This window comes from Brachyhypopomus gauderio, chromosome 2 (assembly GCF_052324685.1).
Source record: "Brachyhypopomus gauderio isolate BG-103 chromosome 2, BGAUD_0.2, whole genome shotgun sequence".
Classification (NCBI taxonomy): Eukaryota; Metazoa; Chordata; class Actinopteri; order Gymnotiformes; family Hypopomidae; genus Brachyhypopomus; species Brachyhypopomus gauderio.
This window is the reverse complement of record NC_135212.1, coordinates 12,687,176-12,975,533: the sequence shown is the minus strand read 5'-3', so window position 1 is coordinate 12,975,533 and position 288,358 is coordinate 12,687,176. Positions and strand designations below refer to the sequence as shown.

Genomic DNA, 288,358 nt, shown 5'->3' with positions numbered 1-288,358 from the left:
GGTGTGTGAGGTGTGTGAGGTGTATGAGGTGTGTGAAGTGTGTGAGGTGTGTGAAGTGTGTGAGGTGTGTGAAGTGTGTGAGGTGTATGAGGTGTGTGAGATGTGTTCTCAATCGTTCGTAACTGAGCTGTGAAGAGTTCTGGGTATTATTTTAAAAATTCCTCAAAATGGATGAATGTGAGTATGACAAGAGACAAGATGATGAGCACATTAAAAATGTCAACCTCCTCAGAACAAATCTCCCTTTAGCTGCCTCAGCACACCTTAAATCTCTCCACTACCACCTCTGTACACATTAGATCGCTGGTCAACGCACCCCTACCTCACCTTTCATCTTCCTTCTTTGCTTATTCATCTCTTATAAAATTACTTTGAGACTTGGCACTCAAAATGAAAAATGTATTATAAAGATTATTTAATTTTACTTTAAGGAACAGCACGTTTTACAGTTTTGCTGTGTAGTACGCACAAATAATACGACTATGCACACAGTTTTGAATATGTAAAGGTCCTGTGTCAACACAAGTTTTGTAACGTTTACCAGGTTCAACAGATGGGACACAAGTGCAGGAAATAATTTATTAAATGTGAGAAACTAAACACAAAACGCAGCACTACTGAAACAAACCATACAGACATTACAACTGAAATGACAAACTCAAATAAACACGACATTAACTCATAAACCACAACAGGAAACATACACAAGCTCAACCAAGTAACTACAATGAACGAAAATAAAGCAGAATGAGCTTCACCGAAGATGAACACGACACGAAACTTAATTACCGTAAACACTACTTTACTTTACATTACTAACACCACTTTACAATATCCAACAAGGACCTAGACAAAACTAGGATTAAATACAAGGTGACAGCAGTCATACGGGCTGGAATCACAAATAGATCAGTGAGTGGCAGAAGAACACACGAACATACAGCAACAGACAGAGGAGGAGTTACACCCAAACATGACAGCAAGACTGACAGATGGGGGCGAAACAAGGCATGACAGACAGGCAGGAATGGAGCCATATGCAGAATATCACAAATCCAAACTGCTGAACTCAATGCACCATTCCATTGGTTGTCACCCACAGTTTTGCAAATCTCTAAACACAAATTCCATCATATAGCAGACTTTGGTCACCTGTAAACACCGGCCTTCCAAAAGCAACACCCTGATTACTACGTTATGTTGTACCTGTGCAAATCCAGCTGGCATATCACTTCAGTCTTTTGTTAGAATATTAAAGATGCCTCAAGTTCCTAATATGTCTTTAGGCAAGAAGATGGCAGTGCTGCTTCTTATGAATGTAATGTTGTGGGTGTTTCTCCCCCCCCCCCCCCCCCCCCCCCTTGGCCAGGGAGAACTTTGTGTTCGATATGGTTCAGGTTCTCTGGCCTGAGATCAGGGGCAGGATACAGATTTATCTGTTTAATTGCATTTTGCTTTTTTCAGTTTAGCTGAAACATATTTTGAAGATGCAACATGGCCTAATGAAGCCAAAACATCCTTGAAGACTTTTGATTGTAGTGTTTTGAATTGATCACATCTGTGTTTATTTGTTTATCTGTAAGAGATAAGCATATGATCGATGCATTGTATTGGTGGAAGGAATCAGTTTTGAGAAGAGAGCTCATGACTTTGAATGCTCTTTCATTCCACAAGAGATTTGTGCAGTTTTGACAAAGTAGTTCAATCTTTACAGTGTGTGTTTAGAGTTTTGAGACACTGAGCTACTATTTCTGGAGCTGTGTTTAATCATTTGGGATAAACTGTAATCAGTGGAATGGGAAAACAACAGACCATAAAATTAGACACACAATTGCCAATGTGTGAGTGACAGTTACTGTTTCCCTGTGTTATTATATATAGTGTAGCCCATATGGCAAACCTCTATTCCTGAGGCATGAATGCATTTTCAGACTTGTCCACAGGGGGATCAGATGCCACCGTCCTCTTTCCCTGTAATGACCAGAGCTGACTGGTGTCGTTCTCTGAGGTCAGGTCAAACGTGTCTCGACAGACACTCACACGCTAGCACGCTGCCTTCAGCCGGAGATGAAAATGTTCCTACTGATTCATAATAGGGGCCAGCAGTGCCAGGTGAACTGCTAAATCACCCAGAGAGTGTGAGTGTGAGCGGGGAGGGTGAGAATACGGGAGAACAGGCCATCACACCAGCTCTGGGACTCAGAAACGTGTAGTGTCTTTAGTTCATCTGGGCTGAGAATTCTTGGCTGTCAAATAGAAGCCCTTTTATGTGGATGCTGTTAAGTAACATCAGTAACAAAATAATGTCATTTGTCAGAGTTTGGGGACTGGGACATTACAATCGCAGCAGTGCAGCATGGTGAGAGAACAGATATTAAAAATCTCAAATTTCATTTCATTTCCTTGGTCTAAAGGGGATTTGGACCTATAACACCACACTTAAAGATTTTCACTAGGCAATTTAACAGTGCATGACTGACACTGCTCTTTAAATATCGTGCTAGCTGGTTCAAAAGGGCGATGATGTTGACATTAACTCTGCTGCAGAGCGCCATGGAAACGCCACTGGCTCTGACCACATGAAGACGGATGTGAAAACCTCTGTGTCACTTTGCAGCAGAGATTAAATGATTGAATTTGATCGATATCTGTGCACTTAAGAAGGTGGAGAGAAAGCAGACAAAGATCTATCAAAAAATCCTCTTAAGAGTTGAATTTGCTAATTCAACCATACAGTGCTAATCCATCTTAATCCCCAAGACAGTATGATGGGGAGATTATATGATAAACGTGCTGTACTTGGGGGCAAAACAAAAACAAGAAAAAAAATATCACATTTTGTACTGAACAACTTTCCTGCAGGACTCCTCTTTTTAAGTCTTCCCTCTGCAGTTGTGTGGGTGCATGACTGCAAGAGAGAGAAGGAAACAGAGTGAGATCAATTTTTAATTAATTTTTTGGTTTATGTATAATTCTAATAAAGGTCATCTTTGTATACCCACTACAACACACAGACCAGTGCAAGCTATCAGATCTAAATGCCCATAGCTACACATAACCATATCTCTCATACAGAAACCTGTGCCCTTTATACAGAGTGGACTGTCTATCCAGAACCAAAGAAATCAATGCCACACTGAGATCATTTAAAATTCCCATCAATATCAGTATCTGTCAGAGCTGAGCAAATGTGTGTGTCGTTTTCACCAAAAAAGCAACCCACTTTGTGAGTAACATTATTTATTTAAAGTCTTTTGTTATGAATACATTAGACATATTGAACAAAAAAATCTTCTGTCATTCTCTCGAGATCATGAAGATTTCACAGTGCCAGAGGATTCTCTTCCATGTGCACGTCTTCCTGTGACACGTGCACAGCTTCCTGTGACACGTACACATACTCCTGCTACATGTGTGATATCCGGGACGCATGCAGAGGGCCCCTGTCTAATTAATAACCACCACAATCCACTATTTCTCCCTACAGGGAATTAGGCTGCCCTGTTGTCACTTGTCCCCAGGCAAAGAATGACAGTTGATGACCTCAATACCATATAACCATACAATACCATATAATCTCCTCCTTCTCTCTATACGTTTCTCCCCCCTCCATTCTCAGTGTACCTTGTTGCACAATGACTAATAAATGCTATTCTATTCTATTTTGTTCTATAATCCCAACTATAATCCCAATTTATACTCTACAATACTCTTAAATATATAGTTCCAAATATATATTTTCAATATTCCAAAAACTCTCCAAATGGCTGTAGCTACACACGAATGCACTCAAAATATATAAAACGAGGGTCACACACACAATGACAAGAGCTTACTCCCCCAAAATATTCACATCAAACACCAACATTATAAACACAAATTATAAAAGAAAGACAAATAAACCAACCCAATTTTACCTGGTGAGTAAAATCAACCACTAAACCAGCACAAACGGCAGCACAAAGCGGCAGTCATGGTCTGGTGGTAGGGAACTGGTCTTGTGACCAGAGGGTGCCCTTGACTGAGGTGCCCTAAGGTACCTAACCCCAACTGCTCCCCGGGCAGGCCCGTCGCGATGGGGCAGGCAAACCAGGCAATTGCTTGGGGCCCCAAGCTGGCCTGGGGCCCCCAGACAACAACAGGTTAAGAATTAAATGCAGCGACAAACTGTGTGAGCCCCCCTTTACATTCTCAAAGTCATGAGCAATGACACTGTTCTCAGAATCCCCCTCAAGGGGGCCCCTCCCACAGGCTGCTGAAGGCAGGCAGACACTGTCCTGGCAGACAGCCAAGTTTTAGACGCCGGCAAATATGAAACTTAACCATGAAGCGAATTTATCCATCAGGAAGCCAAAAGAGAAAACAAAAGAAGGAAGAGGAACACAAAAAAACACAAGACAGTGGTAAGTGATGATTTACACTGGATAAATTAGGCCTACCTGTACAAATGGTGTAATTTAGCAGCAGGTAGGCTAAAAACAATATATACGTCCCGGGTAGTGTTGCCACCTGTTCTGGTTTTCCCGGGACTGTCCCAGTTTTCACGTACCTGTCCCAGTTTTCCCGGGCTGTCCCGGTTTGTCCCGGTTTTTCTTCTTTTTAATAATCAGTCCCGGAAAAAAATTAGGTTAGTTAAAACCACGATTCAGACTGTTTCTGCACACTTTAAATCTGTTTTTTTTTTCTCGCTGTGTCCATCTTAAACCCCTGTGGTAACCACCCTGTGTCAGTATGACAGTGTCCTTGTTTTTTGTCAGACCTAGGTGGCAACCCTAGTCCCGGGTAATCCCATACTTAGGTTGGGGGGGGCCCGGTTGGTGTCTTTGCTTGGGGCCCCCAAATACCTTGAAACGGCACTGTCCCTGGGTGCCGGGCTAGGGCTGCCAACCGCTCTGGCATGTGTGAACCACAGCCCCCTAGTAATCACTAGTGTGTGTGTGTGTGTGTGTGTGTGTGTGTGTGTGTGTGTGTGTGTGTGTGTGTGCGTGTGTGTGTTCTAACTGCACAGATGGGTAAAAGCAGAGGAAAAATGTCAATTGCGGTGAAAAAAATCACAATTGACAAATATGGCACATTAACAGTGGCTACTGGTGCTGCTTGTCTTGAAGGCCTAGACCTAATCAATATATTAAAATCTTGGTATTCTTGGTATAATAAGACGCATTCGCATTACCTGTCACGTGTTACACTCCTGCAAATACTTACATTGTACACCACTATAAAAACAAAATCCACCATATAACTACACTATAACCATCAACATTTAAATAGCAATGTATTAGCATCATGTTTACATACGTTTTGGCAACTGCACACAACAGATCCTTTCTGTGACTGCATAGTATTCTAAAATAAACCACACACATCAACTATTACATCTTTTAAGACTGTTTCATAACGACATCCATTTAAAAAAAAGTATTCATATTCACATCGCTTTAACATGGATTCCTGCCAGCACAACTTTCCAACTACAACTCATTCTCTCAATTAGTTTTGAGCCAGCGTTACGACTTCACTGCACCAGGATGCCAAAACCAAATCATTTAAACAAGGTCTCACCTGGGCTAATACGCACTCCCTGCTAATTTATCGTACCTGTGTCCCAGAGCCCTGCCTATTCTGTAACTACGGATATTCACTGTGTCCTAAAGTCCTACCTAGTCTAGGACATGTGTGGGGTTCTACTCCATACACCTGCGTGTGGTCCTCCTCCCTACATCTGCGTGGGGTCCCACACCTGCATGGGGTCCCACACCTGCGTGGGGTTCTACTCCCTACACCTGTGTGTGGTTCTACTCCCTACACCTGTGTGGGGTTCTACTCCCTACACCTGTGTGGGGTCCTACCCCCTACACCTGCATGGGGTCCTACTCCCAACACCTGCGTGGGGTCCTACTCCCTACACATGTGTGGGGTTCTACTCCCTACACCTGTGTGGGGTCCTACCCCCTACACCTGCGTGGGGTCCTACTCCCAACACCTGCGTGGGGTCCTACTCCCTACACCTGCATGGGGTCCCACACCTGCATGGGGTCCCACACCTGCGTGGGGTCCTACTCCCAACACCTGCGTGGGGTCCTACTCCCTACACCTGCGTGGGGTCCTACTCCCTACACCTGTGTGGGGTTCTACTCCCTACACCTGTGTGGGGTCCTATTCCCTACACCTGCATGGGGTCCCAACACCTGCGTGGGGTCCTACTCCCAACACCTGTGTGGGGTCCTACTCCCTACACCTGTGTGGGGTTTTACCCCCTACACCTGCGTGGGGTCTTACTCCCTACACCTGCGTGGGGTTCTACTCCCTACACCTGCGTGGGGTTCTACTCCCTACACCTGTGTGGGGTCCTACTCCCTACAACTGTGTGGGGTCCTACTCCCTACACCTGTGTGGGGTTCTACTCCCTACACCTGTGGGGGGTCCTACTCCCTACATCTGTGTGGAGTCCTACTCCCTACACCTGTGTGGGGTCATACTCCCTACACCTGTGTGGGGTTCTACTCCCTACACCTGTGTGGGGTCCTACTCCCTACACCTGTGTGAGGTTCTACTCCCTACACATGGCCCTCTGTGACACTTACACATCCTCATGTGACACATTCACTCCTTACATCCAAACCCTTGAATCTAGTGCTGTTTAACCGTGTCAGGCACTCTTCACTTCAGGAGAGCCCCAACCTGAAGGGAAACTCATAAACACTCCTGACTGCAAGACTGAATTCAGACCACCTCACTTCACCAGTCTCATGTTTCAGAGATGTAGCACACAGGACAAGAACCAGCTGCAGACGTATCATTCAGGCCACAGCGTTTGGAGAGTCACTGCATCACACACAATGTACAATTCACACTTTATCATAAAGAAAAAAGAAATGTCACTCAAAAATAAAAGTTTAATTGTACATGTAGTTCACATGGAGGATCACTTCAATGTCATTTCCAAGCATTTTACCCACACCTGCATGCTTTCTGGGTTGAATTTTTGAAGTTTAATTGTTTAATGAATGGGGGTGTGGCTTAAAATTATTAAGGCCCTATGTAAGGTGGACTATGGGCAGTTTTTTTTTACCTTAGAAAAATTGGCCAGAAAAGAGATTTACTGAAACTCAAATGTCCAAAATGGAATCAGTTGCCCATCACAGAGCTGCTGTACACAGCAGGCTGAACAACCACTGAGCTGTGACCACCGGGCGGTCAGACACTTTATGAATACTCAATCAAGTCGCAGAAAAATGTGGAGAAGAAAAGATGCTAGATGACAGCAAAAAAACTTGAGAAATATTAAACGTGATGTTACCAGAAAATCATTAGCTTCCCTTCCCAGCACATTTCAGAACTGCAACCCATCAGGAGTATCTGAATCAGGTGATGAGCGCTCAGAGACATGATTAAGGAAGGGAAGCCTGAAGCACCATAACAGTGAACTGTTGCTTTAATAACAGTGAAGACTCACATGCTGAAGCATCTTGACCAGACCACAATGTTAAGGTTTTATGGACAGATGAAATAAAGAGTGATTGCAGTTGGACCAGATGGGTGGTTCTGAGGGTGGACCACAGAGTTCCAGTTCGAGAGAGGCACCAGTAAAGTGGAGGAGTGGTGTTAATTTGGTCTGGTTTCATTAGTGACTTCTGGTGTGATCGCCAACTTCTTCCTGCACCACTTTTTGTGTTGAAGATGGACTGAAAATCAACTCAGAAACCTACTGCCGGTTTCTAGAAGACACTTTCATCAAACAGTGATGTAGGAAGAAGTTAGGAACACTGAAGAAGGCGATAATCTTTAGGCAAGAAGATCTCCATCGATGACATCAAGGTATTCCACAATTCAGCTAGCCAGCAAAATGTGACCGCATTTTGACCTGACCCAGTTCCTCACCTAACAAATGCTGTAGAGATCTTCTGGGCCATTCTCAAGCGTGATATTTACAGTGAGGGGAAGACAACCTCAGCTAAAAATGATCAAGAAACTGATTTCAGTGGAGGGAAGGCTAACCCTAACCCAATGTGAGAGCAGCAACAATGTTCACCGATTAATTAAGCAGAGAAGACCAGGGTGCAGTGTCACCCTGAACCTCACGGACACACGGCGTCATCTAGTCCAGCTCAGTGTTGAAGTTTCCCTCTTTCAACATGGCTGCTTAATGGTCTCTATGAAACAAGAAGAAACATCAGAATTTGAGGGAGATTTAGAGTCATTACACAGCACTGCTCTATGTTTCCTTACTTTATAGTATTAGCTTTACTGTGTTCCCTATAAGCATTCTATGTTTTTATTGTACCATGAATTTGGATAGTGAAATGTTGTGAAATGCTCAAATTAAGAGCTATTTACACAATAACTTTTCATATACACAAACTTGGTGCAAAATCAGATCAGAGAATTGATTTTAACATGTCAGGTTTCTGGTAGATACCTTTCCAAGAGGTTCTCAAAACCCTATAATGTTTAAATTGACCTGATCTGCCTTTGCTCATGTCATCTGATCAACCTCAGGCCACATGCCTCCTGCAGTCCAACACATGCTGCAGATACTTCCTCCCCAAACTGTACAAGACACAGAAATATAGAGAAACAGAGATTGAGCATATGACCATGAGTGTCAGTGGGCATGTTAAAGACAAACTGGGGAAAATGAACTACAGGAAGCAGTGTTTAATTAGCAGGAGGCAGCTGCTTTAAAGGCTGTGAGTGCTTATTCTTCATTCTTCTCTCTCTCTCTCTCTCTCTCTCTCTCTTTCTCTTATAGAACTGAGCTACCACATCCTGATGAACAAATTTGAGTTTCCCATCTGTTCTGGTAACTGGATCCCATGTTTGAGAAGCACTCAGTGTTCTGATTTCTCTAGTCCGGTCTCGAGAAGTTCTGTCTAGGAAAACACTCAATAATTTTGCCCAGGTAGTCATTAGTTCCACACTGTGTATAAGTAGGCAGAGTGAAACACTCATTAATCCCACACTGTAAATAAAATAAAAGGTCAGATAAACATTCATCCCCATTGTAAACAATTAGGCAAAGTTAAATATTTGTCCCACACTGTAAGTAAGCAGGCATGATGAAATTGTAAATGAGTAGGGAAAGTGAAGGAACATTTAGAGAGCTGAACAGAATAGACTGTACTCAGTGAAGCGCAGGAAAGAGGAGAGAGCCAGGCAGAGCAATACCAGGAGTGTGGACCCTGACTGTTCGAAATAGCCTACTACATACGACTGGTGTACTACATACTACAAACTATTGATTGGGCCCTAAATCAGTATGCAGTATATGACCAAAATGAATTTTTCCAGTATGTGAAACATCCCCGGATGATGTACTACATCCGCAAAATATTCCAATACATGATCAGAGCTGTATTCATGGTGTACTGCATCCCATCATGCAAAGCGGCCACATTCGACATCCAATCTGTAAAAAAAAAAACATGGCGAATGCCAATGCAGAGAGAGATAGTGAGAACATATGTATATTTTCATATACAAATGCACATGTGTATTGCTCAGTTTCTAAAATGAGAGTTTTTCATTGGGAGTTTTTCCTCGCCACTGTCGCCTTTGGCTTGCTCATTAGGGTTCTGGACCCATAGTATTGTTAACCTTGTAAACCCTGTAAAGCTGCTTTGCGACAACTTGAGTTGTTAAAAGCGCTATACAAATAAACTTTGATTGATTGATTGATTGATAAAATGAGACAATCTACTAACTGATAGCTAATAATTTTGCACCACTTGATTAAAGAGTGTTTTTAGCAGACTCTAACTATAGCTTTAAAGCCTGTTAAACAAAATTCCCTACCAGAGGCTATTGTCAGGATAATTATCAGTATTAATTATCAGTAGCATATATAATTGTAATCATATTTATTGGGTATTACTATTTCAATTTCACAATTGCTTATTGGTAGAGACCGATCATATTCCAGAGGCGCGTGAAGTCTGGCGAGCCTCTGTCAAGGATCTGTTTACTGGGAGTAAAAAAAACTTATTAGCTTGCTAGATAAAAATGTCAGATAGCCACACTCCTACCTACCAATAACAAAGTAAAGGGTGATCGGTGGCTCAGTGCAGCAAAAAGCGGACTGCTGTTAAAGTTTGTAAAGAAATCGCTGTCTGTGTTTCTTACTGTATCACTACACCAGTTTTACCAGTGTGTGTGTGCATGTGTTCTCAGCACTAATCAGGGGAGAGTAGGAGTGTGAGAGAACAAGTGATCACACCATTTGCAAGGTTATTCTATTGTTGTTGTTAAATTTAATATTTAATCAGATATTTTAGCTTCAGCTTATTAGAGACAAGCTGCCATTACAAAAACAAGTTTTTTACTCTTGTGTTTATGTGCTGGGACTCAATTTAGGGTGCACTCCGTAAAAGGGCTAGATACGCCCTTGTTCTGAATCGATCACAAATAAAGGTCGTCATGTATTTTCTAATACTGAAACCAGCCATATGAAGTACATAACCAATGTGTTAATTCTCTCACAGTATCTTTTCAAAACTGATAATAGTCCAATATTTTGGGACAACAAAAGAAGTGCTAATATTTGGTGTTGGGGGAAGAAAAAAGTGGAGCATTAGGCCTATATACATTCGTGTGACCCCATAGTATGCTTTGAATCTGGAAACTACTGCATACTACTTTGAGGACCAGTATGCACTATCGAGTATATACAAAGAGCAGTATGCAGTATACAGTATGTAGTAGGCTTTTTTTAACAGAGCCCCTATCTCAGGGCCGGCGCCAGGACATATACAGTGGGGGGCATCAGAAAATTTCGGGGTGGTGAACGTAAGTTGTTAACCAGGGGGGATCGATCGATCGATCGCCAGTGGTTGGCCCCACAGCGAACTAGTAACTCATTCAATCATATAGATCAGAGGTAAATAAATCCTGAACCCTGAATAATTGGGTCTTATTATTAAGGGGGCGGGACACTTCGCCCCCTTTAACCCCCCCCACCCCCCCCCCCCCCCCCACGTGGCGCAGGCCCTGCCCTATTTGCATCAGAAGTCACCCAGGTCAATGCAACCATGGTGCATGAAGCATAAACAAATAAGAGAGGATCCAGTTGGAGAACAGTGTCATGGCCTAATCAGAGCAGTGTGCACTATAGAACTCTTTATTTTAATGGGTTTTCATTATTCTGTTATAAATGTGACCTCAGTCGTTAGCACTGAGTGGATGGATCAGGCCCCTATATTTAGTGCACCAGCTTATTCTCATACAAGCCTTATATCTGAGCCCCAGCCCAGCTATGCACAGCCGGGTCAAGCCTTCCATCAACCTCCAGTCCAGGTTCCTTGACCTGACATTAGCTTGCATATAAATGGCTGGGCAGAAGCTGAGGAAGCTCTCTGCAGACGAACCCTCGCCATTTCACCTCGCTCGGCATTTAACTCAGCGTCAAGCGCGCTAAACAAAAAGCCAGAACATTCGTTCCAAACCCGGCTCATTCGACGTTGGCTTTCATCCAAAACGCCTCCTGCTCTCCTTAGGGTCCTTTATTCTAATTGCGTGACACTAACGCTGACAGGCAGAAGAAATACCTGAAGCTCCACAGTACGTTGAAATAAAAACAGCTCCATAAGTGGCAAAAGCTGAGCTGTTGTCTTTGCCTCAGAATGCAAATCTGGTTCACGCTACCTCCCAGCCCCTCAGAGACATTAAAGGGTACCTTAAAGCGTTTTTCAGACAACACCACAATGGACTTATTCATTTTGCATTGGGGAAAGAAAACATAAGGCTTTGAAAATTGCATTTGATTTTGGCTATCTGTGTTTTTCCACTTCAAATCACACTATGGTTCGAAATCAGGATAAAATTCAAGGACATTGTGTGGAGTCAAGTAGAGAAACAGTACAGACAGCAGCTGTCCAGTAACGAACAGAGACATGTCTGTGCTCAGAGGATCTACTATAAAATAAACCCCTGCGTCGTCATCTCAAGTGATGCATTTTAAAATCAATATTTGTTGGGTTGAGCAGACATTAAGTGGAGTGCCCAGTCCTGACCTGGTGTTCAGCAGGCAATCGTGGTATATTAGAAGAGAGTTTATGACACGTGCAGTTTATAATGTTAACGCCTGCTTGTCAAAACATCCTTCCTGAAGCATATGACACATACATAAATAATTAATGCATGAAAAGTACAAAGTTCCATCACGGGAACTGATGTTAAAGCACTGATGAGGAGAAACACCCTCTGCTGGAGAATCACACCTTCCAGCTTCAGTGAAAGCCTCCAGGACCATGTTGAGGAGATGTTGAAGAGAGGTTGCTGGAAGTTGCTGGAGGTCAGTTCTGCCAACAAAGTCTTTGCACCACATGCAATAACTTTCACTTATCTCAGCACCATGGTCTCCTCATCCTTCTGATACGCATGCCATGCGTGTGACAACAGTCCAACAGCACCCCCTGCTGGCTGGTCTTGTTTTTATTGTAATTTGAACACATATACGATAAAGGTGACACGTTTTTGACATGGTTGCACTGAAGAAGAGGTCATGTACTCTTTAACTTAGTTTTCATAGTAGTCAAATGTGCCCAGATACATTGGAAGAAAAGTAAAACACATGGGCAAAAAGTGAAATACAAACTGCTAACTGACTCTCCAGATTACAGCATTGATCCATCACACCAGCTGTATTAGATGCAGTGCACTGGATGCACTGGACATACTGGAGGCTCGGGGTACACTGGATTAACTGGATGAACTGAAGTCACCTAAAAACTCCAGTCAACAAGAAACAGGAACTCATACCATCCACAACCACAATGTGTACATACAGCTGCCATGACAACCAGTAGGTATGTTTTCATCAGTTATCTCGCTCTCTGTCTCACTGTTTAAATGTCTTTCTCTCTCTTTGTCTCTCTCTCAGATCAACGGACGCCCCATAACCCATCTTCAGAGGTTTCACCACGTGGGTTCCACACCTGCTAAGCTCCAGGTCTGCTCACTGGAGCAGAGAAGAGCAGTTGGGTTTGGAAGTGTCTGAGCTGATGTTCTAACAGCACAACAGTAGAGCTCAGTTGCACTCCACTCCAACCTCTTATTTGAGGTCTTATTTGCGTAGTCAGATGATCAATCTTAGAACTCTTATTCAGTATATCTGCAACACAGACCTGCTTTGCACAGAATCCCAGTCAGTTCCTCCTATCGGCATACGAGAACACAGACCTGCGTGTACCTCCACCTGATCTTACCAAGGCAGGCATCTGTCTGCATGTGTCAGTGTGGATGGATGTGTAGGCATATGAGTGTGTGCATGTGTTAGGGCATATGCGTGTTCAATAAGAAATTAAAGAGTTTAAATTAAAGGGATCATTGTAATTCTGTCTACAATCTATAAGGAAGTATATTATAAATCTGGCAATGCCACAGGAGCATCCACTAACCACAAATCTACCCCAGATTGCTTTTCTGGTCCAGGGAAATTAGGATGACTGATATAAGGACATTGAAATGAACAGATTCACTGTGGAAACCCATCAACTGCAACATCACTTCCTCTCCAATGATGATTTAGAGGTTTAACTGAGCTCAATTAAATGATTACAATACATCCTGGCCAGTATAATACACTGCCTGAGATAACGGTTCATATTTTGCATTTAGTTGGGACAATTATTTAGAATAACAAATTGGTTAGAAAAAAAATCATTATCAAAATATTTCACAGATGTATATCAGCACATATAAGATTATAAGATATTTAAAAATTATATAATGCTTGAAGCAGCCGTAGTAATGGTTTAAGTATTACTTATAATCCAACATGGAAGGTTTGTCAAGAACAGTCAGACAGTATGATTTTAGAAGGCAGTCAGAATCTTTGATCCTCTGATAAATCCACTACAGTCATGATACATACAATGATAAATACACTATAATTAAAATGATAGCACTTTCCCTTCCTATTACTGCAATCTGAACCTGATCCATGCTAATCTGACAAAAATGTGCTTCACTCACAGTACAAAAGGAACTAAAAATAATATTTTTAAAAATATTTTTACGAACTATATTTGTGCTGATTTTGTGCATTTGTGCTGTCATTTATTTTTGTTGTTTGATGATCTGTCTTCCAAACTTTACAAATTCTTTATATATTTTCACCTTACTAATTGTCACACCCCAGTCATCACCCAGCCAAGAACACACACTCAACCACCAATTACAGCACCCAATCACCCACGTAGTAATCACTGAGCACACCCCCCTCTCCCTTATCTCCTCCCCCTATCATTCCCACAGGCTCCCTCTGATTGATGCTTCACATTAGCCAAACTGAGCGCTAATACTTAGCAGTTCTCATCTGTCCAAGAAGAGTTTCCTTAAAAAGTCTTCCTTAAATTGAAACACTTGGTTTCCACCATTAAATGGAAACCTGACTCTTGATCTTTGTAGTCACATTACACTAATGTGTTACTAATGTGTTACTAATGTGTTACAAAGTGTTAATGTGTTACTAATGTGCTTCAAAAGTGGCCTCATTCTAATGAAAATTAGATTACATGTGGAAAATCTCATTCACAGTAGTGGTTTGCCATCACAGCGAGTATTTCATCTGTTTTACATTCATCAATCATCATCTCAGTCAAGACCTGCATACACTCCGCAGGGACTCTGTAATTAACATCAACATGTCTCAAACTGAATCAAATATTCTTTGCCACAACCTGTTCTCACAAAATATGTAGGTCACATTGTGATTGCGGTGATCACTGTTTCTGATATTGTTCATCCTTATATAACTTTAAAGTCACTAGGGTATGTACTACGCAGCAGCGCGAGTTTTAACGAAAACTAAAAAATTTGATCACATTAGTCCTGTACTGCATGGCTTAGCTCCAGAGTATCTTAGTGAACTTATTGATCATTACAATCCAGCGCGTTCACTTCGCTCGCAGGACGCAGGGTTATTAACTGTTCCTAGGATCAAAAAGATCACAGCAGGTGGAAGAGCCTTTTCTTTTAAAGCTCCACAATTGTGGAATAATCTTCCTGCCTCTGTTCGGGACTCAGACACGGTCTCAATGTTTAAAACTCGACTAAAGACTTATCTGTTTAGTTTGGCCTTTGAATAATCTGTTACATATTTACCACATCACATATCTTTCTTCTCCGAGGTTCACCTGGGGAGTAACACTGCAGTTAGAGCCTACAATACCAGTGTCATCGCTCCGACACGGAATGAAAACCTGGTGTTCATCACAAGACATTTACATTGACAATATCAACACCCAGAACTTTCATTCTAGTTACCTTATACTTAGCCTGATTGTGTGATTTGTTTGTAACTTGTGTATTCGTCTGTATAATTTGTTATTGTGTAATTTGTGTGTTAACGGGCCACCCAATGGAGGATGGGTTCCCTTTTGAGTCTTGGTCCTCCCAAGTTTTCTTCCTATTCCCCACCATCATAGGGAGTTTTTCCTCGCCACTGTCGCCTTTGGCTTGCTCATTAGGTTTTTTGTTAACCTTGTAAATCCTGTAAAGCGCTTTGTGACAACATGTGTTGTGAAAAGCGCTATACAAATATATTTGATTTGATTTGATTTAGTAACCATGAGTTCATTAGGTATCTCCCTGGATAAGGTACTGAACTACCTCTGTGGATTTTGCTGAGTTACTGCAAGCCGCTGATTTAAAAGATGCTCAAAGCGCTGTTGTCAACTTATGCAACAGAACTGTATCCAAATCTACTGATGTCAATGCAGTGGTGTGCAGTCAGGCCCACCTAAACCTTCAGGAGGGTTAATACAGGGTTAGGTTTAGGGTTAGGGTTATACCTTCAGGAGGGTTAAAACAGTGGATGGGGGAGAAAACATAGGAACCTGAATAAAATGTAGTCCACATAATCATATAGGCTAATTTACATGTTCATAATTACAGTAGGATGCATTTCTAGCCCAGAGGGGTACTAAAACAATAAATAAATGATTAAAGTAAATTAAAATGGTGGAAAATGCTCTCTGGAGGAAACTATCAACGGAAAGATAATGACATGTCCTGCATCTATGTTTAAATAGAAAAGATCTGACGTGCAAGTAAAGGACTGACTAAAATGTACGTATCATGCTAATCTGGTGGGAATAGCTAATCTTATAGTGAGGATAATAATAAATGCTGCGAACATCATGGCTGGTATAACGTATCACCCGCCTCCCTGTCAATCATTCCTTCTTCCCTTCATCTCTGTGTTCTTTCAATCCTGTGTTCACCTGTCCTGACCCAGCCCTGTGTCTCTGTGTTTCCATTCCCCTGTGTTCACCCATCTAGGCCCAGCCCTTCGTCTCTGTCGTGTTTCACCCGTGTCTCGTCGCCGCCCTCATTTGTCGTATATTTAAACCTCTTGTTTTTCCTCAGTCCTTGTCGGTCTTTCCTTTTCACCCCTTGTGTTCTCTCCTCTCAATCCCTAAAATCCTGCCTCCCATAGTCCAGTTTTGCTCTTCCTTTCTTCCCTATTAGTGTTCTTTCTGTTACCTAGTTGTGTCTGGTTCCTCCCACTCGGATTGTGTTTGGGTTAGAGTTGTGTTTCCCTCATCTTCCTCGGTACTTTGGTAATCGTGATTCCCTTTAGCTTCCTTTTGTCTTTATTATTGCATTGTGTGTTTCCACCTTTTAGTTCCCCTTAACTTGCCCCTGCAATTTTCTTCTCCGCGTTGCCCCTGCCCTGTAGCCCACGTCTGTTTCTCATTTTGTTCTTTTCCTTATGTGCACTTATCTTTCTATCCGTATCGCTTGGCTGTCTAGTATATGTTAGCTCTGTGTTTATCTGTTGCCCTGTGTCGCTGCGTTATTCATTGTACACTTAATGGTAGTGTTTATCATTTGCTCTGTGTCGCTGTTCAGTTTTATTGCACGCTGTGTGTCTATCTGTTCATTGTGTGCCTGTCATTAGTTCTTCATGTTGTTTCTCCTTTCATAAAATGCCCCGTAGGTCATGTCAGCGTGTCCCCAGTCTGTATGTTGGTTGTTGGTTACTTTGTTCTGATTCTGAGTATGTAGTTCCCCATGTGTCAAATTAAACCCCGTCCTCCCCAAATTTGTGTCTGTCTTCTGCATCATTCAAGCTCAGATGTTTACAACTGGCATCAAAGTGGCATTATGAATGAAGGCGCCATACTCAGGGCGAGAATATTTCTGGCTTGGATGGCTGTCCAATACTTGGTATTTTTAGGTCCAAAATTAAACCACACGTACTTTCCAAGCACTGACAGTGACCCAGCTGTACTGGAAGTATTTTTTGAAGTTCAGCAATAATGTATGAACAGGTCTATTCCAGAACCAAAATCCACTTAGAGTTGAAGCCATCATAGATTTGAGCAGGTGTGTGTGCTAGCCAGTCTCTTATGCGCTACCATACAATTTATATTAATTACATCCTGAAGGACAAAAGTAACCCAAGATCTACAATGAAAATAGGAGGCAAGACACAGAAGCTTGCCAAGGGCAGAAAAAGTAATTACATATAAACAGACACTGAAAATTGTATGTTTCCTACGGGTACATCATTTAGAAATAAAGCAGAATTGGTTTGTCAGGATACATTAATTGAGGCATTTCAGTGGCATTCAGTCTTCCAAAGCCATCTATGACTTAACAGGCTACCTTAACTCATCATATTGCAGCGTAATCAACTTAGTAGTAAAAATTTAATAACCAGATTACACACATGCATTACGCTAATAGACATAACAGATTTGATAATACTGTGAATATCCTGGCAAAATAGGGGAAATATGGTCAATAGTATATATGCATCAACATGGAACACAGTTTACATAGTATTTCAGTAGCAATGATACAGAATTTAATCATCATGTCTAAACAGCAGTCCTGCTAGCACAGTGTACGACTAGCTGGTTATGCTCCATACACTGAATGCTGCTGGGCTGCTTGATGCGATGATCATGTATTCTTTATCTGTAAGCTATTGTTTTATTTATTACAATAATTCCAAATTTGGTGTCTTTGTAAAAAGAGATTTGCTGTGTGCCTCTGGATTTGTATGGTAGTATAACATGAGTTTACTACTGTACTATGAGTACATTCATCTCACATGGTTGTTCAATGTTTATTGTTATGGGTACCAATTAAGGAAATGGGAATGTAGAATATTAACTGTGAGTACAGCAGTTCAGTATTGGACTCACACAGACTAAACGTGTCAAATGCTCGGATTCCTACCAGTAAGTACCTGTTGAATGTCTCCTGCTGCCTACACTTTATTAAAAACCAAGTTCTGATTTAAACCGCTCATCTTTATTACCGCGAGGATAATCCTGAGAAAGTGAGCTCACGATATAAAGATGTATTACATACAATAACCAACAACCAAGAAGACAGAACACAGGGCTTAAATACACAGATAAACAAGGCACTAAACTAGACGCAGGTGAGACAACAAGGGGTGGAGTTACAAATGACAAGGTGTGGGAACGTAAAGCACGTGAAAAATGAAAACCTGGAAGTGAAAATAAAAACAAAGACATGAGGCATTGTGGGAACCTGTCACGTCCAGCTCCGCCCTCCTTCCCAGTCTTGTGTTGTCTGCCCTAGCCCCGCCTTGTTTCCCCATTTCCTTGGTTTCCCTTCTGTCTGTCACGCCCCTGTCGTCAGTGTTTCCACCTGCGTCTTGTTTCACTTCCCTGTTTAGTGTATTTAAGCCCCTCTGTTTTATCCCTCGTTGTCGATCATTGTGTTCGTGAGTACTCCCTTGCCCTGCCCTACCCTGACCTGCCCTGCCCTGCCCTGACCTGACCTGACCTGCCCTGACCTGCCCTGACCTGCCCTGACCTGACCTGCCCTGACCTGCCCTGACCTGCCCTGCCCTGCCCTGACCTGCCCTGACCTGACCTGCCCTGCCCTGCCCTGACCTGCCCTGACCGGCCCTGTTAATTCTCTGTCCTAGTCTGGTTTCCGATTATCGTGCGTGCTTCGTTTCTGTGCCCTTGTTGCTCTGCCTCTCTGTGTGTTTGTCACCTCTTCCCGTTTCCCTTGCGCCCCGGTCTGGTTTGTTCAGTTTTCTTCCCCCCGTGCATTCCTCTCCACGCCCCTCCCTACCTGTGCAGCTCCTCAGTGTTATTTATCAGTTATCTTGGTTACTCCTGTCGTTTTCCGCTGTGTGCTTCCTATATCTCCTGTTTCCTAGGTTAGTCGTTTAGTTCTTAGTATTATGCTTTCGTTTGGTGTTTCTTTTTATGAGTTCCTGTTTAGTTTAAATCTTAGTATCTGCCCCCCCATTCCAGAACTGCTGAGTAAGGCCTTTGGAGAGTTGAGCTGGTGTGTGTAGAATTTATATTAATTACTGCTGAAGAACATAACTAACTCTACAAATAAAAAAGGGAGGCAAGATAACTTTAGCAACAGGAGACCAAATTAAACAACTTGAATTAAATGGACTAGACAGATGGCATATTAAATAGTAAGTACTTAATTTTTGGTTTGCCACTACTGCTGACACCTCCATGGAAGTCCAAGCGTGTGTCTTTTTAGGGATCTAACCTCTTGTTCTTGCATTTTCCTTCAGTTGGAAAAAAGAATGAAACAACCAGAAAAAGCCAAATTACATCACAATAGATAATGAAATGTGTATACTTCTCCTGCAGGTATATCATTTAGGGATGAAGAAGAATTTATCAGGATAGGTTAGCTAAGGCACTTTAGTGGCCTCTTCTAAAGGCATATGTGATTAAACAGGCTTCCTCAACTCACTTTACAAGAGGAGACACAGGAGGTAATCAACTTAGCAGTAACAGTTACTAGATAAATACTTTATGCTAATAGGAGGGAAAAGAGCCATGACAATAGTTTCATAAGTGAATAACATGGCATACATGAGAAGTGCGACCAATACATATACACCAATACAGAGAACACGGGTTACATGGGATTTCAACAGTAATGATACATGATCTAATGGTCATGTTCAAACACCATTCCAAGATCCTGGTAGCACAGTGGATGATTAGCTGGTTATGGTTCCTCCAAATTTGGTGTCTTTGGATTGGACTTGAAGAGCTGTTTCCTCTAGAAGGGGTTCGAGTCCATTATCTATCTCAGAGTATAGAGTTACAAGAATCATGGTCAATTTGTGCATTCTTGGATATAGGTCTGTTCATGAATTCCACGAGATGCTTTATGGTTAGGGAGGCACCAAGTTGATCAAGAAAGACAATAAACAGGAGTCCTGTGCAGGCCCGTCGCGATGGGGCAGGCAAACCAGGCAATTGCTTGGGGCCCCAAGCTGGCCTGGGGCCCCCAGACAACAACAGGTTAAGAATTAAATGCAGCGACAAACTGTGTGAGCCCCCCTTTACATTCTCAAAGTCATGAGCAATGACACTGTTCTCAGAATCCACCTCAAGGGGGCCCCTCCCACAGGCTGCTGAAGGCAGGCAGACACTGTCCTGGCAGACAGCGAAGTTTTAGACGCCGGCAAATATGAAACTTAACCATGAAGCGAATTTATCCATCAGGAAGCCAAAAGAGAAAACAAAAGAAGGAAGAGGAACACAAAAAAACACAAGACAGTGGTAAGTGATGATTTACACTGGATAAATTAGGCCTACCTGTACAAATGGTATAATTTAGCAGCAGGTAGGCTAAAAACAATATATACGTCCCGGGTAGTGTTGCCACCTGTTCCGGTTTTCCCGGGACTGTCCCAGTTTTCACATACCTGTCCCGGTTTTCCCGGGCTGTCCCGGTTTGTCCCGGTTTTTCTTCTTTTTAATATTCAGTCCCGGAAAAAAATTAGGTTAGTTAAAACCACGATTCAGACTGTTTCTGCACACTTTAAATCTGTTTTTTTTTCTCGCTGTGTCCATCTTAAACCCCTGTGGTAACATTTTACCCCCCGTCAACAGATTACACTCGCCACCCTGTGTCAGTATGAGAGTGTACTTGTTTTTTTTGTCAGACCTAGGTGGCAACCCTAGTCCCGGGTAATCCCATACTTAGGTTGGGGGGGCCCCGGTTGGTGTCTTTGCTTGGGGCCCCCAAATACCTTGAAACGGCACTGGTCCTGTGTCCTGGTCGAAGCCATAATTACTCAAACCAAAGCCCAGTTTCCTCAGCCCTGAGGACCTGTAGTGTGAATACCATCCTCTCCTATCTATCATGCTCGCGTCTGTGCTTTGCTTTCGTGAGATTCACAACGGGAGATTCACATCATGGATGTGCAGCCGACAAATCTGCAGCAACTGTGTGATGCTATCATGTCAATATGGACCAGACTCTCTGAGGAATGTTTCTTGTACCTTGTTGAATTTATGCAATGAAAGATTAAGGCAGTTCTGAAATCATAAGGGGGTCCAACCCAGTACTAGTAAGGTGTACCTAATAAAGTTGTCGGTGAGTTTTATTTGCAGAGCCCTATTTTCTCCTCGGTGTCATTCCCTTTCCTAGTACTTCTACTGTGTTTCCTGGGTTTGCCTCATGCTTTGTTACTCTGCCCTTGTTGAGTTTGTTCTGTCTGGAATTCCCATGTCCTATGATATGATATGTCCCATATCGTGTATCTTGTATCACTTGTATTTTTTGTGTACTTTGTTTGTTCAATATCGCTGTTGTGTCTGTACTGCAATGTACTATACTGAGTTGTTCAAATTCTTGAATACGTTTCATAAAAAACACACATAGTTTGCTATCTTGTTTAGTTATCATCCTGTATCTTGTGTATTTTCTTTATGCCCTGACATTTGCATAAGTCTGTATCTGTGACGGACAGGGAGTGCGAAAAAAAAATGGAAGCGATCACGCCAAGTCTCAGGGAAAAGGAGGTTTTAATGAATAAAGTGCAATGACAATGACCAGCAGTCAACTGGTACAAAGACGAGACATATATAGACAAACAAACAACCGTCGGGTGAGGGGGATCATAGGCCCTGCCCACCTGAGGGACAAACACAACACCACAACAACAACACAACTGCCGCTGTAGATGGAGGCGACCAGTAGGGGGCCCGCCGTACCGTGACAGACCCCCCCGGAAGTTCCAGGGGGAAGCACTCCTTCCCTGCGGTGGCCGGCTATACCCCAAGACCTCCTGGTCACCCCAAGCACGAGGGGGGACCTCTGTCTTCAGCAGGAGCTCTTCAGACCGGAGCCCTCTGGTCCACACACATCTGGGGAGCCCTTACCCCTCAGGGGGGTTCTTTAAGACCAGGGCTCCGGTCACCCCATAACATAAGGGGGCTTCTGCCTACTTACGAGATCCCACAAGGTCCAGGAGGGCCACGATCTACCGCCAGGGAGAAGCACCTGCACATAACTCACACACACACGCACACACACACACCCCATCGCAGCTCACCCCAGGCCTCCTCTCCACTGAGCCTGGGGGCTCCAAGGCCCCTCATACGGTGAGAGGAAGGTGCACCTACCAGCTCAGGAGAACCCCCACGTTCCTGGACAGGGCCTCCCTCAGGAGCTGCGGCCTCCGTGCCACACGGACCAGCAGTCAGCATGACCAGCAGTCAACTGGTACAAAGACAAGACATATATAGACAAACAAATGACCCTCAGGTGAGACGGATCACAGGCTCCGCCCACCTGAGGGATGAACACAACGCAACAACAACAAAACAACTGCCGCTGTGGACGGGGCGACCTGTAGGGGGCCCTCCGTACCGTGACAGTATCTACTGTGTTTGTTGGACTTCTGTCCCTCTCCTACTCTCCTGAGTGTGTCACTCCCTGTGTTGTAAAACCCACTTACAGGGAATTATATGGGACATTTTTGTGGCTGTACTTTGTTGTGGTGTTTGGATTTGTGTTATGTATGTATATTGTGACTACATTATGTATATTAGGTGTATGTATATTAAGTGTATTGTATTTAAATACAATGATGATAAAAGCTTCAATTCAACGTCAATATAAGATCATGGCAGTCTTTTAACTCGGTTGATTCACATGTCCTCCTTAGCTCACTTCCTCTCCACACCCCCCCTCTGTCTTTATTCAATTATCTCCCAATGTAGCAAATCTACAGAAAGTGGAAAATTAAGGTGACAGCAGATTATCATGATCAGATTATGATGATTACCCATAATTAGCTTATGAATTAATCTTAAAATTCCTGAATATTTGATCTAGTTTTCTGTTTCTTTAATTTCTTCAGTCTTCACTCCCAGACTCACTCCACAGTGGTTCAGACATGCAGGGCAATGTGTTCATTAGCACAATCAAAATGAATAGCTGTCCTGTGTTCACCCAGTGGTGTGATGAGATGTTCCTCATGAATACAAATCATCTTGGATTGGTGATGAACACAGCAAATGTAAAACCAGACAGCAGGGGGCTGATTGGTAGTAGTTTGAGGCTAGGGTTAGCCAGCACTCTGGGAAACATCTGATTACTATTGGGTGATTGAATGGAGGGTAATTTCCATCAAATTGCTTCAGTGAGAAATAAATCTCAGTGAGCATTTTAAAACAACACCAAGCTCCAGCTGGAGGTGATTTTAAGTACAATTGTAGGCACCTGGTAAGACTGGAGTAATGTTTTAAACATATACCAAACTGCTGAAGATTAAGGGATCAGTAGGAAATAGTTTTGACCACCCGAGTCCTTCTGAGTTCAGCATCAATTGCTTGCCGAGTCTTCAGTGGTGTGTGTAGGTGTGTGTGTGTGTGTATGTGTGCTTCTTCTTTTAACTCTCACATTCCTTTTAATGCAGGACAAGTGAAAACACGATAACCCCCCCTCCCTCCACAATAACCCCCTCTGCATGCTACCTGTTCCAATGCCACTTTCAAAGTTACACAACTGAACTTGTATCTTGCGCTTCACTGAGTTTGCATCCAATATATTTAGGTAAGTTGTGTTGTATTATGTTTGTTATATAAGATTTCCAAAAAAACGGGACTTTTCAGACTGGGGTCTTTCATCAGCTATGTAAACAAAGTGCTTCTGAAATTCTAGAAGGTGAAACCAGTTTATATTAGAAAAAGTAAATGTTTAAATTATAAAACTCATTCCACTGGGTTCTAAAGGTCTTTACTAATTTTGTTTTCTTTATTTGCAACCTTAACAACTGGCAATGCAAACAGATATGTAATTAATGCAATGACCACTAGACATGACAAATCCTTCATTGTGATAATCTGGAGGTGTCCCACAACATCATCAAGGCTTCTTTTGGTGTCTCCAATGTAAAGCTGCTGTAATCTCCTGCAGTAATACACAATGAGGAATGGGTAACCACAATTGATCCTTTCCTGGTATTAATTGGCTGTGTTAATAAATGTACATGTTGTAATTGCAGACTGCAATAGCATAGTAATTTTCCCAATAGTCATTGATTTCACATTTGATGAGCACATTGATATATTTGGTGTGAATGATAATTTTCACTTTTTGTTTTTAGGCTAAGTGAGCACCAGAGGTGTTTTTGTCTTAACAGTACATGAGAGCGCTCCTTCTCTGAACAGGTTAAAACCCAAACAATGGCAAATATTCACAAATCTATATATTTATGTTTCTGGAAACTTTATTTTCACAGCAAATGTGCATATGTTTAAATAGCTGTGAGTAAGGAATGTAGCTTTTACAGGCTTTGCAATGTGAAGATCTGAGTGAAACATTACTATTAATCAATATGTTAGGTTAGTTTATTATTGATAACAACAATTAACATCTGATCGTTCTCAAAATGACCACCCAGTGTTTAACAGGATGTCACGGTACAGCCCCTGACCACTCCCTCTGGGCGTGTGTTCATGTCGTCTACGTCCAGTCGTCTGCGTCTATGTATCATCGTGGTTATGGTTGTGTCCGAGTGTAATTATCAGTTTCACCTGTGGCTCGTCATCACTCGGGGATCATGTGGTTTGTCTATTTAATGTGCGTTCGCGCAGTGTCCCGTGCTCGTCTTTGTTAGAGTCGTACACGTTCCTGTTTTGTGTTCTACGTGCGCTGACTGCGCTATTTGTATAAATAAACGTATCGTTCGTTTAAGAAGACTGGACTCGTGTCTCGTCCTTCCTCCAGCGCAACAGCGTCACAGAAAGACGAGCCGAACAAGCATGCCAGGACACGCATCCCGCGCCAAGAAGGGGAAGAAGGCCAGTAAGCACCATCACGCCTCTTCCCCTGTACGCCGCCGCGCCAACCCCGTGACTGAGGAGATGCTGCAGCAGGACCCCGTGTGTGCGATGCTGCTGCACCAAGCCCAGGAAGCCGAGCAGGACTCATTGGCGGAGCATTTCCGCCAATCCGCACTGCGGATTTGGAGAGACACCCCTCTCCTACCAGAGACCCCTCCCCAGTGATGGTCGGGTCGTTTGAGTTCTGCTCGGCGGAGATGACACCAAAACCCCCCGAGAAGGAGTTTGAGGGGGAGGAGTCGGAAGAGGAGAGTCCACCACCGTCCGTGTACTCGGCACCTACCGAGTACTACGGCGAGGGTGAAGAAGAGGTCAGCCCTCCCCCTTCGTTGTATTCGGCTCCTACGGAGTACTACAGGGAGGAAGCAAGCCCCCCGCCGTCCGAGTGTTCCAACCCTCCGGCTCACCGTGAGGAGGAAGCGAGTCCTCCGCCGTCCGAATACTCAGGGTACAGTCCGCCTCCTTCTGGATACTCGGAGGGCGGGTCATACACTGAGGAGGAGGTGGAGGTGAGCCCGCCGGCCTCGGAGAGCTCTGGAAGAACTGTGAGGGAGAAAGGAGTGTGGAAGGAGAGCGGTTATCCCTCTCACTCCGAGGGGAGTGAGATGGACTCCCGGTGCTGCACCCCGGAGGAACCCATGGTATGGAGCCTGGGTGGTTCGGAGGAGGGGATGGAGACTGAGGAACCCTCACCCGTAGCCAGACCAGAGGAGTCTCCACCATGCGGAGGTGAAGTCCCCCTGTCGGGCGCGCGGAGACCAGAAAGCGAGCGTCGGCAGGCGTATCCGACCGCGCACACCCCGAGGGCGCGCGAAGAGACCAGTCGCACGCCTACCGAAAGGATTGCAGGGGCGTCCGCCAGTTGTGCCGCTCCCGGCAGAGGGTTTGCGGCAGGAGCGCAAGGGAAACCACCCGCTGAGGGCGGTCATCTCCCCGACGCAGGACTGAAAGCTCCGGGTCCGCCCATCGGCGTGGGTTCGGGGCATTCAGTTCTGTTGGCACCCCGGGACGGGTAGTGCCCTTGGTGAGGGGCTCTGTCACGGTACAGCCCCTGACCACTCCCTCTGGGCGTGTGTTCATGTCGTCTACGTCCAGTCGTCTGCGTCTATGTATCATCGTGGTTATGGTTGTGTCCGAGTGTAATTATCAGTTTTACCTGTGGCTCTTCATCACTCGGGGATCATGTGGTTTGTCTATTTAATGTGCGTTCGCGCAGTGTCCCGTGCTCGTCTTTGTTAGAGTCGTACACGTTCCTGTTTTGTGTTCTACGTGCGCTGACTGCGCTATTTGTATAAATAAACGTAGCGTTCGTTTAAGAAGACTGGACTCGTGTCTCGTCCTTCCTCCAGCGCCACAGGGTCACACAGGAGAAGCACACAAATGGGTAAGACATTAATGAAGTTTAATAACAAAGCAAGTGGAAAGTAATAATCTATGATGTATAATATTGTATATACATATTATAAATGTATAAGATTTATATAGAAAATAAATTTTTTTGCGGCACATATTAATTGCTGTAGGTGCAGTACAAAAAATCAAACAGAAATAAGCTACATGTAGCAGTGTAATGGTTTGTGGCATATCCTCCCTCTTCCCTGGTCCATGTTTTGGGAACTACAGGAACAGGCCCTTTTGGATTTATTCAGTTGATAATTATTAACTTGCTTGTGTCTCTTGATGAGCATTTGTTCAGATGAGTTCAAAGTGGTAACAATTGAAAGCAAAGGCTCAACTCTGAAATAGCTGATCCGAGACCAGTCAAGAGGCCCCCAATGCAATTCAATTCAGCCCTGAAATGTGAGGTGCTGTGATTTATACATGTGTGGGGTGGGCAGTGTCCACACCCCTGTCACAGCTGGGCCTCCTTGCTGATTGGCTCTCATTCCAGCAGTAGTGCATTGTGGGCCATGTCACGTCTCACCCTCACAGACCTGCTCTTTGATAACTGAACATACAGTTTCAAGTTATGTGCTTATCACGTCAAGAGGCGTCTCACACAATCTTGAAAATCATCTCATTGTTTCAGGTAGGATTTCAAATTTTATTCCAAATGAAGCATGATATACAATTCAGAAAAAAAAATGAATAGATTCTACTTTAATTCAACACACCATTACACAACAACATATGCCACGTGATATTATGAGTTTTTGTAAAATTTCCATTTCAGTGTCATTAAACTGTGCTTCTTCTGAAAGTGTTCTCTACTACTCTGAGTGCTTTTACTGGTCTGTGGCAGGTCAAGCAAGTTCATCCACACTCAGGAAAAGTTCCTTAAGTGGTCTCTTTTGCACACTTTTGCTGAATCTCTTCACAGCTTGGGAACATCCCACCCTGTGGAGGTTTAGCTCCTACAGAGATATCGATCTGAAGAATGTCCCAAATGACTTCAGTGTACTGTAGTAAAATATGTAGATAGTCAAAACTGCAGTGAAATACACAAGACCAGGAACAGCTGATGAACGATCTTGGTCTGCAACAGCCTCTCTTTCACTCATCATGCACACAGTGAAAAACACACCCTTTCCCATATTTCTACAGCAGACTTCTCCAAGTTCCACACTTTTTTAATTTCACGGTCTACTTTTGTTTTTCCTCTTAACAACATGAATTGTCGACCTAAACGTAGAGCCAAATCATTAACAGAAGTCCATAAATGCATCACAGGGAAACCTGACGGCATCACAGGGAAACCTGACGGCATCACAGGGAAACCTGACTGCATCTCCTGATTCTCAGCCAAAATGAGCAGAGCTGCTCCTCTGGCCATCTTCTGGATCTCAACTGCTATCTTCACTCAACGTAAGAATGAATTTCAAACATGTTTTCCTGAAAAATACTGGAGCCACTAGTACACACCTTGATTCTGCAACAACCTACTATCATCCTACTAAATTGCTTTTGAAGCAATTTTTGTTAAAATTATAATAATCTACAAACGTTTTTTATGCATTAAAGGTCTCATCTCTTAAAAGCTTTTAAGACATGACAAGGCAAGATCATTTGCTGTCCCAACTTGCTGTCCCGACTTCTCCGTCGGGCATGTGTGTGTGCATGTTAATGTTCGTCTGTTCTTGTGTGTCTGTTTTTGTGTGTGCAGTGTCACTCTGTCCCTCGTACTATTAACATGATATGTTGCACTTGTGTCTCATTATCGCTAACATGTTACTATTTTACAATATTACTATATTACAATACTTAAGAGTATTGTCTGTGAGTACATTTCATGTTTTCGTCACTGTTTATCGTTCTGTGTTTAAAAGAACTGCCTCAGCCAACCCCACCATGTTACAGTTGTTTAGCACATGGCAATCCAAAGAGCCTTACAGGAACATAATAGAATAAACTTATAACTGTGACAACGTCAAGAACAAAGTGTGAGTACAACAAATAACAGCTTTATTATAGAACAGCAAGGAAATAAAACATAAGTGTAAAGTAAAGAAACAACTAACAGTTCAGTTCAAAACACACAGGCGTCTGGGTGCAAGTCAAATGTGAAGATTAATTCATGAGGGCTTAAATATAATAGAGAGAATACAGTAGAGTTTAAATTAAATAGAGAGAATGATTAGATGAAAAGTGGCTGAAATGGAGGAGTACTTAATTTATCAAACCATAGCAAAAATGCAATAATGAACTTAATCATTAAACATATAAAGGTCAATAATAAAATTAAGAGACAGAAAAAATACTGTCAAATATAATACAAGACCCTGACAATAAACATGAGAGAAATGTTCTTAACTTGGATTTAAATGTTGCTACATTTTGGGAATGTTTAAGTCTAACTGGGAATTGGTGTCAGTTGTTGATAGAATGAGCGCTAAATGCAGTTTCACCATGATTGGGTTGAATTCAGACATTTTGTTAAAATTAAACAAGCCATGTTTTAAATCAAAATACATACATGAATTTGAGGAACAACTAAATGAAATGTATCCATGTCTACAGGGTTTATCAACTCAAAATCATGCCATTGATAACAGGCCTAATATTTCACTACACAGCAATATGCTATTAGATAAATACCAAATGTAAGCATCTAGTGAATGAAAAAGAGATATTAAGTCTCAGAAATTATAATGCAAATGATACATCTAGATTGCATATGATGACCTGATTTGAAGTAACATGTTTTTTGCAAGTAAATAAATGTAAAGAATTAGCAAAGTTGTGTGTGTGTGTGTGTGTGTGTGTGTGTGTGTGTGTGTGTGTGTGTGTGTGTGTGTGTGTGTGTGTGTGTGTGTGTGTGTGTGTGTGTGTGTGTGTGTAGGAGCTACATTTGTAAATGATATCTAACTTCTTCACCAGTGGTTTAAACAATTCTTATGCGCTAAGAACCTTTATGTTTATTTCGTTGTGCACTGAGGAGCATGTGATCCAGTGGACCTCACAATCACGCCCCACCGGCTCCTGGACTGCCAGGTTCCCGTCGTTCTAGAGTGCCACGTCTCTCCAGCACTTCAGAAGTTCAGGACCATCAAAATGGAATGGGCCCAGTGGTGTAACATCTCCGCTCTTGGAGCTCGGTGTAACTACACCGAAAACGAAAGTCTAAACCTCACTATCCCATCATGTGGCAGCCTGAAGGACAAACAGAAGTACTCTTGTGCCATACAGACAGACAAGGGCCATGCGATAAAAAACATCACCATAATGGAAGCAGGTGAGTTCACAACATCTGTTCTCTTAGGCAATAGGGTTTAGCACAGGGGTAATCAATTAAATCTTTCCGCGGTCCATTTTTGGCAGATAGCTCAGACCTTAGGTCCGGGTCCGCGGTGGCGAACGAAAGTTGTTGAGCGGGGGGGGGGGGGGGGTGTTGGCGAACGAAAGTTGTTGAGCGGGGGGGGGGGGGGGGGGGGGGGGGGGGGGGGGGGGGGTGGCGAACGAAAGTTGTTGAGCGGGGGCGAACGTAACACTCGTCTGAAAATAAATTCTCCGGTTTAAAATATAGTCTCCCGTTAAAATTTTTTTGGCATTTGGGTCCGTATCAGGAATGTGATTGGGTCCGGACAGGACGGCGTTCGGGTCCGGATCCGGACCGCGGTCCGCCATTTGGTGATACCTGGTTTAGCAGAAGTGTGGTGGATGGTAAAATAGGGTCTCCACAGTCTTTAACTCACACTTTTCTCCTCACTGCAGACTGTAGAGACAATTTCCTCATGAGTGTTCAGGCAAACCAGAAGCAATGTATTTTCTGTGCAAATGACTCCAAAGGTCAAGTGCACTGGTTCCATGGCAACAACAATGTGACCTCTAATGCCATTAACAACAGGCCTTTGAAGACTTCCACTGGGCTCTTCAGGATAAGCAGCGTTCTTCCCATCCAGGGAGAATCGGATCAAATCAAGTGTGTTCTGTGGTTACAAACTCAAAGAAACCATAGTCAGCAACATTCCATGAATAAAAGCAGGCTGGTGTGTCTCTTCATCATCCTCGTCCTCCTCAGCTACATTTGAACTTAAAGATTGCTATTGATCAAACACCATGTGGACCATTTAGTGCTGCAGGAATATTGTCATGTTCAGGGCTATTTATTTTAAATTCTGCAATCACAATTGTAAATACAGACTATATGACATACATTCTCCAGTGATGATGTTCATAAAGTCCCTTTATATAAATTAATTAATAAATAAAGGGAATTGAGATATTTGCAATAAATAATTTGGATTGTTGTTTATTAGTTGTTTATACTTTTGATGAATCGTTGGTGAGACGTTGTTGTCAAGGAACATTCAAATAAATTATATAAAGATATCAAGTAAATAAGACATTTCCTTCCATCAGTCATTTCTCTAACCTGCTTCAACATGCAATTATAGGTGATAAATAGTGGAATGGTTGCAAGGTTGAACACATTCAGATAGCTGCTGTGTTAGTCAGTGAACCAGAAATAACCGGATATTTTGACAACAGTATAAGAGTATACAACTCTATTTAAAGTTTATTTTCTTAAGAGACACACTGATAGAAATCCTCTTCTGAGGGAATTGTAGATGGTTTTTAAAAGTGATATTACAAGGGCAAAAGCCTTGAAAAATCGGTCTCTTGTAACATGTGCTCAAAACTGTTTGCAATTCCTCTTAGCTCCACAAGGGGGCACACTCAAGCTATATACGAGTGTGATCGTAAAAAAATCACCTTACTTGAAAGAGAAAATAAAATGTTCCAACACACATCATAGTCGTTAGCAGTGTTCAAACTGTCTAGTAATTACCATATGAAGTCAGTCTCATCCCAGAAGAATAACAACCCATATACTGTAGATAAATACAGATGCATACAGATACAGAACGTTCTGCAAGCAAAAAGATGCTGATCCTATAGTCTGATTGGAAGCACACTCAGTCTAGAATATATAAAGATTAAGGTTTAATTTTTTTAATGAGTTCTTAATTGCAATTATGGTAGAACAGGGGGATAATCTTACCTCTCCTTATGTAAGTTTCAGTCTGTTCATGTTTTTTGTTTTGTTTTGACCTCGCATGCCAGTTTTGTTAGTGCAGTGTACCACAATGGAATATTTGGAAATTGCAAATAGAAAAAAAAGAAAATAAAATATTCACTAAACTTGTGTGGAATCCTAGTTCTGTTGCACGCACTTGAGTATGAGAGTAGAAGCCAGCATATTGGTGAACCAGTTTTATCCATTAACTGTATACAACAGTTCTGCAGTGTGTTAAGCGTACAGTATCTTACATGGTGAATCATGTCATATGTAACATATCTTACATGTCTTTGAAGATGTTGATGGAGAAAGTCAATGTTACTCAAAACAGTTTGTCAGATAGCAAAGATGAAGTAATCTTTGCTACTGGCAGTCAAAGACACTATTGCTCTCTGTTAGGGTCACTAGGCCCCTGCGTTGTTTGTGTACATCGGCCTTGTTGTGTACTAACGTGCAGGAGATTAGCAGTGTGAGAGACAAACCTGTGCACATAAGGTTTTAACCTTTCAACTCTTAATATTATGTTTGATGATTTTAATGTTTAGCTAATGTTTTATCACCTTAGCCCAAATTCTGCCTTTCTTTATGGTGTGATTTTTGTTTCAATAGTTCCACAAAAGCAAAAGTAAATCCAAGAGCAGAAAGTATATGTTATGAATGCAAAACAGAAAAAAATATATCAAAAGTATATATTTTTTATATAATTGGTTATTTGAAACTTATTTTCGTTTGCATTTTGACAAGTTTTTGGTTCCATTGTTTTTGTTTTTTTGGATTTTCCCAGTAAGGTATTTTGCTTCTGGAATCTCTCTTTGTTTCTGCTTCGTTTTTTGCTTCTGACTTTTGGAACACATTTCACGTGAGGGAGGGTCTTAGATGAAGGCGTTCCTCTGCAATCTCCATTGGTCACTGATTCCGGACTGACACAGAGCTCTGGGACCAAGCCACGCCCACCCCACCAGCTTCCCAGCGTTTTCAAACATGGCGGAACGCGGTGGTTCTGTTTCACAGTAGCATGTAAACTAAGTTTTACCATAAAAGTTTATACAAAGGTTATAATTAATTGGTAAATGGTCTGTAGATATTGCAAATGTACACTGTATAAGCATGGCAGTTAATATTTAGCACACTTCACCAGCGCGAGCTTTTTAAAATTTTAGTGAACTGGATGCAGGCATGAAAATCTGTCACCTTGCGGCGAAATTCGCCGTTTTGAAGTTTTCATATTTTGCGGTAAAACCAACTCTTGTGAAAAATAGGTAGATAGTAAAATAAGAAACAATATTTTTTTGTAGTTCTAAATGAATACCCTGCTATTTTTTACACTCATTTTTGCCGCTGATGTTATTTATTGGTTCATTAAGATGTAATGGTTTTGACTGAACCATCTGGAATGGCGAAAGCGGCTCGCGTTTACGGATCTGGCTCCATATATTGACAAGACAGGTCAATATTTTTCAGCGCGACATTACCGTGAGAGAAGTCAACAGGGAAGGGCGTGTTTAAAGCTAGCCTTTAAATTATTTTTAATTTAATCGCTGCTGTAGCTTCTGTCACCGTTTTGCTACATTCACAATAGAAGCGACTAGTTACTCGCTCCTCCTGGATCATTCGCTAGCGTCCCCGCGGGTCTAAAGTGAGAAGGAAACTAATCCGCACTCTGCGTTTCAATGGACTACTCTTCTTACTCCCACCCCTCCAAGTTAAAATCTTTTTGTTTTTATCTCTGAGTCGTACAGTGTCTGAATGTCATGTCTGACATGTATTATGTTTAGTATCTCTATGTTCAATGGTTCAATGAATATTGTTCACTTCTTAATAAAATATGGACAGCACAAGATGCATGTGATGTGTGGTACCTGCAGAACACTGAAAAACTGTGAGTGAACAAAGCTGGTTGTATATAGGGTGGCCACTTTTCAGTATTGCTTTAATTTTGGTATTTTTTACTATTATGGATTTTACTATAATTGGCATCACCTCTCGTACACCAGCTGCCCCCCACCCCCCGTCCGTCGCCATACTAGATATTGCAAATACTCATATTTCTTCCACACATCAATGTTCTCTCCATCCAGTTCACTAAAATTTTAAAAAGCTCGTGCTGGTGAGCATGCTTAATGTAGTTATTATACAGTGTACATTTGCAATATCTACAGACAATTTAGCAATTAATTATAAACTTCGTATAAACTTTAATGGTAAAACTCAGTTTACATGCTGCTGTGAAACAAGAACCACTGCGTTCCGCCATGTTTGAAAACGCTGGGAAGCTGGTGGGGTGGGCGTGGCTTGGTCCCAGAGGCGGTCTCAGAGCTCTGTGTCAGTCCGGAATCAGTGACCAATGGAGATTGCAGAGGAACGCCTTCATCTAAGACCCTCCCACACGTGAAATGTGTTCCAAAAGTCAGAAGCAAAAAACGAAGCAGAAGCAAAGAGAGATTCCAGAAGCAAAAGACCTTACTGGGAAAATCCAAAAAAACAAAAACAATGGAACCAAAAACTTGTCAAAATGCAAACGAAAATAAGTTTCAAATAACCAATTATATAAAAAATATATACTTTTGATATATTTTTTCTGTTTTGCATTCATAACATATACTTTCTGCTCTTGGATTTACTTTTGCTTTTGTGGAACTATTGAAACAAAAATCACACCATATTTCTTCCACTTCATTTCCTGTTTCTCCTTCTTCATCATCTGTCTGGATTGTCCTCTTTCAACCAAAATAAGTAAAAAAAAAAAAAAGCTTGTTTCACTATCATCAGAAAGTGGCTGAAAATATTAAGCCATGAAGAAATGGCATCTTCAATCTAGTAAAACCGAATTAAAACATTAGGCCAGGTTCTCCTCACCTCCGCTTCAGGACATTATGCTCTTATTTTACATCTGTCACTTCTGGAAAGTGTGAACAATCATCTTTACAATTTTTTAAAAATATTTATATAGTTTTAAATTCTTTTCTCATTAAACAAGAAATCTGAGTTGTGGGAAAACTGAAATGTCTCTTATCCGTAGCCGCAACCAGTGACATGACTGTTGACTACAGAGGGGCGTAAAGGCTAAGCCTTTAGTTGCTACACTGCACTTCCAAATTAATTTCCCAGAGGCCTCGGGATGCGGGATCCACGGCAACACAAACACAACCTCTGACTCAAACAATGGGAGGCCCCGGCTGGTCTTCTCATCAACATCAGCAGTGTGCTGCTCACCCATGGTGGTCCAGATGTGAGGAGCCAATAAAGTTTCCCCACTGGCCCTTAACGACTACCAGAACCTTCCGGTTTCACAAACAAAGACAGGCAAAAAAATACAATAATGGCTTTCTTCACTCCATGAAGTCTCTGCATTATTATTAAAAGATGCAGCTTCTCCTGCAATTTTATAGATTCACTTCAAACTTTGGCATGTTAATATCCACAAATATCTACACATTATTTCATATATACACACACACACACATATACACATATACACTCACCAGACACTTTATTAGGTACACCTGTCCAACTGTTCATTAACGCAAATGTATTAGCCAATCACATTGGCAGCAACTCAATGCCTTTAGGCATGTAGACATGGCCAAGACAATTAAACCGAGCATCAGAATGGGGAAGAAAGGTGATTTAAGTGACTTTGAACATGGCATGGTTGTTGGTGCCAGATGGGACATATTGATCTACTGATCTACTGGGATTTTCACGCACAACCATCTCTAGGATTTACAGGAATGGTCAGAAAAAGAGAAAATATCTACAGTAGTGAGTGGCAGTTCTGTGTGCGCAAATGCCTTGTTGATGCCAGAGGTCAGAGAAGAATGGCCAGACTGATTCAAGCTGATAGAACAACAACAGAAACTCAAATAACCAGTCGTTACAATCGAGGCATGTTGAAGACCATCTCTGTATGCACAACATGTTGAAACTTGAGGTGGATGGGCAGCAGAAGACCACACCGGGTGTCACTCCTGTCAGCTAAGAACAGGAAACTGAGGCTACAATTCACACAGGCTCATCAAAACTGGACAATAGAAGACTTTGCGTGGTCTGATGAGTCTCCATTTCTGCTTTGACATGCGATGGTAGGGTCAGAATTTGACGTGAACAATATGAAAGAATGGATCCATCCTGCCTGGTGGTGGTTCAATGATATGGGGGATATTTTCCGAGCACACATTGGGCCCATTGGTACCAATTGAGCAGCTATAAAGCTATATGATAACATTCACAAATAAGAACGTGTTCAGCCAAAATGAAAGCTTGTTCATTTTGGGTTCAATATAACGTTGGTCTACCCTTTGCAGCTAAAACAGCTTCAACTCTTCTGGAAAGGCTGTCCCCACGGTTTAGGAGTGTGTTTATGGGGATTTTGACCATTCTTCCAGTAGCGCATTTGTGAGGTCACATACTGATGTTAAATGAGAAGACCTGACTGTCAGTCTCCGCTCTAATTCTTCCCAAAGGTTTTCTATCAGGTTGAGGTCAGGACTCTGTGCAGGCCAGTCAAGTTCATCCACACCAGACTCTGCCATCCATGTCTATATGGACCTTGTCATGTTGGAAGAGGAAGGGGCCAGATTCCAACTGTTCCCATAAAGTTGGGAATATGGAATTGTCCAAAATGTCTTGGTATCCTGAAACATTCAGAGTTCCTTTCACTGGAACTGAGGGGCCAAGCCCAGCTCCTGAAAAACAACCCCACACCACAATCCCCCCTCCACCAAACTTTACACTTGACACAATGCAGTCAGATAAGTACCGTTCTCCTGACAACCACCAAACTCAGACTCGTCCATCAGATTGCCAAATGGAGAAGCGTGATATGTCACTCCAGTGAACACACCTCCATGCTTTACACCAGGGGTGCCCACAAGTTTTCAGCTTGCGAGCTACTTATAAGATGACCAAGTCAAGTATTTATGTTTTAGCTGCATTTGTCGATACTCGACAGGGGGTTTGGGGGTGGCGAACATAATTTGCGTGTGTCAAACCCTAGTCAGATTGGCTACCAAGTATGTCTAACAAAATACAACCATCAGTGCAGATGGACGATATCCTGTCATTCATAATGCAATCTATCCACACTTCCTTCACTATCGACCCACACTTCCTTCGCGATCGACCGGTAGATCGCAATCGACGTAATGGGCACCCCTGCTTTACACCATGCTTTGCATTGCACTTGGTGATGTATGGCTTAGATGCAGCTGCTCGGCCATGGAAATCCATCCCATGAAGCTCTCTGCGCACAGTTCTTGAGCTAATCTGAAGGCCACATGAATTTGGATGTCTGTAGTGATCGATTGCAGAAATCATCTATTGGTGACCTCTTCGCACTATGCACTTCGGCATCGACTGACCCGCTCCATCATTTTACGTAGTTCCCAAACTTACTTCCTATACAGTAATACAGCTGACTGATGACTGTGGAATATTTAGTAGCGAGGAAATTTCACGACTGGATTTGTTGCACAGGTGGCATCTTATCACAGTTCCACGCTGGAATTTACTGAGCTCCTGAGAGGGACCCATTCTTTCACAAATGTTTGTAAAAAGCATGACTAGGTGCTTAATTTTACACACCTGTGGTCATGGAAGTGATTGGAACACCTGATGATGATAATTTGGATATAATACAATCACATAAACACACTCTTGACAGGTCATTACTTTCATTGTGTTTCCATTTATTGGTTCATTTCATGCAGTTCAGCATATTTCCACAAAGGGGCATGATTGAACTAACTATTTACAAGGATGTATGAAATTGCTGGACCTTTATTCAAGACTACTTATGTAACACCCACGTATAAAGAAAGATTGTATAGATCTGAAATAGTGAAAATTACAGGTCTATGAGAAATTAGACAGTCAATTATAATTATTTTCAAGACAAAAAATCATTGTCAAAGTATACAGCATTGCAATCATATATAAATAGTGTATTAAATTTAATTTATTTATTGATATTCTACAAAATGACAAATATTCCCTCAAATGTTTCACTTTGTGACTCACGTGGAGTCCATATAATAGGCATGTGGTCAAACATGCAGATGGACAGTAGTAAACTGATTCAGTTCTGACACGTGTCAGAGATCAGGAGCCTGAGGACAGAGAGGACAGACCCTCCACCTGGTACCTGATGACCCTCCACCTAGTACCTGAAGACCCTCCACTTGGTACCTGAAGACCCTCCACCTGGTACCTGAAGACCCTCCACCTGGTATCTGAAGATCCTCCACTTGGTACCTGAAGACCCTCCACCTGGTACCTGAAGACCCTCCACCTGGTACCTGAAGACCCTCCACCTGGTACCTGAAGACCCTCCACCTGGTACCTGAATGTGGTGCTCATGAGTAAGGAAGCCAAAACCCAAGACACATGACATGGAGGAGAATCAGTGAAGTACCATCTGGGATCTTTACACCCTGCAGACACCTACACTGACGTCACAACATGGGATATAAAACCCTGCAGATACCTACACTCAGTGAGACAGTCAAAGTAGCAGCAGTGAGATTGAGAAGGTGACATCAGTGAGACAGAGACAGCAGTGAGACAGAGAGACAGCAGGACACAAAGGAGGGAGGAGCAGGAGTGAGATGTTCAGCACCACAGCTTGATGACCTGCCTGCAGGCCATCTACACATCTGCTTCCAAAGCCTGCGTTACCATGGTGACACCAGGCTGCCGATGCCTCTTGCTCACATGGAAACAGCAGTTGGGGGGGGGGGTCTGTGCCAATTATACAGTGCACCTGATTATCTTATTCTGTCCGCACCAAACATACTGTATATGCTAATTAACCAGGGATGCCATTAGAAAAGAAGAAACTTCATCTGTGCATGTGTGGAGACAAAATCTGGTCTAACATAACCTGATGTGGCTAAGGAGCTCTATTGTAAAGCTTTTCTGAATTTCAGAGGTATTTTTCAGCATATACTTGTGGTTTAAGATCATACATTGTCAATGATGTGTCAAAAAGACAGAGGAGAGGTTCCTAACTGCCTGCCTCCTACACTGTCTATGCCAGGAAAACAACCTCAAGATGCTGACCAGAATAGTCATTCTGAGTATAACCACAAATAAAGCCTCGTGAAAACTGTCCTCTCCTTGGTGGACACTGTATCCTCTTGAGCATTTGCATGTTTGAGTCTGAGACAATGAAAAGATAATCTGCTATTGGCATTTAGTTAAAAATATCTTCAAAATGTCTTTCAGCAGAAACCTCAAGGGCCTGTATATTATCAGAAGAGGGTATTTCCTCAATACCAGTTAAGGATTTAGTGGTAGAATACTTTAATGTCTCCTTATGTAGACTTAGTGGTAGAATAATTTAATGTCTCATTATGTGGATTTAGTGGTAGAATACTTTAATGACTCCTTAGTGGATTTAGTGGTAGAATAAGTTAATCTATCCTTATGGGATTTAGTAGTAGAATACTTTAATGTCTCCTTATGTAGATTTAGTAGAATAATTTAATGTCTCCTTATGTGGATTTAGTGGTAGAATAAGCTAATCTATCCTTATGGGATTTAGTAGTAGAATACTGTCCTTATGGGGATTTCTTTGTATGGTCGCTATGATTATACAGTATGGTTGGTCATTTGTGCTCTCTGCAGAGTTCATGGTCTGTTTGTATTCATCATGCATGAGTCTTCTTGCTTCTCTCTCCCAAGAACGAACCCTTTCCTACATGCATACATGATGCCCAGACAAAGGGGAGGTGAGGTGCTAATGCATCACAGGTACATCACGTTACAGAACTGCTCTCAACGACCACTTTAGAAATATCTTCTGTTCCATATATTCATCTGCCATTGCACTGGGTGCCCTTAATGCAGGACTGGGAGCATGTGTTCTTTGACCAGGTAAGGCTGGAGGAACATGAACTTTCTCCTCGCTGAGGTTTGTACATCTGGTCGAGGAGGTTGGGTGGATACAGACAGGTGAGGTAAGTGCATAAAATGTGCGGAGGTTACTGGGTTCACCCAGACAAGCTCAGTGTGAGATTTCAGTTTGTCACTAGAATATTCAGTGAGAAACCAGGCACACAGCAGCCCAGGGAATAGGGCTATTGGGGTATTTGGGTATTTGTGTGATCTTTTTCCTCATGGTGGAGCATGGCAAAGCTAGTTTACAGATAAGAATGAAAAAAAGATATTTGACTTTCGTCAAATCCGGTAATGATGATCTCCTCCTTTCTCCAGTCTAATGAGCCCAAACAATCGCATTTTTCTCATGAGGGTGCAGAGCCAGGAACAAGCTCATTAACATCTCTGCTTATTGGTTCAACTTTGAGAAACGTCACCTCACTCATGTCAACAAGCAAAGGAAAAGTCAGGATACTTGTCCACCTGTTCTCCTCCTCACAAAGGACCTGTCACAGTTTTCCGAAGAACGACCTTCCCTCATAAATGCCTGTAAACCCATGTGTGTCGAGTTAATAAAGTTCAATAAAAAGTGCAGATGATGTTCTATTTATTGTCACTTGTCATCGTCATCAATTCCCGTCAAATTCTTATTTAACATAATGTCAGTTTCCTCTACACCTATTCTTCTAAACCAAGAGGTACTGTAAGTTGACTTAGTTCTAATTAGATATTTAACTGTAAACTCATTATGGCTTTGAAACATTTTTTATGCTGGTCTGGGAGGATTGCCCCTTCAGCACAAACCTGCATTTGAGACAGAGAAAGTCTTAGGACTCTTACCATAAAAACACTATACCATCACTAAGAAATGTTGAAAGGGTTAATTGTGCCACTGATGTCCAACGTCAAACTCTTGATTGTGTTTAAATGCCTTTGAGCCTTTGAGATTCAAGCCGACTGCATGGAGAGGATCATTTGCTCCATTTACAGCAAACACTCAGCTAAGTAAACATATTTCGCTCATTGGGTTGAACTTCCTCTTTTGGCAAATTGCACAAGGTGGCAAGTGAACACAGCTGATGGTATAAATGGCTTTAACACAGGCGACCAGCTACTGCGACGCCACTTCAGAGGACAGAGATCCACTTAGCAGTGACCATCCCCCACTGAACCAGATTTATTCAAGTGGAAGATAATGTAGCTACGGATTACTGCCAGTCACCCGACTACCATTCTCATCCACCACCAGCATTAGCCTTTTAGCCCCAACACATTCAGATCTGACTTCACTCTTCTGCCTGGGCAAAATAAATAAACTTGGGCCTCATTTACATCTGAAACAAGTCAGACTGGTACGGTGTGAACTGGTACTCCATGAGAAGATTATTTTTCTATTTCAACCAATTACACAACTAAACACAAGAGAACAAATGGATGACGGACATCACAAATTTACTGTCAGAAATGAAAAAAAAAAACAACAAATAAATCACAAAGTAGACAAGCTAACCAACCCATTAAGCACTTTGAAGAATAAAGTACTTAATTCACAATTTAGCTTGAGTCAGAAAGAGATGTGAAGGGGTTTTGTGTTATCTATTCGTTATCTATTCCCTTCCCTCTAATTTGTAGTATTTCAGGAATACGAGTTTGACTTTCAAAAATTTATCTCCAATATGCTGAAAAGCCACATTGCTCAGATGTATTTCAAACATGCATGCATGACCGACACCTGTCTGTTATTTACTCTTTGACAGTCAGCAATGACCAATAAGACTGCGCTATGCATGACGATATGGGTCATTTCTAACTGATTTCCCTTTTAATGATGAACCAGATTCCATTCCCAAGGAATTAGAGTGAAGAACTGGTTCCGTTTCCCACAGTTTTCTTCAGTACTTCAGTAACCTCGTACTGAATGTGTCAGAGTGGGGTTCGGGTGTGATGCCACTAACTAATTACTATGAATTGCGCTCGAGTCAGGCAAGTCACTGGGCGGTCCGATGTGATTATTATGGCTACCTGGTGTGCTTCCTGCCTTCCCATTCCCTTTGCGGGATATCAATCAATCAAAATGTATTTATATACCGTTTGTTTACAACAGTTGTTGTCACAAAGCAGCTTTACAAGTGTCCGAGTACAAGCCCCCAGTGAGCAAGCCAAGGAAAAACTCCCTAAGAGCATGAGGAAGAAACCTTGAGAGGAACCAAGACTCTGGCTGATCCTGGTCACCATGACAACAGTAATTAAAGAGATATGTGAACAAAGAAGTGATGGGAATGATGAATAGTTCTCATCTTTGTGTGTATATATATCTGTGTTCTCTATGTAGTTCTTATTCTTCAGAGTCCTAGACTCCTTGATGGTCAGTAATGGGCCGAGGCCATGGAGATAGAGCCGTAGCAGGAGGAGAGTTTGGAGTGGTGAGAGGGTCCAGGGCAGTGGGTTGATCCTTCATCATAGCTGGTTAGTCAGGGCAGTGGGTTGATCCTTCATCCATAACTGGTTAGTCAGGAGGTGGCAGGCCCAGGGTGGATAGCAGGAAAGGGTCGTCTCTCGTCTCAGTATTTTTTGGGTAGGAGGGCAGCCATTTGGAAAAGAAAGAGGGACAATTAACTCGATATGGGACTATATGTGGGACAGAGAAAATTTAAACATTTCTGGAGTGTGGCAGCAACTCTGGCGTGTCACGTCCAGCTCCGCCCTCTACCCCTGTTTTGTGTCATTTACCCTGACTCTGCCTTGTTTCTCCGTCGCCATAGTTTCCCTTCTGTCTGTCACGCCCCTATCTTCAGTGCTCACACCTGTGTCTCTTTTCACTCCCCTGTTTCAGTGCATAATATCCCCTCTGTTTCACTATTCGGTGTCGGTCATTGTTTGTTCTGTTGCCCTTTTGCCTTGTCCCGCGCTCCCCTTTATATTATCGCCGTGTGGTTCAGGTTTGCCCTGTTTCTTGTGTGTTTAGTGTTTGCCCATGTTAGAAGGTTTACTAGTTAGTTTACCCTGCGTTTCCTTGCTTGTGTTGCCGTATGTTCAGGTTTGTCTTCTGTTTATGTTCAGCGTTTGCCTTCTTTAGAAAGGTTTAGTTTGTTCACACTTGCCTTTACCTCCGTTCCTCCTCGCTCCGCTCCCTAGCGTGTTTTATAAGTCTTTATTCTAGTTTGCTGTCTCTCTGTGCATATTATCTGTGTTACACGTCTCTCCTAGTTTGTTTCGCCGTTGGTTATCCTGTTTATATTCTTTGGTTGGTTCATGTTTCATTGCTTATGTTATGTGCATGCTTCGCTTCCCCTCGTATGTGTTGCATTTAGTGTATGGCCTCTTGTCACTGTTTCAGAGTCTTCCCTCTGTTGTCCGCTTTCCCTTGTGCCTTGTGATTTGCTTCTGTTTAGTGTACTGTTGCGTGTATTGTAATACATTTTAAAAACCCTGCTATTGCGTCACACCTTCCCTGATAACATTACACGGCGTTCAATTATTATAGCCTAACTACTGTAAAAGGGCAGAACCAGAAGGTAACATAGACTTGGGAGCATTCTGAGACATTGGAATCCAACCACTGCACTGTCAACAATCTTGAGTGACCACATGCAGTGACAGGATGACGGCACCAGCGCCCAGTTTACCATAAAACCCTTCACCCATGAACCCCTGGATCTGTATCTTTATTCTTAAATTCACGAGTGCTTCCCGAAACTCTCGTAACTATCGTCATACATAAGCTTGCAACATAGGAGTATTCTGACCCATTCGTAACTCACTAATACTTCTTAACTCAATGCTAATGTGCAGTTCTATATCAAATAGGATGAAGGCTGCTTATTTCGGACAGACCTGGCAGACCCAAACACATCATGAAGGTTTGCTGGGAATGTCTGGCAGAGGAACCTGTCAAAAAGATCTTTAACTCCCACATCCAGCAGAGCTTTGACCGCATCCCAAGAGAGGCTGGAGACATTGAGTCTGAGTGGGCCTTGTTCCGTGGCTCCATGCTGTTGGTGCTTGTCATGGCAGCAATCCCCGAACCCGATGGTCGACACCTCGGGTAACTGAGGCCGTCTTGCTGAAGAAAGAGTCCTATCAGTCCTGGTTGGCTTGTGGGTAGCAGATGGGTACTGGGGGGTTTTGACCATCACAGAGGCAACAACTCGGGTGTGGGAAGAGTTCAGTGAGGCCATGGAAAGATTCTGGAAAATCGTCAGGCAACTCGGGAGCGGGAAGCGTCTCCCGACCAACACTATATACAGTGAGGCTGGGGTTCTGCTGACTTCCACTGGGGATGCCGGTGGAAGGAATAATTTGAGGATCTTCTCAATCCCACCATCATGCCTTCCATAGAGGAAGCAGAACTGGAGGACTCGGACGAGAGTTCGCCCATCACTCGAGCCGAGGTGACCAGGGTAGGCTCTGGGGGTGGATGAGATCCTTAAGGCTCTGGATGTTGTGGGATGTTGTGGTGTTGTGATGTGGTGGTGGTTCTCCTTTTTAAGAAAGGGGACCGGATGTTGTGCTCCAACTATCGTGGAATCACACTCCTCAGCCTCCCTGGTAAGGTATATGCAGGGGTTCTGGAGAAGAGAGTCTGGTCGATGTAAAACCAACAGATATCTCTCAGAGGGGTGAGAACCTGAAAAAGAAAAATCAAAACAAGGTTGAACATGCGCCATGCATCTTTAGATGTAACATTAAGAGAAATGCAACAGGGATTCTTTAAGACTACATTTCTATAGTAGCTTGGTGCTATGGAAACACACCTCTGATATAGAGCAATAACGCTGACATTTAAAGCAACATTCTTCTCTCCATTTGTGACTGACCTCAGTAGCACAGTCCCTACTGTTTTGCCTGAATTTAAATAGTGGTCGTGGGGGCTGGTGTCAGCTCTTGGAAAGCATACTGCATTTCGCATCAAATGGCTTTTGAAGTGATAATTGTAGGACATGGTTTTTTTTCCACAGATTTAAAGGTTCGATTGCTATACAGAAAGCTGTTCATCACCTGTTCTTGTCCTTGCTTGTTTGACACTTGTGTACCTTCAGTTCCGGCAATCGAACTACTGAAGTACCACATGTTGTACAAACTCTTCCTCTTCCTATATATTAATGTCTCAACAATATCACACCTTCTCTGTCTGATGTTCTTTGTGATGGACACACTCTCACCTTTAGGTCTCCATCAGTTCTCTCCATCACTACTCCACCCAAGCTTCACAGGTTCAGGGATCATGCCCTTTATTTTCCAGAGACATTTCCTAATTCTGATATTTCCAAGATGTCTTGTCCAGGTTCATGTCTTTGTATATCCGCTCACGTGGTGAAGTGTCCTGGCCTGCACTATGGTCCAGAAGGATCATTACTCGCTTTCGCTGTGTACTTGAAAACAGCTGAAAATACAATAAAAGCCTCTTCACTCTTGACTTTTCTGTTTGAGTGCCTTTCGCTTCTTTACTATATAAACACTATATAAGTATTTTTTATTATAAAAGAAATAACAATAATACAATATACTATTACATATTTTTTGTCTCATATCATGGATACTGTTATTATTATTATTCATAATATTATTATATTATGTCTAATATCGTCTTCGCCTTCCCCTGGGCCATTATTTAGTAAATATGCCTCTAACATCAAATTAAAATCATTCCCAACGAGCCAGAATGAATAACCAATCATTAAATGGGAATCCATGTGCAAAGATACAGCTTCATATTACAAAGCCAACGTTTTTGTATCCCTGATGCATCCCTGATGAGCAAGAACGTGCAAAGAAAGTTGAGGCTCCCAGAAGAATAGATGTCAGCGTGATGCATGAAGACCACACGGGTAATCCTTCCATCGAATGCTTATAATGAGTTTCACTTCAGAGTAAAGTCACTAGGGTTCAGGAGGCAACCTTGGACTAACATCTCATTGCTGCTTCAACCTCTAATGTCAATTAGCACTAGTCCCTGTGTTTCTAAGTATTTTAGCAGAATGAATGAACTAAGCTACACTTATATAATGCCTTTCTCATCTGACAACAGGTACATTTTGTACTGGATTTTCACTGCATTTTATAGTTTCATTTTGATAATTTAATGGTCGAAGGAGTAAAAATATTGAATACATTCTCTAACCTTCTACGACCATTATGTGACATTGTAACTTTATTTCAATATAGTCTTTTTTTATTGCCAAAAGTCAATGAAATGCTGATTCATGGTAACCTGCCATGCCAGAGTTCCCACAGCTGTGTGTGTGTGTGTGTGTGTGTGTGTGTGTGTGTGTGTGTGTGTGTGTGTGTGTGTGTGTGTGTGTGTGTGTGCGAGAGAGAGAGAAAGAGAGAGAGAGAGAGAGAGAGAGAGAGAGAAAGACAGAAGGCACATCTGTAGATTAGAGTGATCATCTGTATACAAGTGACTCTAGCACTAGACTATAACTCACTATATCCCTAAATTAGATATCAAATCTCCCTGGGGTCTCCATGGTGACAGACCACATAGGGAGCCCAGAGGAAGAAAGTAAACACAATTTTTATAAAAGCGTTACAAAAGCAAAAGCCTCCCTCTGGCTCCGCTATACCTAACACTCCACCCAACCACCAACATAAACACATTATGCACAAACCACTGAAAACAAAAGTAAATTAGATCATGGTATGAACAGGTCGTGGTGATCCATATGATCCTCTATGAAACCATTAAGATGGCATCATTGGCTTGACATTTTCAAATCCTCACTGATCCCTTTGTAGCTTTATTATCTTTATTCTTTAATGATTACATATGCAATTCCATAAAAGCCAGTCAAATCAATGTCCTCACACACATGTACGGCGTGTCATTCTCCTGCACAGATTTATAACCTACTGGGCAGCAGAAGTGATCTGTACAATGCAGCGTGTTTGTCCAATATAGGAGACGGCGGATGGTAAGTGTCAGATGACTGTGCCCCGAGACTGAGTGATCTGTAAGACGAGTAGTTGGTTATCCATCACAGTGTGATGTAATCTCCTGTCTAGCTATAGCTCACCTTGATTCGGAAGGCTAAATATATCTATATCTAAATATATCTATATCCATCACGTTTGAATGTTTTCACATCCATTTTGGGTAATCCAAATAGATCCATTCAAGATCTTCATCATCTCCATTGCCTTAGCAAGCTCACTCCTACATCCACCATCCCCACCCCCACAGTGCTAACATCTCATATATATTCATGGCGTGGGGATGTAGCCACGGGCTCCACCGGAGAACTGTTTGAATTGGAGGAGGCATTCACTCCCTGGCCAGATTGCTATTCCAGTGGCATGGCGACAGACTGACTGGCTAAGCCATAGCATTATGTGATGTGACTACTCTTATTTATAATAGTGACACTGAATCTACTGTCTTCACCCATACCTGGAGTGAAAAGAATCTGACATCTTGCCAGATTCTGGATCAGTGAGATAATGACGATTCCAGACACACAAAGCTGCTCTCGGTGCCCCAAGGAAGCTGTCAAATTCTCCAACTCATGTTTGGTTCACAACATGTGACAGACTGCATTTCAAGTGCCTCTGAGGGAGCTGGGAGATGTTTGAGTTCGCTTTAGGAACGAGGAGCTTAAGCACACTGAGCTCAGACACTAAAGACCCGGGGACTCTCTGAAAGGCTCGGAGGGGGTGTTGATGGGATGGTGAGGAGACTCTATGGTAAACGGATAAATGAATGTGCTTTTCAACGAGAAGCTGCCAGCCTCTCTAGCCCTGGTGTGCCAGCCTGTAAAAGAAACACTCTGTGAAGATGGAGCTGAATAATTACACTGCAGAAATTTACATGAACCTAGAGCTCAGTAATTAGGCTGTAGGCAATTATGGGAAGGTGGTGCTCAGTAATTAGGCTACATTCAAATTATGTGAAGGTGGAGCTCAGTAATAAGACTATATGTAATTACATCAAGCTGACTTTGATCACTTACAGATGATGACGGGATGGTCGTCTGGGTGGCTACAGTCTGAGCTCCTATATATTAACCGTTAATATTAATGTTAACTTCATTACAGAAGACTCTAATTAAAGCCTCTGTATTCTTGTATGTCATTCTTAACGAAGCTGGTACACATTATTCACTATTTGGATTCTGATGGAGGTTAGAGCTACTATGAATTAACGAACAGACCATTAAACACAGGTCATGAATGTTGTAATTTTCTCACTGTAATGACTCAGTGAAGCAGGCTGGATAAAGTTAAGAAGATCTTATATTTACAATGATTTATTATTGTATGCAAGGATGACTAATTAAGAAGACATTAAACACAGACAAACCATACAAGACTACTGAAAACAACCATGTGATACTAACTAGTTACATACACCTCAATGAACAAGGACATCTTAAATATACAGCAATATGCAATACACAAACTTACATATTTACAAATCAACAGACAACAGGACAAGCAAAAACAAACCAGGCAAAGAGATGAAACAGAACAGAACCACTGACAGGGAACTTACACAAGCGATATAACTAGTAACACTGGAATTCTGGATGTAGATACAATAAACAGGGATAAGTGCAGGACTGTGTGCAATGACTAGCAATGTGACTGGTAAAACACAGGGTTAAATGAGGACACTGAGAAGTCACAGGTGAAGACACAGGTGAAACACAGGGTGTGGACACAAGATACAGGGCTGTGAAGGTAGACACAAAAGGAAAGTCAAAATAAAAGTGCACATACGAGGAAACCAGGAAATAAGTCAAAACAAGAGGCGTGACGTAGGGACAACAGTGATGGAGAGGAAAATCAAGAATTAAATCAAAACAAGAGGGGTTGTCATGAGAAACATGACACTCACCATGCTAAAGGTGAGATCATCACATTTTTGTGTTTTCTTAAACAGAAAATAAATATTTTATTTTATATTAAGTTTCAGTAGTTCCGTGTAGGAAAGTGCCTCAAACAGCTATAGATGCCTGCAAAGAGACCTAGAATGAGATTTGATGTCCTTCAAACTTGTGAAATAAAAAAAATATAGGGAGAAAGAACCAATAGTTTTGACAGTAAGCCTACTGACATAATGAGGCCACTAGAGACTTCTGTTTCAGTGTCAAATCCTGGCCTGCTGATCCAACTGTTCTCATGGTAAAAAACTTTGTGCTCTACAGTGGGGAAATGCACCAATGGCCACTGGCACTGCCATTTTTGTTATATAACTAAAGAGTTTCAATCAAGAAATGATCTCTGGTAGTGATTATTTTCAGACGTCTCACGGCAGGGAGCGAGTTTTGTGTGTGAATTGTGAGCAGAATGTGTGTAACTGTAATGCCCCCCCCCCTCTGAAAGCATAGTTCCATGTGGCACCATGTGGCACTGTTTTTGGTTCTGTTAATCTCGTGTTTGTATTTTCCCACCCTTTGGGGAGACAGAGAGAGGAACAGAATGCATATTAGAATTGAACAAACACATTTATGAGTCTACTCAAAGCCAAGGATGATCAAACTCGTCACCCTTCTGCCATTTGTATCCACAATCTCATTCTTTTGATCGCTACCAGCTATGGCTCCTAACTCACCATACCATATAGCACTGGATCCCCATTACTGTCCATCCCACAGATGGAGGGCCCATTGGTGTGTGGACCATGTAGGCTGAGCCCAGTCCGGCCCCATGGGTAAAGACCCGGCTACCAGGCGCTCGCCATGTCTCTTGAGTGAGGCCTAGTGGTAACCCTGATCTCGGTGAGGGGAAACTGGGTCCTTTTCCATAGGGGTACCATTCTTTTGAGACCCTTTGTCTGATCCATCATGTACAATTAGTTTGCATTGGGAGACCCTACCAAAGATTTTGGGCCCTGACAACATAGCTCATATGATCATGCAGCCTTGAACCCTTCCACCATGATTAGGTGATCCAATGCATCCACATTGTTCATGGATTCATAAAATTTTAAATGGCTTTTAAATCATTCCAAACTTCACCAGGGCAATAAACAAAGGAAAAGCATGTTGTCTGGACCTATCCATCTTGTAAGTACACAGACCTTTGGGAATGGGTCCTCTGTGTTGGACACTCACCCTCTGATCCAGTACTTCTGTAACACAGACAGGTCTTCTGCCTCTAGGTGTCTTTTTTTTTGTACAGCAGCTGAAACGTGAAGGATGGATCTCTGAGGATACTCCCCAAACATCCACAAGACCCAATCCAGAGGGTAGATATTAGGGGTGCAACGATATACAAAATTCACGGTTCGGTTCGGTTCGATACTTTAGTGTCACGGTTCGATACTTTTTCGATACAAAAAAAATTAATTTCCATCCCTTTTTTTTGAACTTGTAATTTATTAAAACTAATTAAGAACATTTGTTTAACCTCAAAAGTACAGCTTTTAAATAAAATTTTGCTGAAACAACAAATAATAACATAATAAATAAAATAAATGGTAAAATATATATATATTTTTTTTGTGGAAAACCAAGTAAATAACTATTTCCAAAATAAAAGTTATACCATTTCTTCTGTGGTATATTCTCAGCAGCATATTAAACAAAAACTGGTCCTTATAAAAATCAACCACTCAGATGGAGCTTCACCTCACACTCATCTTCTGGAGTGCTAGCCCTTAGCTGGCAACATATACAACACAAACAAGCTAAATAAAACTGTGTATTAAAAAGAAATATTTTGAAACATCTCAAATGTTCTAACAACCAGGTATCACCCAAATACAGCACTGTATTATTTAGCACTGTATTATTTATTTATACAAAGCAGGAACTGCCGAATTGGTGAAAAATGTTCGTGAAGAAATCTTTTATCGAGGCTCAAGAACCCGCAGCATGTTCTGAAACCCGGCGTTGTCTACAACAGAAAAGGGTTGCATATCGACAGCAATAAAAGTTGCGATTGCCCGGTCGATTTCTTTTGACCTTTTTGAATCATGTCCAAATGTCTGTCTAAATGACTGGGGTAAAGTTTGCAGACTCTGTGCTGCTGTTTGTTGTTTTTGTCTGGTTTCACTTATTTTCGCTTCGGGGTGATGACGGCGTAAATGTACAGTCATATTCGTCGTGTTCCCACCGTTATGTTTAAGTTTCGTGTAGCACTTCCGACATACCGTAGTAGTTTTGTCCACGACGCGCTTGCCTTCAGAATCATATTTAACATGAAAACCAAAGTAGTTCCAAACGCCAGATCTGAATGATGGTGGAGGAGCTTCGATTTCAGGTATATTTGAGGCAGTAGCCATATTTCTACGAGCTAGCTTCTCATAGCTCGTCTCACTCAGCCTCCTGAATGCATGTGGGAGGCGCTCAGTGGATCTGCGCTCGACAATGCAGCCTAGGTGTAGGTGGAGTAATCAAACACAGATCCACTGAGCCTTCAACACAGAGCGCATCTTCAGAAGACAAATTGATGAAATCCATTTTTTAAAAGGCTGTATCGTTCGGTACATAGTGCGTTCCGAACCGAGAGCACTGTACCGAACGGTTCGATACGGGTACATGTATTGTTGCACCCCTAGTAGATATGTAGACATTAAACATTGTATTGGTCCAGAGGTTCTTCATCCGCTATGCAAGCAAAGTGCTTGAAGCTCTTTATTTGCACAGCTGTTGAAGGACCTCTGTCCAAAACAACTGGAAACTTTGTGTGCAGTAATAGACAAACATTTGTGGAGTTTGTGTTTGTAGACCCCCAGGAATTTTGAAAATGCACACATTTTGGATGAACACCTAACAAAGGCCTAGATCTAAAAGATCTATCCTCATACTGCATGTTAAACCCTAAATGTGTACACAAAAGAAGTTCATTTATAAATTGATGTTAATTTTATATTACAATTTTATATTACAAACTGTACAGGTAAAAGTAAACTACTGTACTGTACATACATTACTATAACACCTCATTCACAGAGCAAGAAGGAGGCACACACACATGCTGAGAAGAGAGATTTAATATGGGCAAATCCATTGTTATAATCACTACAGCAGTCCAGGGTCAAATTACCAGGTTGTTCAGATAGAGAATGACGAAAGACATGGATTACAGGCTTAGACATACGGCACAGTAAATACCACAATAAATAACACAGAGGAACACCACCCTAAACAGCTGTATATAGAACAAAGGCCAGCAAACAAACAAGGGAAACAAAGGGCTTAAATACCAGATACTAACGAGACACTAAACAGGGAACACCTGAGAAGAATTACATTGGGGCGGGGTTACAGAACACTAGGCATGGAAGACCACGAAGTAAACAGAAGCACATGGAATAAGAAAACAAATATATGTTTATTTATATCTATATATAAAAGTAATTTGTGCAAAAGGAGCCCAGATCAAGTATTGAGTGCATTTACAGTACATACCTTTCAGTAGGCCAACATTTCTAAAAAAAAATATTTTTTCAATTGATCTTCTGAGATTATATCTTAAATTAAAATTTAAAATTAAATTTAAATGATTTTGCATTTTCATTGGTTGTAAGCCATAATCATCAACATTAACAGAAATAAACAATTGAAATTGATTACTGTTTGTCATAAATATATATATGCGTTTAACTTTTCATATTAAATTACTGAAATAAGTACATTTTTGATTATATTCTAATTGTTAGGAACAGTACGTGACCACCCGGATTATTCCATACACCTGCTGCTCACCATTTCACGAATACTTAAGCTTCCCCCTCTCACTTCCGGGTTTGGTTTTTGCATCTGGAAAGCGTCCTTGAGCATCTTGAAAGGCGCTATACAAATGGAACTTATTATTATTATTATTATTGTGAAGTATTGTTGGCATGCCACTTACCAAGCGTTATATCTTCGTGATTGATCTCCTGTGTTCTGACCTCTGCTCTCGTCCCAGACCTCGTTCCCTGCCTAGCCCTTGTGTACTTTCAGCCTTCTGTCTACCCGGCGTGACCGTCCTGACCTTGACTACAGCACCCATACACCACACACGCTCAGCGGAGTTATTCGTCTATTCGAGTACTCTGTATTCACGTCACAAATAAAAACTACCATATTCCGCAATTGGATCCTTGTCTGCCTGGTTGGTTTTGTTACACTAATTTATTGAGATGTACCTGTACATAGAGAAATGTCACAAGGGTTAACAAATGAATAAAATAAATTAATATCACTAATTAATATCCTTTATATGAGTTAACTAAATTATATTTGTAATATCACTAGTATCAGTGCTATTTCTGAAAAATGTGAAAGAGGGCATTACAGTGAATTATATTTACTATAGATCTATAAATGGTTCTCAAATTCTAATGAAAACATTATTGCTCAGGTCAAAGGGTAAGATTTTAAAGTCAGGAGGACTGTTATCCAGGGTGTTTTACAGTCTATAGCTATACCGGAGGTTTATATTGGTGGTCTAAGCTTACCAATTTGTCAGGAGTGTAGGGGGAGTCTGCAGTGAAGCTCCTCTCTGCTCCTCAGTACCTGAGGAAACGTGTTTCCTATTATGAAGCATCGCACCTACTTGGATCACAAGGTTTTTTTACAGCTAGAATTCAGAATGTTAGAGGAGAGAAGAGTATTTTCCCATAATCCCCTCCCCCTGCTCCTGTTTTGGAACAACATTCCAGTCAAGCTTTAGGAAATTCGTTTCCCTGATAGATAAATGGTGCAGATCTTGGGGTTCATGAAGATAAAGGTGAACTGAGACACATGGTGCTGCTTTAAACCTGCTGGTCTCACTAGTTCATACAGGTTTGTCGATGGCAGGACAGATGTTTGCCGGTATCTCAGGAAATCCTTATGTCTGTGCTAAGCAGTCATAGCCGATTCTGATGGAGTCTCTGTTGCACTCTATTAATCATAGCTAACGATCTCGGTTTCTTTTACTGTGTCGAGCTGTACAACTGTCATTCATCTCTACAGATGCAGACGCAGGCTCCACCCTGAAGGAGAGTTTCTTCTTGTCGGCTTGCCGTCCAGCCAAACCACCTCAGAGCCTCCAGCTACACCCAATTTTCTCATTTGCATGTTCCACCTACTCTCCTGCAGAGATCAGAAATGGGTTCCCCTGCTCAGCTTTGATTTCTCTCACAGATCCTCTGTCTTGCTTTCAGGGAGTTTTTCATTGCCACTGTTGCCTTGGCTTGGTCGTTATGGGTCTGGATCTCAATTCGCTGCATACATGATTTATTTAAAGCTGCTTTGTCACACCATGTACTAAAAGGTGGAAACTATCTGTTCTGAAAGTTCTGAGATGTGAGACGCTGCATTTTTCCATAACCAAAGTCTTAAAGTCTCACAGTTTTCTAGAAGCATCTTATTATCTGGTTATAAGACGAAGGGAGAGGGCTTCGGAGTGGCAGGTCTTCTCACGCTCGTGTGCGTTGTGGGAGGCCAGCGTGTCTTCACCAAGCAGACCAAGGTGTGGACGGGGCCCATCTGACCACCACGTCTTCCCCAGGACTTTAGCCACGAGCTTGGGCTCACTCACTGTGACAAAGGGGAGGCGGTTCCATGCCTTTCTGATGTGTCACCAGCATCTCAGGATCACCAGGGAGGCAGACGGAGAGAGAGGAAGATAGAAAGGGGGAGGGAGAGAGAGAGGAAGATAGAGAGGGGGAGGGGTTGTATAAATGAGGTGAGAAGAGACACACTCTGTTCCATGTGGGTTGAGTCACTGTTGGAAGAAAATGAAATACACACCCACTTTCTCTCATTAGACCCACTGCTAACTTAGAATTACATTAATAGTGATGACAGGCAAACCATGAGATACGTCTCAGATCAAACATAACCCAAGTTCACAGTTGGGTAGTAATCAGAGGGGTCATTTTTTTTCCCTAGTGCAAACAATAGGATAGATCATAAGGTCAGTGGCCAGGCGCATGGGTAGATGGATGGAGGCATGGATTAGGCAGGTGGATGGAGGCATGGATTAGGTAGATGGATGGAGGCATGGATTAAGCAGATGGATGGAGGCATGGATTAAGCAGGTGGGTGGAGGCATGGATTAAGCAGGTGGGTGGAGGCATGGATAAGGCAGGTGGGTGGAGGGGTAGAGGCCTGGGAGCGGGCGGGTGTCTGTTCAAAACAATCTCGGTCCATTAAGTCGGTGCTGTTCTTCACACACAGAGCAGACAGAGTGTGACTCACACAGCTCTCATTAACCCAAATAACTGGCAGTTACCTTTACTGCTCTGGGTGAAAGAGAACTGATTCAAGGTAGCTGTTAATCTGGAACAGTGCAGCTGTAGTTGAATGAGTGAGATATTAGACATTTTTATGTAAAAACAAAAATATTAAAAACAAGTAATTGCATTTATGTTTTAACCTCAATGTTTGGTTAGTCTGGATATATAATGGATTTAAGAATATTTTATGCAATATTTATTAACAATGCATGACACTCACATCAAATTCAGTTTCTGTATTTCTAAAGTCAGAAAGACACTGGATGAAACTGGGAAACATTTGTTATGCAGTATATCACTATTACATCTTAGAGGACAAGCACAGTTACGTGACTATACACTATATACTCCATATAGAGCCTTACAGATCAGTGTAAACAGTCAAAGTGGAAGTCAGTCCATTCACAGTGAGATGGAAGATGTGCTGTATTTAAGTTTTCTTTACATGTGCCATTTTAAGCTGTCTTCTCCCTGGGTTCTCCCTATGTTCTCCCTGTGATCCTCTTAGATTTTCCCTGTGGTAACCATGTGTTCTCCTTGTTCTCGCCTTGTGTTCTCCCTGTGTTCTCCCTGGGTTCTCCCTGAGTTCTCCCTGTGTTGTCTCTGGGTTCTCCCTGTTGTCTCCTTGTGTTCTCCCTGGGTTCTCCCTGCCACCTGGGTGCCTATAACAGTTAACCTGGAACCAGGAGAGAGAAAGCTCCTGAGGAACATGGAGGTGATTCTGACTCGTGTTCACACACGTCTCACGTGAGGCTCACAGTCACGACCGCCTCACGGGAAAGACTCAAAGTAAGACACCATGGCCATAACCAACCCATTTTACATCCCATTTGCATGCAGAATTAGTGACTCATGCTGACGCAACTCGTTAAATTACCCCAGGATAAGGTGCAGAGATGCTCCCCCAATGAAATAACTCTTTTCCTATCTATGGCATCAAAACAGATTTTCATGTGCCATATGCAGCAATTCGGTTAATTATATTGCTTTGGAGAGCAGTGGCTATGAGGTTATTACAGTTTCATTTTGAGAAGTGTAATTTGATAGGAGCAATAGCAGTGGAAATTCCACACATAAGCACACAATGTCTTCATGAGCAATGGCTGAATACTTTTGCAGAAAATCTAAATACCTTCCAAACTGAATGTGTATGGTGGATGCAGTCCAAGACGAGTCCAAAACCAGTCCCAAGAACTGAACCCCGATGACAGTCCCATTAGTCAGCTAGTTCTGATACTTACGGTACTAGCCCTCTGACAACCATTATCACAGACCATCCTCTCACCAGTCCTGCTCTACCACATTATCTAAACCTGATCTGAATTACTAACCAAAGTAAAAACAACTATTTGGGAGATCAGGACTATCAGGCCCTAACCAGAGATTTGAATTGGCAGAGTATCTCCTTATTGTCAGAGATACAATCATAGACCAATCCTAACCAGATACTTGTTAAGTGAGCATGGTCTTGTATAAAAATGAATGACCTAGCTGCCTGAAGACAGAAAATGTTCTAGTTACAGCAAGATGACAGGTAACGATAAGAGTGCAAGATACATTCATTCACATGCATCATCATGAAGTTTTTTTTCTAGATTTAAGGACACAGCATGCTTACCTTTGCAAAACATACAGTGACATTTGTTGCAAAAGCTTTATTCATGTGTATTTTGACTTGAATGTAATAAAATACTGAAATAAATTTAAAAAGTACAGAAGAGAAAAAACACTCATGGTTTGGCTCACTCACAAAGACTCTTGAGAGCGGCTGAGGGTGTGTGGATTGAAAGCTTAAGGAAAGAAGGAATGGGGGGTTGAGAAAAGAGGGGGGTTGTGGGAAAAGAGGGGGAATGAGAAAGCTGGGGAGGGCATGTGTAGAGAGAGAGAGAGAGAGAGAGAGAGAGAGAGAGAGAGAGTGAGCACTGATGCTTTAAAATTCTGATGCTTAACGACAAAAGAGCCCTTCAAGATTCAAGGATTTCCCGACTTGACCTGCAATCCTTCAAAATTCAAGATAGATGAAGAAGAGCAGCGAATCCCCAACCAAGAGGATGAAGAGGAGGGCGTGTCTCGTCCTCGACTCTATGGTCTAATTAGAGGATGAAGAGGAGGGCGTGTCTCGTCCTAGACTCTGTCGTCCAATTAGAGGATGTTTGGCATTGCCTTGAGAATAGAGTCTAAATTAAACAAGGCAAGAAGCAGACCATAATAGGAATAGAGATCTATCTGAAGATAGACAATAAAACATAACAAGCTGATAAAGTGATCAGAAATTATTAGATCCTTTAGCTATGAATTATGGGCCTTGAAAAACATACAGGACGTTTTCAGATACAGGCTGCAAACGGTTCTGTCAAACGGCACAGTTCAGACCGAGCAATACGAGCTCAGTTACACAAGTCCCTGATTGCCAGCACCCTGAAAATGTAGCTTCCTGGAGGCTGAATCAGGCACGTTCTTTAAAAGCTGCTGTCTTCTAAAGGCTTGTGTGTTTGGTGGTGGCATCATCTAACCTGTTGGCCTTTATCTGACTGCAGAATAAGATTATAACTCCAGTCCTTCAATTATAAGCCGAAGAGCAGCTGCAGAGATGAGTACAATCAGAAGCAATAGAGAGACTAACACACAGAGCCACACACACACACAGACACACATACACACACACACAGTCCTGAATGCTTAAAAACAGCACATGGTATGAAACCTTCCTCTGTCTTATACATGGACACACACACACACACACACACACACACACACACACACACACACACACACACACACACACACACACACATCCATATGTTTCACAAACGCAGCAGCAAGCTCTATACAGACTGGAAGCTGACAGATCAGCCATACAATGAGGAGAAGTCTGACTGTAATTACCCCAATACAGGGAAGATCTCCAGAGCCTCCTCACATGTCAGCGCATGCTGCAGGCTTCATGCATACAATACACACGTCTAAATATAGACTCTCCTGCCCACACAGCTCTCATTCACAAACAGCATCTGCTCTTCATGAGACTTTAGGTCAACCTCGTTACTTTCACAGGTGTGTTAGGAAACGCATGAACGTATACCAAACACATCGACCTCTGGAGAGAACACATTCATGCTCTACCTATCTGAGCATTACATTAGACAGTCAAGAACAATTTTTATTGACATTTTGTACATTTGACATAAATTGTACATTAACATTTTAATTGTATATATGTTTGTCACTACTAGGTGTATATTTAGAGTATGGTTGTTACTATTTTTGTTATTCATGGGTTTATATAATGTTGCTTTCAGGGAAGCTGGTTCTGGCAGGAAAAAGGGAAAAATTATAAAGCTTTGATAAATTTATAATTTTTTATGAAATTCCAAAATGGTCAACATGTGCAAATCTAAAAAACAAAAAAATGTTTATAATAAATTTGTTATCAATCTGTCTCATTGCAGTGGAACAACCAAGTGGTAATGACAAGAACGGAGCGCTTCTTATGAGAAGGTAGGACATTGTTTCTTATTTGCATACTCATTTTCAATTGGTCACTGAGTTAATAATAAGGAGTGCTGCCTCACAATGATTGGCTGAGAGTTCTAGGTAGGCGTGGAACATCCACGATTGAGAAAATCTATAAATAGGACGTGCAGGCACACAAGACACAGATGCACCTGTCAGATGTGCGTGTTGCACTACTGCTGCTAGTGTCACTGTCTTTCCACATACTCCAGCGTCTACTTAGAACCCTGTTAGTCCCCATAATTACTAAAACGCTGCATTTTCCGACTGAACACACACCAATGTCGCTTTCTGCGAACTTTATTTAAGTTCTAAGTCGAAGGTCTACAGAGGAACTTTTAGGGGTGGAAGAAGAAATTCATGATGTCTGTGGACGTGAATGAGAAGACGGAGGTGCGTCTGGTGTTCATGGGAGCCGCCGGCGTGGGGAAGACCGCCCTGATCCAGCGCTTCCTGCAGGACAGCTTTGAGCCGAAGCACCGTCGCACGGTGGAGGAGCTCCACAGCCGGGAGTACGAGGTGGCCGGCGTCAAGGTGACCGTCCGCATCATGGACACCAGCGGCAGCTACTCCTTCCCCGCCATGCGCAAGCTCTCCATCCAGAACGGCGACGCCTTCGCCCTGGTGTACTCCGTCGACAACCCCGAGTCGCTGGAAGCCGTGAAGAGCTTGCGCGAGGAGATTCTGGAGATCAAGGAGGACAAGTTCACGCCCATCGTGGTGGTGGGCAACAAGGCGGACCGCAAAAGCGAGCGGCAGGTGTCCCCCGAAGACGTGCTGGCCACCGTGGAGCTGGACTGGAACAACTGCTTCCTGGAGGCCTCGGCCAAGGAGAACGCCAATGTGCTGGAGGTGTTCCGTGAGCTGCTCCAGCAGGCCAACCTGCCCAGCCGCCTGAGTCCTGCCCTCTGTCGTCGCAGGGAGACCTTCCCCAAGAACAGCGGAGCGCGCCCGCCCATGAACAAGACCAACAGCTGCACCGTCTCCTAAAGCAAGCGGAAGAGGGACAATGGGGACACAGAGAGGGACAGAGCTGAAGAGGGAGGGGGGGACACAGAGAGGGACAGAGCTGGGGGGACGGGACAGAGCTGGAGAGGGAGGGGGACACAGAGAGGGACAGAGCTGGAGGGGAGGGGGGACACAGAGAGGGACAGAGCTGGAGGGGGAGGGGGGACAGAGAGGGACAGAGCTGGAGGGGAGGGGGGACGCAGAGAGGGACAGAGCTGGAGGGGGAGGGGGGACAGAGCTGGAGGGGAGGGGGGACAGAGAGGGACAGAGCTGGAGGGGGAGGGGGGACACACACAGAAAGGGACAAAGCCAGAGGGGGGGGCACACAGAGGAACAGAGCTGAAGAGGGGGGGCGCACACAGAGGGACAGAGCTAGAGGAGGGGGACACAGAGAGGGACAGAGCTGAAGAGGGGGGGCACACAGAGGGACAAAGCTAGAGGGAGGGGACACAGAGAGGGACAGAGCTGGGGGGAGGGGGGACACAGAGAGGGACAGAGCTGGGGGTAAGTGGGATGTATAAAGCTGTGAAGATTTTAAACGTTCTCCGTTGAGTTCAGACAGCAGGTTCCAAGAGGCTGAGGTTCATAAAGAAGGGAAGTGATTGATGTGGTGGGAGCTGGTGTAAACACTGAGTAAACACTGAATAAAAACTGAGTAAAAACTGCTCTGTGAAGGAAACACAAGACTGCAAGATCATCGTGTGGATCATCATGTGGATTTAAGTTTTACGCCCTGTTAAAATACTGTACAAGTATTCTGGCCATAGGAAAGTGGGGGGACTGTAGCATTATTATGACATTGTGTTAGTATTAATTTGCATGACATCTGCATTGGTTTACAAAGTCATGGCCACAAAAGTACAAAGCCAGAGAGGCTGAGGGTTCGTGATGTTGAGAGCCAGGTTACACACGTGCTTTTCATGGTCTAAAGTCATGCATGTAACTAACACTGCACTTGTTTTGTTACAAATAAATATGTGATAAACTTATTTGACTGAAATTAATAAATTATTATGCATTTGCTTTAAACACATTACGTACTTAAAAAATATTTTTTTTTTGCATATTTGCACAGACAACACTGAACAGTGTTAATTGTGAATCATTGAAACCTAATAAACAGACCAAAAAGTAGGTGAAACTACACCAGGTCTTGTGTTTAAATGTGATGAGCCTGTCTATATTGCAGTGTAAACAGGGAACTGGAAATATAATCTTCACATTCATCTTTACTACAGATCATTCTATAAAATTGGTCCAGTGAAGAGACTGACTCTGCTGCCGTCTAGTGGTGATGCAGCTGCTTCTCACCTTCATCAGTACAAAAGCGCAATTGTACGTCTGTACACCAGGCAAAGCAGAAATCATTATATAGGGAAGCTCATGTTTGCTAAGCAAATGCACACTTTCTCTTCTCTTCAAGTATTATGGCACTACGTAAACTGAATGGCCGTTTCAATGAAAACCCGGAGGACAACTGCTTGTACAAAAGTAGAATATTGCACTCTTATTAGGACTATTGCCCACAAGCGCAGGTCAAGTGCCTATGAATTTAAAATAAATCTGCATTTGTTATGAAAACAGATACCTGTTGAAACCAGTTTCCTTAGTAAAAATTGTCAAGTCCAAAATTTCATGCATCCTACGTAGCTCATGTGAATCTAACACATACTACATTTTAACATTATATACACCATATTCCAAATTATTATGCCAATTGTATTCAAGTACCAAGGTCATATTTTGTTTTTACATTAAACTCATAGATGGTATTGTATCTCAAGGCTCTTTGGATCAATGAAATTAATCTTGGACACCTGTGATAAATAGTTGCCCAGGTGAGCCCAATTAAAGGAAAACCACTTAAGAAGGATGTTCCAAATTATTAAGCAGGCCAGAGGTTTCAAGTGATATGGGAAAGAGGATCTTTCTGCTGCCAAAAAGTGTCAAATATTGCAGTGCCTTAGACAAGGTGTGGAAAATTAGATATTTCACAAAAACTGATGTGTGATCGTTGTACTGTGAGAGATTTGTGGCTGATTCAGAACACAGATGGGTTCATGCAGATAAAGGCATAATGAGGAATGTTTCTGCCAGACCAATTCATCGGATTAAGAGAGCAGCTGCTAAAATGAATGCTGTGCAGCCCTGGATGGTCCAGATGGAGGGGTGATGGTTGGTGGATGGAGGGGTGACGGTTGGTGGATGGAGGGGTGACGGTTGGTGGATGGAGGGGTGACGGTTGGTGGATGGAGGGGTGACGGTTGGTGGATGGAGGGGTGACGGTTGGTGGATGGATGAATGACGGTTGGTGGATGGAGGGGTGACGGTTGGTGGATGGAGGGGTGACGGTTGGTGGATGGAGGGGTGACGGTTGGTGGATGGAGGGGTGACGGTTGGTGGATGGAGGGGTGACGGTTGGTGGATGGAGGGGTGACGGTTGGTGGATGGAGGGGTGACGGTTGGTGGATGGATGAATGACGGTTGGTGGATGGAGGGGTGACGGTTGGTGGATGGAGGGGTGACGGTTGGTGGATGGAGGGGTGATGGTTGGTGGATGGAGGGGTGATGGTTGGTGGATGGAGGGGTGACGGTTGGTGGATGGAGGGGTGACGGTTGGTGGATGGATGAATGACGGTTGGTGGATGGAGGGGTGACGGTTGGTGGATGGAGGGGTGACGGTTGGTGGATGGAGGGGTGATGGTTGGTGGATGGAGGGGTGACGGTTGGTGGATGGAGGGGTGACGGTTGGTGGATGGAGGGGTGACGGTTGGTGGATGGAGGGGTGACGGTTGGTGGATGGATGAATGACGGTTGGTGGATGGAGGGGTGACGGTTGGTGGATGGAGGGGTGACGGTTGGTGGATGGATGAATGACGGTTGGTGGATGGAGGGGTGACGGTTGGTGGATGGAGGGGTGACGGTTGGTGGATGGAGGGGTGACGGTTGGTGGATGGAGGGGTGACGGTTGGTGGATGGAGGGGTGACGGTTGGTGGATGGAGGGGTGACGGTTGGTGGATGGAGGGGTGACGGTTGGTGGATGGAGGGGTGACGGTTGGTGGATGGAGGGGTGACGGTTGGTGGATGGAGGGGTGACGGTTGGTGGATGGAGGGGTGACGGTTGGTGGATGGATGAATGACGGTTGGTGGATGGAGGGGTGACGGTTGGTGGATGGAGGGGTGACGGTTGGTGGATGGAGGGGTGACGGTTGGTGGATGGAGGGGTGACGGTTGGTGGATGGAGGGGTGACGGTTGGTGGATGGATGAATGACGGTTGGTGGATGGAGGGGTGACGGTTGGTGGATGGAGGGGTGACGGTTGGTGGATGGAGGGGTGACGGTTGGTGGATGGAGGGGTGACGGTTGGTGGATGGAGGGGTGACGGTTGGTGGATGGAGGGGTGACGGTTGGTGGATGGATGAATGACGGTTGGTGGATGGAGGGGTGACGGTTGGTGGATGGAGGGGTGACGGTTGGTGGATGGAGGGGTGACGGTTGGTGGATGGAGGGGTGACGGTTGGTGGATGGAGGGGTGACGGTTGGTGGATGGAGGGGTGACGGTTGGTGGATGGAGGGGTGACGGTTGGTGGATGGATGAATGACGGTTGGTGGATGGAGGGGTGACGGTTGGTGGATGGAGGGGTGACGGTTGGTGGATGGAGGGGTGACGGTTGGTGGATGGATGAATGACGGTTGGTGGATGGAGGGGTGACGGTTGGTGGATGGAGGGGTGACGGTTGGTGGATGGAGGGGTGACGGTTGGTGGATGGAGGGGTGACGGTTGGTGGATGGAGGGGTGACGGTTGGTGGATGGATGAATGACGGTTGGTGGATGGAGGGGTGACGGTTGGTGGATGGAGGGGTGACGGTTGGTGGATGGAGGGGTGACGGTTGGTGGATGGAGGGGTGACGGTTGGTGGATGGATGAATGACGGTTGGTGGATGGAGGGGTGACGGTTGGTGGATGGAGGGGTGACGGTTGGTGGATGGAGGGGTGACGGTTGGTGGATGGAGGGGTGACGGTTGGTGGATGGAGGGGTGACGGTTGGTGGATGGAGGGGTGACGGTTGGTGGATGGATGAATGACGGTTGGTGGATGGAGGGGTGACGGTTGGTGGATGGAGGGGTGACGGTTGGTGGATGGAGGGGTGACGGTTGGTGGATGGAGGGGTGACGGTTGGTGGATGGAGGGGTGACGGTTGGTGGATGGAGGGGTGACGGTTGGTGGATGGAGGGGTGACGGTTGGTGGATGGATGAATGACGGTTGGTGGATGGAGGGGTGACGGTTGGTGGATGGAGGGGTGACGGTTGGTGGATGGAGGGGTGACGGTTGGTGGATGGAGGGGTGACGGTTGGTGGATGGAGGGGTGACGGTTGGTGGATGGAGGGGTGACGGTTGGTGGATGGAGGGGTGACGGTTGGTGGATGGATGAATGACGGTTGGTGGATGGAGGGGTGACGGTTGGTGGATGGAGGGGTGACGGTTGGTGGATGGAGGGGTGACGGTTGGTGGATGGAGGGGTGACGGTTGGTGGATGGAGGGGTGACGGTTGGTGGATGGAGGGGTGACGGTTGGTGGATGGATGAATGACGGTTGGTGGATGGAGGGGTGACGGTTGGTGGATGGAGGGGTGACGGTTGGTGGATGGATGAATGACGGTTGGTGGATGGATGAATGACGGTTGGTGGATGGAGGGGTGACGGTTGGTGGATGGAGGGGTGACGGTTGGTGGATGGAGGGGTGACGGTTGGTGGATGGAGGGGTGACGGTTGGTGGATGGAGGGGTGACGGTTGGTGGATGGAGGGGTGACGGTTGGTGGATGGATGAATGACGGTTGGTGGATGGAGGGGTGACGGTTGGTGGATGGAGGGGTGACGGTTGGTGGATGGAGGGGTGACGGTTGGTGGATGGAGGGGTGACGGTTGGTGGATGGAGGGGTGACGGTTGGTGGATGGAGGGGTGACGGTTGGTGGATGGATGAATGACGGTTGGTGGATGGATGAATGACGGTTGGTGGATGGAGGGGTGACGGTTGGTGGATGGAGGGGTGACGGTTGGTGGATGGAGGGGTGACGGTTGGTGGATGGAGGGGTGACGGTTGGTGGATGGAGGGGTGACGGTTGGTGGATGGAGGGGTGACGGTTGGTGGATGGAGGGGTGACGGTTGGTGGATGGAGGGGTGACGGTTGGTGGATGGAGGGGTGACGGTTGGTGGATGGAGGGGTGACGGTTGGTGGATGGATGAATGACGGTTGGTGGATGGAGGGGTGACGGTTGGTGGATGGAGGGGTGACGGTTGGTGGATGGAGGGGTGACGGTTGGTGGATGGAGGGGTGACGGTTGGTGGATGGAGGGGTGACGGTTGGTGGATGGAGGGGTGACGGTTGGTGGATGGATGAATGACGGTTGGTGGATGGAGGGGTGACGGTTGGTGGATGGAGGGGTGACGGTTGGTGGATGGAGGGGTGACGGTTGGTGGATGGAGGGGTGACGGTTGGTGGATGGAGGGGTGACGGTTGGTGGATGGAGGGGTGACGGTTGGTGGATGGATGAATGACGGTTGGTGGATGGATGAATGACGGTTGGTGGATGGAGGGGTGACGGTTGGTGGATGGAGGGGTGACGGTTGGTGGATGGATGAATGACGGTTGGTGGATGGAGGGGTGACGGTTGGTGGATGGAGGGGTGACGGTTGGTGGATGGAGGGGTGACGGTTGGTGGATGGAGGGGTGACGGTTGGTGGATGGAGGGGTGACGGTTGGTGGATGGATGGGTGACGGTTGGTAGATGGATGGGTGATGGTTGGTGGATGGCCACCACGTCCCAAAGAGGCTGCGATGTCACCAAGGAGGTGGCAGAATCGTGTTTTGGGCCAGAATCATGTGGAGTGAGTTGGTAGGCCCCTGAAGGTGTGAAAATGACCTTGGCAAAGTATAGACTTTCTGCCTTTCCACTTTCTTCCATGGTACAAAAAGAACCGTGCCTTCTGTAGCAAAATCATCTTCATGCATGACAATGCTCCATCTCATGCTGCAAAGAATACCTCTGTGTCATTTGCTGCTATGGGCATAAAATGAGAGAAACTCGTGGTGTGGCCCCCATCCTCCCCCGACCTCCACTATACTGAGAACCTTTGGAATGTCCTCAAGCAAAAGATCTATGAGGGTGGGATGTTGTTCATACCAAAACAGTAGCTCTGTGAGCCTATTCTGACATCCTGCAAAGAAATTCAAGCAGAAACTCGCCAAAAACTCCCCAAGTTTGATGGATTGAAAAGGTGATTGAAACCACAGTGAGCAGCCTTCTGCCAGACTGGATCATGGGATGTAGCCTATTCCAGACTCTCTACAGTCCGACACACAAACTTTGTGTGTAATTTCCTCTTTTGAGAAACAAGGTGTATTGTTTCTCTGAGCTCAAAGAGGAAGTGACATGAGAAGGTGTGCACTAGTTCCTCTTCACAGAAAGGCTAAAGCACAGGACCGCTTGTCTTTTGCATATACCACACATCGAAACCGAACCCTCGCACTTTTGATACACTGAGGTGAGTCACCATCAAAATGTACCTGATAAAATTGATTAAATCATGAGTGTCTTAAAATATGTTTCAGAAAATTTAACATTTATGCTACACCCTTTAGATTAAATGGGATAATAATTCATTGTAGGGCTTGTTTAACCCTTCCAATGAAGTTTGACTGTCACTGTCTAGCCCTGGGGCAGCATAGCAGAATACTACTGAAGAATCTACATGCTCCTTATCCAGATCCACTTAGGAAGAAACATTTTAATTGTCTTGTGAGTTGAACCATGTTGAAGTATGTAGGAGGAAAAACGTCCTACAGTAGTTTGATAGTACTGATTTAGAATAAATGATACTCGTTCAGAACAGCTGAGGTGAATGGATGTCTCAGCCCCTGGACTTGGTCTACGCTCCTCAGTGTCATTTGAGTTACCCTGAGGAGTTCTGAACAAGAACAGGGTCTGTGACCAACTCAAGTGAGCGATCTGAATTAGATCTGGTTTGATGAAGCAAGATATGGATTTAAAGGAAATCACATTTTTGAAAATGAGGCATTGATGAGTTTTGAAGATTAGGAAATTTTAGAATTACAGTCTGCATGAACAACCACTATTATATCTGCTGTAGTACAGGGCACTCCTAGTGAATGAGATCACTCACGCACGGAAGCTGTGGGTTTACAATACAGAACAATAGCTCATTTGACTATTACATTTGAAGTAGTCAGTTGATTCATATTTAACTCAAACAAAGCAAATAAATTCACAACTTTATTTACAAAAATATGACTGCAAATCAAAAGCGGTAACATACATCACGAGAAATCAGTGGTTCCAACATTTTCAGAAAATAATTAAATATGGCTCGGAATGCGGTCGCCATAGCAACCACCGTTGCTCTCGTGGAGACGTGCGGGTAAACTCTAACGCCAAACACGTACTGTACTGTACTGTCCGGCTTATTGGCACCTGTCATGATACAATTAAAAATACGAAGTGGACGTGGAAGGAGAGGTGTGGAGAGACCTGAGTCCACACGTGCACAGGAAGTCACAAGCTCATACTGACAGCAATTAGTAATTAACACACGAACAATCAATGAACACTTGAGCTGCACCTCGGTGAGCTCAAAAACTTCAGAAATACACTGGGCGTTTAGCAGTTATTCACTTTCTACTTCAACATGCTGTTGTTAGTCATGGTGAAATCTCATGAAGGAACAGTTCAGCAAAGCAATAATTATTCACCCAATTTCTCACTTAAACGGGCCGAATGCAGTCTATGAGCCAAGATACGGTTGACCTCTTACGGTTCCTTTATCTTAGTACCTGCGCACTCTTAAGAGCCATCTGTGATACAGGCTTACTGGCTCATCAATACATCACTGCAATGTTTGATGTACAGAATGACCCATACCTGCTTCACACCAGTAGCTTACTGTGATGAACATTATGGATATTTTATATGCAAGATATTTTAGTGTGCTGCTAACTAGCAAGATTAGCCTGATATTTCCAGTGTCAATTGTTGTCTTGACTGTATTTCTGGCAAGTGAAGAATTGTGGGGTTTTTAGCAATATGTCCCTTGAAGGATTTTAATACCTGGATCAGTTACCAGGTGTGGAATAAACAGGTTAACTCCTGTCGGGGGACTGCACTGCTTTATGTCAAAAAATTCAATTAACATCCTGTGCAGCAGTCACAGTGCAACCTTCTGACATGAACGCTAACTAAAGCATTCAGTAATGCAGAGGTCAGTCTCATTCACAAAGCATGAGCACCAGCTACATTAACTGACCTCATACTATAAGTGTTTCTTTCTGAAAACCTAGAACATATACTACACCACCACACAACAGAAGACCAGATGGCCAGACAGGAGACATGAAGAATCTAAAACAATATGGAGTTGTGTTGTCTTATCTGTCCACATCTGTGGTCCAGCTGGTTCAGTCAACAGGTTTAGCGCATTTAGAACGGGCTGTTGCTAATGGACACACTGAAAATAACGCAGGACCACAAGCATGCAGCTTCTCTTCATGTCCACCAGTCTTCTCTACCAACGTCAGTTCAGACTCAAAGACTTCAAATTGGCAGCCTAGTCAAGCAAATATCACATGGACAATACAGCATACAATTAATGGATGGAATATAGAAGTGCAAATGAGTGAAGCAACATTCAGATCTCTTACATACATGAATCACAAACATTCAGATCTCTTGCATACATGAATCACAAACATTCAGATATCTTGCATACATGAATCACAAACATTCAGATCTCTTGCGTACACGAATCCCAAACATCCATATTTCTTGCATACATGTGTTGCCTACATTCAGATCTTGTGCATATATGCATCACTGTTGCAGCAAGGCACAACTACATTGCTTAACTGACCACAAAATCAACCAGAAATATTCCATAATCTGAACTGTAAAGTCTGCCTTTCTGATTTTTAACCTCACTTCATGTACTTCTATTGAGACTAATTATTTAAATATGTTAACTTCATTGTCTTAAATAATTGGGTGTTTAGGGCACTTGGCACATGCGGAAGGGGGTGTCGCCGTTCCAACTCCAAACACGGCTGCCGTTGAGGGCGAGCCGGACGTCGGGCGACGCCTCAGTCGTCCACGGCGATGTTGCGGAACAGGTACGCCATAGACTCGCCATTGTGGATGCGGCGGATGGCCTCGGCCAGGATCATGCTGACGTCCACCGTCTTAATCTTGGGACACTGCAGCTTCTGGACTTCGTGGGGGACGGTGTTGGTGACCACCACCTGTGAGGAGGGACAGACACGCAGCTCACCAACTGGGCAAAACGCCTTCGGAAGCCTGGGAATGCATCCACTTCTACGTGGCAATAGTAAAACTGTTTTTATTAAGCGGTATCACGTAAAACTAGCGTCAGCTCTATCGGTTTTCTGCCCTTCTATTACTGTTTTCCCCTCAGGTATGCATCGATCAACTTGTAAGTATTTGCAGGGTATCTGCACATTTTTAAATCTCAAATTCAGTGACTTTTAAGACCTTTTTAATACCTCTCACAAGAAAAAATAACACTATTACTGGGGATGCAGGTGTGTTCCACATCGTTGACGGGGGGGATTGCTGGCGAACGAGAATTGTTGACCGGGGGGGTTGGGGGTTGGCGAACGAAAATTGTTGACGTTGTTGAGGCCGTATACTCCAACGCTAGGAATCTAGCACGAGGACCCTGGAGCGGTTGCATGGTCCTAGCGCTAGATTCGGCAAAGTTCACATCGCGCCAGAACAACTGAACAACACACACTTATAATAATTTAATGCCTCCCCTCATAAAATTCCAGACATTTTAAGACATTTTTAGGCCTTGAATATGGAAAACTAAATTTAAGACATTTTAAGACTTTTTAAGGACCCGCGGGTACCCTGATTTGGACAAAGACAAACATTTGTTTGGCCTCTTTTTTACAGTAAAGTGGACGCAAAATGAAAGGATGTCAGATTTCATTCAAGGGTATTTCCTGTGTGAACCATCCAGTAATCACAGCACATTGATGACAAGACAGAACAGTGATCAAGGTCCCTAAGTCCCGTTACGCGTCTGTAACGATCTCATTTATATTGTTTAGGCTGGAGACCAATGCAACAGTCATTTAGCTGATCTCAGCTTACGGTACGTAGTTCTGTGTGTTGACGAGTCCCGGGCAATGCAAGTGGCATCGGGAACCCACCTCGTCTATGGCGGACTCCTCGATGAGGCGTGGAGCGTCAGCAGACAGCAGCCCGTGGGTGGCCATGATGTAGATTTTATAGGCCCCTCTCTCCTTCAGTATCTCTGCAGCTGCCACAAAGTCCTCCACGTCATCTATGATGTCATCCTGCAAGCATGCTAGCATTAGCTCAAATCACTTCCTATGGAGATGCACAAGCCATGATTTGTGATGTTAAAAGCAAGAATCGTTTCAGTGTCTGCTGTGGTACCAAAACTGTTAATGTATAAATCAAGAACTCCATTCCTTACAACAATAATAGCGATGCGTCCTCCCACGTCCCCAACGACTGTGATGGGTGGTTTCTCCTTAGCCATCATTACTATAAACAGAAGTTGCAGCTGGTAAGTCATAAACCTGTCACAGAAGCTTCTGAAGAGGGACCCTTACGCCAGTCGGGCTCTTCTGTTAATGTAGACCGGGTAAGATGGGTTCAAATTCATATAATAAGCAAAACAATCCCTAGTGATCGTTAAATGACAAATGAGTCATGGGAAGAGTCATGCAAGCTATAGATGGTTTTGCTCTTTAAGTCTTTCCCCATTTTACCCCACCTACAAGTTCCAGTTTGCAATGGCAAACTCATTGCAGCACATGCCATGCAGAAACAAAAGCATCTTGTCTTGCCCAACATACCCAATCATGAGGTAGAACCTCGGAGAGGTTTCAGACAAGCTGCCCTGACTACACACGTAGCAGCCCTGTCCTGGCAGGACTGCAGTAGCGTGGGAGAGGACCAAGACTGCCTGGCTGCTCATTCAACAGCCTGGTATTCAGAGGGAAGGCAATACGCTCACATACTCCTGCATATGCTCTCACAAGGAGCAGCTCTGAAGGCTTAACCAGAGTTCAACGTGCTCTCAACACGTGCCTTTCATCTACAGAGGAAAACACACACTGTAATAGTATTGTGTATGCTATTACTAACTTATAGTAAGGTATGGGTTATACTCCCTTCATTCTGAGCTGCACTCAATCAACCAAGTTTTCGATTCTGCCACTCTCAAATGAAAAGATAAAAAGCTACCTCTGTGGCGCATGGTTAGGAACACAAACTTAAGCTGCCAGTGACAATCCGTTGGACAGTTTGTTTGGATCCACAGTGCCAGATTCTACAATGTGAACGGACTTTAGAAAGGCAAACAACACACACCCACACTGTCAAACATCCAGTATATATTAATGTTTGTGTATTAACGGAGATCTAGAGGTATTTTAGTCTGCATCCTGTCCAGTGGTACAGATAAGACCAACACAACGTGTGGTTTATAAGCTGCCTTTGTTCTGAGACCGTAACTAAGATTTATCCGGTTCTTTACTCAAGGTCGTGTGTTTCCAAGACCTGACAGAGGCCTCGACAAGCAGCTACCAGACTGCTTTAAAAGTCTAGTGGACAGAGTTATTCAGGAACAGGTTAAGATGTGTTGACTGGCAAAATGGGCTCTGATCAAATGGAGTGCATGTATACATCTCAGACAGATATTTTACAGGGACTACGAATATTCAGGAAAAAGCACATCAGGTGAGGTCTGTCAGTCCTGCACGCAAGCACTCCGAACATCCGCGCAGTTATGACAGCTGGCGGTCTTCATACTCTTAAATAGGGTTGGCTTTAGAAAGTTGAAGGATCTTGCAACAGACGGCTACAGTCGGAGTGAGAAGGTTCGAGTCAGAGTGCTTCCTGCAGGAGCCGAGAGCCTCGGGAACGCCATGCACACACGAGAGCCTTTTGGGTGCGGTGACCGCTGGGATCAGAAGCAGAGAGAGTTAACAGGCGTACTTGGGAGTTCTATGCCTGGAAACGGAGCTTGCTGCTTGCCTATTACCAACAAATAAACACCACATTAAACAACATCCACATACAACTCATAAAACACAGAGAAATGAGAGAAGGGACTTCAACAACCCTCAGGATTCACCCAGATATAAGCTGAAAAGGCACAATACATGCTGACTGTCATCACTGAATTGTAGATACATAATTTATATTGTCAATAATTTTTTTTACATTTTTAAATGTTCCATGAAATGGATCCATTTACTATCTATACATGTACATGTATACATATATAAAAAAAATCTATATGAAGTTTTGTTTGTCAGTTTATTGGGCCCATCATAGGGCCCAGTATCCATAGGTCAAATATCATGTAAAATTCCTGTACACCTCTACGTTCACAGGTAGTCTCTATACCTGTACAGTGGCTCTATAGGCACAGGTACATTCTCTACACCTGTACAGTGGCTCTATAGGCACAGGTACATTCTCTACACCTGTACAGTGGATCTACAGGCACAGTGGTGCCAAGATGTGCAAGCAAGGTCTTCTAAAGTGGTCTTTGAGTTTAGACTAAAAATGTTTTATCAAATCTCCAGCTTAAAGAGTCTTAAGAGACAGCTCTATCACACTAACTTATGGCTCTGAATATCCTCCCTGAGGATTGTTAAAAGTCCCCATGAGATATACAAAACACACAAATGAAAACAGAATTAAGTGGAATAAATATCTGTCGAGTCATGTTAATTACACAATATGGACACAGGAATCATTTGGAAAGACCTGCTTATAATTACCGTATTTGTTCTGAACTCAACAAAAAGAGGCCAAATCTTAGAGCCTGAACTGAACAGATCAACTGAACATAAGAAAATAACTAAAGCTACCTTAAAATCCGACATGCAACAAGAGATCTAGGTGTAGTGAGCACCCGACAGCTTGCGAGTGCTGCAGTGCATAGTTAACCAGTGGGAGTTTGGTGGTTAAAGGATGTGGGCCTATACTGAGGACTCTGTGAGTGCGTGATGGTCTGCTCAGACTGTGGGGAGCAGTGACTGGTCTTACACGGCAGCTCCAGACCGGGGTGGCCGGAGGTGTTGCGCACGCAGGGGGGAGAGTGTCGGCCGTCGGCCATGTCAGACTCGGCACGCTGGGCCTCCCCATGGATGACGGCCAGACCCAGACGCAGGCGCTCGGCATAGGACTGAGCCCTGTGGGGACCACGCACACACATTTACAAGCACACAAACACACAGCAATGCCTGGTCTCAAATACAAGATGATGAAATACATGGTCAAACACATTGTCATTCATTAAAACACAAGGGCTCATAAAACTAGATACTTATAGTTTCAAGTCAGGTTGAGGAAACGCGACATCAATACCTTTTTGCAGCAGAGGGGGACTTTGCAACAATGATGGCGTTTCTGTAATCAGGAACCTGAAAGAAAACACAGAAAATATTCTAAAAAATCTCACAACAGCCTCAGTGGCCAGAGATTTGACCCAGAGTGGGGTTCACACACTAGGAGGGGGAGACGTCACCCACCTCTTCTTGAATATATTGTGTAAGAAACGGAGAGGCGCGCAGGTTGTCAACGGGGAAGCTGAAGAAACCCTGGATCTCTTTCTGATGCAGGTCCATGGTGATGATGTGAGTTAAACCTGATGGACGGGTTGTTAGTGCTTGTTAGTGCTCACCTCATGCATCTTATACCCCAACGCCATAATAATCAAGTGATACCTGCTTTGGCCAGCATAGACGCCAGTAGTTTGGACACGATGGAGCCCCTCTTCCTCATCTTGCACTGTTTACTGTAGGGGAAGTACGGGATGACACCGATGATATTGTTGGCACAGGAGGTCTTGAGTGCGTACACCATTACCAGAAGCTCCATGATGGCCGTGTTGACATCTCTGAGAGACACACATATTCAACCACGCTTTAGTTTCAGACCAGAGGCATCATGAAAGCAGCAAAGCAACGGCAACAAGCTGCTTCAGCAGGCAGTAGTCGCGATCACGTTACACTTCGATTTGTGAGAGCGGCCCTCAAGAGGTCACGGAGGCAGGATTTTGAGTTTTCAAAACAAATTGAGCAAGCACACACTGCAAAAATGCTGTTTGGTAAAGAGCTCAGACAGATGAAAAGCCCACTTGTTAACTAGGGTAATTGTTTTAGTTTAATACATAATCGTGCCTCATTTGAAGACTGGCACACTGTTACCATGTTTAAAAATCTGCATTACCTGGGAATGGTTTGAATGATGAAGATTGTTTGGCCTCTGACAGACTCTTTGACATCGATTCTGGTCTCTGTCATTTTAAAGGGAATAAATCACAGTGAACTAACATCACTTTTCATTAGTTTAGGAATATGGTCGTCTACCCTCTTAATTCGGCAAGATGCAGCAGTTTCACCTCTGTTAGACTCCTGGTAAACGACAGATTTGCCCAACTCCACTCCAAGGCGCCTAGAAAGTCAAGAAGAAAACCTGCATGAACCAAGGTGCAAAAAAACCCAAACTAAACCGTGTTCACGTACCTCAGCTGTTGCAACTGGAAGATTTGGCAAAATAACGTCTTCCCATGGATCAAACCAGTCAATGGATCATTAGAGCTTCCAGTTTGTAATTACTGTCATTGATCCATATATTTGTAGTAAACTAAGACGTTAATGACACACATCAGATGGGCAGCTATCAGACTAACTGCCCATCTGACTCTCCAGTTAGTCACCCAACTCCCCCATAGACCTCCACACAGCTGCATAACAGTTGTGAACTACATAAACAGCTCAGACCCGTATGAACACTGTCTAATACTGGGAGTTGAGCACATTAGTGAGTAAATATGTCCTTGTACACACGTACTCGGTGATCTTCTTGGCCAGCTGGGTGCAGGCGGCGGTGGAGTTGGCGGAGAAGACCCGGTACCCGCTCTTAGGAACATTCATGGTCAATAGCGTGGAGGTGTCGCCGCAGAGACTCCGTCTGGTCGCTGACTACGGATCGGCTTTTAGGAAAACACCTGTAAATATGAAGACTCCAGTGCCTAAATATGTAGTGAAAAACCTAAAAGAAAAAAGAAAAGGCTAACGTAATTAGCAACGATAGTATATAAACACTAGACGACGGCGAGTTTGTTTCTGAGTAACGGTTAGCTTGTTCTTCCTCGAGAATTACAGTAACGCGAAATTCAATAAATTCTTGTAGCGCCACCTGATGGTTTGGAGGTATCAGAAAATATTGAAATTGTAGAAATACAAAAATATTGACTCAACTATATCACAAAAAAGTTTATTTAATCTTTGTGGCAAATAAAACGTTTTAATAATGCTTGAATGCAATGATTATGGAAATTATCTTAAAATGCCCCATCTTGACTCTGAAGCCTCATTAATAGACTAGAATGGGGAAAATGCAGAATCTCACATAGCTGCTGTAAAATAAGCCACCCAGGACCCCAGCAGTAAGGACCCCAGTTGCCTTTTCAGTGAGGTTAGCACACTCAATGAAACAATCTTTCTTTGATTTTTATTTTTTTATTCACAAGACGAGCACAATGAAGTAATAGTTTTCTTTTGAATTATATTTCATAAGGTAAAAAATGTAGCCAGAGCTCATTCGTTGCATAATAAGTCTTGTAGGAAGTAGTCTCATAATAAATACTAGTATCAGCATAAATGGAAGATCAGTGTAATGTTTTGAACAGGAGGGGGGATGCAGGTGCGGACTACGGAAGTCTTTTAATAAAAACTACAAGCACTACTGAACACACTGAACAGGTATTAAGGCAGCTCAACCAATAATCAACTAAACAAATAATCTCTCTCTCTCTCACAAGATAAGGCTGGGAATGAATTATGAGGGGGGCGAGACGGAGGGACAGACAGGACAAGGAACAACAGAAGACACAGACAGGATTGACTGGGGAACAGATCTGGGCAGGGTTAAACAGAAGACACAGACAGGATTGACTGGGGAACAGATCTGGGCAGGGTTAAACAGAAGACATGGACAGGACTGACACTAGGAATGGATCCATACATGACAATCAGGACACTTCATATATAAAAAATTCCATCTCTCTCTCTCTCTCTCTCTCACACAGACACACTCACACACTCTCTCTCTCTCTCTCTCTCTCTCTCTCTCTCACACACACACACACACACACACACACACACACACACACACACACACACACACACACACACACACACACACACACACACACACACACACACACACACTCCTTTGTGCCATCTTATTTTACAGTACTAGCAGTTTCATTCTAGTATACATACAAATGTATTTATACATATAACCAGTGTTGGGAACGTTACTTTAAAAAAGTAATTAGTTATAGTTACTCACTACTTGTTCAAAAAAGTAACTGAGTTAGTAACTGAATTACTATATAATAAAAGTAACTCGTTACCAGGGAAAGTAACTATTTGCGTTGCAGTTAAAAAAAGGTTATATGCCAATTAATTAAGTTTTTTTAAGCAGTTTTCACAGTCAGTTGAAATGAGTAGATCAGAAAAATGTTTAACTTTTGATATTTATTGCACATCCACAGACCAGTGCAGGATAAAATCCTTTAAAATCCCAAATCTTTGGGGAAAAAAAAGCAAAAGTAAACAGTTACACTATATAAAGTACATTTACATCTATGAAATTAAATTAAATTCTCTCAACCTGAGACAACTGAGACAACAGAAGTAAACTTAACAATAAAACCTCTATTCTTAATTAAATAAATCAAATACCCAGTCTGGTAGACATTCAGGAACTTCAAGTATTTTCTTAAATAATGTTTATATCGCCTTGAAAGTTCTAGTTTTCTTCGGCTTGCACTTGACGGCATTTCGGCCTCTTCTCCGTTTGTGTCGTGTCACTCGCGTGCTTCGGCGCGCGTGTAAAAACACTGGCTCTGATTGGCTATCATAACGCTGCCTTAGCCAATCTCTTACTGACTTGTTAAGTTAAACAGGTGTTACACCGAGAACTGTGACCTATCGGGATCTGTTACTCCTCACTAGCCTGGGCAGCGGTCCGCTCGGATTAGTATATAAATATATAGTAATATATAGGTGTCACGCTACAGTCCCTGACCCCTCCCCTTTGGGTGTGTGTTTATGTCATCTACGTCTCCCAGCACCCATCATCACACCAGGTAACACTTGAGCAAGGCTATAAACTTGAGTTCACATAATGTGTTATATTCACGGTACTGAATGTAAAAGCTGTACTTTTTTATTTTTGGCAACAATTTTTATTATTTTTATTTTTAATCAACAGATCTTTCTGTGTATTTTGTAAAAGCTTTTTTTTTTTAATGTTTATTACATTTTAGGGTAAATACTCTGTTTCTCAGATAAACAACAGCCTCATGTTCTCTACTAGGGAACTGAAACTAAAAAAACTGTATACTTGTACTGTTTACTTGTATAACATAAATAATTAAAATAAGAAGCAACAGGTCAAGTCGTCCTTCTTCTCATCCTGTGCTGTAATCTTCCTTCTGGTGAGCAGGTCCTGACCTTCAGAATTCATGTCTATGGTACATATCTGGGTCATAGTACTTGATGACCACCACACAGTTGGAGAACTTCCGCCCAGTCAGTGTGTGCGTGGCCCTCTGTGTGCTGTCGACTCGTACTCCACAAAGATCTTGAACAAAGGTATATTCCATCACCAAGGCAACCCCAGCGTCACCAGGCCACATACTCATAAACCAGCTCACTCTCTGACCACTCCGTCTCACTCTCACCAACCCCCTCCCACTCACTCCTTTCCCCTTCACTCCTCCACCTTGCCGCAGCCCGGTACGTCCACGCCATAGACGGGACGGTGGATTAAGTTGGAGCGCACATGTCCTGTCAGATGTTCTCCAGGATCTCCTCATGGTCCTCATCATCCAGCATCACCATGTTGAGGACCAACAGCACCTCGGTGGGCAGGCCCGCACACAGCAGCCTGGTCAGAACCACCATCTGCAGCTGCGTCAGGATCGGGACCTGAAGGTTCCCAGGGGCCTGGACCACGGGTATCTGCAGGAAACACGAGTGCAGAAACATGCTCCATCACATCCTCCATCACATGCTCCATCACATGCTCCATCACATGCTCCATCACATCCTCCATCACATGCTCCATCACATGCTCCATCACATGCTCCATCACATCCTCCATCACATGCTCCATCACATGCTCCATCACATCCTCCATCACATGCTCCATCACATGCTCCATCACATCCTCCATCACATGCTCCATCACATGCTCCATCACATGCTCCATCACATCCTCCATCACATCCTCCATCACATGCTCCATCACATGCTCCATCACATGCTCCATCACATGCTCCATCGCATCCTCCATCGCATCCTCCATCGCATCCTCCATCACATGCTCCATCACATGCTCCATCACATCCTCCATCACTCGTGCTTTTGGACTCAATGCAGAAGATCGAATGGCAAAGTTTGTAGGGAACTTGGAAGTAAAGTTATATTCATTTGCTTGATGTGTGTCGTAATCAGTGCATATAGACCACAGCATGGAAATAAATGAAACAAGTTCTTACTGTAGCAATAAGATGAGGGTGTATATTTGAAATCCACTGTAGTGATGATTGCATTCATCCCGCACATGACGACATCTGCTGTTTCCACTCACTGAGCAGGTGTTCTTCACCCCCACGCTGGCCCACTGCACTACCAGTGGCGTATCACCCAGCTGCATGCCTGCAGAAACGCAACCAATTAGCCACACACAGCCTGGACAGCATACAGCAAAAATGTCTGATTACCCTTGGACAGCCCATATGGTATGCAACAAACATGTCTGATTAACATCACACTAAAACAATGTGGAAAAAATGCCTCAAACACTAGATACTTGTATTTAAACCACCATCATTATATCCAACCGTCATGCCTTTCTTTAAAACTAACCTATCACAACAACCCATCCGTACCCCACCCTACCACACACAATCTCCTTAATGCCCCCACCCCACCTTACTAGCCAGAAACCCCTTGGCGAGTTAGCAAAAGAGTGATGGCAGAAAGATAGCAGTTGTGGGGGAGGGTGGGGGCGAACGACCCACAGGCGGGAAGTGTGTCCGTGTGAGGAACAGAATGTCTAACTTGCTTTGGATTATAGGTTGGCATGGCAGCAGGCCAGTACTACTGAACAAATTATGAGCGTAGACTTAACAATCTTACAGGCCCTTAGCTGGAGACAGAGTGGGGAGGAACAAAAATGAAAGAAACGTGAGTTTCAGAGCAGTAATGGAAACTGCATGAAAAAGAGGAGAAGAGAAGAGAAGAGAAGAGAAGAGAAGAGAAGAGAAGAGAGGAGAAGAGAAGAGAAGAGAAGAGAGGAGAAGAGAAGAGAGGAGAAGAGAAGAGAAGAGAAGAGAAGAGAAGAGAAGAGAAGAGAAGAGAAGAGAAGAGAGGAGAAGAGAAGAGAAGAGAGGAGAAGAGAAGAGAAGAGAAGAGAGGAGAAGAGAAGAGAAGAGAAGAGAAGAGAAGAGAGGAGAAGAGAAGAGAAGAGAGGAGAAGAGAAGAGAAGAGAAGAGAAGAGAGGAGAAGAGAAGAGAAGAGAAGAGAAGAGAGGAGAAGAGAAGAGAAGAGAAGAGAGGAGAAGAGAAGAGAAGAGAAGAGAGGAGAAGAGAAGAGAAGAGAAGAGAAGAGAGGAGAAGAGAAGAGAAGAGAAGGATACAGGGTACATTTACATCCATTTGATTCTAGTAGTTTGACTTGGCAGTTATACTCCAATAAGTTAAACATCACTGAAGAGTAATGTTGTTCCCCGTGTCCATTTACCGACTACAGTAGTTTTTGTGTAATTTAGTGGGTTTCAGCAGTTTTATCTGGAATGGAACGCTGCTATTGGTCCACCAGTGCAAGTAAGTGACGTCTCCAGTATCACCACCTCCATCCACAATTACAAGACCTGAACTCAACTGGAAATCTGAACAAGCACAATTTGTTACCTGATAGGAACTATTTTAAAACTCAAAGCATTGATTTTTCTTAGAATAAAGTAGAAACTCAGTTATCATTTACAAAGACATAGATTGATGAGTTTTTTTTCCAGCTAGACATCTAATCCAGGGTTTTTAAACCTAGTTCTCAGGTCCCACCAGATGGTCAACATTTGTATTCTAAATCAAATGCATGGGGAAGGTATTCAGTATTCAGTATTCTCCCAGATCTATGATGATCTGATCAATCCTATTATTACAGCAGAGTCAAACATTCCTAATAACAAAAATGCTTATATTTGTTTCAGGATTATGTGCATGTATAACTATGTTATAAATTGCTCACACATAATGCATGTTCAAAGGCCATGACTGCCATCTTCTCTTTGTGTACTGAGGGGGTAAAAGGCTTAACCAACCGAGCAATTGAAAATGTTCCTTCTTGTGATGATTGGAATACCTGATCATTACTGAGATAGTTGGGCAAACCACCGACGAAGAGTTTATGCGGGGAGTCTGGGACAACGGTGGACCCAACTCCTGTTCAAAAAGACCAACAGCTACAAACATAGAATAAGCAAGTTGTAACAAATATAAACCAAATTATTGCCTTTTGCTAACTAAAAATAACACCCTATTACAATATTTCCCTCCATCCCAATACCAAACGGCATACTTGTGGCTCTGGTAGAAATGGCACTCATTACAGTGGGAGACTGCTACTGTCAAATGATCCGAACCTGGGATGTGAAAGGTGTGCTGTTCAGAGATGCCAGGCAGGGGCCGGTAGTCATGAGGGTGTCTAAACTTCAGTATCTGCCCCTGGAAGATGATTCCCTCAAACACAGTGGCTTGTGTGGTATCATCCACAGACATAAACTGATAATACTGATAATACTGATAAACAGACATAATCAGACCCACCAACCACACCCAACAAGCATGAACAGAGTGGAACGTTATTCAAAATAAAACATTTTAACATAAAAAATGCACACACATTCCTACATGTTGCTGTGATTTTAGAACAAAAAACAAAATGGGCCCCCAGCAGGGGGCAGTAGCATGCCAATAACCATTAGCTACAGTTACAGCACTTCTTGTGTAAATTTGAGCGCCTCTGGAATATCATGGTGTTAGGCTGGTTGTTTACCATGACAATTATCACAAGCTCAGCACCTCAATGCCTCTTAAGTTGCAGACAGACAAATGAAAGATAACACAGAAGAGTTCTCACCTCAAGAAAGGCAAAGTTATTATCCTGGTTGATCTACACTGCAAGTGCAGGATTGCTGGGAACGTGTGTGAGCCCAGCCAGCCTCATGTGGGCATTGAAGAAGTTCGCCACTGATTTCTACAGTGAACATGCCAAAGGCAAGAAACGTTCTGCAGAGAACTGCTGGGAATTGAAGTAAGTTAGCACCCTGCATCCTCATAGAAACACCAGAAACAAGGATGCCATTTTAAACAAGTAGAGCGAGAAGAAACCCTAGATGCCTAGATCACTAGATCCCTCGGGCCAATTACCGGTCTACCTCGGTCACTCCAAATGGGATGTTTCCAATGTAAAGGCGGCGAGCTTGTCTGGTCGTCTGGCTGGTGAGAGGCACCTGTGCGCAAAGCCGGAGTGGCTAATCGGGAGATTCGGGAGGATTCCCGATGGGCCGGTTCATGTTAATCTCTAGTTTGGGCCGATTGGGAGGGAAAAATAATTTTGGGCCGGATTTGGTCATAAAACTCCCGGGCTGAAAAAGTGTCCCACTCCGGCCCTGCCTGTGCGGGTGCTGGTGAAACTTCAGCTGTAGTGGATATAGTAGTCGTAGCCATCAGAGCTACATTGGGGATCTGGCCAGCACGACAGACGCAGTTAAAATGCACATTACAGCCTTACACTGCACATGCCAATCAAAGAATCACCGCGCCATACCTGCTAGGCACCTGAAGACCTTTATGATTACTATACAAGATAAAGAATGTAAACTAAATTACTAAATGGCTAAAAGTTAATCAAAATGAACAAAAGTAAAAGAGATTCTAATGAGCAACCCAGATGTGCTGTGGCCAGAATGCACTGCCTATGAGTTTGTTCGTAAAGGGGGATACTTGCTGTACCTTGCATGGCTTTGGACTGCATCGGGGTGATGTTCTCTAAGCCAGGAGGTGGGACATCACAGTCTCTGTAGGTCGTTTTGTTACCTGTTCGCCATAGAGAAAAACTGTGCAAACAGAAAGTGAAGGTGTAGGCCAGTGGTTTGCTGATAAAGGCTGAGGCAGCTGTACCAGTCATTCTCTAAGATACCTGGCCTATTCCAGCAGTCTAGCCAGCATTATGTCTGCACACCTACTCATTTTCACAAACACAGCTAAAAGCAGAGAAGCCCAAATACTGCCAGTTCTCCTCATGAAGATCAGGAGCTCTGCTCAGGAGAGCTTGGACCTTTATGGCTCTTGCAGGCACCTGCGTTTCTTGTGGTCCCTGGTGCGGCTCAGGCAACCCCGGTGACCTCGGTGACCCTGGTGACCCTGGTGACCCCGGCCGTGATGCTTCTCTCCTCGGCTGTGAGAGACACTGCATCTCCTATGCCCCTTCTTCTCTCTACAGCCACCAGATAGGGGCCAGGGCCAGACACATGAAGAACACAGGCAAACATGAAATAAATACTGTTTTAACCACAGGACGCAAGGTTCAAAAAGAGTTGGGGGCGTTTGTAAAAGTTTTTATGTTATGTTTGGTACTCCATAATTCTCTGACAAGCACAAACAGTTGTAACACAAAAGTACTCCTTTCACATCCAATTACAGCATTCACAATCACAACATTCCACTTAAATGTCCATATTGCAGCTACACTCAGAGATGAATAGTATTCCCACATACATGCATTTTAAAATGGTCATGAATTATATTTGAGTATTTAGTTGGACAGGAAAAGTTAGGGTTAGGGTTAATACCCAAGACATCTGTAACAAAATACTTAAATTATCTTGCATGTGTGCATTTGAAATAGCCTAGTTAAAATATATATATATATATATATATATATATTTTAAAATATATGTTTATTATTTTGTGATGTCGGGTGCGGCGTGAAGGACGAGACACGGAATCCTTGCTTTGCTACAGACGTCACGTTTAATATATATAACAAATAGCGCAGTATGCGCACGTAGAAACACACGAAAACGTGCACACTCAGACAACGACGAGCACAGGACACTGCGCGAACGCACATTAAGTAGACAAACCACATAAGTCCCACGTGATTACGAGACGAGCCACAGGTGAGACGGATGATCACAAGACATAACCGCACCCACGGAGATCCACAGACGCAGACTAGGAGACGTAGACGACGTAGACACACGCCCAAAAGGAGGGGCCGGGGACCTCAACGTGACATATTTATTTTATTTTACTTTCAAACATGACACATTTTTCTTCCTAAGTTTAAAGGGAAGTACTGTACAATAATTAAACAGTTGGGTAATTGAAAGTGAATCATGTTTTGTCTGGAACAGCAGACACTGTTGGTCATGCAGTCAGTCAGATTATAATCTGGATTAGCACAAGTCAGTGCAGAGTGGTTAAGGTGCATTATTGATACTAAACACATATCAACTGGTTAAAAACACGCACATCCTAAACGCGACTCGAATAAGGAAATATGTTTAGATAGTTAACCAATGATTCTCCTATTATTCTGGATAGGATGGTTAGTCAATACAAAACGCTAATAGCTACCTAGCGAACATAATGGGGTAAATAATCAATGTCATTATAACTTAATAACGTAATTAGAGCTAGTTGAAATACATCCACATGCATATATGGCCCTGCACCTGAACCACCCCGATGTATGAAGCAGTGCCTTTCTCTGCGCCACCTGCACGCACATGCACACAGAACATTAAATGAGTTGGTGGGACTCGGTTATTACAGCTTAATCATCAAATTTACAATGGGTAGGGTTACAGCTGGGGTGAGGGTGGCTAAAACGTTCAAATGGAGAAGCACATACTTTGGAGCTCTGCAATACTTTAACGCATCCTCTTTAACGCATACTTTTTCTCAGAGTTTACATTACTGACGTGTGGTTTGTTTTTCAGGATATCCCCGTCCCAGGTGTTTATTCCCAGGTGTTTATTCTGGTGTCATCATGGTAATGCATGAAATATGTCCAAAAGCTGGTAACACACCACTAAATGAGGACTTATGTATTTTGATGAAGTTTGCAAAAATTCAAATTTTTTTGAGGGGGGATTTACTATTGCATTGAGGAGGGATCGATTGTCACGTGATCCATGGGCAAGGATCTACTGTTACAGTGAACAGAGATCTAGTGTCATAATGAACAGAGATCTACTCTCAGTGAACAGAGATCTACTGTCACAGTGAACAGAGATCTACTGTCACAGTGAACAGAGATCTACTGCCACAGTGAACAGAAATCTACTCTCAGTGAACAGATATCTACTGCCACAGTGAACAGAGATCTACTGCCACAGTGAACAGAAATCTACTCTCAGTGAACAGATATCTACTGCCACAGTGAACAGAAATCTACTCTCAGTGAACAGAGATCTACTGTCACAGTGAACAGAGATCTACTGTCACAGTGAACAGAGATCTACTCTCAGTGAACAGAGATCTACTGTCACAGTGCTGATTTCAACCACATAAACAAATACTAGTAAGGCATTGAACAACACATAGTAGACTTTTTCATACATATATGTTTATATGAGGTATGCTGTGATATTTTATAGGTTTGCACTTATACAGTAACACAGCATTACAGAAAACTACTGAGATGGCTGGTATGCAAAGGAATTTGGATATTTATGTCTGTGAGGTACATGTAGAAGAGAAGAAACAACGATAATGGGTTAGAGGTAATCTTTAATAAATGGTGGTTATGCTAATATTTAACAAAATCGTTTTGTATGCTGATGTTTTGAGGCAGGATCGTGCAGATTACTGCACACTGTAAAACCACTGACCCATTTAAAGTGTCCTGAAATAGTTCATCCTGGAGGCTCCAGTATTACACACTGCTGCTATGTATACAACATACGTGACAAATGACAGCTTCAGCTGTGTGCTATTAAAAGCACACACAATCCTTCTGCACCGGCTGGCGAGGCTACTGGTCCAGTGCTGTAGGAAGACCTAGTGGGGAAGATTCCCACCACTGATACCTTCAAACCAGGACACACGAGCCGAAACTCTCGCCTCAAGCTCACACTTCTAGTTCACGCTTTCTGTAAGTTGCACAGGGCAATGGACGTTGGGCGCATGTTGGTGCATGTCTGCATTGTTATATTGCCGCCACATTGCATGCTGGGATATGTTGAAATGGCAACTCTCTGTTTCTCATTTATCAAAGGCAAGCAGGACTTTTATTGTGACAGTGCTTAAAAAGTGTTACGCTTAATGTACCTGCTGCTGCTGAAAACGTTTTCTTGGTGGTGTTGTCTCAGTGGATCTCACTTACATACTTGGAAGGCAGTTTGGCATATATTTGGCAAAAATATGTAGCAATTTCTAAAGAAAAACTCCATCGGGTGTATATACAGAGATAAATATGCTCTCCACAGGGATTTGTTACAGTTTATGTGTTTACGTTGTATATTAAGTAAATACATGAATTCCAGAGATGTAAGTATACTGAATAACTGAGATAACACTGTTTACATTAGACACAAAGGACATTTAAAGTACAGAATAAACTGTCCTCCGCATTTAGAGTTTATAATTTTGTTTCAATTTATAGATTTTCAGCTATAAATATGCCTTTCTGTACATCTGTAAAGATTGTAATATATTTGGGATTCATTTGAAGTGACTGATTTTCTGTAGATAATGAAGATTTAAACGTTCCAACACCATGGATGTGGACAACAGTGTGGTAGGAAACAACTAAGTTTATGGAGTGAAGCACTGAAATAGCAGTGATTCATTCCATCGTATAAAGTTATGTGTATTAAAACACTTCAGAGCATTTCAGTGTTTTAAAGTGGTTTTTTTATATTTTGTGGTGTGTGGTCTTTCAGAAGACAGGCATGAGCACGGTTCTGCTGGTGCCCACTGTGGCAGTGATCACAGCTGGAATATTTTATCTGTACGGTGCCATACTCAATCTTCTGAGCAGAGCCACGGTCCGAAACAAGGTAGTGCTGATCACAGATTCGTTGTCAGCGCTCGGCAATGGTAACTATTTCCTGTCTTCATGCTTCCGTTTGTAACCAGGAACTGCACCTCATTTTCAGCTGGGTTTCTGCTGACCTTACGTTGTTCCTGATCTTTTTTAGAGTGCGCCAAACTCTTCCACAAGGGAGGCGCCCGGCTGATCCTTTGTGGGAAGAACTGGGAAAAGTTGGAGTTACTTGGAGAACAGTTGATGAATGGCTCTGACCCCTCTTTAGTGAGTGATGGTGCTGACAGTTAGGCCCCGCCCCTAGACCCCACCCCTAGATTCAAACACATGACAGCACACATGAAAAATTTCATTAGAAGATGCCAGATTGTTTTGAAATAATCATATGATGTGCACAGTTGGCATTTCCACTAGTACAGAGGTAGAAAAAGGGTCATCTTCCCCTACAGCCAGTCTCTATAATGACCGAATCAGAGCAACACTTTACTATTCCCTTTATATTAATATACTAACATAGACATAACTAAAACCACAACATGTTCAGGTTTCAGACATGTAAGTGATTATCTGTTGATACTGTCAATGCTGCTGCTGTAAAGTGACGTGTATTCCATCCATATTCCAACCAAATGTTCCCAGACTTTCCCACCAAAGCTAATCGAGTTAGACTTCAGTGACATGGACACGATGCCTGACGTGGTGTCAGATGTTCTGGACGCCTATGGCTGCCTGGATGTGCTTATCTTCAACAGCAGCATGAAAGTGAAGGCGCCCGCACAGTCTCTGTCTCTGGATATGGACAAGATGGTCATGGATGCCAACTACTTTGGGCCCATCACACTGGCCAAAGGCAGGAAACGAGCTCCAAGAACAGACCTCACATCAAACCATCTGCATTACATCATCCATGTTCTTGATTAAGATCAGTGTTCTCTTCTGTCACGCGTCTTCTGTTCGCAGGAGTCCTGCCTTCTATGATGTCCAGAAGGGCTGGTCACATGGTTCTGGTGAACAGTGTCCAGGGGAAACTTGCAGTGCCTTTCCGCACCAGCTGTGAGTTTGGCTCACACTCTCCCATATGACAGCTTCACATTCACCCTGCCTGGATCTCTAAAGCTTTTCCAGTGTGTTCTGATTAGTGTGAGATGACAAAGTTGCCACAGTTAATCGACAATATGATTTACATGCTTTATCTGAGATGCCTGTATAATAACAGTTAGTGGCAGTCAGTCTGGTCCTCTGTGGTTTCAGATGCTGCCTCCAAACATGCGATTCAGGCCTTCTTTGACTGCCTGAGAGCTGAGGTCCAGGAGTACGGCATCTCCGTGAGCACAGTCAGCCACACCTTCATTAAAGCCACGTCCTCACCTCACCAAACCCTCACAACAAAATCGATCTGGTCTGGTAAGTCCATTTCAACATCAACTCCTGATTTACCATTTACCTGAATCATCCTCCATGATTCATCCTCCATCTGACTCATCCTCCATCTGATTCACTCTTCATCTGTTTCATCCTCCTGAACTGTGTGTTCTTCCTCCTCTTCCTGCCTACCTGACATTCCTACCTGGGTCACATGCGTCCTCTGTCTCGTTGGACACTACAGTCTTCACCAGACAGCAACATCATGGCATCTCGCCGGAGGAGATGGCCAGTGAACTTCTGAGAACCCTGAACAGTAAGAGGAGTGAGGTCATCATAGCCCACTTCATCTCTAAAGCAGCCATATACGTCAGGCCCCTCTTCCCCAACCTCTTCTTCTCCGTAATGGCTGCAGGAGTAAGGGACTGTGCAGCTGTTAAACACGTGCAGTGAGGACACATCGTCCGGCTTTAAAGCCTTGAGGACAAACTACATTTGCCATAATCATTTTCTTGTAGTTCAGTTATAGTGATTTGGTAGAAAATATAATTAATGGAATTCCCATGTAATTTGTGTAATTTATGTAATACAAGTAGATGTTTTTCAGTCAGATTTTAAAAGTAGAATAAGGTACTACAAGTCATATTCTGGATAATCAATTATATCAGAGATATTAACTGAGATTGATAAATCAACGCTTGATGTGGTTGCATTATACAATTTTTTTTTTTTTTTGTTTCCTTACTTTAGAATGTTTGTGCCGTGCATAACATAAGCCATGTGGCGTTAAATAGTTTAACCCACCAACAAAAATATCAAACAGATGTATAAATACATCGGCCAATGCAAATTCAATGAGATGTTGTGATGAAAATGTGAGAGTGCCCCTAGTAATTACTTTCAAACATTTCATTCCTTCTCCAACCCACTCTTTTGTTTTCTAATGATTTGTCAACATAGAAAAAAAAGTCAAAAACTGAGGCAACATGAAAGCAAAACGTAACAGCTATAAACAGCTATAAAAAGATATAAACAGCTAACAACAGCTGTAAACAGATATAAACAGTTAAAAACAGCTATGAACAGGTTTGTCCACTTTTTAGAGGTGACATGTTTTTTGTCAAAATCAAGTACAAAAAAAATGAAAAAAGGACATAAAATGATATGAAACTGAAACGTTTTGAAACCCAGTGGAAAAAGAGGAATCTGACACATTTTACAGCATCTTGAACAGCCATTTCTCACAGACTGCAACTGGAGCCAATACAGCTGTCTGTCTGGGGACTGTCTGTCTGGGGACTGTCTGTCCGTCATGACATTCTGCATGACACTTGGGCAAGTCAAGAAAGAACAGGCTGAACTCAGTGTAGTGGACTCTGAATGCATACTGAGAGTGTACCTGGTGACCTACAGCTTGAAATAATTAAGCTCCAGAGTCTGCAGCACTGAGAGGTAGGGAGACAGCTCTCCTAGAGTTTGACCAAGGCCTGGAAAGGGAACTGTTTCTCAGTCTATTTATGAATGCACAGACGTGTATCCCCATGTTTGGAAGCACTCATGTGATCAGTTTTTCTCAATTATGTGATTCTTTTTTCCTAATGTATCTGAATAAATGAATAAGACTGACACACAATTCATGAGGCACTCAGACGTAATGACCACAGGAACCTGGGAAAGTCTATAAACCAGTACAGTAATTGTACAGAATAATTGTGCCAAACGGTTTCTATGGAATCTTTATGTACAGAAGGCTAATACCCTGACATTCACAGGAGTTTATATATATAGGCTAGTACTGTACTATAAAGTACATACAGTAAGATATTGTCGTGACGCGGGAACAGAGGCAGCAGGAGTCAGAGGCTGTAACCAAAAGACTTTATTATCCATCTCAAAAATAACACAAGCACTCGGGCCACTTGGCAGGATAAACACAAAGCTATACTCAAGAGTCCAAAACGAGGGAGAGTGTCCACATGTGGTTGGCAGCTTCAGTGCAGAGCAGCTACTTACCACGTAGCGAGGGGAAGATGAAGGTGGAATGCGCAGCACTGGACGACACGACCTGTGGGTCTTTATTGGGCCCAATACTGATGAGGAACAGGTGTCAGTACTGGGGTGATTGAGATAAGGGGAGTGACCGGGAATGAGAGGGTATGCGCTGTGTGGGAGTGGGCGTGCGTGGCTGTGAGGACGTGTACGTGCGCGCCCTCTGGTGGCGTCTAGTGAGCGCAATTTTACTGAACGCTATGCTGTTTTCTTTACATGAGATAGGGTATAGTACGATAGACATTCGGCTCAGTCTCTCTCTCTGTCGCTCTCAGGTAGGCTATGTACTGTACATACATTACAAATAAATAAAATGTTCAGGTAATAAATAAAACACAGTATAGTACTGTACACAGTAAAATACGGAGTAAAATCAATCTGTACACAGTGAAGAAGATACACTGTATTTGTTTTCCTAAAAGCGAGAAAAATTGGCGTTCTGATTGGCTTAATTCACGGAAGCGCGTTCATCTACCTGCGGATTACATCACATTCATCTACCTGCGGATTACATCACATTCATCTACCTGCGGATTACACCTGCTGGACTGCCATTTTTAATTTTGGTGATCCAATGGTGAAATACGCGAATTCGTGATGCCGCAGATTTAAAATGTTTAAGTCGTACATATTTGCGACTCGGTGTTGTAGCGCTGTGTGAAATCGACCTTTTAAAACATGTAGCGCCCTGTTTTGTGTAATTATACCGCCCCCTGGTGTTCGTTTGCTTCATTTACTTCCGTGTGTAAGTGCTTACCGAAGACGGAGAAAGAAGAAGATCCCAGCCTTGCGCTGTATAACATTCACGACCTAATGCATTACGGATAAATATGGCAGCACTGAATATTTTACTATCACGAAACAGTTTCTGTAGAGGCGTTCAAACGCTGGCGAGATTTAAAAACCCGAAGTGTCTTTTCTCTGTTTTGAGCAACGAACCGTGTCGCGTGATTCATGACAGACAGCAGCAGTGTTTCACCGTGAGACTTGAACACGAAGGTCAGACGAAGTATTTCGTCTTAAATTGACATAAGTATTATATACATGCCTCACGGAAAATAAATCTATTTGAAAATCGCTGTTTTCCCGCATTACTCCCTCCGCAGGTACTGTGGACATGGCGGTACTAAAATACACCTTCAAGGATGACTGCCACGTGCACTTGCTGTCAACGGTAGTACCAGAGTCCTTCAGAGGTAAAGGTGTGGCAGCACACCTGGCAAAGGTGATAGAAAAGGGTTAACTATTCCTCATCTGTCCAGTGGGGTCTGGAGAAATGTGTAATGTGTGTAATTAAGCCATGTCTTTCCTCCCACAGGCAGCTCTGGACTTCGTGAGAGAAGAAAGATTAAAAGCCACCATCGGTTGCGTGTATATAAAAAAATATGTGGATAAGAATCCACTTGGTGGATACCAAGAATACATTGAGGAATAGTTTTACATTGTGCTGCCAAGCGTTTGAGTTTATGTCCCTGTCTGGACTGAACTGGTGAAATGAAAAAAAAATGTGAAATGTGCCATATTTTGTCAATTGTGATTTTTACACCCCAATCGAAATTTGTCCTCCGCTTTTAACCCATCTGTGCAGTCAGAACACACACACACACTAGTGATTACTAGGGGGCTGTGGATCACACGTGCCCAGAGCGGTGGGCAGCCCTAGCCCGGCGCCCGGGGCCTACTTGCTTTGAGTGGACCAGCCTTAATTTGTCATGTCACTGGGGCACATACATGTCAACGTATTTAACAGGTTTAACAGGTCATCTCTTACCCCACCTATCGGCAAAGCATAGAAAGTCCAATTAAACACCAAAAAGAAAACTCCAGTTTTCAGTGGTCAGAGAGTAGGAACGACGATCACACCTACACAATGCTGGACATGGTGAATAAAATATTAATTTATGTTGCAGATTTGTAGATAAAGTAAATTGTATTTATATAATGATTTTTACAACAAATGTTGTCACAAAGTAGCTGTACAAATGTATAGGTCAAAATCAAGGTGATATTGTGAAGGAAAAACTCCCTGGGAAGAATTAAGGAAGAAACTTTAGGATGACCAAGACTCAAGATGGGAACCAGTTGTGCTTGGGAAGTCCAGCTAATAACTAGTTTGTGCTTTATTATATTAGTCCAAGTAGTCACTTTGGTGTATGTGTGGGATTTATACTTGCCTGTTGTGGACATGTGATGTGATGTCAAGTTACAAATACTGTAGACACAAACGTATCTGAAAATGCCACTTAATTTTACTCTTGTATATCTCTTACAGTCATTAACCGTAACGTGGTAACCTGAATTAAAATGGCATAAAGATCAGTTTATTTTTGTTCAAAAGAGATATGTGCTCATTCATATGTACATACAAAAATACTTGGGATGATTTTTGTAGACAGAATTCATCCCAGTCAGGGAATAAGTGTCGCTATGAATAGAACATTTAATGATTTCTTGAAATAAACCTGCACTACTATAATTCATTTGTTCCCTTGAAGTGTAATTTATAGCTTTGAAAATCAAGGAAATGAATTGACCTGCATTGACAATATATAAATATTATTTTTGTAGTTAGTAGATATCGTAATTGGGGATTTCCCCAAACAAACCATTCACTAATGTTCCACATTCACAGAAATTCCCACTGATTCCTTCTTCAAAAACTGCATTTGTGTGACTGAATATGGCACTATGCTCCCCAGAACAGAAGCAATTAGAGAGTGCCAGTTAAAATATAAAATATTAACCTATTTTAATACAAAACTCACTTATGTATATATATATAAACCCATTATACTGCACTGCAACTTATATCGTACTGTACAAATAACAGCTTATAAGGACTCTTAGGGCTGTCTGATATCTGATATCTGATATGACAACTGATGCATTTACATCTAAATCCCATAGTAAATCTAAGCATTGCCATTGCTAAGAAATAATATATTATAAGCAAGTATTGTCAGCCCTGCTGATTAGGAATAATATTTCCACAGAAGATAAAAGTAAGTAAAGCTTTACTGTGTCCTCCCAGAATTTTAAACATTAAAATAAATGCATCACACAAAACTGGTAAAGCTAGTGTCTGACATTAGCACAGTACTGACTAGTGAGTATTATACTGAAGGGTGAATAGGGTACTCATCAGTGAGCACTATACTAACCAGTGAGTACTATACTGACCAGTGACCACTATACTGGCCAGTGAGTACTCTACTGACCAATGAGTAAGAGAGCCGGAGTGGCTAATCAGGAGATTCGGGAGGATTCCCGATGGGCCGGCTCATGTCAGTCTCTAGTTTGGGCCGATTGGAAGGGAAAAATAATTTTGGGCCAGAGTTGGGCATGAAACTCCCGGGCTGAAAAAGGAGCCCACTCCGGCCTTGGTGAGTACTATACCGACCAGTGAGAACTATACTAATAAGTGAGTACTATACTGACCAGTGACCACTATACTGACCAGTGAGAACTATACTAACAAGTGAGTACTATACCGACCAGTGAGACCTATACTAACAAGTCAGTACTATACTGGCCAGTGAGTACTCTACTGACCAATGAGTATTATACTGACTAAAGAGTATAGTACTGACCAGAGATTAGAGTACTGACCTGCTCCTAGTGATTATTTTTCAGCATTAGCATTTTTGAGTGAAGTATCTCCATATTTATTTGTGTTCTCACTGGGTTCCCACTCTCATTATAACACTGGGGCGACTACGTGGCAGGACCCCTCCTGGCCCTCGCCCTCCAGATCCACTCCCCTGCACTAGGATCTCTTGTGGAAGCCCTTCCAGGTGTCTGGATTGGGGACCTCATGCCAGAATGCCGTGGAGCCATCCACAGTGAGGACCTGGGAACCTTCCCGGCCTGGATCTCATCCACAAAGGTTTCTACCTTGTCAAAGTTCTCTGTGAGTTTTGCAAGGTTCTCCTTCAACGTGTTGAACTGCTTGTAGAGATCATCCACTGCATCAGACAGGGGCTGAATCCTGCACACATCATAGAAATGGACAAAGTGAAATCCAAGATGTAAAAACTTATACAGTTATGGGTACCATGTCTGTATGGGTACCAAGCTAAGAAAGTTATTACTGTTTTCTTTCTCATTGGGATGGCAACATTAGTTTCATAAGACTGAATCATACATAACCACATGACACACAACATGAAGCTACTCTTATATGGTTCATACATCATGCACCACACACACACACACACACACACACACACACACACACCACATTTGTTCTGCATAGATGACAAATTTAAATGCAAGAAACCACAGGACAAGTTCTGCTGGCCATACTAAAGCAGCCCATCAACATAACTTCATTGTATCCATGAGAAAATAACAGGTCTAATTTTACTGAAAAAAAAAACAGTGTACAACAGTTGACTCATTGCATTACCATCACTGCATTACTGTCCTTGATTAAACTGCTAAGAAACACACACCATGTTACTCAAACAGGGCTGGCGTTAATGTTAGGGTCACGTACCGGACATATTCCGGCAAGACAGAGGCATGATTGTTCACCAGCAGATCCTTCACCTGGTACATTATAGCGTATTTCCAGTTGTCCAGCACCTGGGTCAGGTTGGAGCAGATCTTGCTGTTTGCTTTGTCTATAAAGAGCAAGTAGATGAACATTTGAGCTTAGCTGCTGGCTGTTTTAACCAACCATTTTACTATTTTCACTTACAAGACATCATTAATCACACTGGAACTCAAGATGGGGTTCCATGCCCACTAACAGAGCCAGTAGCATTTCATCTCCTGCAGTTTGTATATATTGTGAAATGTTTTTTGACTTATCACCAACATGGCACTCTTATTCCAAAATGTAAAGTTCTTCTCATATACGCTGACAGAAGAGTGCTATTTTAGACCTTGTCCAGACATCGATCTCTAAAACACTCCTTATGCAACATATTAGATTCTCAGAATTGCACTGAAGAACACTGAAGAACACAGGAGAACACACACCGTCCAAGCCCAGAGTGGAACTGTTACCTCTATGTTCGAGTGTCTCCTGGCTCCACCTTCTCTGAGCAGCACATAGTGAGAGCAGCAACAGCAGATCCAGAGCTTTCATCATCCTCATCACGCCTAGCAAAACAACAATGATGTCATTTAAGACTTCACACATGCAGTCAGCACACACTCTATGGCTGTCAATCTCAATAGCCCAGAGTGAAAAGGGGGGACCAAACACTGTAAGGGGAGTCTGATGCAAGAGGGGTGGTCAGATTCAGAAATGTTGTGTTTTTTCTTGTAATCAGATACGTGGAGCTCATTTCTGTGCAATGCACTAGCATCATGGCTTTTCTCTGCAGAATTCAAGGATGTCAGTTTGCTGTCAGCACATGCATTGGACACTCAACAGACCTGCTACGTCAGATTCATCATAAAGTCATCCCTGGTAGCACTACAATCAGACAGTCAACAGGTTGAAGTCAAATACCTGGGATCTGATGGGTCTGATGGGTTTCTATTCCTCTGGTGACTGAAATCCCAGCCTGATCCTGTTGTATGGTTACAATGAGGAAACATGTTAAGCCCACTGCCTTATATCAGTATCCAAAATGAGAGAAGCCAAAGCCATCCCTCAAGCTACTCCCGCCTCCAGAAGAAGAGAGTGAGAGAGAGAGAGAGAGAGAGAGCGAGAAGGACAAGGAGAGAAAGAGAAGGATAGAAGAAGAGAAACAGACAGAGAGAAACAGGGATATAGAGAAAGAAAATGAGAGAAAAAACAGTGAACAGGGGTTTAAGATACTAATGCAAAATTGTGCGTACTGTGTAGACTCTGTACTGTATTGTTTCAGATTATCAGTAATCTATAATCAATCAAAGATATATACTTTCTGAGGCTATCTTGTTTGAATGTAATTTATAGTCACAAATAATCTTGTTTATAACATATTTAAACAACATTTAAACAACATTTAAATTATGCAACCATTAATCACTCATGTTTTCAAAGTTGTCCAAACTTAAAACTTTTGAATGAACAACATATGTATTGATGTTTGGCCAGTTTAATGGTTCCACACCAGGCCTCATCAATCTTGTCAGCAGTAGTGTAGTAACCCACCAACAACTTCTCCATGTTGACTGTGGGCGGAGCCTGGTTGACAAATCCACCCAATAACACCACTCCGCTGACTGTGGGCAGGGCCTGGTTGACTAAACCACCCAATAACACCTCACCCCTGACTGGAGGAGGGGCCTGGCTGACTAACTAACCCAATAACACCTCTCCGCTGACTGTGGGCGGGGCCTGGTAGACTAACCCACCCTATAACACCTCTACGCTGACTGGAGGAGGGGCCTGGCTGAGTAAACCACCCAATAACACCTCTCCGCTGACTGGAGGAGGGGCCTGGCTGACTAAACCACCCAATAACACCTCTCCGCTGACTGGAGGAGGGGCCTGGCTGATTAACCCACCCAAGAATCACTGAAGCCCGGCGTCTCTCCAGGGCAGAGGCTTTGGAAGAAACAGCTTTGCTCCAGCGTGGCATTCCTGCCTCCCACTGTAATGGTCTGCTGAACATCTGGGCCCTTTCAACAAGGCCTGAAAGAAGCTATCACCACACTTCATTACCAAGGCAACCAAGACCTATCACCAAACCAAGACCTATCACCAAACCAAGACCTATCACCAAACCAAAGCTCCTCACATACTCTGCAGCCGCATCAGAAAAAATATTATCGGGGTTTTTATTCAGGCTGTAGAGAAGCAATAAGCGGTTGCATTTATGTCTGGCCTGGATTAATAAGCATGTGTTAGACAGACTGAGCCTGGACGTCATAAAGGGCAGTTCATGAAGAGGGGACAGAATGGTTGTTATAGAGGTGTGTGTATGTGTGTGTGTGTTGGGGGGGGGGGTATATGTATGTGGGGGTGGGGGGGTTGGCACATTATATGGTCTTTGAGTGTGTTAATGGTGCAGTTTAGAAGTATTGACTTCTAGTATTGAGTATTGAGTATTGGCACCTCTTATTCTGAAGATCCAATTTTGTTGGCACAAGAAACAATTAATGATTTATAAAGTGGTGCTGAAATAGAAACCAGTGTTTTGCTCTGAAACAGGTTCCTTTGGCCTCCTACAGATGTGGACTTTTGGGGCTTGAATTACGTAATGTAAATGTGTGCAGGACCCTTTCTGGATGCTTTTAATCCCACAGGAGATGAGCTGTAGAAAAGATTTGTGGAAGACGATTGTGCTTGAGCGCTTAAACACAGGAAACAACAGTCCCAGTTTACTAGCTGTTGTTTTTTTTGGATTAAAGAAATTCCATGTTTTCCTATTAACAATACGGTATTATATTATAATAATTTATTTCAGGCATCAGTAAAACTACTAATCTTCAGTGACTTTGCGGCTTAGTGGCAGGCAAATGTTCCAGGACAAAAATTTACTTACACGCTTTACAATCTGGTTTAAAACGGATGTCAGCCAGCATTTAAAACATGATAAAGTTTTTAAAAGTGTAACAATAAAAAATTCACTGTAAAAGTCTTTCCTGTAATTCTGATTACATCACCATTTCCTAAAAGTTCTTGGCCCTTGTTACTGTTGTTAATAATGGTTGAAAGGCAGCAGGAGGAGTAGGGACAGGTTTACACGTGGCTGCAGCTGACTGACCTCCTCTAGATTCTAGTGTAGCAAATTCGAGCATGTTTCATGGAGGTGCTCTTGTTATTGGTTTTGAAAGCAGTAATGGAAAACATAGAAGATTTGGCAACATGACTCAGTGATATGGGAGGGAGGAAGAATTCTGATGGACATGCAGCATGATAAACCATGATAACGCAACAGACTGAATGCAGACACTCACAGATAAAAGCAAGCAAACCAGATTTATTCCTAGAGGGATAATCCAGAGCAATAGTAAATTCAAAATCAGAATCCAGAGAACATCAAACCAGTACAAATGGAACAACTACAGGAGTAACGGAGATATCAGCCCAAAGTATACAGAACAGAGATCAGGCAGAGGCCATGACCTGATCTCAGGTCAGTAACTACAGAGACAAGCGCATAAAACATTCAGCACACATGGATGACATGGCAACACTGCACAATCAGAAAGTGGAAACAAGTTAAATTGGCAGGTACAAAAAGGTGACAGGTGGAAACATTCAATAATCAGGGTTGGATCAAAGGATCTGGTTGTGATTGGCAGAACCAGGTGGTGTGATCAGGCTGTGATTGGTAGAACCAGGTGGTGTGATCAGGCTAATGGGGAATATAACCTGAGTCAGGGAGCATGACACATATAGGAGTGAGGAAGAGTACTGAGGGGCATATCGTGTGATGAACCACGACTCAGCAATACTGGAAAGAGGAATCTGTTCTTTCTAGCCTCGGTGTGACTGGCTCTGCTTGGAAATGGTTCCAGTCATATCTTGAAGACCGTTCCTATCAGGTAACGTGGAGAGGATCTACATCCAATCCATGTAAACTTTCCTCTGGAGTCCCCCAAGGCTCAGTCCTAGGCCCTCTTCTCTTCTCTTTATATACTCATTCCCTTGGTAACACTATTGTGTCTCATGGTTTGTCCTACCATTGCTATGCTGATGACAACCAGCTAATTCTTTCCTTCCCTCATTCTGACACCCAGGTTTCAATGGCGTATCTCGGCATGCTTGGCAGATATTGCTTCATGGATGACTGCTTACCACTTGAAGCTCAACCCTAGCAAAACTGAGCTTCTATACATTCCAGGAACCCCAAACCCACACAATGACCTCACAGTTTCCTTTGAGAACACCTTGTTAACATCATCAGAAATTGCACGAAGCCTGGGTATAACGTTGGACAACAAGTAAAGTCCTTCTCAACGCATGTTTCAAAACTGACCAGATCCTGCAGATTTCTCCTCTGCAACATACGAAGAATACGACCCTTCCTTTCACAGGAAGCTACTCAAGTGCTTGTGCAGTCGCTAGTAATCTTTAAGCTGGACTACTGCAATTCCCTACTTGCAGGTCTTCCTCTATGGGTCATCAGACCTCTACAACTAATTCAGAATGCTGCAGCATGACTGGTCTTCAATCTCCCCAAGTTCTCTTTCTCTTCACTGGCTTCCAATAGTGGCACGCATCAGATATAAAACTTTGATGTTTGCTTACAAAGCAAAAAATGGCCTGGTCCCTCCTTACATGATGTCCATGGTCAAAAGGCGATCCGTACAGCGAACACTCAGAACCTCAAGAACCTTGACTCGAAACTCCATGCTTAAAGTCTCATGGAAGACAAAGCTCCAGACTATTCTCCGTCCTGGCTCCAAAATGGTGGAATGATCTTCCATTAGCTGCTAGGACTGCAGAGTCTATTGCTATCTTCAAGTGTAGACTGAAGACCCACCTGTTTGTTGAGTTCTTACCAGAGCACAAACTCAGCTGATACCACTTGCTGTTGTTCTTAAATTGTATGTCTGTCTATGGTTATTTGTGCTTCTTGGAAAATGTCTAACTTGCAAAACACTAGGTAATGACATTGACTCCTGTAGTTTAGTAGTAGTCTGACTCAATGGTATCTTGAATTCTGGCCTATTTGTACTATTACCTAGGATGAATTCTGTGATCAAATGCAAAGCACTTTGTAAGTCGCTCTGTATAAGAGCATCTGCTAAATGCTGTAAATGTAAATGTAAGTGTAAATGAACAAGACCAGGGAACACATCTCATCAGTACAGTGTGAAGAATGACCTTAATGTCAAGATATAAAACTTGCAGACAGTTGTAATCTCATTCAAGTCTAACGAGACAGAAGATGACAGTGAGGATGTAGATCTTCTCTGAGATATGAAGCCTCGAGTGAATTTATAGGAATGTTCCCACTAAATCGCAGTGCCTTTGACTTCACTTGTCATAGCCACTCAGCCGTGTCTGGTATAAATGTTGTATGGATATAAATAATGACAAAACACAGGATATGGGTTTAAGAGTGAAGGTGATTTCCCAAAGGATCAGAACTCTGTAGAGTTTTAAGGAATACATGAATCATTGTGACTGTGAAGACGAGGGTGTACTAATTGATGAGCTAAATATATCTGAACACGTGTCTGAATATTTATCTTATCAATTAGTAAACCTAAAAGCAGTACATAGATGTATGGTCAGCGATGAAGAGGGCTCTGTTATGTTTCCCTTGGCAACCCCTCTGGTTTAGATTTTATTTCTTGGCTTTCCTCTTATTTTGAAATACCATTTTGTGTCTGCCTTCACACCCTGTGCTTGACCTGTCATTTTGCTGGTCATTGCATGTAGTGCTACACTTAGCCCTGTTTGAGTGTGTCTTGTATAAATGTTCAGAGTTCCAGTTTTACTAGTTATTTTGTGTGTGTGTCTTCTTGTGTAAGTTCCCAGTCAGTGGTTCTGTTCTGTCTCTTTGCCTGGTTTGTTCTTGCTTGTGGTTTGTCCTGTTGTCTCTTGATTTGTATATCTGTGTCTTGTTTGTTGCTGTATATTTAAGATGTCTCTTTGTTCTTTGAGGTATCTGTAACTGTAGTCAGTATCATGTGGTTGTTGTCAGTAGTCTTGTTTGGTTTGTCTATGTTTGATGTTTTCTTAATTGTGGTAATCCTCGTGTGTTGTAAATGTAAGTTTAAGATCTCCTGCACTTGTGTCCATCCTGCCTCATCTAGTCTCTACAGGTTCTGGCAACATTTTTATGGGCCTGATGTCATTATTACTGTTTACCCCCAACGCCTCTTCAAAAACTAAATGCTTATAATTAATACTGTAATACACTATTTGAGATACAATATTCAAGTGTTTTATTGTTATTACACTGCAATAAAATTCTTTGCTGGTCCTCCTCTAAACATGCAAGCTATCAAGACAAAGACTACTCTCATTGATACAAACTTTGAAAAAACACTTTAAAAGAGATTAAACTACAGCTGTTATGACACTAGAGCTAAAATGGAAATTAAGTGTCTGTGCACCATTGCAAACAGTAGACAGCAGAATCTGTCAGAAGTGCAAGCGAAAGTTCTTGTGCATTATAGTAGTGTGACGGTAGGAATAATAACATAAAGCAGTAGAATGGGTGCATGTGTAGTGTCTGTGTGAGCCAGGGTTCAACCAGTGTGATGATGGAATCATTCACAAACCTGATGGTTTGTGGGTAAAAGTTTGTGAACCTGGTTGTTCTGGACTTCACACTCTTGTAACGTCTCCCTGATGGCCGTAGTGTGAAGAGGCAGTTTGAGCACGTATAGTGTCCCTGAGATTAATATATCTGGGATCTGGGTGCTGTATCTGTGTACTGTATCATTAACTGGAAACTGCAGCTGTCTATCTAGACATTGAATGTATATCTGGGTACTTTTCTCCACATACAGTGAAGATCTCAGAAATATTTTTTTGACTATTGTTTCTGTCTATCCATTTAAACGTCTCATTCCAGAACATTCATCCAATCTAGAAATTTCTCTGGACATCAATCATCCAAACTCAAGGTACCTTGTCTGTTATTGCAGTTCAGGTCTAATTTTCTGGCGAGTGGTCTCACACACGAGCCCTCAGCTCTAGTCCTGCCCACATCCAGCTCAGCGAGGGACCCCACTGGCCAGGGGTTGAGCAGGCTGACGTGGGCTCTTGGAAATAATGGCGACGTGCCTCGACCTACGGATGCCAACAAGAAGGAATATCTTTTAGTGTTTTTAGTTTGCTGGTGCTGTTTCTTCGTTCTCCTAATCAGAAGGTCCAGCCAGCCTGAAGATCTCCGTGTTAGTTCTCAATGCTCCTGTTACATGGAGATGTTACCTCCTAGGTAGCTCTAGCTGCAGTATACAGCTGGCACTACAGAGATGTTGCAGCCTCTCATTAGTCCCACCTCATCAAGACAAAGACATTAGACCTTTATAACTCCAATTACTAATGTGTGGGAGCAGTGATACTAAGACTTATTGTAGTTTTACTGCATTAACTGTAGTTAGTCTTACTGTATTAGCCTCAGAAATGAGATGCACTTAAATAGATGAAGAAAAGGGGATAAAGGAAAGGTGATGAAAAGAAAGGGATGAAGAGAAAGAGATGACGAGAAAGCTCCCTAGCCTTGTGAATGCCTCTTCAAAAGGAGCACGAGCACAGAGAGGAAAATTAGATTTGGTCTCAGTGCCAGCAGCTCTGAATTATGACGAGATGAGAGACTTTCCAGACACCGAGCTTCAGTGCAGGAACCTCAAACGCCTCTGGAGAGGCAGGTGAATTAATTACTGTCACACTGATTATTTTTTCCTCTCTGTCTATGTATTTGTGTGTGTGTGTGTGTGTGTGTGTGTGTGTGTGTGTGTGTGTGTGTGTGTGTGTGTGTGTGTGTGTGTGTGTGTGTGTGCATTCAAAGAGGGTAAAAGACATATGCAAAGCCTTGCTCTAGATAATGGTTTTATTTTTTGTTATGGAAGGAAGGAATGTTAAATAGATATTCCAGGAATGTATATAGCAAGTATTTTTCCATATTTTATTCTCAGTTTAGTGCTTCAGCTGGTGAATGAGTGATGTGAACACAAGGTCATGTGTTCAAATCATCAAACCACTTTGCTACTTTGCCAGAAGCAGCATATGGGTCTCATTCATATGAGCAAAACATGGAGAAAAGTGGTGGGTCCGCTCACCAAAGCCCAATTAATCACCACCCCATCTACCCTGCAACTGACTCCATATGGAAAACATCAAACATCAGGAGAAAATGAAAATAATTTAGAGATACTGTGTAGTTATATGTTAATTTGACTGGAATATATAAAATCATGCTCTGCATGTGTGTACGACCTAAACACCCTAGAAACATAATGAACATCACCAAAGTCCTGCTTGTATTCCTGAGTGGGTGAGATGGTATCTGAAGGTTTGAAGCCACACCCACATCACAGTGATAAGAGACAGACTGCAGGTGCTTCTGTAAACAGCTTCAGTGAGTGGGACTAGGGTCCATAGTAAAAAGCCATGACAGAGCTTTATTTTAAAGGATTAGAACCGAGTTTTATTATAAAAGGTAAAGAATGAGGCTTATTTTAAAAGATTAGGACTGAGCTTTATTTCAGTTTATTATTTTAAAAGATTAGGATCGAGATTTATTTTTAGTGGTTAGGTTTATGTTTTATTTTTCAAGGTTAGGGTTTTCATTTTAAAGGTTACAACTGAGCTTTATTTTAAAAGGTAAGATCCGAGTTTTGTTTTAAAGAGTTAGGACTCACCTATTAAGAAGTCTTCAGTTAATATTCTACATATTAACTGGTCATTGACCCGTCATTGAGTCTTCTGGTATGAGATGTTGATTCTGTCATCCAGCCATGTCATGTGTTCACTCTAGTTGTGATGATGATTTGGGTGTAAAGCAACGTCTCAGTGACCCTCATGACTGTGGTCACCTCCAGGTCCCTAGTCCTGTGTTTTGTATTCTGGTTACATGCTCCTACAAAGATAATTCCATAAAAGCACCTAGAAGATGGTCTAGCTATCCAGTGGATGTGCCGAGGCCGTGGATGGATGGGGTCCATTTTGAGTCTTGGTCCTCCCAAGGTTTCTTCTTAATCCTCACCTAGGGAGGTTTTATTTGCCACTGTCACCCCTGGCTTGCTAATTGGGGATCTGGACCCATGCGCTTGTAAAGCTGCTTTGTGACAACATGTGTTGTGCTATATAAATTTGACTTTGACTATGAATCTGATTGTGGGTTGTGGATATTTTTTTGTTATTGGTTAGCTTTGTAGTGTTTCCTTGTGTAGAGTTTGACAATGTTTAAATTTACCATGTGCCTTACAGACTGTTTTACTCTTCTAATGACTGATGACATATTGGTTTCCATTTATCCCTTTAATCTTAAGAGGCTCTGTCACGTTGAGGACCCCGGCCCCTCCCTTTTGGGCGTGTGTATACGTTGTCCACGTGCATCGTCTGCGTCAGTGGATCTCCGTGGTTAGGGTTATGTCGTGTGTTATATCGCAGTGTCCTGTGCTCGTCGTTGTCTAAGTCTGCACGTTGTGTTGGAAGACTGTATGTTTATCGTGCGCTATTGCACAATATACGTGTTTATTAATAGTGACGTCAGTTGCAAAAGAGGGATTCCGTGTCTCGTCCTTCGCCGCGACCCCAGCGTCACAGGCTCCCTCTTAAGGGTACTTAAGTGTACTTTAGAGGGTGCAGGGCTTCTGGGTGTATAATCACATGAGATTGCTTCATATGGTCATATTGAGGGCTCATTCCTCTTGCTGCTGATCAGCTCGGTGAAACGCACCAGTGGACTGGAGCCGTCCTGCCAACAGGTGCCTCTCATTTTCATAGCTCAGCACGGGCTGTGACAGATTAACTGATGCGACTTTAGAGTTCACTGCCGTCTGGAATTTCACTTGCCATGTGAGATGAAATACAGGATTAACTACGACACTCTTAGCTTAATGCATGACACCGTAAGTTTCTAGAGCAATCTGAAATGTCTTCTCGGGGTCATTGCTTCTTACATCATTGCATAGTTTTTTATTTTACTTTTGATGTCGTTGAACATTTAGTACTTGTGAGTGTAAATACACTCTGGTTAATCATATACGGGGGGGGGGGGGGGGTTCACTTGTATTTGCTGAGATTCACATCATATTGCAATTTGAGTTCTTTAAAACATAATGTTATGCTATTTTGGGATATATTGTATGCATTAACATTGTGTTAGTTGCCCCTCAGAACAGCAGGACCTCGTTCAGACCTTGTTCAGACCTCGTTACCCCCACCACCACCAGCAGCAGCCCCCCCCCCCCCACACACACACACACACTCTCTCTCTCTAATCTCAGCAGTGTGACTCTCACATGATGAAGCTGCTCCCAGCTGAACACTCTCCACTCGGCCGTCGTGTCTGTCGGGGGAGTTTTTGACTCCTCATCGCTTGCCTTTGCAGTCAGCTGTCAAATCTCGCGCCGATCGCCTGCGTTGGTGAAGAGTCTACCAACAATATGAGATGGGCCGTTTTTCACTTTCAAGACGGTTTCCTTTCCTCTGGGACCGGAGGTCGAGTGCACGGGAGGAGAGCAGACCACTCATACAGAAGGTGAGGTAGTTTCTGTCTATGGTTCTCAGTCTATTAGAGCTGGATAGTGTTCTGATGGTTTTGTTTCAGCCATCTTCTCTTAACGTTGACGACAGTTGTCTCAGAAAATAGAAATGAACAAAACCTTTATGAATAAGGAATGTTTTATTTTCCTCACATCAGCATGGGAACCTCCAGAAGGACACCTTCTCTGCTCCTCCATACATTGACACAGATGACAGTTCAGAGGGAAAAACCGAGTCAAGTTCCTTCAGCCACGGGGAACGAAGCAGAGAACCCTCCTGGATGTTCTCGAGCTGGCCCACCAGCCACCTCCAACCCTGTGGCTCCACCAACTACCTTCTGAAATATATCCTGGTCACCCCCAACCTGCTCGTCGGGGCACTGGGCCTGAGTATTCTGGGCCTGGGGCTCTGGGGTCTGGTGGAGAAGCAGTCCCTCACCCAGGAGAGGCTCGCGGGGCTGGGCACCGACCCCATGCTGCTGCTGACCACCTTCGGCCTTGCCCTCGCTCTGCTGTGCACGGCGGGCTGTGCGGGAGCCCTGCGGGAGAACAGCTGCCTACTCCGGGCCTTTGGCACCGCCCTGCTGGCTGTTTTCACCGCCCAGGTGCTGATTGGCATCTTGGCCTACAGTCTGCAGGATCAAATCGTAGGCGTGCTGCGTGCCGCCATGCTGGGGGCCATCGCCCACTACCAGGACGACGTAGACCTCAGGTTCATCACAGACGAGATGCAGGTGGGACTTCAGTGCTGTGGGGCGGATAACTATCGAGACTGGGAGACTAACAGGTGAGGGAGTGGATGAAATAAAGAGTATCAGAAACCCTCAGCTAGGCGAGATGAGCGTAGACCAGTACAAAGCAAATAGAAAAGAGATGATGTCATGCACTGTTCCTAATCCAGAAGGCGACACTCCAAGCCTTGTGTAACCGTTTATGTAAGCTTCACACACTGTGGAAGCAGTGACCGAGTGCCCTGGGTTACTACTCTAATAAAACCTGACAGACATTATGGGGCTATGACAATGTCACCTCTAGAGGGCGCAAATCTACATGATGAAAATACAAACCTGCAGGTTTTAACATTTTGAATTTTATTGTCCTCATATGCTTCTTTCTTCTCAAACCCAACTGAAGTGTCTACATTCCTATTCATCTACCATCTTCCTCTTTTGGAGAAGCTTTTCATAGGGTGTGATCAGTCACAATTAATAGCATTCTGACAGAAACAGCCACGAGTCCGCTCTCATACTGCCAAAACCACACCCTTGTCAAAACGTGAGCACGGAGCAGTTAATGTATTTAGCATGTGAGGACAACTATCGTATTGAGAAGGAACACAACAATAAAAAATGTAATATATTAAGCATGATATGATGATAAATGCAGTTATTCTTTATGTGCTTGTGAGTTTCACATTTGCACTCGCGAGTTGGATATCTACACTTGCAGAATTAAAACATTTGCAGCTTTATAGTTTTCACCTCTTTTGCGCCATCTAGTGTTGATAGTGTCATAGCTCCATAACATTATGTAGTCCATCGGATTTTATCAGAGTAGCAAACCATGTAATGTAAACCCAACACGTAATCCATGTCTGAACGCTGCCCAACATTTTGTGCCTGAATACCCCCAACCCTCCAACAGCTACTTCAACTGTTCGGCTCCCGGGGTGCTGGCGTGCGGTGTGCCCCCGTCCTGCTGTGTGGACCCGCTGGAGAACGGCAGCGTGTGGAACTCGCAGTGCGGGGTGGGCGCTCTCCGCCTGGACGAGCTCTCCGCCCACAGGGTGGTGTTCCTGGGGGGCTGCCTGGGATCCCTCTACCGCTGGGTGGAGTACCACTCCGGTCTCATAGGCACGGTGGCCGTTGTCCTGCTGGGCCTCCAGATTCTCACGCTGTTCTTTACGGCACACCTGCTCGACAGGATCCACTGGAGCAAGATCTCGCAAGGCCACAGGACGCACAGACCTTAACGTTGTTGCCACCTGCTAATCTCACTGTAAAATGAATGTTCCAGATTCAAGGAGACCCTTGAACCTAGAGTTGTAGGCTACTGTATGGGTCAAGGGTCATGATTAGTTCTGGTGTCAGCCATGTACTGAGAGCAGGGAGACAGCACTAAATTATGGGCACAGTAAAGTACAAGGCTAATTATTAGCCCAATAACAAATATTAGTTTCATTTTCGAATTAATTTAATATTGCAATGGTGTGGAAGGCTATGCAAACAAAAAATAATAAATCGTGTTATTTCTAATTTTGTGTTGTGCAGTTTGTAGCACTGATGATCGCGGTGGTATTGAAGCATAACCACAGGAATGGATATGGGCTCACCCCAGAGTTCTCTTTCCCTCCTTTCTATCCTGCCTCTGTTTTCTTTTATGAAAACCAGATTTGTAGGTTTTCTTTGTATGTAGTCTAGGACACAATTGTGTTATCAGACCTAATTCTATTTTGTCTGTAAAATCTATTTTGACTGTAAAGTCGTTATGGTTCCTGCCTTTCCATACACCACGAGTGATAGAGCATGAAAACCACTGACCAGACAGCTGCTGAGCACAGCAAAACGCCAAAGAGTTCATGAAGTTTACCTTCTGCGCTATGTTTAGAATCCTTAACAAGGCCTAAGAGGTCCAAACACAGCCGATGCTTTAAGGCTTGGGATGTGATATTTTGTTTGGTTATTTATTATATTATATTTGTTTGTTTCATTATCCGTTTTGTCCGTGTGCAGCATTTTTGTGACATAAAACATTTCCTTCTGCTCCCACCCCACAACCTACTATCCAATCAAACAACTCTTTAGGCCTGTAAATCTAATAAAACTAAAACTAAATCTGACAGAATTATAGAGTTTATAGAGCATTAGACTCAAGTCCCACATGTGGAATAGACAGCTGCCTTGTTAAAATGCCATTTTTATATATAAAACATGGCTACATCAGAACTACTGTAAGCTGTCTAGTGAAAATGGATTTATAGGAACATATCTGAATGGATTGGAATAAGATTATCTGGCCATATAGGCTTTGAAGATAACTGTTATTGGTCATCTTCTGGTAAGTATAATAAATAAATAAGTTTAAATGGTTATCTGTTCTCCTCCTCCCTTTTAAGTATGGATACCCTAATATAGCAATCTGTTGGGTTATGATACAGATACATTTTAATGGTAATCCGTAATCTAATAGAATATATTTTTTGTAACCCAGTTGTGCACAGAAGCATAATAATGTAAATATCCTCTTCAATCAGTTTGTCCACTGTGTATAAACATATTCAAAGCAAACAAGTGTGTGACAGTCACCACCACTGTGTCGTGTACAGCTCAGCAGGCGTAGAAGGCCATCACAAAATACAACCAGCCAACCAACTTTTATCCATTCAGGGAAAGTCAAGTCAGGGTACCGGTAATGTTATTTATCGCTTTTTACAACACATGTTGTGACATGTTGCTGGAAAGTCCGGCTGAGACTTATTTTGCAGCAGATCCATGCAAACAAGCCCACACAAAGTAAGACATACTAATACCTAAATAACAAAAGATATCATACAGGATGTCATAATAAACAGGAAAATGCCAACAATTCTTGATAATCTTATCTAAATAGGCTAAATGTAGCGACACCAGGTGAGCAGGTTTGTGATTGTAAGGTGTGTTGGGCTTTGACAGTTGGAGGTTCGTAGTCGTAGGGTGTGTTGGGTTTTGACAGTTGCAGGTTCATGGTCGTAGGGTGTGTTGGGTTTTGACAGTAGCAGGTTCATGGCCATAGGGTGTGTTGGGCTTAGACTGTAGCAGGTTCGTGGTCGTAGGGTGTGTTGGGCTTAGACAGTAACAGGTTCGTGGTCGTAGGGTGTGTTGGGATTTGACAGTAGCAGGTTCGTGGTCGTAGGGTGAGTTGGGTTTAGACAGTAGCAGGTTCTTGGTTGTAGGGTGTGTTGGGTTTAGACAGTAGCAGGTTCGTGGTCGTAGGGTGTGTTGGGTTTAGACTGTAGCAGGTTCGTGGTCGTAGAGTGTGTTGGGTTTAGACTGTAGCAGACTCTTGGTCGTAGGATGTGTTTGGTTTAGACTGTAGCAGGTTCATGGTCGTAGGGTGAGTTGGATTTAGACAGTAGCAGGTTCTTGGTTGTAGGGTGTGTTGGGTTTAGACAGTAGCAGGTTCGTGGTCGTAGGGTGTGTTGGGTTTAGACAGTAGCAGGTTCGTGGTCGTAGGGTGTGTTGGGCTTAGACAGTAGCAGGTTCGTGGTCGTAGGGTGTGTTGGGCTTAGACAGTAGCAGGTTCGTGGTTGTAGGGTGTGTTTGGTTTAGACTGTAGCAAGTTCGTGGTCGTAGGGTGAGTTGGGTTTAGACTGTAGCAGGTTCGTGGTTGTAGGGTGTGTTGGGTTTAGACTGTAGCAGGTTCGTGGTTGTAGGGTGAGTTGGGTTTAGACAGTAGCAGGTTCTTGGTTGTAGGGTGTGTTGGGTTTAGACAGTAGCAGGTTCGTGGTCGTAGGGCATGTTGGGCTTAGACAGTAGCAGGTTCGTGGTCGTAGGGTGTGTTTGGTTTAGACTGTAGCAAGTTCGTGGTCGTAGGGTGAGTTGGGTTTAGACTGTAGCAGGTTCGTGGTTGTAGGGTGTGTTGGGTTTAGACTGTAGCAGGTTTGTGGTTGTAGGGTGTGTTTGGCAGCCTCTGGATGATGCTGATGGGAAAGGCCAGGTGCACAAACCTGAAATATATTAGAATAAGAGGAGGAGGTCACACCTGTAAATGACTGAGACAATACACACAGCTTTATCACTGCTGCTTTAGGTTAAAAAGACTTTAGGTTATAAAGGCTCCAATTAATGTGTTTCAAGCAAGGAATATGCTGAATTGAATAGCAATAATGTTAGTCTCAATAATCTCAGCTCACTGGCTCATGCAAACCAGTAACCTGATTTGAGCTCCTAATTACAAAACTCAATTTGGTTATATACTTGTAACATAGATACTATCTATAATTTACAGAACCTGTAGATCTGCTGAAAAAGATACAATGCCCATCAGTTATCCATTAATGCACATCTGATTGGACAAGGTGGGATCTGGTCTTGTAGCCTCACTAATTCAGAACAAAGAGGACAAAACACCAATGTGCTGTAGATCAATCGTCATCAGTCATCAGTCGAGGGATCATCAGTCATCAGTCGAGGGAGGGCCTGTACCCAGGCTTCTGTAGTCATGGCAACCTGCCTTCTAGCAAAGCTCCTCTTCTGTAGTTATGGCAACCTGCCGTGTAGCAAAGCTCCTCTTCTGTAGTTATGGCAACCTGCCGTGTAGCAAAGCTCCTCTTCTGTAGTTATAGCAACCACCCTTGTACCCATCGAGAGCCTGCATGCAGTGCGGCTAGCAGAGCAGTTCACCTGTTTCTCGGACACTCCTATATGATGCAGACGCCTGGCTGAGCCCAGATGAGTGGACGGGCTTTGCACCTCATCCTTTGCCAAAATCATTACCACCTGAAGCAGCTCATGGGCCTCTGAGGAGACTTGGGGGGACTTACAGTATGTAGGACATGTTAATGTGATGCGTTTTGACCCACTGATGCCCCACCAGTTACACCAATTACATCACTTGGATCTTGAGTGTTGTATTGTTCATATTGCCTGTTGTTATACTTCTGGTTTGTTTGACTTTGTTTATGGATTTTCCAATGGTTTTCTTCTACTGGTTATAAATCTTCGCCTTTTTAAACTTCTACATCTCTGTATTTTCCCTAATTAAGTAAAGTGCTTGTTTTACCACTTTTGCTTAATCCTGTCCACAGAGACACTTGATAATAATTACAAATAATTGTAATCTGAATCTAATGCCACTAGTAAGGTTTTCTTGGTGTGTCATATTTTCAATATATTATTAGATCTAAGATTAGACAGTCAGCTGCAGTCAACAAATTAAGGTTAAAATATCACAGCATAACATTCTCTAAGATTATTATGATCACTTTAACAAACATAAGTGTAATACTGGAATAAAGATCCAGCGTTACTCTTATTCAAGACTTACACTGAAGGAGCTTTTGAACACTAACCAAGTGTTATTCACGGTGTCTCTTATATCATGACCAGTAGGTGACGCCATTGACTCACACTCAAAGATCTCAGTACTATAAGTGTCCATTACTCAGTGTGCTTTAGTGTCCAACCCTGTAGTGTGTAGTAATTACAAGGACTGTCATGGAGCAGTGCACAACATTATGGAGCAATGCATAACTCATATTCTAGTCGTCTGCTAATTCCTGCTCTTTGTGACTTTATTGGTGAGGTGCCTTTGTGTTTGGATTCAGTGAGCAAGCAGGTGTGTGTGTAGTTTCACCCGGTCAGATACTACCCAGTTTATTGTGTCCCACCAGGCAACTTGGGGGTTTTCACCATTTATTCGTCATTAGAGACAAAGAAGATTTAACCAATTGGCCTCAAAAAGAGACATGCTTAATTTGCATTTCTGCCCAGTGCCAAACAGGTGGATTTCTTTCTGGTGCTAGCAGTTCTTATATTATCTCTGTTATCTCATTATCTCTGCATTAACCAGCCCCACTGGCACTAATACATTCTCAGTGCCACATGGATTTTACCCATTATATATTCCCCAACACTACAGATCCAACCTGTCTTCCCTGATTACTTATGCAACTTGCACTCTTAACGCCTGCTCAAAGCCACCAGTTCTATCTGGATCTAGCATGTTACACAATGACACGACAACCGCATTGTTACGTAAGTCATGCATTTAAACCCAATGTTTGGTCTTCTCTTGATCAGGACTGCACGTACCCTGGTTTCTCTGCCTGTATAATCCTGCATTTGTTTCTTTGTTGTGTTGTTTATCTGTTGTGTTGTTTTTTTTTTTGTTTGCTTATTTGTTATGTCCCTTGGTGTTGATTTCTGTTCTGTTTGGGTTGCCTACCTGCTATGACCCTGGACAGATTCAATCTTGCTCCTCTCAGGACTTGAGTCCACCTCTTCATCGCCCAGTGATCATGAATTAGTTCATTTATTTTCTCTTTCTCATTCTATTGAAAACAAAACTGCATTTTCATAAAATGTATATTTTAGATTTCATTTCTACTTTAAGGACAACCTCTGTAATTTGTAACCTATTTGTAATTTGGCTCTTGTCCCTCAAAAGCGGGAGATAGGGGAGAAGAAAAATCAGACCAGGCTGAAGAGTTTTAACGAACATCGGCTAGACAAATGATCATTTTTCTGTAAGTAACAATGCTGTGTGTGTGAGGAGGATTTGCTTTTATCTGGTCCATTATGGTTCAATCACACTCACATCTGGCCATGTGGCAGACTCAGTAATGGTGTACATGTATAAAAGAGTCACACCCAAAACCTTCTTCGTGTCACACTTATAAATAAGACAAATAAGAACTGTCATTTAGCACAGGTGCCACACTGTAAAGAAAACCTGGTGCTGGACTGACCCAAGATGTCACACGTCAAAACTAAATGGCGACATGTGCACTGAGCAATTCTGCACACATGATGGTTGCCCAGCTGCTAACATGACCCCAGGTGACGGGCTTTTAGTCTCCCTCTCAAAATGTTGGAATTCATAGTGTGAAAACTCTACAGATCTATGTTGCAGGGTATTCCTATATTTCCTTCTAACCTTCGTTAGCTCTGCTCTCCTGATGATATACGAAGCTTCAAGATAAATTACGTTCATATGTTGCAAGACTGCCTCAGTAGAAAAATCTACAGCTTTTGGCAAACCTTGATAACGTTATTATGTTAGCCCAGTAGTCAGAATCTGTCACGTATGGAGCCACTCCTTCAGTCGGTCCTGTCCGTGTCTTCTGTTTAGCCTCGTCTAGATATGTTCCTCAGTCTGTCCTGTCCACGTCTTCCGTTCTTCCTCACCTTCTTGTTAAGTCTGTCCCTCCCCTCTTGTTCACGTGTTTAATCCCTGTAGTAGTAATCCCTGGTTGCTCCTGTGTTTCTATGCCTGTTTATTGTCTCTCGTTCCTAGTTCTTGTGTTTGTTATATTCTTTGTCTTTGTCTGAATTATCCTGTATGGTTATTGGTTTCTTGTTTTGTTGTGTCTTTATTTGAGTTAGTTATGATTAGTTATGATCTCGTACCCTCCATGTCAACACCACAGTTAATAAACACAGCTCTTAGCCCGCCACTGTTACAGAATCTAAGTGGTTGTTGTAATAGACATTTGTTGACAGCAATCTCAGCACAAACCACACAACGTCTGTAGAATGTAATCTTACCAGGGAGATTATCAGTTTGTTTTGTCCATGATCTGCTCAGAAGTCTCACTTCCTAGTTTAGGTTTCACATGAAATGAAACTTAGAGCAGGTTTTTGATTGGCCAGTGCTGCACTCTTATAAAAGAGGCATCACGGCGTGACCTTGACGTTGCGCTGCGTGGTCCACAGTCAGAGATGGTGCTGTGCAGGATCACGTCTATTGTTTGGCCTCTGCTTCTCTTTCATGGCTTCACACACAGCTGGGGTCCATTTGGTGAGTGTTTCTAGACTTCTCTCACTCCTCATATGTATTGCATGTAGTTTCATTTTCTTTTGTTTGGAAAATAAATCATACTTTTTTAAATTTGAAGATGCATATTTCACAAGAAACATAATTTTATTATTATTTATTATTATTTTATTGTAATTGATGTAATTTATTGCTTTTTAATCTTATCAACATCCAGACAGGCAACCTACGGGGCAACCACAGGAGGGAGCGCTGAGACTGGTGGGCAGTGAGCAGCTCTCTGCGGGCCGTGTGGAAGTGTACCATAGTGGGCAGTGGGGAACCGTCTGTGATGATGGCTGGGCGCGGAGTCACGCACAGGTGGTGTGTCGGCAGCTGGGATTTCCTGGTGCCATCTCTGCCACAGTGGGAGGGACGTATGGGGAAGGTAAGATCTGGAGACGGAGAACACACACACACACACACACACACACACACACACACACACACAGCCAAACATGCAGAAGAGCATAACACCATGATAAACCTGTTTGAACCTGAATTTAACCCATGACATGCTGATTTGTTTTAGGCTCTGGCCCTATTTGGCTTGACGACGTTGCCTGTACAGGATCTGAGAGCTCTTTGTCTAGCTGTCACTTTAAGGGCTGGGGTGTGACTGACTGCTCCCACAAAGAGGACGCAGGGGTAGTGTGTGAGAGTGGTAAGCCCTCTAATACACTCTTCAATATTTACACCCTTACCAATCTCAAACATGCATTTGTGCCCTTTCCCAGAGAGCAACAGTTAGCATTTAATTTCTCGCACATGGACATTTCAGATTAATGTAAATTACATTAATCCCATGCAGGCGAAAGTGCTGACAGCAGCCAGAAGTTCTCACTGGACCACAGCCTGTCACTGTCCGATACTTTGGGGATTCTCTTTGACAGCCGCAGCAGCTGTGACTTCAACATCACTGTCCACGACTCCAGCGACGAGCCAACTGAAGAACTAGTGATCTGTGTCCACAAGCTGATTCTCTCCCTTTACCCTCAGCTCAACGTCACTGAAACATTGACAAACCTCTCTGTTGAGATCAGCCACAGGTGTCATCCCCAAGTCTCTAGTTTTGTAAGGTAAGGGCTGCATTAGTTTAGCTGTAATTAAGCTTGAGACCCAACCCATCCAGTCCAGTTTAGTGGGTTCCCACCAAGTCTTGAATCAAGCGTGTTGGGACAAAAGAAACTTGAAATTATATAGGGCGGCTTCTAGCTGTAACTGGATTGACCCGGTCATTGGAACTTTCCATTTATTTATTCTGACCACATACTCCTTCCATTCTTATTCCAGGTATCTGTACACACGTAAGATTGACGTCACCACCTCGTCAGCCCAGTGCATTCACCAGCTGGCATATATCTTTAAATTTAAAGAGCTTCTGGAGGAGGTTGGCAGAGTCTTTAGCCTGATACTTCCTCAAGACGGCACCTTCCAGACCCAGGTGTCCCTGTACGAGTACGGCGTCCGCACGGAGGACCTGCAGCTTCAAGAAAATGTCCTGCAGTACCTGTCCTGGAACTTCGAGCAGCTTGCCGTTTCTCCAGCTTGGAAAAGCATGTCAACACACATGATGGAGGCTCTGCTGTCTCGCTCGGACCTGGTGGTGAGGGATGAGGCTTATTTGCTTCTAAAACTGGAGGACTGGATCATAGATAAAGGAGACGCGATTAGTCCGGAACGCAGCCTCGGCTTCCTGAGTCAAATCCGCTTCCCTATGATGTCTGTAGAAAAGCTTTACGATATTCAGTTCACGTCAAATCTGTACAAGAGCAACGAGGCATTTTTTCAAGAAGCTTTACTGAAAGGCTTTGAGTTCAACTCTCTGCCTTTCTCAACAACCAAGCCGCATTTTAATGATACTGACACCTACCTGCCCCGAATCTACACTGCGGCTCTGTGGAGCACAGTCATCAATTATACTTCGACCTCCAATTACAACTACAATTACAACTATTATAATAATGACAGATCCCAAGTATTCCAGACTCCTGTGCACACCAGTGTGATCTTCAATGAGAAAACAATCAATTGGCAAGCGCAGGTGTTCCTGTACTCTGCAGAGTGCTCCAACCAGGGCTTCATCTGCCCCACCCTACCCACCGCCCGCCTCCGCACGTACAACAACCAGTACTACCCACCCTACCCAAACACCGTTCACTACAACAACCTGCTCATTCTCACGTGCAAAAACGAAAACGTCGTCTTTCATGTCCAAGATTTCAAAGATGAGAAAGCAGTAATTCCATCCAATAGCAGCATGTTCCTGCCCAATCCCTGCCCAGATGACTACACCTTTACCTTCGTGGTGCGTCCGGAGTACCAGTGACTGCATCCTCTTACACTTCTCTTGCCTTAAGGTTCCAATTTAGTTCCAAAAAATCAGTCCTAGAACACTTCACATATTGATAATCATTTAGATGACACTTTACTTTCTTTTGATTACGTTAGCAAACTGAAACTATTTGACTGTTAACAATGCTTGAACAATAATAAACACGTTGTGAATTTTCTTGGCTACTGTGGCTTTATAAGCAGAATAAAGTCTTCAAATTTACACACTTGCATTCAAGATGAGCTGCAACCAATATTTAATAACATTATTCAATTTAACTTATATAACACTTAATATCACAGCTTTAAAGCAGCTTTACAGCAGCCAGGTCTGAACACCTAATGAGAAGGTCAAGTGGAACAGGGAGAACTTCCTCGGCAGCATAAGCAAGAAACATTGACCAGAACTTCAGTGCAGTGAACTATAGCAGTTCTGTCACGTTCACAGCAGGACACAGTGGAATGGCAGGACATTCCACAGCAGGACAGCAGGACACAGTGGAATGGGATATAGTTAAGAACCGACAGCATTTGAATGGTCTGCATCCAGTTCTGACATTTAATTCATACAAATTCATGTGTTCCTCTGTTAAAAGATGGGCCATGGTTTCCACACGTCACTGTTTTAGCACAATCTTATGCGTGACTTGCTTTTCAGTGAGGTGTGAGATCTTTTAATTGAAAAACAGTACGTGCCTTTATTACATGGCACAATGTCTGTATTACATATTCAATTTTGGCACAAATTCATCATTTTGTTTATTTTTTTTTTAAGATATGGCATAATACCAGTTTTCCAATCTTTTTTTCTCTATAATCCACTGTGAAGTTGAGGTTCAGTTGTTTGGGGGAATTTTCTGTGTGGGATGTATGTTATTCCTTCAGATATCATGCTGTCATGATAAAGCCCTTGACTCCTCCCTCTGGGCGTGTCTACGTCTGTCTATATATTATCGGTTCCATGCGTGTCTTGGTGTGTGTCTCATTTGCGTCATGTGTTGCACTTGTGTCTTGTTAATGTGGATGTGTTTAGTGTGTGTGAATGGTGTGTTCGTTGCTCATCTTTGTTTGCACGTAGAGTGTTACGTTTGATGTTTAACTGTTAGCACTAACTAAGCTAAGCTAACTAAGCTCTATTATTACGTGTTGTGCATAAATAAATCATTTTTAAATAAATCACATTCATAAAGTCTCTCTCTCTCTCTCTCTCTCTCTAGACTTTTCTTGTTCACTTTCTCCTTGGATCAATTTCCAATAAGAGTTTTTGTACAAAACTCTTGCGTATTGTAAAAAAAGAGGTCAAATGACATGAAAAAATGTTTCCATTATCATTTTTGAATGAATGCTCTCAGAGGAGGCCAGTCACAGCCCATCAGGCAAACGGCCACTAACAGACTCACAGCCACACACACACACCTGCTCACACACCTCCCTCCCTCTCTCTCTGTCTCCCACCTGGACTCTCCCCTCTCACCTGTTCCTCATTCCCAGGCATTACTCTCAGAACATTTACACGCCCACGTCCAAACCTCCAGTGGTCGGCACTGTTCAAGCCCGGGAGGATTATATCTACAGCGTAGGTGGAACTGTCTGTGCCTCACTCTCCCAGTGTTGCTATTGACTTTATCAATAACACTTTGCACGTCTCAATTGTTCCTATGTGCCATTGTACTTTGCTCTTTATTGTATGTTTATAATTACTGTGAACATTAACTAGCATCAACCTCGCCTGCTTCCTCAATCGCTCTGTCACAAACACCACTCCATGTTCATGCAATGATGAAGTGTACAGAGACAAACACGCTTGTTCACACGATCCGTCACTACACACATCTTACTGCATTTGCCTCATTGGTGGGAACACAGGCTATCAATCAACATGTATGATATTATGCTGTAATAGTTTTTTGCATTAACGTTATTAAAGAAAGAAAACGTATTTAATGTTTTAGTTTTAATCCCAAACTTGAAGTTCTAAAGTCTGTTCTGTTGTGGAAGGTTTCTGTAAGAGAATTTATGATTTACTGTTTGTGACCCTCAATTAGAACATTTTGACATTTTGTTCATACTATTATCTATGTGTCTGCTCCTCAGTAAGAACTTCTCCTCACCTTCTTGTTCTCTGCATATCGTGTTCTTTTCCCTCCTAACACATCACCAGTGTGTGAATCCATCCTCCCCAGCGCTAGCTACAGAACACTGAAGTCTGAACCAGAGGTGGAAAGAGTACTGAAAAATTGTAATTGAGTAAAAGTATCATTACTTTGCCAAAAATCTACTCAGAGTAAAAGTAAAATTACCCATCTCAAAATTTACTCGAGTAAAAGTACAAAATTACTTCATTTAAAATGTAATTTGAGTAAAAGTTACTTAGTTACTTTCAGTTATTTAATGCATGGATGAATCATGAACCAAATTCAACACAAGTTGTTTTAATCGATTTCAAAGTGTATTTAAGTGCACATCCACGCTTGCAAAAAGGTCAGCTGGGCTCAGGAACATACTTCCTCACAGCACAAGGACAGTCACAACCTGTACCATAAAGTGCAAACAATTTTTAGTCCTATTGTCCAATGGACAACACTATGATAAGAATAAAGAAATTTAAATTACAAATTATTCAAAAAACAAAATGCACACCAAATTAAGTGCCCACAAGATGCCACAAATCAAACTAAAATGCAACAGGATTCCACTACTCACAATAAAATGCCCACAGGATCCCACATCAAAAATTAAAAAATGCTCATAGGATCCCACAATTTAAAAGTAAGTGCTCACAGGATCCAACTATTCAAAATACAGTGCCCACCGGATCCCACTATTCACAATAAAATGCCCACAGGTTGCCACAACTCAAAATAAAATATAAAATGACCACAGGATCCCACATCTCAAAATAAAACAAAATGCGCACAGGATTCCACTATTTAAAACGCTCACAGGATCCAACTATTCAAAATACAGTGCCCACAGAATTCCACTTTTCACAATAAAATGTCCACAGGATCCCACAGAACCTGATAGATAGAAGATTTAAAGATAGAACAATCTCATCCTTTTGGAAAAAAAAGTGCACCAGATTACGACCTGATTATGAGACAATGGAAAGGGTGCGTGCAAGGCAAGGCCACGCAATTGGCCTTCAGTTCTGGGACTCGAAGTTTAAATTTCTGCCCCCATTTAATTTTTCACCATCAATATTTTTTTACTCAGTAATTTGAGGCCGTTCAAATGTAGTGAAGTAAAACTACTTGGGTCAAAATGTACTCAAGTAAAAGTAAAAATTACATATTTCAAAAACTACTCAGAAAATTACAAATTACTCATAAAAAGTACTCAATTACAGTAATGTGAGTAAATGTAATTAGTTACTTTCCACCCCTGGTCTGAACACATGTGTACTGCTGACTGGGGACCCTGATGGCTGTGATCTATACGTCTAAAGACGGTTTCAAAGCCTTAGTTTCATATTCCACTTTTCAGAAAATGCTGATCTAGTGTCTGACCTCTGTCATTACTTCAGGTTTCAACACACTTCTGTAGTCACACAGGATAAGATGTGAAACATCTTATGCAAAACCATTAGAGCTTCACATATGGACCTGAACACTCATTTCAATCCAGGAACCAAAACATTGCAAGATCTTCACAGGGGTCACCAGTTAAGCGACTCACTTCATCACGGTGTTGCTGAATTAAGCCCACAATTCCTCCAGATATCTGAACACTGAGTTGTGGCATTCCAGTCCAAGCTCACTTAAACCAGCCATGTACGCCTCTTTAAACATAAGCCCACACTGCTCTCCTGGGTGACATCACTGATATTGGTATTGCCCTCTCAGTGCCATTTGTCACACATGGGCTTTATGCATTATGCCAACATCAAACACAATCTTAATCTACCTTTTTTTTACTCAGCCTGACTGGCACTATTAATGCCACCTGTCTGCCATCTGAATCTACCACATTACAATTACCTGACACAATAATCCTCTGCCCAGTCCTCCATGCACCTGGAATAACAAACATCTCTGCCATTCTGTCTGTATAATGCCTTTCTTCAAAAAATCCTGTGCTGTCCTCATCTGCAACCATGGATTAGACCTTTCATGGACTTCCAATAATTCCCTCACAACTTCCTTTAGTGTACAGCCTCTAAAACCAAAGTGCACAAGCAAAAATGAGGCAGGTTGATCCTCAGCCTTTACTGCCCTGGGCTCAGCAGGCCTGCCCCCTCTCACCTCAGAGCCTTTTAAACCTACTTCCACAATCCATTTATAATCCGCTTGACATCTGTCAGAGCAGGTGTCCATTAATATTAACCATTTTTTGTTTAGAAAATGAATGAGTTCTTAACAGAAGACCTATGAGCTAAACTGAGGCAAACACTGGCCCATTAAGTAGTTGTGATAAGTAGTGAAGTATACAATAACTGTAAAGCAGTGTTGTAGTGTGGTACTGTGGTGTAGTATTGTAGTATGCTGTAGGAGTGTTGTCTAGTTCTGTTGTATATTGTAGGCTTGTAGTGTGGTACTGTGGTGTAGTTCTGTAGTATATTTTAGGTGTGTATACATTATTATGTTTTAGATGTAGTATTGTAGTATATTTTAGATGTGCAGTGTAGTATTTTAGGTGTGTAGTGTAGTACTATAGTAATGTACTAATTTTCGTATTTTACTATAGTAAAATACTATAAAGTACTATATAAAGTACTATAGTACTTTTTTATATATAGAGTAGGAGTTCTACACGTCTACACATGTAAGTGCTCTACAAATGGCTGTTTTATATTGTAACAATCCAAACAATTCAAAATGAGAAATTTCACATCAATGTGATTTTACTGTTCGTTGCCCGAAAGAGGAAACAGCTCAACTGTGAGTCTTCTACGCCCTCTGCTGGAATAGAACAGAACTGCTGCATTCAAGTCAACAGAGCAAACAAAAGATATGTTGACTTAAACCATAAAACTTTAAAGTTTCTCTTCAGATGAGTTCAAGTTATTTTTAAAAGTATATTTAAAATTCATTGTAATCTTTCATGTCAGTGAGCTGTGGCCACATTAGTCCACAGTTTAAAAAAGTAAAACAGGTTTTTCTACACAGTGATGTGTAGGGGGTTTGGGGTTTGGTGTTTGCTGTGGTTTTAACTTTCTGTCAGTAACATGTCAACATGTCATGTTGGATGCAAGTGCTTCTGTATAAATGCGGTTTTGACCGTCCTTCTCACCCCAGGGGTGATTTATTCCATCACCACCAATGGCGTTATATTGGAACACCAAAAGAAGTCTCTAAATTAACATGTCCACTTACTTTTGACTCTTTTACTCTTTTAGGGTCTTTTACTGACTACTTCCTGTGGACGTTTAAGGTCTTTCACTGTCTAATTCCTGTGGACTTTTAAGGGCATTAATCAGAATCCTGGAATTAAAAAAGCCTGCTTTCAGAATTCTACATATCTTACTACAAATTGAAAAGCAATCTGGCACTGCTTAGTGGTTAATAAGACCCCTGCTTTGCCCTAGACTTTATTGTGGCATTGCCATTGTTTGGGAAGTTACACATGTGTGAAATGTAAGTATGTACCAATGAACAGTATGACTTCATATGTTTCACAATTACAGACGTAAGCCTCAGGGTCAAAGCGTCAAGTCTGGTCTTGAATGGTGTCACATCCACATAACAGCAGGCGTATGCCATCTCTAGGGCCTCTGAATTTTAAGGAATGTCAGTGATGACACATTTAGGCCAGAAGAAGGTGCAACAAAGTCAAAGCATACTGGGATCTCACTGAAGATGTTTGCTTCAGTCCTGAGCCTCACTGGAGATGTTTGCTTCAGTCCTGAGACTCACTGGAGATGTCTGCTTCAGTCCTGAGACACACATCGACCTTCTCCATCATCCTGCCTTGTCTCAACATGCTTAATGTCCTGCTAAGGCAGTGAGAACTAAGGTAAGACCAATCATCAATTAATCAATCATCAATTAGATGTTTCCCCTATTGTGCAACACTGTGCTCTCCCACCTCTAGCAAATAACCGGTCTTCTGTTTCGTTCTCTATGGGGCTCTCTTATTTCATCATACCAAACATGATGTGTAAGTTCAAGTCACATCCAGCACGCAACAATCCATTTGTTTTACTTTAACTCTACCGCCTATTCTGCGTCATGGTCTAAGTGGCGACCTCTTCGTGACTGCTCGATTAGTCATACACCAGACAGCCTTCTGGTCTCAGGCAATTACTTTCCCAGCTGCCACCACCAGTTATTTCTTCAGAAAAGACTTTTATTTTCTGTCCAGGAAACTTCAATTAATAACTTGATAGTCTGAGTCGAGATCTTTCCAGAGAATGAGGTACAATGTGATGGCTAACCATCATCTGCCTTATTCCCTTAAGCCACTTAAGCGCCACAATCATTTTATGGGAATAAGAGCATTCTTCAACGTGATTTTACAACGGGACTATTTTTAAAAGTTTATATGACACCATTCATAAGGAAAGTTTCGAATGGTCTTTCTCATTACTAATGATTCATACAAATGATCCTTTCACTTGTTTAGAAATTCTTTTGGTGAGATCAGACCTACACGTAACCTACGTAACTCTGTCATGGTTGACCTTAGGCACAAGTAGCGCACCATACAATATAGATTATGCGCACAATATAGATTATGGAAGATTTACTGAACCTGACAGTTTTATGCAGATGAGTTACATGCTAAATAGTCTTAGAGTAAAACAGAAGAAACGCTAAATAGACTATACGGGTACGTGACAGCATTATGACGAAAAAATATCTTTATATAACATATAAATGATAATTATATATATTTAAGCACGTGATCGACGCATACAGGGTGTGTGCTTTACTCGCACAACTGGGCCACTTTAAATAAACCATTTCCGTGGTAATAACCCACGCATGCGCACAACGCCCTGTTATCATTCTGAAAGGGCCCATATTAAACAAATGAGTTCATTTCCCAAAAACACTTAGGCGTAACATTATCCCACTGACTGAGTTTGGTGTAAAATATAGTATAACATAACTTACGTGACACGGCAGTGGGTCAGAGGTGTTCAGATATTGCATTAGAAGGAGGAGCTTGTCTGCCAATAAAACGCCACTGTTCCTCCTGAAGAAAGTGAGAGGAACCAGAACTGCTCCTCAGGACTTCTCCTTTATTTTAAGCCGTGGTCTTGTAGAAAGTTCAGCTGCGCTTTAAAGAAACGACTCGCATTATCCGTCATTTCAGTCGCTACATTTTTATTCCATTAGCTATTTAGATCCTTTTTTTAGTATTTCAGTACTTTTGCAGAATGACCAAGCTGGGTGGTGTTTCAGTTTCAGTGCTGGTGTTGCTCCTGTGGCGGGTGGAGGTGGTGGTGGAGGCCTGCAGTTGCTCTCCTGCACATCCACAACAGGCCTACTGCACTGCGGATGTTGGTAAGATCCGTCCTGGCGTATATTTTGCAGCCTGTGTTTAGATGATTCACACGAGTGTATTACCGTGTCGCCTTTTAGCCGTGTGGGATCGAATTTCGATAAGAAAAGAAAAGCGCACTTTCATTTCTTTTGGTGCATAGGCGAGTGGACCAAGACTAAATGTTCATGCCGTACTTTAATGAACTTCTTCATACAGGCGGATGACGGTGTGGATGGGTTGGGGGGGGGGATTCTTTAGTAATGTCCAAATATGCGCATTCTGGACCACACAGTACTGCAAGATCTGTACAGGAATGCGTTACTAGAAGGTGAAGCAGACTGTGGTGCCAGAACATTCTGACTATCTGACAGCTCCCGACTTTATTCGCTTAAGTTGGAATGTGTGGTGCAGCTTAGGCTGAGAGAGAGAGAGAGAGAGAGAGAGAGAGAGAACTTTATGGTATACTTAAAATACTGCAACTTAAAATGTGATGTAAGGATTCACACCTCCGTGGCCGTGAGGTGGAGGGTACCATGAGGACTCTAGTGGATGCGTCACACAGTGACCGGCGGAATGTAGATGACACACATAGAAACAGATAAAGATGGTTTTGTGTTTGATCATATCAGGGGAAATATTCATTTGTAGCGGAGTACACACGCATAACACACACGCATTTAATGTGTGTGTTATGTGTATATTGTGCCAGATTCGTAATAAGATATGTATATTGTATCAAGTCATACCACTCAAGGCTGGGGGGGGGGGGACCTTTTTTTTTGGGGGGGGGGGGGTGTATTTGGAGAATGAAAGGCTAGGCTCAGTTCACACACCTCCTAGTGTCTAAAGTGGTACAGTCCTGCATGGTCCCCTGATTTTCCTATAGTGTCAGAGATACCTGATCATGTCATTGGTCATCCAGACATCACTGTAACTCAGTACGCTTGGCTAGACTCTTATTCCAGAGGTGAGAGAGTATTGCCACATTGCTGTGGTCTGCCACTCAGCCATCAGGACATGCCATGTCATACACTTTTCCAGGAGCTGAGTGCTCCATCCTTGTAGCTGCTTTACTCGTGTTTACTGTAGCTTTGAAAAGACTTGCAGGGTTTAGGGATTGGTAGGAAGATCTTCTAGCTGTAGATGCCATGACTGGACCTTCCTGTTATCTGCCGTGTCCCTGTGTGACCTGTGTTGTGAAAGAGGTTGCCATGGTTTCCTGTGTTGGTACAATGACGTTAGCATCCAATATTGTGACATCATGTATGGAATTAAACACTAATAGATGAAAGAGGAACCTCTTATTATGGCAAATACAGCAAGATCAATCAATCAAAGTTTATAAGATGTGTTTGTATTTCACTTTTTATAACACTTTAGTTTTAAAAACACATATGTATCACTAGCATATACATCATACGTAGACATTTATGAATGCCTATGTTGGAGACCACAGACAAAAGACTGGGACCTCTGCATGTTCATATATATCTCTACAGGATTTATGAATTACATATGTGTTATTAATGTTTACTAAAGTCATATTATATTGCCCATTTGTTATGTATCAGGTTGTGATAAAATCTGAGATATCCACAAGTTCCACAAGATATCCTTGTTGTCCGGTGTGAACTGGAAATGTCTGGTCCTCATCCGGCCTGCAGGCTCTGAAACCACCGGAGGTCCAACCCCCTCCCACGGAGGAGCGCACTGTTGCCTGGAATACCACACCACACAGAAGGGTGTCTTTATCTGCCCTTTAGTTAGTTATATTCATAAGAGATTGCAAGTGAGCTTATATATCTGGGGAATCCCTCTAGATTTCTGTATTACACTGTTGTGCAGTATATTACACAGTGCAAATATTCTTGCGTATTATTACGATTAAATGAAGTCTCTGCCTAGCTAATGTGGAAACTCTTTAAAACAGCAGAATCCTGACTAGGTTTCCTTGCTTGACCAACCCCCACCCAACATTTACACCCCACCTACCCAACTCTCCAACATTTACACCCCTCCCACCCATACCCACACCTCCACCCACCCAACCCTCCAACATTTACACCCCCACCAAACTCACACCCCCACCCACCCAACCCTCAAATATTTACCAAAGTCCTACCACACCCATAACCCAAACTCAGCAAAAACCCACCCAAACCCCCATCTACATCAGTTCCCAAACCCCCATCTACACCCACACCACTCCCATCTAGGCGGAAAACAGCAGCTGCACTGTACCCCTCTCCACCGGACCTGGAATGTGTGAGCGGAAAGAGAAGTTGTGAAACATTGCAGCCGTGTGTGTGTGTGAGAGACTCTGTGTGTTTAGTCACCGTGTTTAGGCATAGCTGGCGTCCCACGCTTGCGTGTGTGGTCCAGAGAAAAGGCTGTGCTCTGTGCTCGGGAAGGTCTTTTGGGAAGGGCATATGTACACTTTTGATGAACATACTGGCACTGCCTACAGAGGAATTTGCTAGAAGGACAGAGAGACCACTGGGGCCATGGAGACTTCCCTCTGCCTTCATGGAGTAGTGGGATGTCTTGAACTGATAAATGTCAAAATAAGAGTCAGCTCTTAGTGAGGGCCAGGAGTGGCTTTTTTATTTTGATTTTAATAAAACTAAAACAGAAAAACTGTGATTTTACACTGACATTCCAGTGTAGTTATTCATGACTGAACGTACCTGTGCATTGAAGGACTCCAGAAAAGCACTTTTCCCTTGTGCAAATTCTAACAAACCCACAGCACACAGGCAGCTATGAACAGCAGTAGCTCACCCAGGCTGCAGAAACGTGGATAGAAAAAAATTCAAAGAAAAAACATGGGACCCCCGGTGTCAGCCATTTTGCGATTCCCTGAGCGTTAGGTCAAGATCTCTGCGCCAGGTGATCCTTTAGTGCAGGACTGAAGATGCCTACTGAAAATGGCCGTATTTGAAATACCAGGGCTATTTCCTTCATGGTCCAAATGTCCTTTGTCTCATGAAACTTCCTTTGTCTCTCTCTAGTTCTCAGAGCCAAAGTGGTTGGACAGAAACAGGTCGTGACGGGCAACGACAACTACGGCAATCCGATCAAGAGGATCCAGTATGATATTAAACAGATCAAGGTATTTTATATTTGATGTCAGGGAGGGAGTATTTTGTTTTTTATTACATTTTTAGTGTTTATTTATTTTAATAGAATCTTAAAAAGCCTAAATAAACTCCTCAGGAATGGAGGAAAGTGATGTAGAAGGTAAAGTAGAAGGAAGGTGATGTAGATACATACATGTATACATGTTTAGGGAAGAGATGAGGTAATGTAGACATATGTACACTAATAGACATGAAGTGAATGATTTGAATTACTTACTAATGACTGATAATTCATAACTGAAGAATTCTAGTGATAAAGAATGTTCAATGCCAATACTGTACTATTGACTAAACTATGTTGTCTTGCATTCAGTAAGAATTATTTTAGAGATGACATGACAACTTAACCTTCATCCATTAGATGTTTAAGGGACCAAAACAGGAGATTGATGTCATCTTCACTGGCGATTCCTCTGCTGTGTGTGGGGTGAACCTAGAGAGCACCGGTCAAAAGGAATATCTCATCACAGGTACGGGACCCACTGCATGACGGGGGTGATGACCTCCTGTTGCCACAGTTACCTGCTGATCTGTCTGTGTGCATTGGCCACATGCAGGTAAGCTGGAGGCTGACGGCACCACTCATGTGACGCTGTGCGATTTCATCGAGCCATGGCAGTCGCTGTCCATCACGCAGAAGAAGGGCCTGGAGTCGCGTTACGAGATGGGCTGTCAGTGCCGGGTACGTGTTGGAGCTTTACATGACCGTGCATTCAAAGGGCTGCTCTAAGATCGTGATCAGTAACATCTCTCCATCGTCCACACATGGACCATTAGTAATGGATCTCGTGTTTCTCCAGATCACCCGCTGCGCCTCTGTCCCCTGTGCGGTCAGCCACACCATGGAGTGTCTGTGGACCGACTGGATCATGGAGAGTGTGGTGCACGGGCCGCAGGCCTTGCACTACACCTGCATCCAGAGGAGTGATGACTCCTGTGCTTGGTACCGCGGGGCAGCCGCGCCTAAGAAAGACTTCATGGACATCGAAGACCCGTAAAATTTGCAGGTGTCCAACTTCATTGTCCCTCCCTCCAGGTCTCCTAACACTACTCCAGACCCTCAAAGCTTTTTGCTCTGTTACTCACCTGCATTCTGCACGCCGTGGTGTGCTTCAGGTGATGTCTGACCACGTGAAAGAACACAGCCGAGGTGATGTCTGACTTCCTTAAGCACTTTGAGTCCCAATAGCACCTAGTTGTGTCCTTGCTCTTTATGACATACAATGAAAGAAGCTGAAAGCCTTCTTACCACTGTTAATTTTTCTAGCTTGAGGCTTAGCTGAAAAAATTAAATAAAATGAAACACACAATTTCACCTCCACATGGGAGCACTGGTCGCTGATACTGAACATAAAGAATGATCCGATGAATGAAAATGTCCATTTGTGCTGGAATTCAGGAATCATTAGCAACTGTTAAAATAAAATTATCCCAGGTCTTGATGACAGACTTATAGTGTATTGAGATAATTTATGTATATTGTAATATATACAGACGTCTTAATTTATATCTAAATATACCATACTAGTGTTTCATACAAAAAGGAGAGAAAGTGCTTTTATTTTGATTTGGATTAACTTTTTACCAGCGAAGATTTGAACAAAATTTGGACTATAGTGTTTTGTGCTACAGACACCAGTATTTCAGATCTTCGGGATGCTGAAATTCAATATTCATCTACCATATTGTGGACCAGATCACAAAGCCTTGTGTTTAAACATAGTCATTTTGTATATTGTATTGTCCTGTAATGTGTTTGCTCCTGACTGAGGTTCTTTTTTTTTCATGAAATGCCTTTTTATATGAGTCATGAACAGAAAGGAAGCAGTATGAGGTTTTCAGTGCTGGAACCACTGCACATGTCTTCCATGCTGTTGTAACAATTCAGTATTCACAAATAAAGGAGGAGAAACACAGTCCAGCTGTGTGTGTCTGCCCTGTATGTCTGTGTCATTACCTCACTGTTGATATTTGCCTGACGCATCTTACAGGCTGTAATGATCATCTTTAGCTCTTCTTACAAGAGGCTAACCTTTCATTCAGATTGACACAAATTATTCCTGCTGACCAGAAACTTTTCTTGCTCCATCTAGCAACCATGGCCTACCATGGGAGCTTTAGGGCAGTGCTGTGAATACTTAGGAGGTTTGCTCTTATGTGAGTTTGCTCTTAATTAAGTGAGTCCAGTGAGAGTATGTAAAGAGAAGGTGTTGCTAATAAAGTCAGTCTAGTGAGAGTATGTACAAAGTAGATGTTGCTAATAGTGTCTGAAGAGTGGGTTGTTTTTCAGAAACATTAGATTCCTAGCACTCATTTGGCAAATACATGAATTGATATGCTAGAGACATAACTAGACATAGGGGCAGTCATGGCCTGGTTGTAGGGAACTGGTCTTGTGACCGGAGGGTCGTGGGTTCGATTCCCAGAACTGAGGCCATGACTGAGGTGCACTTGAGCAAGGCACCTAACCCCAACTGCTCCCTGGGTGCTGGGCTAGGGCTGCCCACCGCTCTGGGCACGTGTGGTCCACAGCACCCTAGTAATCACTAGTGTGTGTTCTAACTGCACAGATGGGTTAAAAGCAGAGGACAAATTTCGATTGCGGTGTAAAAATCACAATTGACAAAAATACGGCACATTTACATTTTTTTTACACAAACAACTGTAAATAGTTATTGTAGATGTGGTAATCTATATTCAAAGCTACTGCGCAATTGTTACTTAATTGTTAAAATTTGCAGTTTTAGTAACAAATTTCAGTATTCCTTGATTTGGTTTAATAAAATGAATCAGTAGTCACAAAGTACTCACGCACACTCGTATCTTACCCCTACCCCAAAGATGAACATTTAAAACATAAAACTACAAGATAATATGTAATCAAGAGATCTCCTTAACCATTTGATGCGCAACATGGGTCAAAAGTGACCCGGCTGAGTTTTTATTTTCTATATCTTTGCAATAAATTAATTTAATCATTCAGCCTTCAAGGTATTCCTCAGTTAACTTGTTTTTGATCATCATATATCCTTAATTAATTTTTTCATTTCTTACTTTTTGAATAAAAACCCTTTTTGTATCACTACCCCTCTAATGTGCAACATGGGTCTAACATGACCCGCATTCATTTTCTATGTTACTTCATATTTGGCTGAGTGTTTCTATGGTATATCATTTAAATTAATAAATCATTAATCATTTTCTATCCCAAGTTTGCAGTAAATATCTTGTTTTTGTTTAAAACAAATCTTGATTCTTATTTTCCTTTTTTACTTTCAGAAAAAACACATCTTTTGTATTTATACATCAAGTTTACACACATGGGTCACAAACGACCCCACATGCATTTACCATTTCATAACTCACCACAGCTCCCATCACACAAGTATTGTTTTTTCAATTGTTCTAACATTACTTTAGAAAATATTTTGATGATCTTTGGGAAAGACAATTGTACATACTGTAATATTTTATTAGGTTTAGGTTACCTTGAGAGTGAGTACATTACTTGTAAGAAGGTCACAAGTAATTATTATTTACTAGCTAACTGTTGAACCTTGAAGAGGCCTGTGGTTCTCTAGTACAACATGGTGGGTGTTTCCATCCTCAATGTCTACACCAACTTCACCTGCACAACACCCTGGAGATATGGGTGGTGTGATCGCTGCACGGCTGCAATTTATCAAGGAACTGAGCAAAAATCTTGTCATGACACATATAAAGAGGTACATGGAGGGCTCACCCAAACTCCAACAGCATGTGCTTGAGGCAGTGGGAAGATGTGGGTTACAAAAACAAACCACAGCCACCACCCATCCTCAAAAAGACATCCCCAAGGAGGGCCAACGACAGAGGAAGAGGTGCGCTCGCTGCCCTCTTCCCGAAGACAGAAAGAGGAAAACGTCCAAAGACAGAAAGGCCAGCCAGCCCAGGGGGCAGCTGAACCAGGTGCCTGAACCACTTCAACTGGCTCCTCTCTACAAGACGGAGCAGCAAGACTACTCCGAGTCTCTCCCAGATGACCGTACTCCTCACCTTATCTCTAAGGGAGACCCAAACACCCAGTGGAGGAAACTCATTTCAGCTGCTTGTATTCGCAGTCTCATTCTTTGTCTCATTGTATTCATGATCTCATACTAGCCAAAGCTTACAGTATGACCATAGGTGAGACTTGGAATGTAGACCAGTAAAAACCCTTCACCACAACTGTCCGTTACAGCGTTCGCGACACTGCAGAGGCTGCACCGACCTGCCTGTCACACACCTGTTTTCTGCTCACTGTCCTCACCTGAGCGTCTCTTTTCACCTGTCCCTCGTCCCCTTGTCTGTGTTTGTATTCAAATCCTGCTTTCTGTTCAGCCTTTGTTGCATAATTAGTCTTCCACACTAAGTGTTGCGGTATTTATCTTATAGTCATCATAGTCAGAGTCATAATCTTAAGGTCTTGTTGTCCTGTTCTGCTTTCCCTATTTGTCTTGTTCTTCCATTTTCTGTTTTTGGATCTTGCCTATACCCTTTATTGGTTATTTTGAAGATGCTTTGTTTAAATTTCCTCTGCCTTTGATGTCTGCATTTGGGTGGTCACTTTGAAAACCTGACATTATGTGTGTGTGTGATAAAATGAAAAATATGTGGCAAAAATCAAATGAATGTTTGACCCCACTCACTACTAAAGTAACAACTTAAAACTAGTTATTATTGGATTATGTTACTTTATTTTATATCACATTTGGATGAAGGGGTCATTTTGACCCATGTGTGTAAATTCAATGTACTATTATAGAAACTATTTTTGTTCAAGAAGTATTAAAGTACAAATAAAAATAATGATCAGCAGTGATCAAAAACAAGATATTTAATGAATATTTGGAATATTCAATCATAAAAGGAATAGATTCAAAAGACAGGAACACAGAAAAACCCTACCAGCATCATATGACACTGGATATGAATGTGGGTCATTTTTGACCCATGTGTGTAAATTCAATGTACTATTATAGAAACTATTTTTGCTCAATAAGTATTAAAGTACAAATGAAAATAATTATCAGCAGTGATCAAAAACAAGATATTTAATGAATATTTGGAATATTCAATCATAAAAGGAATAGATTCAAAAGACAGGAACACAGAAAATCCCTACCAGCATTATATGACACTGGATATGAATGTGGGTCATTTTTGACCCATGTTGTGCATTAGAGGGGGTATGCATATGTTGCGCATCAAAATTAACCATTCTGCGATTTCCAACCTTGGAGATTGTAAACAAAACGTGAATAAAACTGTTAGGTTGTAAGGGTTTGTTTTTGCTGGATGATTGGTGGCGTGCAGTCAGAACCGTCCCGTGTGTGGCGAGAGACGGTTGGGCTCCGGTTGGGTTCCGGTTCCGTCCGTCATTCGCGTTCACGCCCTCTGATAATGCAGCATGGAGGCGAGAACCTAACAAAATGAAGGACTTCGTGGCAATCGAGGGTCTTCAACGCTAAATAGATTAAACCAAGTGTAATGATTCACGGGTGAGTAGGTATACGGCGTGGTTTCTGTGAATCAAACGCATCGGTGTCACTTAACGGCGTGTAATACGTGTGTAATTCGTAAATAAGATTCAGGGTGGCGATACTGCAGCAGAGTAGAAGGCAACGCGCAGCTCACTACGACTCGACGTACGAGGCCGTCGTCTTGATATCGTGTTTACCAGCAGTCAACACCCTTAATATCGTATACTGCCTGCACGAATGGAGATGAACGTTATTTAACGTGTGTGTGTTGGTTGTGTCGCTGGGTCAGTAACGTTCGTTACTCCAGTCGGCGTGTTCTTCAGCTAGTTAGCTCAGTGGCTAATTAGGAGGCTCGCTGGACCTCGAGATGAAACGTTAGCTAGCGAGGTAACTAATCGATGGCTGTGTGGCTCCCTACAAATGCACTACACATACACTACACTTTGGCGGTCGGATAGTTGGTTAGGTCGCTACTTGCTGGCCGTCGTTAGATTGTAGACCCCCGGCTGGGGTGTTTAGCTCGTCCAAGCGCATGTAAGGGGTCCTACCGTCACCTGAGTGAGGGCAGATGGCTCTAAAGTGCTTGTTTATCTGCATTAGCGTGTGTAAGGGCAGGTAACTCTAGTTAAAGTGGAGGATTTAGCTGCATTAGCGTGTGAAAGGACAGGTTACTCTAGTTAAAATGCTTGTTTATCTGGTTAATTCAGTGTAGATGTCCCAACGTGTGTAAGGTAACTAGCTAACCTGTTAGCATGTGTAGCTATAGCTAAGCTGTTAGCACGTGTAGCTAGGTTATCTGTGGTAAGCGTGGTTGGGTTACGTTAGCTACATTGATACGTAGTCATTTCTTTACGAGTTTTATTAAACATTCTTAAATATAATGTGTTTGTATCCGGTATTTTAACGTGTGGTAAACCGAATTCCTCACGGTTCGGTTCTGTTGTCGTTTGTAGCGCGGTCAAAACTCCGTGTTGAGGTCGCTAGCTACAAGGCTAACCACCGAGCTGCTGGGTCTCACAGTAAACACGGACGGATAACGGAGACCGTACCGGCCTCGTTTAGACGACTCGGACGGATAACGGTTAACGTACCGGTCTCGTTTAGACGACTCGGACGGATAACGGTCACCGTACCGGTCTCTTTTAGACGGACTCGGACGGATAACGGTCACCGTACCGGTCTCTTTTAGACGGACTCGGACGGATAACGGTCACCGTATCGGTCTCGTTTAGACTGACTCAGACGGGTAACGGTTACCGTACCGGTCTCGTGTGGTTTGTCGCTAGTGTTCGTGTCGTTGGGCTGATGGTTGAGGCGGTACATCGATAACTAATAACATTTCGGCCGATGACGGGCTGAGATTACCGCGACCATCGCAGTGGTGTGACCTGTGTGGCCTCGAAAACGTCGTTGACCAAGTGAGAACTCGACTGGGATTTTTAAAAATCTTTTAGGACCCGTTCGGTTATCTCGTAGTAGCTCACGGTTTCTCCTCACGGTTTCTGTCAGTTTCTCCTCACGGTTTCTCCTGTCAGTTTCTCCTAACGGTTTTTCCTGACGGTTGGAAAGTTCTCCGTCTGGCGCGTGCAGTTGTCCTGCGCTAGCGGTCTCGTGCCATCCGGGGCTTTAGTAAAGCAGCGTGACGGATTAGACTTGGTGTAACGTCAATTGCTTTGTTGTACCGTTAACTTTAGGGCTCGCGGTTCCGTTTATCGGTGACCAGTGCAGCGCATGAAGGATGTTTTTATGCATGTTGTCACATTCGGTGTAATCTAGGAAACGTCTCGCTTTTTCAATCAACGTGCCATCAAAAACAAAAAAAATATGTAAACGTCAGGGTTTGTATCACGAGGGAATTAAAAATTTTTTTTTCAATTTTAAAAGATTTTACTTCAGTTATATTATCAGCGAAACTACAAGCTTTCTTCCTCATCTGCCGGACCGATCTGCAGAACGGTAATGCATGTAAAACGCAGGATATCCGCGAACGCGAGCCGAGGCGTCCGCGCGCTCGCGTGCGCTGTCGAGAGCGCGCGGGCCCGAGCGCGGCGGTGGATGCACGTGAAGGTTAGGCTGTCCTTGTGACGTTTGATGCACGTGCGGTCTCCTCGACTCCTCGAGCGCATCACGAGCGTTTTCGTGTTCGAATTGTTCTAGATTTACACAGATGATGTGATTTTGATGTCGGGAGTGGTCAGAACAGTCTCTTTGCCTGTGAAGTTTCTCACTGATCTTCCTCATCTCTGCTGATGTCTTTCAAACTAAGGTGCTGTTTATTACTTTGTTGAGAGGTAAAAGTCTTACAATGAGGAATAGTGAAGCCTTTTTATGGTCATGTTTTAGACATTTCGTTCTAAACCTGTCTACCTGTGGTGTTTTGAGTTTATCTGTCCAAATTTGATCACAGCTAATGAGCACACAGTATAGTACACCACAAAAAACTTCAGTCGGCGCTTTTCTTGATGGCCAATTAGCTGACTGCTTGTTTCCCAGCACAGGAAATGACCCGTCTGATGAGTGGTCTTCCGAGCAGTGGCGGGAAACGTGGGCAGGCTGCGCTCTTTTCTGGGATTTTCTTTCCTGAAACAGTCTCGGGTCTGCTGTGCGTGACCGTTTTCCGTGGAATGGCCTGCTTGTCTTCAGGGCTCTGTGCTCTGCTGTTGATGGGTGTGGTTCTCCAGTTTGATGATTGACATTATTTTGCAGGTAGAAAATAATCAGATGATTTTGAAGAGCTTTGGAAGTGTCTGCACCCCTGACGTTAGATGAGAGGTTGAACCCTGAGTTTGTTGGCTTCTTCCTAACCTAACGGCTTCAGTGCCTCCACCGTCCTGGTGCGTTTAGCAGACAGACACTCTCCTACCTCCATCCTTTCTATATCATGCTGTTCAGATTCCTAAAGATGGATTGGGAAAAAAAGTAATCTGTGTTCCACATGTCTGGTTGACCTTTGCAGAATTCCTGTTAAGTAGCTCCACATTTTAGCTGAGATGATATGTTAAATGCACCAAGGGTTATTGGGCTCTGACAGGCTTGTAGAGTTTTGCGACTTAATCGAAATGAGACGGGGGGGGACTGATGGTTTTTTTCATCTGCAGTGATGCACAATGCCCATAGTGGACAAGCTGAAGGAGGCCCTGAAACCGGGCCGCAGGGACTCGGGCGAGGAGGGGGACCTCAACAAGCTCTTGTCCGCCTCCGCCAAGAAGGTGTTGTTGCAGAAGATCGAGTTTGAGCCGGCCAGCAAGGGTTTCAGCTACCAGCTGGAGACACTCAAGACCAAGTATGTGCTCCTGAATCCCAAGGGCGACAGTGTTGTGGTCCAGAGGCCTGCAGAACCTGCTCCAATAAAACGGCAGGGTAAGCTCTGCTCATTGGGACTAACTGGTGTGTGTGTGCGTGTGCGTGTGTGTGCGTGTGCGTGCGTGTGCGTGTGTGCGTGTGTGCGTGTGTGCGTGTGTGCGTGTGTGCGTGTGTGCGTGTGTGCGTGTGTGCGCGTGTGCGCGTGTGTGTGCGTGCGCGCGCGTGTGTGCGTGCGCGCGCGTGTGTGTGTGCGTGTGCGTGTGTGTGCGTGTGCGTGTGTGTGCGTGTGCGTGTGTGTGCGTGTGCGTGTGTGTGCCCCTCCTTCCCTCCCTCCACATTTGCACTTTGAATTGCCAGTGTGTATGAAAGGTGCTGTATAAATAAAGATGCATTGCCGTGTGTGTGCATGCGTGTCTGAATATGATCATGTGTGTGTATGTTGGTGTGTGTGTCTGTGATCGTGTGTGTTTGTCTGTCCGTGGTCCTCTGCCTGTCTGCTAATTCTCCATCCTGTAATGAACAGGGTTAGCCTGTCTGAGCAGGAAATCATGAGCCTCACTGTGTTGGGCCCTTTTGGGACGAGGCTTAAATTAAAACATCGTTCTCAGGACTCTCACCTGAATTCGCACAGCTCTGCCTTCCAGACGGTAGACGTGGTGGTAAACATCACAACTCTTGCGTCCCTCAGGGTCAGAAGGCCTGGGTGGGGGCCAGGGTGACGGCATCCCCCCACCACAGAAGCTGCTCTTCCCAGGGAACAAGCTCTCCATGAAGTGGGAGCGGGTGTACCGGGTGGGAGCGGGCCTCCACAACCTCGGCAACACCTGCTTCCTCAACTCCACTGTGCAGTGTCTGACCTACACACCGCCGCTGGCCAACTACCTTCTGTCCAAGGAGCACAGCCGCTCCTGTACGTACTGCACGACAACAGACACCAAGCCCGCGGGTCTGGCCCACATATCCACATGTACCATCTTAATACCCAAACACCAATACTCACAAATGTTTTAAAAGAAGGAACAAAAAAACACAAATTAGCAGTAAAATTGGTGGATATTATTTTATATGGTTAAAGAATAATACAGGTGCCAGTGTTTTATAGTTCAAACGTTAACTGTTATTTGTTCAAAACATTTTATTTGTCAAAAAGAGTGCCAACTCTTAAAAACTGATGTAACAGATGAATCTTTAGGTTTCCCCCCTGAACATTGTTCTTGCAAAGTCGTCTTATACAGTACAGATTAGGGATGCAAATTATCGATTAATTCATTAATCATTAGTTGATTGATCTTATCGATCGACTTTCGATTAATCGATAAGTGGCGTTTTCCACCTGAATTTCAGTGTTTCAATAGGGCCTTTAAAAATATCAGCTAAATAGTTAAAACACTTTGTTCAAAAAGTATATATTATATTATGATAATTATATTGTATTATATGATATATTGCTCAAGTAATTATGCATTAGGAAATTTTTATGGTATAACAACACATTCTTTCATTAAAAAAAAAGGAATAAATTAAGGACTGGCTCCATTTGAAACATTAGACATAAAAAAAAAAATTTAAGAAGAAATTAAATAGAGAGCCAAACAGAATATTATTGAGCCCATGCTTGGACAATGTTTCTAGCGTTGTAGTGAACACACGCTGTAACGCGACCGGAGAGTCCCCAAGTCTCCACAACATCATAGAGCTTGTCAGCTAAATTGTCAGCGGTGTGTCTATCCGACATGTTCGTCGTAATCAGCACTGCAGATTTTAGCTGCCAGTTCTCGTCAGTGTAGTGGCACGTCACGGTAATGTAACTTTCTGTTGTTAGAGCCGTCCAACAATCTGTTGTAAGTGCTACAGCAGTAGCAGTAGCTAGCTTTGTTTTTAGCTCACTCTTCTTTTTTCGTAGCGAGCTTCGAAAACGCTCGCCTTCCCAGTGTAGCTGTGATTTTAGGTTGACCAGGTGCACTGGTGATATGCAGGACAGCTGCATGCACAGTGTTCAAATGGTAATTGAGTGAACTAGTGGAACTGTTGTACTTCAATACCGCATTACACAGAGAACATCTGACTTCTTTGCCTAAATTAACAATGTTGAAATGGTCCCACACCGCACGTCTTTTCGCCCGCTTCATTTTGTTTTCCACTCTGGTCTTTCGCAACACGTGTTCGCCTCTCGTTCTTACGCTCTGTTCAAGTTACTACAGGAGCGCTCTCTAACGATTAATCGTGATTAATACATTTTGATCGAGTAACCTCTTGATCGACAATTAATCGAAAGTCGATTAATCATTTGCATCCCTAGTACAGATGATAAACCTCAGTTAGTATACTGACATACACTTCAGTTGTGAGTAGGGCTGAACGATTTTGGAAAATAATCGAATTGCAATTTTTTATCTATAAATTGCAATTTAAAATGCGATTTTTTAAAATGTCTTCAAGTATTTTTCAACAAACAGAATCAATAAATCAATCTGTTTAATAATAAATCTGTGCGTGAGGGCGTTTGGTAGCGCATATTCAGTGTGTTTAACAAAGCCATGAAGCCGGGCTTGTTCACTATATTAACGGGCATCATGTCTTTCCCTATGAACTCCGTTACTGCCCGAGTTATTTCAGCGTGACGCTTCAAATTATATCCATAAGGAGTGACACTTTCAAACAGTTTGTTCAGTGAACCTTGTTGGCTGGTACTTGGTGTATTTGAAGATGCAGCACTGGTCATTAGCATTTCAGCCTTGCAAATATACGAGGCTTTGTGGTGTGTTTTTTAATGCTGAAAAAGGTTTGTAGTAGTACCTCGCGTCGTAGCAACAGTAGCAAGGCACGTTTTGCACAGTACCTGACGTTGAGCAGCATCTTTTTTAAAGCCTAAGTAATTCCACACAACTGATGTGCTGCCCCTCTTTGGTATTAGACTTTAAGTTGTGTCAGCTCATGTCGAGCCTGGAGCCATTGTGCAACAAGTTAAAGTGCGCTGTGTTAACTTCACTTCTCCACCTCCCTGCCTCCTGCTCGGGTTTGCTCCGTTTGTCCTCGGCTCGGCTCGCATCCAAGTCACGTTACCAGTTTAAATCGCAGCCTGTGCGATTAGAGAATCGCGTTTTAGAATATCGCGAGATCGCAAGTTCAATTAATCGTTCAGCCCTAGTTGTATGATATTGTACTTCCTTCCATGCAAAGACTTTTTGTAAGACCATAAGAGCGTCTAGTGTGAACCTTCTCATCTTCTACAGGTCACCAGTCGGGATTCTGTATGATCTGCGTCATGCAGAACCACATCATCCAGGCCTTCGCCAACACGGGCAACGCCATCAAGCCCGTCTCCTTCATCCGCGACCTGAAAAGTAAGACCCGTGTGTGTGTGTGCGCTGGAGATCCACTGCACCCTGGCTGTGGAGTGAGATGAAGGGTTTAGAGTTGAGCTACTGTGGGGACATGACCAGGCTCTGCTGTCTTCTGGCACATTCCGGCCCTCGTTGTGTGTTTCCTACATTATTCTGTTAGCATTCCCTCTTCCTCTACCTCATTCTTGCTCCTTCCTCTTTCACACTCGTTTCTCTGTGAGCCCTCTGAACTTGCAAACCCAGAGCAGGGAGTCCTCGCTCTGCTCTGTGGGAGGAAACAGACCGGGTCTTCTGTCCCTGTCTAGTGCAGCTGTCCCCTGTGCTGGTCCCTCCTTGTCTGTCCCTCTCTCTGTTCCTGGAGTCTTCCATTACATTACTGTCTGTCCTTTCCTCTGTGTCTGTCGTACAAGTGTGTCTGTGTGCCTCTGCGCGCTTGAACATGGACCTCAAGCTCTTCTTGCTGCTTTGATGTGGCCAGTATGCAGTGGGTGTGGCCAGTATGCAGTGGGTGTGGCCAGCATGCAGAGGGTGTGGCCACCCTAATGCACTTCTTGAATTTCTTTCCCGTCCTGCAGAAATTGCGCGACACTTCCGTTTCGGCAGTCAGGAGGATGCGCACGAGTTTCTGCGCTACACCATCGACGCGATGCAGAAAGCGTGTCTTAATGGCTACCCGAAGTAAGACCAGCCGCCGTCCTTGCACACGTACCCTCCGATAAAACAGCCCGAGCTCAGCAAAGGTCATACTTGGGGTTGCTTAACAGCGATTAAACAAGGAGGGTGATTTCTGTTGTGCCCCTTTTAGTAGCGTTCATTCGCCCCTAAGCAGAATGTGATTTTGTTTTATGGTTATCCACTCTGCTCTCTGTTAATAGGCTATAATTATAACTGTTATGGTTACGTCCCAGAGGACATTGCTGTGTATCCCCTTATTAGAATGTAAGACACCTGCCGGCCAATCCAAAATAAGAATTTTCTGGGGCTGTGATAATAAGATCAGTGAGGAACTGTCCTGTGTCTGTAATGACGCTGACCATCTTCTCCTCCAGGCTGGACAGACAGACCCAGGCTACCACGCTGGTACACCAGATCTTCGGAGGTTACTTGAGGTCCAGAGGTATGTCTGTTCATCCAGGGTGCATGTCCTGCTGTAGCGTGTCCCATGGCTCTGTGTAGCTGCACACAGCCATATGGGTCCAGCATCGTGGAATCTGAGCTGTAGCCACAGGCACCGATAAAGTTGTGAGGACATTTTAGGCCATGTTCCTAGTGGCATCAGGAGTTGGTAATCTATTGGATTATCACTAATTATATTATAGATTATCAGTGTCTCAGATTGCACTGGTATATAAAGTTTGGGACAATTTTTGTTTCCTCAGTCATTTTTGGTGTTTCATATACATTTGAATGTGCTGAACATGAATATTTAAAATAAAATTAACAGGCAATTGTGCATCACGTATTGTCGATTATCTATCAGCATACATTGTTTCAAGTACCAGCAACAGGAAGCAAAATTACAATGGATTTGCTGCATATTTTCACTTGTAGGCACTGTCTGATGCTTCACAGATCAGAGTCCAACAATAGTCACCCAGTGTAGATTAACTCCACTTTCCATAGGGCCGCTTCTCTGGCCAGTGTCTCGCCATGTTAGTCACCGACGGCTCCAATATTGGTTGGGATAAAGTTCAGTTGAGAGTGGAGAAAGTGTGTCTTCAATGACGTGTTGCACTTCACCATGTATGCCTGAAGCAGACATTCAGTGTGTTCAACATATCGTGGTGCCTTGTATTCCAGAAGGTTCCAGACTCCGTTCTTGAAGGCTGCAACATGTTCTGCGCCCTGCAGAAGGCTCTCCGTGGCCTCAGCCCTTGTTCAGTGACTTTACAGTTTTTCATTAGGACAAGTTTGATATGCAGTGGTGGAAGAAATGTGCAAATAATCAACATGTATGGAATCAGCAGTATGTTATACCAGTTATACCAGTACCTGAATCACATTCAGTACATGTACTCCAGTTATACCAGTACCTGAATGTGATTCAGCACAATCTGCATATTGTCGTGTTTCATATGAACCGCATGCCCAACGGGTATAGATGGGTAGTATTAATTAGTATTTATTGATTCATTTTAATGTATTTTTAAATGGTAAACATTGATACTATGATGAAATACTCATCAGTTCTCCTGTAATTAGGCTACACGGTCATGGTAGCAATCATAGCTGAGGTCAGATGTACCAGAACATGCCCAAACAATTTGCGAAGTGCCCAAACATTTTGAGAAGTGACCAGATCACTTCTCATCAGCCCTGCCTGATTGAGCTATTTCAATGCCATCTCTGTAATCAGCATTGCAATGCCTATCTGGCACACCAAAAATGATAGTCAAAAACCTAGTAAACCAGTGTTCCAGATGGCCGACAGGATCAACCATCTGATTTACTGTGTTTGTTGACTTGCTGGTCACCATCTCTCACTCTATCTTTCTCTTCCTGCTTTTCTTCCACTTTTTACAGTGAAGTGTTCCATTTGCAAAAGCGTGTCCGACACGTACGACCCCTACCTGGACATAGCCGTAGAGATCCGGGTGAGTGGATGAACTCCGAGCTTGACCTTTTAGCAGAGGTCAGACGTGGCCATTGTTTGTGCGGTTATCTGTGTGAACTTGCCCGTGACCCCTTCCAATCTCACACAGCAAGCGGCTAACATCGTCCGCGCCCTAGAACTGTTCGTCAAGCCAGACGTCCTGAGCGGCGAAAACGCGTACATGTGTGCCAAGTGAGTTCAGCGTTTCCCAGGAAAATCAGTTTTTTCCGGCATCTTACGTGTACAAAAATTACTGCATATTTTTCTGATTGATTATCGGAAATGGTTATGCTTGTCTAAGATTTAAAGTCCTTTTTTAGTCCTTTTCCTAAAGTCCTTTTTCCACCACCCCCCCGTAGGTGTATGAAGAAGGTTCCGGCCACAAAACGCTTCACGGTCCATCGCGCCTCCAACGTGCTCACGCTGTCCCTCAAACGTTTTGCCAACTTCAGTGGCGGGAAGATCACCAAGGTTGTGGTTTGTACTGTGCTCCCCTCACCACGGCCTTTCAGAAGGCTGAAGCTTGCAACCAACTTTTGGGTTTCCCTTGCAGGATGTCGGCTACCCAGAATTCCTCAACCTTCGTCCATACATGTCTCAGAGCTCAGGAGACCCAGTGATGTATGGCCTCTATGCGGTCCTGGTGCATTCTGGGTACAGCTGCCATGCTGGTCACTACTACTGCTATGTCAAGGTGATTATTCTGCAAATAAAAATATACCTTTTGGATAAAGACAACAATGTATATTTTGTATTGCTGTGTAAATGCATAATATCATTGCTGATGATTACATGCGGTAACTGCAGTGTTAAAAAAGATGCAGAGGTAGTCGAAATTACAATGGAATGCACACAGTACTGAAGCTTCTCATTAGCTGTGCAAGCAAGAAGCACTTTGCTTGCACAGCTGTGGAAGAATCTCTGTCCGAAACATCCTGTTCCTCAGGAAACATTGTGTACTTTACTACAACTTTGAGTACCTTCTCCATCAACCTTTATGTATGTATCCATGCATTGTTGTAAAGGTACTAATAAAAATATTACGTATTATTAATATAAAAATATTATGCGCTTGTGAGAATTTGAGGCATTTATAACCACAAATTTTCCTTTAATAGCCACGTTTGTGTAGATAAATTTTGTAATTTTCTCATAAAATTACATGTATAGCAGAAGCACTGCAAGTTTTTTTTTTTTTTTGTCCTGTGTAACTGCATCTTAATCGTGTGTGTGTGTGTGTGTGTGTGTGTGTGTGTGTTTCGTTGTTTATGCCCATGCAGGCCAGCAATGGTCAGTGGTACCAGATGAACGACTCTATGGTTAATTCCAGTAACATCAAGGTGGTGTTGAATCAGCAGGCCTACGTTCTCTTTTACCTGAGGTATGACGCGTCTCCCCTCGCCCCTTCACCTGCCACCGTCTCCCCTCGCCCCTTCACCTGCCACCGTCTCCCCTCGCCCCTTCACCTGCCACCGTCTCCCCTCGCCCCTTCACCTGCCACCGTCTCCCCTCGCCCCTTCACCTGCCACCGTCTCCCCTCGCCCCTTCACCTGCCACCGTCTCCCCTCGCCCCTTCACCTGCCACCGTCTCCCCTCGCCCCTTCACCTGCCACCGTCTCCCCTCGCCCCTTCACCTGCCACCGTCTCCCCTCGCCCCTTCACCTGCCACCGTCTCCCCTCGCCCCTTCACCTGCCACCGTCTCCCCTCGCCCCTTCACCTGCCACCGTCTCCCCTCGCCCCTTCACCTGCCACCGTCTCCCCTCGCCCCTTCACCTGCCACCGTCTCCCCTCGCCCCTTCACCTGCCACCGTCTCCCCTCGCCTGCCGCCCCCGTGATGCCACTAACTTGTCCTCGTGTTGCAGGATCCCTGAGAAAAAGAACACGGACGGTCCACACGTGAAACAGAACGTGGTGCATTCTGCACGGAGTCACGTGACCCCTGAGCAAGTGAAGAAAACGCTGTTGAACGGACCGTTGTCGTCTCCTCAAGTGGTGAAGGTAGGCACATCGCCCCCTGCTGGAGGCCTAGAGGCTGTGCGGGTCAATTACCTTGACTCTGAGCTGCAAGAGCTGAGCGTTCTCATGCTTTACTGTCCAACGTGAAGCAATCAGCGATGCCTTGGACTCCAAATTGGCAATTCAGTTTGGTGTTCCCTCTGTTCTCAGCATTTGTTACTTTGAGTCCCATATTGAACAACATACACCTGTGTTTTTTTTTTTTTACCCAGTCCTCTGGGTCCGTGTGAGTGGTGCAGATTTTTGAATAATCTTATATTAAAAGGTTATATTAATATTAATATACAGAATGTGCAGGAAGTGATCAAATATCCAGGATCATAATTTAAGAAGTAATTATAATGCATTTATTTTTAGTAAGTTTAATAGCCACTTTCAGTAACCTATTGTGGTCACTAAAATATTTGAAATTGCACATAAATCTATAAATGTCTTTTTTAGAACCTGGTTTATATTGTCTACGTTGCATGAGTTTTAGTGAATGAAAGCGTTTAATAAACTGACTGGAGATTTTGATGGTGATGAACATTTGGTTTGGTGTTTTGTCTGTAGAAGCTGGATACTGCTCAGCTGAGGAAGATCCAGTCTGTGGACAGTGGTCTGGGCATGCCAGTGTCCCGGAACGGCTTGGGCGTCCAGTCTCCCAAGCTGGCAAACGGCACGCACACCCCGCCCAGACTGTCCGGAGGGCCCACGCCTGTGGACGACCCCTCCAAGAAGCTGAAGAAGCCCATTTCTCAGCCCCAGGCCCGGGCCAACGCGCCTCCGCCCAGCGGACTTGGCAAACCTGACCCAGACAGAAGGAGCGTCACGGAGGGCCGCAGTCTGGTGCTGTCTACCTCACTCAAGTCCCTGTCGGACTCCTCGTCTGCGGACACCTCTGAAGAATCCAAGGTATGACCACCTCGGTGGGCACAGACTGCTTTGGTGGTTGGTAGCCTGCGGGGTTTTGAACGAGCCTACACTGAATAGGACTGAAAATTGCAAGATTGAAGTCGATTTTGTCGATTCTCAATCTGTGGCACATAAAAAATAAAAGAAATGATTGAACCTTCAGCATTTCCTATACTTCATGAGTGGCCCAACCATGTAGATAAAATCTTTTGGGTTTCAGCTTGGGTAAATGTTGCCTTCGGACACCTTATTTCACTCTTTCTATGCTAACTAATTTTTGACTACTCACCTGTCTGAGTTGTGCATGTTGCTGCATCCGAGTGAGTTCTAGAAGCTTCTCTGTACATAGCCACTGAGCTGGTGTAACAGGTGGCGTTTTGGGACCATCAATAAATCGTAGACTTTACTGATGGCCTGAGACCTGTGAATTGTGGCTACAGGGTCTCTCTCTCTCTCTTTCTCTCTTTCTCTCTCTCTTTCTCTCTCTCTTTCTCTCTCTCTTTCTCTCTCTCTCTCTCTCTCTCTCTCTCTCTCTCTCTCTCTCTCTCTCTCTCTCTCTCTCTCTCTCTCTCTCTCTCTCTCTCTCTCTCTCTCTCTCTCTCTCTCTCTCTCTCTCTCTCTCTCTCTCGAGTCAACATGCAGGTTGGACTCATGTCCACCACCACAAGAAAATTCACAGCCTGTGGGAGACACTGACATTTTGTGTTTGTAGTCATACTGTGTGGACTACAGCACAACTGAAGGTTTATCACCTCTGACCCCCAGGACTCGATCGGCAGCAGGAGTGCCCCTGCTGGAGATGCGTCCGTCTCTGCCCGCAACGCTGTCAACGGCACCTCATCTCCGGCTAAAAGCGCAGATCGAGGCACGGCGGAGGACAACAAGATGGCAAGGCTGAAGCCGCCAGCCCTCACCAACATCACGCTCGAAGCCACCAGCACCACGTCACCCCCTCCTGCCAAGAGGCTGGCCCTGTCCGCCAAGAAGGTGAGCGCCACGCACTACCTTTGCACGGCTGCATGTGTGCTGGAGTTGTGGGTTTGATACGGGCCGGGCAATGAGATCTGGAGACTATCGCGATATTTTCTAAGGTTTCGATATATCGGCAACATCTATGATATACAAATGTTAGTTGGAAGGTAAGAATTCATAGAACATTGTCAGCACTCATGAAATACCCTGTCAGTAATACCTAAAGCCGGTTTGCAACTAAAGCAGGCATATCACCCAGTCAGTAATGTTCCCTGGAACATCAGTTTCCACACTGCGATAATGCGGTATCTCCTCGCCCAGCCCTGACCTGTGTTTGCCTGCTGCCTTCTGTCTCATTCTTTTCTGGCAGATCATCACAGGCGGTTCTGCCCCTGGCAGTGCAGCAGTGGGTCTCTCCACTATCTACTCTTTGGTCCATACTGTTGACTCTGGTTGCCGCTGCTGTTCCTTTTTAGAATTTCGTTGTCTTCCTTTGCGTTCGAATTCTTTATTTCTAACCATTTCTAATTCTTCTCTGCCATACTCTCCTTCCCCCACCCCTCCCTGTTTTTGTCTGGCCTTGATTTTCCTGTTTGGACCCCTTTACCTCGTCACATTCCGTTGGCTATGGGTTTTTTTTTTATTTTTATTTTTTTTTCGACCACCAAGTTTTTATTTATGTCAATAACTGCAGGCCACGCCCAGACGGAGCCCGAGCAGCAGCAGCAGCCCTGAGGCTCCGCCTTCGTCATCGCATCATCAGTCCCGTGACCCCGCCCATCCAGCTCAGCTTCATCCGCTTCCCCCCGCCACACCTCCACAGCACCAAAGGTACCGCCCCCTCACTCCTCCCTCCTGGGGCTTTTAGACCATGACTATTGAGCCCTCACCTTGCAGAGAATCAAATAAATCACTTTAGTGAAATGCTGTGGATGCTGCATCATGACTTTGCCAGGATGTTGACAGCTGACTGTCTATTGGTCAAATGGTTGAGTTTTTATTTATTTATTTATTTATTTATTTATTTATTTTTCTTCTTCACTTGTACTTTGAGGTGAGTTACTGCAATTTTAAATGGGAAATATGTAGAATAACGTTACAAACTAACTTTAACAATGCTATGTCGGCATTAGCCTGGTTAATTAAAGCCATCCGAGGTTACAGTGCTGCTGTTCGCACAGGATTATGGGAAATGTAGGGATATAACCTATAGCAGGCATTATATTGAAAAGATTATCTGAACAGGTTTACCTTCCTGCCTCCAAACATTTGTTCCATTTCAGAACAGGTTTATTCATGGGCTTTGTGTAAGACAGAACTTTTTAACTCTTGAGCTACATTGTTTAAAGGAAATCTTGCCCCAAAATGTTTACATCATGTTTCATCACATGTTCATCATGTTATGAAAATAAGGAGCAACTTGTGCTTACTGGCTTGTGTGTGTTTAGTCACACTAGTGTTTCTTGGTTAAAAAAATGATTTTTTTTTTAACATGGAGGTTCACTCCACTGGTGCACTCATGTTTGCTTTTTCTCACCTCCTTTCTGTGGCTGTTCCTCTTCTCTCAGGGTCCCATTCCACCCACCCAAGTCTCCGCCCACCTGTCATCTCTCTAAACATGCAAACCCTCTCAAAGAGCCGCCCTCTGCCTCAAAGAATCCTATGTGCTGTCCACCAACCAATGGGATTCAGACCCACCCTTCCATTGGCCCCAAACCAATCCCAAATCGGCAGTCCTTAGAATCCGGCACGGTATTGGCTGATGAACTCGTCAGTCCCAAAATTAAGAAGAAGAAGAAGAAAAAGAAGAAGCGGCGGCGAAGTGAGAGCGAGCAGGAACCCACGGGGCCACCAGAAGAGCCGCGGAGCCACCGTCAGGAGAGAGAGGAGAGGAAGAGGAGGAAGAGGAAAAGGGAGGAGGAGCCCAGAGGGCTCGACGCTCAGGGAGAGGCCATGTCGTCTCGCCTTAAACCGCTGCTTTCCAGCGAAGACTGGGGCCTCTCGGAGACGTGGAATGTTAGCATGGATTGCAGTGCAGGATATTCCAAAAAGCAGCCCTGCTCATCTGAGTGTCCGCCTGCTCGCCATGAGGCCCAGACTCAGCTGCCCGCCCCGCCCCAGCCACAGGCCGCAGGAGACCAGCAAGATCACGCTCTAAAGAAGAGCAAGAAGAAGAAGAAGAGGCTCAGAGAGCAGCTGGATGAGCCCACAAGCAAGCTCAGCATCTCCAGCAGGTTGGATGCTGTCTTTGTATTTCTGTTCATATTCACAGCTTGGAATTCTTTCTCCCATTGTCAGCACAATACAAGATAATTGTTTTTCTTGTCCAGTAGTGCTGAGCTGAATAACACAACACCGATAGACAGGGAGCTGAAGAAAAAGGCGAAAAAGAGGAAAAGAGAGGAGGCACAGAGTAGAGAACCCAGGGGAACTCCTGAGGACCCTGTTGGGGACGAACGGTCCATTCACATGAACGGCACCGAGACGGGGACGGCCCACAAAGCAAGTACAGGTACTAGTGCCGGCGCTGTTTCAGCCCAGATCTCTCCTCTGTGTGCCTACAGGGCTCCCGTCCATGTGTACGCCTTGCAAAAAACATTTAGGCTGTTTTAAGTTGTGGTAATGTTGCAGTGATGTGGAATCACGCCCTCGGCGTCCGTGGCTCCTTTATGATGATTGTTTTCACTGTCCTTACAACCTCCTGATTCCTCTGCAGTGGTAGCGTGGGACAGTCAGGTTCGGGATGGCTACAAGAGGGGCGGAGCCTCAGGTGAGTCGGATGAGGTGGCCGAGAAGGGCCCTCGTCCTGCCCCCGTGGCCTGGGATGGCAGAAAAAGCTCCGGTGTGGTCGAAGAGCTCCTGAAGAACGCCACAGATAAAGCATACGGAGCTGAAGGTGAGCGTAGGCTGCAGGCCCTGCACAAGGTCTCGATTGTGAATCATCACGATCTTGTCCTTTTGTGTTAGGAAATACTGACTTAACACAACAGCTCACTTTTTATTTTTTAACTCTAATAATCCAGTGCTAGCCTCTAGTACGTTATCTTGGGAAATCCTTGATTGTATTTCAGATATTGCAATGCTTATCGCAAAACGGCCCTACAAGGTCACGTGTGACTTTCCCCTTCTGTGTCCTTCAGTCCTGGCTTGCTTTGCAGACATGGTTTCCTTTCATCAGCCTCTTAGCGTTTTCTCTTGCTTTTTCTGCCCTCGTTGTTTATGCTGCCAGGGCTGGTAAGCAGTTGAGTGTTGAAGCTCCCCTGAAAATGCGGAAGCAGTTTCAATTCAGTTTTCAAACACCATAAAGAAGGTCGTCACCTTTCTGCAGTAGGTGCTCTTTTGACGTTTCCTTAAACCAACTGCAAAAACATGACGCACCAGCCCTCTAAAAAGAGGGGAAATTGTTGGCTTGTGTTTCTGAGAAAACTGACCCAGTGCTCTGTGCAAAAAAAATGAACAAAGTCCAGGTAACAAGCTCTGTTGCACATTTTTCACCATATAAATTGGTGAATGCATAGCCATCACAAACATCAAATGTACGTCATGAGATTTATTTGGATTACTGGCATTACAGGTCTTGATGTTTGGTTCTCTTCACCTACACATAGGCTTGTAGTGTCTTTTGAGATTCTTAACCCTTATATGGTCCAAGGGTCTGTGGGACCCATTTTTTAAAAATCAGCTTAAAAAAATTCTACAATTTTTTTTTCTTCAAACTGAGATTCATTGGTCCTTGGCTCATTTTCTGTGAGCAACATAAATCAGAAAATATTTTCAATGACCACCCCCCCGTACCCCCCCCTTCACATTTGTATTACATACAGGGTCCAGGGTCCACTGGGCCCTGGGCTAGTCAAAGTGGGCAATCAACATTGGGTTGGGTAGTTGATAGTCGTCTGTATGACTTTAAAGGATATACAAACAAAGGACAGAGGAGTTTGGCATGCAAAGGTGAGCAACCATCAACACTTTTGATGGTTGTCACATCAGGGGTTGATTGCATATTGTCAGACAGCAGACGAAGAATCTCTATAGAGACAAAGGGGTGAGATCTGAAAGAAGCATCTTTTCTCTCAGCCCTCATTATCCCTCCCTCCTCTCTGGACCTGTGTGTGTGTGTGTGTGTGTGTGTGTGTGTGTGTGAGTGTGTGTTTCATCCAATCATGGGGACATGATGCTATAAATGCTAAAAATGCTATAAAAGATGGCAAAGCGATTCTCAGTTCAGACTGCCTTACAGCTGCTATTGGAAGAGACAGAGGATTTTGATGGTGATTCAGAAGAAGAAATTTCAGGATCACATTTCTGAAATATCAGAGTCTGATAGTGATAATGAAAAGGAGGATGAGCAGCAGCCAGCTCCGTTAGCACCAGCCCGTCAGCAGCTAGCCATAGGACCAGCCTGTCAGCCAGCATGATTTATGATTCATTTCCTTATTGTGTTACATTTTAATAAAAAAGTAACTAATAAATAAATGAGAGCAAACTAATTTAACATATGTATTGTTTATTTTACTTGCAATTGGGCTAAATCTGCTGATTATTTTAACAAAAAATGCAATGGGTCCCCCACGCCCAGCTGGACCCCAAGAAGGTAGACCACGCCCGGATCTCATCAGGGTTAAATCATGTTTGCTTAGATTCCAGGAAACTGTTAGATCTATAAAAGCTCATTCTTTTTTAGAAATCAACATAAGCCAAAATTTCTGTTTAGCACAATATATTCTGTATTACATACTGTTTCATATCATGGTCCTGAACCATCCCAGGAAAACTGAAGTTTTTCAGGATTTCTTTTTGACTAAGATTGAAATTATTAGAGCTAGTATATCAATTTCCATGACCAGTCCTGTCTATGAGCTAAATATCCCAATATTTGAGAAATTTGAATTAGTTTATTTATCCCAGCTATCTGACATTGTTTCCCCACATGAAGTGCTCTACCTCTTTGGCTGATATTCTTCCATCTTGGTTATTTAAGGAATCATTTGATACCATTGGCCCTGATGTTTTATCAATCATAAATACAAGCTTGGCCTCTGACATAGTTCCTGCATGTTTTAAGCATGCAGTAGTTCAGCCACTAATCTAGATACTGGGGGTTTTTAGCGAAAGTTCTGGAACGAGTTGTTTTTGGACAGTTAGCGTCTTTTCTAGACAGCAACAACGTTTGAGATCTTTCAATCAGGTTTTAGGGCACATAGTACTGAGTCTACTCTTTTAAAAGTCACTAATGACCTTTTACTTAATGCCGATTCTGGTGATTGTTCTATCCTGGTTTTACTGGACCTGAGTGCAGCATTTGATGCTGTGGATCATGATTTACTCATTGAACGTCTGGAACATTGTGTTGGACTTAAAGGTTTAGTTCTTAATTGGTTCACTTCTTATATTAAACAAAGAACCTTTTCTGTTAATATTGGTAAATACTCCTCTGCCGCCACCACTCTGTCCTCTGGGGTTCCACAAGGGTCTGTTTTAGGCCCAGTCCTTTTTTCACTATATATGCTCCCCCTTGGTCAAATAATTTGGGAACATAACATCTCATTTCATTGTTATGCAGATGATTTACAACTATACCTACATTTGAGTCTAGGAAAATGTTCCTCCCTGGATAGACTTCATGAATGTATCATTGACATTAAGAATTGGATGACCAATAGCTTTCTGCAACTGAATGTCGCTAAAACAGAGGTCATATTATTTGGTTCCTCTGTTGACCAAAAAATTTAAAAACAAATCTGGGTTCTTTAGTCCCTTTTTTAAAAACACGTTAAAAATCTTGGGAGTAATTTTCGATTTAAATTTGATTTACAAATGCAACGGTCAAGGCCAGTTTCTTCCAGCTTGGAACAATTGTCAAATTAAAGTCATTTCTTAATGTTTTAGATTTAGAAAAAGTCATCCATGCTTCATTACTTCTAGACTGGATTATTGTAATACACTGTATATTGGGATGCACAAGGCGTCCCTTAAACGCTTACAGTTGGTTCAAAAGGGTGCAGCCAGATTGTTAACTGGAGCCAAGAAAAGGGATCACATTACTCCTATCTTGGCATCCTTGCACTGGCTCCCAGTGCATTACAGAGTCCAGTATGAAGTAGCGCTGATGGTTTTTAAAGCTTTGAATGGATTTGCCCCTGTCTATATTGAGAACATGCTTTGTATGTATACACCCTCGAGATCGTTAATGTCTGTATCACAGTCACTTTTGATGGTTCCACGAGCTCGCCTCAAGCAGAAAGGGGATTGTGCTTTTTCTGTTGTTGCTGCACCAAAACTCTAGAGTAGTCTTCCACATGACATTAGACACACCAATTCTGTGACTGTTTTTAAATCAAAACTAAAAACATATTTTTTACAAGCTAGCTTTCTGCAGTTGTTCAACTGTTTGAACTGCATATGGAGGATCATGTTTTATGCAGTGAGCAGAGGCTATGCACTTTGGTTTTAAATGTACTCTATAAATAAATTTACTTTACATTGCTACTTAACCCATAAGTAGAGCTGTAGTATCTTTCTGAGAAGATTAATTGTCCAATTGGAAAATGGACATCCTCACAAATCTCAACAGCCAGTGGTGGTATGTGATGGATGAGGGTGATGTCTACAGTGCGCCTCGTGAAAGACGGGAGGAAGGTGGCATAGAGGAATGAGGTTCTGTTTCTCAACTATGATGTGCAATGCAAGCAGACCCACACAAGGACTTGGAGACAACAAGCCATTTTCTTATTGACTTGTGGGAAAACTACCTAGTCCTTTCCCTCTGAAGATTCTGGTTCAGAGAACACGTAAGCCTGGTTTGAAGTTAACCAATACTCCTTCTTATCAGTGCTCACTTGGGACGGGGAGCAGTCCGCAGTCAGTAGAGACGCCATCAAGGACACAGTCGGGCGCCAAGCACCACACAGTCATCGATGAGTGGGACGAGGAGTTTGACCGTGGCAAGGTGCGTACCTGAATCCGGGTTAATCTGCTGCTGTTGTCTTACCCTTTTGTGACACTTAAGTGGACGCTACACAAACTGCCAGAGACCAACAAACACTGTTTATCTCTCTCTCTCTCTCTCTCTCTCTCTCTCTCTCTCTCTCTCTCTCTCTCTCTCTCTCTCTCTCTCTCTCTCTCTCTCTCTCTCTCTCTCTCTCTCTCTCTCTCTCTCTCTCTCTCTCTCTCTCTCTCTCTCTCTCTCTCTCTCTCTCTCTCTCTCTCTCTCAATACACAGGTGAAGAAGATGAAGAAGTACAAGAGAGAGAGGAGAAGAAGTGCCAACGTCTTCCAGAAGATCCAGGACCATCGTAGCATGTGGTCCGTCACCCCAGGAGCACGACGGTGCAGTTTGGGGTATCGCTACTGACACAGATGGGTGAGTTAGGGGTGGTGGGGTGGAGGAATGTAATGTGCGTCTTGCTCGTCTTTTACAAGCTTCATTATGCTTTTGTATTCATCTTCCTGACATTTAAACTTGGAACAGGAAGCATTCAGGTAGTTAAACTCGAAGGACAGGCTTTTGTTCTGCTGAGGTCGCTAATGGGCCTTGTGGGTGTAAAATGGCCTTTAGGCTATTGTCACAACGTGTGCACGTGCACACTTACATACGCGTGCACGTGCACACTTGCATACGCGTGCACTCTTGCATTTGTACAAGGCACAGGCGTGCACACACAAGGAGAATCTTATCAGCCCATCAGGCATTCACGTTTATACATCAGCCAAGGAGTCTACCAGGCTATTGCTATTTGAGAAGGTGAAATCTGACTCCATCACTGCACCATGATGCTGCAGAATAGGGAAAACATGAGGGGATGGAAAGCCCTTCCCACTTTGACACAGCAGGATGGCAAACTCCTCCCTTTTGGCAGGTGCCAACCCTGCCACCTCTTTTATTAGGACGGCTCCTCGTATCTAGGCCACGTCAAAGAATAGAAAGATGTATTTATAACTTTGCCTTGTCTCTGTCTTGCAGTTTCAAGATGGGGACCTTGTTCATGCTCCCTGGATCGACGGCTCGACTTATTGGACAAGAACCTGCAAGCTTTCCCCAAGAATGTTCTGGAAAATCTAGAGGATGGCCAGTAGTACTGTGAAAAAACAGGCTGGCTAGAGGCAGGGGTGGAAGTGTGGGTCAGGGCTGAGGGAGGGTTTCAGTGTTGGGAATCTAAACCCACTCTGGGTTCATTGTGGCCCTGGACTCTAATCAGCATAATAAATGAACTTGGCCACACTGTTCGGCGTTAACGGTTGGATGTCTGGCGAGACCCTGCAGCCTGTACCTGTCTGGACCAGGACAGACACATTGTGATATAAACACGGACAAACCCTCCGGGGCATCGGGGCAATTATGAGTTAGCCTCCCACTGATCCAGAGATCACTCTACCATAATGCCTCCCACGGAAGCTAAACCATTTTCTCAGAATAAAATGATACTTTAGTTCTATTTTTCCTTCTTAAAGACTTTTTAGGGGTGGTTTGTTTGTTTGTTTTGTTTTGTTTTGAAATACATGGATGGTTAGGATTCTATGGCCCAAGAAGAGGTTAATTCAGTCTTCTGTCAACTAGCTGATATGAATAACGGTCATGCCAAAAATGTTGAGCCAAGATCCATGCTGTGTAGCTTTAGCAGTGGTGCTCTGAACAGTATGCTTGTTTTAGTTTTTATTTATTCTTTTTATTATTTCAGACTTTTCTGAGACGATTCTGAACCAGATGGAATGTTCAGCGTTTAAATGTAACAGCCAGCCAGCCTTGTTCTGAGCACTGACCTTAGCACCTCCAGCCCCTCCGTGCTTTTGTTTTCTCGTGAGGTTACCTCATTGTTCGGCGAGCGTTTTCTGGCCATGTTCTGGAAGAGAAGGCAGTACCTCAGCTTCTTTTAGTGTGTTAATCACGGTTTTGTTCATGTCTGCTTCCTGCTACAACGCCGCATATCCAAAGGTTCCAGGTTTTTTGCACCTTCTGTTGGGGCCGGTGGGTCCATCTTCACCCTGCCAGTGCTCCGAGAGGAGATGTTCTCCACCCCACAGACTTTCACAGGAAAGGTCAGGAGCGCGAGTGCCGTTTCATCTCTCGCTCCTGGTGTTCCTACTCTCTATGCAAGTGTCGCAGCCTCCTGGTACTGAGGTTTCCCTCAGGATGTCCCTCTGGAGAAGCTGGTCGTGAGAGAATGTCACACCCCCACCCTCTACGAAACTTCCCGAGCAGGCCTACTCTCCCGTAGCGTGCCCGTCTACGCTGTCTTCACTCACTCATCTTCACCAAATGTTCATGATGCAGAGATTTAAAAATGTCTCTGGAAATGTACTATAATGATTTGTGACAAAAAGATTTTACTACAGATGTTTGACCACAGATTCAGTTAAGGAGAGTAGGACTTAACGTTTCCCTGAAGCAAAACCTTGTACAGCTCCACGTGTTCTCTGTGACTTCCTAAATGTCCTAGTGCTCCGTTATTTCCCCTTGATGATACTTCCATTTTAGAAAAGTTGAACTTTTCATATTTTGTTAACAAAATAATTAATTATCACTAAAGTTACTTTAGATTGTAAAAGAAACATTTTAAGACTCTCGAGTCAAATCTGATACATGTAGGGGTGTTTGAAGGGGAGCAGTCAACGGATGGAGGTGCAGATGTTCCGTTTGGAGCGCACGCGCTGTTCTCGGTCCACACTTTGATCATTTCGGTAGTGCAGCGTGGCACGCGCCGCCGATCCCGTAGTGTGTGTTCGTGTTCTGGTAGAGATGTCACAGCAAGGTCCAATATGTCGAACCGACGCTGAAGAAGACGTCCGTTCACCTGATGGTTTGGACCGCTGATTCTTTAACGTTATGCCGCATTTTCAAGAATAAGAGCCGTTCAATATTGAGCATACATGCATATAAATATACTGGTGCAATAAAGTTGTGATTTTGTGAAAAAAAAAATACATTTACAATGGTCTCTTTCGGATTGTTCGTAGTACATATAAACTGAAGATTATAGTTTCTGTAAGACGTAAAGCTTATTTGAGGTTGGGTGTTCCAGGCTTAAAATCAAAACATCTCACCGTGCAGAATTTTTCTTTTAATTGAAACTACAGCACAACTAGCACGGAAATATTGTGATATGAACATGAGACAATTACAATAGGCCGAACGACATTGCTAAACATTTCTCCATCGTTTATTTTTTTTATTTTATTTTTTGCATTTTAAATCTGTACGAGACCCGAAGACCAATAAAAGAACAGACTAGTCCATTCTAAGAGTTGATGATTGACTTCCGGAAGTGGGATTAGAATAATCCGTGGAGGCATCACCAGCGTCACTGATGGTCCAGTCATCTGGTGGAGCTGTCCAGAACCCAGACTGGCTCTTGGCAAACGGGACACTTATCAGACAAGCTGAAGATTAGACTTTCTGCTACTGCAGCTGAGTGAATTCTCAGTTTTTACAGACAGGTCTACAGAAAGAAGGGAATCACGTCCTATAATGGTGATGATGATGGCGTGACATCATATCTGAGAGGAGGAGTCTCGCCCGCGGTGCGTGTGCCCAACCCTGGACCCATAAAGATCCCCTATCGGAACTGCCGCAGGGGCCGAGCGCGTCCGTGGTTCAGCACTGACGAGGGCACGTACGGCTTGGTTCGGAAGCATTGGACCGGGCGTGGGGACGGTGTAGAAGCTGCTCTTGCGGAGAGAAGCCCTGCGCTTTCGGCATGACCGAGGAAAGATACGGTAGGTGCGGCGTGGCTCCGGCACGCTTCCTTCGCGATGTAAGTGAAGTCATTTGTGGTGCAGAAATAGGACCGTGCATTATCCGGGGAGGCGCCGTCTCACTGTCGCTGTTGTAGCGAGGCGCGCTGTCGTTCTGGTGCGCGTGAGGTCCCGGCGGAGCGCGTGACGCGCGCGAGTTTGGGGCCTCCGCGCGACTGACGGGTCGCACGAGCTCCCAATCACTCACACCTGTGTCCGTCACTTCGACTACGACAGTGTGCTCATCCCTAATTCTGCTTGACAAGCACTGTTCACACTTCTGATAACTGACCGTTTACAGCCTGGCCTCGAACTTCTCGGTTTATTGTTTTCGTTCACTTCTCTCTGTTAGTCAGGAAATGTCATCTGAACTTTTTAGAAGTCATTATCATTGACAGGTCATAAACAGGATTCCCTTGCAAAACTAATCTTGTCATCCCTGGACTTACGCATGATGAGATCATCTTGTATCCAGTGCTTGTTTCATAATGATACGAGGCAGTGAAGACCATAGTGTACAGTTCTTGCTTGGGAAGACGGGGAGCCTCTTTTTAATTATTCATCGTTGTGCTTGCTAAGTGCACGATGGATCTCAGAATAGCGCTGTGGTCATGATGGCCACGCTGCAAGAGATCATCTGTCACAGAACCTTAAAGAAATCCAAAGTTCACAGTGTTCAGGTCTGATTGGCAATTTAATGAAAATGTGGCATAAATGAATGAATTCAATAGTCTACATATGAGGGAGTAAACAGTGATCAAAAGGGTGATGATGCAGAGTGTGAGGGAGGAAGGGAGACAGAGAGAAAGAGAAACAGTGAGAGAATGAGAATCAGTCCAGCAGGAATCCGATGTGATACTGAAATTAGGAATCAGTCCAGCAGGAATCAGATATGATAAGGACATTAGGAATCAGTCCAGCAGGGATGTTTCAGTCTCCCAAGTCCTTTTAGTCAGAGCAAAGTACTTCATGGTAAGGGTGCTGCTTACTGAGTTAGCCTGACACCATATGAAACACCCCAACGCTCTGCTCATGTCTTCAGATGGACATTTGACTTCCTGTGGCTCGGTTTTTTGAAGCCTCTCAGCATGGTCAAATCACACCAATCCAGCACTCCATTACAGTCAGCCTCCAGAGGGATGTTACTCCGTGGAACATGGCCGTTATGTTTTAACACATTCGCCGATTGGATGAGTTCATTGCAGTGGTGTGCTGTGGCGATTGAAGATCTTTACTGTTCGATTTCCCACACAGGGCTATGAGTCTGAGCTGTTGATTTTCATGAGGCTGCACAGTTTGTGTGTAAGTGCGTGCACGAGTGTGAGGGACAGTGTGCGAGTGTGTGGGCTGCGTGAACCACCTGTGCTGTCTGCGCTGACAGCTCACAGACTCCCACATGCAGCTGACTCAAAAGGACTGAGACATGCTTTGAACTGCCACTTGCACTCAGACCTGTTCTGGGTCTGTTTCTCAGAGCAGGTGACATATTCAAATACAAATTTATTTGGTTTCCACATGGAGCTTCAGCACTAGAATCAGCCACATTTATCATTTCTACATGACCATATTGTTTTTTTTTTTATGTTTAGCATTTAGTAAAATAAAATATGGAAATTGCTTTACCCGGACAACATTACCCGTGTGTGTGTGTGCGCGTGTGTGTGCGCGTGTGTGTGCGCGTGTGTGTGCGCGTGTGTGTGTGCGCGTGTGTGTGTGCGCGTGTGTGTGTGCGCGTGTGTGTGTGCGTGTGTGTGTGTGTGTGTGTGTGTGTGTGTGTGTGTGTGTGTGTGTGAAGGAACAAGGTAGGATGTTTTTGTGCGGTATGTGGGTGTAGGTGTGTGCGTGTGTGTGTGTGAGGAAACGGGGGGGGGGACAGTATGATGTTGTGTGTGTGTGTGTGTGTGTGTGATGCTCCAATCCACCCACTCCATCATCTCCAGTGGATGCAGAAAGTGCTCACCCACCCTAGACCCACTGGAGTAGCTGAGACTCCCACATCTGTGCTGAAGTGGCTACCTGGACTAACCATAATGAAATAAAGCAGGAACTGGTTATTAGTTGGTTTATTAGCAGGTCCCCTCGTGTCTTGGTTCCCTCAAGGTATCTTATTTAATTCCACGAGTCCTTGCCATGGTTGTTTCAGGCTTTTCATTGGGGATCTGGATCTAAACGTGTGTGAAGCTTCTTGGTGACAGTGTGTGTTGTCAGAAGTGCTGTGTAAATAATTTTGTCTTTAACATCGACTTATATTAATCCAGAACAAACTTGCGACTAAATAACAATTACAAGAATATAGCCGCAAGCGGCGATTGGCGGGTTCACACACCAATAGGCATTTTGGCTTCAATAGGCAAAAGGAAGCCCAAAAGGTCCTTTAGACCTAAAAGTGAAAAGAAGCTGTTTGGGTTTGGCCAGTGTGTGCTCTACAGATAGAGTGTGATGACATCTGCGTGTGTCAGAAAGGGAGACACAAAAATAGCACATCTGGCTAGGGCTGCATCTATGTGAACAGTATAGGAAGGCCTGCACTTGTCTATACATGATTGGGCCTGTATATTACTGACAGAGAGAGATTGAGGGAGCCAGAGACTATGTTTTGTTATTTCACTCCTTGTACACCTAGCACGCCTAACATGACTGCCCGTGTATTCAATGTATGAATGTAGTCTGCAAAGCCTGGCATTACATGACTGACATGACTGGCATGACTGACATAACTGGCATGACTGTAATGATTTGATGATTTGACTGACATGACGGATATGACTGGACTGAAATGACTGATATGACTGGACTGAAATGACTGGCATGACTGACATGACTGATGTAACTGACATGACTGGCATTTCTGATATGACTGACATCACTGGCATGACTGACATATACTATACATATACTATAGATATGCATACAAACTATACATACATTTAGGTAGAAGTGTGTGTGTGTGTGTGTGTGTGTGTGTGTGTGGTAGTGTATGTACTCAAACTATGACAACATATACTAATACATACATACATAAGTATACATAGAAACTACATACATATAGGTATAAAGGTGTGTGTGTCTGTGTGTTTGTGTGAGAGAGAGACAAAAAAGAAGCCAAATATCAGTTTGTATGAGCATGTGTTAGTCACTAAGATATGGGTGGGTATGGCTAGGGAAGTGTCATTGTGAATGCTATAGGAAGGCCTGCTTGCGCCTGTATGTGTGTGTGCCTGGTTAATAGACACAGAGAGATCTAGGTAGCCAGAGCAATGTTTACTTAGGGCACAGAGATGGGAGGGGGAATGTGGGTGAGAGTGTGAGAGAGACTGAGTGTGTGAGTTTCAGGCTGCGTGCGTGTGAGAAGGAGAAGGTGACAGAGGGACTTCACATGCATTTTTATGCATTGTATATAATACTGCACTGTAGAGCCATACGATAACCGATTTAGATGAAACTTGACAAATTTGTTCAAGATGGGATTCTGAATGTGCTTGTGCATTTTGGTCAGAATTGGATAAAATATGAAAGAGCTTCAAGAATATGAATATTATATGTATCGATGCTGTCTATTAAAAAAATATTTAGCAGGTATAAGTGTCCTAAAATCCAAAATCTTTGGATTGTTTTTTGATTTCACACTCTGTAGAGTATTATAAGGCTTTGCTTGACATGATAGTATGAAAATCCTAGGAGGAGTATGAAAAGTGATGATTTCAAACTATTATTAACTGTAAATAAACTGTGCATTTTTTAATAGGACATGTAATGGGAAAGTTGTTTGCACTACTGCAAGGAATCAAAAGAGTGCAATTGCATGTTCCCAAGTGGAATTATGTAGGGGATATACTTGCTTTTTTTGCAATAGCGCCCCCCAGTGGCCAATCGACACCCGGCTGGATTATGTCATAGGGGGCGTGCACTTGTCCACACCCAAGAGATTTCGTGCAGATCGACCAATGGTAAGCCTGTCAAACGCGTGCCGATCACTGATTGGCCGATTACGTCAGCCATTTTGGAAGTATGGCGTGTCTGCTTTAGGACCTGGTTCCCAGAGGCCCATAGATGATGTTTGCCAAGTTTCATGTGGATCGGCCAATCTGAGTGCATGGGGCAAATTTTTGCATGTTATAGCGCCCCCTAGCAGGTGAGGTATGGCAACCTCTGCGAGCTGCCCCAGACCCTCACAGGGAAGCTGTCTGTGAAGTGCCATCTCATTACATGCAAGTTTTCTTAAGTTAGAGCTCCATATGTGCAAAATTTACTATTGAATTTACGCCCCCTCATTTGATTGGCTTATACTGACTAGGTAGTGAAGAAATTAGCATTTTTGTTGGATACGTTTTAAAGGTCAGACTCTTCTGAACGTTTTGATACCACATATGTGCATGTATGTGAAAAATCCAGGGACTAGTTCGCGCTCAAAGATGTGTGTGATTTTGCACATTATGCAAATTAACTCGAAATCTAAGTGGGCGGAGCTAAAGGGTCCTAGAGGCTTTTTTGTTTGGTTTGAGCCAAGGAATCCATCAGAAGTGGAATTTCGTTTCTATGACCTACGGTGTAGGAGATATGGACCAAAACGCAAAATGCTGCGCTATAGCGCCACCATCAGGCCAATGTGGGTCATTGTTTGGGTTTCCCTCATTGCACCTCTGGTGCACCTGTCTGACAAGTTTGGTGTTTCTGGGCCTTACGGTCTAGGCTGCAGTATGCGTTTTACAGCCTGAAAAATAATAATAATAAGAAGAAATATAGCCGCAAGCGGCGATTGGCGGGTTCACACACAAATAGGCATATTTTGGCCTCAATAGGCAAAAGGAAGCCCAAAAGGTCCTTTAGACCTAAAAGTGAAAAGAAGCTGTTTGGGTTTGGCCAGTGTGTGCTCTACAGATAGTGTGTGATGACATCTGCGTGTGTCAGAAAGGGAGACACAGAAATAGCACATCTGGCTAGGGCTGCATCTATGTGAACAATATAGGAAGGCCTGCATGTGTCTATACATGATTGGGCCTGTATATTACAGACAGAGAGAGATTGAGGGTGCCAGAGACTATGCTTTGTTAATTCACTCCTTGCACACCTTGCACGCCTAACATGACTGCCCGTGTATTCAAAGTATGAATGTAGTCTGCAAAGCCTGGCATTACATGACTGACATGACTGGCATGACTGACATAACTGATATGACTGGCATGACTGAAATGACATCACTGGCATGATGAACAAAAGTAATATGACTGATATGACTGACATAACTGGAATGAGTGACATGACTGGCATGACTGTAATGACATGACTGATATGACTGACATGACTTATGTCTGACATGACTGGACTGACATGACTGATATGACTGGACTGAAATGACTGACATAACTGGACTGACATGACTGTTATGACTGGACAGATATGCATACAAACTATACATACATTTAGGTAGAAGTGTGTGTGTGTGTGTGTGTGTGTGGTAGTGTATGTACTCAAACTATGACAACATATACTAATACATACATACATAAGTATACATAGAAACTATACATACATATAGGTATAAAGGTGTGTGTGTCTGTGTGTTTGTGTGAGAGAGAGACAAAAAGAAGCCAAATATCAGTTTGTATAAGCATGTGTTAGTCACTGAGATATGGGTGGGTATGGCTAGGGAAGTGTCATTGTGAATGCTATAGGAAGGCCTGCTTGCGCCTGTATGTGTGTGTGCCTGGTTAATAGACACAGAGAGATCTAGGTAGCCAGAGCAATGTTTACTTAGGGCACAGAGATGGGAGGGGGAATGTGGGTGAGAGTGTGAGAGAGACTGAGTGTGTGTGAGTTTCAGCTTGCGTGCGTGTGAGAAGGAGAAGGTGACAGAGGGACTTTACATGCATTTTTATGCATTGTATATAATACTGCACTGTAGAGCCATACGATAACCGATTTAGATGAAACTTGACAAATTTGTTCAGGATGGGATTCTGAATGGGCTTGTGCATTTTGGTCAGAATTGGATAAAATATGAAAGAGCTTTAAGAATATGAATATTATATGTATCGATGCTGTCCATTAAAAAAATATTTAGCAGCTATAAGTGTCCTCAAATCCAAAATCTTTGGATTGTTTTTTGATTTCACACTCTGTAGAGTATTATAAGACTTTGCTTGACATGATAGTATGAAAATCCTAGGAGCAGTATGAAAAGTGATGATTTCAAACTATTATTAACTGTAAATAAACTGTGCATTTTTTAATAGGACATGTAATGGGAAAGTTGTTCGCACTACTGCAAGGAATCAAAAGAGTCCAATTGCATGTTCCCAATTGGAATTATGTAGGGGATATACTTGCTTTTTTTGCAATAGCGCCCCCCAGTGGCCAATCGACACCCGGCTGGATTATGTCATGGGGGGCGTGCACTTGTCCACACCCAAGAGGTTTCGTGCAGATCGACCAATGGTAAGCCTGTCAAACGCGTGCCGATCACTGATTGGCCGATTACGTCAGCCATTTTGGAAGTATGGCATGTCTGCTTTAGGACCTGGTTTCCAGAGGCCCATAGATGATGTCTGTCAAGTTTCATGTGGATCGGCCAATCTGAGTGCATGGGGCAAATTTTTGCATGTTATAGCGCCCCCTAGCAGGTGAGGTATGGCAACCTCTGCGAGCTGCCCCAGACCCTCACAGGGAAGCTGTCTGTGAAGTGCCATCTCATTACATGCAAGTTTTCTTAAGTTAGAGCTCCATATGCGCAAAATTTACTATTGAATTTACGCCCCCTCATTTGATTGGCTTATACTGACTAGGTAGTGAAGAAATTAGCATTTTTGTTGGATACATTTTAAAGTTCAGACTCTTCTGAACGTTTTGATACCACATATGTGCATGTATGTGAAAAATCCAGGGACTAGTTCGCGCTCAAAAATGTGTGTGATTTTGCACATTATGCAAATTAACTCGAAATCTAAGTGGGCGGAGCTTAATGGTTGTATATTAATTGTCCTATTGAATTTAGTCAAGGAATGTATAGGAACTGGAATTTTGGTTCTAGGACCTACGGTGTAGGAGATATGGACAAAAAGTCAATGTGGTCTGCTATAGCGCCACCATCAGGCCAATTTGGGTCCCTGTATGGGAATCTGGTCCTTGGAGTTAACTGAACCTTTTTGCCAAGTTTGGGGTTTCTAGGCATTACGGTCTAGGCTGCACAATACGTTTTAGGTCAAAAAATGGGACAAAGAATAAGAAAAAATATAGCCGCAAGCGGCGATAGGCGGGTTCACACACAAATAGGCATTTTGGACTCAATAAGCAAAAGGAAGCCCAAAAGATCCTTTAGACCTAAAAGTGAAAAGAAGCTGTTTGGGTTTGGCCAGTGTGTGCTCTAAAGATGTAGAGTGTGTGATGACATCTGCATGTGTCAGAAAGGAAGACACAGAAATAGCACATCTGGCTAGGGCTGCATCTATGTGAACAATATAGGAAGGCCTGCATGTGTCCATACATGATTGGGCCTGTATATCACCAACAGAGAGAGATTGAGGGAGCCAGAGACTATGCTTTGTTAATTCACTCCTTGCACACCTTGCACGCCTAACATGACTGCCCGTGTATTCAAAGTATGAATGTAGTCTGCAAAGCCTGCCATAACATGACTGACATGACTGGCATGACTGACATAACTGATATGACTGAAATGACATCACTGGCATGATGAACAAAAGTAACATGACTGATATGACTGACATAACTGGAATGAGTGACATGACTGGCATGACTGTAATGACATGACTGATATGACTGACATGACTTATGTCTGACATGACTGGACTGACATGACTGATATGACTGGACTGACATGACTGACATGACTGGACTGACATGACTGTTATGACTGGACAGATATGCATACAAACTATACATACATTTAGGTAGAAGTGTGTGTGTGTGTGTGTGTGGTAGTGTATGTACTCAAACTATGACAACATATACTAATACATACATACATAAGTATACATAGAAACTATACATACATATAGGTATAAAGGTGTGTGTGTCTGTGTGTTTGTGTGAGAGAGAGACAAAAAAGAAGCCAAATATCAGTTTGTATGAGCATGTGTTAGTCACTGAGATATGGGTGGGTATGGCTAGGGAAGTGTCATTGTGAATGCTATAGGAAGGCCTGCTTGCGCCTGTATGTGTGTGTGCCTGGTTAATAGACACCAGAGAGATCTAGGTAGCCAGAGCAATGTTTACTTAGGGCACAGAGATGGGAGGGGGAATGTGGGTGAGAGTGTGAGAGAGACTGAGTGTGTGTGAGTTTCAGCTTGTGTGCGTGTGAGAAGGAGAAGGTGACAGAGGGACTTTACATGCATTTTTATGCATTGTAAATAATACTGCACTGTAGAGCCATACGATAACCGATTTAGATGAAACTTGACAAATTTGTTCAGGATGGGATTCTGAATGGGCTTGTGCATTTTGGTCAGAATTGGATAAAATATGAAAGAGCTTTAAGAATATGAATATTATATGTATCGATGCTGTCCATTAAAAAAATATTTAGCAGGTATAAGTGTCCTCAAATCCAAAATCTTTGGATTGTTTTTTTATTTCACACTCTGTAGAGTATTATAAGACTTTGCTTGATATGATAGTATGAAAATCCTAGGAGCAGTATGAAAAGTGATGATTTCAAACTATTATTAACTGTAAATAAACTGTGCATTTTTTAATAGGACATGTAATGGGAAAGTTGTTCGCACTACTGCAAGGAATCAAAAGAGTCCAATTGCATGTTCCCAAGTGGAATTATGTAGGGGATATGCTTGCTTTTTTTGCAATAGCGCCCCCCAGTGGCCAATCGACACCCGGCTGGATTATGTCATGGGGGGCGTGCACTTGTCCACACCCAAGAGGTTTCGTGCAGATCGACCAATGGTAAGCCTGTCAAACGCATGCCGATCACTGATTGGCCGATTACGTCAGCCATTTTAGAAGTATGGCATGTCTGCTTTAGGACCTGGTTTCCAGAGGCCCATAGATGATGTCTGTCAAGTTTCATGTGGATCGGCCAATCTGAGTGCATGGGGCAAATTTTTTCATGTTATAGCGCCCCCTAGCAGGTGAGGTATGGCAACCTCTGCGAGCTGCCCCAGACCCTCACAGGGAAGCTGTCTGTGAAGTGCCATCTCATTACATGCAAGTTTTCTTAAGTTAGAGCTCCATATGCGCAAAATTTACTATTGAATTTACACCCCCTCATTTGATTGGCTTATACTGACTAGGTAGTGAAGAAATTAGCATTTTTGTTGGATACATTTTAAAGTTCAGACTCTTCTGAACGTTTTGATACCACATATGTGCATGTATGTGAAAAATCCAGGGACTAGTTCGCGCTCAAAGATGTGTGTGATTTTGCACATTATGCAAATTAACTCGAAATCTAAGTAGGCGGAGCTTAATGGTTGTATATTAATTGTCCTATTGAATTTAGTCAAGGAATGTATAGGAACTGGAATTTTGGTTGTAGGACCTACGGTGTAGGAGATATGGACAAAAAGTCAATATGGTCTGCTATAGCGCCACCATCAGGCCAATTTGGGTCCCTGTATGGGAATCTGGTCCTTGGAGTTAACTGAACCTTTTTGCCAAGTTTGGGGTTTCTAGGCATTACGGTCTAGGCTGCACAATGCGTTTTAGGTCAAAAAATGGGACAAAGAATAAGAAAAATAAGAAAAATACCAGCAATTACAATAGGGTTCCCACACTATGTGTGTGTGAACCCTAATAAGAATATAGCCGCAAGCGGCGATTGGCGGGTTCACACACCAATAGGCATTTTGGCCTCAATAGGCAAAAGGAAGCCCAAAAGGTCCTTTAGACCTAAAAGTGAAAAAAAAGCTGTTTGGGTTTGGCCAGTGTGTGCTCTACAGATGTAGAGTGTGATGACATCTGTGTGTGTCAGAAAGGGAGACACAAAAATAGCACATCTGGCTATGGCTGCATCTATGTGAACAGTATAGGAAGGCCTGCACTTGTCTATACATGATTGGGCCTGTATATTACTGACAGAGAGAGATTGAGGGAGCCAGAGACTATGCTTAGTTAATTCACTCCTTGTACACGTAGCACGCCTAACATGACTGCCTGTGTATTCAAAGTATGAATGTAGTCTGCAAAGCCTGGCATGACTGACATGACTGGCATTACTGACATAACTGATATGACTGGCATGACTGGAATGACATCACTGGCATGACGAACAAAATTAACATGACTGATATGACTGACATAACTGGCATGACTGTAATGATTTGAAGATTTGACTGACATGACTGGACTGACATGACTGATATGACTGACATGACTTACATGACTGGCAGAACATGACTGGCATCACTGACATGACTGATATAACTGACATGACTGGACTGGCATGTCTGATATGACTGACATCACTGGTATGACTGACATATACTATACATATACTATAGATATGCATACAAACTATACATACATTTAGGTAGAAGTGTGTGTGTGTGTGTGTGTGTGTGTGTGTGTGTGTGTGTGTGTGTGTGTGGTAGTATATGTATTCAAACTATGACAACATATACTAATACATACATACATAAGTATACATAGAAACTATACATACATATAGGTATAAAGGTGTGTGTGTCTGTGTTTGTGTGAGAGAGAGACAAAAAAGAAGCCAAATATCAGTTTGTATAAGCATGTGTTAGTCACTGAGATATGGGTGGGTATGGCTAGGGAAGTGTCAATTGTGAATGCTATAGGAAGGCCTGCTTGTGCCTGTATGTGTGTGTGCCTGGTTAATAGACACAGAGAGATCTAGGTAGCCAGAGCAATGTTTACTTAGGGCACAGAGATGGGAGGGGGAATGTGGGTGAGAGTGTGAGAGAGACTGAGAGTGTGAGTTTCAGCTTGCGTGCGTGTGAGAAGGAGAAGGTGACAGAGGGACTTTACATGCATTCTTATGCATTGTATATAATACTGCACTGTAGAGCCATACGATAACCGATTTAGATGAAACTTGACAAATTTGTTCAGGATGGGATTCTGAATGGGCTTGTGCATTTTGGTCAGAATTGGGTAAAATATGAAAGAGCTTTAAGAATATGAATATTATATGTATCGATGCTGTCCATTAAAAAAATATTTAGCAGGTATAAGTGTCCTCAAATCCAAAATCTTTGGATTGTTTTTTGATTTCACACTCTGTAGAGTATTATAAGACTTTGCTTGACATGATAGTATGAAAATCCTAGGAGGAGTATGAAAAGTGATGATTTCAAACTATTATTAACTGTAAATAAACTGTGCATTTTTTAATAGGACATGTAATGGGAAAGTTGTTCGCACTACTGCAAGGAATCAAAAGAGTCCAATTGCATGTTCCCAAGTGGAATTATGTAGGGGATACACTTGCTTTTTTTGCAATAGCGCCCCCCAGTGGCCAATCGACACCCGGCTGGATTATGTCATAGGGGGCGTGCACTTGTCCACACCCAAGAGGTTTCGTGCAGATCGACCAATGGTAAGCCTGTCAAACGCGTGCCGATCACTGATTGGCCGATTACGTCAGCCATTTTGGAAGTATGGCATGTCTGCTTTAGGACCTGGTTTCCAGAGGCCCATAGATGATGTCTGTCAAGTTTCATGTGGATCGGCCAATCTGAGTGCATGGGGCAAATTTTTGCATGTTATAGCGCCCCCTAGCAGGTGAGGTATGGCAACCACTGCGAGCTGCCCCAGACCCTCACACGGAAGCTGTCTGTGAAGTGCCATCTCATTACATGCAAGTTTTCTTAAGTTAGAGTTCCATTTGTGCAAAATTTACTATTGAATTTACGCCCCCTGATTTGATTGGCTTATACTGACTAGGTAGTGAAGAAATTAGCATTTTTGTTGGATACATTTTAAAGTTCAGACTCTTCTGAACGTTTTGATACCACATATGTGCACGTATGTGAAAAATCCAGGGACTAGTTCGCGCTCAAAGATGTGTGTGATTTTGCACATTATGCAAATTAACTCGAAATCTAAGTGGGCGGAGCTTAATGGTTGTATATTAATTGTCCTATTGAATTTAGTCAAGGAATGCATAGGAACTGGAATTTTGGTTCTAGGACCTACGGTGTAGGAGATATGGACAAAAAGTCAATATGGTCTGCTATAGCGCCACCATCAGGCCAATTTGGGGTCCCTGTATGGGAATCTGGTCCTTGGAGGTAACTGAACCTTTTTGCCAAGATTGGGTTTTCTAGGCATTACGGTCTAGGCTGCACGATGCATTTTATGTCAAAAAATGGGCAAAAGAATAAGAAAAATAAGAAATATAGCCGCAAGCGGCAATGAGCGGGCTCCTCGCAAGTGGCATAGGTACCGACTTGCATGCCTGCGGCGAAGGCATAGTAGATATGGCTAGGCCAGTGTGTATGTGAAACCTATTGGTAGGCCAGTGCATGTGTGTGCATGTGTAATAGAGAGAGAGAGGGGTTTGGTGTGATAATGTTTGTTTTCATCAGTTAGAGCTGTGTATGTGTGTGAGTGATTGGATATAATGGGCAGTCTTAGTTGTCACAGTGAACTCACATGTCTGACATGACAGTGTATGTGCTCAATTTGTGATGCATACACATAAGTAGGTGTATGTGTGTGTGTGTGTGTGTGTGTGAATTAGGTGTTTATATGTGTTACTCTAATGTATGAGTAGGCATGGCTAAGGCAGTGTGTATGTGAAGCTTATAGGGAGGCCTGTTTTTTCTGTGAGTGCATGTGAAATAGAGAGAGGGAGGGGGAGACAGAGACCATGGGTTGTTAAGTGTTAGAAGGTTGGGGGAGCGTGGGGGGGAGTGGATGAGAGGGGCACTCTGCGTGTGTGAGAAGTGAGTGCATGTGAAATAGAGAGAGGGAGGGGGAGACAGAGACATGGGTTGTTAAGTGTAAGAAGGTTGGGGGAGTGTGGGGGGAGTGGATGAGAGGGGCACTCTGCGTCTGCGAGAATGAGAGCGTGCGTGCCTGCAAAAGGCTCTCTACCGCTCCTTGCACTGCTGAGTATGGAAATTGAAAATATTCACTGTAGAGTCATTTGTGGACGGATTTAGCTCAAACTTGGCAAATATCACCTCAATGGTCATGTGAATGTGCATGTCAATTTTCATAAACATAGGACATACTATAGCGGAATTATAAAAATATGAATTTGATGTGTTATGATGGTACCATTGTGATGCATATGAAAAATATAAATTTGTGGAAATCTTAGGATTTTTTGCACAACATTTGCATTGCATAGTCTGCTAAGTATATCAAGGTGTGATTTGAGGTGATGGAGTGAAAATCCTAGGAGTAGTGTGGAAAATGGAAATTATACATATTTGATAATATGTCAAAATCCGTACATTTTTGTAAAGCACTTGCAATTACAAAGTTGTTAAGGATTCTACGTAGAATCATATGAGTCCAAGTTTGTTGTTTTATGTCATACTATGTGGGCGTAATTCAGGAGTTTCTAGTATAGCGCCACCTAGTGGTGCAATTGCCATCATACCCCAGTATGTCTTAGAGGGTGTGCACCTGAACATGCCATGTGAGTTTTAGGTCAATTGACATATGTAAAGCTTGTAAAGCTTGTGAAATTGTATACTGACAGCTAATTGGTCGATGGTGGCGGCCATATTGGACATATGATGGTGCAGATCTAGGACCTGTCTCAGAGGTGCATGTAGATGATGCATACCAAGTTTTGTGTTATTTGGCCAATCGGTGTGTGCAGGAGAGTTTTTTGGCAGTTATAGCGCCCCCTAGGTGTGAATGTGTGCCAAAATGTATGGGCAGGTGTAGACGCCCAACAGGTACATGTATATGAAATTTGGTGTGAATATGTAAAAGTATGCATGAGATACAGCAGAAAATGTGCATTTTAGGCTGTGAAATTTTTGCCCCTTGACTTGTGTGGCATGTGGCCACGCCCATGTGCAGAAATGTGCATTTTTTGTTAAAGATTATTAAAGTTCAGACTCTTCTGAACGTTTTGATACCACATATGTGCATGTATGTGAAAAATCCAGGGACTAGTTAGCTCTCAAAAATGTGTGCGATTTTGCATATTATGCAAATTAGCTCGAAAACGAAGTAGGCGGAGCTTATGGGTTCTTGAGGCTTTTTGGTAGGTTTGGAGACAAGGAACATGTATATGAAAGAATTTTAAATTTAGGACATACGTGGTACTGGCAATTTACTTGAATGCGTTTGCGTGCGCTGTAGCGCCACCTATGGGCGGATTTGGCTGGCGTCTTGCGCCTGAGTAGCGGGAGGGACTACTACCTATTGACCAAGTTTCAAGTCTGTAGGCCTTACGGTTTGGGCTGTGCGATCCGTTTTAAGGCAGAAAAAGAATAATAATAATAATAAATATAGCCGCAAGCGGCGATTGGCGGGTTCACACAAAAAAAGGCAAAAAAGCCCAAAGGGTCTTTTAGACCAACAAATTGGCCTCTTGGCCTCAATAGGCAAAAAGAAGCCCAATAGGTCATTTAGACCCAAAAGTGAATAGAAGCTGTTTGAGTGGAAAAAATGCATAAGTAAATCAATGTGACAAAACATTCAATTCAACTGAGGCACTAAAGGCCCAAAAGGATCAAAATAATGTGTATTGGCAAAATGATTCAGATCACAGAACTAAATCACATGCTGAGATCAGCTTTGTGTGCGTTTGTGTGGTGTTTCATGTGAGCAATTGTTTTCAGTCAGTTTCGGTGTTTGGCCACTAGATGGAGCCCAAGTACTATGATACTGATATCTCATTAATCTCAGTAATGCAATGACATTTTGGTGAATTAAAAGGTTCATTTCTGGTCAGGCAGTGCACTTTTTGTTATGAGATGTAATTGCAATGTTATAGATCTCATTGATCTGAATCATACAAGCCCCATTACTTGTCTGTATTCTGCATAACAAGATTGCTGCGTGAGTTTTTATGATTTCTCAGGTTTTTGGGTACTGTAGCGCCTCCGACAGGCCAATTTGAACCAAACTTGGCCTACCTCACAAGGACCTCAGTGTATAAAAGCCTTTCAAATTGGGAGTTGATCACTTACATGGTTTATGAGTTATAGCAATAAAGGTCATTTATGGCATGGCCAGAAGGATATAATGGAAAAATTGATCAATCAGACAAATAAAAATGCAACATTTTTTCCTTATTTAGTTAACTACAGTGTCTATAGATTATGCCTATGCCATTTTTGCCATCATTGGATCAAATTCCTAGGACTAGTTCTTAAAGAGCTATTTTCAAACAATTGTTGAATGTGACAAAAGTATGCATTTTTTAATAGGACTTGTAATTGCAAAGTTGTCAGGTCTACTGCATGGTATAAAAAGAAACAAGTTGCATGTTCCTAAGTGAAAATTTGGAGGAGTTATGCATGATTTTCACAAATAGCGCCACCTAGTGGCCAAATGTTTCAACACTGCACAGTATGACACATAGTCCTGGGATATGCACAGTGATGAGGTTTCATGTTGATTGGCCAATGGTAAGTCTGTCAAATGGCCAATTAATTCAAATAAAAATTAATTGGCTCATGGCGGCCATGTTTTTTGAGTGATGAGGTCATCATTGTGTGCCTTGATACTACTTGGGCCCCTGATGATGCCTGTAAAGTTTGGGCTTGATGTGACTAATAGTTTCTGAGAAACAAATTTCCCCATGTTATAGCGCCCCCTATTGGACAATCGTGGCCAGCTTTGACCTGTGACCTCTGAGTCATGTGCCCTAACAACTGATAAATTTTCATAAAGATAGGTCAAAGCATTGCTGAGATATAGCTGCTGAAGTCAATTTGGCCACGCCTCAGAGCTATTGATTGACATGTCACAACGACACTGTATGCAAATGTAACAATTTTGTTCAAATTTATTGATAATGAGATTCTTCTGAATATTTTGACACCAAGATTGAACAAATCCGATGAAAAACCAGGGACTAGTATAAAAAAGTAGGTTTTGCATATTATGCAAATTAGCAAAAAATCTAAGTAGGCGGAGCTTAATGGTTCTTGAGGCTTTTTTGTTTGTCTGGAGCCAAGGAATGCACCTGAAGTGGAATTTTGTTTCTAGGACCTACGGGGTGGGAGATATGGACCAAAACGCAAAATGCTGCGCTATAGCGCCACCATCAGGCCAATGTGGGTCTCTGTACTTTAGCACGGTCCCGCAAACAGACTACACCAGTCTGCCAAGTTTGGTCTCCCTGGGCCTTACGGTCTAGGCTGCAGTATGCGTTTTATGCGGAGAAAAATAATAATAATAATAATAAGAAAGAAAAATCCGAGCAATAACAATAGGTTTCCCACACTATGTGTGTGAACCCTAAATATAGCCGCAAGCGGCAATTGGCGGGTTCACACACGAATAGGCCTCTTGGCCTCAATAGGCAGAGGCCCAAAAGGTCCTTTAGACCCTAAATGTGAAAAGAAGCTGTTTGAGTGGAAAAAAATGCACAAATAAATTAATGTGCAAAAAAAGGTTCAATTGGGGCACTAAAGGCCCAAAAGGATCAAAATAATGTGTATTGGGAAATTGAGTCAGATCACAGAACTAAATCACATGCTGAGATCAGCTTTGTGTGTGTTTGTGTGGTATTTCATGTGAGCAATAGTTTTCAGTCAGTTTCGGTGTTTGGCCACTAGATGGAGTACTACCATACTGATATCTCATTAATCTCAGTAATGCAATGACATTTTGGTGAATTAAAAGGTTCATTTCCGGTCAGGCAGTGCACTTTTTGTTATAAGATGTAATTGCAATGTTATAGAACTTATTGATCTGGATCATACAAGACCAATTAATTGTCTGTATTCTGCATAACAAGATTGCAGCATGAGTTTTTATGTTTTCTTAGGTTTTTGGGTACTGTAGCGCCCCCGACAGGCCAATTTGAACCAATCTTGGCATACCTCACAAGGACTTCAGGATATAAAAGCCATTCAAATTGGGAGTTGATTGCATACATGGTTTATGAGTTATAGCAATATAGGTCATAAATGGCATGGCCACAATGATATAATGGGTAAATGGACCAATCAGATAAATAAAAATCCAACATTTTTTTACTCAGTTTTTACCTACAGAGTCTACTGATTATGCTCATAGCAATTTTTCCATAATTGGATCAAATTCCTATGACGAGTTTGTAAATAGCTATTTTCAAACAATAGATGAATGTGACAAAACTATGCATTTTTTAATAAGACTTGTAATTGCAAAGTTGTCAGGTCTACTGCAAGGAATAAAATGAAACAAGTTGCATGTTCCTAAGTGAAAATTTGGAGGAGTTATGCATGATTTTCACAAATAGCGCCACCTAGTGGCCAAATGTTTCAAAACTGCACAGCAAGACACATAGTCCTGAGATATGCACACTGGTGAGGTTTCATGTTGTTTGGCCAATGGTAAGTCTGTCAAATGGCCAATTAATTCAAAAAAAAAATTATTGGCTCATGGCGGCCATGTTTTTTGAGTGATGATGTCATCATTGTGTGTCTTGATATCACTTGGGCCCCTGATGATGCCTGTAAAGTTTTGGCTTGATGTGACTAATGGTTTCTGAGAAACAGTTTTTCCCATGTTATAGCGCCCCCTATTGGACAATCGTGGCCAGCTTTGACCTGTGACCTCGGAGTCATGTGCCCTAACAACTGTTAAAATTTTATGAAGATCGGTCAAAGCGTTGCTGAGATATGGCTGTTTAAGTAAATTTGGCCACGCCTCGGAGCTATTGATTGACATGTGACAGCCAGACTATATGCAAATCTCAAAATGTTTTTAAGCAACTTTGATAATGAGATTCTCCTGAATATTTTGACACCAAGGTTGTGGTGATCCGATAAAAAACCAGGGACTAGTATAAAAAAGTAGGTTTTGCATATTATGCAAATTAGCAAAAAATCTAAGTAGGCGGAGCTTAATGGTTCAAATTTATTTTTTATTTGCCTTGACCCAAGGAATCCATCAGAAGTGGAATTTTGTTTCTAGGCCCTACGGTTTGGGAGATATGGACCAAAACGCAAAATGGTGCGCTATAGCGCCACCATCAGGCCAATGTGGGTCCCTGTCTCTATTTCTCTCATTGCACACCTGCTGCACCTTGCTGGCAAGTTTGGTCTTTCTGGGCCTTACGGTCTAGGCTGCAGTATGCGTTTTACAGGGGGAAAAATAATAATAATAAATATAGCCGCAAGCGGCAATTGGCGGGTTCACACACGAATAGGCCACTTGGCTTCAATAGGCAATAGACCCAATAGGTCCTTTAGACCCAAAAGAAGCTGTTTGAGTGGAAAAAATGCACAAATAAATCAATGTGCAAAAAAATGTTCAATTGGGGCACTAAAGGCCCAAAAGGATCAAAATAATGTGTATTGGCAAAATGATTCAAATCACAGAACTAAATCACATGCTGAGATTAGCTTTGTGTGTGTGTTTGTGTGGTATTTCATGTGAGAAATAGTTTTCAGTCCGTTCCGATGTTTGGCCACTAGATGGAGCCCAAGTACTACCATACTGATATCTCATTAATCTCAGTAATGCAATATGACATTTTGGTGAATTAAAAGGTTCATTTCTGGTCAGGCAGTGCACTTTTTGTTATAAGATGCAATTGCAATGTTATAGAACTTATTGATCTGGACAATACAAGACCAATTACTTGTCTGTATTCTGCATAACAAGATTGCAGCATGAGTTTTTATGTTTTCTTAGGTTTTTGGGTACTGTAGCGCCCCCGACAGGCCAATTTGAACCAAACTTGGCATACCTCACAGGGACCTCAGTCTATAAAAGCCTTTCAAATTGGGAGTTGATCACTTACATGGTTTATGAGTTATAGCAATAAAGGTCATTTATGGCATGGCCAGAAGGATATAATGGGAAAATGGACCAATCAGAAAAATAAAAATCCAACATTTTTTTACTCAGTTTTTACCTACAGAGTCTACTGATTATGCTCATAGCAATTTTTCCATAATTGGATCAAATTCCTATGACTAGTTTGTAAATAGCTATTTTCAAACAATAGATGATTGTGACAAAAGTATGCATTTTTTAATAGGACTTGTAATTGCAAAGTTGTCAGGTCTACTGCAAGGAATAAAATGAAACAAGCTGCATGTTCGTAAGTGAAAATTTGGAGGAGTTATGCATGATTTTCACAAATAGCGCCACCTAGTGGCCATATGTTTTAAAACTGCACAGCATGACACATAGTCCTGAGATATGCACAGTGGTGAGGTTTCATGTTGTTTGGCCAATGGTAAGTCTGTCAAATGGCAAATTATTTCAAATAAAAATTAATTGGCTCATGGCGGCCATGTTTTTTGAGTGATGATGTCATCATTGTGTGTCTTGATATCACTTGGGCCCCTGATGATGCCTGTAAAGTTTTGGCTTGATGTGACTAATGGTTTCTGAGATACAGTTTTTCCCATGTTATAGCGCCCCCTATTGGACAATCGAGGCCAGCTTTGACCTATGACCTCGGAGTCATGTGCCCTAACAACTGTTAAAATTTTATGAAGATCCGTCAAAGCGTTGCTGAGATATGGCTGTTTAAGTAAATTTGGCCACGCCTTGGAGCTATTGATTGACATGTGACAACCAGACTGTATGCAAATCTCAAAATGTTTTTAAGCAACTTTGATAATGAGATTCTCCTGAATATTTTGACACCAAGGTTGTGGTGATCCGATGAAAAACCAAGGAGTAGTAGGAAAAAGTAGGTTTTGCATATTATGCAAATTAGCAAAAAATCTAAGTAGGCGGAGCTTAATGGTTCTTGAGGCTTTTTTGTTTGGCTTGAGCCAAGGAATCCAACAGAAGTGGAATTTTGTTTCTAGGCCCTACGGTTTGGGAGATATGGACCAAAACGCAAAAAGGTGCGCTATAGCGCCACCATCAGGCCAATGTGGGTCTCTGTGCTTTAGCACGGTCTCGCAAAGAGACTACACCATCCTGCCAAGTTTGGTCTCCCTGGGCCTTACGGTCTAGGCTGCAGTATGCGTTTTATCAGTAGAAAAATAATAATAATAATAAGAAGAAAGAAAAAACCCGACAATTACAATAGGTTTCCCACACTACGTGTGTGAACCCTAAATAGCCGCGAGCGGCAATTGGCGGGTTCACACACGAATAGGCCTCTTGGCCTCAATAGGCAGAGGCCCAAAAGGTCCTTTAGACCCTAAATGTGAAAAGAAGCTGTTTGAGTGGAAAAAAATGCACAAATAAATCAATGTGCAATAAAAGGTTCAATTGGGGCACTAAAGGCCCAAAAGGATCAAAATAATGTGTATTGGGAAATTGAGTCAGATCACAGAACTAAATCACATGCTGAGATCAGCTTTGTGTGTGTTTGTGTGGTGTTTCATGTGAGCAATAGTTTTCAGTCCGTTCCGATGTTTGGCCACTAGATGGAGCCCAAGTACCACCATACTGATATCTCATTAATCTCAGTAATGCAATATGACATTTTGGTGAATTAAAAGGTTCATTTCTGGTCAGGCAGTGCACTTTTTGTTATAAGATGCAATTGCAATGTTATAGAACTTATTGATCTGGATCATACAAGACCAATTACTTGTCTGTATTCTGCATAACAAGATTGCAGCATGAGTTTTTATGTTTTCTTAGGTTTTTGGGTACTGTAGCGCCCCCGACAGGCCAATTTGAACCAAACTTGGCATACCTCACAAGGACTTCAGGATATAAAAGCCTTTCAAATTGGGAGTTGATTGCATACATGGTTAATGAGTTATAGCAATATAGGTCATATATGGCATGGCCACAATGATATAATGGGAAAATGGACCAATCAGATAAATAAAAATCCAACATTTTTTTAATCAGTTTTTACCTACAGAGTCTACTGATTATGCTCATAGCAATTTTTCCATAATTGGATCAAATTCCTATGACTAGTTTGTAAATAGCTATTTTCAAACAATAGATGAATGTGACAAAAGTATGCATTTTTTAATAGGACTTGTAATTGCAAAGTTGTCAGGTCTACTGCAAGGAATAAAAAGAAACAAGTTGCATGTTCCTAAGTGAAAATTTGGAGGAGTTATGCATGATTTTCACAAATAGCGCCACCTAGTGGCCAAATGTTTTAAAACTGCACAGCATGACACATAGTCCTGGGATATGCACAGTGGTGAGGTTTCATGTTGTTTGGCCAATGGTAAGTCTGTCAAATGGCCAATTAATTCAAATAAAAATTAATTGGCTCATGGCGGCCATGTTTTTTGAGTGATGATGTCATCATTGTGTCTCTTGATATCACTTGGGCCCCTGATGATGCCTGTAAAGTTTTGGCTTGATGTGACTAATGGTTTCTGAGATACAGTTTTTCCCATGTTATAGCGCCCCCTAGTGGACAATCGTGGCCAGCTTTGACGTATGACCTCGTAGTCATGTGCCCTAACAACGGTTAAAATTTTATGAAGATCGGTCAAAGCGTTGCTGAGATATGGCTGTTTAAGTAAATTTGGCCACGCCTTGGAGCTATTGATTGACATGTGACAACCAGACTGTATGCAAATCTCAAAATGTTTTTAAGCAACTTTGATAATGAGATTCTCCTGAATATTTTGACACCAAGGATGTGGTGATCCGATAAAAAACCAGGGACTAGTATAAAAAAGTAGGTTTTGCATATTGTGCAAATTAGCAAAAAATCTAAGTAGGCGGAGCTTAATGGTTCTTGAGGCTTTTTTGTTTGGCTTGAGCCAAGGAATCCATCAGAAGTGGAATTTTGTTTCTAGGCCCTACGGTTTGGGAGATATGGACCAAAACGCAAAATGGTGCGCTATAGCGCCACCATCAGGCCAATGTGGGTCCCTGTCTCTATTTCTCTCATTGCACACCTGCTGCACCTTGGTGCCAAGTTTGGTCTTTCTGGGCCTTACGGTTTAGGCTGCAGTATGCGTTTTACAGGGGGAAAAATAATAATAATAAGAAATATAGCCGCAAGCGGCAATTGGCGGGTTCACACACGAATAGGCCACTTGGCTTCAATAGGCAATAGACCCAATAGGTCCTTTAGACCCAAAAGAAGCTGTTTGAGTGGAAAAAATGCACAAATAAATCAATGTGCAAAAAAATGTTCAATTGGGGCACTAAAGGCCCAAAAGGATCAAAATAATGTGTATTGGCAAAATGATTCAAATCACAGAACTAAATCACATGCTGAGATCAGCTTTGTGTGTGTGTTTGTGTGGTATTTCATGTGAGAAATAGTTTTCAGTCCGTTCCGATGTTTGGCCACTAGATGGAGCCCAAGTACTACCATACTGATATCTCATTAATCTCAGTAATGCAATATGACATTTTGGTGAATTAAAAGGTTCATTTCTGGTCAGGCAGTGCACTTTTTGTTATAAGATGCAATTGCAATGTTATAGAACTTATTGATCTGGACAATACAAGACCAATTACTTGTCTGTATTCTGCATAACAAGATTGCAGCATGAGTTTTTATGTTTTCTTAGGTTTTTGGGTACTGTAGCGCCCCCGACAGGCCAATTTGAACCAAACTTGGCGTACCTCACAAGGACTTCAGGATATAAAAGGCTTTCAAATTGGGAATTGATTGCATACATGGTTTATGAGTTATAGCAATATAGGTCATATATGGCATGGCCACAATGATATAATGGGAAAATGGACCAATCAGAAAAATAAAAATCCAACATTTTTTTACTCAGTTTTTACCTACAGAGTCTACTGATTATGCTCATAGCAATTTTTCCATAATTGGATCAAATTCCTATGACTAGTTTGTAAATAGCTATTTTCAAACAATAGATGAATGTGACAAAAGTATGCATTTTTTAATAGGACTTGTAATTGCAAAGTTGTCAGGTCTACTGCAAGGAATAAAATGAAACAAGCTGCATGTTCGTAAGTGAAAATTTGGAGGAGTTATGCATGATTTTCACAAATAGCGCCACCTAGTGGCCATAAGTTTTAAAACTGCACAGCATGACAGATAGTCCTGAGATATGCACAGTGGTGAGGTTTCATGTTGTTTGGCCAATGGTAAGTCTGTCAAATGGCCAATTATTTCAAATAAAAATTAATTGGCTCATGGCGGCCATGTTTTTTGAGTGATGATGTCATCATTGTGTGTCTTGATATCACTTGGGCCCCTGATGATGCCTGTAAAGTTTTGGCTTGATGTGACTAATGGTTTCTGAGATACAGTTTTTCCCATGTTATAGCGCCCCCTATTGGACAATCGAGGCCAGCTTTGACCTATGACCTCGGAGTCATGTGCCCTAACAACTGTTAAAATTTTATGAAGATCCGTCAAAGCGTTGCTGAGATATGGCTGTTTAAGTAAATTTGGCCACGCCTCGGAGCTATTGATTGACATGTGACAACCAGACTGTATGCAAATCTCAAAATGTTTTTAAGCAACTTTGATAATGAGATTCTCCTGAATATTTTGACACCAAGGTTGTGGTGATCCGATGAAAAACCAGGGACTAGTATAAAAAAGTAGGTTTTGCATATTATGCAAATTAGCAAAAAATCTAAGTAGGCGGAGCTTAATGGTTCTTGAGGCTTTTTTGTTTGCCTGGAGCCAAGGAATGCACCTGAAGTGGAATTTTGTTTCTAAGACCTACGGGGTGGGAGATATGGACCAAAACGCAAAATGGTGCGCTATAGCGCCACCATCAGGCCAATGTGGGTCTCTGTACTTTAGCACGGTCTCGCAAAGAGACTACACCATTCTGCCAAGTTTGGTGTCTCTGGGCCTTACGGTCTAGGCTGCAGTATGCGTTTTATGCGGAGAAAAATAATAATAAAAATAGCCGCGAGCGGCAATTGGCGGGTTCACACACGAATAGGCCTCTTGGCCTCAATAGGCAGAGGCCCAAAAGGTCCTTTAGACCCTAAATGTGAAAAGAAGCTGTTTGAGTGGAAAAAAATGCACAAATAAATCAATGTGCAATAAAAGGTTCAATTGGGGCACTAAAGGCCCAAAAGGATCAAAATAATGTGTATTGGGAAATTGAGTCAGATCACAGAACTAAATCACATGCTGAGATCAGCTTTGTGTGTGTTTGTGTGGTGTTTCATGTGAGCAATAGTTTTCAGTCCGTTCCGATGTTTGGCCACTAGATGGAGCCCAAGTACCACCATACTGATATCTCATTAATCTCAGTAATGCAATATGACATTTTGGTGAATTAAAAGGTTCATTTCTGGTCAGGCAGTGCACTTTTTGTTATAAGATGCAATTGCAATGTTATAGAACTTATTGATCTGGATCATACAAGACCAATTACTTGTCTGTATTCTGCATAACAAGATTGCAGCATGAGTTTTTATGTTTTCTTAGGTTTTTGGGTACTGTAGCGCCCCCGACAGGCCAATTTGAACCAAACTTGGCATACCTCACAAGGACTTCAGGATATAAAAGCCTTTCAAATTGGGAGTTGATTGCATACATGGTTAATGAGTTATAGCAATATAGGTCATATATGGCATGGCCACAATGATATAATGGGAAAATGGACCAATCAGATAAATAAAAATCCAACATTTTTTTAATCAGTTTTTACCTACAGAGTCTACTGATTATGCTCATAGCAATTTTTCCATAATTGGATCAAATTCCTATGACTAGTTTGTAAATAGCTATTTTCAAACAATAGATGAATGTGACAAAAGTATGCATTTTTTAATAGGACTTGTAATTGCAAAGTTGTCAGGTCTACTGCAAGGAATAAAAAGAAACAAGTTGCATGTTCCTAAGTGAAAATTTGGAGGAGTTATGCATGATTTTCACAAATAGCGCCACCTAGTGGCCAAATGTTTTAAAACTGCACAGCATGACACATAGTCCTGGGATATGCACAGTGGTGAGGTTTCATGTTGTTTGGCCAATGGTAAGTCTGTCAAATGGCCAATTAATTCAAATAAAAATTAATTGGCTCATGGCGGCCATGTTTTTTGAGTGATGATGTCATCATTGTGTCTCTTGATATCACTTGGGCCCCTGATGATGCCTGTAAAGTTTTGGCTTGATGTGACTAATGGTTTCTGAGATACAGTTTTTCCCATGTTATAGCGCCCCCTAGTGGACAATCGTGGCCAGCTTTGACGTATGACCTCGTAGTCATGTGCCCTAACAACGGTTAAAATTTTATGAAGATCGGTCAAAGCGTTGCTGAGATATGGCTGTTTAAGTAAATTTGGCCACGCCTTGGAGCTATTGATTGACATGTGACAACCAGACTGTATGCAAATCTCAAAATGTTTTTAAGCAACTTTGATAATGAGATTCTCCTGAATATTTTGACACCAAGGATGTGGTGATCCGATAAAAAACCAGGGACTAGTATAAAAAAGTAGGTTTTGCATATTGTGCAAATTAGCAAAAAATCTAAGTAGGCGGAGCTTAATGGTTCTTGAGGCTTTTTTGTTTGGCTTGAGCCAAGGAATCCATCAGAAGTGGAATTTTGTTTCTAGGCCCTACGGTTTGGGAGATATGGACCAAAACGCAAAATGGTGCGCTATAGCGCCACCATCAGGCCAATGTGGGTCCCTGTCTCTATTTCTCTCATTGCACACCTGCTGCACCTTGGTGCCAAGTTTGGTCTTTCTGGGCCTTACGGTTTAGGCTGCAGTATGCGTTTTACAGGGGGAAAAATAATAATAATAAGAAAAATCTCAGCAATTACAATAGGTTTCCCACACTACGTGTGTGAACCCTAAAAATCTCAGCAATTACAATAGGTTTCCCACACTACGTGTGTGAACCCTAAATATAGCCGCAAGCGGCGATTGGCGGGTTCACACAAAAAAAGCCACAAAAGCCCAAAGGGTCTTTTAGACCAACAAGTGATATGAAGCTACTTCAGTCCAAAAAATGGACAGATAAAGTAATTTGCAAAAAATTATTCAACTGGGGCAATAAAGGCCCAAAAGATCAAAACAAAATGTCATGGCAAAATGATTCAGATCATAGAAGTTAATCAAATGCTGTGATTAGCTTTGTATGTGTGTGTTTGTGTGTTTTTTCATGTATGCAGTAAGGGCTTCTTGAGGCTTTTTTGGTTGGATTGAGCAAAGGAATACAGCTGAAGTAGAATTTTGTTTCTAGGCCATACAGTGAGGAAGACATTAAACAAAATGATTCAGACCATACAACTAAATCAAATGCTGAGATTAGGTTAAAAGCACTGACACACTGACCCAGGGGCCTAGTCAAATAAATATACCTTTGGCTGAATTTGTCAGAAGTTGTGAACATAGCAGCAGGAGAGCTCTTGTTAATGCCCCACATGTAAACCCCACTCTTTAACCCTTGTCATTTAGCTGACAAAATCTGTCACATGTGAATCTCAAACAAACCAAAGAGTGATGGCTTACTATACAATAAAATAACACAAATATTCTTATCTTTGCCTGTTCATGATGTTCTCATCCCTACTCTGACATGTTCTCACTGTTGTGCCCATAGTAGGGAGGCCACTAGGAATGTGTATCTAACAAGACTTTGATGATAAGTAAAGCATGCAGTTATATAGAGGTTGTGTGTGAAATGTGAATTACATATCTCTGTCCTCTCATGTCATTTCAGGATGTATAGAGGGCACGAGTTGAGAGTGTGGATGGAAAAATGAAGCTAAATATCAGTTAGTGTGTTGGAAATGGCTAGAGAAATGTATATATGTAGCATATAGGAAGTCCTGTGTGAGGGTGTGTGGAAAAAAGAAGCTAAATATCTGTATATTAGTCACTGGGTAATTGATAGTAATGGCTAGAATGAGTGTGTATGTGAAACCTATAGGCCAGAGAGGCCTTTGTTTTTGTGAGTGCATGTGAAGGAGAGAGAGGGGGAGGGAGAGCCCAAGGGTTGTAAAGTGTTAGAAGCGTGGGGGAGTGGAGGAGGGGGGCAGCGTGTGTGAGAATGGCAAACGTGCGTGTCTTATTCAACTGAGGCAATAAAGGCCCAAAAGATCAAAACAAAATGTATTGGCAAAATGATTCAGATCATAGAAGTTAATCAAATGCTGTGATTAGCTTTGTATGTGTGTGTGTGTTTTTTCATGTATGCAGTAAGGGCTTCTTGAGGCTTTTTTGGTTGGCTTGAGCAAAGGAATACAGCTGAAGTACAATTTTGTTTCTAGGCCATACAGTGTGGAAGATATTAGCAAAATGATTCAGACAATACAACTAAATCAAATGCTGAGATTAGGTTAAAAGTACTGACACACTGACCCAGGGGCCTAGTCAAATAAATATACCTTTGGCTGAATTTGACTGATGTTGTGAACATAGCAGCAGGAGAGCTCTGGTTAATGCCCCACATGTAAACACCACTCTTTAACCCTTTTCATTTAGCTGACAAAATATGTCACATGTGATTCTCAAACAAACCAGAGTGATGGGTTACTATACAATAAAATAACACAAATATTCTTATCTTTGCCTGTTCATGATGTTCTCATCCCTACTCTGACATGTTCTCACTGTTGTGCCCATAGTAGGGAGGCCACTAGGAATGTGTATCTAACAAGACTTTGATGATAAGTAAAGCATGCAGTTATATAGAGGTTGTGTGTGAAATGTGAATTACATATCTCTGTCCTCTCTTATGTCATTTCAGGATGTATAGAGGGCATGAGTTGAGAGTGTGGATGGAAAAATGAAGCTAAATATCAGTTAGTGTGTTGGAAATGGCAAGAGAAATGTATATATGAAGCATATAGGAAGTCCTGTGTGAGGGTGTGTGGGGAAAAAAAGAAGCTAAATATCTGTATATTAGTCACTGGGTAATTGGTAGTAATGGCTAGAATTAGTGTGTATGTAAAATCTATAGGCCAGAGAGGCCTTTGTTTGTGTGAGTGCATGTGAAAGAGAGAGAGGGGGAGGGAGAGCCCAAGGGTTGTAAAATGTTAGAAGGATGGGGGAGTGGAGGAGGGGGGCAGCGTGTGTGAGAACGTGCGTGTCTTAGCAGCTGTCTATGCCTCCCTGCACTGGTCAGTATGGAAAATGAAAATATTCACTGTAGAGCCGTTTGCAGGCGGATTTGGCTCAAACTTGGCACACTTCACCACAATGGTCATGTGAATGTGGATGTCAGTTTTCATAACAATCAGACATACTATGGCGTAGTTATTGAACTGTGAATTTGATGTGTTACGATGGTAGCATTGTGATGTATATGAAAAATATTAATTTGTGAAAACCTTAGGATTTTCTTGCTAATCTTAGCATTTCAGAGTCTGCTGAGTATTACAAGGTGTGATTTAAAGGTGATGGAGTTAAAATGCTAGGACTAGTATGAAAATGACAAGTTATATATATTTGATAATAGTGAAAAAGTGGTACATTTTTGCAAAGCACATGTAATTCGAAAGTTGCTAGGAATTCTGCATACAATCATATGAGTGCAAGCATTTCTTGATAAGTGAAAATATGTAGGAAAAATTCTGGATTTTCTAGTATAGCGCCACCTAGTGGTGCAATTCCCTTCTAACATGAGTATGTCTTAGAGGGTGTGTACATGAACATACCATGTCAGTTTCATGTGTATGTACCTATGGTAAGTCTGTCAAATGGCCAATTAATTAAAATTAAAATTAATTGGCTTATGGCGGCCATGTTTTTTGAGTGATGAGGTCATCATTGTGTGCCTTGATACCACTTGGGCCCCTGATGACGTCTGTAAAGTTTGGGCTTGATGTGACTAATGGTTTCTGAGAAACAAATTTCCCCATGTTATAGCGCCCCCTATTGGACAATCGTGGCCAGCTTTGACCTGTGACCTCTGAGTCATGTGCCCTAACAACTGATAAATTTTCATGAAGATTGGTCAAAGCATTGCTGAGATATAGCTGCTGAAGTAAATTTAGCCACGCCTCAGAGCTATTGATTGACATGTGACAGTCAGACTGTATACCAATGTCACAGTTTTGTTGATATTCATTGACAAAGAGATTCTTGTGAATATTTTGACACCAAGATTGTAGTGATCAGATAAAAAACCAGGGACTAGTATAAAAAAATAGGTTTTGCATATTATGCAAATTAGCAAAAAATCTAAGTAGGCGGAGCTTAATGGTTGTATATGAATAGTCCTATTGAATTTTGCCAAGGAATCCATAAAAAGTGGAATTTTGTTTCTATGACTTACGGATTGGGAGATATGGACCAAACGACAAAATGGTGTGCTATAGCGCCACCATCAGGCCAATGTGGGTCTCTGTACTTGAGTCTGGTCCTTGGACCATACATTATCAATTTGCCAAGTTTGGTGTTTCTAGGCCTTACGGTCTAGGCTGCACAATGCGTTTTAGGTCAAAAAATGGGCAAAAGAATAATAATAATAAGAAGAAGAAGAAGAAAGAAAAATCCTAACAATTACAATAGGGTTCCCACACTATGTGTGTGAACCCTAATAAGAAAGAAGAAAAATCCTAACAATAACAATAGGTTTCCCACACTATGTGTGTGAACCCTAATTAGACCAACAAGTGATATGAAGCTACTTCAGTCTAAAAAATGGACAGATAAAGTAATTTGCAAAAAATTATTCAACTGGGGCAATAAAGGCCCAAAAGATCAAAACAAAATGTCATGGCAAAATGATTCAGATCATAGAAGTTAATCAAATGCTGTGATTAGCTTTGTATGTGTGTGTTTGTGTGTTTTTTCATGTATGCAGTAAGGGCTTCTTGAGGCTTTTTTGGTTGGCTTGAGCAAAGGAATACAGCTGAAGTAGAATTTTGTTTCTAGGCCATACAGTGTGGAAGATATTAAACAAAATGATTCAGACCATACAACTAAATCAAATGCTGAGATTAGGTTAAAAGCACTGACACACTGACCCAGGGGCCTAGTCAAATAAATATACCTTTGGCTGAATTTGTCAGAAGTTGTGAACATAGCAGCAGGAGAGCTCTTGTTAATGCCCCACATGTAAACACCACTCTTTAACCCTTTTCATTTAGCTGACAAAATCTGTCACATGTGAATCTCAAACAAACCAAAGAGTGATGGCTTACTATACAATAAAATAACACAAATATTCTTATCTTGGCCTATTCATGATGTTCTCATCCCTACTCTGACATGTTCTCACTGTTGTGCCCATAGTAGGGAGGCCACTAGGAATGTGTATCTAACAAGACTTTGATGATAAGTAAAGCATGCAGTTATTTAGAGGTTGTGTGTGAAATGTGAATTACATGTGTCTGTCCTCTCTTATGTCATTTCAGGATGTATAGAGGGCATGTGTTGAGAGTGTGGATGGAAAAATGAAGCTAAATATCAGTTAGTGTGTTGGAAATGGCTAGAGAAATGTATATATGAAGCATATAGGAAGTCCTATGTGAGGGTGTGTGGAAAAAAGAGGCTAAATATCTGTATATTAGTCACTGGGTAATTGGTAGTAATGGCTAGAATTAGTGTGTATGTGAAACCTATAGGCCAGAGAGGCCTTTGTTTTTGTGAGTGCATGTGAAGGAGAGAGAGGGGGAGGGAGAGCCCATGGGTTGTAAAGTGTTAGAAGCATAGGGGAGTGGAGGAGGGGGGCAGCGTGTGTGAGAACGTGCGTGTCTTAGCAGCTGTCTATGCCTCCCTGCACTGGTCAGTATGGAAAATGAAAATATTCACTGTAGAGCTGTTTGTGGACGGATTTGGCTCAAACTTGGCACACAGCACCACAATGGTCATTTGAATGTGGCTGTCAATTTTCATAACAATCAGACATACTATGGCATAGTTATTGAACTGTGAATTTGATGTGTTACGATGGTAGCATTGTGATGCATATGAAAAATATTAATTTGTGAAAACCTTAGGATTTTCTTGCTAATCTTAGCATTTCAGAGTCTGCTGAGTATTACAAGGTGTGATTTAAAGGTAATGGAGTTAAAATGCTAGGACTAGTATGAAAATGACAAGTTGTATATATTTGATAATAGTGAAAAAGTGGTACATTTTTGCAAAACACATGTAATTAGAAAGTTGCTAGGAATTCTGCATACAATCATATGAGTGCAAGCATTTCTTGATAAGTGAAAATATGTAGGAGAAATTCTGGATTTTCTAGTATAGCGCCACCTAGTGGTGCAATTCCCTTCTAACATGAGTATGTCTTAGAGGGTGTGTACATGAACATACCATGTCAGTTTCATGTGTATGAACCTATGGTAAGTCTGTCAAATGGCCAATTAATTCAAATAAAAATTAATTAGCTCATGGCGGCCATGTTTTTTGAGTGATGATGTCATCCATGTGTGCCTTGATACCACTTGGGCCCCTAATGATGCGAGTAAAGTTTTGGCTTGATGTGACTAATGGTTTCTGAGATACAGTTTTTCCCATGTTATAGCGCCCCCTATTGGACAATCATGGCCAGCTTTGACCTGTGACCTTTGAATCATGTGCTCTAACAACTGATAAATTTCCATGAAGACTGGTCAAAGCATTGCTGAGATATAGCTGCTGAAGTCAATTTGGCCACGCCTCAGAGCTATTGATTGACATGTGACAACCAGACTGTATACCCATGTCACAGTTTTGTTGATATTCATTGATAATGAGATTCTTGTGAATATTTTGACACCAAGATTGTGGTGATCAGATGAAAAACCAGGGACTAGTATAAAAAAGTAGGTTTTGCATATTATGCAAATTAGCAAAAAATCTAAGTAGGCGGAGCTTAATGGTTCTTGAGGCTTTTTTGTTTGTCTGGAGCCAAGGAATGCACCTGAAGTGGAATTTTGTTTCTAGGACCTTCGGGGTGGGAGATATGAACCCAAACGCAAAATGCTGCGCTATAGCGCCACCATCAGGCCAATTTGGGTGTCTGTACTTTAGCACGGTCCCGCAAACAGACTACACCAGTCTGCCAAGTTTGGTCTCCCTGGGCCTTACGGTCTAGGCTGCAGTATGCGTTTTATCCGGAGAAAAATAATAATAAGAAAAAGAAAAATCCTAACAATTACAATAGGGTTCCCACACTATGTGTGTGAACCCTAAATATAGCCGCAAGCGGCAATGAGCGGGCTCCTCGCAAGTGGCATAGGTACCGACTTGCATGCCTGCGGCGAAGGCATAGTAGATATGGCTAGGCCAGTGTGTATGTGAAACCTATTGGTAGGCCAGTGCATGTGTGTGCATGTGTAATAGAGAGAGAGAGAGGTTTGGTGTGATAATGTTTGTTTTCATCAGTTAGAGCTGTGTATGTGTGTGAGTGATTGCATATAATGGGCAGTCTTAGTTGTCACAGTGAACTCACACTGTCATGTCAGACATGTATGTGCTCAATCTGTGATGCATACACATAAGTAGGTGTATGTGTGTGTGTGTGTGAATTTGGTGTTTTTATGTGTTACTCTCTAATGTATGGGTAGGCATGGCTAAGGCAGTGTGTATGTGAAGCTTATAGGGAGGCCTGTTTTTTTGTGAGTGCATGTGAAATAGAGAGAGGGAGGGGGAGACAGAGACCATGGGTTGTTAAGTGTTAGAAGGTTGGGGGAGTGGGGGGGGGGAGTGGATGAGAGGGGCACTCTGCGTGTGTGAGAAGTGAGTGCATGTGAAATAGAGAGAGGGAGGGGGAGACAGAGACATGGGTTGTTAAGTGTTAGAAGGTTGGGGGAGTGTGGGGGGAGTGGATGAGAGGGGCACTCTGCGTCTGCGAGAATGAGAGCGTGCGTGCCTTCAAAGGCTCTCTACCGCTCCTTGCACTGCTGAGTATGGAAAATGAAAATATTCACTGTAGAGTCATTTGTGCACGGATTTAGCTCAAACTTGGCACATATCACCACAGTGGTCATGTGAATGTGCATGTCAATTTTCATAAAGATCGGACATACTATGGCGGAGTTATTAAAATATGAATTTGATGTGTTATGATGGTACCATTGTGATGCATATGAAAAATATAAATTTGTGGAAATCTTAGGATTTTTTGCACAACATTTGCATTGCATAGTCTGCTGAGTATATCAAGGTGTGATTTGAGGTGATGGAGTGAAAATCCTAGGAGTAGTGTGGAAAATGGAAATTATACATATTTGATAATATGTGAAAATCCATACATTTTTGTAAAGCACTTGCAATTACAAAGTTGTTAAGGATTCTACGTAGAATCATATGAGTCCAAGTTTGATGTTTTATGACATACTATGTGGGCGTAATTCAGGAGTTTCTAGTATAGCGCCACCTAGTGGTGCAATTGCCATCATACCCCAGTATGTCTTAGAGGGTGTGCACCTGAACATGCCATGTGAGTTTCAGGTCAATTGACATATGTAAAGCTTGTAAAGCTTGTGAAATTGTATACTGACAGCTAATTGGTCGATGGTGGCGGCCATATTGGACATATGATGGTGCAGACCTAGGACCTGTCTCAGAGGTGCATGTAGATGATGCATACCAAGTTTCGTGTTATTTGGCCAATCGGTGTGTGCAGGAGAGTTTTTTGGCAGTTATAGCGCCCCCTAGGTGTGAATGTGTGCCAAAATGTATGGGCAGGTGTAGACGCCCAACAGGTACATGTATATGAAATTTGGTGTGAATATGTAAAAGTATGCATGAGATACAGCAGAAAATGTGCATTTTTGGCTGTGAAATTTTTGCCCCTTGACTTGTGTGGCATGTGGCCACGCCCATGTGCAGAAATGTGCATTTTTTGTTAAAAATTATTAAAGTTCAGACTCTTCTGAACGTTTTGATACCACATATGTGCATGTATGTGAAAAATCCAGGGACTAGTTTGCTCTCAAAAATGTGTGCGATTTTGCATATTATGCAAATTAGCTCGAAAACGAAGTAGGCGGAGCTTATGGGTTCTTGAGGCTTTTTGGTAGGTTTGGAGACAAGGAAGATGTATATGAAAGAATTTTAAATTTAGGACATACGTGGTACTGGCAATTTACTTGAATGCGTTTGCGTGCGCTGTAGCGCCACCTATGGGCGGATTTGGCTGGCGTCTTGCGCCTGAGTAGCGGGAGGGACTACTACCTATTGACCAAGTTTCAAGTCTGTAGGCCTTACGGTTTGGGCTGTGCGATCCGTTTTAAGGCAGAAAAAGAATAATAATAATAAATATAGCCGCAAGCGGCAATGAGCGGGCTCCTCGCAAGTGGCATAGGTACCGACTTGCATGCCTGGGGCGAAGGCATAGTAGATATGGCTAGGCCAGTGTGTATGTGAAACCTATTGGTAGGCCAGTGCATGTGTGTGCATGTGTAATAGAGAGAGAGAGGTTTGGTGTGATAATGTTTGTGTTCATCAGTTAGAGCTGTGTATGTGTGTGAGTGATTGCATATAATGGGCAGTCTTAGTTGTCACAGTGAACTCACACTGTCATGTCAGACATGTATGTGCTCAATCTGTGATGCATACACATAAGTAGGTGTATGTGTGTGTGTGTGTGTGTGTGTGTGTGTGTGTGTGTGTGTGTGTGTGTGTGTGAATTAGGTGTTTTTATGTGTTACTCTCTAATGTATGGGTAGGCATGGCTAAGGCAGTGTGTATGTGAAGCTTATAGGGAGGCCTGTTTTTTTGTGAGTGCATGTGAAATAGAGAGAGGGAGGGGGAGACAGAGACCATGGGTTGTTAAGTGTTAAAAGGTTGGGGGAGTGTGGGGGGAGTGGAAGAGAGGGGCACTCTGCGTGTGTGAGAAGTGAGTGCATGTGAAATAGAGAGAGGGAGGGGGAGACAGAGACATGGGTTGTTAAGTGTTAGAAGGTTGGGGGAGTGGGGGGTGGGGAGTGGATGAGAGGGGCACTCTGCGTCTGCGAGAATGAGAGCGTGCGTGCCTGCAAACGGCTCTCTACCGCTCCTTGCACTGCTGAGTATGGAAATTGAAAATATTCACTGTAGAGTCATTTGTGGACGGATTTAGCTCAAACTTGGCAAATATCACCTCAATGGTCATGTGAATGTGCCTGTCAATTTTCTTAAACATAGGACATACTATAGCGGAGTTATTAAAATATGAATTTGATGTGTTATGATGGTACCATTGTGATGCATATGAAAAATATAAATTTGTGGAAATCTTAGGATTTTTTGCACAACATTTGCATTGCATAGTCTGCTAAGTATATCAAGGTGTGATTTGAGGTGATGGAGTGAAAATCCTAGGCGTAGTATGGAAAGTGGAAATTATGCATATTTGATAATATGTGAAAATCCGTACATTTTTGTAAAGCACTTGCAATTACAAAGTTGTTAAGGATTCTACGTAGAATCATATGAGTCCAAGTTTGTTGTTTTATGTCATACTATGTGGGCGTAATTCAGGAGTTTCTAGTATAGCGCCACCTAGTGGTGCAATTGCCATCATACCCCAGTATGTATTAGAGGGTGTGCACCTGAACATGCCATGTGAGTTTCAGGTCAATTGACATATGTAAAGCTAGTAAAGCTTGTGAAATTGTATATTGACAGCTAATTGGTCGATGGTGGCGGCCATATTGGACATATGATGGTGCAGACCTAGGACCTGTCTCAGAGGTGCATGTAGATGATGCATACCAAGTTTCGTGTTATTTGGCCAATCGGTGTGTGCAGGAGAGTTTTTTGGCAGTTATAGCGCCCCCTAGGTGTGAATGTGTGCCAAAATGTATGGGCAGGTGTAGACGCCCAACAGGTACATGTATATGAAATTTGGTGTGAATATGTAAAAGTATGCATGAGATACAGCAGAAAATGTGCATTTTTGGCTGTGAAATTTTAGCCCCTTGACTTGTGTGGCATGTGGCCACGCCCATGTGCAGAAATGTGCATTTTTTGTTAAAAATTCTTAAAGTTCAGACTCTTCTGAACGTTTTGATACCACATATGTGCATGTATGTGAAAAATCCAGGGACTAGTTAGCTCTCAAAAATGTGTGCGATTTTGCATATTATGCAAATTAGCTCGAAAACGAAGTAGGCGGAGCTTATGGGTTCTTGAGGCTTTTTGGTAGGTTTGGAGACAAGGAACATGTATATGAAAGAATTTTAAATTTAGGACATACGTGGTACTGGCAATTTACTTGAATGCGTTTGCGTGCGCTGTAGCGCCACCTATGGGCGGATTTGGCTGGCGTCTTGCGCCTGAGTAGCGGGAGGGACTACTACCTATTGACCAAGTTTAAAGTCTGTAGGCCTTACGGTTTGGGCTGTGCGATCCGTTTTAAGGCAGAAAAAGAATAATAATAATAATAATAATAATAAGGAGAAAAATCCTAACAATTACAATAGGCCTCCAGCACCTTTGGTGCTCGGAGCCCTAATAAATATAGCCGCAAGCGGCAATTGCGGGTTCACACACGAAAAGGCAAAAAAGTCCAAAAAATAGGCAAAATGATTCAGATCAGAAGTAAATCACATGCTGACATAATTGATATAACTGGCATGATGGAATGACTTCACTGGCATGATGAACAAACATAACATGACTGATATGACTGACAACTGGCATGACTGGAATGAGTGACATGACTAGCATGACTGTAATGACATGACTGATATGAGTGACATGACTGGCATGACATGACTGATATGACTGACATGACTTATGTCTGACATGACTGGACTGACATGACTGACATCTGCGTGTGTCAGAAAAGGAGACACAGAAATAGCTCATCTGGCTAGGGTTGCATCTATGTGAACAATATAGGAAGGCCTGCTTGTGTCTATACATGACTGGGCCTGTATATTACCAACGGAGAGAGATTGAGGGAGCCAGAGACTATGCTTTGTTAATTCACTCCTTGCACACCTAGCACGCATAACATGACTGTCCGTGTATTCAAAGTATGAATGTGAACTGACATGACTGATATGACTGGACTGAAATGATTGGCATGACACCACTTACATGACTGGCAGAACACGACTGACATGACTGGCATGACTGACATGACTGATATAACTGACATGACTGGCATGGCATGCCTGATATGACTGATACGACTGACATTGCTGGCACGACTGACATATACTATACATATACTATAAATATGCATACAAACTATACATACATTTAGGTAGATGTGTGTGTGTGTGTGTGTGTGTGTGTGTTTTAGTCAAAGAGTAATGGGTATACATGGCTAGGGCAGTGTGTATGTTAAACCTATAAGTAGGTGTGTGTGTGTGTGTGAGAGAGAGAGAGTGTGTTATCAAAAACAGAAGCTAAACGTCAGTTTGTGTGTTTTTATCTGGGTTACTCATAGAGAAATGGGTAGGTATGGCAAGGGCAGTGTGAAAGCTACAGAGGCCTGTGTTTTTGTAAGTGCATGTGAAAGAGAGAGAGGAGGGGGGAGGTAGAGCCCATGGGTTGTAAAGTGTTGGAAGCATGGGGGAGTGTGAGGGGAGTGGAGGAGGGGGGGGCAGCCTGTGAGAAAGGCACGTGCGTCTGTCTCTACTTCTCCCTCCACTGTTGAGTATGGAAAATGAAAATATTCACTGTAGAGCTGTTTGTGGACGGATTTGGCTCAAAATTGGCACATCGCACCACAATGGTCATGTGAATGTGGATTTCAATTTCCATAACAATCAGACATACTATGGCGTAGTTATTGAACTGGGAATTTGATGTGTTATGATGGTAGCATTGTGATGCATATGAAAAATATTAATTTGTCAAAAACTTAGGATTTTCTCGCTAATCTTAGCATTTCAAAGTCTGCTGAGTATTACAAGGTGTGATTTAAGGTGATGGAGTTAAAATGCTAGGACTAGTATGAAAATGACAAGTTATATATATTTGATGATAGTGAAAAAGTGGTACATTTTTGCAAAGCACATGTATTTACAAAGTTGCTAGGAATTCTGCATACAATCATATGAGTCCAAGCATTTCTTGATAAGTGAAAATATGTAGGAGAAATTCAGGATTTTCTAGTATAGCGCCACCTAGTGGTGCAATTCCCTTCTAACATGAGTATGTCTTAGAGGGTGTGTACGTGAACATACCATGTCAGTTTCATGTGTATGTACCTATGGTAAGTCTGTCAAATGGCCAATAAATTCAAATTAAAATTAATTGGCTTATGGCGGCCATGTTTTTTGAGTGATGAGGTCATCATTGTGTGTCTTGATACCACTTGACCCCATGATGATGCCTGTAAAGTTTTGGCTTGATGTGACTAATGGTTTCTGAGAAACAGTTTTTCCCATGTTATAGCGCCCCCTATTGGACAATCGTGGCCAGCTTTGACCTGTGACCTCCGAGTCATGTGCCCTAACAACTGATAAATTTGCATGAAGATTGGTCAAAGCATTGTTGAGATATAGCTGCTGAAGTAAAATTGGCCACGCCTCAGAGCTATTGATTGACATGTGACAGCCAGGCTGTATGGAAATGTCACAATGTTGGCGATAAGTTTTGATAAGGAGATTCTTCTGAGTAGTTTGATACCAAGATTGTGGTGATCAGATGAAAAACCAAGGAGTAGTAGGCAAAAGTAGGTTTTGCATATTATGCAAATTAGCAAAAAATCTAAGTAGGCGGAGCTTCATAGTTGTATATGAAATGTCCTATTGAATTGAGCCAAGGAATGCATAGGAAGTGGAATTTTGTTTCTATGACTTATGGTATGGGAGATATGGGCCAAAAAGTCACATAGTGTGCTATAGCGCCACCATCAGGCCGATGTGGGTCCCTATAAGTGTGTGTGGTCCTTTTGACCTAGAGAACAAGTTTGGCAAGTTTGGTGTGTCTAGGCCTTACGGTTTAGGCTGCAGTATCATTTATAGACAGCAAAATGGGAAGAAGAATAATAATAAGAAAAACGCTAACAATTACAATAGGGTTCCCACACTATGTGTGTGTGAACCCTAAATATAGCCGCAAGCGGCGATTGGCGGGTTCACACAAAAAAAGGCAAAAAAGCCCAAAGGGTCTTTTAGACCAACAAATTGGCCTCTTGGCCTCAATAGGCAAAAAGAAGCCCAATAGGTCATTTAGACCCAAAAGTGAATAGAAGCTGTTTGAGTGGAAAAAATGCATAAGTAAATCAATGTGACAAAACATTCAATTCAACTGAGGCACTAAAGGCCCAAAAGGATCAAAATAATGTGTATTGGCAAAATGATTCAGATCACAGAACTAAATCACATGCTGAGATCAGCTTTGTGTGCGTTTGTGTGGTGTTTCATGTGAGCAATTGTTTTCAGTCAGTTTCGGTGTTTGGCCACTAGATGGAGCCCAAGTACTATGATACTGATATCTCATTAATCTCAGTAATGCAATGACATTTTGGTGAATTAAAAGGTTCATTTCTGGTCAGGCAGTGCACTTTTTGTTATGAGATGTAATTGCAATGTTATAGATCTCATTGATCTGAATCATACAAGCCCCATTACTTGTCTGTATTCTGCATAACAAGATTGCTGCGTGGGTTTTTATGATTTATCAGGTTTTTGGGTACTGTAGCGCCTCCGACAGGCCAATTTGAACCAAACTTGGCCTACCTCACAAGGACCTCAGTGTATAAAAGCCTTTCAAATTGGGAGTTGATCACTTACATGGTTTATGAGTTATAGCAATAAAGGTCATTTATGGCATGGCCAGAAGGATATAATGGAAAAATTGACCAATCAGACAAATAAAAATGCAACATTTTTTCCTTATTTAGTTAACTACAGTGTCTACAGATTATGCCTATGCCATTTTTGCCATCATTGGATCAAATTCCTAGGACTAGTTCTTAAAGAGCTATTTTCAAACAATTGATGAATGTGACAAAAGTATGCATTTTTTAATAGGACTTGTAATTGCAAAGTTGTCAGGTCTACTGCAAGGTATAAAAAGAAACAAGCTGCATGTTCCTAAGTGAAAATTTGGAGGAGTTATGCATGATTTTCACAAATAGCGCCACCTAGTGGCCAAATGTTTCAACACTGCACAGTATGACACATAGTCCTGGGATATGCACAGTGATGAGGTTTCATGTTGATTGGCCAATGGTAAGTCTGTCAAATGGCCAATTAATTCAAATAAAAATTAATTGGCTCATGGCGGCCATGTTTTTTGAGTGATGAGGTCATCATTGTGTGCCTTGATACTACTTGGGCCCCTGATGATGCCTGTAAAGTTTGGGCTTGATGTGACTAATGGTTTCTGAGAAACAAATTTCCCCATGTTATAGCGCCCCCTATTGGACAATCGTGGCCAGCTTTGACCTGTGACCTCTGAGTCATGTGCCCTAACAACTGATACATTTTCATAAAGATAGGTCAAAGCATTGCTGAGATATAGCTGCTGAAGTGAATTTGGCCACGCCTCAGAGCTATTGATTGACATGTCACAACGACACTGTATGCAAATGTAACAATTTTGTTCAAGTTTATTGATAATGAGATTCTTCTGAATATTTTGACACCAAGATTGAACAAATCCGATGAAAAACCAGGGACTAGTATAAAAAAGTAGGTTTTGCATATTATGCAAATTAGCAAAAAATCTAAGTAGGCGGAGCTTAATGGTTCTTGAGGCTTTTTTGTTTGTCTGGAGCCAAGGAATGCACCTGAAGTGGAATTTTGTTTCTAGGACCTACGGGGTGGGAGATATGGACCAAAACGCAAAATGCTGCGCTATAGCGCCACCATCAGGCCAATGTGGGTCTCTGTACTTTAGCACGGTCCCGCAAACAGACTACACCAGTCTGCCAAGTTTGGTCTCCCTGGGCCTTACGGTCTAGGCTGCAGTATGCGTTTTATGCGGAGAAAAATAATAAATATAGCCGCAAGCGGCGATTGGCGGGTTCACACAAAAAAAGGCACAAAAGCCCAAAGGGTCTTTTAGACCAACAAGTGATATGAAGCTACTTCAGTCTAAAAAATGGACAGATAAAGTAATTTGCAAAAAATTATTCAACTGGGGCAATAAAGGCCCAAAAGTTCAAAACAAAATGTCATGGCAAAATGATTCAGATCATAGAAGTTAATCAAATGCTGTGATTAGCTTTGTATGTGTGTGTTTGTGTGTTTTTTCATGTATGCAGTAAGGGCTTCTTGAGGCTTTTTTGGTTGGCTTGAGCAAAGGAATACAGCTGAAGTAGAATTTTGTTTCTAGGCCATACAGTGTGGAAGATATTAAACAAAATGATTCAGACCATACAACTAAATCAAATGCTGAGATTAGGTTAAAAGCACTGACACACTGACCCAGGGGCCTAGTCAAATAAATATACCTTTGGCTGAATTTGTCAGAAGTTGTGAACATAGCAGCAGGAGAGCTCTTGTTAATGCCCCACATGTAAACACCACTCTTTAACCCTTTTCATTTAGCTGACAAAATCTGTCACATGTGAATCTCAAACAAACCAAAGAGTGATGGCTTACTATACAATAAAATAACACAAATATTCTTATCTTTGCCTGTTCATGATGTTCTCATCCCTACTCTGACATGTTCTCACTGTTGTGCCCATAGTAGGGAGGCCACTAGGAATGTGTATCTTTGATGATAAGTAAAGCATGCAGTTACATAGAGGTTGTGTGTGAAATGTGAATTACATATGTCTGTCCTCTCTTATGTCATTTCAGGATGTATAGAGGGCATGAGTTGAGAGTGTGGATGGAAAAATGAAGCTAAATATCAGTTAGTGTGTTGGAAATGGCTAGAGAAATGTATATATGAAGCATATAGGAAGTCATGTGTGAGGGTGTGTGGAAAAAAGAAGCTAAATATCTGTATATTAGTCACTGGGTAATTGGTAGTAATGGCTAGAATTAGTGTGTATGTAAAACCTATAGGCCAGAGAGGCCTTTGTTTTTGTGAGTGCATGTGAAAGAGAGAGAGGGAGGAGGGAGAGCCCAAGGGTTGTAAAATGTTAGAAGGATGGGGTAGTGGAGGAGGGGGGCAGCGTGTGCGAGAATGGCACGTGCGTGTGGGCTGAGCAGCTCTCGTCTTCTCCCTGCACAGCTCAGTATGGAAAATGAAAATATTCACTGTAGAGCTGTTTGTGGATGGATTTGGCTCAAACTTGGCACACAGCACCACAATGGTCATGTGAATGTGGATGTCAATTTTCATAACAATCAGACATACTATGGTGTAGTTATTGAACTGTGAATTTGATGTGTTACGATGGTAGCATTGTGATGCATATGAAAAATATTAATTTGTGAAAACCTTAGGATTTTCTCCCTAATCTTAGCATTTCAGAGTCTGCTGAGTATTACAAGGTGTGATTTAAAGGGGATGGAGTTAAAATGCTAGGACTAGTATGAAAATGACAAGTTATATATATTTGATAATAGTGAAAAAGTGGTACATTTTTGCAAAGCACATGTAATTAGAAAGTTGCTAGGAATTCTGCATACAATCATATGAGTGCAAGCATTTCTTGATAAGTGAAAATATGTAGGAGAAATTGTGGATTTTCTAGTATAGCGCCACCTAGTGGTGCAATTCCCTTCTAACATGAGTATGTCTTAGAGGGTGTGTACACGAACATACCATGTCAGTTTCATGTGTATGTACCTATGGTAAGTCTGCCAAATGGCCAATTAATTAAAATTAAAATTAATTGGCTTATGGCGGCCATGTTTTTTGAGTGATGAGGTCATCATTGTGTGCCTTGATACCACTTGGGCCCCTGATGACGTCTGTAAAGTTTGGGCTTGATGTGACTAATGGTTTCTGAGAAACAAATTTCCCCATGTTATAGCGCCCCCTATTGGACAATCGTGGCCAGCTTTGACCTGTGACCTCTGAGTCATGTGCCCTAACAACTGATAAATTTTCATGAAGATTGGTCAAAGCATTGCTGAGATATAGCTGCTGAAGTAAATTTAGCCACGCCTCAGAGCTATTGATTGACATGTGACAGTCAGACTGTATACCAATGTCACAGTTTTGTTGATATTCATTGACAATGAGATTCTTGTGAATATTTTGACACCAAGATTGTGGTGATCAGATAAAAAACCAGGGACTAGTATAAAAAAATAGGTTTTGCATATTATGCAAATTAGCAAAAAATCTAAGTAGGCGGAGCTTAATGGTTGTATATGAATAGTCCTATTGAATTTTGCCAAGGAATCCATAAAAAGTGGAATTTTGTTTCTATGACTTACGGATTGGGAGATATGGACCAAACGACAAAATGGTGTGCTATAGCGCCACCATCAGGCCAATGTGGGTCTCTGTACTTGAGTCTGGTCCTTGGACCATACATTATCAATTTGCCAAGTTTGGTGTTTCTAGGCCTTACGGTCTAGGCTGCACAATGCGTTTTAGGTCAAAAAATGGGCAAAAGAATAATAATAATAAGAAGAAGAAGAAAGAAAAATCCTAACAATTACAATAGGGTTCCCACACTATGTGTGTGAACCCTAAATATAGCCGCAAGCGGCAATTACGGGGTCCAAGCACAGGGTATGGGCACCATCTGGCACGCCTGAGATGCGTAAGCATGTGTTTGTAATCACTGGGTAGGTATGGGTGAAGCAATGTGTATATGAAACCTATAGGTAGGCCATTGCATGTGTGTGCATGTGTAAGAAAGATGTAGGGATAATTCAGGAAATTCTAGTATAGCGCCACCTAGTGGTGCAATTCCCATCATACTTGAGTATGTCTTAGAGGGTGTGTAGATGAACATAATATGTGAGTTTCATGTTGATTGGCTTATGATAAGCTTGTGAAATGTGAACTGAAAGCTGATTGGTCGATAGCGGCGGCCATATTGGACATATGATGGTGCAGGTCAAGGACCTGTGTCATAGGTGCATATAGATGATGCGTACCAAGTTTGGAGTTATTTGGCCAATCGGTGTGGGCAGGAGAGTTTTTTGGCCGTTATAGCGCCACCTAGGTGTGCATGTCTGCCAAAATGCATGTGCAGGTCTAGACACCCAATAGGTACATGTATGTGAAATTTGGTATGAATACGTGAAAGAATGCCTGAGATATAGCAGAATATGTGCATTTTTGGCGAAGGAATTTTCTACGCTTGACTTGTGATGCATGTGGCCACGCCCATGTGCAGAAATGTGCACTTTGGCTCCATAATAATTAAAGTTCAGACTCTTCTGAACGTTTTGATACCACATATGTGCATGTATGTGAAAAATCCAGGGACTAGTACGCGCTCAAAAATGTGTGCAAATTTGCATATTATGCAAATTAGCTCGACATGTAAGGGGCGGAGCTTATGGGTTCAAATGTATTTTTTGTAGAATGGAAGAAGACTGATCAGATGCAATTGGAATTTTTTGTTTATGACATACGGTGTAGGCGTGACAATTTTTTGCGCTCTATAGCGCCACCTATGGTCGGATCGGGCCGGCGTGTTGCGCCTGAGTAGCGGAGAGGAGTACGATGCAATTGGAATTTTTTGTTTATGACATACGGTGTAGGCGTGACAATTTTTTGCGCTCTATAGCGCCACCTATGGTCGGATCGGGCCGGCGTGTTGCGCCTGAGTAGCGGAGAGGAGTACTACAAGTTGGCCAAAGGAGAAGTCTGTAGGTGCTACGGTTTAGGCTGCACAACGCGTTTTAGCGGAGAAAAAGAATAATAAATATAGCCGCAAGCGGCAATTGGCGGGTTCACACACGAATAGGCTTCTTGGCCTCAATAGGCAGAGGCCCAAAAGGTCCTTTAGACCCCAAAATGTGAAAAGAAGCTGTTTGAGTGGAAAAAATGCACAAATAAATCAATGTGCAAAAAAAGGTTCAATTGGGGCACTAAAGGCCCAAAAGGATCAAAATAATATGTATTGGCAAAATTATTCAGATCACAGAACTAAATCACATGCTGAGATCAGCTTTGTGTGTGTTTGTGTGGTGTTTCATGTGAGAAATAGTTTTCAATCAGTTCCGGTGTTTGGCCACTAGATGGAGCCCAAGTACTATCATACTGATATCTCATTAATCTCAGTAATGCAATGACATTTTGGTGAATTAAAAGGTTCATTTCTGGTCAGGCAGTGCACTATTTGTTATGAGATGTAATTGCAATGTTATAGACCTCATTGATCTGAATCATACAAGCCCCATTACTTGTCTGTATTCTGCATAACAAGATTGCTGCGTGAGTTTTTATGATTTCTCAGGTTTTTGGGTACTGTAGCGCCTCCGACAGGCCAATTTGAACCAAACTTGGCATACCTCACAGGGACCTCAGTGTATAAAGGCCTTTCAAATTGGGAGTTGATCACTTACATGGTTTATGAGTTATAGCAATAAAGGTCATTTATGGCATGGCCAGAAGGATATAATGGAAAAATTGACCAATCAGACAAATAAAAATGCAACATTTTTTCCATATGTAGTTAACTACAGTGTCTACAGATTATGCCTATGCCATTTTTGCCATCATTGGATCAAATTCCTAGGACTAGTTCTTAAAGAGCTATTTTCAAACAATTGATGAATGTGACAAAAGTATGCATTTTTTAATAGGACTTGTAATTGCAAAGTTGTCAGGTCTACTGCAAGGAATAAAAAGAAACAAGTTGCATGTTCCTAAGTGAAAATTTGGAGGAGTTATGCATGATTTTCACAAATAGCGCCACCTAGTGTCCAAATGTTTTAAAACTGCACAGCATGACACATAGTCCTGAGATATGCACAGTGGTGAGGTTTCATGTTGATTGGCCAATGGTAAGTCTGTCAAATGGCCAATTAATTCAAATAAAAATTAATTGGCTCATGGCGGCCATGTTTTTTGAGTGATGATGTCATCATTGTGTGTCTTGATATCACTTGGGCCCCTGATGATGTCTGTAAAGTTTTGGCTTGATGTGACTAATGGTTTCTGAGAAACAGTTTTTCCCATGTTATAGCGCCCCCTATTGGACAATCGTGGCCAGCTTTGACCTATGACCTCGGAGTCTTGTGCCCTAACAACTGTTAAAATTTTATGAAGATCCGTCAAAGCGTTGCTGAGATATAGCTGTTTAAGTAAATTTGGCCACGCCCCAGAGCTATTGATTGACATGTCACAACGACACTGTATGCAAATGTCACAATTTTTTCCAGGAATATTGATAATGAGATTCTTCTGAACATTTTGATACCAAGCTTGTGGTGATCGGATGAAAAACCAGGGACTAGTATAAAAAAGTAGGTTTTGCATATTATGCAAATTAGCAAAAAATCTAAGTAGGCGGAGCTTAATGATTCTTGAGGCTTTTTTGTTTGGCTTGAACCAAGGAATCCATCAGAAGTGGAATTTTGTTTCTAGGCCCTACGGTTTGGGAGATATGGACCAAAACGCAAAATGGTGCGCTATAGCGCCACCATCAGGCCAATGTGGGTCTCTGTACTTTAGCACGGTCTCGCAAAGAGACTACACCATTCTGCCAAGTTTGGTGTCTCTGGGCCTTACGGTCTAGGCTGCAGTATGCGTTTTATGCGGAGAAAAATAATAATAATAAGAAGAAAAAAGAAAAATTCGAGCAATTACAATAGGTTTCCCACACTACGTGTGTGAACCCTAATAAATATAGCCGCAAGCGGCAATTGGCGGGTTCACACACGAATAGGCCACTTGGCTTCAATAGGCAATAGACCCAATAGGTCCTTTAGACCCAAAAGAAGCTGTTTGAGTGGAAAAAATGCACAAATAAATCAATGTGCAAAAAAATGTTCAATTGGGTCACTAAAGGCCCAAAAGGATCAAAATAATGTGTATTGGCAAAATGATTCAAACCACAGAACTAAATCACATGCTGAGATCAGCTTTGTGTGTGTGTTTGTGTGGTATTTCATGTGAGAAATAGTTTTCAGTCCGTTCCGATGTTTGGCCACTAGATGGAGCCCAAGTACTACCATACTGATATCTCATTAATCTCAGTAATGCATAATGACATTTTGGTGAATTAAAAGGTTCATTTCTGGTCAGGCAGTGCACTTTTTGTTATAAGATGCAATTGCAATGTTATAGAACTTATTGATCTGGATCATACAAGACCAATTACTTGTCTGTATTCTGCATAACAAGATTGCAGCATGAGTTTTTATGTTTTCTTAGGTTTTTGGGTACTGTAGCGCCCCCGACAGGCCAATTTGAACCAAACTTGGCATACCTCACAAGGACTTCAGGATATAAAAGCCTTTCAAATTGGGAATTGATTGCATACATGGTTTATGAGTTATAGCAATATAGGTCATATATGGCATGGCCACAATGATATAATGGGAAAATGGACCAATCAGAAAAATAAAAATCCAACATTTTTTTACTCAGTTTTTACCTACAGAGTCTACTGATTATGGTCATAGCAATTTTTCCATAATTGGATCAAATTCCTATGACTAGTTTGTAAATAGCTATTTTCAAACAATAGATGAATGTGACAAAAGTATGCATTTTTTAATAGGACTTGTAATTGCAAAGTTGTCAGGTCTACTGCAAGGAATAAAATGAAACAAGTTGCATGTTCCTAAGTGAAAATTTGGAGGAGTTATGCATGATTTTCACAAATAGCGCCACCTAGTGGCCATATGTTTTAAAACTGCACAGCATGACACATAGTCCTGAGATATGCACAGTGGTGAGGTTTCATGTTGTTTGGCCAATGGTAAGTCTGTCAAATGGCCAATTATTTCAAATAAAAATTAATTGGCTCATGGCGGCCATGTTTTTTGAGTGATGATGTCATCATTGTGTGTCTTGATATCACTTGGGCCCCTGATGATGCTTGTAAAGTTTTGGCTTGATGTGACTAATGGTTTCTGAGAAACAGTTTTTCCCATGTTATAGCGCCCCCTATTGGACAATCGTGGCCAGCTTTGACCTATGACCTCGGAGTCATGTGCCCTAACAACTGTTAAAATTTTATGAAGATCCGTCAAAGCGTTGCTGAGATATGGCTGTTTAAGTAAATTTGGCCACGCCTTGGATCTATTGATTGACATGTGACAACCAGACTGTATGCAAATCTCAAAATGTTTTTAAGCAACATTGATAATGAGATTCTCCTGAATATTTTGACACCAAGGTTGTGGTGATCCGATGAAAAACCAAGGAGTAGTAGGAAAAAGTAGGTTTTGCATATTATGCAAATTAGCAAAAAATCTAAGTAGGCGGAGCTTAATGGTTCTTGAGGCTTTTTTGTTTGTCTGGAGCCAAGGAATGCACCTGAAGTGGAATTTTGTTTCTAGGACCTACGGGGTGGGAGATATGAACCCAAACGCAAAATGCTGCGCTATAGCGCCACCATCAGGCCAATTTGGGTGTCTGTACTTAAGCACGGTCCCGCAAACAGACTACACCAGTCTGCCAAGTTTGGTCTCCCTGGGCCTTACGGTCTAGGCTGCAGTATGCGTTTTATGCGGAGAAAAATAATAATAATAAATATAGCCGCAAGCGGCAATTGGCGGGTTCACACACGAATAGGCCACTTGGCTTCAATAGGCAATAGACCCAATAGGTCCTTTAGACCCAAAAGAAGCTGTTTGAGTGGAAAAAATGCACAAATAAATCAATGTGCAAAAAAATGTTCAATTGGGGCACTAAAGGCCGAAAAGGATCAAAATAATGTGTATTGGCAAAATGATTCAGATCACAGAACTAAATCACATGCTGAGATCAGCTTTGTGTGTGTTTGTGTGGTGTTTCATGTGAGCAATAGTTATCAGTCAGTTTCGGTGTTTGGCCACTAGATGGAGCCCAAGTACCATCATACTGATATCTCATTTTTATCAGTAATGCAATGACATTTTGGTGAATTAAAAGGTTCATTTCTGGTCAGGCAGTGCACTTTTTGTTATAAGATGCAATTGCAATGTTATAGAACTTATTGATCTGGATCATACAAGACCAATTACTTGTCTGTATTCTGCATAACAAGATTGCAGCATGAGTTTTTATGTTTTCTTAGGTTTTTGGGTACTGTAGCGCCCCCGACAGGCCAATTTGAACCAAACTTGGCATACCTCACAAGGACTTCACGATATAAAAGCCTTTCAAATTGGGAGTTGATTGCATACATGGTTTATGAGTTATAGCAATATAGGTCATATATGGCATGGCCACAATGATATAATGGGAAAATGGACCAATCAGATAAATAGAAATCCATTATTTTTTTAATCAGTTTTTACCTACAGAGTCTACTGATTATGCTCATAGCAATTTTTCCATAATTGGATCAAATTCCTATGACTAGTTTGTAAATAGCTATTTTCAAACAATAGATGAATGTGACAAAAGTATGCATTTTTTAATAGGACTTGTAATTGCAAAGTTGTCAGGTCTACTGCAAGGAATAAAAAGAAACAAGTTGCATGTTCCTAAGTGAAAATTTGGAGGAGTTATGCATGATTTTCACAAATAGCGCCACCTTGTGGCCAAATGTTTTAAAACTGCACAGCATGACACATAGTCCTGAGATATGCACAGTGGTAAGGTTTCATGTTGTTTGGCCAATGGTAAGTCTGTCAAATGGCCAATTAATTCAAATAAAAATTAATTGGCTCATGGCGGCCATGTTTTTTGAGTGATGATGTCATCATTGTGTGTCTTGATATCACTTGGGCCCCTGATGATGCCTGTAAAGTTTTGGCTTGATGTGACTAACGGTTTCTGAGATACAGTTTTTCCCATGTTATAGCGCCCCCTATTGGACAATCGTGGCCAGCTTTGACCTATGACCTCGGAGTCATGTGCCCTAACAACTGTTAAAATTTTATGAAGATCGGTCAAAGCGTTGCTGAGATATGGCTGTTTAAGTAAATTTGGCCACGCCTCGGAGCTATTGATTGACATGTGACAACCAGACTGTATGCAAATCTCAAAATGTTTTTAAGCAACTTTGATAATGAGATTCTCCTGAATATTTTGACACCAAGGTTGTGGTGATCGGATGAAAAACCAGGGACTAGTACAAAAAAGTAGGTTTTGCATATTATGCAAATTAGCAAAAAATCTAAGTAGGCGGAGCTTAATGGTTCTTGAGGCTTTTTTGTTTGGCTTGAGCCAAGGAATCCATCAGAAGTGGAATTTTGTTTCTAGGCCCTACGGTTTGGGAGATATGGACCTAAACGCAAAATGGTGCGCTATAGCGCCACCATCAGGCCAATGTGGGTCTCTGTGCTTTAGCACGGTCTCGCAAAGAGACTACACCATTCTGCCAAGTTTGGTGTCTCTGGGCCTTACGGTCTAGGCTGCAGTATGCGTTTTATGCGGAGAAAAATAATAATAATAAGAAAGAAAAAACCCGACAATTACAATAGGTTTCCCACACTACGTGTGTGAACCCTAATAAGAAAGAAAGAAAGAAGAAAAATCCTAACAATAACAATAGGTTTCCCACACTACGTGTGTGAACCCTAAATATAGCCGCAAGCGGCGATTGGCGGGTTCACACAAAAAAAGGCACAAAAGCCCAAAGGGTCTTTTAGACCAACAAGTGATATGAAGCTACTTCAGTCCAAAAAATGGACAGATAAAGTAATTTGCAAAAAATTATTCAACTGGGGCAATAAAGGCCCAAAAGATCAAAACAAAATGTCATGGCAAAATGATTCAGATCTTAGAAGTTAATCAAATGCTGTGATTAGCTTTGTATGTGTGTGTTTGTGTGTTTTTTCATGTATGCAGTAAGGGCTTCTTGAGGCTTTTTTGGTTGGCTTGAGCAAAGGAATACAGCTGAAGTAGAATTTTGTTTCTAGGCCATACAGTGTGGAAGATATTAAACAAAATGATTCAGACCATACAACTAAATCAAATGCTGAGATTAGGTTAAAAGCACTGACACACTGACCCAGGGGCCTAGTCAAATAAATATACCTTTGGCTGAATTTGTCAGAAGTTGTGAACATAGCAGCAGGAGAGCTCTTGTTAATGCCCCACATGTAAACACCACTCTTTAACCCTTTTCATTTAGCTGACAAAATCTGTCACATGTGAATCTCAAACAAACCAAAGAGTGATGGCTTACTATACAATAAAATAACACAAATATTCTTATCTTTGCCTGTTCATGATGTTCTCATCCCTACTCTGACATGTTCTCACTGTTGTGCCCATAGTAGGGAGGCCACTAGAAATGTGTATCTAACAAGACTTTGATGATAAGTAAAGCATGCAGTTATATAGAGGTTGTGTGTGAAATGTGAATTACATATGTCTGTCCTCTCTTATGTCATTTCAGGATGTATAGAGGGCATGAGTTGAGAGTGTGGATGGAAAAATGAAGATAATATCAGTTAGTGTGTTGGAAATGGCTAGAGAAATGTATATATGAAGCATATAGGAAGTCATGTGTGAGGGTGTGTGGAAAAAAGAAGCTAAATATCTGTATATTAGTCACTGGGTAATTGGTAGTAATGGCTAGAATTAGTGTGTATGTAAAACCTATAGGCCAGAGAGGCCTTTGTTTTTGTGAGTGCATGTGAAAGAGAGAGAGGGAGGAGGGAGAGCCCAAGGGTTGTAAAATGTTAGAAGGATGGGAGAGTGGAGGAGGGGGGCAGCGTGTGCGAGAATGGCACGTGCGTGTGGGCTGAGCAGCTCTCGTCTTCTCCCTGCACAGCTCAGTATGGAAAATGAAAATATTCACTGTAGAGCTGTTTGTGGATGGATTTGGCTCAAACTTGGCACACAGCACCACAATGGTCATGTGAATGTGGATGTCAATTTTCATAACAATCAGACATACTATGGTGTAGTTATTGAACTGTGAATTTGATGTGTTACGATGGTAGCATTGTGATGCATATGAAAAATATTAATTTGTGAAAACCTTAGGATTTTCTCCCTAATCTTAGCATTTCAGAGTCTGCTGAGTATTACAAGGTGTGATTTAAAGGGGATGGAGTTAAAATGCTAGGACTAGTATGAAAATGACAAGTTATATATATTTGATAATAGTGAAAAAGTGGTACATTTTTGCAAAGCACATGTAATTAGAAAGTTGCTAGGAATTCTGCATACAATCATATGAGTGCAAGCATTTCTTGATAAGTGAAAATATGTAGGAGAAATTGTGGATTTTCTAGTATAGCGCCACCTAGTGGTGCAATTCCCTTCTAACATGAGTATGTCTTAGAGGGTGTGTACATGAACATACCATGTCAGTTTCATGTGTATGTACCTATGGTAAGTCTGCCAAATGGCCAATTAATTAAAATTAAAATTAATTGGCTTATGGCGGCCATGTTTTTTGAGTGATGAGGTCATCATTGTGTGCCTTGATACCACTTGGGCCCCTGATGACGTCTGTAAAGTTTGGGCTTGATGTGACTAATGGTTTCTGAGAAACAAATTTCCCCATGTTATAGCGCCCCCTATTGGACAATCGTGGCCAGCTTTGACCTGTGACCTCTGAGTCATGTGCCCTAACAACTGATAAATTTTCATGAAGATTGGTCAAAGCATTGCTGAGATATAGCTGCTGAAGTAAATTTAGCCATGCCTCAGAGCTATTGATTGACATGTGACAGTCAGACTGTATACCAATGTCACAGTTTTGTTGATATTCATTGACAATGAGTTTCTTGTGAATATTTTGACACCAAGATTGTGGTGATCAGATAAAAAACCAGGGACTAGTATAAAAAAATAGGTTTTGCATATTATGCAAATTAGCAAAAAATCTAAGTAGGCGGAGCTTAATGGTTGTATATGAATAGTCCTATTGAATTTTGCCAAGGAATCCATAAAAAGTGGAATTTTGTTTCTATGACTTACGGATTGGGAGATATGGACCAAACGACAAAATGGTGTGCTATAGCGCCACCATCAGGCCAATGTGGGTCTCTGTACTTGAGTCTGGTCCTTGGACCATACATTATCAATTTGCCAAGTTTGGTGTTTCTAGGCCTTACGGTCTAGGCTGCACAATGCGTTTTAGGTCAAAAAATGGGCAAAAGAATAATAATAAATATAGCCGCAAGCGGCGATTGGCGGGTTCACACAAAAAAAGGCAAAAAAGCCCAAAGGGTCTTTTAGACCAACAAATTGGCCTCTTGGCCTCAATAGGCAAAAAGAAGCCCAATAGGTCCTTTAGACCCAAAAGTGAATAGAAGCTGTTTGAGTGGAAAAAATGCATAAGTAAATCAATGTGACAAAACATTCAATTCAACTGAGGCACTAAAGGCCCAAAAGGATCAAAATAATGTGTATTGGCAAAATGATTCAGATCACAGAACTAAATCACATGCTGAGATCAGCTTTGTGTGCGTTTGTGTGGTGTTTCATGTGAGCAATTGTTTTCAGTCAGTTTCGGTGTTTGGCCACTAGATGGAGCCCAAGTACTATCATACTGATATCTCATTAATCTCAGTAATGCAATGACATTTTGGTGAATTAAAAGGTTCATTTCTGGTCAGGCAGTGCACTTTTTGTTATGAGATGTAAATGCAATGTTATAGACCTCATTGATCTGAATCATACAAGCCCCATTACTTGTCTGTATTCTGCATAACAAGATTGCTGCGTGAGTTTTTATGATTTCTCAGGTTTTTGGGTACTGTAGCGCCTCCGACAGGCCAATTTGAACCAAACTTGGCCTACCTCACAAGGACCTCAGTGTATAAAAGCCTTTCAAATTGGGAGTTGATCACTTACATGGTTTATGAGTTATAGCAATAAAGGTCATTTATGGCATGGCCAGAAGGATATAATGGAAAAATTGACCAATCAGACAAATAAAAATGCAACATTTTTTCCATATTTAGTTAACTACAGTGTCTACAGATTATGCCTATGCCATTTTTGCCATCATTGGATCAAATTCCTAGGACTAGTTCTTAAAGAGCTATTTTCAAACAATTGATGAATGTGACAAAAGTATGCATTTTTTAATAGGATTTGTAAATGCAAAGTTGTCAGGTCTACTGCAAGGTATAAAAAGAAACAAGTTGCATGTTCCTAAGTGAAAATTTGGAGGAGTTATGCATGATTTTCACAAATAGCGCCACCTAGTGGCCAAATGTTTCAACACTGCACAGTATGACACATAGTCCTGGGATATGCACAGTGATGAGGTTTCATGTTGATTGGCCAATGGTAAGTCTGTCAAATGGCCAATTAATTCAAATAAAAATTAATTGGCTCATGGCGGCCATGTTTTTTGAGCGATGAGGTCATCATTGTGTGCCTTGATACCACTTGGGCCCCTGATGATGCCTGTAAAGTTTGGGCTTGATGTGACTAATGGTTTCTGAGAAACAAATTTCCCCATGTTATAGCGCCCCCTATTGGACAATCGTGGCCAGCTTTGACCTGTGACCTCTGAGTCATGTGCCCTAACAACTGATAAATTTTCATAAAGATAGGTCAAAGCATTGCTGAGATATAGCTGCTGAAGTCAATTTGGCCACGCCTCAGAGCTATTGATTGACATGTGACAACCAGACGGTATACCAATGTCACAGTTTTGTTGATGTTCCTTGATAATGAGATTCTTGTGAATATTTTGACACCAAGATTGTGGTGATCAGATGAAAAACCAGGGACTAGTTTAAAAAAGTAGGTTTTGCATATTATGCAAATTAGCAAAAAATCTAAGTAGGCGGAGCTTAATGGTTCTTGAGGCTTTTTTGTTTGTCTGGAGCCAAGGAATGCACCTGAAGTGGAATTTTGTGTCTAGGACCTACGGGGTGGGAGATATGAATCCAAACGCAAAATGCTGCGCTATAGCGCCACCATGAGGCCAATTTGGGTGTCTGTACTTAAGCACGGTCCCGCAAACAGACTACACCAGTCTGCCAAGTTTGGTCTCCCTGCGCCTTACGGTTTAGGCTGCAGTATGCGTTTTATGCGGAGAAAAATAATAATAATAATAATAAGAAAGAAAAATCCGAGCAATAACAATAGGTTTCCCACACTATGTGTGTGAACCCTAATAAGAAGAAGAAGAAGAAAGAAAAATCCTAACAATTACACAATAGGCCTCCAGCACCTTTGGTGCTCGGAGCCCTAAATATAGCCGCAAGCGGCGATTGGCGGGTTCACACACAAATAGGCATATTTTGGCCTCAATAGGCAAATGGAAGCCCAAAAGGTCCTTTAGACCTAAAAGTGAAAAGAAGCTGTTTGGGTTTGGCCAGTGTGTGCTCTACAGATAGTGTGTGATGACATCTGCGTGTGTCAGAAAGGGAGACACAGAAATAGCACATCTGGCTAGGGCTGCATCTATGTGAACAATATAGGAAGGCCTGCATGTGTCCATACATGATTGGGCCTGTATATCACCAACAGAGAGATTGAGGGAGCCAGAGACTATGCTTTGTTAATTCACTCCTTGCACACCTTGCACGCCTAACATGACTGCCCGTGTATTCAAAGTATGAATGTAGTCTGCAAAGCCTGCCATAACATGACTGACATGACTGGCATGACTGACATAACTGATATGACTGAAATGACATCACTGGCATGATGAACAAAAGTAACATGACTGATATGACTGACATAACTGGAATGAGTGACATGACTGGCATGACTGTAATGACATGACTGATATGACTGACATGACTTATGTCTGACATGACTGGACTGACATGACTGATATGACTGGACTGACATGACTGACATGACTGGACTGACATGACTGTTATGACTGTACAGATATGCATACAAACTATACATACATTTAGGTAGAAGTGTGTGTGTGTGTGTGTGGTAGTGTATGTACTCAAACTATGACAACATATACTAATACATACATACATAAGTATACATAGAAACTATACATACATATAGGTATAAAGGTGTGTGTGTGTGTCTGTGTGTTTGTGTGAGAGAGAGAGACAAAAAAGAAGCCAAATATCAGTTTGTATAAGCATGTGTTAGTCACTGAGATATGGGTGGGTATGGCTAGGGAAGTGTCATTGTGAATGCTATAGGAAGGCCTGCTTGCGCCTGTATGTGTGTGTGCCTGGTTAATAGACACAGAGAGATCTAGGTAGCCAGAGCAATGTTTACTTAGGGCACAGAGATGGGAGGGGGAATGTGGGTGAGAGTGTGAGAGAGACTGAGAGTGTGAGTTTCAGCTTGCGTGCGTGTGAGAAGGAGAAGGTGACAGAGGGACTTTACATGCATTTTTATGCATTGTATATAATACTGCACTGTAGAGCCATACGATAACCGATTTAGATGAAACTTGACAAATTTGTTCAGGATGGGATTCTGAATGGGCTTGTGCATTTTGGTCAGAATTGGATAAAATATGAAAGAGCTTTAAGAATATGAATATTATATGTATCGATGCTGTCCATTAAAAAAATATTTAGCAGGTATAAGTGTCCTCAAATCCAAAATCTTTGGATTGTTTTTTGATTTCACACTCTGTAGAGTATTATAAGACTTTGCTTGACATGATAGTATGAAAATCCTAGGAGCAGTATGAAAAGTGATGATTTCAGACTATTATTAACTGTAAATAAACTGTGCATTTTTTAATAGGACATGTAATGGGAAAGTTGTTCGCACTACTGCAAGGAATCAAAAGAGTCCAATTGCATGTTCCCAAGTGGAATTATGTAGGGGATACACTTGCTTTTTTTGCAAGAGCGCCCCCCAGTGGCCAATCGACACCCGGCTGGATTATGTCATGGGGGGCGTGCACTTGTCCACACCCAAGAGGTTTCGTGCAGATCGACCAATGGTAAGCCTGTCAAACGCGTGCCGATCACTGATTGGCCGATTACGTCAGCCATTTTGGAAGTATGGCATGTCTGCTTTAGGACCTGGTTTCCAGAGGCCCATAGATGATGTCTGTCAAGTTTCATGTGGATCGGCCAATCTGAGTGCATGGGGCAAATTTTTGCATGTTATAGCGCCCCCTAGCAGGTGAGGTATGGCAACCTCTGCGAGCTGCCCCAGACCCTCACAGGGAAGCTGTCTGTGAAGTGCCATCTCATTACATGCAAGTTTTCTTAAGTTAGAGCTCCATATGTGCAAAATTTACTATTGAATTTACGCCCCCTCATTTGATTGGCTTATACTGACTAGGTAGTGAAGAAATTAGCATTTTTGTTGGATACATTTTAAAGTTCAGACTCTTCTGAACGTTTTGATACCACATATGTGCATGTATGTGAAAAATCCAGGGACTAGTTCGCGCTCAAAAATGTGTGTGATTTTGCACATTATGCAAATTAACTCGAAATCTAAGTGGGCGGAGCTTAATGGTTGTATATTAATTGTCCTATTGAATTTAGTCAAGGAATGTATAGGAACTGGAATTTTGGTTCTAGGACCTACGGTGTAGGAGATATGGACAAAAAGTCAATGTGGTCTGCTATAGCGCCACCATCAGGCCAATTTGGGTCCCTGTATGGGAATCTGGTCCTTGGAGTTAACTGAACCTTTTTGCCAAGTTTGGGGTTTCTAGGCATTACGGTCTAGGCTGCACAATGCGTTTTAGGTCAAAAAATGGGACAAAGAATAAGAAAAAATATAGCCGCAAGCGGCAATTGCGGGTTCACACACGAAAAAGGCAAAAAAGCCCAAAAAATTGGCAAAATGATTCAGATCAGAAGTAAATCACATGCTGTGATTAGCTTTGTGTGTATGTGTGTTTGTGTTTTTTTATTTAAGCAGTACATCTTGGCTTGATCCAAGGAATGCAACAGAAGTAGAATTTTGTTTCTAGGCCCTACAGTGTGAAAGATATTGGAAAATAAAAGTGAAAAGAAGCTGTTTGGGTTTGGCCAGTGTGTGCTCTACAGATAGTGTGTGATGACATCTGCGTGTGTCAGAAAGGGAGACACAGAAACAGCACATCTGGCTAGGGCTGCATCTATGTGAACAATATAGGAAGGCCTGCCTGTGTCTATACATGATTGGGCCTGTATATTACCGACAGAGAGAGATTGAGGGAGCCAGAGACTATGCTTTGTTAATTCACTCCTTGCACACCTAGCACGCATAACATGACTACCCATGTATTCAAAGTATGAATGTAGTCTGCAAAGCCTGCCATAACATGACTGACATGACTGGCATGATTGACATAACTGATATGACTGGCATGACTGGAATGACTTCACGGGCATGATGAACAAAAATAACATGACTGATATGACTGACAACTGGCATGACTGGAATGAGTGACATGACTAGCATGACAATAATGACATGACTGATATGAGTGACATGACTGGCATGACATGACTGACATCTGCGTGTGTCAGAAAAGGAGACACAGAAATAGCACATCTGGCTAGGGTTGCATCTATGTGAACAATATAGGAAGGCCTGCCTGTGTCTATACATGATTGGGCCTGTATATTACCGACAGAGAGAGATTGAGGGAGCCAGAGACTATGCTTTGTTAATTCACTCCTTGCACACCTTGCACGCCTAACATGACTGTCCGTGTATTCAAAGTATGAATGTGGACTGACATGACTGATATGACTGGACTGAAATGATTGGCATGACACGACTTACATGACTGGCAGAACACGACTGACATGACTGGCTGGCATGACTGACATGACTGATATAACTGACATGACTGGACTGACATGACTGGCATGGCATGCCTGATATGACTGATACGACTGACATTGCTGGCACGACTGACATATACTATACATATACTATAAATATGCATACAAACTATACATACATTTAGGTAGAAGTGTGTGTGTGTGTGTGTGTTTGTGTGTGTGTTTGTGGTAGTGTATGTTCTGACATTAATCAGATTAAGCAAATAAAGTCACCCAATGTCAATTGTCTTGAATCTCAAGAAGATATGCAGGGGCCCATGGGCCATATAGGATTGTTTAGAGTAAATAATTAACCTTGGATTTGAATACATGTAGCGTGCTCTGAAGTATCAGTGTCCATTTAACTGGCATATGAGTCACCAAGGCCCAAAAGGTCACAAAACATTGTAATGGCAAAACAATTCAGATAATAGATCTAAATCACTTGCTGAGATTATCTTAGTGTGTCTTTGGATGACAAAAATAAGCTAAACATCAGTTAGTGTGTTGGAAATGGCTAGAGAACTGTGTATATGAAGCATAATTGTCTGTATGGAGAAAAAAGTTAAATGTGTGTGTGTGTGTGTGTGTGTGTGTGTGTGTGTGTGTGTGTGTGTGTGTGTGTGTGTGTGTTTTAGTCAAAGAGTAATGGGTATACATGGCTAGGGCAGTGTGTATGTTAAACCTATAAGTAGGTGTGTGTGTGTGTGTGTGTGAGAGAGAGAGAGAGAGAGAGAGAGAGAGAGTGTGTTTTCAAAAACAGAAGCTAAACGTCAGTTTGTGTGTTTGTATCTGGGTTACTCATAGAGAAATGGGTAGGTATGGCAAGGGCAGTGTGAAAGCTACAGAGGCCTGTGTTTTTGTAAGTGCATGTGAAAGAGAGGGGGGGAGGTAGAGCCCATGGGTTGTAAAGTGTTAGAAGCAAGGGGGAGTGTGAGGGGAGTGGAGGAGGGGGGGGCAGTGTCTGCGAGAATGGCACGTGCGTGTGTCTCTACTTCTCCCTGCACGGCTGAGTATGGAAAATGAAAATATTCACTGTAGAGCTGTTTGTGGACGGATTTGGCTCAAAATTGGCACATAGGACCACACTGGTCATGTGAATGTGGATGTCAATTTTCATAACAATCAGACATACTATGGCGTAGTTATTGAACTGTGAATTTGATGTGTTATGATGGTAGCATTGTGATGCATATGAAAAATATTAATTTGTCAAAACCTTAGGATTTTTTCGCTAATCTTAGCATTTCAGAGTCTGCTGAGTATTACAAGGTGTGATTTAAGGTGATGGAGTTAAAATGCTAGGACTAGTATGAAAATGACAAGTTATATATATTTGATAATAGTGAAAAAGTGGTACATTTTTGCAAAGCACATGTAATTAGAAAGTTGCTAGGAATTCTGCATACAATCATATGAGTGCAAGCATTTCTTGATAAGTGAAAATATGTAGGAGAAATTCAGGATTTTCTAGAATAGCGCCACCTAGTGGTGCAATTCCCTTTCAACATGAGTATGTCTTAGAGGGTGTGTACATGAACATACCATGTCAGTTTCATGTGTATGTACCTATGGTAAGTCTGTCAAATGGCCAATTAATTCAAATTAAAATTAATTGGCTTATGGCGGCCATGTTTTTTGAGTGATGAGGTCATCATTGTGTGTCTTGATACCACTTGACCCCATGATGATGCCTGTAAAGTTTTGGCTTGATGTGACTAATAGTTTCTGAGAAACAGTTTTTCCCAAGTTATAGCGCCCCCTATTGGACAATCGTGGCCAGCTTTGACCTGTGACCTCTGAGTCATGTGTCCTAACAACTGATAAGTTTTCATGAAGATTGGTCAAAGCATTGCTGAGATATAGCTGCTGAAGTAAATTTGGCCACGCCTCAGAGCTATTGATTGACATGTGACAACCAGGCTGTATGGAAATGTCACAATGTTGTCGATAGGTTTTGATAATGAGATTCTTCTGAGTAGTTTGATACCAAGATTGTGGTGATCAGATGAAAAACCAAGGAGTAGTAGGCAAAAGTAGGTTTTGCATATTATGCAAATTAGCAAAAAATCTAAGTAGGCGGAGCTTCATAGTTGTATATGAAATGTCCTATTGAATTGAGCCAAGGAATGCATAGGAAGTGGAATTTTGTTTCTATGACTTATGGTATGGGAGATATGGGCCAAAAAGTCACATAGTGTGCTATAGCGCCACCATCAGGCCGATGTGGGTCCCTATAAGTGTGTGTGGTCCTTTTGACCTAGAGACCAAGTTTGGCAAGTTTGGTGTGTCTAGGCCTTACGGTTTAGGCTGCAGTATCATTTATAGACAGCAAAATGGGAAGAAGAATAATAATAAGAAAAACGCTAACAATTACAATAGGGTTCCCACACTATGTGTGTGTGAACCCTAATAAGAAAAATACCAGCAATTACAATAGGGTTCCCACACTATGTGTGTGTGAACCCTAAAAATACCAGCAATTACAATAGGGTTCCCACACTATGTGTGTGTGAACCCTAAAAAATACCAGCAATTACAATAGGGTTCCCACACTATGTGTGTGTGAACCCTAATAATCCCAGCAGTGCTAACACACTTGCAGCTCAGTGAGTGTTAAGAGGTGGTTTAGGGCTGGTGTTGATGCCCTGTGTGTGGTTTACTGCAGCGTGCTGTTTATCACCAGATTGGTGAGAAGGCAGACTGGGTAAATATTTCACATACTGTGAGATGAGGTGAAGAGAAACTTTGTAGTACTTTCACTAGTGCAAACTGTGAAGGTCTTCTCTCTCCCCTGGGTAAAAAGCAGTAATGCTAGCCATCACTTGTTCCTCAGAGTGGTTGTGTGTGAGCGACAAGAGACAAAAAGACATTTCAGGTGGTCAGGTGCTTCTTTAATTACCTCCTGTGAACTCTCATCTTCGTCAGCTTGCCGTCTCTTTTGAGAGTCTTGTAAGGTACAGTTGAATGTATTCTGATGTTACATTTAGTGACCACTAGGGTGAGTCGATGTAGCATATGTTTGGCTGTCATATTGAACCCAGGTCTAAAAGAAATGTGCCTAGAAAATGTAATGCAGTATACTACATGCAGTGTTTAACACTATAATTTCCTATACAATTCCTCTACATGGTCATTTTATTAGGTAAAACCTTCATGCAGGTTCATTTTATCAGTGTATGATTATCGAGTCTCTTAGCATATACAGTTCATGTCTGAATATTATTTAGGTGAAGTAGTATTCTCAACATTGCATGATGTAAAGATGGTGTGTGTAGACCTTGCATGGATCTATCAGCTGTATCAGTGAGACTGCAGTTTTGACATTTTGGTCAGTGTCATGGAGGGGTTTGCAGTGGTCCATAACAAAAAATATCCCGAGGCTGAAAAAAGACATTCAAAATGTCATTAGAATTATAGAAATATGCAAAGGTTAGTGAGACTCACTCAATTCAACAGTTTTGAACTCTTCAGAGACTGGCCAATCAGGTGTAGAGGGAGGATCTGTGGTGGTCAGGCTGGTCTGACAGGCATTCGACTTAGCCAATCATGTGCAGGAGAAAATGATTTAACAGGACACTTTAAATTGAACTAAAGATCAGAGAAAACACGATAACAGAAACACTGACATTTAGCCTGTAATCTAATGTCCAATATATCAGATAGAGAGAGAGAGAGAGAGAGAGGGAGAGGAAGATAAATGCATACATTAAAGTATATCAGATCACTTTCTACTGCTCACTTTACTGTTGTGTCAGTGTCATGCCACTAGCTGAACTCAACCCTAAAGAAGTGAAAGTGTGTGCTGAAAAGTCCTATAATTTGCAGAGACTTAGGGGCGTATTCCTCTAGTACACAGAGACTGAGGGGCATATTCCTCTAGTACACAGAGACTGGGGGACTTATTCCTCTAATATGCAGAGACTGAGAGGCGTATTCCTCTAGTATACAGAGGGCCATCCATCCATCGTCACTGACTCACCATGTTGAACCAGCATCGTGATACCTCCTCACCCCAACCCCACAGTCTCACCCCACCCTCAATCCCACCACCCCATCCCCAACCCCACAGTCTCACCCCACCCTCAATCCCACCACCCCATCCCCAACCCCACAGTCTCACCCCACCCTCAATCCCACCACCCCATCCCCAACCCCACAGTCTCCCCCCACTCCAAAACCACCACATGCCTGAAATGTTCATCTTAGGTGCATGTCTACTGTGAGGGACAATCTAAAAAGAAAATCCGGAAATCACAATGTATGATTTTTAAATAATTTATTTGTGTTTTACTGCTGCACTGTATTAGTCCACACAAAATGAGAAACAAGTCATTTTACCCAGAAACCTGACTTATATGGTTTTTCATTTCAGGGGCTTATTTTAATTGATATAATTGATAAAAATTGATGTATTTGTGTAATAAACTGAGTAGTCATGGAGCTGTCGTTACAATTGTAAAAGATATAGGTTCTCCACCCGATCCCCATCCTGCACCCTGTACCCCCCCCACCCTCCATCCATCATGTTATCATCCATCATGTAGATGATTTTTCTCTGACATCGTCATATGCCAGTTAGATGGACCTCACCCATCCCGTCTAAGGCTTTGCCTCCAGCTGAACTGCCACTAGGTGAACTGGGGCCTACATACTTTCCTCTTGTGGCCAGACGGTTGCCTAAATTAGCACAGAAGATCCTACAGAAGTGGAAGTGTGTACTGAAAAGAGAAGTGTGCTACATTTGAGTTCCTGGCATTTCAGGCCTTGTGGTTACTGAGGTGAGTATTCCCCTAGTGTGTACGGTCTTAGGCGAGTATTCCCCTAGTGTGTACGGCCTTAGGCGAGTATTCCCCTAGTGTGTACGGTCTTAGGCGAGTATTCCCCTAGTGTGTACAGTCTGAGGGGAGAATTTCTCCACTGTGCAGAGTCTGAGGGGAGTATTCCTCTAGTATGCAGGGACTGAGGAGAGTATTAATACAGTGTAAGTTGTCTGAGGAGAATATTCCTCCAGTGTACATTGTCTGTGGAGAGTATTCCTCCAGTGTGTATGAGAAGATTAGTCCTCCATGGTCCAGAGTCTGAGGGGAAGATTAGAGAGTTGTCTACCCAGGGACGAGTGGAACAGGTAAGGTGTAAAGATAACGATATGATTATCTCCAGAACAGAAGGCTGTAGAATTCATAGTATGTGTATATCTATGAGAGCCAAACCGTGAGAGAGAGTGAGTATGTTGTGTGGGTGTGTGAGTTAGTGTTTTATATGTGAGCTTGTGTATATGAGGAACATACAGAGAATTGCTTCCATATACAGGAATTCACCAAGTGTTAGCATGCCATTCAGGAAATTCAATAAGAAACACAGACCACAAAAAATATCATGTCATCTATTACGCCACAGCTGCAAGTCACCTCTGCACCTTGTTGCCAAGCAACAATAACATCATGATTAATATGTAGAATATTTTATTATGTAGAGTCAAAACTGTGGAAATAACTATAACGCTGAACATAACACTGAAATCATCATCGAATTTAGAATCAAACATCCTTCTGTGAAAGACTAGAATATTCCACACAAGAATGGAATGTGTAAAAAAACAACTGTTTCTGTAAGATTTTATGACAACTTTGTTTTTGCTGTGTGTTAGATCTAATAATATCTTATTTAGTCACCAAGGGAAAATAGCATAGATATGAGAGAGAGAGAGAGAGAGGAGGGTGTAGAGGGAAAGAGGGAGGGAGAGAGAGAGAAAGAGAGAGGGAAAGAAGGAGAGATAGAGGGAGAGAGAGAGGGGGAAAGAGGGAGGGAGAGAGAGAGAAAGAGAGAGGGAAAGAAGGAGAGATAGAGGGAGAGATAGAGAGGAGGGTGTAGAGGGAAAGAGGGGGAGAGAGAGGAGGAAAGAGGGAGAGAGAGAGGGAAAGAGGGAGAGATAGATAGAGAGAGAGAAAGAGAGAGAGAAAGAAGGAGAGATAGAGGGAGAGAGAGAGGGGGAAAGAGGGAGAGATAGAGAGGAGGGTGTAGAGGGAAAGGGGGAGAGAGAGGGGGAAAGAAGGAGAGAGAGAAAGGGAAAGAGGGAGAGATAGAGGGAGGGAGAGAGAGGGAGAGATAGAGGAAGGGAGAGAGAGAAAGAGAGAGAGAGAGGGAAAGAGGGAGGGAGAGAGAGAGAAAGAGAGAGGGAAAGAAGGAGAGAGAGAGGGAGAGAGAGAGGGGGAAAGAGGGAGAGAGAGAGGGGGAAAGAGGGAGAGATAGAGAGGAGGGTGTAGAGGGAAAAAGGGGGAGAGAGAGGGAAAGAGGGAGAGAGAGAGGGGGAAAGAGGGAGAGATAGAGGGAGGGAGAGAGGGAAGGGGTAGAGAAGGTCAAAAACGTACCAGTAGAGAAGGATGAAAGGACTTTGCAGCATTAAAACACTTTACAACACTGTGCACCAGAAGAGGAAGCAAAAAGCTACTGAGATCTGCTGGGATTGCTAGAAGAGACCTCTCTCTCTCTCTCTCTCTCTCTCTCTCTCTCTCTCTCTCTCTCTCTCTCTCTCTCTCTCCCACAAAACACACACGCTCACATCCATGGGGCATTAGGAACAGTGCCTGTCACGCCAGCCTGTGGACCAGCCTGCTGAAGCCCTCGGGAGCAGCTCTGGGCTGTGACACATGCTCGTCTTGTCATTGTGAAAGCGGGGGGGAGGCAGAGAGGAAGTGGCGGGAGAGGCAAGACGTTGTGGCTTTGGCGCAAGCCGCCAGAACGTTCTCAGAGTTCAGCGATGGGGACCGTGAGTGAGCTGTGTGTGTCCACTCTACAGGCATTCCTGTGTCCTGCTGTGCCCGGCACCGGTCCAGGTAAGACCGCCCATATGGGTGCTGTTTTGCTGATCGTCACATCTTAGTCAAGGTTCCTACTGCACCTTTTGCCTCCTATGGGATGTTGTTGAAGCGACACTGGATGGGGTTCATCCTATTTATACAACATATACTCATCAAGCAGGGCTAAAAGTGGTAGAGTGAAATTAATTGAAATTAATGTCAAGGGATGGTTGGTTTTCTTAAAGTCCTGTGGAATGTACAGATCGGAAATACGAGGTCACGTGTAAAAACTGCTTTTGAGTAGTTATGACATACATGCCTGCAATATACCAGCTGAAGCTTTGAATGCCAGTCTGGGTAATGTGTAGTAATCTTGCAGGCATTTTAAACGCTGGAACATAGTGATCTTAGTGCTGATTAAGAAACAGTCAACACAAGTGGCGTGCAAAGCTGTTCCTTAAACATACTGGAGGATGTTTGATCAAGCAAGTGTCTCTTTAGCATATATTGAGCTATTACCGTGTGACTGCATCCCTTAGAGAACACTGCAGAATCCACTACTTTATCAAGTGGGCCTTCATGGAGGATAATTAATCATAACAACATGGTACATTAGTGCATATTTGTGTGTGTGTGTGTGTGTGTGTGTGTCCAGCAACACCTGTGCTGGACTCTTGTCCTGTCTAATCAACCTGTCCTCACTGTGGTCAGATTGGTCCTCGTCTCACTGTACGAGTTAAGGCTGTGGAGGAGGGTGAGCACGCCGGGTCCTTGGCACTAACGGGCCTAATGGATGTGCTCTCCTCACTCATGGCACTGGCTTCTTCTGCTTCTCCACCTTGAAGACTCCCCTGTCAGTCACACTCCATTAAGGAGCCATTTCTGCTGATCCTGTGGTCAGAAGACCTACTTATCTCGACTTAAATCAGAAGGCCATACTTGTGTTTATTCACTTCAGATGTGCCGGGCCTGCTGTTTCAAATGGACCGAAAGAGGCGCCGGGGGAGGGGGGAGAGAGAGGGGGGGGGGGGGGGGGGGGGCGTTAGCTGGCCATCACCCGCTGAACTGAAACGAAAATGGCTGCTTTGCTACAACAAATAACAGAGGAAGTGCTCCGTCTGTACCAGCAGGCTACTTGTTGCCACAGTTTGCACTTGCAGTTCGAACGGCAGCACCAGCGCTGTGCAGACATAAAGGTGGAGATATAAAGGTGGAGATATAAGGGAGGGTAGCAGGCGCTGGAGGGTTTTCACACTGGAGCGGAGGCACTGTTCCTCTGAGAGTGGTGGTTTAGGGCCAGTGTGATTTGTGTGCGTGAGTGTTGATAAGGGATGCGGTTTGGGTCTGCAGAGCGCAATACACATGCAAGGTGAGTGATTGAGACCCTGTCAGATATGCCTAATCTAGAATGTTCTCGAATGCTCTTGCACTGGCAGTGTCGGTCTCAGTGTCGGTGATTGGCCGGAGCACCATAGAACTGACTGTGGTGGGTTTGGAGGTCTTTGCTAGTGGGGTGTTGCAGGTAACAATGTTAAGCACCGCTGAGTTGAGGCATGACATGTTGAATTCTCCAGCTCCCTTTTTGAAGTGAGATTGGGACTTTGATCCAGTTCAAGGGCCATAAAAGAACCGTGTCACCACTTGCCAGTGGACTGATCCCGATCCAGGTTCTGCAGTAATTAGAAGATCAATATTAGGCTAATTAGACACCTGTATGGTGCTCTCCACAACTCAGAAGAGGACAGAAGTGTTAGCCTATCTGATTTTTCTTGCTACGCACTGCCACCCACTTCTTCCTAGTGTGGATATAAGAAAACAAAGGAGGAGGTGTTTTTACTCCCCTGGGCCTGAAGGAACAGCAGTGGTCAAACATGCTTGTTTTGATCGCAGGAATGTCAGAGTTGCAACTGCCTCATCCACGTATATGGATACGGGTGAGCTGTAGCTAATCCTCTCACGCAGCCCTTCTGACTCTGCTGTTACCCACAAAAGCTTCCATCTCGGGAAGTGCCAAATGGCCCACGTGAAACAGCCACTTTTCGAATCTATTCAGACCGATCAAAATGGAAATTGCGTGGTGGCGAAGGGATTGAGAGAATCTTATGGGCTTGTGGGAGGGAGTGGTAAAGTCAGGGTGCAGTGCTATTACAAGCTATGTCGCTATGGCAGCCACTTCAAAGGGACATCAGCGGGGGGACGTCCAGGCGGGACTCTTTCAAAGGCGAGGCTGGCTGTTTGTCGTCTGCCCCCCCCCCCCCCCCCCCCCAAGTCCCCCTGTTAAATGTTGAAAGAATGTCAAGACCCAAATGCTGCTTTTTCTCTCTCTACACCAAATGAGAGTGTGAAGTGTTTGACAGGCGGCCCAGATATGGCAGTCGGAGGATGCTAACTACCTCGTGAGTCAGCCTCTCAATCTGGGTGATGCTCACATTCATACACTCAACGTCTTTCCTACGACTATGACGTTTATTTACTAACTGCATCTGAACCACTGATCGAGAATAAAACTACAGGTTCCAGGTCAGTTTTCTGCACTCTTGCTACGGTAGCTGAATCTGGACAGATCTAGGCTAAACAGGGCTCTCAAGTTTTGAATTCATTTCAGAGTGTGAGAGTCGGTGGCGAACATAAGTTGTCGAGCGGGGGGGGGGGGGTATTTTGCGATCGATCGCCAGTGGAAGTGGAGGGCGACATATATATGGATCAGAGGTAAATAAACTAGATTTTTTTTTTTTTCACCGTGTGAAATCGGAAGTGTGGCGTGAGAGCGTGTGAAGACGGTAAAATGCGTGTGTCACACGCTCAATGCGTGAGACTTGAGAGCACTGAGGTTAAATATTATAGTTATTGGAGTTATCGTTTATATCTATTATAGAATATAATCCTAGATGATATATCCCAGGTAATCTTGTCCTGTGGTAGATTATAATCCATCACATGCCCACTGTTGGGCTGAGTGTGATCCAATTCAAACTGAAGAGTGTTGGTTGATAACAGATAGGTGAAGAGAAAGGGAGAGTATCACTGCACACACAGCTGACCTGCCAACCACGAGGTAACGTGTGTATGAAGAAACTGTGGTCTCGGTCTCGGGCTGGGATGGTTATGGCCTCATCATCACACCACCGCATTCACACAACATGCCTAAAGCCTTGATCAACTGGGTCACTCTCTCACACACACACACAGACATACTCTCTCTCACACACACACACTCTGTCTCTCTCTCTCTCACACACACACACACACACACACACACACACACAGACATACTCTCTCTCACACACACACACACTCTGTCTCTCTCTCACACACACACACACACACACACACACACACAGACACACTCTCTCACACAGACATACTCTCACATAGTGATATAGTCTCTCACACACACACAGACACACTCTCTCACACAGACACACACACACACACACACAGACATACTCACACACACATACACAGACATACTCTCACACATACACACTCACACACACACACAGACATACTCTCACATTGTGTGTGTGTGAGAGACTATATCACTGACACACTCTCTCACACACACAGACACACTCTCTCACACACACAGACACACTCTCTCACACACACAGACACACTCTCTCACACACACACACACACTCTCTCACACACACACACACACACTCTCTCTCACACACACAGACACACACTCTCTCTCACACACACAGACACACACTCTCTCTCACACACACAGACACACACTCTCTCTCACACACACAGACACACACTCTCTCTCACACACACACACACACTCTCTCACACACACAGACATACTCTCTCACACACACAGACATACTCTCTCTCACACACAGACATACTCTCTCTCACACACAGACATACTCTCTCTCACACACAGACATACTCTCTCTCACACACAGACATACTCTCTCTCACACACAGACATACTCTCTCTCACACACAGACATACTCTCTCTCACACACAGACATACTCTCTCACATAAACATAATCACACACAGACATACTTTCACACACATACAGAAAGACTCTCTCTCTCACACACACACACACACACACACACACGCACACACAGAAACACTCATGCACGCACAGAGACATACTCTCATACACATACACAGACATAATCTCACACAAAGAAACACTCACGCAAACTCTAACAGATGTTGGGCAGGACTGAACACATCCTTCATGGCTATAGAGTGATGCCCCGCCCATCAGGGCGGAGTGATGCCCCGCCCAACTATCACAAAAAGATCTATTTATACTAGTGCTGTCAATTCCAGGTGCCGCGATTAAAAGTCCTCACCAGGATTTTGCTCAGGCTTCCTGGATTGTGTTGATTCCACTAATTTTACCTGGATTGCTAATTAGAAAATCTAGCAAACTTGAGCAAAATCCTGGTGAGGACTTTTAATCGCGGCACCTGGAATTGACAGCACTAATTTATACTATTTATTCTATGCAAGTCAAAGTTCTTCAGGGTTTGTTTTTTAACCAATTTCCTGCAGTGCTTTCCATTAACCACTAGAGGTCGAACGACGTCTCTCAGGTTGTTTTGAAAATAGCCCTTTTGACTTTAGAATTAGTCATATTACTCCAGCCACACACTAAAACAAATCTGTTTGTGATTTCCAAATAGAAAATAATTCAAATTGCTCTCTTACTGAGAGCTATTCTTACCCACTTGACATCTATTTGATTTTACTTCCTGCACATACATACCTGTTTGTGTATTTTTGAACATTGAGTCCAAATGTTTTCAGGATATCTCTGTCCCCCATTAGTTTTGCTTGTCCCTGTATAATCACATGTAATTATGTACAGTATGGAAAAACAGCATCAAGGCCAAATGCAGTGTACATTTTAGAAGTAAGTTTGGACACATTGTAATATGGATCTAATAACATAAATGACATTTAATTAATGCTTAATACTTAAAGCTGTTTTTACAAACAAACTCCTGCAGTGTTTGGCTCACACAAGGATACTTCCGTCACTTCTTATAATCATCCATGTCACCTAAGGACTGTGAAGAGGAAGAAGCACAAATAATATTCCAGAAATATCCATGCACACACATGCAGTGATGAGAATAAAACCAGTCGTTTTTCTGAGATTATTAACATTTTATCATAATTTAGTTAGAATGGCAACTCTGAACACAGCTAACTCTGAACACTAAAATAGCTAACAATGAATATTAACACTGAATACTAACATAGCTAACACTGAACACTAACATAGCTAATAACGAATATTAACACTGAATACTAACATAGCTAACACTGAACACTAACATAGCTAATAACGAATATTAACACTGAACACTAAAATAGCTAACAATGAATATTAACACTGAACACTAACATAGCTAACACTGAACATCCCTGGGGATAATGCTAACATTACTAGTTGAAAGACTGGTGTTTAATGTAATATTCTAAAATGACAAACTGGGTATTAAAGGAGCCCTTCCATAATTTTCTAAGGTTTATTTATTTTTTTTTAGAGGAATAATTTGAGTGACGTCACAAGGTCTCCGTGAGAATGAACAGTGGATTTGTCTTTTACCTTAAGCTGAGCTACGGCATTTACCATAGACAGAAAGACGTGTGTTATACATCACCATAACATTTGCATAACATTTACATAAACAGATTTATACACCATTCAGCCGAAGTATCAAATTTACATATGTCACATGAAGAGGGCAATGGGGCAAACATGACTTTATGCAGGAATCTGAGGACGTCTTATTCCAGTGTTGTCTACATACGTTTACTATGTGGGTCAGTGGGTGTACTGCAGGGGGAGGGGGGGATCTCTGCTGTAGTCTCCTCTACACAGGGCTGATCGTGAGAGCCAATCAGGAAGCAGAGAGCTCGCGTTTGTAAAGCCATCGGCCTGTCTGCTGTGCGCATCACAGTCATATTTATCTCCTTCCTGAGTTCTCTGGAGGGCCCGTTGGTTTGAGGGCTTGCAGGTACAATCAGCAGGAAATGCCACCCTACAACCAGACAATCCACCTTTCCATAGCAAATACAGGACTATTTTAAATGACTATTGACCTCTAACAAAGATGTCATGAAACTAGTGCTGTCAATTCCAGGTGCCGCGATTAAAAGTCCTCACCAGGATTTTGCTCAAGCTTGCTAGATTTTCTAATTAGCAATCCAGGTAAAATTTGGAATCAACACAATCCAGGAAGCCTGAGCAAAATCCTGGTGAGGACTTTTAATCGCGGCACCTGGAATTGACAGCACTACATGAAACACACACACTAACACACGCAGATGTCACAAAGCACTCACACAAGCACACACAAACTTGTGTGTTAACATGTATTTGTATTGTTATTGTTCTGTACTTACACATTTGTATTGTGAAGCACAGTTGTAAGTGTCTGTGTACCTAATCAACTGAGCGGTTCACTCGTTATCGGGTCAATGCTGAAATATAACAGGGCACAATGGCAGAATGCACAAGCATTTGCTATGAAACGTGTGTTGATCTTACACTTATAGGCAACACCAAAGCTTCATTCAGAGCAGAGTATATTCTTTTGTTCCTGTTTAGACCCTTGTGTCTGTGTGTGTGCAAGAGAGAAAATTAATGGATAATTGCAATTTACTTCCAGACAAAAGAGTTTGATGTGTTTCTTCAGCTTGGAATGTAATTGTATTGTACTTGATGCTCTAGCCTGTCCTATGCAATAAAAGTGATAACAACTGATTTTCCAAATTAAATTAGTTACTGTGTGCAGCATGGTTATGGTGTAATTACAACTTAATTGGAACTTTGCTCATCCCCTCCCCTCCTCTCTCCTCCTCACCTCTCCTCTCCTCCTCTCCTCTCCTCTCCCCTCCCCTCCTCTCTCCTCCCCTCCCCTCTCCTCTCTCTCCTATACTGCCTTTATATCCAAGAACCATTTGACGGGATCAAGTTTTATTGAGGCAGATTTTTTTTTACTTTTAAACCAGACCAAATAAATAATTAGGCTACCACGACAGACAAAATAATGATGGCTTATAACTTTCTAACTGTCTCACATTTCTTAAAGTATATATTTTGTTCAAAGGATTTGAATAATGTCCGCTTATTTTTGTCGTCTTTACTTATGCGTTTAAAGTCAGCCTAGGAGGCACTAGAGTTGTGGCGCACCGTGTTTATCAACCACTCTCCCTGCCCCCACACACACACTCTCTCTCACACACACACACACACTCTCTCTCTCTCTCTCTCTCTCTCTCTCATAATCAACAGGGTGTGTTGTTCTTGTGAAACACAACACCGGTGCAGCGTTAGGACTGAGTTCAACCCGCTTTTACGCGCAGGCTGCACGCGCGTCATCCAGCCGGAGCCATTTGGCCCGGGTGTCGTCTTCCTGCGCGCACGTGATTGGTGCTCGAGGACGGCGAGGGCACGAGGCCACGCCCTCGAGCTGCCATGAGGCCACGCCCTCGCGCAGCGTCGACCTCCTCCACATCCACCCATCCGGTGTCGTGTGTTCTGGAGCGATTTCACTCTACAAGTCGGAGTAAAGTTGCGCAGTAGCTCCATATATATAATATATATCATAGATATAAGAGCTCTATATCTATTAAAGCTGTGTGGTTGTTTACAGTCGGGAGGCTTTTATTTTTATTATTGTATTATTTCCAGTCGGGATCTCCCTACACAAGACGAGATGGTTCTGAAATCGGAGGACGGTGTCGGTAAGACTGTCAACTACCTCTTCAAGATTAAACCTTGAGCCCCAGAGAAAAATGATCCAGCAGTAAAGATTATAAAACTGAAGTTGGAACCGCATTAAAGTAACACCGATTTAACGAGATCTGAAACAGTTCCGTGTCCGTGAGGCAAACTGGAGCAAATCTGTGATATACTAAAAAAAAATCAGGCCAGAGTTCGGAGTGCAGACTGGACCAGTTTGGGTTAAACGCCTTCTCTTTCGGACCAGTTTGGACTTTATTTGTCTGGGAATATTTCGGTTTAGTTTCCAGTAGTTCACTGTATATCCGGGACTCGTTTAAACCATTCAGATCTTGTGACTCTGTTTCGCTAAAATGTGTCAGACACCGAACACATTAATGGACTCAGATAAGCGGGTATAAATGAAGTGACTGTAGAACCGCGGTGGTACTGCCTGATTTGGGGCTGATCATGTCAAATGATCTGAAGTTTTCACATTTGGGATGAGCGGCGAGTCTTTCACTTCTTCATGTATTAAAGCGTGTGAAGGTGGTCTGGACACCACGTTAACGGTGGTGTGATACCTCATTACTACTGGGCTGTAACGGAACCGGAACATTTCACGGCCACAGTGAAGTATCGTGTTGTTGTGTGATTTATGGTGTCTGGCCTGCTTTACATAACACCACTGAGTGGGTCACCTTCCAAAGAAAAGGCCCTTAGATTTGTGTGCTTCTCATTTTGGATGAGAAGTTGCATTTCACGTGTGCTTGACCAAACATTGTCTGTCACTAATTATACATATTTTTTATGGTTTAAAAGAATCACATTTTCAATGTTTTACATTATTGATTTTGTATTTTTAGATTTTGGTGTATGAAATAATTCTAAACTTTACTTTTGAAGTAGATTCATCAGCTGTCTTATAATTCGTTCAGTGCAACGTAATGATTTATAGTCACGTTGTAGGAGCATTATATAATATATTGTTTTTTTAAGGTACAGTGTCTAACTGCATGCTTGTGTGGTTACAAACCTAATAGGTGGGTGCGGTATGGATTTGTGTAGCATACAGTCATTTATAATTGCGTTTCAGTAGACAGACCGTCCTTAGTACATTGTCTTAACATAAACGAACCAATTGGGAAAATGGTTTTGCAGTGAACAAAGTCTTGGAAAGTAATGGTGGTACATTGAATGGAGTTGTCTCTCTAGCGAACAATACTCCCTTTTGCTCATGCATGTCCAGGTGCGCGCCCATAAAGGTGCAGCCCAACTCTCACTGCACTGCGACTCATTTTAATAACAAAAGGAGTAAGTGAGCTATAAGAACACAGGCCAATGTTTTCGTGCTCTATTGCAATATCTTCATTATAAACTTCAGGGTTAGCTTCTATAAAATAATATCCCATATCAAATAAAGCGGCCAGTTCAGAATCATGTCGTTTCACGTCACTCTTTACTCTATTTAATGAACATGGGTGTAAGTGGGTTCGGCCGCAAAGTATAACATATAGCGCGGACGGAGTTGACGTTCATTGGAATACTGACATCGTACGGGAACTATGACGTTATGTCCTACGCAATAACATACGCAACAATTGACCTTACGTGTTACATTGCATCATAATATTTTAGCTTAGCATTTGAAATAGCTTGTGCAGACTTCATAATGTCGTCTGGCGCACCGGGGCGCATTTCCATAGTTGGTTACCAGTCGGTTTGTTGTGAAGTAGCGCAGTTACAACTCGGGGAAAGGCGTCATGTCTTCTTCTTCTGGGCGTTGTGTACGTGATTCACAGATTAGTCTTGTGTGCAGTCTGGAGGGAACAGGTCTCGTCAGGCGAGACGCCGCCCAGCTGTCTTCTGCTGTGGCCCAGTGTGGACACCACCTTTCTCTGGTTCTTCCTCAGGCTGCCATTGTTTCGGTACCTGAGCCCGTTTCTGGATCCTGTTCCACCTCGCTGTGTTTACTCACTCTCTCGTTTCCTGCTTGCAAATCTCCAGATTGGCTGCAGGTCGACAGATCTTTGCGAGCGTGGTGTCAGACATCTACCTCTTCTGCTGTTTTCTCACCCTCTCTATCGGTTGATCTACCACTCGTTCTTTCATCTTCACTCATATTCCTCCGCTCTCTCTATCACTCACAAACTCAGCCGAGCCTTACCGTCGAGGACCAAAACCGCTAGTAGCGACTCATCCGGACAGTAAACACACTGTACCCGGCCCTGTTCACTGCCTCTGGGCCTGGCATGATCATCTTTTATGTTGACCCGAACAGAGAAGCACAAGGCCCGACTCAAGTTTCCAAGAGTAGAGATTGTGTGTCGTTTGTGCGAGCGCAAGGCAGGAAGCAGCCGGAAAACAGGCGGCCTGGATGTGTGGCTCCTTTTCTTAAACATCTCAGTTCCTCTTGGGGCTTCATGACAATATGGCATTGTTACTGCAAAACCAGATTCCTTAAGTGCTTTTCTGAGATTACAGCGTGTACTATTAGTATGAAAACACAGTAAAGGTATCATAAAGCGCATACAAACAACCATTGTATCATACTATCATGTGCTATGAAATACCATGATATTAATTTCATAAAATGTTCGTTGTTGAACTTTGAACACTGTATTGAGTTGAGAGACTGCGTTTCATTTGTGTTAGATATATATATATATATATATATATATATATATATATATATATATATATATATATATATATATATATATATGTATATGTATGTATGTATGTATCCAACACAATCCAGCACTAAGGGTACATCCTAAGGTGTTGTGGTTGTGCATTATATATGTTGCCTGTGCTGAAGAACTTGGGAACATTCCCACAGTACATGGGAGGATCCTGATTGGTCTGCAGGAGGGGGAAGCTCCGCCTTTGTGCTCTTTACAGAGATAGAGAGAGAGAGAGAGAGAGAGAGAGAGAGAGGCAGTACAGCTGTCTGAGCTGTGACAGGGATGGAGGGGGTGAGAGAGAGAGAGAGGGAGAGGCAGTACAGCTGTCTGAGCTGTGACAGGGAGGAGGCAGGAAGAAGCCTCCTGTAACAACTCCTCACAGAGCTTACATTGCACCAATAAAATGCCAGAGTGTCTAGATCACACCAATAACACTCCAGTGTCTAGATCACACCAATAACACTCCAGTGTGTACATCAGACCAATAACACTCCACAGTCTGCATCACACCAGTAATGTAGACAGTCTCCATCGCATCAATAACATTTTATCATTAACCTTAAAATTGTTCACATAATCGAGTTTCTTATTTTCCCCCAATCCAGAATTTCTTCCTGAAAATGTAGTTCCGTGTCACAGCGCTACAGAGCTGGTGCTGGTCTGCATTGGTCTGAATGGTACTAAGAACACTGGTGGATGGTGGTAGTGCATTAGGAGACAACAGCTGCTTCAGTTCCTCATGGCCTGGTGAGCAGAGGGGAGCTCAGCTCACGCAGGCCGGGACGTTGGTCTGGATCCTCGCACCGTTCAGCTGAAAGCTTCAACTGGAATGCTTTGCATTTCACCTGGGCCATCGCCACAGCATGGCAAAGAATTGTGGGTAAAGGGCGAGAGTTTCAGCAGACAGTGCTATAGAGACATGGGATCCGTGGGATAAGATGGAATTGATCGTGTGTGTGTGTGTGTTGAGGTGGGTACGCAAGTATCTGTGTGTGTGTGTGTGTTTGAGTGCGTGCATGTGTGTGTGTGTGTGAAGTTCATATTCTCTTCAGTGTTTGTGTGCATATGTCTATGAGACACACTCTGTGTGAGTGTTCTGTATGTGTGAGAGTGTTTATCTGCATGTGTGTTCATTCTCTATTCTGTGAGTGTGAGAGACGTGTGTCCTCAGCTCTGGTTCTATGACTACTGCAGACTGCGTGGCTCCTGTCAGATGTGGGCAGGTTTTGAAGGAGGCCCTGATAAACAGAGTTAGTTTTTTCTGCTTTCTGTAGCAGATCCATCTGCTCTAAGAACCTACATTTATGTTTAATATACACCTTTACGTATTTTTTTCTCTATTTGAATTGGTTGGAGTGTCATAAATGAGTTCTAAAATATGAGATGATGATGATGATGATGATGATGTAGGGGACACGGGTTGGTGACCACAGGTGGTCTGTTCACACAGGGGGCAGGACACTGGTCAGAGTCCAAATGTGATTGACTAGGGATTAAAACAGTGGCTGGAGACCGCAGTGTCCTTGTGGTGTCATGTTACAGTGGGGCTTCCCCTGGCACTGCTCCACCCTCATAGTGCTCCACCCTCGTAGTGCTCCACCCTCGTAGTGCTCCACCCTGGCACTGCTTCACCCTTATAGTGCTCCACCCTAGCACTGCTCCACCCTCATAGTGCTCCACCCTCGTAGTGCTCCACCCTCATAGTGCTTCACCCTCGTAGTGCTCCACCCTAGCAGTGCTCCACCCTCGTAGTGCTCCACCCTAGCAGTGCTCCACCCTCGTAGTGCTCCACCCTCGTAGTGCTCCACCCTAGCAGTGCTGATGGTCATTTGTTCATGACACTGAGAGCTCTGAGTGAGCTGTTGTGAGCATGCTATGAATATACACATGGTTGAGCCACACAGCTTTTGTCTGCTAACACACACACACACACACACACACACACACACACACTCACACACTGCAGGATGTTTACGTTGCAAATATCTTTGTTTGCTTTGCAAGGACACTGCCAGACCTTGCTTACACACACACACACACACACACACACACACACACACACACACACACACACACACACACACACACACACACTCACACACACACACCTGTCTCTTAGCCCAACGTAGCAGTCTTATTGGTCTAAGGAGGAGGGGCCAGCGAGTGACTAAGAAGCATGTCATCCTATGACCTCTGCGTGTAGTCACCCTGTCACGTGTTGCTCTGAAGACAGTCCAGTCCATTCCGAGGTCACTGGACCGTTGTGCCGTTTGGGCCAGGGTGAACCCATAACGTTTGGAATTTGGGATTTTGTGCAGTTTTTGGTGAGTTTTTGGTCATATCACAGGTGTGTGTGTGTATGTGTGTGTGTGTGAAGGACATCAGGGGAAAGAAACATCTAGACAGCATGGCTAGGAGACAGAGAGAGTGTGTGTGTCTATGACTCAGTGATCTAAGTGAGTCTTGATGGCATTTCCTCTACTTACACACACACACACACACACACACACTGGGAACAACAGTTAATATTCAAGCAGGATTCACTTCCTTCCCAAATAGCCTTGAATATAAAGGGCTCTTGACTATAAAGACCCATGATAGTCAAATTTGCTTTGACTGTTAGCATGGTGAGGGATGAAAGAAGGATATCAGACAGTGACCACTGGAGGGCGCCCTCCTGTTAACGACAGCAGAACAGATAGACAGAAAGGTGAGAGAGAGAGAGAGAGAGAGAGAGAGAGAGGGGGGGGCAAGAGAGGGTGGGAGAGAGAGGGAGGGGAGGGAGGTGAGGAGAGAGGGAAAGAGGAAGAGGGACGGAGGGAGAGAGGGTGAGAGGCCAAAAGAAGGAGAGAGGGAAGGAGTAAGAAAGAGGGAGAGAGAGGGAGGGGAGAGAATGAAAGAGAAGAACAGAGGAAAGACTGTCTCCAGATGGGCTGAAGCACTTTGCTTGCTGTTAGACTCTGTGCGATAGCTTAGTGGTGCTGAGCTGTGTCGCCCTCCTCTTCCTCCTCTTCCTCTCCTGGCCGTTCGTGTCTTCGCTTTCCCTCGTCGTCCGGCACACGCACTGCTGTGGTGCTGGTGTGGCTCACGTGCCAGACTCACTCTCTCTGAATCTCGGGACCAGTGTGTGATCAGTAGAAGACGGTTCCTGCCGGGACAGCAGGAGCGGTTCAGGTCTGTGATGTTTCACTCTACAACAGTCTGGATTGTTTGTGGAGACATCCTCTATCAATGCTGATTTCACAACTTTCAGTCTATTTAAAACTTTTGTATTATAGCAGGTTGTAGGGCTGTGGTCTGAAACAGGTCTTTTCATTGTTATATGAGGTGTGTTCTTGTGTGTGCTCTTAAAAATGGGTGTTTGCTTATTTGTGTGTGTTTGTGTGTGTTTGAGACTATCTGCGTATATTTGCATGTATGTGTGTATTGAGGGGGCATTTGTGTGTGTGTGTGTGTGGATGCTGTTTTGGACTTCACAGGGTCATGCTCAGGTAATAACGTGAGTGTCGGCAGGCATACTGGGCCGCGGGTTTATGGCGGTTCTGGTGGTTCTGGAAGGCGAGATGAGCTTGGTGACCTGCAGCCACTGCAAGCCACATGTTTGTTATTTACACAGTGGCTGCATTCCACGCAGTTTTATAGGCTGTGATTAAGGGACTGGGCTGGCCATCAGTGAAGGAACAGTGGCTAACAGGGCTAACAATGGCTAACAGTAGCTAACAGCAGCACTAATTGGTGCCAGGTAAAGGCGATAGAAGTCATTTATCCAAAGATTCTTGTTCACATTATGAAACAGACATTATACTGACACCTAGTTGCTTGGATGTTTGAGAAGCACTGCATTAAATGAACTTCAAACATGGCTGCCTTCATGTGGAGGTTCGTCTCTATTGAGCGTAATTGGTTATTTGAGGACTACGAAGCAATTTTATTCATCTCATGTGAGCAACACTTTATCCAAAAAAACTTTATACTGCTGTTATACGTTTATACAATTATTTTTGTCTTGCTTTATTTTTGTTTAGTGTCCCTTTAAGGTTTATTGTACGACGTTAAAGTTGCACCCTTAAGACTAGGGACACACCAAACTGATACTGAAGAACTGTCACGCACGAGTGACTGAGTGACTTTCATTAGATCAGTGATGTTCCATTACATCAATGCCCATGTGTATTTACAGTCGAATGCTGAACTATTCAATGCTTCTGTAAAAAAACAGTTATATTGCCGCTTCATATAACGGACACACTCAGGTCTGTGTCACTCCTGCCTCTTGTGAGGACCTTGTTTCCATAACATTGCATACAGAAGTCATGCCATGACGGTCATGACAAATATTCCACCTGTTCAAAATTACAGTCTGTGTAGCAGAATGCCTAGCACACACCCTTGGTAGATCAAACCTCAGTGCCAGAAGTATTAGCTATTTTATTTTTTATTATTATTTATTATGTATTATTATTTACTATGTTTTGAGTCCGAAATGTCACCCCCATGCCCAACCGCCAACCCCAACACAAGATGCACAATCGGCCAGTTGGCGCTGATTAATATCAACTACAGCCAACGATGTGGAACACATCACACTATGATGGTTAGTGACCTGATGCCATTTAATAGCCAATAGTTGGGTCATTGTGTCCCTCCCCTAAGGCTGTTTAGTGTGCCTTTAAGGTAGCTTAGTATACCATTAAAGTACCTCTAAAGTAGTTGCATGGGATATGATGTGTGACTAAGTGGGAGGTTCATAGCTAACCACTATGAAAGGTCTCTTATTCAGTTGTTTCATTCTTTGTCTGAGGTTTCTCTGTAAGAGACTGGCGTGTAGGTGCCAGGGATGTGGGGGCGGGGTCAAAGGGCCAGGTCCCGCCTTCCAATGCTGTCTGTAATGAATGAAGTCATCAGTACTGCTCAGGCCCCACCCCCTCTGGCTCTGATCCGCCCACCGTGCATATGTTCAACAGCCAGGATGGTCTATGCCTCTGTTGACCGACACTGACCACTGACTGTCACTCTCACACAATCTGTGCTGCCAAAACTGCTCACCTAAGCTTTGATTATCACCACCAGCCCATAAATCAAGTCACTTTACAGTAAATAAAGTTAAATGTAGGTCAGTAAATCTTTAAAATAAAGTGTAAGTCATCAGTCATCATTCATCTTTAGAGCAATAGGTATAGTGATCATGTGGAATGTCAGGATTGTGGGTTATGTTTGAGACGTACTGAGACGTGCGGAGACATACTGAGACGTGCTGAGAAATACTCCCTGTTGAACCTTCATTATAAATTCATAAAATTCTAACATGCGTGTGACTGCTGTCTGCAAATGTTAATCGTCCAATGTTTCAGGGACAAAGAAAATGGATAAGCCTTCTGTGTGTGTGTGTGTGTGTGTGTGTGTGTGTGTGTGTGTGTGTGTGTGTGTGTGTGTGTGTGTTTGTGTTTTATGGGTGTGGGTATGTGTGGAGAATTGGTGACACAATGAAAAAGAAAGAATGCTAAATGACTGAGAAGGCTTCATGACTGACGCGTGCTTTGCTTCTATGGGGATTTCCGTCTAAAGATGCATCTAGAAGGTGCCTCACTTACCAGAACTGATGTTGTTAATCCGCCCATGAGCCGTAATCCAGAATGTCTGAGAACACATGAGCATTGTATGGGAAAACAGGATATTGAAACCTGTTCAAGTCTCTTAATATTCCATCATTTTCATTTACATAAGTGATGTACGTAATCCTTGCCCAGGTTTCTGCTGTTTGATCTTATTGTTCATCTTAATGTAAGTTAACTTGCACCCTCTTAAAGTAATCTTATATCTGATCTACCAGCTGTCTTCTTGCTTGATGTAAACCTCCTACTATATTCTCACATTTGAACTTTATGTTGTGAAGCTGTAATGTTCAGTGGTGTGGTGCTGTGGTGTGAAGCTGCATTTTGTGGCTGTAATGTGCTGTGGATTGTAGCTGTGTTGTGGGACTGTTGTGTCCCGTGGTGTAATGTGATGTGTGTGAGCTGTGTTGTGGGTCTATATTGTCCTGTGGTGTAATGTGATGTGTGTGAGCTGTGTTGTGGGTCTATATTGTCCTGTGGTGTAATGTGATGTATGTGAGCTGTGTTGTGGGGCTGTATTGTCCTGTGGTGTAATGTGATGCATGTTAGCTGTGGTGTTTGTATCAGCTCCTTCCTGAAAGTGCCGTGCAGATCTGGAGGGGGTGTGTGAACTGGAGTGAAGGTAGAAACCATCAGCACCAACAGATTCTTGAAAAAATGCAGTGGGTGAGACCAGAGTCTTAGCAGCTCCACCCTCTATGACCCAACTGTTTCCTGTGGGCTGTGGGGGCACTTCCTGTTTCTTCTGCATTGCTACTTGCAAACTCTGCAATTAGAAACTGGATTTGCCCAAAATGCATCATCATTTAGATGTTTCCTGAAGCTCTGTGTAATCCAGTCTGTTTGGTCCACAACCTGAAGAATTAGTTTTACTTGCCTGGTTCTCGATGAATTTGTTAATCTGCGCAGTTGAGTAATTCTCAGTTCTGTGGTAAGTTTGGCGGTTCCTCTGCCCGTCTCACAGTGCTGCGGTTGGCATCATGAGAAAGGGGTTCGTATTTTTGGGCTGTTCCTTGTGCGTGGGTGAGGGGAGAGGAGGGAGATAGCCATACAGCACTGGGGTAAATACCATTTTGAGATTTCTCTAGGACAGTGTGGGATGTATCATGTGACGTTGGCGTTCACATTTTCCTCCCATGTTCCTCCGCTCAAGCGTTCCTTCTCTCCCATGTTCCTCCACCCACACGTTCATCCACTCACATGTTTCTTCTCTCATGTTCCCCTACCCACACGTTCCTCCACCCACATGTTTCTTCTCCCATGTTCCTCCACCCACACGTTCCTCCACTCACATGTTTCTTCTCTCATGTTCCCCTACCCACACGTTCCTCCACTCACATGTTTCTTCTCCCATGTTCCTCCACCCACACGTTCCTCCACTCACATGTTTCTTCTCTCATGTTCCTCCACCCACACGTTCCTCCACTCACATGTTTCTTCTCTCATGTTCCCCTACCCACACGTTCCTCCACCCACACGTTCCTCCACCCACACTTTCCCCCCGCTCACATGTTCCTCCTCTCCCATGTTCCTCCACCCACACGTTCCTCCACCCACACGTTCCTCCACCCCCACGTTCCTCCACCCACACTTTCCCCCCGCTCACATGTTCCTCCTCTCCCATGTTCCTCCACCCACACGTTCCTCCACCCACACGTTCCTCCACCCACACTTTCCCCCCGCTCACATGTTCCTCCTCTCCCATGTTCCTCCACCCACACGTTCCTCCACCCACACGTTCCTCCACCCACACGTTCCTCCACCCACACTTTCCCCCCGCTCACATGTTCCTCCTCTCCCATGTTCCTCCACCCACACGTTCCTCCACCCACACGTTCCTCCACCCACACGTTCCTCCACCCACACTTTCCCCCCGCTCACATGTTCCTCCTCTCCCATGTTCCTCCACCCACACATTCCTCCACTCACATGTTCCTCTGCTCACTCTGTCCTCCTCCCACACATTCCCCCACCCTCGTGTTCCTCTATCCCCCATCGCATTTAATTGATTTTGGCGTTTTCAGGCAGTGCATTGTTATAATGTGTTGTGAATAATATTGTACAAGCATAAAGCAAACAGCTGTAAGATTGACTTATCTGGCCTTACCAATGAAACGTAAACCTTACAGGAGCGCAGGCTTCTCGATCAGGTTGGACTTCATTAACAGACACGGTCTTCAACATTCAGCTTGGTTCATGTTATTGGCTGGTGATTTGTATAGTGCTTTCCCCTTGTACAAAACAGCAAACTAGCCACTTCCTTCTTGAGCCCCAAATGGAGCTCCAGCTCTCCGTCAGGTTAATAATATGCTCCGCAGTCCATTATTAACGCAGTGGGAGTGATGCATGCCTTTGCTGGTTTTAGCTTTCATTAGGGCCAACCAGGCCCTGACGTCCATACGAGCTGAACTGTGCAGGGTGACACTGCTGCAGCTAGACTGGTGTCGTATGGGGGCTTGCCGGAAGCAGACCATCGCTATGGCACATGATCCCTTCTGTGCAGAGATGAGTGGAGAGTCGTGAGGGACAGTTCTGATGTGGTTCCTGTGTTCGCTGTGACATGGCTACGCCTAGTGAGGGGCATGTTTGTTAACCATCTGGCTAAATGGGCTACTGGGGTTTTGGGCACCTGGAGCACCACTGTGATGTATTGATCCTTCTAACTAGCAGACTGTTCACCTTGAGCTGCAGTCTTTGTCTAAGCCGAGAGTTCTCGTTTACGTTTACCTTCTGTTGGATCTGGGTATGAGTCCCAGGTACGAATGACTGGTACGAATCCTGGGTATGAGTCCCGGAAACGTATCACGCGTACGAATCCTGGGTACGAGTCCCGGGAACGAATCACGGGTACGAGTCCCGGGTACGAGTCCCGGGTACGAATCATGGGTATGAGTCCCAGATATGAGTCCAGGGTACGAATCATGGGTATGAGTCCCAGATATGAGTCCAGGGTATGAATCACGGGTACGAGTGCCGGGTAGGACGGCTGCCTTCAGCCTTCACCGCAAGCTCAAGCAAGCATGGTAGTCCTGGTGCTTGTGTAGTCGTAATATGACCCACATTCTGTTCTGATGAACTGGCATGAATGGAATATCCTTCTGTGGGAGTTGTCTTACCATTTCAAGCGCTTACACACCAACGACCTTGGGTGGTTCTAAACTTTTTAACCAATGGGTAATTGAGTACCTAACAAATAATATGCTCTTGAAAAATTGTTTGAACATTCTGTAAAAGAAAGCAGCCATTTTTCTTTACACATGTCAATATTTGCTAAGTTGGACTTCAGGAGTCATCTGTCTTTGGTAATGGTGTTGGTTCCATTAGGCCTGATGGACATGTGTGACCATGTTGCTAATGATGGTGTTTCTCGCTCTCTCTTGTTCCCCCAGTGCCAGACGACTTGACGCCTGAGGAGCAGCAGGAGTTGGAGAACATCCGGCGGCGCAAGCAAGAGCTGCTGGAGGACATTCAGGTACCAGTCCTCTCCATGTCCACTAGGGATGTCCAGATCCAGCTTTTTGAACTTCCTATCCGATACAGATATTTATTTGCACTTCCGATCCGATACCGATACCGGCCGATACAGATATCGGCCTATCCGAGCATGTATTAAAGTTTAAAGATATTTAGCTAACTTACTTTGTTGTCAAACTCATCTTGAAAAGCGTTTTACTCTGGACAAAAAGTAGCCAGCTGAAATAGGTGTTTTTGAATAATACACAATGGTTGGTAAGGAGAAACTGGTTTTCATTAGAAACTCTTCATGTTGTTGATGGTGGTATTTCGCTAAATCCTTCATTAGATTGTTTGTATTAAAAGTTCGTACAGCTTTACCACAATGCTTGACTTTACTGTGGCATATGTTGCACTCTACCTCTTTGTCTTTGTCGTCCTTTAAGGTAAAATAATCGCACACAACTGATATTTTTACCGATAACTTCAAATTTACATGGCCGTCTTAATGGTTAGGAGATGCCACTGAGCTAAATTGGGGAGATGCTATTCTCGTGTGCTGGAAAATGCGGACCTGATTTTACTCTCACTGGCAAAAACACAGCAAAAACTGGAATGGATTATCTAAATGAGAGTCTGGATCGGCATTTTCTCATGCCTACCAATCCGATACCGATACGCATTTTTTGCAAATATCGGCTGGCCGATCCAATCCAAATATCAAATCGGGACAAGCCTAGTGTCCACTGTAGAGCTGCTGGAGGACATTCAGGTACCAGTCCTCACTGTAGAGCTGCTCATGCTCTATGAGCTCTATGAGCCCTAAGATGCTCACGCTTACGCTATCGGCTCCTCCCCCTCTAGAGATGCCCACGCTGCATCAGTTCCACCCACCACAGATCTGCCCTCACTCCATCATCTCCACCCACCCCAAGCTTCCCATGGGCTGTTGGCTCCACCCACACTAGAACGTCTAAAATAGTCCTGTTGGTCAGGCCCATGGCCACAGACACATTGGTTAGTTACCAGAGCCATTAGGTTGGAAAGTTGCGTCATAGTTTCGGTGTTTATTGTGTACAGAAAATCTTTAATCAGTCTGCTGGGTGTGCAGACAACTCACTTTTAGACACGGTGGGAGGCTGTGAGTGATGGAGGATACTTGTTCACCTCTCCCTATCATTGCTCAATTTCTACAAAACAAGAGAACTTCCTAGTATATTCAAGCCCAAACCTTGTTCCCAGCTGCTTGATAAAATCTGTTAAAACCACGCATTGATTTGGTCGCAAAGGTTATAATATGCCTGAAGAGTTACCTGTGGGTCGATGAATACAAGAGGCTCAGGTGTGTTTACTGTAACACTCGGGTCTGTAACTGCTCATGTGTGCTTACTCCAGCTCTATAATGCGCACACATGCTTACTGTAATGATATGTAGTGCATGGACCTTCAGGAGCTCTCCTCATATGAACCAACACACATTGATCAAATGAATTAGCTATGCAGCCCAATCAATTCAAGTCAACTGGCTACGGTAAATCTCTTAAAAGATAAGTTGTCTTAACACGCCTTGGCTATTTTATATAGGCGGGACTCTTCAGATAAGATTCTGCAGCTGTGACCATTCGCTAGCTCAGAGCTGTCCCTCCCCCACCAAGTCACAGCCTCATTGCTTCCTCTCTCTCTCACAAGCCCCGCCTCCTCCCCCCTCCCCCCTTTGCATTCAAGGTCTTCAATTACCAGCACAGCTCTTGTTTACAGGGACAAACATCCGAGGAATTTGTTGTGATTGGTGGAACCTTGGGTTGAAGAAGCAGAAAAGAACAGCTGGGTTTTTTGTTTTGCTTCTTTTGCTGATCTGGAAACAAATCTTAATAGAATACAGAAAAGTTGAAAATAGAAAAAATATTTACTCTTATTTAAACTATTTAGAGTTTTCGTTCACAATCATTCTACTTCAAGCATAAATAGAATTTAACAGTTAAAGGGGGATCTTTATGCTGCATCATATGACTCAGATTATAAGAGAACCACTGATTTCTGAAAGGACACACACACACACACACAAATCCAATTTCCCTGTCCCTAATCTTTGATCTGGGGCCTTGTGCCAGTTGTCCTCCTGGTAATGTAAATGAAGTCTGAAGGAGGGGGTCTGGTGGAGCGGCCGGAGATCCAGACGTCTGAGATTAGATTTGAGGACTTTGGTGTGAAGCTGGAAAGCTCAGGGAGGACCAGGGAGGATCGCAGCTTACAACTGGAGGAGTGTATAGGAGCTGGAGCCAAACCAGCAGAGTGTCTTCCTGAATAATAACGACATCATAATACCTTTCTCAGTAACCCCGCCCCCCAGCCTCTTCCCTGCTGACTTAATAGCTTATTGATCAAGGAATCATTTCTCAAACCTACTCCTAGTAGCTCTGTGATAGAATGACTATTCTTTTTCATATAATCACAATCACCCCTTACCTAAGTCATCCTGATGGCTACACTGTGACACATTTATGTGGTCCGGTATGATATGATGGCTACACCATGATGGGTCTATGTGGTAGCAGGCCCTTGTGGACTACCTCTAGGGAAAATGGAGTGTGCAGTTGGAGTGTGCTAGCCTCTTCACCTTCTGCACAACACCCTTATGTTTCAAACACATGACAATCGGCTGCCCACTTTGTGTGTGTGTGTCATTCACAAGTCATTTGAACATCGCCATGGCCTCAAGCAATGTGCCACCATCTCACCGTGCAGTCTTTGAGTCTGTGCTGTCATGAGTAAACCACTCTAGCATTTTTGGACCATTATTCTATCTACGAAAAAACACAAAAACCACAGAATAGATAAATGGTGAACATGTGTCAGTGCAGCAATGTAAATGATGAGGGGAAAAAAAGACCTTGGTACGGGTCACCAAGATCAGATTAAACGCAGACATTTATTTAGCAGTAGGGGTCAGCCCAGAGTCGGGGGAGCCCAGGGTCAGGGGTCAGCCCAGGGTCAGCCCCTTGTCGAACGGGGTTGGACAGGAGATCTACATCACTCGTCCTTTAGTGTTGCCAGGGTGACAGGACGCTGAGATGAGAGCATTAAACATACAAGTCAAAACAACAACTGACAAGGATGCAAACCAACATGCACACTTAAATAACTACACATAAACACGACACATGTGCAACACAACATTAACAAAACAACAGATGACAAAACTCATAGATGCAAACTAATAAAGGTTAGTATACACACACAAGCTCGTAAACACACATAGACGCATTCAGACGTAAACCAGCAGACACACACACAGGAGTCAGGTACTCTATCGTGACAGGTAGAGGTCCCAAGATGTCTGCAGCATTTTCCCTAATAACATTTCCAGAGTGCAGATTTAATAAGATTTTCAGTGGTGGAATATGCATTTACCCGTGTTGGTGCGACCAGTGTGAGCAGATGATTGAGATTCCGGTGAAGTTTCTTTGGTCTCCAGCCATGTTCTCCTGACCGATCCTCTTCCCTCTCTTCCCCACAGCGTCTGAAGGATGAGATAGCCGAGGTGACCAGTGAGATTGAAAACCTGGGTTCCACGGAGGAGAGGTGAGGAATCGTCCCTGCCCGCACACACCCCAACACACACTGCAAAACCACAACTTCCTTATCATATACCACCACTTCCCCAACACATACACACTACCAGTACACCTAATTCTCAGCTCTTTCAGTCCAACATGTTAACTCTGACCACCTCATTAATCTTTAAAGGTAAACTCATAAGTGTCTCCAGTTCTGCTCAGAGCAGACTCGGACTCTCACGTACATTTAGGATCCGTGGTGCCCTGAATCTTTCATCGGGCTGCTCCCTTTCTGATGGGAATTCACTGAATAATTCATGCTGTTTTTTTGTTAAATTGGCCAATGGCGCCCCCCCCCCCCCCCCCCCCCCCCAGGGAACCTCTGCTCTGAGTGAGAGTGCAACTTCTCCAACAACCCATGTTTCCCTGCAGCTCTGCAGATCTTTGAAGATCTCTTCATGAAGAGCTGGTTCACTCTGTTGTGGCGGGCAGTTTTCCATCCATCAGTGGCCTTTTTAAGAAATCTCTATGTGGTGTTAAGAGCTGAGGCATGTCCGTGTCTGTCTCGGACCTGGCCCTTTAATGGATAGCGTACTCTACAAGTGCTTTTCTGATGTTTTCGCTCTACATTTGCTGAACACCTTCTGTTTTGACAGGAAAACCATGCAGAGAAATAAGCAGGTAGCCATGGGCCGCAAGAAGTTCAACATGGACCCCAAGAAGGTGGGTGATTATGTGCAGAGCTTCTGTATTGACTATGGAGATTATGGACTGTGGAGAACCCTGTGTAGCTGTAGACTGCACTGTGCCGGTTATTGATCGTGGTGATTATTGATTATGGGGCACTGTGTGTGTCTGTTTGCAGGGTATTCAGTTCCTGATTGAAAATGACCTGCTGAAGAACACCAGTGATGACATTGCTCAGTTCCTCTACAAGGGCGAAGGCTTGAACAAGACAGCCATAGGGGATTACCTGGGAGAGAGGTGTGTGTGTGTGTGTGTGTGTGTGTGTGTGTGTGTGTGTGTGTGTGTGTGTGTGTGTGTGTGTGTGTGTGTGTGTGTGTGTGTGTGTGTTTATAGGGGATTACCTCGGAGAGAGGTGTGTGTGAGTGTTTGTTTATAGGGGATTACCTCGCAGAGAAAAGTGTGTGTGTATGAGTGTGATTGTGTGTTCATGCATAGTCACAATTGTAGTTAATGTCTAGTTCTCTTTCTGTTCCTCTTTATCTCTCTCCATCTTGCTCTCTCTCTCTCTCTCTCTCTCTCTCTCTCTCTCTCTCTCTCTCTTTCTCTCTGTTCTGCTCATTCTCATGCTTGTTTGAAACCGCAGCACCTGGGTGTGTCAAAGCAGATAGGTTATTAATTTTATATATAATCTGTCAGTGAGGGGCGTGGCAGGTTGAGTGAGGGGCGTGGCAGGTTGAGTGAGGGGCGTGGCAGGTTGAGTGAGGGGTGTGAAAGCAGACATGCACCTGTGATACCAGCAAAAAAGACAGAGGGGGAGGGGTCAGCGAGAGCCAGAACCTTAATGAACCATGCGATACTGTGGCATCCCACAATGCCCTGGGGGGTATCACAGCTTCAGTGAAGCAGAGGTCAAATATGATGTCATGTTTTTTGTTAACGGTTCTGTGGGTGTGGGTGGTTTTGCTCGCTTTGTTTCCAGCAGTGTTCCTGCTAAATGGCGGCTATTGTTGTCCCTGCAAGAAAGACCCCAGCTCAGAACATCACAAGCTTTCATTCGTTCAGATGCCAGGACTCCAGAGTGGCCCCGCCCCTTGGACCTTGTTTAGGCTAATTTACCGTATGTGTGTTCAGTTAACAGGGTATCCAACTGATATCCACTACTGGATGTGAAAATACAGCACATAATCTGATCAGGGAAAAACCCGAAGAATATCGCTAGTCATAGATGTGAGCACCATGAACACAGTTGGTGTGGGTGGAGATGCCAGACTGACGGTGTAGCAGAGGAGAGTGGAGGCAGGTGGCCAACAGCCTGGTTGTAGGCTGACTAACGGTCTTCCCAGTGGAACCAGATTGTGACACTGGATTTCTGTGTTTTCCCCGGGTCAACAGGGACGACTTCAACATCAAGGTGTTGCACGCATTCGTAGAGCTGCATGAGTTCACAGATCTGAACCTGGTTCAGGCACTCAGGTGAGGAACCAGGTCACCCATAGCACCTTGTTTCGTCGAGTCTTTCTGACAACACACACATATGCACACAGACACACACATATGCACACAGACACACACATATGCACACAGACACACACAGACACACACATATGCACACAGACACACACATATGCACACAGACACACACAGACACACACAGAGGCACACAGACACACACATATGCACACAGACACACACAGACTGGTCTGAGTGATGTTGTGATGTGTGTAGGCAGTTCCTGTGGAGCTTCAGGCTTCCGGGAGAAGCGCAGAAGATCGATCGGATGATGGAGGCTTTTGCCCAGCGTTACTGTCAGTGCAACCCAGGAGTCTTCCAGTCCACAGGTGGGTGAGACAGGCAGGCGTGAGACGGGAGGAGTGAGACCTGAGAAGTGTGTGTGTGTGTCATAAATGGGTGAGACAGATGTGTGGGATGGGCATATGTGAGACAGGCAGGTGTGAGACATGTGGGTGAGAAGAGAGGGTGATACAGGTGGGTGAGACAGGCAGATGTGTGCCCCAAGCCCTCCACACATTTGCTATTATACCTGTTAATCAAACCTAAGCCTTTTGAGTTACTTATTGTACAGAAAATATGCAGTATGTGTTCTGCAAGTTTTAGTGCAGTTACACATTTTGTGCGTGTGAGAGATCTGTGTGCTAATGGCTGACAGGCAGCAGAGACAGATTGATGTACATTATTTATGTGCTTTTAACTGAAACACACATGCCAAGTAGAGCCCTGCTGTGTCAGCTCACTCATTTATACATACACACACACACACACACACACACACACACACACACACACACACACATATCTATACTCTCACATACATACAGTCACACTACAAACACACACAGCTATACCCACTCTCACACACACTCTCTCACACACACACACACTCTCTCTCTCTCTCTCTCTCTCTCTCATTCACTCTCAAAGATGATAAAAATATGTTGATCCAGAAGCCCTCAGTCTTACATAACTTGCTCTTTTTAAACACGTTTCTTTCTCATTTCTCTCGGTACATATTGAAGTGATTTGCATCTCAGTCTGAACAGCTCTTTAAACAGTTTAATGGAAAGTGATAGAGCTGACAGTGACAGAGAAGAAAGTCTCCAGACCTTTTCAAGTTTTCCAATCTGCAATGTGTTTCAGACTCGTCTTAAAATAGATGCACCCCGTTTGTTCTTGCCAGCTCACACATGGCAGTCCACAATGACCCGACTTGTCAACATTTTTCGAATTTAAGATCAGTCTCAAAGCATAAAGTCTTAAAGCCTAAGGCATTGCATTGTCTTCCATACAGCAGTCCAGTTACAACCCATTACAGGTCCATTAACTTCAGTGCTGTCTTTAAGCTGCCTTGACTGTTGCTCTCGTGTGATTGGCTGAGAGCCTGAGGATGTGACACGCCTCCCTCTCCACACAGACACGTGCTACATCCTGTCCTTTGCCATCATCATGCTGAACACCAGCCTCCACAACCCCAACGTGAGGGACAAACCTGCTGTGGAGCGCTTCATCTCCATGAACCGGGGCATCAACGATGGTGGAGACCTTCCAGAGGAGCTGCTACGGGTTGGTCTCCACCTGTCTGCCTTCGTCTCAACTAAATATGATCATCATTGATAGCTGCCTGGACTCATAGTGCTGGTGTCAGTGTTGGTATTGGTGGTGTCAGTCTTGTTGTCATAGTGTAGTGGGTAACGATGATTTATCAATAACAGTGTTAGACACGACTCCTAACACTACCTAACACTACCTCTGTAAAGTGAAACAGTCCCTCTGGTGACTTTCCCCACTCTTCTTCATCCCCTCGGGGGTCCCTCATCTTCCTCATCTCTTGTCCTGACAGAACCTGTATGAGAGCATCAAGAATGAGCCATTCAAGATCCCCGAGGATGACGGAAACGACCTCACACACACGTTCTTCAACCCCGACAGAGAGGGCTGGCTGCTCAAGCTGGGTGAGTCTGGAGCTTGTGGGCGGAGCCAGTCTGGAGTTTATGGGCGGAGCCATTCTGGCGCTTATGGGCGGTGCCAGTCTGGCAGCCCACGCGTTCTTCACATTCTCCAGCCAAGAGCTCTGACGTCATGTAGCAGGGAGCCTTGCCCACTGCTTCTCTCTCAGGTTGAACTCGTCTGACATCACGATGGAGGGAGTGGTCTTGGTTACGTTGTGTAGTAACTCATTATTAGACGTCATGCAGCGTGGATTCAACCTGTCAGGCAGCTACACACATGGTGTTATGAATAATTTACATATACATGTAGGAATAATTTTCATATAATTTGCATATCTGTATTATCTATTTCTAGCCATGAGCCAGATATATGGGAAGCAGTAATTCACAGGTTATTGATGTGTTCTGACATGGTTACAGGTGAATGACACCACAAGGTCACGTGTGAGAGATGAAGTATTGTATGACTCTTCCAATGGAAGCTTGTTTACCGATGTACATTAATACATGCTGTACTCACAGAGACATAACACATACAGTATAGTACCAGTCAAAGGTTTGGACCAAATTTTTTGAATAGTGAATTCATCAAAACTTTAATGTGTACAAAAATGCAAAGTAACTAAAACGTTAAAATAGTATGTTCTTCAAAGTAGGCACCCCTTTATCCTGCTCTAGGTGTTTAGATGTCCTTTTTGTTCGTTTCGTGAGAGTACTACTCAACTAAGGGCCTTAGCAGTAAAAAAATGCATGTTTGTGTCTCAACCTGTTACTGCCACAGGGGCACAATGGCGACTTTAGTTACCAACTTACCAGATGTGGTTATCTGGTCAATAGCAAGTCAGCTAGCCATCCAGCTAATTAACAACACAGGTGAGGTTACCAATCTGACCCGTCTCGGTCTGACTGGGATTTCCACAGATTAACCACACATTTAATTATGACAAATAGCCAACCGCAGGTGGCCTGGATTTGCATACTGGACCGTGATAGGTTCTTTTATGCTGTGACACAGTTTCCCTTGCCTGTCATGTGATCAGTACTAGGTCAGGTTTCCCAGTGAGAGTTACAACTTTCCCAGTTTAATTCACTGGAACTGCTGCAAGGGCCGTTTTCTCAGCTCAGAAGTGGAAGGAAATTCAGACTTAATCAGGAATATTCAAAAGTAGAATATAATAATGGAAAACGCATCCTTTAGGGGGCGCTCTAGCTTCGGACTGGTCTAAGACAAAAAAACTGTATTTTACACTTCAGTAAATCCTTTAAATCATAGTGTCAATATGGTACATTTTTATTCAGATATACTCACATTTTTGACTGGTACTGTATCTACTCTCATCTGTGTCTTTCTAACTCTCTCCAGAGACACACAACGCCCCCACCACACCTCACACACACGCACACACTGGTGATATGTGGGTCTGCAGCGCTGTGCTCTGCTGTGTGTGAACATCTTTTTATTGACATACAGTAGAACACAGATCACCAAGGCTGATTTAACCCGGTGTTCTGGACCACCTTGGAAAGAGTTCAAGCTTAAAGTAAATCACAGGTCAATGATTTTCTTGTCATTTTGTCAGGGTGTAAGCTGATTGAGTAGAGTAACTGATGTCTTCAATCGGTTGGGCTGTCAATCAGAGTCTTGCCGCTGTGATGAGGAGTGCAGAGGTGGGATGTAATTTGGCCATCTGTCCTCGCTCGTGTGCGGTCATCCGTAATAACACACGAGCGCCCTCTAGTGGTCAGAATGGTTTTACGTACACTGAAACGTTTTCCCTTTCGGCACGAATGTAAAAATTGAATCTCACCACCAGTAATTTTCGTTCAGGAAGGGAAAACAAATATGCAGCTCCTTTGATCAGCAGCACCCATATGATTTCTTACCATTTAATTTGATTCTTTTTGTTTTCTTCCTCGTTTGTTTGTTTGTTCCCATGATTTTGGCTGTTGTCTTTCCCTCAGGAGGTATGTACACCTGTTTCTATCCCAGACTAGCCCATCTCTCTGTCCTCAGGTGCTTCTGGTGGTCTGCCATGCCTCCTATACTCTTATCGGCTTTTCGGGGTCTCTGTTTTCAGCTTCATCTGTTTGGTCTAGTTGATATATATACATCTATGTTTGTTTGTTGTGATGTTTTCCATCTAGCGGGTGGTCTGTCTGTCCGACGCTGTCTCCGTGTCGTGCCGGGTGCTTGGGGTTGGTGTTCCATGTGACCACCGTAGTGACAGGTTTCATTCTTAGTGAATGAAAACTAAGAAAACTCGTTCTTTCACCGTAGTGAAAGGCTTCAAAGGTTTGCTGTGGTGTTCAGATGGGGTTCTGTTTTGTTTCTCCATGTGGGGAGCTGCAGTATTCTGTGTTAGTCTGGATTACACCAACAAACACCAAAAATGAGACAAAACAAGCCAATGAGTCAAATGCAACAGCATCAGCAAAAAAACCAACAAAAAAATCCAGCCAATGTGCCCCTGTGACACGGAGAATATCACAGGGTGATTTGATTCTTCCTGCTGTGTGATTGAACAGATTTGACTCTATCCTGGCAAGTTATTGGACGGGGGGGGGGGGCGGGGTTTGCGTTCTGTGTTGTTTGGTGGTTGGTCTGGACTGATGCGGAATACTGCACCTGGACCAATGGGCTTGGCCTGCTCTTCTTCATGCTTTCAGTAAAACAGAGGTGTGTGTGCATGTGTGTGAGGGTGAGCATTTGCATAAATGTGTGAGTGCATGTGTGTGCATGTGTGTGTGTGTGTGTATGTGTGTGCGCGCGCGCGTAAGCGTGTGTATGTGCGTGCATGTTCAGCTGTGAACGTGTGTGTATGGATGTATGAGTGTGTGTGCGTGCACATGTGTGGATATATATTTGTGTGTCAGTGTGTGTATGGATGTGTGTGTATGTATGTATGTGTGTGTGTACGTACATTTAAATGCTGGTTGTACTCATCACTAGAGTACGGGGTGAGATCAGGTTGTGATTACTGATCGATTGTTTCCAATAAGGTTCATATTTTAGAACCTCTTTCCTGCTGGTCTGTATATGCGCCTGCTTTGGAGTGGAGAAAATGTTCCTGAATGAATCTCCTCCTGTGCTTGTGTCTGTCCATCACTTAGCCAGTGCTTTGTGTTCCTGTCTGGCCACAGGACCACCCTGACCCCTCCACTATAAGAAGAGTTAGTTTTGTGTAAGATAGGAATTAACATGGTTCGTTTTTAGATCTACTTCGGGTACCCCTGGGTTGCCAGTGTGTGCTGATTGCAAATTGCAGTGCTGGTATTATGTAGTAGAATTCTGTATTATGTAGTATGATTTTTCTTCCTCTGTGTTGAGGACCTCCCACACCTTAATGTGCATTCACCCTGGATCAAGTTCCTCCAGCTGAGGAAGCAGGCATAACAAAGGTCGGAGGTCATTTTCCAGACCACCGAGCACCCATGTTAACATCTGAATCCCTGCGGAGAGCACAGGGCAGTGTGCTCGCGAGGGTATGCCCTATAAATCATCTGCTCTGGGAACAGAGCCAGAATTTACCGCACAGTGTTTATCACAGTCAGATATCGCACTTTAGCTGATCTCAGGTCAGTTAAATTGGTCTTTGGTTTTGCTACCCTGTTATTGATGCTCATTCTGCAGAATTACTGTGTTCCTGACCTTTTGGAAAGAGTCATATCAGCTTGTCTGGAATAGTATTATTTAAAGTACAGGATCACCGCTTCTTTGGCTAAACCTTTTTAAAATTGTTATTTCCTATCATATTTATAATCACAATTACAACATCACTGATGGTGAAAATACTGAGGAATCTGCCTTTCCTGTAAAGTGTTGTTCTGGGCTAAACCATCACATAGCTGCAACGTCCCCCAGTAAATAGTTTTTTTCGCTGGGTATCACCAAAGAAATTTTACAGCACTTTTACAGACTTTTGGAAATCTATTCTTGAATACACCCTCACTGAAAGATCTCAAGAGCTGTAATATGATATTTGCTCTTTCAAATAATATTCCAAACACATTTCGAACAAGCAGAACACATGAAGACATTTGTGGCTACAGTGTGAGATCCTCTTGCAGACGTCCACGATCTCCCTGTTGATCTGAACTCGTGCCCAGTGACCCAGTGCACACCAGGGGTTTCTCGATACTGACAGCATCAGTGGAGTTGCAAATGGCATGTTGGTATGTGATGAGGAAAGCACAGTTTTATTGAGGCATAAAACCTTAAAGGCAAGGCTAAGGGATTAAAGTGCTCTTAATGTGAGGAATATGGATCTTTACGGCAAGGCTGAAGCATTAAATGTCTTTAAGGCAAGGTGAAAGAACTTAAATGCCTTTAAGATTAGGCAAATTTCCTAAGGCTAAGCTAACGTACAGTACTCTTTAGGCTAGACTAAAGGACTGCAGTAGTCTTAAGGCTAGGCTAAGGGACTACAATGCCTTTAAGGCAAGGTGAAAGCACTACAACGTTCATACCAGTCAAACAAACATGGAGTGGGATTGTTTTTGATTACAGGCCAGGCGTTTCCATAGTTACTCGGGCGTGCCACGAGCACGGGGTGGGGCTGGATAGGAATGCTGAGCTCGGGGAGAATTGTGGGAAATGGAGTCATCCAGAGCGCGTCCCCATCGTCTGCCTGCTCACCCGTCTGTCTTGCTTGCCGGCCGCTCCACCTTCCAGCTGCGTGGCCCTCGGATGCGCTGGGCCCTGTCCTGGGCTAATGCTAATGCTAACACTATTGTTAACGCTAATGCTAACATCCGCCACCTCTACCCACAGGGGGACGTGTCAAAACCTGGAAGAGACGGTGGTTCATTCTCACAGACAACTGTCTTTACTACTTTGAGTACACTACTGTGAGTACTATTACTCCTGTTCACTCTGCTCTGTTTGATTTTATTCTAGTTATTATCTAGTTATTGTGATGGTTCTCCATGGAAACTGGGTACCATTGATATCATCTACACATTATCTTCACTTGACTGATCACCAATGACTGATGGATCATATGTTTGAAAATAAACCGATAATATAATGTGTTTTTTGTCTCTGTGTAGGATAAAGAGCCCAGAGGAATCATTCCTTTGGAAAACCTGAGTATTCGGGAAGTGGAGGATAAGAAGCCGGTGAGATTTCTTTCCTCCCTGAACCAAAAGTGTAACTCTGCCTCCCTCTAGTGGCTGAGAAGGTCACTGTTCGTGTATGCGCTCCCTAGAACTGCTTCGAGCTCTTCATACCAGACAACAAGGACCAGGTGATCAAGGCTTGCAAGACGGAAGCGGATGGGCGGGTGGTGGAGGGCAACCACACCTTCTACCGCATCTCTGCCCCCACCACGGAGGAGAAGGAGGAGTGGATCAACAGCATCAAGTAAGGAGTGGGGGGTGGGACATCACGACACGTTCACACAGAGCTTCTGCTGCCATCTGAACACCTCAGGAGCTTCAGTGATGGTTTATCAAGAGATGGATGAAGCCCAGACCTTGTGATATTTTATTTAGGTGGATGCAGAACACCATATATAATGTCTCACCTGCAGGGCGGCGATCAGCAGAGACCCCTTCTACGAGATGCTGGCTGCCAGGAAGAAGAAGGTCTCCTCCATGAAGAGGCATTAGATTTTCTCAGGGTACTGCACTCTGAAGATTCAGGGCTGTGTGAAAGTGCTCCCTCTAGTGGACAGGTGGACTTTAAGGTGGTTGAAGTTTTCTTTTGTTTGGGCAAAAGGGAACTCAGTAGAAGGTTGGACAGAAGAAAGAAAAAACGGTCTAGACTGTGTCCCCTCGGTTTGAATGTCCTCTCCCTCAGTTCAGTGTGTGTGTGTGTGTGTGTGTGTGTGTGTGTGTGTGTGTGTGTGTGTGTGTGTGTGTGTGTGTGTGTGTGTGTGTGATGAGGAGGCTGAGGCCACTGTACTCTCCCCTCTTCAAAACCCCAAAGAGTCAATTTTATCCTCATGCTAAACCAAACCATGGCCTCTGTTTTCTGCCTCATTCTTTTCATTGCTCCCTCCCACCCCACCCCCTCTCTCTTTCCCTCTCTCCCTCTCTCTCTTCCTCTCTCTCTCCCTCTCTCTCTCTTGCTGTCTTAAACATGCACACACATGCACTCTCATTTAATCAGCAGGTCTGACAGAATATGGCTTACCAAAAAACATTCTTCTGCCGTTCAGAGACTTCTTTGTGTGCTTTTACATGTACAGGCAATACGTGGATTTTTACATTTCTATTCTCTGTATAGTGTCTTTTTTGTCTTTTGTCTCTAGATAATTTGATAATGGCTAATGTGAACTGCTGAATTGTTTTCACAAGGAATGAAAAAGTTCTGTGCATGTGATGTAAAGTACATGGCCAGGTCCAAAAGTGCATTGCCTCTCTGATCTGGGATCAGATGCTCCAGTGTCCGTGCCCCCCCATACTGTGTGGTAAAAGGCCAAACTTTTCCAGAAACAGTAGTCCTACTGTGAGACGCCATGAATGCTACCCTGTGTCGAATGACATGAATATTGCAAAGCTGTTTGTGTTCTTAACGGCATAGAAGTGCTTGCCAAATAGGTTCTCAAATACTGAGAAGTCTGAAAAGTCCCAGAACTTCTCCATAGTCCCTGTGCTCAACTGTCTAATATTTAAAACACCACTCATGCTGGAAGTTTCTTTTGATACCCAGTCATATGTTGTACTGCTTTATGTAATGGTTATCTTCCTCTTTGCCAATTATAAATCATTATTTCATTCAATCTTAAGTTGTCCTACCATAAATTCTTCATAGCAAGTTCCAAATAGTTAATGTTCTTCATTAAAGCAGACATTCTCGGACATGACGTAGGCTAGGGGTTATCACCACAAACATGACTCATCATCAAAGTCATCAAAGTGCTGAGGGTCAGAGGCGTCCCAGAGTTCAGCTAGTCAGCAGCGTTCGAACACGCACAGCCAAGCTGCGGGTTGGCAAGAGTAGACCAAACCCAACAGCGTCAGCACGCCAACGCCTGCGGGTGAATCGTCTGCCAGACACGCGGCATCGCCACGCCAACGCCAGACCCACGAGCCGGAAGGCGGAGATTCACGCCATTGTTGCCGTGTTGAACCACTACTGTTCAAGAGGAGCAGTGTATCTGAGAGGCAGATGGAAACGCGACAGAAAGCTTTTGTGGACACACACAGCCCAAGCTCAGGCTGCGTTACGCCAACTCCAGTGAAAGCCAAATCTAGGATCAGGTTCGGAGGCTTACAGGAACCCCTCATTTGTGTAACGCTAGCTAGCTTTTGTCGAGAAGTGACACTAGCACGTTAAAGTGTCCCTTAAACCCACTCTCTTGTTCTTATGAGACAAGACTGGATTTGAGAGTTGGATGCTACTCAAATCACTCTTCGTGCTTGAGGTGAAAATGCCTTCGAGAACTCAGCGCAGTCTCAGAGCTGGTGAAAATGTGCCTGGAGAGATTCTGTACATGTTCATCCCACTTTAGGGCTGACTACTGTATCCACGAATGCAATCGCGTACCAACTCCAAACCTGACCTGGCTGTGTGGTTGCCTTTACTCCTGTCTGAGGTTTTACCAAGCTAGCAGTTCGAATATACTCGCTATTCTACGAGCAAAACCTTATCTGAGCAGTATTGTTTTATTTATCAAGGATGTATATACTTAAGTGTATAGTAAATTTCTTCCTCCATTTTATATGAATGTGTATGTAGCATATATATTATTAGCTGAGTGCCATTTTCTGTTTCTGTTTAAAGTGTTTGTTTCTACCGTGTGTGTATGGGAAAGTTCATACTAAAATAAATATTACAATATATATTACAAACATCGCTTTTAATGACTATGTATTTGGTACCTTGAGCCTGAGCAATGTGGCAGTCCACCAGTACTAGAGAAATAATAACACTGTGTCCATAAACAGTTAAGCAACATCAGCACTTAAGACACATCCTACTGTACAACATGATGTGTGTGTAAAATACATTATGCAAAAACCTGTCACTAGGTGGCAGTGTAACCGTACAGTGAGGTAACTAAGTGTGGGTATTAATGGCAGACACAGCAGCCCACGGAACATAAAGTCCATGCCCATATAAAAGCTAATTTCTAAGAAATCTAACTGATAAAAAACTATTTTTATTGTTTTTATTGGTAGCTCAGAATATTCAACATCTAAATGCTCTTTGAAGTCTGTATATTACTACTCGTGTCAACGGCAGTAAACTACTGAGTTGACACACTTTTTAAGAAAGAGCTGCTGTAATCCAGCAAGCCGGGGACGATAAGGGATGGTTTGATAAGGAAGGTCTTTTGCTTCACAGATGATTCTCAGGTCTACACAAGACTCTGCTAACATGGGGTCCTAGGAAGTTTCAGGTCTACACAAACCTTTGCTAACAGGAGGCCATGGCCTCAGACCTACATGAGACTGGCAACAGATCACAGCTGTAGATACAGATCAACTGAGTAGTGAAAACACCCCCCACCCCAACGGAAGATGATTAACAGCCATGAGCAGTTATCAAGGATAATGATTCTTTCTTGTATGGAATACGACACAGGCATCTGAACAGGACACATTGATCGGTTATATCTGACCGGGGAGAGACATGCATGAAAGAAAAATAAAGAAACAAAATGCAAATTCAAATTCGGCAGAAAAAGCGATCCTGCTCAGAGATAGCTTCTAGCAGAGGTGCCACAGAACGAAACCCATCAACTTCCTGTTCTCTGCCGCATCTTGACGTTGGCGTCACCTTGACAGGAATGTAGCAAAGTGATGCTGATGTGGGACAGTCAGTGTCCTTTTGGATTAAAGAAACAGCTGCAGGTTTGGTTAGGGCTGGTTTGGTTCAGCTGCTAGCTGTGAACGGGCCGAACGTTACCGCCCACATTCCTGTATTTACACATGGGCGGTGAGGCCGGAGAGGGTTGCATGGCTTTGTTTACACAAGACAAGGACATTCGGATGATTTTCGAGAAATCAAGATGGGGGATGGGGGGGGGGGGTTGGTCTCACCTCCTCTGAGCCTGCAGAAGTGGAGGGAGAGAAAGAGAGGGAGGAAGAGAGAGAGGAGGGAGAGAGGGGACAGAAAGAAACGGAAGGAGTGAGAGAGGAAGGAAGAAAATGAGGGACAGTGTGTGAGAAAGAGGGAGAGAGAGAGAGAGAGAGAGAGAGAATGCCTGGAAGCAATCTTTGTTTTGCCTCCGTAACGTGACCATGTAGGAGGGACGTGTGGCTTTTTCCATTCTGCCCGAGTCATTTGAGCGAAAGAAAACAAACTTGTGCTGAAGCTCCAGGGGTGAACACTGCCATCAGAGCAGCTCTACAGGGAGACAGGACTGCAGCGGGACCCCTGGGAACAGGCCCAGGATGGGAAAGAGAGGGTCAAGCCAAGAAGTTCTGACATCAAAGCTGTCATTTCATATATTTAGCTGCTCTGTAGAACTGTACAAGACTCAGTAAGACAAACGACCTCCTATGGTCCATTTTTACAGCTGTGGTGCCTCAGGGAAACGTAATGAACAAAGCAGCCCAATGCTGTTACGCTCTGGTTCATGATACACAGTAATTAAACACTGTGCAAAATAGTTGAATAGCTTTGGGGAATAAACTGAATGAAGGAGTTGAACCTGGGCCAGTGTTCAACTCCAACACTGTCCTGCACTGTCCTGTGTTGCTGCCCCGATGTCCTGCACCGATGTCCTGTATTGACATCCTGCACCCTCATCTCCAACCTCAGCATATCTGGCCTGACTGATCAGTGACTTTCCTCTGAAGTGTTGACTCGCATGCATCACACTTCCATGTAATGCAGCTGAATTATAAAGGAACTTCCTCCATAGGTTTTCCTGCATGAAACAGCACTTCAGTGGAAGCACACACTCACCCATTTGCTTTTAAAAGAGAGGAAATTTGGAAGGTTACACAGGTTACACACACACATACACACACACAAACATACATGCACACACAGACACTTGTGTATTTCCATAATACTGTGCCTGTGTTGAATTTTCTTAACTAAAAACATTTTTATCTGTAAAGAATTGGTGCACACACACTGACACACGCACACAAATTGCAAAGCTAAGTTTAAGAACACATAACTGTTCTGGCCCTTTTTGTTTGTGAACAAACCCCCAACAAACACACTGTAAGAGGAACACGTCTGCTGTGTTTAATGCACACCTTTAAACATGTTTGGAAAATGTATTAGGTACAACACCATGAAGTGAACGTGTTGCATGATACTGACCTATATTGACATAGGTGTAATGATAAGGACACAGTCACCTGGTAGAATTTTCCGGAATGAACGTGAGACCTACAGACCTACATTTCTTCAACGAGGAAGAGCAAAGAACCAGACCTATAAAACAGCAACCCAGATTCAGCTCAAGATAAAACGACAGCTTTGGCAAACAGCAAGAGCTGGCATATGCTTTGATGACAAGAGACTAAAAGACTAAAGACAGTACAGGGGCCTTTACAAAAGATAAAGCCCTAACCATGACATTGCCTTTACAGAACAACTGAAATCACAGAGTAAATTTAGAAAATGTCCTAATTTAAATATACGCTGAAACTTTTCGCTGAAAGAACTAGCCCCTAATACTGCTACTACTAGCTCATGAAACTAGCGTCAAATAACTGGACATTATTCTGAGGTGGGAAACTTTCCTATGTAGGTAGTTAAAATTGGAAAACAGTTTCAAATATCTTTGTTACTCCGGGGTGGTTTCTGGCCCATAACAATTCCTGTGCTGTAACTGTACTGCCCTGAGCTGATCCATCATGCTCAGAAACCCGATACAACACTAGTAGCAACAACAAGGTGTTCTTTGGAAGGGCTACAGGGGTTGGGCTGGTTTTATTAGACTGGGACGCACTGTTTTTTACCACTGGGACACCGAGAACTGCCACAGGAGACTGAAGCAAACGGTCTACAGGCAAGATGTCACATGCACAAAAGAACCGTCAAACAGCAAGAGGCTTCAGTGCCCTTGAGCATGGCGCTCCCCAGAAGAAAGACACGATCTGGAAGCCAAAGGCTTTCTCCACAGGCAGAGCATGGGGCCAGCCCACTGAACACTGCCGCACTGTTCTCCCGGGCCGTTGGGCAGAGGCGGAGACATCCTGAACCAGGAAGCACCGGCTGCCAACAACGATGAGGCAGCGTCAGCAGGCGTCGGAAACCTCCAATGAGCAGACATCCAAACCAACCTGGGTCACTATGGCAACACTATGGTAACACGCCACTGGGTCTGAACACCAGCAGTTTCCCAAAGCTGCAGTTGTTCTCCTGGTGAGTGTGTGTTTCTGAGAGAAGCTGACCCATACGTAGCTGATAGTTTAATTTCCCTTTCACTGGTCATTAAATTTGATTATTCTTATTCAGGTTTGAAGAAACATACAGCCAACTTTTGTCATTTCACACAACCAAACGTATCCATCAAGTATGTAAAAAATTATTTTGATATTTTTGTATCAGTCCATGATCCACCATTTTGATCCACCATGGCAAGGGTCTCCAGGAATGACAGAAGGTTCCTACACCAGAGGTTCTCCTCCTGGTCTTCCACTCAGAAACTCTGTCATGCTTGCTGCTTGCTATGAGATCATTTAACAGCAGATTATAAGACCACAGAGAAAAATACTCTTTTGAGGCAGGAGTATGTTCACAGTGTCCTGTGGCATAAAATACTATAAGCCTTAAAATTCTGTCATTACCCTGTATGTCCCTTTATGTCCCAGTGACAGACTGATAAAACAAAGATGCATTCTTGATAAAAGACAATGCGCTCTAAATGTGCTACAACATAGACACAATGACATGTAATGGCACAAGGGCAGACACATGATAGATTACATTCACTGCCATCCAGTAATCATGACAAAGAGGCCCCGCCAAGACGCTGAACATTCAGTACATCGTCTCATATGATTCAGCTCTGAAACTCTCAGTCACGCTCACTCACGTTCTTCCCAGTGCAGTATTCCTCATTTCAGCTCTCACACCTCAGTTGAGGTCGGTATCAGATCCAACAAGCAGAAAGCACCGCACTGAAATGAAACATGACACCGCTTCCTTTCCCACGAGCCGACCATGATTAGGCTGAAGGGCTCTGTGGGCCCGTGTGGTCCCGCAGAACCCAGGCGGGTGAGATCCACCATGGCAAGGGTCTCCAGGAATGACAGAAGGTCCAAAGTAGAGGTTCTACACCAGAGGTTCTCCTCCTGGTCTTCCCCTCAGAAACTCTTTCATGCTTGCTATGAGACCACAGAGAAAAATACTCTTTTGGTCTTGGTATGATGAGGCAGGAGTATGTTCACAGTATCCTGTTGCATAAAATACTATAAGCCTTAAAATTCTGTCATTACCCTGTAGTTCGTCATGGGCTGATATTCTATGTTAAGCACATGCTTAAACAAGCCATTGAGATTTGACACCACATGTGAAATTCTGGCTCATTACAATTATCACCCCCCCCTCCACACACACACCCAGCCACCCACACACACACACACTACATTTGAATAAATATCTCCACGCAGGGCTTGAGAACTACCTTTGTATATTGAGAACTACCTTTGTATCTTACTTTTAATCTTGCTGGACCAGCTGACATGAACGGGAGGAGCGGAGCTGACTGTTCAAACCTGTGTCAATTTGTAGAAAAGTACAGTGTGTCTCCTTTAAATGATTCCTATCCTATTACTTTGAAGCAGTGCTGGGAAGCTCTGGCTTTCTGACTAGTTCCTCATCTTCTCCATTTGGAATCCTGACTGACATCTCGGCAATGAGGAAGCGAACGTGTGATTACTAAAATCATAGTAAGCTAACTTGGGCCCTTCACTACAGTATAGGGTGTGTTCCGGTAACACAAAAGAAAGAACATTCTCTTCTAATATTTGCAAGCAGGAAAATGTTTTATATAGGTCAGTGAGTCAGATTCATAAGATTTACGGTAACACTCAGGTTTATGGCATCTAACTAAATACCTCATAAACTGTTTATGATTCTCACATAACTCACATATAAACATTAATAAAATACCTTCAAATAATATGCTAAAATGAATGGTACCCTCATTATATGCTATGACCATTCTGTAGCCAGAGGGCAAAAATAACCAACCAGAACAAACAGAACCACACAAACCAAAACCAGAACCCAGGATGTGCGGGGACAGAGGCGCAGTAGACGTCTAGTGGTGGCAGGTCCGTCCGCCTGACCATGTCTTCGCTACAGGTCACTCCTCCCTGTAGCGGTGATCAAGACGGGGCAGCTCATGGAGCTTATTCGGTTTCTCACAGCAATAGGCAGCTAACTGAAAAATGTCTGCGATAATCTGTCTATCCCGTGGAGATCCCCCTGTACCCACAGTGCCAGGGGAATTCCTGTCTCTGGCTAGTTCATGCTGAAACACCAGAGATTTTAACTGCACAGTAGCAGCTAACGTCTCGTTACAGCTGAACTTACCAGAGTCTCAATACTTCGCTGTGTCCTTGTTGGGCAGATCATTATGTAAGACCTGCTGCGTCAAAGAGCCAGAGGGCAGACACAAACGGCCTTCCAGAAAGGTCAGAAAGGTCATAAAGGTATTGGTCAAATCTGACAGGGAGTCCGACATAGAAACATAACCAACACTAACAGACACACTCATACACACAAGCACACATCTGACATAGACAAGAACCACGAAACAGGCTGCAGAGAAGACAATGATCCGCAATACAAACAAGCAAAGAAAGTGCATATAAAGACCATACTAAACATATGAAGACCATACTAAACATATTAATACCATACTAAACATATGAAGACCATACTAAACATATTAATACCATACTAAACATATAAAGACCATACTAAACATATAAATACCATACTAAACATATAAAGACCATACTAAAGATGAAACGCCTGAATACACTAACGAGGTGGGCGGGTTACAAAATACAAGGAGGGACTAAGAACGCACATGGCTACACAAACAAAACATGCATGATTGACAGCTGGGGGAGGGGCTAACGGTGAGAGCCTCCACATGGACTCCACATGCACTCTGATTTCCTATCATACACTGTATTGCCAAAAGTACTCGCTCACCCATCCAAATTATCGGAATCGGCTGTTCAAATCACTTCCATAGCCACATGTGCATCTAGGCATGCAAATGTTTGTAAAATGTTTTACAAACATTTGTGAAATAGTGGGTCGCTCTCAGGAGCTCAGTGAATTCCAGTGTGGAACTGTGATATGATGCCACCTGTGTAACAAATCCAGTCATGAAATTTCCTCGCTACTAAATATTCCACAGTGAACTGTCAGCTGTATTATAATAAAATGGAAGTGTTTGGGAATGACAGTAACTCAGCCATGAAGTGGTAGGCCATGTAAACTGTTAGAGTGGGGTCAGCGGATGCTGAAGGGCATAGTGTGAAGAGGTCGCCAACTTTCTGCAGTCGATCACTACAGCCATCCAAACTTCATGTGGCTTTCAGATTAGCTTAAGATCAGTGTGCACAGAGCTTCATGGAATGGGTTTCCATGGTCGAGCAGCTGCATCCAAGCCATACATCTCCAAGTGCAATGCAAAGCATCGGATACAGTGGTGTAAAGCACTTAAGCTCATATGTGAGTCAAGGAAGGTGAGCAAATACTTTTGACAATATAGTGTACCTCACACATGCTTGATGAGATCTGAGGAATTCTGATGCTAACACCCTGAACTCTCTGTCACGTTCAAACCGTTCTTTGACAATTAATTGCACTGAGGCAGGGTGCATTATCTGGTTGGAAAAGCCTGCTACCATTAAGTAATACCATTGCCATTACATCAAATTTATTTAAATCAAACTTTTAAATTTTACAATGTGTGTCATCACTAAGCAAGTTTATAAATATTTGGTCTAGATCTTTAATGAGCAATTCAGTGACAACAATGTTTACATAGGTGGTACGAGTCTGAGTAACATCCACATGAATCCACCAGAATATGTCACTATCTCTCCCAGCTTGCCTTCTGCCAATAATATATCATTATGTCAGCTTTTCCCAAGGGAAGTGACACACACCCAGAAGTCCACAGGGCACAAAATTCATACTTTGCCTTTCTGTAAATCATATTCATCGATATATATACATATATGTATGTATTGATCACACTTATTAATGAGTAAAATGGAAATCACTTTATTATCATATATTGAACATATGTAAGACAAATTACACATTGATTATTGTATGCTTTACTTGTTTGTAGGCTCTCTCCCTCTCTCTCTCTCTCTACATTTTATTATCTTGAAACTCTGGATCAATCCATCTTTCTTTCTTTAATAACTTTACCCAAATGCTTTTTGACTATTCTTGCTCACCCATAAAGGTGCAAAATTTCAACAACAACGCTTGTGCATGGTTGAATAGATAGATCATTGATAGATAGATGATAGATGATAGATCATGTGGTTTTGAGAGTATAGTGATGTGATTGAGGAAAAACATCCATTAATGAAGGGCTCAGTGGAGGATGTCAAAAACAGGTGGCATACGGCCAAGCAAAGCAGATGACCAGTTTGACTCTGTTTCTGAAGACTATATGATTATCTCTAATAGTGTCCCTTCAGTCTCTGTGTGTGTACACATATGTTAACAACATGTTAAGGTCATAAAGTTTTGACTGCACTGACTTTATTAATGCAACTAGTGCTGTCTTGAAGTTTGTAATTGTGAAGCATCCATAGTTGTAGGTTAATTGAAGCCCAATTGCCATTGCTTACTGTTTGTTAATAATGGCTGGATGTTTATATGGAAATTTCCATTACAAGTCTTTTCCAGATGGCTTTTTGACACAAAAAAAAAAAGTTTTATGTAACTTCTGCTGTGGTGAATGTATCACCAAAGTACTGAGTCTGAAACAAAACACATTACGCTACTGACATACTGGGAATACTAGAAAAATCAGATATGTTCACTGTTCAGACTATTTCAGACTGTGCTCATGGGAAAACGGATAAATCAGGCACAATGAAAAAGTATGAGTGAATTACAGTGGCATGTGTTTTTATGGTGTATAACTTATTAAAGCTGAAAATGTTTATCATAACAAGAGCTATTTATGCAGTATTCTAGTCATCTGATTACATTTTCAGTTTAAAATGTCTGGTGGTGGGAGAAGCTTCTCCAAAGAAATATGTATGATTCTGCTGTGATTCTATGGTATCTGATAGAATATACCCACACAGATATACTCAACAGGGAAACATTGTGAATGACATTTCAAAGGACAGAAATGACAAGAAAGCGATTTCCACAAACTGGTTTAAATAAGCTTCAGGGTCTAAAATGTGAATAAGGAGAAATGGTTTTCTGATAAGAGATACTGACTGTACTCTTTGTAAAATGTCCTGCTTCTGCAGACATGCACAGACTTGATTGAACACAACAGTGCCCTCCACACTCTCGATTCCTACTTAGTGCAGAATATAAGTGCCCTACATGCTCTCGATTACTACTTAGTGCAGAATACAAGTGCCCTACACGCTCTCGATTCCTACTTAGTGCTGAATATAAGTGCCCTACACACTCTTGATTACTACTTAGTGCAGAATATAAGTGCCCTACACGCTCTCGATTCCTACTTAGTGCTGAATATAAGTGCCCTACACACTCTTGATTCCTACTTAGTGCAGAATATAAGTGCCCTACAGGCTGTTGATTCTTAAATCAGGGAAAACAGAGTTACGTGTAGTGACTTATGACTCCCAGTTGAAAGATTTACGTTTGAGGATATCAGTCACTCACAAAGCAACAGACCTGTCAGTTAAATTGTCTTCTTGACCCAGTGGAGGTGGTGGGAGACAGGAGAATGAGGACTAAGTTTAAACACATGCTGAAGGACCTGTCCCACCCCATGCACCACTCTCTGACTGCACTAAGCAGCTCCTTCAGTGCCCGAGTGCATGAAGGAGAGATACAGAGATACACGCTGTCAGACTGTATAACACACGCTGCTCTCAATAGCTTGTAGTTAATGTTTAACATTGCTACCACATGCAGAACAATGTGCAATCAATACGGCACATGTGCAATATTCAAAACGTCTATGTGCAATATCTCACTATTCATCAGATAATATTTTTCAATATCATTATATATTGTGTAAACCTTTGTACATATAGATTTTTCTTTACATTTTTTATCTTAAATATTGTTTTTATACTTCCTTTCTCTGTCCCTTCCTCTCCGCTGCTGTAACATTGCAAATTTCCCCATTGTGGGATTAATAAAGGATTATCTTATCTGTGACGTTGGATGCACGGACTCCTATTACTGTTGGCATGAACGTTACTTTATTACATACAAAAGTGCGCAGACAGCGCACGTGGAACATAACTACTCACACACTCAAATGACTCTGACAAAGACGAGCACGGGACACTGCGTGAATGCACATTAAATAGACTAACCACATCATCCCCAAGTGTTGACGAGACGAGCCACAGGTGAGACTGATGAACACTCAGACACAACCACACCCACGAAGATACACAGACGCAGACGACTAGACGTAGACGACATAAACACACGCCCAAAGGGGAGGGGTCAAGGGCTGTAGCGTGACATTATCCTTACTCAAGCAAATAAATAACGGTCAAATTTAAAAAAAATAAAGGTCAAATTAAAATAAAAAAAAAAATAAAGGTCAAATTAAAATAAAAAATAAATAAAGGTCAAATTAAAATGAAATAAAAAAATAAAGGTCGAAAAAAAAATAACAACAGTTTAAACTCAACGTAGGCCTGGTGAGAAAGGCTCTTCACATCCCACACTCACATGGAACCACTCTCACAATGCCAGCATCTGTTTTTGTTTATCCTCGGCTGCTGTAAACACGGCTTTATTTTCCATTCACAGAAAACGCTATCATGATAAGCCGAGCACAGCTGGGTGTGTAGTGCAGCGTGTCATTTCATATGGAAAGAGTCACTGCTTTCCTGCCAAGCTGGTCACACTGAGATCTGCCTTTGTCATTCAGTAAGCTGTCCTGGCACAAAACACTATTCATTCCCAAAACTGCTACTACTCGCCATAAACATCCAAACAAATGCCGTTTAAAGCAGGAGGAGCAGTAACATTACACGACCTGAGGGGGATTTGCCACAGCAGATGTGAGTGAGAACATATAAGAGGAACAAGAGAAAGTACAGAGAGAAATTCTGAGCAGGTGAACAATATCTGACTGGGGCCTGTAGGAACACCTCTCATTACAGGAAACCGAAGAAAGGAGTCTGGTGATGACTGTTCTGTCTGCAAAGTGGTCATTCTGCTGTGGAAACGTGTTCTTGTCCTGTTCCTGTAATGGTTGGAATCAGTTTACAGGAGAGGAAAAAGCTGATAACCTGAGTAAACAAATGAGGCAGGAAAAAACGAGACCCACAAGCTCCCAGAATTCCTGCTGTAGGGAAGGTGTACACAGTGCACTATGGGGCCCTTGAGCTGACCACACACCCCCAGGAGGGGGTAAAACATTTTAAAAAAATAATAATAAACATTTTTAAAAGGACCTCCAACCTGCCTCTACCTAGAGTTTACACTCCCAGTGTGTCAGAAGATTTACAGTTAATGTTATCTAGTGAGGAAGAACCAGGATCAATAGTAAAACAGAGACAGTCACTTCCTGCTGTTTGGGGAAAGGATGAGATCACTGCTACGTTCTTTGGCAGTGTTCATGGGGGTTATTACTGGCTCCATGTGTCATCACACAGGGACCTCCTTAACGCCCCCCATCTGTTTCTATCTAAGCAGAACAGAGATGTGAAGAGCTTGGTGCAGGTCAAGACCTTTGAGGACCCCGCGAGCCGTCCAGAAAATGTGGGGCTCAGGAACAAATCTGGTGTACATATGTCAAAGCAATGAGGTCATCTGGGTTATGAATTAGACACATTTAGGTCCCTGTGGAACAGTAAAGCATGGATCTGTTCAACTGTAAGAGGTCCTTGCTGAAGAAAGGTCCAAAATCATTGAACCATTCCATTTGTGTGATTTCACTGTCAACAGAGCATATTTTAAAATCATTCATCAACAGGTAGAATTTTTCAAATTATTAGAATTAAGGCACTTTGCATCAATTGCAAACATTGCTGCGATACACACCCTTCCTGATTTCCTGTACTAAATTTATCCAGTCATCCAAAGCAAATGAGTAACTCCACCATAATTAATGTTAAGCAGTCTGGGAAACACTACATACAGTTTGTTTGCATTATTCATACAATCAGTAAATGACTTACTCAATCTGATTGGGAAATATGGGAAGAATTGAGAGAGAGAGAGAGAGAGAGAGAGAGAGAGAGAGAGAACCTCTTTAATAGCAAATGAGTACAACAAAAGCACATAGGTCACAGGTAACAGTATGGGTCACTGCATTGTCCACTGGGTCACTGCATTGTCTGCTGGGTCACTGCATTGTCCACTGGGTCCCTGCATTGTCCGCTGGGTCACTGCATTGTCCACTGGGTCCCTGCATTGTCCGCTGGGTGACTGCATTGTCCGCTGGGTCACTGCATTGTCTCAAATTGGGCATCTGAGAGTGCCCAGGCTTTGAATGTCAGTCAGAATGTCTGAATGTTTCCTGAAAGTTTGTGTAATAGACACGGAGTGTCCAGCTAAGTGTCCCCTAGAGTCTAACTTTCCCTGGGTAGACTGACGCAGTCCTGGCCTGGATATTTTGCTTCGAACTCTCCGGCTGTTTTGTCCAGTTTCTGTCGATACACGGCGAGTTTCAGTTCCCCTTCCCCGCCCGTGCTAACATGTCTTTCCCTTTACTGGTAATTTCACGGACTATCGCAACGTGACACATCGCCAAGATCGCGTTTCTATGACAACAACGCTGAAGCGAGCAGCACGCGCCTTCTTCACACCTGTGCCGCCTCTCACGCGCCTGCGCGAGAACAGCTGCTCGTGCCCGCGTTTAAAACGCTTTTGCACAATCGACCACACACGCTGTAGTTCACTCAACATTCAAAACCTGAATTCTCTGGACAAGCTCAGTTACACACACTAAATACAGACTTCTGGAGCTCTCCCAGAGAGGCCGATGATTTATGTGCGGTTTATAGAAACCCAAGCGCAATTTCAAGGAATCTTATGCATTAGCAGCAGTAGACGTGTTGGCCTCCGCGATAGTGTTAAACATTGGGAAACAATGTAAGCGACGGAGGTGTCGCTTATTTAAAGTGCAATATGTTCCCTAATCCACGCGGGTTTATGATTCCTTGGGGTTTATGACTGAGCATAAGTCAAACCGAGTCACTGCCTAGGACTCCCCACTGAGCAAAGGCACTTCGTTAGACGCTCAAAAGACGTCCACTGAAAAGCCAGAATGAAAGTTTTTGCGACGTCTTTTTTAAACGTCTTTTGAACGTCTATTACTGCCGTTCAGTTGCAGCTTTTGCACGTCCACTGACATCCAATAAAGGTCTTAGTCAGACGTTCAGATAGAAAACTCTTCATGCACGTCCATAGACGTCTACCTGAGGTCCTAGTCAGACTGTCAGATTTTGAACCAGTTTTGAACATCCACCAGACGTGCAAAAATGGGCCTGGACTGACCGACGTGATACAGACATGATTTTAACGTCTTTCTGACGTCGCATGTTTGCTGGGTCACTGTTAGTTCTGGTTTCCTATAATAATAAAAAAAACAAACGTTTTGGTGAATGTTTCTTTGAGGGATGTTTGATGTAAATGGTTCGAATAAAAGCATAGTTAAAACAGCATTTCTGTCAAAATACTATTAACCAGCTATTAACTATTATTTACAATCATGACAGCATCTGTTTTCTATTTGTCTGTGTCTCCGCAAATAATCTAAACTAAATACTGATCAATTGCACGTAATTTTTGGACATAATAATTTGCACTGGACCAAATGTTGCCTATTAATCTCTGCCTGTAACTCGACCCGACTCCCATATATAGACCACGATGTTGTATTTAGCAACAACATTTTTTTGTCGATTTCGGAGCATTCTCGCGCGACACAAACTTTACTGTAAAGAGCCTAAAACAACTTCTTTCTCCTCGCTGGAAGAACAAAGAGCGCGAGGAGGAGCGCGAGGAGGGGAGGGGAGCGCGAGCGCGAGCGCGAGGGGAGGGGGAGGGCTCGTGCCAATACCAGGAATCCTGCTCTAAGAGAAGTTCCTGACAGCACTGCCCTTACTGGAACGACCTCGGGGCGTGGCCTGCGGCGGGGGCGGAGCTTCGGCAGCCGGCTACATTACATACGGCGCTGAGTCCGGGCGCCCAGTGCAGCAGCACAGCTAGAGTACAGCGGCGCACACGCAGAGGGATACAGAGTTACCGGAGGGGACGATGCACTTCTGCTGCTTATAGACAGCCGTGTAGCACCGCGACCGGGTCGGTAAAGGGATATATACCTGCGCCTACGGTCACTGTGGACATAGCGGACATCTTTGGACCTATAAAGGTAATTGAGTTAATAAATGTCGAACTAGTGTTTCATACGTTCAGATTTATGTAATAAAAGGCACTAATAGTTTACCAGAGAAAAGAACTAGTTTCGAATATTTAAATATTAACCTAAACGTTTTCACGTCAGCATCCGTTTTGTAAGCTAGATTTAGCGTAACTAAAGGTCTAGTTAAAAGAAATAGAAGATACTTTACAGATACAACGGGTAGTCTGTTATTTATATCATATATCAAAACAAAGCGAACCCGGTTGTTACAGAATATACACGACAGAAAATGTTCTTGTCAGAGAAGTTTGTCCCTTTGTAACTGTAACTGTAGTTGGTTTAAAATGTTAACCATATTTACCATATTTAACCATATTTACTTAACGGTTGTGGAGACGCCTTAAAAATGTTGACTCTGTTCACACAAGTCGAAATGACAAATATTTAGTTTCAAACAGCTGACTGTACAGTTAAACATACTGTACTTACAAATATTGTAATTATTTCACACATGCGTGTATAACTACAACTCTAACGCATCTCCCCTTCACCCTCAGGTTCCTCAGGTCTCAGTTCAGGGTTAGTGCACCATGGTAACACATAGCAAGTTTGACACCGCCATGAGCAGCTGTCCCTTGGATGGCAACGTGCGGCTGACTCCTCACCGATTCAAGACCTTCAGCTCCAAGGTGCAGTACCAGCTGGTGCAGCTCGCCGTCCGCAAGCTGCAGGAGAGTGGCTTCTACTGGGCCTCCATCAGTGGCAAGGAGGCCAACGCGATGTTAGCGACGGAGCCCAGCGGGACCTTCCTGATCCGCGACAGCTCCGACAATCGCCACTTCTTCACGCTGAGCGTCAAGACCGACTCGGGAACCAAGAACCTGCGTGTGCAGTGTGACAACAGGTCCTTCTTCCTGCAGACGGACCCCAAGATCTCCCAGTCGGTTCCGCACTTTGACTGCGTTCTGAAGCTGGTGCATCACTACATGGTGTCTCCCAGGGCGGCGGCGGGCACGGGGAACGCCCGCTGTGCCTACTACATCTACTCGGGCGGAGAGAAGATCCCACTGGAGCTTCTGCGACCCTTCTCCTGCACCATGTCCTCCCTGCAGCACCTGTGCAGGAAGGCCGTGAACGGCCACCTCGACATCTCCAGTGTGAAGGAGCAGCTGCCCCAGCCCCTCAGCCACTTCCTCCAGGAGTACGACTCCGCCATTTAGAGCATCGTATCGGCTGGAAGGATTGTGGGTACAGCTGTCGAACTGAAGGAAACAAAAGAACGGAGGAGTTTGCTGCAGCCAGACCGCGTTAGTCGGGCCGTGTGCGCAGACCACTAACACTTCGCTTCTCTCTCGCTGGGCTTCAGGCCACAGGGAGCATGGTTTTGAAGAGGAGCTCAATGTTCTGTCGGTTTTAGACAAGACAACATGAACTTTGTGCTGCTACAGGTTCCACTGGCCCAATTGGCCCTGGAGCCATGGACTAGAGGATCTCAACTGAACAATCTTATTTGCACCAGAACTTGCCATCAGGACGCTGGCCAATCCGGCTGCAGTTGTGAATGGCTGGCAGCCTTTGCTCACATCGGTGGCCAGCGATCACTTCTGCCTGTACACCGGGCCCCCACGCTGGGCCTCTCTTGGCCACAACCGCCTGCTTCAGGGAGCAGACAGCCCGCATGGTGTGCAAAGGGGAAACTGCTGCCTTCTTCCAAGTAATTATTAGTGCCTTTCATGGACAACAGTGAATAAGAGTGCAACCCAAGGGCAGAGATGGTTCTGAGAAACTTCCCAACAGGGCAAGAGGAACACAAATAAGACAAACAGAGCACGATCGTTTTATGATCAAATGTGTTTTGTTATTTCTTTTTTATTCCTTAAACTGTTTTAGATCAAAACCTATACAGACACTTTGGAAGTTTAAGAAAAAAAAACTGAAAACGTGGTAAATGATGGTAAAGATGGTAAATATCAATGATAAGTTTGATTTTATTCAATTTGTTTTTACTTGAAAGAGTAAGATCTTTGTTGTCCGTGTTTTGAGGATGTAAGACAGAGCCAGTCTGAAGCCTCCCTCTAGCCTGAAGGAGGGTGCCTCCATGTGGGGTACAGAGTAGCAGAAGGTGGCAATTTGAATGTATTTAGATAGGGGAACCCAACCCTCCTATCTGTTGAAGGAAGGGCCCAAGTTTCAACCCCCATCTTATTCTTGTACTTTAACAACATACCGTTTACATGTGTGAAGACCATTTTTTTAATCTGCTGTCTTTTGTAAAGATGTTTCAATCTTATATGTCTGCTCATATGACTTACTGAAGAAGCTTGAAGATGAAACTAAACAAGAAACTGTAACAAAAGCAAGCAGACTGAAAATACTTTGCACATATTTATATTTATAAATCATTTCAGTAATTTATATTAAAGAGCACTATTTTTCTAAAAACAACATCCTTGTGTATTTGTGGTGATTCCTTCAGAAATAACATACTAATGAACTCATGGCAATGGGAACTGTAAGCACAACCCTCAGTGAATTAAAGCTAGCCTAGGTCACTTGTCATAGACATGAGTGCTGACTGGAACACCCAGTCATATCCCTAATAGCTTTTTTAGATGAAATACCTAAAAAGGGAGTGTTAAACACACACACCACTCACTAACACTGGTAGTGCCTGTAGTGTATTTGTGAACGTATTTGAACAGGGGTGACGTGTAATCTCTAAGCAGCGCATCCTGTTGGGATGAATCAGAATATCCCCTGAGCCGGAACTGGTTGATTCAGTGATATTCACTCCTAAAAGTGGGAAATCAACCCCCCCCCCCCCCCCCCCAATTGTCTCCGAGTTGGCATTTCCAGTAAGTCTTGAACATTCATGACTAACAGATTCTTGAACAAACAGGATACACTCTTGCCCATGAATATGAAAATGGGCAAAATAATACATACACGTATTTAACGGTTAACTATATGCACTTTAATGTAGACTATACATTTACAGTCACTGTCTCCTGGCATGAAGGTCTTTATTATTGATGGTTTCTCGTGTACCGCACCCTGTCCTTCAACACAAACCTAGAAGTGCTAAGAAATGACTGAGATGTCATGTGAGCTAGCTGGATTGTACTGTACTTACACTGTAAACAAGCCCTTCCCAAGTGGAGGCGGAGACGGAGAGGTGTGTGTCTCGTCCACCTGCCAGGAGTAGATCTGGTTGGCTCATGTTCGTTCATGCATCGTTGTCCCACGTGTCCGCAGCCATGTGACACTGAGTGTTGTAAGAGGTGTGGCATTTGCCGGGAATCTGACTGGTTTCTCGCTCGGATATCAGTGCAAACTTAATGCGGCTGATGCTTTGCTCACTTCAGTCCATATGGCTCAGACAAATGTGCACACAACTATGTATTTAATACAGTTTAGGTATTGTATTGCTCATGGGGGCACCAGCGTTACTAAATTTGCTGCTCGGCATTTAACGGCATGAATTTACCACTTGCTGTTTTAATTATGCAATGTCTTTGTAAACCAGTGTTCATCGTACAAGATTATGTCTTTTTTTAAAGTTAAAATACTGAAATCCTAAAACAGGCATCTTTAGACAGCCACTAATATATTTAACACCTGGGTGAAGACCCGTGTGTAGGATGTTTAGCTGCAGGGATCAGTAATCCTTCAGTCACTTCATTTTGCATGCTTCATTCACTGGTCTCTTCCTGTTGTTTGAGTTTACAGTAAGCCAAATGCATAAATAAAAATAGGAACACAAACCAGGAAACAGGTGTACCTCCTGGCTTGGCCTCTCGAAACAACCAGATTCACAAGACAGAATCTTGGCATTCAAGCTCTGGCGACTGATTTGTTGATGGTTGTTTTCCCGCCCCCATGTCGGCAAAGTTCTCATGCACAGGGAATTTTCGTTTATCACAGAAGCAGTTTACTGAGAAGCTAGCCTAGCATGAACGACTGGAAGACAACTCCCTTGTTGTCAAAATGGACTGGCTAAAATACACAGGCTGTTCACTTAACTTCTCTACACACAACTTGCACTTTATTTATGGGTATACCAGACTTCACTGATATTAATCTTATAATTATATTAATTACATATACATATGTGATAATGTTAATTACATGTATGTGATAATTGCATGGCGTAGAGACCCACTGCCTGCCGCCTCCGTCAGCAGTGGCAGTGTTTACATTTGTCCTGTTTTGTTGCGTTGTGTACATGCCTCAGGAGGGGCATTACCCATTAGGGAGTTCACCACCTGAGGGTTTGTCTGTTTATATATGTCCATCTGACGGTCGTTTATCTGTCTAACTATGTCCACCTGAGGGCATATACGTCTATATATGTCTTGTCCTTGTACCAGTTGACTGCTGGTTATTGTTTCTCCTTTTGAGCGTCACAAGTTTTGCGTTAAATGCACCTTTTATTTATTATAATTCCCCTTTTCCCTGAGACTGGTGGGATCACTTCCATTATTTCACACTGTCACAGATAAGCACACCTCCATTCTGAAGAAATTCTTCAACTGAATCCTGAATTATTCCCTTCATATGTGAAGGACTTTGTGAGGACACAGAGACTTTCATGGATTAAAAGATTACTCAGTTCAAGTCTGCCGTCTGTGGAATCAGTGATGATCTAAGTATCACTTCAGCACTGTGTGTAAGTTATCTTGTTCTTTGGTATCTATCCATCAATTACAGCGAAATTCAGAAGTAACCACATAACATTCCAGAGAAGTGAGGAGATTCCATAATGACACAAGATGTTGTGACGGCCATATTTGACTCTCACTCACACCCCCCCCCCCGACTTCTCCTCCCTTCCTCTGTGAGAACCCACATTGGCTTTGTTTAAGAGACACGCAAACGCACACCACACTCGGTCGGGTTTCTTCTGAAGAACTGCAGTGTGTACACTGGTAACATGACAGCTGTTCTAAATTAAAACAGATGGTGAACTCCAACTGCCTGAAACATCACCTCTGCAACATATTTCCTGTGAACCGATTTAATATGACATTCAGACAAGAGAATATGAGCTTAGGGTTGTGGTATCCAAAAATATCCAGCATTTTTGCTACAAAAGGGAAAACCAAGACCTGCAGAAGGATAGGACTACTGCTGTAAACAGCTGTTCAGTCCTTTGGTCTTTTGTTATCATAATTCAGAGCTTACAGTTTTCCTAAACGACAGCTTCTCAGAAGCATATCTCTGGTGTCTGTGATATGTGTTTTGTGATAAAAGGTCAGTGATCTGAGAAAGTTGCAGAGAAGCTGTTCGTGTGAGTGAAGGGATTCCCCCATCCTTCTCCCACATACGCCAGTGGCCTGGCGTCATGTCATTTGCATGTGTGGTGTGCTGCCTCTGTGTCGAAGGAAGTTACACAAGCTGCTAAAAAGGGGGAAAACAAGGGGAGATGGCACCAAACAGGCACACCGTTGCCATGGCAAATGTGTTTCTGCTAACCAATGACAACTCACTGCTTCCTCAAAGTTTGGGTGTCACGGATATCACTGTCTTGCAGTTCTCACCCTGACCACCAGAGAGGAGGCTCTCTCTCTCTCACACACACACACACACACACACACACACACAGAAAGAGAGAGAGATCACAGACTCAGTTTTTCTGCCGATATAACTAGCTGAGGGAAAAAGCAGCAGAAGTATGTGAGGACGTTGAACTGGATGTCATTGAACTGTCCTCTGCTCTTGAGGACAGATAGTCACGTTGAACTGTCCTCTGCTCTTGAGGACAGATAGTCACGTTGAACTGTCCTCTGCTCTTGAGGACAGATTATCATGTTGAACTGTCCTCTGTCTTGAACAACAGGCTGAGCCAACAGGTGTGAACTGTGTCTGATAGAAGGAGCTCCAGTCTCCAGCCGAAATGGCAGATGGAGTGATCAGGTCAGTAATGAACACATCAGGCCTGACATGAGGGAACTGTGGTGACAAAGGGGTAAAGTCTTAGTCAGCAGCACAGCCCACCACCCAGACTGCTGTAAGTCACCTGCCCCCCCCCACTGACGACACCTCACTCTGTCTGTTTGCATACGCTCAAAAACACACCCACTGTGGAGCTGACACCGTCACTTCTATTATTGAATGTAAACAGAAATAAGTTACATCCCCTCATAAACACCGCGAGAACTTTATGTGACAAGTTAAATATGTTGGTTGTTTCTTTTTAAAGAGAACACAAAATTCAATGGAATATGTCATGTGTTTTAATTTACAAATTTACTATTTGTAATACTACAAACGATCATGTTTGTTGCTTTGTTTCACAAATTTAGAATCATGTCATTGTTTTACTAAAAACAATTATCAGGAATTAGCTAACAATACATCAAAGTTCATTCACAAACACACAGTGTCCCTGAAGCATTTTTACTAAGGTATTTCACCAGCGTCTTTAGTAGGGAGTGGTTTTCCTGGAAGCACTCAGGCAGAGAACATTTGCTGACACGGTTTGCCTTGTTCTACAGGCTATGGTGACTCCCTTCATGAAGGTCATTGAACCCTGGCACTCCGCCCTGCCTGGGGCAGCCCTCCGTGGTCTTGCCACCACCAGCAGCCTTTCCCATAACATTAGGGTGACCATATTTTTGTTTGGCACTGTGTGTAAGTTGTCGGGGGGGTGGCGAACGTAAGTTGTCGAGCGGGGCGAACGTAAGTTGTTGGTTCTCCGCCAGTTGAGTATGATGAGGCTCAACTGATGAGGCACATGGATTCCGTGTCATACAGCGCCGTGCTCAGGGTCCTAGTGCCTGTATAATTAATGGCCCGATTAACGTAATTTAAAAACCAGGACATTTCCACAGTTTTAAAAAATATCCCGGGACGCCCGGGACAGGACGTGAAATACGGACATGTCCCGGGAAATACGGACGTTTGGTCACCCTACATAACATTAATAACTTCAGGCGGAAAGAATAACTGTAGCATAATTTCATGTAGCATGGTGCTATCATTAATATGCTGAATGCCAGCAGGTAGCAGGAGCAAGAGAACACCCTCTCAAAGGTTTGATGAAAGTTCAGAATAGCCCAGATCTGGGTCTGATCTCCGCAGTTAACCTGGAACGAATCCGAAGGAACACTGATGACGCACCCATCGATCGTTCTGCAGACTGGAAAATGTCATGGCAGGAAAGGAAAAGTAGGAGAAAGGGAGAAAACAAACAAACAAGCCCACAGCTCCACTCCCCACACGACTTGCATGTAGGCACAGCCTGGTTATGTAAGAGCTCGCCCCCGCAGCGCTGCACAGCTGACAGGCGTTGAGCTGACCTGCACACACGTGAACAAGCAAGTTCCACAACAAAGCGCTCGCGTGCGTACCACTGCACGCTGAGTCCTTTTGTAGTGTTGCCAGAATTTATGTAACGATTTTATATTGTTCCTTAAAGATTCTTTACATCTGACTCACGATCTTCTTGGGTATGCAGTTGCTTTACTGTGAAATGTTGCATTGTGTTGAGCTGTTCACCCATATGTCATCACAAAAATTACTTTATTATGGGAAGTGAAGAGAGGCATGACAAGGAATTCGGTTTTTGTAAATAAATAAACAAATAAATTAAAAGAGTGAAAGAAAAATGTATTTGTAATGAACTCTCACTTTCTACAGAGCAGCCTTCTTCAGGAGAATTACACCGGGACTCCGTGAGAAGATCCGGGAGTGCTGCATCCTGGTCTGTATTCTCGTCTCAGCCTCAGATGCCAGGTAACCAAACACAGGCTGGTAAGTGTGGACGTCTAATACAAACATTGGAAATGCTTCACTCATATTATTGGAGGTTAGCTTATGGGTTTATAACAGAAACCGACAATGAAACAACTTGGCTGACTAAATGAATCGTTTTAACAGAAGCGTATGATGGGGTCACTGTGGATGTTTTCCCATAGTTCAAAGCTCGAATTCTTAGCTCAAGTGTTGACCTGCTTAGTTGTGGTGTTCCGGCTTGACTTTGTTATCAATGTGCAAATAAACATTTAAAATGCGAGAATTATTTTATGGAATATTATATCGTATGACATTGTGTTCAACATGCCTAATCACCACTATATAACACTCCTCTGTATTTTAGGTTTACAAATCAACTTGCTTAATCTCAGAAAACTTAAAAAAACTTGTGCAGACATACAGTATGTGAGTATTTAAGTGGCTACGGGTCCTGCACTTCTTCAGGAGTGACTTCCTAATGACGTTTGATAGATGTACAGAAGTTCGTGACATACTGATGGGACCAGCTTCTACCCTGCGGGCCCGGAATTCAGCAGCTGATCAGACACCGAAGCAGGCGGGGAAACACACACATGCGTGTATATCTCATAGCTGGTGTCAGCGGTCTGTGACTAGGCCATGGAAGCAATGCCGAAATGTCTTTGGCTATGTGAAAGCAGAGAAGCATTCTGATTGGCCAGGATGAGTCTGTGATTCACAATACACTAACAATTCCTTCTGGGAATGATTGCAAAGTTCCACTGAACTGCATAAGGCATACTTTCTTCACTTCCCTTGCACGAAGATCCTAATCTCAGTACCATACACCTTCCTTTCCAGGAACATACTGACACTAGCAACCTGTTCTATGCTGATGGCACAGCAACTGCATCTCTAAAACATTTTGCTTTCACTATCAGAGGGCTCACAAGAGGCCTTGTCCCAGGCTTTCTTTGGACCAGATTAAACTCAGCCCTCATAACTAATCTCATCTTCTGGATCTTTTTCTGCATCCGGAACGGTGTGTTCTGATGCAATCTCCCCGAGGCCAAACAAGGTGCTGTTCATAATATGTTCTGCTGTTCTCTGTCCCTCCTACAAGCCCCATCACCTGCAGAACCACTGGAGAACGAAGCAGTGGTCCACAGCCAATCATGCGTGCGGTGTAACCAAACGCACAGCCAGCTGCAAGATCACCCTTTCCATGTCGGTGCATGTCGGTGCTTTCATTTTCAGTTCAAAAGCCACAGGGAGAGCGTACACACTATAGCGTTTACTGTAAACGGGCCTGTATCAAGGTAGAGAGGGTTAAAAAGAAAGTGAAAAATGAACCAAAAGACAAATAAAATGGGGACATGGAGATATGACTCAGAGTGGAAGTCGAAGATCAAAGCAAATCAAAGTAGATGAAAGTCTTCAATGGAGCCACAGCAGAGCCGGAGACACAGAGACAGAGAGACAGAGAGACGCGCCCTTTACGCTGATTCTAATCTCTCACAAACCACAAATGATTTACTTCTCACGAGCTTATTAGTGACATTAGTGACACTTGCCAATAAAACACAACCTGCTTTGTGGTTGTCTAGGAAAACCCATTTATATTTGATCATGTACTCAGAAAGAAAGGTTCTGATGTATCAGTCAATTTGTGTACAACAGTTACAACAGTTTAAGAAGTTTCATGCAATCCTTGTCTTTCTATGCAAGATTTTATACAATAGCAAAATGCAGCAGCCCCCCCCCTCACACACGCACACACACACACACACACACACACACACACACACACACACACACACACACACACACACACACACACACACACACACACACAAAATATTAAAGACATAAAAAACCTTTTTGCTTTTAAAATAAACAGTCCAAAACCTTTCCCCAATGCAAGCAACCTGTCAGCAAACCAGGTCAAACAGTGGCATCATCAGATGTTACGCTGTCATAGTTACGATACACGTCTCGGTGATGTACCAGTGTCCTGAGCTTCCATTATATTTCTTTCCATTATTCACTTGGACACAGAACTTCTGCAGAACTGGTCAGCATGCTGGAATCACCTTGAAAGGATGTTAAGCTGTCAAGTGCTGGGAAGAACTCGGCAGACTCTTGTGAGCGCAGAGGGTTTTACACAATGGCAATGCAAAATGACCACAGTCAAAACCTATGGCCCTCACACTGAATGCTAAGAGCCTTGTCACCAAATTAATTACCACTGAAACAAGCTATTACACTCAGAGTCAGTCCACAGAAACCACCACAGCAACAAAAAAAGGGAACATTAAAGAAAAGTTGGAAGCACTCCCAGAAATGGGAGAAAATAAAGGAAAAAAACTCTGCTTCCATGGCAACCACAGCGCAGAACAACCGTAGCATTGACGTCGTGTCGAAGCCATGTTGCCATGGTAATCCCGACAAGCTAGGGTGGAAAACCTGTTCCAGCACACACTGTACTGTTGCTTGGAAACCACACATGAAAGATGGGTGTGATTTAGCAGAAACGTGCTAATACAGGTTCAGTTCAAGCGGTTGCTACAATTACGTTTGCTTTGATCTGCTTGGTGCAGGATGATCACACATAGAGCCTTTATGAAGTCCAGAGATGAAGGGGCAATACAACTTAGGTTTTAAATTCCATAATACAAACCACACTGTTTAAACAAAGTAGTGGTGAGACGACGATATTGAAATGTGGCACAAAGAGCCTGGAGAGAATTCTAGGAATGAACGGGATTAGCAGTCTTTCTGCTGGTTACCACAGAGACATGCGTTTATGTTTTGAACAGGAACAAAAAAAAACAGAGCGTGCCCGTAAGCGTCTGAATGAGGCGTTCTGACAGGGAGCGCCAGTTCCAGGAAACACTGACGGGAGAGTCGTGACGTTGTGGCCAAAAAAGGCTCCCTCAGTTGTAGTGCTAGCCCTAGGTGCTGTTCCAAATTAGCCCGTCCCAATGAGGTAGCTATGTTCTGAACGTTAAACTATTAACCTCTGTCTCCTAAATGAGATTTCTGGCATGTAACACAATTGTTTAATAATCTGTATGACAACTGTTAGATGAATGACAAATGCTGTCAGTGCTATTGTGCCCTTTGATGTCCATTTTGACTAGAAGCATGTTGAGAGAGAGAGAGAGAGAGAGAGAGAGAGAGAGAGCTAGAGAGAGAGAGAGAGAGCTAGAGAGAGGGAGAGATAGAAAGAGAGAGAGAGGGGGAGAGAGAGAGAGTGAAGGAGGTGCATCTGTAGCACACTCTCCTCCCCTGCTAACTCAACTCCCCTCTCCTCCCTTCCTCCCCCTTCTCTTTTCCATTCCTCTCTTCTCCCCTCTTCTCCCTTTCTTATCCTCCCTTTGCTCTCCTGTTCTCTTTCCCCCTTTCCCACTCCTCTCTCTCTCCTATTCTCCCATTAGAGCTGAGAAAAGGGTCCACTCTCTCTTTCTCTCTAACACTCTCCCTCTCTCTTTCTTGCTCTCTCTTTCTCTCTCTCTCAACTGACTCATGGTTTCCAAATCTAGGAACTCACAGTGTGTCAGTGTTTAGGTCAGTGTTTTAGACACAATAGCTCAAACCAAGAAAATGTGTAAATCGCATGAAGCAATACACTACCCATCAGGAGGGTATCCATGAAATAGCATTGCTTAATCAGACACAAAGAAACACTTCTGGTCATAGCATATTGTGTTGTCACAGAAAGCAATTGCTCAAGATTTAGCCACATTTATATGTTGTTGGGTTTCTCGAGTCTCGTTTTCATATTGTGCTACTTGGGCGAAGCTGTTTCCGTGGCAAACAAGTTAAGAATACAAAGTGTTGCTATTTTAACTAGTGGAACTCTGTTTTCAGAGAAACTCAGAAAAGAATGTGGTATCAGAGTGTGAATTTCTTGTTAAAGGAGTGTCATATGGTTCCCATATCTGAACTGGTGTGGCCAAACTTCTTCTTTCTTAGAACATGTCATACTGACACACTCATTAGCCATTACGCCACACAGACACATGCGTAAAGGCTGCTTCCTGCTAGAGCAAAGGCTGAGACAACCATCTATAAAACTGCAACCTTACCAGATTTAGCAATCTAGCAGTCAGTTTAAAATACAGGAACTATTTTAGGTGGGCTTGAGTTATAGTTAATATAGTTAGTCAGGCTTGTGTGTGTGTGTGTGTGTGTGTGTGTGTGTGTGTGTGTGTGCGTTGGAGGGGGGATGTATGAGTATATGAACAAACACCATTCAGTTTCCTGATGATAATAATGCCAAGATTCCCATCATTGCCTTTTTCACTCACATTCTCTCTCTCTCTCTCTGCCCCCTCTCTCACACCAACACATATCAGCATCTCTCTCTCTCTCGCGCGCACACACACACACACACACACACACAATCTTTGTCTCTTTCGCACACACACACACACACACACACACACACACCTCTCTCACACATCCACACACACCCACATGTCTCGCTCTCTCTTACACACTTGTTTGCACTGTGCATTTTTCTTGAAAGCTCCATACACACAGGGCGTTCTTGGGCCCTTCTTAGACAAAGATACACTGATATCCCACCATTTAGCCTCACCATTGTTCTGTTTTGAGAAACCTTTGCGCTACCAGTAAACAAACCCAGATTAAAGATTAACAAAGGCAGGAAACCCCTGGATAAAGAGAAAGAGAATGAGCCTTGGGTGGTCTTTAACCCCCGCACTTTTAGTGTCACGCATTCTCTCATTCAGCCTGTGGAACAATCTGACCACTAACTTACTGTACAGCTCATTCTTGACTATAACCCTCACGCTCCCATACGCTGCTGTGCACAGAGATTTTTCTGCAAATGACTGTAGCGGACCCCACCGCGAACGCTCGAACGCTGCAGCAGCACCTGCCTACCGCAACTTCCTCTCTGACTCCTCACCTTCTTTTCCTGGAAGCACGACTACGCTGACAAACAGGTGCCCGAGAGAGGGGGCTGCCGAGCCCTGGGGCCAAGACGGGCCCAGTTGCCCCTACCGCGCTGTTCCTCTGCACTCAAAGGTGCAGCTGGGAAAGTGTGGGGTAGAAATTGCGTGTTGGACGCTTCCCAACATGCAGTGCATAGTGAGAGCGCAGAACCAACAGGTTTGGGAGACAGAACTGCCGGGTTAAAGCTCCCTGATCTTTACCCTTAAATGTTCTGTAGCAAAACACTGGAGATGCTGGAAACGTGTTATTTATTTGTGATATAAAGGTTGTTTTTTAATGAGAACATGATGACAGATCAGTTCTGCGACCGCCACATAACAATGTGTGCGACTGTCAAACCAGTTTCAGGAAAAATTGAAGCTCGTTTTGCCGTCATAAAGAAGAGGCGAGTCCGGGCGAATCTGAGCAGGGAGAGTGTGTGATAGGTGCTGTCCAGCGGGAGCGGAGCGCCATTCCCTCGGAACGGCATTTCAAGGAAGCGTTAGTGGTCTGGCAGAGATGTGACTCACTGGAGATACCGGGAAACCCTTGAGAGGGCGGACACAATCTGGACTTCATCACCACCAGCTGGGGTCCTTCTCTCTCACGTGAGGCCTCCCCTCCGGTGCCTCGTCCTAAGCTGGTGTCAGTTGAGAGGAGTCTCGCACAATGTCCAGCCCTGATTCCTAAAAGGATCTTTGGCAGTTACAAACATGGAGCTGGCAGGGTTCCTAGTGGCCTACAGAAAGCCATTTGCAACACGTGCATTTCTGGAGCTCCACTAATCTTAACTAAGGGAGCTTCCCCCAGAACTGTTCTGAAAGTGCTCAGAGGGAGTCCCTCTCGCTAGCGCATATGGAAAACAGCCACCAGACATCCTCTGTGTTACAACAAATTATGAGAAACTGCAACTAAGACCATTAATATTGTAATGAGTAATTTTCTATAGTGATTTATTGAAACCTATGATGTTTCTCACAGAGTATGAAGTCATTTAGAAGAGACAAAGAACACTAAAAGTTAATGGTCTCACTTCCTGTTCAGTCATCTGTCTCTGACAGGAAGTGACATACAAGGAGGGGTCTTGGGTAATTACTAGTGCATGCTGGGAATGTCCACACCCGGGCCTGCTTCAGGTCCTCTGACACTGGAGTAGGAAGGTTTACAGACACCCATCACCAGCTGGAGGGACGCAGCTGAAACTATACCGCTGATGAAGGCACTTGGGTTGACGAGACTCAGAATTGTTTTGATGGTGACTAGACTCATATTGTGTGTACCTGCCCACACATTTAAACTGCAAACAGTAGGCGGTTTGACGCTAACGCTGCTCGTGGGTGGGCCACAAAATGCTTGGTTCCTGCTACCTGGAAAGTCCTGAGAGGGGGGTGTCAGACAAGAGACTTCCAGTGATGGGCCTTGCTACCTGAGCCAGTCATAGCTCTTCTGACACAGTCGTAGCTCTTCCACACAGTCATTTATCATATAACCGTCTGCGGAGTTCACAAGGGCCTACTCAGTGGGACCTTGAGTGGGAGTTTACCCAGCCCTGGTTGAGTTTACCCAGCTCTGGTTGAGTTTACTCAGCCCTGGTTGAGTTTACCCAGCCCTGGTTGAGTTTATCCAGTCCTGGCTGAGTTTACCCAGTCCTGGTTGAGTGTATATTTTACAGTGCTTATGTTGCTGTGTGGGCATCACAGGTAAACCCACACATAACACAAGCATCTGCTTATTTCCTGGAAACACACACCACATCACTTCATGTTCTTCTATGAAGCCTTAGATGAAGAAACCCCAAGATTTTCCCACTGCAGACACTTTCTTAGCATTGGAGGACACAAAACTAACCAAAGGCAACTGATTCTTGGTAAAAAAAGAGAAGATTCCTAACATTGATTTAACAGTAACTGGTTTTCTGTAAATAGATATGGTCAGTATGTCAGGAACCAGCAGGTGTGACATTATGAAGCAGGCATGAACTCGTTAATTTTTTTTTGTTTGCAAAAGGAAAGAAAGGTTGGGCAATGTCTCCGTGCAGGCGTGACCTTCAAAGAAAATCAGTAAGTGGGACAGGGTCCATGAATGAGTATTGTGATTAGTGGGTGTGGTCTGTGAACGAGTGAATGAGTATTGTGATTGGTGGGTTGTGGTCTGTGAACGAGTGAATGAGTATTGTGATTGGTGGGTGTGGTTTGTGTGGGCCGGCTGGATACCAGGGACGTGACAACAGGTGAATGTAAAGGTAAAGTAGGTGGATAAGATAACTTAAACAAAGGCTAGAAATGCTTGTTTCAGTTCCATTGGCTAGTAGGAGATCAGGGCCAAGTTTACAATACGGGCCCCAAACATCACTGCTCCCACCAACACGACCACAATTCACAACACTGTGTGGATCCAGTTCACAAATAGAATAAGATGTTTACTCGTGTTCTTCAAATATTCAGTGGAGGCTTTTTTGTCTTCAGCTGAAATATTTCATTGTTTTCTGACCTCCAGAACTTCCTGAGTTTGTAATTACATTTTGGGCATAATATGGGGGTTGTTTATCAGAGAACATAATGACAGATCAGGTTCAGCTCCGTGGCTTCCATATAATTCCATTTTTATTTTTTCAGAAGAAAAGCAGTTATATACAATGATAATCTAACACTGTATATAGTGTTATTACACTTTAACCTGATGTCAGATCAGGTACAGTTATGTGGCTTACATACAATGGCATTTCTATTTATTTATTTTTACATCTCCAGAAGACGAAATGATACAGTATACAGTGTTGTTACCATTGCCAGCCATGCAGGACTTGTGTTACACCGCAAGGGATGGATATCTGTTAGCATGCCAAAGATATTATAGCCGACATACATTGCTACACACACACACACACACACACACACACACACACACACACACACACACACACACACACACACACACACACACACAATCATCAGCTCTAATGCAAAATGCATTGCCATGCATCAGGGTTACTAACTCTCACGCATTGAGCGTGAGACACACGCATTTGACCGTCTTCACACGCTCTCACGCCACACATCCGATTTCTCATCCTGGAAAAAAAATCTAGTTTATTTACCTCTGATCCATATATATGATTCAATGAGTTACTAGTTCGCTCTGGCGCCAACCACTGGCGATCGATCGATCGCGATATAATACTTAATTTGTGTCCATTTTACATCCCGCCCGGTAACAATTTACGCCCCCCCCCCCCCCCCCCCCGGTCTACAATTTACGTTCGCCACCTCCTCCATGTTCAAATCTCACTCCAAGCGATCTTGAAAAGTTGGCAACCCTGATGCATGTTCAGCTCACTGATAGCGTTTTATCAATTGGCCATGCAAACTCAATTCAGCGTAATTATGACAGGAACGATCCTTGAATCATGAGCCCATTGTCTCCTATCAGGTCTCTTCCTGATAAACGCTTACCTAGAATTTCTCTGGTAATGACCCTTTCTGTGTATATACAGCCATTCATATTGGCTGCCATGGGAACAGAGCACACACCTGTGCTACACAGACCAGCAGTTCCCAGAATCATTGAGAGTATCTCACTAAGACAAACCGAGAGGCTCAGAAAGAGCGGATGAACCTTTATGGAGCTCCCCGCAGGTCAAGCAGGACACGCCAGACATTCAAGCCGTGCAGCCTGCAGTAGCCCTGTCTGGTGTGGCCTTGTGCAGGACACCAAAGCCCTCAGCTGGTGTCTGGGTGGTTCTGGGTATGTGTGTGTTCACTTTATTTGGGTTAAACACAGAGAGAAATTTCATTAAGGCGACTAAAAAAGCTGCTTCTTCTTCTGAACCGCAAAGTCCTGTTGCAATGGTCTTAGCGCAAGGAAGGTCACAGCAGTAGACAATGTGATCTGCATTACAGGCTGGGGTACAGGAGAGTCCACTGATCGTGGGGCAGGGGCGGGGCAGGGACGGGGCATGGGCGGGGCATGGGCAGGGCATGGGCGGGGCATGGGAGGCAACAACCGTGCTCCCCTATAGGACGCGCCAAGCAAAGACACCCCCAGCAGTGTCCTTCACAGATCTATACCTGCCAAAGACCTGGAGATGCCCCAACCTGTCGGCTATAAATCACCCATTATACAGCTGCTAGTGGCTTTCAGTGAAAACTGGTTTCTGTGTGCAACCAACCTTATAAAAGTTCAGAGAAGCAGTCAAGACAAATAGCTCTTTACTGTGAAGCATTTTCCCCTCTTTAAAACATCATAGGGTGTCACATTGGCTCAAACTTTAATGGATAGGCAGTGTTTTGGGGGGTGAGGGGTAGGGTGGGGGGTAGGGTTGCCTCTTGATGGATTTGTGTAGACATGGAGACTAAATGTAGGCCAACATGTTTGCCAATTTAGAATTCAATGTTAAGCACAGCATATGTTTCCAGCTTCATTGTCTTGGTATGTTATCTGTGATACAAGAGGTCCTGGTGTTCATTCACTGTGGACAGGGCACTGTGAAACACTTCACATGTTATCTTCATTTATCATAATTCTAGATGTGAATAGGTATCTTCTGCATGTGTCTTGGTGCTGCAGTAATGATAGACCATCCAAGAAGTTTTGCTTCCATGAAAGGACTTTCAAGGTAATAAAAATACAACCAAAAATCCTCAAACCCCCAAAAATCCAAACTAAAACACATCACAAAAGCAGAAATAAAACCAGAAGCGGCTTGTCCCCAGATCGGCTTCACCTTAAAGCGAAGTTGTGAAAATGACGATGAAGCAACTCTGAGCAAACAGAAAAAGTAACAGCGCAACCATCGAGAGGTCAGAGTTCACCAAGCAAGTCGCCAGCATCATTGACTCATATCGCCTGTTTCGCGAGGCTGATAGTGAAACTAATTCCAAGAACTTGTGAGCAAGCAGTGTAATTTCCATGTGACAACCACAAAAGAGGCTTCTGCCACTGAGCCACGGAGGCCAGAGTGTCTTCACATCTTCTCATCATCTTCTCCAGTGTAAAGCACACGAACGGCTGTCCTCCAGTAATCTGAAGACACATGCAGTGAAGACACAATGGGACAGAATTATTGGGACAAAACCTGTGATCATTGAATTTAGTTGTTTCATTCAGTCACATTGCAACATGTGTATAATATCAAGAGTGTAGGAAAGCAGACTATGTTTACAAACATTTGTTTAAGAAATTATCATTATAAAGAGGTCGATGAATTTGAGCGTTGTACTTAGAATTCCAACATTGCAACAAGTCAGTTTTTTATGTTCTAGTAATGCTACGATTGCCTGTGAATGGTTTTATGGCAAAGTAGAAGTGATTAGGGACCATTGCAGTTCCAGAGCGGGGTCGCAGAGTGACGAGGTGCATATTGCATTAAAGTCGACATCGTTCTGGTGACTCAATAACTGCAGAGCTCCAAACCTCCTCTGGCATTCACGTCAGCACAGACACTGTGTATAAGGAGCTTCATGGTGTGGGTTTCCATGGCCGAGCAGCTACATGTGAGCCTTACATCACCAAGTACATGGCCAAGATGGAGTGGAGTAAAACACGCTGCCACTGGACTCTGGAGCAGTGGAAAGATGTTCTGTGGTGTGATGAATCACACTTCTCCATCTGGCAGTCTGATGGATGAGTCTGGGTTTGACAAATGCCACGACAACATTACCCACCAAATGTGGAGGAGGGCTAATAGTGTGGGGTTGTTTTTCAGGGTTTGTTTAGATCCCTTTAGCTTCAGTGAACTATTAATGTTTCAGCATACCAAGACATTTTAGACAATTGTATGCTTCAAGCTTTGTGGGAACAGTCTTGGCCCTTTTCCGATCCAGCACGACTGTGCCCCTGTTACGGTCCTTTGCGCAAGTTAGCTCGTTCTAAAAAGGACGCAACATAAATAACCAAAACATCACACGGCAAGGTTCATTCATACATGGTTATTTTATCTTATTTGTGTTGTAATGTCCATATTCCATTTTCAAGTACAGTCATACATCACACAAATGAAATAACTCACAGAGACAACATCAAACGGGCTCGTGCCAAAACAACAACCAGAACAAGCTAAAGCCCTCCCCCGCTTTAACTACCCTAAACCAAAAGAAATAAACAAAAACACAATTCAATCGTCCCTAACTCCCTATTCTCTCACAAAACAGGAGAAAACGACGATTAAAACAAATAGGCACTTACCCAAACCAAAAATACAAATGAAACAACTACATAGTAAAGAACATGGACCCACAAGGTCTGATATGTCTGTAATAACTCATAAGGCGCATTAAAACACCTAGGCAGCTCTTAGCGACTCGAGTATGGAGTAGCTATATCTCGAGTCAGCAATAAACATACAAACACCAATCAGAAACCAGAGACCTACTCTACATGGCCTTGGCAATGTAACATCTCGTAAGGTGCGTTAAAACACCTATCTAGCTCTCAACGACCGTAGTAGGGAGTAATAGCTCAAATCGGCAGTAATATCTCGTAAGGTGCGTTAAAACACCTATCTAGCTCTCAACGACCGTAGTAGGAAGTAATATCTCAAATCGGCATTAACCCGAACATACACAAAACCACAATTCAAAACCCCACTGTGATGCATTGGTTAAAGAGGACCGCGTGGTGAACTGACAAACAATACACCACGGGCCCATACGAAAAGCACAGTCTCCTTAAAACGGGGAACCAATTACTAAACAGCCAATCCCGTTGTTGCGTCATCAGCAGCACCTGTCTTCCATTTCGTCTCCAAATTCGCCCTCCAGTGGAAAACCTGCAAAAGAACACGCTAGCACACAACAAGCACTCCAGGCACGTAACACCCCCACCCATAAAAAGTCAAGGGCTTTTAAGCCCGAGACAATGCGTCCGCCACGATGTTTTCGGAACCTCGTTTATGCCGTACGTCTAAATTGTACTCCTGTAAAAACAAGGCCCAACGCATTAATCGTTGGTTGGTGTTGTACATGCGATTTAAAAACACCAGGGGATTGTGATCCGTAAAAACAAGAAGGGGTTTGACACTGGAGCCAACATAAACATCAAAATGTTTTAACGCTAGCAATAAAGCAAGTGTTTCTTTCTCTATGGTCGAATAATTCAACTGATAACGAGTGAACTTCTTCGAATAAAAACAAACGGGATGGTCTATGCCGGAGTCATCTTCCTGCAGCAACACCGCGCCTGCACCTGTCTTGCTAGCGTCAACCT

General features: G+C 43.1%; 11 protein-coding genes and 5 long non-coding RNA genes across 31 annotated transcripts; 12 read left to right on the top strand and 4 right to left on the bottom strand.

The window, feature by feature from the left end:
* The first annotated feature begins 23,837 nt into the window (after positions 1 to 23,837).
* Positions 23,838 to 31,905, top strand: LOC143488624 (uncharacterized). Of its 3 annotated transcripts, none has more exons than XM_076987468.1 (3): positions 23,838 to 27,923; positions 29,497 to 29,790; positions 30,403 to 31,905. In XM_076987468.1, exon 1 carries the CDS (start codon positions 25,283 to 25,285, stop codon positions 26,132 to 26,134), a length of 852 nt encoding a protein of 283 aa, XP_076843583.1. In that variant the 5' UTR covers positions 23,838 to 25,282; the 3' UTR covers positions 26,135 to 27,923; positions 29,497 to 29,790; positions 30,403 to 31,905. The 3 variants fall into 3 exon arrangements, with proteins under 3 accessions (XP_076843583.1, XP_076843565.1, XP_076843573.1); XM_076987450.1 differs by having other exon boundaries at positions 30,270 to 31,905; XM_076987458.1 differs by having other exon boundaries at positions 29,494 to 29,790; positions 30,270 to 31,905.
* Positions 31,906 to 51,401: 19,496 nt separating this feature from the next.
* LOC143488590 (phosphoribosyl pyrophosphate synthase-associated protein 1) lies at positions 51,402 to 74,372 on the bottom strand. Of its 5 annotated transcripts, none has more exons than XM_076987414.1 (12): positions 74,073 to 74,372; positions 73,621 to 73,673; positions 73,449 to 73,515; positions 72,944 to 73,116; positions 72,749 to 72,864; positions 72,585 to 72,640; positions 72,264 to 72,409; positions 71,202 to 71,240; positions 69,673 to 69,743; positions 69,383 to 69,529; positions 68,335 to 68,446; positions 51,402 to 55,289 (listed from the first exon to the last, which is right to left on the bottom strand). In XM_076987414.1, the coding sequence occupies exons 1-12, from the start codon at positions 74,153 to 74,155 to the stop codon at positions 55,285 to 55,287; spliced, it is 1,068 nt and encodes a 355-aa protein (XP_076843529.1). In that variant the 5' UTR covers positions 74,156 to 74,372; the 3' UTR covers positions 51,402 to 55,284. The 5 variants fall into 5 exon arrangements, with proteins under 5 accessions (XP_076843529.1, XP_076843503.1, XP_076843511.1 ...); XM_076987388.1 differs by lacking the exon at positions 51,402 to 55,289 and adding an exon at positions 66,419 to 67,758; XM_076987396.1 differs by lacking the exons at positions 51,402 to 55,289; positions 71,202 to 71,240 and adding an exon at positions 66,419 to 67,758.
* On the top strand, positions 58,262 to 59,224 carry rasd4 (rasd family member 4). Its single transcript, XM_076987427.1, has one exon. The coding sequence runs from the start codon at positions 58,487 to 58,489 to the stop codon at positions 59,114 to 59,116; it is 630 nt and encodes a 209-aa protein (XP_076843542.1). The 5' UTR covers positions 58,262 to 58,486; the 3' UTR covers positions 59,117 to 59,224.
* Positions 65,624 to 70,844, top strand: LOC143488618 (uncharacterized). Of its 2 annotated transcripts, XR_013124475.1 has the most exons (3): positions 65,624 to 65,682; positions 68,201 to 69,015; positions 69,064 to 70,844. It is a non-coding gene; the product is annotated as an uncharacterized LOC143488618 (long non-coding RNA). The 2 variants fall into 2 exon arrangements; XR_013124474.1 differs by having other exon boundaries at positions 68,201 to 70,844.
* A 1,412-nt stretch (positions 74,373 to 75,784) lies between the features above and the next one.
* LOC143488573 (uncharacterized) lies at positions 75,785 to 81,794 on the bottom strand. Of its 3 annotated transcripts, none has more exons than XR_013124438.1 (7): positions 81,662 to 81,794; positions 81,316 to 81,419; positions 80,977 to 81,048; positions 79,664 to 80,813; positions 77,797 to 77,956; positions 76,996 to 77,257; positions 75,785 to 76,877 (listed from the first exon to the last, which is right to left on the bottom strand). It is a non-coding gene; the product is annotated as an uncharacterized LOC143488573 (long non-coding RNA). The 3 variants fall into 3 exon arrangements; XR_013124440.1 differs by having other exon boundaries at positions 80,977 to 81,002; XR_013124442.1 differs by having other exon boundaries at positions 81,316 to 81,399; positions 81,662 to 81,786.
* On the top strand, positions 78,847 to 80,508 carry LOC143488584 (uncharacterized). The gene is made up of 3 exons (XR_013124446.1): positions 78,847 to 78,941; positions 79,071 to 79,125; positions 80,399 to 80,508. It is a non-coding gene; the product is annotated as an uncharacterized LOC143488584 (long non-coding RNA).
* Positions 81,795 to 83,947: 2,153 nt separating the features above from the next.
* dhrs7ca (dehydrogenase/reductase (SDR family) member 7Ca) lies at positions 83,948 to 87,438 on the top strand. 2 transcript variants are annotated; one of them, XM_076987347.1, is made up of 8 exons: positions 83,948 to 84,466; positions 85,063 to 85,111; positions 85,257 to 85,413; positions 85,515 to 85,627; positions 86,000 to 86,210; positions 86,321 to 86,413; positions 86,612 to 86,764; positions 86,967 to 87,438. In XM_076987347.1, exons 2-8 carry the CDS (start codon positions 85,091 to 85,093, stop codon positions 87,173 to 87,175), a joined length of 957 nt encoding a protein of 318 aa, XP_076843462.1. In that variant the 5' UTR covers positions 83,948 to 84,466; positions 85,063 to 85,090; the 3' UTR covers positions 87,176 to 87,438. The 2 variants fall into 2 exon arrangements, with proteins under 2 accessions (XP_076843462.1, XP_076843472.1); XM_076987357.1 differs by lacking the exon at positions 83,948 to 84,466 and adding an exon at positions 84,621 to 84,861.
* A 2,284-nt stretch (positions 87,439 to 89,722) lies between these two features.
* LOC143488559 (uncharacterized) lies at positions 89,723 to 91,090 on the top strand. Its single transcript, XR_013124437.1, has 3 exons — positions 89,723 to 89,770; positions 89,878 to 89,967; positions 90,090 to 91,090. It is a non-coding gene; the product is annotated as an uncharacterized LOC143488559 (long non-coding RNA).
* Positions 91,091 to 91,768: 678 nt separating this feature from the next.
* On the bottom strand, positions 91,769 to 94,360 carry LOC143488548 (uncharacterized). Its single transcript, XM_076987328.1, has 4 exons — positions 94,236 to 94,360; positions 93,785 to 93,880; positions 93,270 to 93,396; positions 91,769 to 92,759 (listed from the first exon to the last, which is right to left on the bottom strand). Exons 2-4 carry the CDS (start codon positions 93,873 to 93,875, stop codon positions 92,486 to 92,488), a joined length of 492 nt encoding a protein of 163 aa, XP_076843443.1. The 5' UTR covers positions 93,876 to 93,880; positions 94,236 to 94,360; the 3' UTR covers positions 91,769 to 92,485.
* Positions 94,361 to 102,905: 8,545 nt separating this feature from the next.
* On the top strand, positions 102,906 to 106,143 carry tspan10 (tetraspanin 10). 2 transcript variants are annotated; one of them, XM_076997411.1, is made up of 4 exons: positions 102,906 to 103,201; positions 103,684 to 103,833; positions 103,996 to 104,624; positions 105,482 to 106,141. In XM_076997411.1, exons 2-4 carry the CDS (start codon positions 103,744 to 103,746, stop codon positions 105,807 to 105,809), a joined length of 1,047 nt encoding a protein of 348 aa, XP_076853526.1. In that variant the 5' UTR covers positions 102,906 to 103,201; positions 103,684 to 103,743; the 3' UTR covers positions 105,810 to 106,141. The 2 variants fall into 2 exon arrangements, with proteins under 2 accessions (XP_076853526.1, XP_076853527.1); XM_076997412.1 differs by lacking the exon at positions 102,906 to 103,201 and having other exon boundaries at positions 103,591 to 103,833; positions 103,996 to 104,571; positions 105,482 to 106,143.
* Positions 106,144 to 107,186: 1,043 nt separating this feature from the next.
* Positions 107,187 to 112,145, bottom strand: LOC143488543 (uncharacterized). The gene is made up of 3 exons (XR_013124433.1): positions 112,084 to 112,145; positions 110,762 to 110,867; positions 107,187 to 108,542 (listed from the first exon to the last, which is right to left on the bottom strand). It is a non-coding gene; the product is annotated as an uncharacterized LOC143488543 (long non-coding RNA).
* A 60-nt stretch (positions 112,146 to 112,205) lies between these two features.
* On the top strand, positions 112,206 to 114,862 carry LOC143488537 (galectin-3-binding protein A-like). The gene is made up of 5 exons (XM_076987309.1): positions 112,206 to 112,336; positions 112,530 to 112,739; positions 112,884 to 113,015; positions 113,163 to 113,430; positions 113,645 to 114,862. Exons 1-5 carry the CDS (start codon positions 112,258 to 112,260, stop codon positions 114,678 to 114,680), a joined length of 1,725 nt encoding a protein of 574 aa, XP_076843424.1. The 5' UTR covers positions 112,206 to 112,257; the 3' UTR covers positions 114,681 to 114,862.
* A 6,784-nt stretch (positions 114,863 to 121,646) lies between these two features.
* timp2b (TIMP metallopeptidase inhibitor 2b) lies at positions 121,647 to 127,175 on the top strand. Its single transcript, XM_076987296.1, has 5 exons — positions 121,647 to 122,136; positions 125,128 to 125,228; positions 125,618 to 125,726; positions 125,814 to 125,938; positions 126,057 to 127,175. The coding sequence occupies exons 1-5, from the start codon at positions 122,010 to 122,012 to the stop codon at positions 126,252 to 126,254; spliced, it is 660 nt and encodes a 219-aa protein (XP_076843411.1). The 5' UTR covers positions 121,647 to 122,009; the 3' UTR covers positions 126,255 to 127,175.
* A 3,409-nt stretch (positions 127,176 to 130,584) lies between these two features.
* usp36 (ubiquitin specific peptidase 36) lies at positions 130,585 to 154,114 on the top strand. The gene is given in 22 exon segments (XM_076987280.1): positions 130,585 to 130,775; positions 133,856 to 134,117; positions 134,749 to 134,970; positions 137,294 to 137,404; positions 137,980 to 138,082; positions 138,454 to 138,521; positions 139,928 to 139,998; positions 140,107 to 140,189; positions 140,357 to 140,468; positions 140,551 to 140,691; positions 141,278 to 141,378; positions 141,862 to 141,997; positions 142,568 to 142,909; positions 143,675 to 143,896; positions 144,576 to 144,712; positions 145,450 to 146,115; positions 146,212 to 146,393; positions 146,598 to 146,777; positions 150,714 to 150,769; positions 150,771 to 150,830; positions 151,104 to 151,244; positions 151,845 to 154,114. Coding segments are annotated over 20 exon segments (3,378 nt in total). The 5' UTR covers positions 130,585 to 130,775; positions 133,856 to 133,864; the 3' UTR covers positions 151,236 to 151,244; positions 151,845 to 154,114.
* A 113-nt stretch (positions 154,115 to 154,227) lies between these two features.
* cyth1a (cytohesin 1a) lies at positions 154,228 to 253,738 on the top strand. 5 transcript variants are annotated; one of them, XM_076987281.1, is made up of 14 exons: positions 219,720 to 219,878; positions 239,242 to 239,324; positions 242,823 to 242,887; positions 243,519 to 243,585; positions 243,728 to 243,846; positions 244,942 to 245,022; positions 245,275 to 245,387; positions 246,479 to 246,627; positions 246,905 to 247,016; positions 248,976 to 248,978; positions 251,785 to 251,861; positions 252,063 to 252,131; positions 252,221 to 252,375; positions 252,545 to 253,738. In XM_076987281.1, the coding sequence occupies exons 1-14, from the start codon at positions 219,803 to 219,805 to the stop codon at positions 252,621 to 252,623; spliced, it is 1,248 nt and encodes a 415-aa protein (XP_076843396.1). In that variant the 5' UTR covers positions 219,720 to 219,802; the 3' UTR covers positions 252,624 to 253,738. The 5 variants fall into 5 exon arrangements, with proteins under 5 accessions (XP_076843399.1, XP_076843396.1, XP_076843397.1 ...); XM_076987284.1 differs by lacking the exons at positions 219,720 to 219,878; positions 248,976 to 248,978 and adding an exon at positions 154,228 to 154,594 and having other exon boundaries at positions 246,905 to 247,017; positions 251,783 to 251,861; XM_076987282.1 differs by lacking the exon at positions 248,976 to 248,978.
* A 14,555-nt stretch (positions 253,739 to 268,293) lies between these two features.
* Positions 268,294 to 270,919, top strand: socs3a (suppressor of cytokine signaling 3a). The gene is made up of 2 exons (XM_076987279.1): positions 268,294 to 268,483; positions 269,032 to 270,919. Exon 2 carries the CDS (start codon positions 269,065 to 269,067, stop codon positions 269,692 to 269,694), a length of 630 nt encoding a protein of 209 aa, XP_076843394.1. The 5' UTR covers positions 268,294 to 268,483; positions 269,032 to 269,064; the 3' UTR covers positions 269,695 to 270,919.
* Positions 270,920 to 288,358: the final 17,439 nt, after the last annotated feature.

What these genes read in the sequence shown, in the direction of transcription:
- LOC143488624 (XM_076987468.1), top strand. Translation starts at nt 25,283, where the DNA reads ATGGTCGGGTCGTTTGAGTTCTGCTCGGCGGAGATGACACCAAAACCC.
- rasd4 (XM_076987427.1), top strand. Translation starts at nt 58,487, where the DNA reads ATGATGTCTGTGGACGTGAATGAGAAGACGGAGGTGCGTCTGGTGTTC.
- LOC143488590 (XM_076987388.1), bottom strand. Translation starts at nt 74,155, where the DNA reads ATGAATGTTCCTAAGAGCGGGTACCGGGTCTTCTCCGCCAACTCCACC. An exon ending in CCCCGGTCTGGAGCTGCCGT is followed by an intron (nt 71,241 to 72,263) that starts GTAAGACCAGTC and finishes TGTTGGTAATAG; the next exon opens with GCAAGCAGCAAGCTCCGTTT. An exon ending in TCCAGGCATAGAACTCCCAA is followed by an intron (nt 69,744 to 71,201) that starts GTACGCCTGTTA and finishes TTCTGTTTATAG; the next exon opens with TAATGATGGCTAAGGAGAAA.
- dhrs7ca (XM_076987347.1), top strand. Translation starts at nt 85,091, where the DNA reads ATGGATGTGGACAACAGTGTG. An exon ending in GTTGTCAGCGCTCGGCAATG is followed by an intron (nt 85,414 to 85,514) that starts GTAACTATTTCC and finishes GATCTTTTTTAG; the next exon opens with AGTGCGCCAAACTCTTCCAC. An exon ending in GCCCATCACACTGGCCAAAG is followed by an intron (nt 86,211 to 86,320) that starts GCAGGAAACGAG and finishes TTCTGTTCGCAG; the next exon opens with GAGTCCTGCCTTCTATGATG.
- LOC143488548 (XM_076987328.1), bottom strand. Translation starts at nt 93,875, where the DNA reads ATGAGGATGATGAAAGCTCTGGATCTGCTGTTGCTGCTCTCACTATGT. An exon ending in GGAGACACTCGAACATAGAG is followed by an intron (nt 93,397 to 93,784) that starts GTAACAGTTCCA and finishes TGCTCTTTATAG; the next exon opens with ACAAAGCAAACAGCAAGATC. An exon ending in GTCTTGCCGGAATATGTCCG is followed by an intron (nt 92,760 to 93,269) that starts GTACGTGACCCT and finishes TGATGTGTGCAG; the next exon opens with GATTCAGCCCCTGTCTGATG.
- tspan10 (XM_076997411.1), top strand. Translation starts at nt 103,744, where the DNA reads ATGGGCCGTTTTTCACTTTCAAGACGGTTTCCTTTCCTCTGGGACCGG. An exon ending in GCAGACCACTCATACAGAAG is followed by an intron (nt 103,834 to 103,995) that starts GTGAGGTAGTTT and finishes TCCTCACATCAG; the next exon opens with CATGGGAACCTCCAGAAGGA. An exon ending in CGAGACTGGGAGACTAACAG is followed by an intron (nt 104,625 to 105,481) that starts GTGAGGGAGTGG and finishes ACCCTCCAACAG; the next exon opens with CTACTTCAACTGTTCGGCTC.
- LOC143488537 (XM_076987309.1), top strand. Translation starts at nt 112,258, where the DNA reads ATGGTGCTGTGCAGGATCACGTCTATTGTTTGGCCTCTGCTTCTCTTT. An exon ending in ACACAGCTGGGGTCCATTTG is followed by an intron (nt 112,337 to 112,529) that starts GTGAGTGTTTCT and finishes ATCAACATCCAG; the next exon opens with ACAGGCAACCTACGGGGCAA. An exon ending in AGGGGTAGTGTGTGAGAGTG is followed by an intron (nt 113,016 to 113,162) that starts GTAAGCCCTCTA and finishes AATCCCATGCAG; the next exon opens with GCGAAAGTGCTGACAGCAGC.
- timp2b (XM_076987296.1), top strand. Translation starts at nt 122,010, where the DNA reads ATGACCAAGCTGGGTGGTGTTTCAGTTTCAGTGCTGGTGTTGCTCCTG. An exon ending in ATGATATTAAACAGATCAAG is followed by an intron (nt 125,229 to 125,617) that starts GTATTTTATATT and finishes TTCATCCATTAG; the next exon opens with ATGTTTAAGGGACCAAAACA. An exon ending in AGATGGGCTGTCAGTGCCGG is followed by an intron (nt 125,939 to 126,056) that starts GTACGTGTTGGA and finishes GTGTTTCTCCAG; the next exon opens with ATCACCCGCTGCGCCTCTGT.
- cyth1a (XM_076987281.1), top strand. Translation starts at nt 219,803, where the DNA reads ATGGGGACCGTGAGTGAGCTGTGTGTGTCCACTCTACAGGCATTCCTG. An exon ending in AGCTGCTGGAGGACATTCAG is followed by an intron (nt 239,325 to 242,822) that starts GTACCAGTCCTC and finishes TCTTCCCCACAG; the next exon opens with CGTCTGAAGGATGAGATAGC. An exon ending in TCAACATGGACCCCAAGAAG is followed by an intron (nt 243,586 to 243,727) that starts GTGGGTGATTAT and finishes GTCTGTTTGCAG; the next exon opens with GGTATTCAGTTCCTGATTGA.
- socs3a (XM_076987279.1), top strand. Translation starts at nt 269,065, where the DNA reads ATGGTAACACATAGCAAGTTTGACACCGCCATGAGCAGCTGTCCCTTG.